Source organism: Oncorhynchus tshawytscha, linkage group LG22 (assembly GCF_018296145.1).
Source record: "Oncorhynchus tshawytscha isolate Ot180627B linkage group LG22, Otsh_v2.0, whole genome shotgun sequence".
NCBI lineage: Eukaryota > Metazoa > Chordata > Actinopteri > Salmoniformes > Salmonidae > Oncorhynchus > Oncorhynchus tshawytscha.
The window spans coordinates 16,538,678-16,827,035 of NC_056450.1; the positions used below are offsets into that span (position 1 = coordinate 16,538,678).

At 42.1% G+C, this 288,358-nt stretch overlaps 11 protein-coding genes across 26 annotated transcripts; 5 read left to right on the top strand and 6 right to left on the bottom strand.

Moving 5' to 3' along the window:
* The first annotated feature begins 229 nt into the window (after window positions 1–229).
* Window positions 230–44,602, top strand: LOC112221946 (microphthalmia-associated transcription factor). Of its 4 annotated transcripts, none has more exons than XM_024384409.1 (10): window positions 230–464; window positions 24,693–24,963; window positions 37,310–37,513; window positions 39,303–39,398; window positions 39,621–39,735; window positions 39,951–40,040; window positions 40,242–40,298; window positions 40,508–40,583; window positions 40,828–40,975; window positions 41,505–44,602. In XM_024384409.1, the coding sequence occupies exons 1-10, from the start codon at window positions 358–360 to the stop codon at window positions 41,883–41,885; spliced, it is 1,545 nt and encodes a 514-aa protein (XP_024240177.1). In that variant the 5' UTR covers window positions 230–357; the 3' UTR covers window positions 41,886–44,602. The 4 variants fall into 4 exon arrangements, with proteins under 4 accessions (XP_024240177.1, XP_024240178.1, XP_024240179.1 ...); XM_024384410.1 differs by having other exon boundaries at window positions 40,245–40,298; XM_024384411.1 differs by having other exon boundaries at window positions 40,248–40,298.
* Window positions 44,603–46,450: 1,848 nt separating this feature from the next.
* Window positions 46,451–56,075, bottom strand: LOC112221947 (2-epi-5-epi-valiolone synthase). 2 transcript variants are annotated; one of them, XM_024384413.2, is made up of 5 exons: window positions 55,834–56,075; window positions 48,011–48,644; window positions 47,340–47,582; window positions 46,907–47,159; window positions 46,451–46,775 (listed from the first exon to the last, which is right to left on the bottom strand). In XM_024384413.2, the coding sequence occupies exons 1-5, from the start codon at window positions 56,007–56,009 to the stop codon at window positions 46,666–46,668; spliced, it is 1,416 nt and encodes a 471-aa protein (XP_024240181.1). In that variant the 5' UTR covers window positions 56,010–56,075; the 3' UTR covers window positions 46,451–46,665. The 2 variants fall into 2 exon arrangements, with proteins under 2 accessions (XP_024240181.1, XP_024240182.1); XM_024384414.2 differs by having other exon boundaries at window positions 46,452–46,755; window positions 55,834–56,074.
* A 393-nt stretch (window positions 56,076–56,468) lies between these two features.
* mdfic2 (MyoD family inhibitor domain containing 2) lies at window positions 56,469–57,629 on the bottom strand. Its single transcript, XM_024383659.1, has 2 exons — window positions 57,416–57,629; window positions 56,469–56,728 (listed from the first exon to the last, which is right to left on the bottom strand). Exons 1-2 carry the CDS (start codon window positions 57,627–57,629, stop codon window positions 56,469–56,471), a joined length of 474 nt encoding a protein of 157 aa, XP_024239427.1.
* Window positions 57,630–61,973: 4,344 nt separating this feature from the next.
* Window positions 61,974–83,081, bottom strand: LOC112221948 (forkhead box protein P1-B). Of its 7 annotated transcripts, none has more exons than XM_042303856.1 (16): window positions 82,931–83,081; window positions 68,075–68,235; window positions 66,223–66,348; window positions 65,913–66,002; window positions 65,291–65,414; window positions 64,975–65,110; window positions 64,778–64,885; window positions 64,441–64,528; window positions 64,270–64,353; window positions 63,900–64,104; window positions 63,679–63,755; window positions 63,434–63,535; window positions 62,944–63,071; window positions 62,681–62,738; window positions 62,416–62,585; window positions 61,974–62,304 (listed from the first exon to the last, which is right to left on the bottom strand). In XM_042303856.1, the coding sequence occupies exons 2-16, from the start codon at window positions 68,219–68,221 to the stop codon at window positions 62,142–62,144; spliced, it is 1,806 nt and encodes a 601-aa protein (XP_042159790.1). In that variant the 5' UTR covers window positions 68,222–68,235; window positions 82,931–83,081; the 3' UTR covers window positions 61,974–62,141. The 7 variants fall into 7 exon arrangements, with proteins under 7 accessions (XP_042159790.1, XP_024240186.1, XP_024240183.1 ...); XM_024384418.2 differs by having other exon boundaries at window positions 62,416–62,495; window positions 64,975–65,116; XM_024384415.2 differs by having other exon boundaries at window positions 62,416–62,498; window positions 64,975–65,116.
* Window positions 83,082–83,173: 92 nt separating this feature from the next.
* LOC112221951 (eukaryotic translation initiation factor 4E type 3) lies at window positions 83,174–94,678 on the bottom strand. Of its 2 annotated transcripts, XM_024384423.1 has the most exons (9): window positions 94,429–94,678; window positions 94,177–94,286; window positions 93,929–94,095; window positions 87,001–87,073; window positions 86,752–86,846; window positions 86,575–86,635; window positions 86,398–86,464; window positions 84,720–84,875; window positions 83,174–84,546 (listed from the first exon to the last, which is right to left on the bottom strand). In XM_024384423.1, the coding sequence occupies exons 3-9, from the start codon at window positions 94,090–94,092 to the stop codon at window positions 84,500–84,502; spliced, it is 663 nt and encodes a 220-aa protein (XP_024240191.1). In that variant the 5' UTR covers window positions 94,093–94,095; window positions 94,177–94,286; window positions 94,429–94,678; the 3' UTR covers window positions 83,174–84,499. The 2 variants fall into 2 exon arrangements, with proteins under 2 accessions (XP_024240191.1, XP_024240190.1); XM_024384422.1 differs by having other exon boundaries at window positions 93,929–94,299.
* Window positions 94,679–94,768: 90 nt separating this feature from the next.
* LOC112221950 (serine/threonine-protein phosphatase 4 regulatory subunit 2-A) lies at window positions 94,769–104,384 on the top strand. Its single transcript, XM_024384421.2, has 9 exons — window positions 94,769–94,950; window positions 95,512–95,593; window positions 97,765–97,935; window positions 98,071–98,164; window positions 99,935–99,972; window positions 100,119–100,196; window positions 101,863–102,000; window positions 102,102–102,364; window positions 102,686–104,384. Exons 1-9 carry the CDS (start codon window positions 94,917–94,919, stop codon window positions 103,027–103,029), a joined length of 1,242 nt encoding a protein of 413 aa, XP_024240189.1. The 5' UTR covers window positions 94,769–94,916; the 3' UTR covers window positions 103,030–104,384.
* Window positions 104,385–112,228: 7,844 nt separating this feature from the next.
* guca1b (guanylate cyclase activator 1B) lies at window positions 112,229–114,402 on the top strand. The gene is made up of 4 exons (XM_024383584.2): window positions 112,229–112,795; window positions 112,961–113,110; window positions 113,232–113,346; window positions 113,652–114,402. Exons 1-4 carry the CDS (start codon window positions 112,592–112,594, stop codon window positions 113,801–113,803), a joined length of 621 nt encoding a protein of 206 aa, XP_024239352.1. The 5' UTR covers window positions 112,229–112,591; the 3' UTR covers window positions 113,804–114,402.
* A 1,078-nt stretch (window positions 114,403–115,480) lies between these two features.
* oard1 (O-acyl-ADP-ribose deacylase 1) lies at window positions 115,481–117,875 on the top strand. Its single transcript, XM_024383585.2, has 6 exons — window positions 115,481–115,627; window positions 115,791–115,853; window positions 116,463–116,628; window positions 116,797–116,855; window positions 116,943–117,055; window positions 117,171–117,875. Exons 2-6 carry the CDS (start codon window positions 115,806–115,808, stop codon window positions 117,304–117,306), a joined length of 522 nt encoding a protein of 173 aa, XP_024239353.1. The 5' UTR covers window positions 115,481–115,627; window positions 115,791–115,805; the 3' UTR covers window positions 117,307–117,875.
* Window positions 117,876–119,240: 1,365 nt separating this feature from the next.
* LOC112221952 (synaptotagmin-2) lies at window positions 119,241–190,167 on the top strand. 3 transcript variants are annotated; one of them, XM_024384425.2, is made up of 9 exons: window positions 119,241–119,511; window positions 173,706–173,922; window positions 174,326–174,486; window positions 178,256–178,393; window positions 179,039–179,206; window positions 181,388–181,555; window positions 181,773–181,890; window positions 182,536–182,669; window positions 183,492–190,167. In XM_024384425.2, the coding sequence occupies exons 2-9, from the start codon at window positions 173,733–173,735 to the stop codon at window positions 183,705–183,707; spliced, it is 1,293 nt and encodes a 430-aa protein (XP_024240193.1). In that variant the 5' UTR covers window positions 119,241–119,511; window positions 173,706–173,732; the 3' UTR covers window positions 183,708–190,167. The 3 variants fall into 3 exon arrangements, with proteins under 3 accessions (XP_024240193.1, XP_024240192.1, XP_024240194.1); XM_024384424.2 differs by lacking the exon at window positions 119,241–119,511 and adding an exon at window positions 162,863–163,050; XM_024384426.2 differs by lacking the exon at window positions 119,241–119,511 and adding an exon at window positions 162,863–163,050 and having other exon boundaries at window positions 178,262–178,393.
* A 143-nt stretch (window positions 190,168–190,310) lies between these two features.
* Window positions 190,311–223,516, bottom strand: LOC112221953 (protein phosphatase 1 regulatory subunit 12B). 3 transcript variants are annotated; one of them, XM_042303859.1, is made up of 9 exons: window positions 223,259–223,516; window positions 222,935–223,073; window positions 222,475–222,599; window positions 203,217–203,233; window positions 201,319–201,448; window positions 200,815–200,919; window positions 200,485–200,535; window positions 194,944–194,994; window positions 190,311–191,453 (listed from the first exon to the last, which is right to left on the bottom strand). In XM_042303859.1, the coding sequence occupies exons 1-9, from the start codon at window positions 223,499–223,501 to the stop codon at window positions 191,367–191,369; spliced, it is 948 nt and encodes a 315-aa protein (XP_042159793.1). In that variant the 5' UTR covers window positions 223,502–223,516; the 3' UTR covers window positions 190,311–191,366. The 3 variants fall into 3 exon arrangements, with proteins under 3 accessions (XP_042159793.1, XP_042159795.1, XP_042159794.1); XM_042303861.1 differs by lacking the exons at window positions 222,475–222,599; window positions 222,935–223,073; window positions 223,259–223,516 and adding an exon at window positions 213,682–214,345; XM_042303860.1 differs by lacking the exons at window positions 190,311–191,453; window positions 222,475–222,599; window positions 222,935–223,073; window positions 223,259–223,516 and adding exons at window positions 192,716–192,940; window positions 213,682–214,350.
* Window positions 223,517–232,852: 9,336 nt separating this feature from the next.
* Window positions 232,853–239,041, bottom strand: LOC112221954 (retinitis pigmentosa 1-like 1 protein). Its single transcript, XM_024384428.2, has 5 exons — window positions 238,347–239,041; window positions 235,490–235,977; window positions 235,159–235,300; window positions 234,065–234,608; window positions 232,853–233,676 (listed from the first exon to the last, which is right to left on the bottom strand). Exons 1-5 carry the CDS (start codon window positions 238,623–238,625, stop codon window positions 233,672–233,674), a joined length of 1,458 nt encoding a protein of 485 aa, XP_024240196.2. The 5' UTR covers window positions 238,626–239,041; the 3' UTR covers window positions 232,853–233,671.
* Window positions 239,042–288,358: the final 49,317 nt, after the last annotated feature.

Below are 288,358 nucleotides of genomic sequence, written 5' to 3' on the forward strand. Positions count from 1 at the left end.
CATACAGAATGCCCCGGGATTTGACCTATTCAGCAGAATTGAGGGTAAAATGTGGTAAAAGCCCATCAGATGTTGGACCAATGAAAAAGCTGCTGACATTGACAGATCATAACACAAACTTGCGGGCTACGGTATCATGGTGCTTGTAGTTCTCTATCCCATACACTCCTATTTCTACGGCCCCTATTCCCTACTCTACAGAACTACATGTTTTTTTTGCGCTGTTTGCTCGCTGGCTCTTGGAGCAAGACGGGTTTGCGATTTCAGTGGCTTGTACTGCGAGTGTTTTAGAGAGGTGGCCATACCATCGTTCGTTTCTTTATAATTTGTTATTGTCAAGAGTTGACAGTGGCAAGTATGCAAGCAGAATCCGGAATAGTTCCTGACTTCGAGGTTGGAGAAGAGTTTCAAGAGGAACCAAAAACGTATTACGAATTGAAGAGTCAGCCCTTGAAAAAAAACAGGTCAGTGCTTTGGCTGTGTGCACAGTTATTTCCTCCGGTAAAGAGGAATTTGTTTTCCCAGCGTTGTTTTCAAAAGTTTTAAATAGTCAATAATTGAAATTATGTTTTGGGGGTTGTTATAATAATTACGTTATTTCCAATTGACGCGCTTTCAAGGATGGCATCCTATATGCAGTCGGTCCTATCCTGTTGAGTACATTCTAGGAGGGATTTGTTTGCCTCCCATTCCGTATGGCTCTTTTATTGCACAGTTAGTTATGCAACACTTGGGTGTTGTCTTGTCAACATGCAACTTCAAATATTAGCCTGTGAAGAATAGCCTCCTATACAGTTTGTTCATGGATTTTGAACAGTCTGACTAGGGTTTAGACTATGATGTCTTCTTCATACTAGTGTTGAGCTTGGTGATACCACTTCCATCGTTATTTACAACATAAATATTAGGCTACTATATGTATAGTCTAAATGCATTTTCTTTTGGAAGAAATATATTTAATGCATTGTAAATGTAGTTACAATGTCAAGGTAGAATGGCATCTTAAATGGTGTTGTACAGTATTTCACACATGTTAAAATATGTGTCACATTTCACTGGTGCATCACTCATCAGTTTGTACATCAGCTGTAGGCCTATTAGGAGAGAATTATGAACATGATAAATATCAATAGAGACCTAGTAAGAAAACTTCTTATAGATTCTAAAAGATCCTAAAATATTGTAGCCATGTTACTTCCCAATAAAGCTTATGTAACCACATAAGGGAAAATGGATAGATACTTTCCTAAGCAGTTGACAAATAACTTATTAGAGCGCTATTTGTATCCATATTGTGTCCTCTGTCCCCAGCGCCGAACAAAGAACAGGGAGCTGAGTCAGGTCTGTTCTCTGGACATGACCTTATACCCCTCTGCTGCCTGGGGTCCAGGCCTCAGCTGAATTGTTGTCACTTTGGTTATGTCTCTCTTTGTAAGATCAGACGGAACAAATAACTGGAACTTTTCTATTCTCAAGACTTCTACATTTAACGTAAGTCTTTATACCGTAATCTTGCCTTCTGTGTAATGGCATAGTGTATGGGAATGTCTTACATTCAGCAGTGGTCTAAAACGCCTGTCAATACATGCCTATTGCCAGGAAGTTGTTTAAAGCAATATTGTCTCTTTGCGTCTGGTAATTCTATATCATTTCCTTATGGTCCTAAGTGGTGGAGACATGTGACCTTTCTGCTAAACAGAGGTTCCCCAGATAGAAGGGTGGTGTATGTCTGAAACACTGTCTGAACATGACAGTGCTCTTCTGTGTCTAGAGTTCTTATAGCATTCTTGTGGTGGACCCAATCTATTTTTTGCATTCTGGATCTTGGCATTTTGTCAGCAATTTGTTGGATATTTTTCCAGTTTCATTGTTGTGGAGTTTTTTCTTTTTCCAAAACTTCTGTGGAGAAAGAGAGAGACTAACCTAATTCATAATTTTAAACTTGTTTCTTCATTAGTAAATTTCATTACATTGTTATAAGCTGAATGGTATTTTTGTGCCCTCATTGCAGCAGTTGCATTCTTAGTATAACTAAACAGGTCTAGCTTTGAGTTGTGATTTAATGTCAGTTTTTGTGACTTTTGTGTGTCTCCAAAATGACCTGACATGCATGAATTAATTTCATTTTCTTCTTTTCCTGTGAGAATGCCCTACTAAAAGCAGTGCATGGCTTTGCAACAATGACAGAAAGCCAAACATTGTGTATAGAAATGTTGACCATGCTTATCCTCACATACACTTGTGGTTATGACACTCACAGCCCACTGTGGTTCATTTGTTTGACTGATGCGGTACACCCTAACAACTACAGTAAAGCAAGGACAAAGCTTAGGCATAGATTTACCGGCATGATAGGCCTAAAGTTCAGTGTTTCTAAATTTGAAATCATACGGTGATAACATTATGAATTATCTTGCTTTTATTGACATTTAGTTTGTTTTCTTGCTGTCTCAGAAAGCTTTTGGCACAAGCAGCCGAACGAACCCCTGCAGACTCAAAGCCAGACTGTGTGTGCTTGATATAGACTTGAGACAGACTGTGAAACTTGTCTTCTATGCAGTGTAAATTAGCGATGTAAATTTAGCAATGTATATGACACCTTCAATGCAAAGCGGGCCTGGTGTTGTTTGTTGCTGAGATATTTAGCAGGGCAACCCATGGAGCCAGCTGCACATGTTAGAGATTATAGTTAGACTGTCATTATTCTGCAAATTTCTTGAAAGGATTTGTTCATGTCTCAGTTTTCATTTGCAGCATAGCTTCTGCTAGGCCCAAAGTCAGGACTACACCATTTGTTGGGCCCCAGCACTAAATAATGAAATGGACATATGAAAATAAAATTGAGATACATTTTGGAGAGATATTTCATGTCATGACATTATGAATGGAATAGTATGTAACGTCACTGGTGTCCAATCGTCACCTACTGTACATGTCGCACTGTCTTTCATCCGTCGCAGATGTGGAGAAGAGGTGAGGTGTCAATGCAGCATTAAACCTCTGCCAAAGCATCTGTCAAAGTCACATTGTCAATGTTTTTCCATTCTGGATCTTCCCGTTTGTGTGATATGATGACTACAGTAATTGAGCGGTTAAGGATGCACCATTCATGCACTCAAACACTACCTACATGACTATATGACGCTTTCAAGGAGCAGAGATGTCCCTAAGAGTTGTCCTCCAATGGTCATGCACTCCATGCACTCCCAAACTCAAAGGCTCCCTCCAAGCCTCATTACATAAACGGAAAATGCATATAGTGTACAAGTTCCCTAAGGGCATCAAATGGCAAAAGCAGAGAAATGTACAGAAAGTACATACTGTATTCCATTATGATGTATGTTTTTTCATGAGCATCCAGTATCCATTGCTGGTTTCAATGTGGCCTCTATAAGAAGGGGATTGTGGCTCAGAGTCTCAGGAAGCTTTCTGTTCTGCGGAGTCCGAACCAGAGATGCCAGATGCTCACATAAACTACATACTGCATTGCATTGCTTTTAGGTTCTATGTTTTTACATGAGCATCGGCATCCAGTGCGGGCGTCAATGCAGCCTCTGAAACATGGTGATTAAGGGACAGTCAAGGTCTCAGGGAGCGCTCTGTTCTGTTCCATATCGTGCCAAAGAGGGCAGGCTAGGACCAGGGTGTTCCTCTCCTGATCCAGGATGGGGATCCGATTGCGTCTGAGTGACAGACCGGTGCTGGAGTGGAGTGAGATACTACCCAACCCAATGGTTATGTAATCACTCTGACTGCATCCTTACTCCCACTTTGGCTCTAAACAAATTCACTGGAAAACGACCATGTTCATTTAATTTCTCTATCATTCCAGTTGAATCTGACAGTCAGAATAAACAGATGTAAGACTGACAAATAATTTTCTTTATCAGTCTGACTCCTCTTCCAGGACACAGGGATAAACCCATGCCCTTCTGTATCCTTTCATGACAATAGATAATCAAAGGAGTAAAACCACAATGTTCCAGTCTGCATCATCTATATTTGTGACCATCAGGCTCAGGCGGATGTGGTCCGTTATTTTTCCTCAAGAGTGGGGGGGGGATAAGGATGGAGTCATATTTTCAGGCAGCTGTCTGTGTACAGGAACTGCGAGTCATTTTTCACCATTCACCCATTTCCAAATGAAGACATACTGTACAGTATGGTAGCTAACATATTTTAGAATAGAGAACACTTTGATGCTGTCAGGATCATTTGAAGAGTGTCTGTAAATAAGGCGTGACTTATCGCACATTATAAACTGAGTGGTTTGAGCCCTGAATTCTGATTGGCTGAAAGCCATGGTATATCAGATCGTATACCACGGCTATGACAACAAATGTAGTTTTACTGCTCTAATTACATTGGTAACCAGTTTATAATAGTAATAAGGCACCTTGGGGGTGTGTGGTATATGGCCAATATACCACGGCTATATTGGCCAGGCACTCCGTGTTGTGTCGCACAAAAGAACAGCACTTAGCTGTGGCATATTGGCCATATACCACATCTCCCCGGGCCTTATTGCTTATTTATAGCCACCCACCATTCTGTACACAGCAGCAGTAACATTAAAGTAATACAATGATCATCTGAATGTAGTTGTTGTTTTCTGTTGTCCTTGAGAGTGCCGTCCTAGTCATAGCACCCAGAGAGGGGAAGGCGAGCAGGACTAGAGTAGGGTAGTAGGCCATACTACTGTAAACAAGTGACAAGACTCATGAAAGGCATGAAACCTAATTACAGACATAGGACCCGGCAAGTTCAAATGATCCCAACCTGCCCTTCCTGTCCCATAACTACGACAACAAAGAACCCCATTATCAGTAGTAATATTTGTCAACTCGCTGTTTTGTTTTCCTGACAATTTGTACATCAACTTTATTTATCTGTAACTGTAGTACTCTTTTGACTTGTCTTACTTAACCAAAGCACTGTATACAAGTGCATAGACTTCCCTTTGCTGTGAGTGTTCTTCTCAGTTATGTCAAGGTCAGTTTTATCAGTTTTGAATATGTCCTTACTGTAGTCAGTGTTTTTGTGTACAGTACCCTTTAGCCAGTCTGTACATTGGAACTGCAGACCTTGTCATTTATAATGTCAGAAATTTGTATAGTAGTGGTATGGATTCCACAAACAGAGAAATATGTACTGGCTAGAGGCAGCAGGCGGCAGTATTTGGTATTTTATTAGGATCCCTCATTAGCTGTTTCGAAAGCAGCAGCTACTCTTCCTGGGTTCCACACAAAACATGAAGCATTACATAATACAGAACATTAAAAGACTAGAACAGCTCAAGGACAGAACTACATCAGTGTTCTGAACAGTGGGCAGGTTTGGGGAGTAATTGATTACACAACTGTTTACAAAAAAACTGTAATCTGTTACCAGCTTAAAAAATACTTTGACACCTTTTGTTTTCTCAAATACACTCAAATCAAAATTGAAAAAAGGCGCAAATGTACATTTTGTTTCCGTCTGACCACAAGTCCGAGACCATTATGATGACTCACCAAATGCGTTTTATGGGTTGCGGTAAAAGAGCAGGAATATGTTTTTGTAAACTGCAGTCAAAGCTACGGTATGTCTTCCAATGGTGCGACTGCTGTCGGCGTCAAAGATTATACAACCAACCTAAATAAAGGCTTAGAGGTAAGGACGACAGCTGTGGTGTAGCCTACTAGTGATACTGATATAATTTAGGTCCATTATTGATATCTGCATAGCAATTATGTGAATCACGCTGCTGCTCTCTCAATTATTCAGTCCTTACGGATTGTGATTGTTTGTGGATGGCTGCTCACCAATGTATAGGTGTATTTTAACCGAATAATGGTTGAATTGAGGAAGTGTAGGCTAAGCTGCCTGTCAATCATTGTTTTTGCAACCTGTGCACAGCCAGAGAAAAATGTGGTCCTGCAACAGCTGCATAGTGTGGATCACAGCCTAGATAATACAAGTTTGAGGGAGCACCTTCCTCGTAAACTCTTCCATGGTAATGTACTTCACATACATGTATAAAATAAAATAAAACAGAAATATCACATTTACATAAGTATTCAGACCCTTTACTCAGTACTTTGTTGAAGCACCTTTGGCAGCGATCCATGATGCTGCCACCACCGTGCTTCACCGTAGGGATGGTGCCGGGTTTTCTCCAGACATGGCTCTTGGCATTCAGGCCAAAGAGTTCAATCTTGGTTTCATCAGCAGAGAATCTTGTTAATCATGGTCTGAGAGTCTTTTGGTGCCTTTTGGCAAACTCAAAGCGGGCTGTCATGTGACTTTTACTGAGGAGCAGCTTCCGTCTGGCCACTTTACCATAAAGGCCTGATTGGTGAAATGCTGCAGAACCTTCTGGAAGGTTCTCCCGTCTCCACAGTGGAATTCTCAAGCTCTGTTAGAGTGATCATTGGGTTCTTGGTGTCACGAACCGGCTCAAAGCCCGTAACAAAAGGGAGACAACGTGGAGATAAGGAGTAACAAAATATATATTTATTAAATAAGTAACTAAGTATAATATACAATGGTGTGTGTAATCAGTAATCAGTAGTGTAAGTGAGTGTTTTGTATGAATGTGATAATGCAGGGTGTTGAAAGATGCTAAAGCAAACAACCAAAAAACCACCAAGAAACACAACAAAATCTATAAAGGTGTCTGCATGGAGAGAGTCTCTTCCAGGAATGGGGAAGAGGTCTATTTATCCTGGGAGACACCGGGCCCAGGTGTTTCCCATGTAGCTGACGACCCTCCCAACTCCGCCCACCAGCATCCTAATAAGGAAACAACAAAGAGAGAATACGGCAGACAGAGTGGGAGGGTCGTCACATTCCCCCCCCATAAAACTGGGGACCAACAAGGACCCCGGAACAAAATACCAGCCTCCAAGTTCCAAATTGACACAGCTTCTGCGCCACAAATTGAGGAGGGTTTACGTGATAACACTTATAATTTGCCCTAGCCAACCTCCTCCCCAGACCTCAGCAACCTTCGCACAGGAAGCAACATTTAAGAGGATAGAAGAAAACAAGACCAGGAGGGAGCAGACAGGACAGAGAGAACATGACAATACGAAACAATGGTCAGTCACGTAAACATTTAGGAACAGGGCGCACAAGAGAGCGCATCAGCAATCACGTTTTCAGTCCCCCGGATGTGCCGCACATCGAGATGGAATGATTGTAAAAATAAACAATCGCATTATCCTCTGGTTTGGACACATCATGGACCTCAAAAAAGTGAGGGGGTTATGGTCGGTGTAGACCACAATAGGTACTACCCCCGACCCGACATACACTTCGAAGTGTTGTAGCGCCCAAATGAGTGCTAGCGCTTCCTTTTCAATAACCGAGTAGTTCAACTGATAATGGTTAAACGTTTTGAAAAAGAAACTAACAGGCCTCTCAATCCCAGACACATCTGCTTGCAGCAAAACTGCACCTGCCCCCACATGACTAGCATCCACCTGCAAGGTAAATGACAAATCCACGCGAGGAGCAGCCAGCACCGGAGTTGAGGTAAGCAACCTCTTTGCATCTTCAAAAGCGTGTTGACAACGAGTAGACCAAACATAAACAGCCTTAGCTTTCAGCATATCTGTGAAGGGAACGACCACAGTAGAGAAGTTATTACAAAAACTACGGTAATAACCAATCATGCCCAAGAAACGCATCAGCTCCTTTTTAGTAGTTGGTGGTGGAAAAGCGTCAATAGCCACCACTTTAGCCCGAACAGGACGCACTTCACCCTGCCCAACCACTTTTCCAAGGTATGTAACGGTCGCCTGAGCAAACTCACATTTAGCCAGATTGATTGTGAGGCGACCCGCAGCCAGACGTTCGAACAAGGCTTGAATACGGGACAGATGTTCTTCCCAAGTATCTGCATATATCACTACATCGTCCAAATAAACAGCGCACCCGGTCAGACTGGCGACAACCCTGTTCATAAGTCGCTGAAAAGTGGCAGGTGCATTACGCAGACCGAAACTCATAACTGAATACGAGTACAGACCAAAGGGTGTAATAAAGGCAGAGATTTCACGTGCCCTACTCGTCAGTGGCACCTGCCAATAGCCTTTTAAAAGGTCAAATTTGCTCACAAACTTAGCTGCACCGACTTGATCAACACAGTCCAACACAATGTCAATATCATGTTCTATTAAGTTTGTACATGTAGGTGTATCAGAAAACAAACCTGGAAATCTCTGAATCAGACCAACCATCCAGCAACGTCGCTGTGAGAAGTTTCCAACACCAACTCACGAAGCTTAACTGGTACAACAACCTGACTAATTGCCTCCCCCAGAAAACTACTGTCATGAGACACCCACTTTCTCATCAGGACATCCTCTTGGAGAAAATAGCCATGGGCGACATCTCCCAACTGTTCTACAGGCACAATTTGATCATGCAACTCTTCCAACGTGGGGTCATCCCGTTGCGCATTGATTAGATCTGAGCGAGTTACAGGTAACGGGATAACAGGGAAAACAGTGACATACTTTGTATTATTATCATTAGTCAGCGCAGTGACCAGTTCGCCACGGCTCATAGAACGTGTCACTGCACACGCAGAGAACACCTCTGGGAAACTCTGTACACTCATCAGGAATCCCAACAAATGACGGCTTAGTGGAAACCACTAGAGATGGAAACACGACAGGCCATACACGCTCACCAGCCAAGTTATTCCCAAGGATAACGCCGATACCCTCAATAGGCAACGAAGGACGCACCCCCACAACAACTTCACCCTTCACCAGCCCACAATCCAACATCAGTTTATGCAATGGAACTGACAGAGTGTTCAAACCTATTCCCCTAATTAGAACACTATTCCCCGAATCAGTCTCAGCAGAAAAGGGTAAGAGACTCCAACACAAATGATTCAGAGGCACCAGTGTCTCTCAGGATCTTCACTGGCACTAGGTCTTTACTTCCTAACATAGACACAAAACCTTCCGTAATGAAAGGTAAATAGTCTGGATCAATATGGACTTTCGCATTCTCCTGGGCCTGAGGAAATGAGTCATGAGTGAACTGATGTGGAACAGGTGCAGCTAACGCGGTAGGCTTAGATTTAGCGTAAGCACCCTTTGACCTGAGAAGTGTACATTAGTTTTTCCAATGACCTGAACCTTGACAGTAGTGACACTCCTGCCCAAAGTCAGCTTTACCATGGGAGTCAGGCTCAACCCTAGTTGAATAGAACTCTGCCCGTGAACCAAAGTATCTCGGTGAGCGAAGCCCAAATCTATCCAAACGCCCCCACTCTTTCCGAATACGGGGCTCTGCAAAGACACTTTTGTGAGTCAACACATACTCGTCCGCCAAAACCGCAGCTTCAACGACATTCTTTACTTTCTGTTCATTAATATACGTGGCAATACGATCAGGAATTATGTCCTTAAATTGCTCTAACATAATCAGATTACACAGCCCTTGGAAAGTCACAATTGCAGAGGCGGGAAACACCAGCAATTAAACTGTAAAGATAATTGTCGCGCAAACTCAACATGAGTCTGCTTATCATCCCTTTTTAAAGTTCTAAATCGTTGGCGGTAAGCCTCAGGGACCAGTTCATAAATCTGTAACACAACGGTTTTAACTTTATCATAATTGGCACTGTCGTGTACACTAAGAGCTGAATTTGCTTCCTGCGCTTTACCAGTCAGCACACACTGCAACATTAAAGTGGGGTCAGAATCAGGCCAACTCCTAGCGTCAGCAACCCGCTCAAACCACGAAAAGAATGTCTCTGGGTCCCTTTCATTAAACTGAGGCAATAACCGTAAGTTCCCAACAATATCAAATGTCTCTGGGGCACGACCAAAAGCAGAACTACCCCTAGGTAAATCTGGGTCACCTTCCCAAAACAAACTCTCCCCTGAGATCTTTCCTTCCCTAACCAACTCTATACGTTCTTGTTGCAACTTGATTTTAGCACGCTCCATATCTCGTTTAAATGCCAATTCCTTTTCATACTTTACACGATCATGCTGCCGATCATGCTCTCTCTTCTCACGATCATGTTGCCGATCATGCTCCAGCTGTAACAGAAGCAGTTCTTTCTGCTGTTCAAAAAGAAGGCTACTAGGACTAACCGATGGAATGGCCATTGTAACGTTATGGGGAGACGACAAATCCTCAGCAGAGGCTGGCCCAGTGGTAACTTCAAGAATACCACTCTCCATCAGATTGGCCTTCAATATCAACCTAATAGAATTCTTTAGATGTTTATCACTAATCTCAACCTTGTAGTGTTCAGCGACCTTCAACAGCTGTTCTTTAGTACCCAAATCTAACAATTCCTCCGATGGAAAGCGAATGAACTCATCTACATAAGACGCCATAATCACACACAAAAAAATCTCGCTCTTCCCCTCTGCTGAGCACACCAGACCACAACCCGAGAATTGACAATCACCCTGAGCACCACAGAAGAGAGATGAGATACGGAGCTTCCCCAAAACCTACAATAACTCAACCCTAGTCTTCGTGCAGATTTGTGGTGGGAATTTACGCACTGTAGCCCGCTGGCAAGGAAAAACTCCCCAGCATGCTGGCAAATTCCACCAAGCCACGGATGTGCCCCCGAGACAACTGGTCAGTCCACAGACACCACACAAAAATAACAAACATTAACCATGCCCAACATATTCCAAAAAATATCAAACTCTATCAAAACTCAAACAAAATATGCAAACCAAGCACGTACCTCCACGGTCTCCCAAACCAATAGTTCAAAGATCCCGGATGAGCCCCCACTTGTCACGAACCGGCTCAAAGCCCGTAACAAAAGGGAGACAACGTGGAGATAAGGAGTAACAAAATATATATTTATTAAATAAGTAACTAAGTATAATATACAATGGTGTGTAATCAGTAATCAGTAGTGTAAGTGAGTGTTTTGCATGAATGTGATAATGCAGGGTGTTGAAAGATGCTAAAGCAAACAACCAAAAAACCACCAAGAAACACAACAAAATCTATAAAGGTGTCTGCATGGAGAGAGTCTCTTCCAGGAATGGGGAAGAGGTCTATTTATCCTGGGAGACACCGGGCCCAGGTGTTTCCCATGTAGCTGACGACCCTCCCAACTCCGCCCACCAGCATCCTAATAAGGAAACAACAAAGAGAGAATACGGCAGACAGAGTGGGAGGGTCTTCACATTGGTCACCTCCCTGACCAAGGCCCTTCTCCCCCGATTGCTCAGTTTGGCCGGGCGGGAAGCTCTAGGAAGTTTCTTGGTGGTTCCAAACTTCTTCCACTTAAGAAAGATGGAGGCCACTGTGTTCTTGGGGACTTTCAATGCTGCAGACATTTTTCGGTACCCTTCCCCAGATCTGTGCCTCAACACAATCCTGTCTCAGAGCTCTACGGACAATTCCTTCAACCTCATGGCTTTGTTTTTGCTCTGACATGCACTGTCAACTGTGGGACCTTATATTGGCAATTTCGAGTCTCATAGCAAAGGGTCTGAATACTTATGTAAATAAGGTATTTCTGTTTTTTATTTTGTATACATTTGCAAAAACTGTTTTCGCTTTGTCATTATGGGGTATTGGGTGTAGATTGCTGAGGATTTTCTATTTATTTAATCCATTTTAGAATAAGACTGTAATGTAACAAGTCTTGACAAGGGTTCTGAATACTTTCCGAAGGCACTCTACAGTCAAAAACAAGTTTAATTTAAGAAGACCTACTTAATTGTAATTTGTTCTGATTTATAAAATAAAAAATAAATAAATAAAAAGTCCTAATGCTTAATGGACACAAACTTGCACACTTTAGACTTCAACAGCTGCAAATGATTGAGATATAAAAGTGTCACCCATAGAGATCCTATTCAATTAATTAAGTATTTTAACTGCCAATTCTATGGTGTCACTAACAGGCAAATAGCACTTTTCGGCAGGTAGTGCTCAAAGCGATGCCATTCCATGAGACCAGATTTTTTTGAAACCATGTTTTGAAGCAATGAGCTCAGCCAGTCCTCCATGACAAAAACATAAACAACAGAGTAGGCCTGAGCCATGTATTCAGAAATATAAATACACTACCGTTCAAAAGTTTGGGGTCACTTAGAAATGTCCTTGTTTTTTAAATAAAAGCAAACTTTTCTCTCCATTAAAATAACATGAAATTGATCAGAAGTACATTGTCGACATTGTTAATGTTGTTAATGACTATTGTAGCTGGAAATGGCAGATTGTTTATGGAATATCTACATCGATTTACAGAGGCCCATTATCAGCAACCATCACTCCTGTGTTTCAATTGCACGTTGTGTTAGCTAATCCAAGTTTATAATTTTAAAATGCTAACTGATCATTAGAAAACCCTTTTGCAATTATGTTAGCACAGCTGAAAACTTTTGTTCTGATTAAAGAAGCAATTCAACTGACCTTCTTTAGACTAGTTGAGTATCTGGACCATCAGTATTTGTGGGTTCGATTACAGGCTCAAAATGTCCAAAAACTCGTCAGTATATTCTTGTTCTGAGAAATTAAGGCTATTCCATGCAAGAAATGCCAAGAAACTGAAGATCTGGTACAACACTGTGTACTACTCCCTTCACAGAACAGTGCAAACTGGCTCTAACCAGAATAGAAAGAGGAGTGGGAGGCCCCGGTGCACAACTGAGCAAGAGGACAAGTACATTAGAGTGTCTAGTTTGAGAAACAGACACCTTACAAGTCCTCAACTGGCAGCTTCATTAAATAGCACCTGCAAAACACCAGTCTCAACGTCAACATTGAAGAGATGACTATTTTGCCCATCTGAATCTTTTCTTTTTATTGGCCAGTCTGAGGTATGGCTTTTTCTTTGCAACTCTGCCTAGAAGGCCAGCATCCTGGATTCGCCTCTTCACTGTTGACGTTGAGACTGGTGTTTTGGGGGGTACTATTTGATGAATCTGCCAGTTGAGGACTTGTGAGGTGTCTGTTCAGGGTCCTGTTGGTTCAGGGTCCTGTTGGTTAGACTTGGTGCACTGGTACCGCTTGCCGTGCGGTAGCAGAGAGAACAGTCTATGGCTTGGGTGGCTGGAGTCTGAGTCTTTTGTCTTCCTCTGACACTGCCTGATATATTCCATTTATGGCCTGCGACGTAAACTCTATCATTGATTTATCTTGCAGTAGATGTCATTCAATTGGTAATATTCATTTTTGTCTTCTTCTAATGCATCTTAAGGGGAAACAAATCTAAACGTAACTGAAAGTCATCACATTACTGAGTTTGGGTAATCCAAAAGTGATGTTACTGATTACAGTTTTCGACAGGTAATTGTAACAGATTACATTTAGAAGGTAACCTACCCATCCCTGGCAGTGGGGGTTGGGTAGGTGGAGGTTCTGAGCAGAACCGTGTGCAGTAGTGCAGCCAAGCAGGTCATTAGTGCTGCTCTACCTTCACCACCATGATTCCATGACTCACCATGACTTACACATAGACACACGTTAACACTTCACAAATACTGCTGCTACTCTATTTATTATATATCCTGATTACCTAGTCACTTTTACCCCTACACTAACCACTGGTGAGTAGCTGCACCTCCATGCTGTTATGTGCATTTGTGTGTGTGTGTGTGTGTGTGTGTGTGTGTGTGTGTGTTAGGAAGAGTGAGAAGGTATATGCGTGTACAGGGTGAAGTGTGCATTTGCACTATAAATATAACATGTCTATGGATATTTAATAGTACTCTCTTTAGGCAGTTACAATAACTTTATATGATTGGTTGTTTGTTGCTCTGGGTGTTCTTTGGATGGATTTGATTTTGGACAGATAGGTTGGAAGCTTTTGCATTGGAATTCAAGGAATGTATGTGCAATTTAGAAAAAAGTAGCACTGCACCAAATACCCTATTTTCAGACTCCTAATTATCCTTACACCTCTGAAGACTCTAGCCACTTCCGTACCAGACGGAAGAACTTGGTGTTTTATCTCTGCCGACAGTTGGAGAAGGGGAACCATGGGGTGCTAACGACACTCAGTGGAGACTAGAGATCCTGACTGCCAAACACCCAGTAAAAAGTCCTGAAAAAACAAACAGAAGAATTGCACGCTCTTAACAGCGCAATACACATTGATGAAAAACAAAACAACGTGAAGACTTTAATCAAAATAAATAAGTCATAAAGGGTAGTAAAAATAAGAGGGTAAAATGTTCTTTGAGTTTGTGTCTGTACTTAACAGTGGGTGGGTGAATACAATATAATAATAATTGTATTTGACACATGCTTCGTAAACAACAGGTGTAGACTAGCAGTGAAATGCTTTCTTACAGGTCCTTTTCCAACAATGCAGAGTTAAAGAAATTGTGACACAAGGAGTAAATACACAGTGAACAACAATAATATGTAAAAATAACATGCCTATAGACAGGGAGTGCCAATAGCGGGTCAATGTGCAGGTGTATGAGGTAATTGAGGTAGCTATGCACATATACACTCCATGGCCAAAGGTATGTGGACACCTGCTAGTTGAACACCCCATTTCCAAAATCATAGGCATTAATATGGAGTTGGTCCCCCCATTTGCTGCCATAACAGCCACCACTCTTCTGGGAAGGATTTCCACTAGATGTTGGAACATTGCTGCAGGGACTTGCTTCCATTCAGCCACGAGAGCATTAGTGAGGTCAGGCACTGATGTTGGGTGATTAGGCTTGACTCGCAGTCGGCGTTACAATTCATCCCAAAGATGTTCAATGGGGTTGAGGTCAGGGCTCTGTGCAGACTAGTCAAGTTCTTCCACACTGATCTCAACAAATAATTTCTGTATGGACCTCGCTCTGTGCACGGGCAATTGTTATGCTGAAACAGGAAAGGGCCTTCCCCAAAATGTGACCACAACGTTGCAAGCATAAAATTGTTTAGAATGTCATTGTATGCTGTAGCGTTAAGATTTCCCTTCACTGGAACTAAGGGGCCTAGCCCGAACAATGAAAAACAGCCCCAGACCATTATTCCTCCTCCACAAAATGTTTCAGTTGGCACTCTGCGTTTGGGCAGGTAGCGTTGTCCTGGAATCCACCAAACCCAGATTCGTCCGTCGGACTGCCAGATGGTGAAGCGTGATTCATCACTCCAGAGAACACCTTTATAGGGCTCCAGAGTCCAATGGTGGCGAGCTTTACACCCCTCCAGCCGATGCTAGGCATTGCACATGGTGATCTTAGGCTTGTGTGCGGCTGCTCGGCTGTAGAAACCCATTTCATGAAGCTCCCGACAAACAGTTCTTGTGCTGACGTTGCTTCCAGAGGCAGTTTGGAAACCGGTAGTGAGAGTTGCAACCGAGGACATTTTTTTACGTGCTTCAGCACTCGGCGGTTCCGTTCTGTGAACTTCGGTGGCCTACCACTTTGCCGCTGAGCCGTTGTTTCTCCTAGACGTTTCCACTCCACAAGAACAGCACTTACAGTTGACCGGGGTGGCTCTAGCAGGGCAACAATTTGGCTAACTGGCCTGTTGGAAAGGTGGCATTCTATGATAGTGCCACGTTGAAAGTCACTGAGCTCTTCAATAAGGCCATTCTACTGCCAATGTTTGTCTATGGAGGTTGCATGGCTGTGTGCTTGATTTTATACACCTGTCAGCAACCGGTGTGGCTGAAATAGACGAAATCCACTAATTTGAAGGTCTGTCCACATACTTTTGGCCATGTAGTGTAGGGTTAAGGTAACTAGGCAACAAGATAGATAATAGACAGCAGCAGCAGTGTATATGGTGAGTGAAAGCGTGTGTGAGTGGCTTCAGTATGCATGTGTGTTGTTGGTGTTGGTGTGCGAGTGTGCATAGAGTCAGTGCAAGAGAGTTAGTGCAAAAAAGGGTCAATTCAGGTAGTCTGGGTAGCCATTTGATAAGCTATTTAGCAGTCTTGTTCAGTAATCTTATGGCTGTTCCGGATCCTGTTGGTTCTAGACTTGGTGCACTGGTACTGCTGGTCGTGCGGTAGCAGACAGAACAGTCTATGACTTGGGTGGCTGGAGTCTGACAACTTTTTGGGCCTTCCTCTGACACTGTCTGATATAGTCCTGGATGGCAGAGAGCTCGGCCCCAGTGATGTACTGTGTGCCTTACCAAAAGGTGATGCAGCCAGTCAAGATGCTCTCAATTGTGCCGCTGTAGGCCTGCATCCCACTGCTGGCTTGCCTCTAAAGCTAAGCAGTGTTGGTCCTGATCTGTCCCTGGATGGGAGACTAGATGCTGCTGAAAGTGGTGTTGGAGGGCCAGTAGGAGGCACTCTTTCCTCTGGTCTAAAAAAAAGATTCCAATGTGCCAGGGCAGTGATTGGGGACATTGCCCTGTGTATGGTGCTGTCTTTCAGATGGGACGTTAAACAGGTGTCCTGACACTCTATGGTCACTAAAGATCACAGGTCACTTATCATTAGAGTAGGGGTGTTAACCCTGGTGGCCTGGCTAAATTCCCAATCTGGCCCTCATACTATCATGGCCACCTAATCATCTTCAGCTTCCAATTGGCTCATTCATCCCCCCTCCTCACTCCTGTAATTATTTCCCAGGTTGTTGCTGTAAATGGGAATGTTTTCTCAGTCAACTTATCTGGTAAAATACATTTTAAAAGACATTTGAAGATCTGAGGGCCCATGCCAAATCTTTTCAGCCTCCTGAGGTAGAAGAGGTGTTGTCGTGCCCTCTTCACAACTGTGTGGGTGTGTGTGGACCATGTTAATTCCTTAGTGATTTCGACACAAGGAACTTTGCAGGTGATTGTCTGTGGTCTATTGCACATTCAGTTGTTCTGGACAGTTGTTCTCCCCATATGCACGCTGGCATGACCTTCCAGAGCCGACTAATCAAGACTAGTCAAGCTCTGTTTTAATTCTGACTTCTCAGTGCTGAGCTTCTACTTCTTATCATTTAAAGATATTCTGACTTAAAGTACATGTACACACTCAGAAACAGGCCATTTTACACAGTGTATGCTACTGTTGCCAGAATGCACTAAATGTTTTGGTGTATTGTCCTTTGTTTGGAACTCATGTGTTATTATACTGATATGCAAATACAACGTTTGAACGATATTCATTCAGCCACGATTGAAGGACAATTAGAAGTTGACTAGAGAAATACTTTTGTATATGAAAACCAAACGTGTTTTGGCTAATAGCATTGTTTATTATGTTTGCAGACAGAATAGAAAGCACATCGATATGCTAACGTTTTGTTTATTGTGTCTTTATTATCACTCTTGGTTTTTTAACAGGTGTTAGTATTGTTATAGAGCTGTTATTGTGCCATTGTCCATTAAGGTGTGCGAGAGGGGGCTGCAACCTCCTCTCCTAGCCATTGAACCACCTCTAGTCCAGGAGCTCGCTCTCTCTCTCTCTCTCTCTCTCTCTCTGTCTCTCTCTCAAAAACCTCTCAGCCAGGGGGTGTGGCTATGCAAGACTGTGCAGCCATTGTGTTTCCTGATACACATGCACAGAGAGGAGGTGTGTGCACACAATAGTGGAAAGTTAAACCAGACAACGGGTCTTTTTATGGGTTTCAGTATTCTGCTTAGAAACAACTGGGCAAAAAGCCATCTGGCAGTCGGTTAATGTGTTAGTGGGGGCAGACCCTACACACACAGTGGTCACTGGTTGTAATCTTGAGCCTGCCTCAATACAACTATGTAAGATGGTAAGATTCCTGGTTATAAAACGTTTTTGGGATGCAGTGCAAGAGTTGAGAATCAAGTTTTACTGATCTTTGTGTCTTAATGCTTGTTAGGGGATTTCCAACATTCACTTGATAAAGGGGCATAGCAGCGCCACAGATCACTATCATTTAGAGATCCCAAAATATAATGTGCGGATGAAAAGCATCCACCACTGGAAACATTTGGGTCTTGTTTAAGTCAGTCATGAGGTCTCCCGGTCACAGTTTTTCAAGGAGATGATTCGCTTGCCCCAGACATGCCATAATCAGTTTGTAAAAATGGGGAACAGACACAGACTGTATTTCCTCCATGTCAGAGACCTCAGATGTAGATACTGTATTAACCTCTCTCAGTGTAGTTACAGTGTAGAAAATGGGGAACAGACACAGACTGTTTTTTCTCCATGTCCGAGACCTCAGATGTAGATACTGCATTAACCTCTCTCAGTGTAGTTACAGTGTAGAAAATGGCTTTTTGTAGCAGGCTTCTTCAGGTCTATTAACCTTTTTGGGCCTAACATTATTGCATTCTTTGGTGTGTGTGATCCAATTCAAACTTCAAATAAAATGTGTATTTGTAATACACTTCAGTTGTAAGAAAATTGGTCAGATATAAAAACACCTATGAATGTATCTTTCAGTTTACGAGGGGTTGACATGTTAGCTTATACAAAGTAAAGACGAATGGTGGTATGTCTAGAGCGCAGTGCGGAGGGATGGCTTTGACCAAGGCTGCGTTTGACTGGACTGGCTAATTAGTCCGATTACTGCACAGCTGGATTGGCAAGACTTTTTGCTGAGGTTTTCATCAAAAGGATCACTCACTATGGGAAGGCTCCATCCCGGCAGCTTCTGCTCCAGCACACCCTCTCTATTTTGGGCCTGCAGCAGGATTCTGTCTGGAGAACAGCAAGTGTCTAAATTTGAAAACACATTGAGAACTGAAACTGTGTGTGGAGAAAAGTTCCCCTTTCTGTGATAGTCATTGTTTTAATCCAAGTATAGGATTTTGGCTACATTTAGGCACTATTCAGACTAGGATTTAGGCTTTAGCCTACACATACAGTATGTGCCATTTGTTATGCTCCAGGGACATATGTGTCACAGTCACTTGTTTAGTGGGGAGGGAGGGTGGCTGTGAATGAAGGAGGGCTATGATCAGTGATGTAGAAGGGTGAGATAATCAGTTAACACATTGACAAGAAGAGGAAGAAAAGACACCTGCAGCTCAGCAGATGTTCCATCCATTATCACTACCTTGCTCCTCGGCCTTACAACACAACACAGAATACACTACTAGTCCATATCTGTTTATGACATGAGATGCCTTCTACTGTCTGTGTGTGTGTGTTTGTGTGTTTGTGTGTGTGTGTGTGTGTGTGTGTGTGTGTGTGTGTGTGTGTGTGTGTGTGTGTGATAGAGAGTTAACATGGTGTCCTTTCAGCCTGTGAGATGGTGAGATGCTAACCTGCTTAGGGATCTAGCTGTCTGCGTGACATGTGATACGGTAGGCCTAGGATGAGCACGATCCATTGAAAGGAAGTCAAATCTCATAATTGGTTAGCATGCACGTCGTTGGATACTAATACATAGGAGGGAGAGAGATGAGACCAGCAGCACATGCCAGAGAAAAGAATGAAGTCCATGTGAAGAGGGTATCGGTGCAGTTCAGTTGAGAGAGAGCGAATGAGAGAGAGCGAATGAGAGAGAGAGAACGAGAGAGAAGGGAAAGAGAAAGAGAGAGAGTTGGAGAAAGTGAAAAAAGCAGCACTGGCCAAGTGTTTGAAGTGTATATCTGTAGGCCAAACATCTGAAGAGGACAAGATTGCAAACATGGCACTGTATTGCCTGCTTGAACTTAACAACAGATGTTAGGTCTCTCTAGGGCTAGGCACTGTAGGTAGAAGTGCAATATGTGCCATGTAAGAAAGCAAACGTTTAAGTTCCTTGCTCAGAACATGAGAACAAATGAAAGCTGGTGGTTCCTTTTAACATGAGTCTTCAATATTCCCAGGTAAGAAGTTTTAGGTTGTAGTTATTATAGCAATTATAGGACTATTTCTCTCTATACCATTTGTATTTCATTAACCTTTGACTATTGGCTGTTGTTATAGGCACTTTAGTATTGCCAGTGTAACAGTATACCTTCCATCCCTCTCCTCGCTCCCACCTGTGCTCGAAGCAGCGTTACCCATGCAGAGCAAGGGGAACAACCACTCCAAGTCTCAGAGCGAGTGACGTTTGAAACACTATTAGCGCGCACCCCGCTAACTAGCTAGCCATTTCACATCTGTTACACCAGCCTAATCTCGGGAGTTGATAGGCTTGAAGTGCTGCTGGCAAACGCACGAAAGTGCAGTTTGAATGAATGCTTACGAGCTTGCTGGTGCCTACCATCGCTCAGTCAGACTGCTCTATCAAATCATTGACTTAGTTATAACATGATAACACACAGAAATACGAGCCTTAGGTCATTGATATGGTCAAATCCGGAAACTATCATCTCCAAAACAGGACGTTTATTCTTTCAGTGAAATACGGAACCGTTCCGTATTTTATCTAATGGGTGGCATCCATACGTCTAAATATTGCTGTTACATTGCACAACCTTCAATGTTATGTCATAATTACGTAAAATCCTGGCAAATTAGGCGGCCCAAACTGTTGCATATACACTGACTCTGCGTGCAATGAACGCAAGAGAAGTGACACAATTTCACCTGGTTAATATTGCCTGCTAACCTGGATTTATTTTAGCTAAATATGCAAGTTTAAAAATATACACTTCTGTGTATTGATTTTTAAAAAGGCATTGATGTTTATGGTTAGGTACTAAAGGTCGACCGATTATGATTTTTCAACGCCGAAACCGATTTATTGGAGGACCAAAAAAAGCCTGTACCGATTAATCGGCCGATTTTTAGATATGTATATATACTGTATATACACACATTTTTGTAATAATGACAATTGCAACAATACTGAATGAACACTTTTATTTCTACTTAATATAATACATATGGGCTTTTGAATGGGTGTTCTTAAGGTGATTCCACAGGTTGGTGGTATTTTTTGATTTAGCCGTTGCTGACCCCATGCTTACATCTTTATCACAAATAAGACACCTTGCTTTCCCTGGTGCCAAGTCCATGTAATAGTCCCACACTGGTGCTCTGCTTTTCTCTGCCAACTGTAAAACACACACACAGCTCTGAAGTGACAATGATACTGGAGAGTCTGCTTAGGGGTTTAAGTTACCTGTGACGAATGTTGAAAACAAAAACTGTAATTTCTATATGCAGGAAATCCTATTTTAATAATGGACATGGTAAGAATTGACTACCAAAGTGCGAGTCATAATTCCCATGACACCTTCTAGCAAAATCTGAAAAGCGGTTCCTTCATTCATTTATTCCATAAGATATTTTTAGATTCACTTAAAATAAGGTCTGTGTTTCGTGTAGGCTTACACCACCTTGCCAATTTTATAACTGTGTAGATATCCATAGGACAAGGTAACTCTGATCAATATTGGCTAAATATAAGCGAAGATCTTTTTTTTTTGTACAGTGGATTTCTGAAAATATTTTGACAAACGTTACCTTATCCTAGTGAGATTTACACGGGTATCAAAACGCCGAGTCGGTTTAAGCCTGCACGAAACACAGACCTTATTTGAAGCAGATCAAGACATTCTCTATGGAAGACATGAACGGTAAAATAACGAAGGAACCCCTTTCAAGTTCATCCCCAAGTTATTACAGGAATTATAACGCGTCGACTATTTCTCTCTAAACCATATACTTTTGACTATTACGAGCCTGCTGCTGCCTACCACCCCTCAGTCAGACTGCTCTATCAAAAATCAAATCATAGACTTAACTATAATAAACACAATGAAATACGAGCCTTAGGTCAAATCCGGAAACTATCACCTCGAAGACAAAACGTTTATTCCGTTCCGTATTTTATCTAACGGGTGGCATCCATGAGTCTAAATATTGCTGTTACATTGCACAACCTTCAATGTTATGTCATAATTACGTAAAATTCTGGCAAATTAGTTCGCAAAGAGCCAGGCAGCCCAAACTGTTGCATATACTCTGACTCTGTGTGCAATGAATGCAAGAGAAATGACACAATTTCACCTGGTTAATATTGCCTGCTAACCTGGATTTCTTTAAGCTAAATATGCAAGTTTAAAAATATATACTCGTGTATTGATTTTAAGAAAGGCATTGATGTTTATGGTTAAGTACACATTGGTGCAACGACAGTCGTTGATTGATTGTTTTTTATAAGATAAGTTTAATACTAGCTAGAAACTTACCGTGGCTTACTGCATTCGTGTAACAGGCGGGCTCCTCGTAAGGCAGGTGGTTAGAGCGTTGGACTAGTTAACCGTAAGGTTGCAAGATTGAATCCCTGAGCTGACAAGGTAAAAATCTGTCTTTCTGCCCCTGAACAAGGCAGTTAACCCACCGTTCCTAGGCCGTCATTGAAAATAAGAATGCGTTCTTAACTGACTTGCCTAGAGAAATAAAGATTAAATAAAGGTGTAAAAAAGAGTATGGTCAAACCTGGTCAAGAACTACAGGAAATGTATGATCTCTGTAATTGCAAACAAAGGTTTCTGTACCAAATATTAAGTTCTGCTTTTCTGATGTATCAAATACTTATTTGATGCAATTATTACTTAAAAATCATACAATGTGATTTTCTGGAGTTTTGTTTTAGATTCCGTCTCTCACAGTTGAAGTGTACCTATGATAAAAAAAATTGCAGACCTCTACATGCTTATTAAGTAGGGAAACCTACAAAATCGGCAGTGTATCAAATACTTGTTCTCCCCACTGTATATGTTTTAAATTGGCCAAATCGGTGTCCAAAAATACTGATTTCCGATTGTTATGAAAACTAGAAATCGGCCCTAATTAATTAATCGGTCGACCTCTAGTAACAAGCACATATCACTGATCGCAAATCTTTCGCCCTCTTCCTCTTTCACCTCCCCTATTCCCTCCGTTCTCACCCCCACTCCTCCGCTTCTCCGCTACTTCCCTCATTGCAGAATACCCATCCACGCTCCCCGTTTAGTGTGTAATTACTTTGAAGGTGACGGAAGCCCATACATTCTCCCCACATAACGGCATCGAGGCAATTTAGCTCCTAATTTATGGGCGAGGGGTTCAAAGTTTGAATAATATTTGTCTAATATCATGGCAGGCCCTGTCTGCGCTGCTGTGATAAATGGAGGCAGGATCAAGCCATTGTGATTCTGAGCATGGCGAGATATTGGCATCAAACAACTAAATACCCCCACAACACGGTCCCTTATAGGGCTGGCCCCCACAACACGGTCCCTTATAGGGCTGGCCCCCACAACACAGTCCCTTATAGGGCTGGCCCCCACAACACAGTCCCTTATAGGGCTGGCCCCCACAACATGGTCCCTTTAAACAGCTTGGACAATTCCAGAAAATTATGTCATGGCTTTAGAAGCTTCTGATAGGCTAATTGACATAATTTGAGTCAATTGGAGGTGTACCTGTGGATGTATTTCAAGGCCTACCTTCAAACTCAGTGCCTCTTTGCTTGACATCATGGGAAAATCAAAAGAAATCAGCCAAGACCTCAGAAAGACCTGGTTCATCCTTGGGAGCAATTTACAAAGGCCTGAAGGTACCATGTTCATATGTACAAACAATAGTACGCAAGTATAAACACCATGGGACCAAGCAGCCATCATACCGCTCAGGAAGGAGACGCGTTCTGTCTCCTAGAGATGAACGTACTTTGGTGTGAAAAGTGCAAATTAATCCCAGAACAACAGCAAAGGACCTTGTGAAGATGCTGGAGGAAACAGGTACAAAAGTATCTATATCCACAGTAAAACGAGTCCTATATATACATAACCTGAAAAGCCGTTCAGCAAGGAAGAAGCCACTCTCCAAAACCGCCATAAAATAGCCAGACTACAGTTTGCAACTGCACATGGACAAAAATTTTACTTTTTGGAGAAATGTCCTCTGGTCTGATGAAACAAAAATAGAACTGTTTGGCCATAATGACCATCGTTATGTTTGGAGGAAAAAGGGGGTGGCTAGCAAGCCGAAGAACACCATCCCAACGGTGAAGCACGGGTGTGGCAGCATCATGTTGTGGGGGTGCTTTGCTGCAGGAGGGACTGGTGCACTTCACAAAATAGATGACATCATGAGGCAGGAAAATTACATGGATATATTGAAGCAACATCTCAAGACATCGGTCAGGAAGTTAAAGCTTGGTCGCAAATGACCCCAAGCGTACTTCCAAAGTTGTGGCAATTGTCTTAAGGACAACAAAGTCAAGGTATTGGAGTGTCCATCACAAAGCCCTGACCTCAATCCAACAGAACATTTGTGGGCAGAACTGAAAAAGTGTGTGCGAGCAAGGAGGCCGACAAACCTGACTCAGTTACACCAGCTCTGACAGGAGGAATGGGCCAAAATTCACCCAACTTATTGTGGAAAGCTTCCCAAAACATTTGACCCAAGTTAAACCATTTTTAAAGGCAATGCTACCAAATACTAATTGAGGGTATGTAAATGTCTGACCCACTGGGAATGTGATGAAAGAAATAAAATCTGAAATAAATCCTTCTCTCTACTATTTCTCTGACATTCCACTTTCTTAAAGTAAAGTAGTGATTCTAAGTGACCTAAGACAGATAATCAGATAATTTTTACTTGGATTATATGTGCAGGAGGGAGGGTGTGCAGTATTCTGCTGCAGAAAGGACTCTAGCTTGCAGACCAGCAGTTCCGTGTAACATCTAGAACACATTTAGAAGACATTTGTATCTTTTCTCACTGTGATGTGGCTTCTTCCTGATCCCAGTACTGTAGATCATAATGGTTCAATGCCCCTCTCTTTTCTCTGACCTTTCTTCCACTCCTTACCCCTCATTGTCTTATCCCCCTCCTCACCCTCTTCTTTCCTGATGCCCTGCCTGGCGTCTGTCTCGCCGTCCTGCAGTAATCCTTCAGACCAGCCATGCTCATCTTCCAAGCCCCCATTGGGCTCCTCGACCACAACATCACGGATCCTGCTGCGGCAGCAGTTGATGCGAGAGCAGCTCCAGGAGCAGGAGCGGCGGGAGCAGCAGAGACGCCAGGCCTCCTCCACCTCACAGTACCCCAAGATCACCGCCGCCCACAATCGCACGCACGGCCAGACACCGGCCATCAATGTCAGCGCTCCTCCCAGCCTGCCCCCCGCATCCCAGCTGCCCATGGAGGTGCTGAAGGTAAGCAATTAGTATCATCCTCACACCTAATGACACAGATGACACACCCACTTCCTGACTGGCTTCTCTGTGATCTGACAACCGTGACAACAATGCCACTCCTCACTCTGACTTCCAGAGCTCTCACTGTCGCCTATAGATGCAGGCATACATCATCAGATGTTTTGTTTGTCGAAGCTACTGTGGGTTTGATGACTCTATATTGGCAACTTGATCATAAGTCTTCTGGACAGTCGATCAAACATGGTTTACTATGATAGGGTGTAAAAACGTGGGGATGAGTGAAGTGAGTTAAAACGCACATGGGGATTATCTTTCCTGAAAGAATTCCTCTGTAATGCATGCTGTGCTTCCAGCCATTTGGACATAGCCATCTTTAATCCTATTTGCTGAGCTAAATTCACATATTTTCATAGCTTTGATTCATTGTTAGTCTGCTCTTGGGGACTCGAGACTGTTGTACATTTCCTGAACTAATGGAGACAGTGTGATAACTACCACAACGCACTACTATACAATACTTAATGAGAGTACACCCAGCAAAATAAAGATAATTTGGTAAGTGTTTTAGATTGCATTACATTTATTTGTCTTTCTTTAGAAATAGTATTACTAATATCAAAACGTGCATATTCTAAAAAATAAATGAAAACCGTTCCAGATGTAAATGGAAAGTGTTCTAAATTGAAGAACTATCTGAAACTTCATATCTCAAGCAGTTTGCATGACTGGATAGATATTTCTCTGTTGTCTTTTCCTTCAAATATGACCATTTTCCTGTTGTTTCCAACATTGTCACTACAATCGTTATCACTGTACAATAGATACCATATTCATTTCTGAAGTGAAATTGATTTGAGAATAAGAATCATAAAGGATAAAGATATGAACACAATGATACAGTACATTATAGCGTGAACTACCTGACATGCTTTTCTAAAGGCCATACTGCCACCCATTAACAAAACAGTGAGGGAATTCTTTTACAATTGTTTTACCAAAGTGTTCACACTTTTCTGAGGCAGAACCTCATTCTAAGGAGATCAGGCGAGACTGATTCACGGTGACTGATTTGGCTCTGGATTATCTGCGAACGCTCTGAACATGAAGATTTACTGGAAGCGTTGTAATAATTTAGCAGTAGAAAAAGCCCTAGTCCACGTTGTACTGGAATCCGTGTGATTGTTGTGATTGAAGGTTACGCATGTAGGATTTTGCCATCTGGGAAGTCAACGGTTTCTGTTTGTGAAAGTTAGTTGTATCTGTGCAAGTGTTTCATATCACTGTAAAATTTGATTATGTCAATAACACTTGTTTTGATTGCGACAGCTGTTTGTGGATATCTGTCAGATTATATAGATTATTCATAGAGAATTGATTCTTTGAAAGAAAAATGTGTTACCTTCCTAATGTGTCAAAGCCTTAATCCCATTATGTAAAATAACATTTAATACAGTTTAAAGTGGTGGATTAGTTCAAATAGTAGAAAGAGCAGTGGGTATAGAAGTAGTGCCCCCCCTCTTGTCCTCATACTGAACGTGTGACATGGGTCCACACTTGCAAGATAATACAACCATTGAAGGCATTGCCCTCCACATACAACATAAACATTGCTTAGCCTATACTCTGTATAATATTTAGCTCTTTGAGAGGTTTAGGATGTCCCCCATTAAAGTTTTTGACATGACAAGCTGGAAGATGATTCTGTGATTCTGGGGTCTGAGTTTACTTCATTGACTGAAATTCCACAAAATTAAGGCCTGTTCCTGCCTAGCACTGTGCACTGCAGAGCAAGGTTAACCTGCTTGCATGTCTGTGACTAGATTAGCACAGTCTACACAAAGCTACACAAAATTAGCTTAGGGGTACCAGGTGGAGCAGCTGGACCTTAAAAGGGAAAGCATTAACCTCAGATAGGTTTGTCTAAAGACTGATTTGGGCCCTTAATTAACCAAGTGACCCCTGACCTTTGAAGGAATAAGTACGGGATCAGTTTGGGGATCAGGACAAAGGCAAGCACAGTCTTACCAAACACCCCAATACTAATTCAGCTAAGAATGCTCATAATTAGCCCCACTGCTTTCATTCCATGGCATATTTAAGGTGAAAAAAACACTAGCTTTGAAATTTATGTAGGATCATTTCCTGAAAGGGTTCAACATGATTTGCAGATTTATTGAAAATGAATTAGCATATTAAGAGAGAACAAAGTATTGTGCATAGTGTTCATCTCTGAAAATGACAGGATGTGTTCTTTTAGATCAAAGTTATGTATTTAATGAAGCATTATGTATTTATCCATGGATGTCACATACTGTAATTCTCGTATTTACTAGTTTACAGCCGGTCACTTTGGTCCATTTTAAAGCAACAGTTAATTCATCCAATGCAATATTATTAAACCTTTTGAGACAAATGTATAATAGATATAATTTTAAAAAGGAAATGTTGTTATGAATTATAAAGCTCAGGAAATTATTTAATTTAGGTTTGCTCTCATTGATAAGATTTTCATAAGGTCACCTTCTCTATCTCTTACAACAAGGACTTGCACAGACCATCAGCTTCATAGGGAACCATTGTGTGTTGTACACTATTGGATGAGGAAAGACACATTCATTGTTTTTCCTTGAACAAATACACACTCGAGGTTAGTGGTTCCCAACCAGGGGTACTATGACTGCTGGGGGTACCAGGCCTTTCCACAGTGGGTACGTGAGAAGACTCATGAGACCATAGGCCTACTGGTAAAATGCACATGAAGGGGCACTTCTGGAGTATTGCGGGCAGAGCAGAATTCAGTTGGTGGCAGTGGCGTGTATTCTTGGATGCCAAGGGAAGCCAGGCTTCCTCCCAAAATTGACCAATAAAAATAATTTCTCTTTCATCTCTGTGTTTCAGAATTTTCCTTCAATTCGCAAGAGGCTGAATGTACTGTATCTCACAGGAGAAAGCATCCGAGTGAGCGAAACAGCGCCCCGCTGTCTCTCTACGTGTAGGCCATCTATCTGATGTCTGGTCCAAACGAGTATGACATTGTTGCCGCCCCTAGCATTGAAGGGAAGCCATTGAGCATTTGGCCTCCCTTGATAAAAATGTAAAACATTTGTCAATCAGCTAAACTGAGCGAGCTCAACTGTGAATGGTCCTGGCACACCCAAAAAAATCACTCCTATCAAATCCCATTGAGTGCATACGTCATTGACAGAAAAACTTGAATTGTTGCATCTCGTTGTGTTGTTGTCCTCCGGTGGCTATGTAGCTAAACTGTCCCTTTCCTAAATTAGCTATGGATGGAGATAGGGATTTGGACTTGTGGTTTTATTTAATTTTCCATACTGGAAAATCAATGATTATAATGGCGATTCTGATCCAACCATTAATTCATACATTCTAGTGCCCCTGGCCAGAAAGGATGGAAGTTCAATATATAGCTAGATATAGAAGGCTAATGTTAACTAGTTAACATTGCCCATAAATGGAAGTTAGGCTAGTGAGCAAGCATTTTAGCCAGGTAGCCTAGGACAGCAAAATGTAAAAGTGTGTACTGTATGACAGAGTGATAGATGTTTTGTTAACATGGAAGAGAGGAGGATGGTGTTGGCGTTTCTCTACAAGTAGGGTGAATCAACATGTTTTTCTACTTGCATGAAAGCACACACGCGCACAGAAATGAGAACCATGGACAGCCACATCATATTTAGCTTACGTTGATTGGACTAAATCGTTTTTAGTATCTTTAAGTTGTCACTTTATTACACTAAGCTTAGGGGATTTGATAATGTTGAAGTATACATGGTGCTGGAATAGTGGAGACAGCTCCTGTTTTCTTTGCGACTTGCGGTAACTCTGTGGTTCTAAATCAATAGTTGTTTAGTGGTCCAAAAATGTCGGAAACATGAACTTTCTTGACCATGCTATCTGGCATGTAACTGTCTGTTACTGTACATGCAATATGCTTTGTGGACTTCACTGGACAGCGGTTGCTTGCCCGGTTTTGTGATGAAACAGGTGTGGTTGAATTTATTCTGCCCCTGTGTCTTCTTATTGTCTCGGTTTGGACAAACCTACTCATTCCAGGGTTTAGAACTTTTTTGGTTACTACATGATTCCATATGAGTTATTTCATCATTTTGATGTCTTCACTATTATTCTACAATGTAGAAAATAGTCAAATAAAGAAAAATATATATATTTTTTAAATGGGGGAGGCTTCTCCCCAATTTCGTGGCATCCAATTGTTAGTAGTTACTATCTTGTCTCATCGCTACAACTCCCGTACGGGCTCGGGAGAGACGAAGGTCAAAAGCCATGCTTCCTCCGAAACACAACCCAACCAAGCCGCACTGCTTCTTAACACAGTGCGCATCCAATCCGGAAGCCAGCCGCACCAATGTGTCGGAGGAAACACTGTGCACCTGGCGCCCTGGTTAGCGTGCACTGTGTCCGGCCTGCCACAGGGGTCGCTAGTGCGCGATGAGACAAGGATATCCCTACCGGCCAAACCCTCCCTAACCCGGACGACGCTAGGCCAATTGTGCGTCGCCCCATGGACCTCCCGGTCGCTGCCGACTGTGACAGAGCCTGGGCTCGAACCCAGAGTCTCTGGTGGCACAGCTAGCACTGCAAAGCAGTGCCTTAGACCACTGCACCACCCGGGAGGCAGCCCCAGTGATTTTTAATCACGCACCGCTCCTGGTTGGTGGTACAGTAACCGAAAAAGGTTGGGAACCACTGCTCTAGGTGATGGTTTTATGGTTTCATATAGAGTTACAACTGCATGCATGGATAATGCTGTGTCACTGTACTCATCCGTAGGAAAGAAAGCATCCTGGACCAGAATTGTTTTAGTACGATGTCTGTTTTTAAAAACTAACATTGGCTAAAAGGGTGTTTGTTTCAATATTTTATTTAACAGTATGCTTTAGCTAGCTTTTCTTTGGACCCGTCAGTTTGTCTATGGCTAAAGCTACAAAGTTAACACGACTCTTTGGTCATGAACAAACATTAAGACCTCATCATAGCTCTCTAAAGGCCCCCCAAGTGATGCATGCTCCTCATCACACAAATAGTTGTACAAAGTGACCTTTTTTATTGACTTTTACTGGGGAGGAGCTGCTTGTGGCCTGAGGACTGTATTGATGGCTGCAGCACATGGGCTGCAGAACAGAGCCATGTCTTGTTTTGGTGGATAGATTATTTCATGTGTCTTTTATTCTATTAATGTCCTGTTAATCAAGTTTGATCTAAGACAAAGTTAGTAGTGTTTATTTCGTGGAAGTTATATTATATGACATCAAATAAGAACCGTAAGGCGAAGACCACAAAGTGTGATTTCAAGTTCAGTTACCGGAGGCTTAATGTTCAATCTGTATCAAGAGTGAAATCCATTTTTATCACGCCTGCATTCTGCCATTCCGGCCAATACGAATACATGTTTTAGGTAATGTAGAAATAGTGCAGATTTTTGTTACCTGCTTCTTGGTTTACTATTTTTGGGATATCCAGTGTTATAATCTACATTATTATTTCAATGCCAATCAATTTGTATGTATGTATGTACAGTGGGGCAAAAAAGTATTTAGTCAGCCACCAATTGTGCAAGTTCTCCCACTTAAAAAGATGAGAGAGGCCTGTAATTTTCATCATAGGTACACTTCAACTATGACAGACAAAATTAGAAAAAAAATCCAGAAAATCACATTGTAGGATTTTTTATGAATTTATTTGCAAAATATGGTGGAAAATAAGTATTTGGTCACCTACAAACAAGCAAGATTTCTGGCTCTCACAGACATGTAAGTTCTTCTTTAAGAGGCTCCTCTGTCCTCCACTCGTTACCTGTATTAATGGCACCTATTTGAACTTGTTATCAGACAAGACACCTGTCCACAACCTCAAACAGTCAGGGACTGGGACTCAAATCTTGCAGTGCCAGACGTGTCCCCCTGCTTAAGCCAGTACATGTCCAGGCCCATCTGAAGTTTTCTAGAGAGCATTTGGATGATCCAGAAGAAGATTGGGAGAATGTCATATGGTCAGATGAAACCAAAATATAACTTTTTGGTAAAAACTCAACTCGTCATGTTTGGAGGACAAAGAATGCTGAGTTGCATCCAAAGAACACCATACCCACTGTGAAGCATGGGGGTGGAAACATCATGCTTTGGGGCTGTTTTTCTGGGGACCAGGACGACTGATCCGTGTAAAGGAAAGAATGAATGGGGCCATGTATCGTGAGATTTTGAGTGAAAACCTCCTTCCATCAGCAAGGGCATTGAAGATGAAACGTAGCTGGGTCTTTCAGCATGACAATGATCCCAAACACACCACCCGGGCAACGAAGGAGTGGCTTCGTAAGAAGCATTTCAAGGTCCTGGAGTGGCCTAGCCAGTCTCCAGATCTCAACCCCATAGAAAATCTTTGGAGGGAGTTGAAAGTCTGTGTTGCCCAGCAACAGCCCCAAAACATCACTGCTCTAGAGGAGATCTGCATGGAGGAATGGGCCAAAATACCAGCAATAGTGTGTGAAAACCTTGTGAAGACTTACAGAAAACGTTTGACCTCTGTCATTGCCAACAAAGGGTATATAACAAAGTATTGAGATAAACTTTTGTTATTGACCAAATACTTATTTTCCACCATAATCTGCAAATAAATTCATTAAAAATCCTACAATGTGATTTTCTGGATTTTTTTTCTTCTCATTTTGTCTGTCATAGTTGAAGTGTACCTATGATGAAAATTGCAGGCCTCTCTCATCTTTTTAAGTGGGAGAACTTGCACAATTGGTGGCTGACTAAATACTTTTTTGCCCCTGTGTGTGTGTGTGTGTGTGTGTGTGTGTGTGTGTGTGTGTGTAAGACAATTATTTATATTCATTGCTGGCCTTGTTCCATTGTCTCAATTGCACCCTGGTAAATAGATGTTGCTATATCAACTCAATGCAATTCATCATGACAAAAGCGGTATTTACACCCCCTCCCCTCCACTGTGGAGATATTCAACATTAGCAGAAGGAATTTGACCAGGTCAAGAAAATACTGAGGGAGATTGGCTTGGAGTATGAATTGGTATTCCCTGGTGGGAACAGATGTAGGACTGCAGTGGGAACGATGTCAGAAAGATTGCCGTATTATGAAGGAACTCTGAAATGTAGAAAATGTATTGTATTCATAGTGTAACTTCATGTCAGATTTGCAATAACATTTGCCTGGTCACTCACTACCTTGTAGAATGATATTACCATGAGATGTAGTAAGTACCAGCATGTAGTAGTCATACTAGTACAGTAATAGGAGTGTTGAACCGCATGTGATGGAAGTAAAGAGACTCTAAATGACCTTGTTATCAGATTGTTCAGCATTTTGTTATGATCCAAGATGATGTGTGAGTGGCACTTTCAAAGAGAATCTCAATGCTAGTGAACTGCACAAATTCATTAAAACATTAAAACACACAAGTGCACAAACACATATACATACACACTTGGCAAGTAGCCTAGCGGTTTGAACGTTGGCCCAATAACTGAACAGTTGCTAGTTCGAATCTCCGACAAGGTGAACAATTGGTCGATGTGCCCTTGAGCAAGGCACTTTACCATATTTGTTCCAGGATCGCCGTTGATATTGTCAGACACTGGCCGTGACCCCAGTCTCCGAGGGTGTCTCAGGGAAAGTTGGGATATGCCAAAAACACATTTCCAATTCACATGTGTATAATACACACTTGTACATACAGTACCAGTCAAATGTTTGGACACGCCTACGGATTCAAGGGTTTTCTTTATTTTTACTATTTTCTACATTGTAGAATAATAGTGAAGTCATCAAAACTATGATATAACACATATGGAATCATGTAGTAACCAAAAAAGTGTTAAACAAATCACCAGTCACATTCTGTTAAAGGTCCCCAAAGCACACACATCCCTGGGTCACTCCTCTTTTCAGTTCGCTGCAGCTAGCGACTGGAACGAGCTGCAACAGACACTCAAACTGAACAGTTTTATCTTAAAGACTCAATCATGGACACTCTTACTGACAGTTGTGGCTGCTTTGTATGGTGTATTGTTGTCTCTACCTTCTTGACCTTTGTGTGGTTGACTTTGCTCAATAATATTTGTACCATGTTTTTGTGCTGCTACCATGTTGTAACGGCTGTCGTAGGTGGAAGAAGGAGAGGACCAAGGTGCAGCGTGGTATGTGTCCATATTTATTTAATGACCACAGAAATAACAAAAATAACAAGGAGAACGACCGAAACAGTTCTGGCTGGTGCAGACACACAACAGAAAACAACTACCCACAAATCATAGTAGGAACACAGGCTACCTAAGTATGGTTCTCAATCAGAGACAACGATTGACAGCTGCCTCTGATTGGGAACCATAACAGGCCAAAAGCAGAAATACAAAACATAGAACAAAAACATAGAATGCCCACCCCAACTCACGCCCTTACCAAACTAAAACAGAGACATAAAAAAGGAACTAAGGTCAGGACGTGACACGTTGTGTTGCTACCATGCTGTGTTGTCATGTTTTGCTGTTATGTTGTTGTATTAGGTCTGTCTTTATGTTGTGTTGTGTCTCTCTTGTTGTGATATGTGTTTTGTCCTGTATTTATATTGTATTTATTTTTATATTTCTTTAATCCCAGGCCCCCATCCCTGCAGGAGGCCTTTTGGTAGGCCGTCATTTTAAATAAGAATTTGTTCTTAACAGACTTGCCTACGGTAGTTAAATAAAGGTTAAATAAAAACAATTTCAAAAGTTGCTGGATATTGGTGGGAACTGGAACATGCTGTCGTTCACGTTGATCCAGAGCATCCCAAACAGCCTCAACCGGTGACGTCTGTTGAATATGCAGGCCAAGGAAGAACTGGGACATTTTCAGCTTCTAGGAATTGTGTACAGATCCTTGCGACATGGGGCAGAGCATTATCAAATCAAATCAAATCAAATCAAATTTTATTTGTCACATACACATGGTTAGCAGATGTTAATGCGAGTGTAGCGAAATGCTTGTGCTTCTAGTTCCGACAATGCAGTAATAACCAACAAGTAATCTAACTAACAATTCCAAAACTACTGTCTTATACACAGTGTAAGGGGATAAAGAATATGTACATAAGGATATATGAATGAGTGATGGTACAGAGCAGCATAGGCAAGATACAGTAGATGGTATCGAGTACAGTATATACATATGAGATGAGTATGTAAACAAAGTGGCATAGTTAAAGTGGCTAGTGATACATGTATTACATAGGATGCAGTCGATGATATAGAGTACAGTATATACGTATGCATATGAGATGAATAATGTAGGGTAAGTAACATTATATAAGGTAGCATTGTTTAAAGTGGCTAGTGATATATTTACATCATTTCCCATCAATTCCCATTATTAAAGTGGCTGGAGTAGAGTCAGTGTCAGTGTGTTTGCAGCAGCCACTCAATGTTAGTGGTGGCTGTTTAACAGTCTGATGGCCTTGAGATAGAAGCTGTTTTTCAGTCTCTCGGTCCCAGCTTTGATGCACCTGTACTGACCTCACCTTCTAGATGATAGCGGGGTGAACAGGCAGTGGCTCGGGTGGTTGATGTCCTTGATGATCTTTATGGCCTTCCTGTAACATCGGGTGGTGTAGGTGTCCTGGAGGGCAGGTAGTTTGCCCCCGGTGATGCGTTGTGTAGACCTCACTACCCTCTGGAGAGCCTTACGGTTGTGGGCGGAGCAGTTGCCGTACCAGGCGGTGATACAGCCCGCCAGGATGCTCTCGATTGTGCATCTGTAGAAGTTTGTGAGTGCTTTTGGTGACAAGCCGAATTTCTTCAGCCTCCTGAGGTTGAAGAGGCGCTGCTGCGCCTTCTTCACGATGCTGTCTGTGTGAGTGGACCAATTCAGTTTGTCTGTGATGTGTATGCCGAGGAACTTAAAACTTGCTACCCTCTCCACTACTGTTCCATCGATGTGGATCGGGGGGTGTTCCCTCTGCTGTTTCCTGAAGTCCACAATCATCTCCTTAGTTTTGTTGACGTTGAGTGTGAGGTTATTTTCCTGACACCACACTCCGAGGGCCTTCACCTCCTCCCTGTAGGCCGTCTCGTCGTTGTTGGTAATCAAGCCTACCACTGTTGTGTCGTCCTGCAAACTTGATGATTGAGTTGGAGGCGTGCGTGGCCACGCAGTCGTGGGTGAACAGGGAGTACAGGAGAGGGCTCAGAACGCACCCTTGTGGGGCCCCAGTGTTGAGGATCAGCGGGGTGGAGATGTTGTTGCCTACCCTCACCACCTGGGGGCGGCCCGTCAGGAAGTCCAGTACCCAGTTGCACAGGGCGAGGTCGAGACCCAGGGTCTCGAGCTTGATGACGAGCTTGGAGGGTACTATGGTGTTGAAACATTAGGTGATGGCGGTGGATGAATGACGTGACAATGGGCCTCTAGTCTCTGATTCTCTGTGCATTAAAATTTCCATGATAAAAAGCTGTTGTGTTCGTTGTCGGTAGCTTATGCCTGCCCATACCATAACCCCACCGCCACCATGGGGCACTCTGTTCACAACGTTGAAATCCGCAAACCACTCGCCCACACGACACCATACATGCTGTCTGCCTTCTGTGCGGTACAGTTGAAACCAGAATTCATCCATGAAGAGCACACTTCTCCAGTGTGCCAGTAGCCATTGAAGGTGAGCATTTGCCCACTGAAGTCGGTTACAACGCTGACCTGTAGTCAGGTCAAGACCCTGGTGAGGACGGCAAGCACACAGATGAGCTTCCCTGAGACAGTTTCTGACAATTTGTGCAAAAATTCTTCAGTTGTACAAACCCACAGTTTCATCAGCTGTCCAGATGGCTGGTCTCAGACGATCCCGCAGGTGACGATCCCTTGAATGTATTGAGTGAACTTTCGAATGATATCCTTTGGTAGCAACTTGATGTTAGAGAGATTGTTACAGATTGCTGTAGGCTCATGTTAAGAAACTGTGACATCTTATCATGTTAGTACAGTTAGTAGAACGTCAAGCTCCTGTGCGTAACGGATGAATGAAGTAGACCTTCCTTTTAGCTTTATTTTCATACAAATATTTGTATTTTATTCTGTTTTAATTAATTTTGACAAAAAATGAATATACTATGTAGCCTGTAGTTTCCCTGAAACATTTTAGCTCAGTGAACGATTATTTGACCATCCAAAGAGATGACAGAAGAACCGACCAGTAGCCATGCATGGTGTTTAAAAAAGAGATGAGTTATCTGGCCCAGGGCAAGTGTCAGTAGACAGGGTGGCCTGGCTGTAGAAAGATCCTCTTTGTAACACTCCCATTCTGACGTCAAACAAGCAACATAAAGGCATGCATTAATAATTTACATAAAACAACACAAACTTAAAAAGGTTCATTGTATCTTACTCAGATGTGTTAACATGTGTAGCTAATGACTTTTTACTCCACCTTTTTATAAGCTGAGCTGAACGTGTTCCTCCCCACACTATCAGTATCGAAGGTGGAGCATCACAGGCACAGTCTCTGGTCCTGCTGCATAGTCAAAGGGAATATAAATATAGAGGTTTTAAGCATCTAATTTGGAGTTGGAATATCAATTGTGCAATATGTTGGAGATGCTTGAATACCATAATTATCAGGTAGGTGCAATAATATCCTTATTGTAATCTGTCTTTTGGGACAGGTTGTATTATAAGCACTTGAGAAGTCCCTTCTGTCCATTTGTGTGGCTTTTAAGTTCTAGGGTTTAAAAGGAAAGAGTAGTGTGAAATGTTATTCATGTATTTATAACAAGGGATCTTTTACTAAGCAATAGAGAGGATGCAATGACGCAGATCCAAATTGTACAGCAAAAATATGAATAAAAGTACAAATCTGATCACTATATTGTTGATCAATAAAGGGATCTTCATAGAGATACTTTACAACATTTCAACCCATAGTTGACTTCCCCTGGTCAAGTCAACTACAGTATCACTAGTTGAGCTGACATGTTATTTTCATATTTTATTCAGTAACCCAGGTCCACTGCCTTTGTCAAAGGAGAAGATACTGTCACTCGACTCCTTTCATTTGAACTAATTGCTCTGCTTCTTTATTCTTTTACTATTTCTTTATGATCGTTATTATCTCTGTATGGGAAATGTGTTCAAGACGGTTTATTATTAATCAGTGAGATGTAATGCTTGAAGGCTCCTTTATTGACTACACGGCACAACTGAAACATAACCCACGATCATCAACCCACTATCATTAACCCATCGTATCAGAGTTTAAGGATTCTGACTCTCGCACTTACATCTCTCCCTCTCCTCTCTTCACTCTCTCCCTCTTCCAGGTGCAAACTCACCTGGAGAACCCCACCAAGTACCACATTCAGCAGGCCCAGCAGCAGCAGGTGAAGCGCTACCTGGGCAAGATTGGCTCCCTGCCCTGCCCTAACCAGCCCGCTGACCACGGGGGCATGCCTCCGGGGCAGGGCAACAGTGCCCCCAACAGCCCCATGGCCTTACTCACCCTCAACATCAACTGCGAGAAAGAGGTAAAGCTTCTTTCTCTCACAGACCTGGCTGCAACATGGCCATAGAAACCAAGCTACAATGCAGTGTGTGTAAATTCTGTGAGCTTTTCACTCCATGATCTCTGCCAATTTTCCATGAATTCTGCTTCATAGCAATGTGTATTCAACTAATGAATGGTTGTAACACCATGAATATTCATTAAGAAGTAAATGTGATTGTCTGTTGAGTAGCCCTTTACCTATATATATTTGGACACTGATAAGCACCTCAATTGGAATGCTGTGGCTGTATTCTATAAATGACCTCAGAGCTCAGGCTCTGCGCTTCACAGCTCTGTATGGGTTTTGACTGACAGCCGTTCTGAACTTGAGCACAGCACATGACAAGAAGTTGACCCCATCCCTCCCGCTAATTTAAAATGATTTTGTTGTCTGAGTGAGGGAAATGCTGTAAATTACGAGGACTGCATATTATGAAAGATGAGACGGAGGAGTGTCAAAGTTTATGATCACCACGGTTTTTATTTAATTGTAAGGAGTTACTATCTTGTCTCATCGCTACAACTCCCGTACAGGCTCGGGAGAGACGAAGGTTGAAAGCCATGCATTCAACCCGGAAGCCAGTTGCACCAATGTGTCGGAGGAAACACCATGCACCTGGCGACCTGGTTAGCGCGCACTGCGCCCGGCCCGCCACAGGAGTCACTGGTGCACGATGAGACAGGGATATCCCTACCGACCAAGCCCTCACTAACCCGGATGACGCTAGGCCAATTGTGCATCGCCCCACGGACCTCCCGGCTGCGACAGAGCCTGGGCTTGAACCCAGAGTCTCTGGTGGCACAGCTAGCGCTGCGATGCAGTGACCACTGTGCCACCCAGGAGGCCTCATGATCACTATGTTTGATGTACAATTACAAGATGACATGGCATGAACAGAATTGTGAAAAATATTTGCCGTGGACCACTCATCTGAATGCACTCATGACTCCATTCTATTCACACCAAAATTACCATCTGCATCTCTTAATTGTCTTGTTAAAGCCTAACACTGTAAGATCGTATTTCATAATTTAGCTAGTCATGTTGACAATAGAATACGTTTTTAAATTATGCCCACCTGACCCAGATTGCGATTTATAATGGACCGTTTTTGGATCGCGTAAACAACAACAGTAATTGTGTAAAAGTGGGAATGCAGGGCTGTGTTCCAACAAAACAAGTACAAGTGTGCTCACTCTAGTTCCTCAACGGCACAGCTAGGAGAGCTCTAAAAAGCACCTTATAGTTGAAGACTCTTCTTTGAGTCATTGAAATGCATTGAAATTACTTTGAAACAGTGCACACTTTGGAGAGGTGTTTGGCCACTTGGAAACACCAGTTAGACCTCTCACTCAAATCCTTGTATTTTTTTTGTCTTATGTTGCACCTACCCGAAATTGTCCAAGAATATTCATAAAATGTTACTGATGTCATCTAGAGAATTTTCAGATTTTGTATTCAACAAATGCGGCGAAAAGTAAAGTAAATGTAAAATGCACATTAAACCAACAGTGTAATGTTTTGGATTCAGTCTTGTGGTGAACTGTTGTGTCCACACCTTTAGTTTCCTATAACCTCCAAACTGTACCCTTTTAATTGCTATCATGTTTATGCATATGCTTTCCATATTTCTTATGTAAGAAACATTTCAATTTAGCCCTCTCCATACAGGCCAATTCCTACAAGTGTAAGGTGTTAACCGCTAATTAAATGACTGTCTCTGTTAGAAAATGTTTAATCTTGAATTTAACGTCGTTTTTTATTCTAGATGGATGATGTCATTGATGACATAATTAGTCTGGAATCTAGTTATAACGATGATATCCTTGGATTAATGGACCCGCAGCTTCAGATGGCCAATACGGTATGATTGTCTTCATTTACTGTCTGCGTACCTGCTCATAGAAAACCCAGATAGCCTTTTCACAGTAGATGGGTCCACAAAGACAGCAGTGTTTGCTTACAGATCATGGTGTAAAAACGTTTTTTTTTTTAAGGGTTACCTACTCATGTTTAAGCACCACCTGTGCCTGGTTTATTTGACATGCTAATGTTAATCATTTCTATGGTTATCTTGTCTAATCAGATCACTGTCAACACTAACCTCTTGGATCTGTATGGTAACCAGGGCATGCCCCCTCCAGGACTGGCCATCAACTCCTGCCCCGCCATCTTGCCCAACATCAAAAGGGAATACTCAGGTGAGCAAAACCCCATGGCATGAAAAACATCCAGATTCATACATGATGTTACAAATGATTCTACAGGCCCGTTGTGATTGAGAAATATGCTAAAAGGGTCAGAAACTTTTCTGTGCATGTGCTTTGCATTACTATTGTTTTTGATTATTGTAAACTTGGGTATTTTGTCATTCAAAACAAGGAGAAATGCATTGAACATTTTATGTGCCAAATAGTTTCCCAATCTCCGGCCGTTATGCACATGGACAAGTCAGAATCATTTGGCAAGTTTGACAACTATCAGAGGCCTGAAGGGTATCCTGTAGGTACGTCTGCGTATTCATATTTACCGTAGCTAACTCATTTGAGTTAGGTTACACTGGTGCACTTTGCTAAGCCTGTAGTGTGCTCAGCACAGTTTAATTTATTTTCTTCCTGACTAACTAAAATATTTCTGGCATAACTGTTTTGTTGTGTGTCAACATCAAGGTTTTGATGAATCATTAACGCTAACTGCTCTGTTTCAGAAGCAGAGGTCAGGGCAATGGCAAAGGAAAGACAGAAGAAGGATAACCATAATTTGAGTGAGTTTTGTTGAACTATAATTCTCAGCTATCTAGTAATATGACTTGCCTCGTTAAATAATGTTTTTTTTAATGTTTAAATGTAGTGTGGGTTATTTAGATATAATCTGTAATATCACATTTAATGCCATGACATTAGCTGCTCATTATAAAATGTGTCATGATTCATTGTTTCTAATTTGTTATCTTCTTGCCCCTATTTCCTGTAGTTGAGAGAAGACGGAGGTTTAACATCAATGACCGGATCAAAGAACTGGGAACCATGATTCCAAAATCAAGTGATCCGTAAGTTGCCTAAATGTTGACGTCGATTTGAAGTCTTTCTATCAGATATATATCATGGCTCAGACAGTTCATTGACCCTAGTCTAGACCGGATGATAATCATAGATCAGTGCCTCAGTCTATTCCCAGTACATCCATACCCTTGAGAATTGTGTGAGTGAGAACGTTGTCAGTTGACTCCAGAATGCTACCAGTTCAAGCTGATAGAATCTTGCTGGCCTGCCACGCCCCTCTCTGGTCCTCAGGGATATGCGTTGGAACAAAGGCACCATTCTCAAGGCGTCGGTGGATTACATCAGGAAGCTACAGCGGGAGCAACAGGGGGCCAAAGAGCTGGAGAACAGGCAGAAGAAGCTGGAGCACATCAATAGACACCTGATGATGCGGATACAGGTACAGCACTGTAGGCCATGGCGCACTGGGAGAGATGGAAAACTACTAGCTATGCCTTCAAAAGGTCACATATTGTATTAGCCAATCAAAGCAGGATAGCAAGATTTGTGACCTGTTGCCACAAGAAAAGGTCAACCAGTGAAGAACAATCACCATTGTAAATACAACCCATATTTATGCTTATTTATTTTCCCTATTGTACTTTAACCATTTGCACATCGTTTCAACACTGTATATATACATAATATGACATCTGTAATGTCTTTATTCTTTTGGAACTTCTGTATGTTAAATGTTTACTGTTCATTTTTATTGTTTATTTCACTTTTGTATATCATCTACTTCACTTGCTTTGGCAATGTTAACATATGTGTCCCATGCCAATAAAGCCCCTTGAATTGCATTGAATCGAGATGGGCTCTTCTATCCTCTGGATGGTTTTAGTTATGCAGCTGACAGACAGACCATGTTGAAAACACTCTCGCTTTCCTTTTGTTTCTATCTTTCTTTCTTTCTTGATGGGGTTCAGGAGTTGGAGATGCAGGCTCGTGCCCATGGTCTGACCACAGACTCGTCTGCCCTCTGCTCAGCGGAGCTCTCAGCCCGGGGCATCAAACAGGAGCCAGCCCTGGGAGATTTCCACCAGGATCTGTACCCTGTCGACCCCCAGCACCAACACCACCCAGCCTGCACTCCAGACCAGGTTCAGTCCACCACCTTGGAGCTCAATGATGAAGCCTGTCCCTACACCGAGGGCCACGGGGGAATCTCAGGCGAGCTCCGGATGGACGACACCTTGTCCCCGGTGGGAGGGGGAGACCCCCTGCTCTCCTCTGTCTCGCCCGGAGCCTCTAAGGACAGCAGCTGCTCAGGCAGCATAAGCATGGAAGAGAACGACCATGGCTGTTAGCACTCACTGCTGCCCACCCACCTGCATCTTTATCTCCATCCCTCCACCCTGTCCTACTTCAGCCAGCTGCTGGTTGGTTTGTTTGTTGGTTGATGGTTTTCAGGTGTTGACACATATATTTAATTTTTCAGCCCAATATTTTGTTTAGTTTATTTTATGGTATCATTGGGTTCTGAAAGCGTTCAAACTGAATTTAGTTCAGCTTCTCTTATGTATTGATTTTAAATACATTTGTTATAGTTTATTTTAATCGATCATGGTCTGATTTTTATATTACTTTGATGACAATGAGTCAGGGAGCAATATCTGACACGTACCTGTGTATAGTTATCATGGTACTGTATATGACAGGCTTATAAGCAGTTATAAAACCCTGATTGATGAGCTTATTGCTTTTAAATCTTAAACAATGTAATTCCCTCGGAATGAAAGCTAAAAATTGCGGTTAAATATATTTTTGGTGTGATACACACTACTTGCTTTTTAGCAAGTCTGTTCAGAGCAATTTGACAGAAGTGATAATACATTATTTTAATTACTTTTGTGCTTTACCGTCATCTTAGTTTGAACTTGAATGTGACAATGCCTTAGTCAGAGGATTTGTAAACATTTCACATATAGTACAGAATGTGGTCAGTCTACCAATGTTGTCAGAAATGCAAAAGTGATTTCAATACGAGCAGATTTTGCTTTATGAAGATATTTCTGATAATATGATGGAAATGCAAGAAATACTCACTAAGGGCTGGATTCAATACGTATCGTGGACGTATCAGGGATGTTAAAATGTAAAGGTAATTTCCAATTGAGCAGACATATGCAGCGTTTAACATGAATATAAGTCTCTGCGAACGCGGGAACATTGCTTTTAAATTTCAATCAAGCTATAACACGGATTTTCCGCTAAATGGATTGACTTGCTATAACAATCAAGCAGTAACACCACAGACCTTCCGCGATACGGATTGAATTGAGCCCTAAGAAGTGTATCTCCTAGGAAGAAAAATACATTTTGTTTTTAAATGGTCCATTTCCTAAATCATTTTTGTTTTGTTGTACCCTTGTTAGGATTTGCCTGTCCAATATCCATTTTGAGATATTCCAGATCTTTTTTAAGTTATGTGAATGTTTATATTGCCAAGGAATATAAGGACACTGTTGTGGGATAAAAAAAAAATGTATTACACACTCAAAACACTGGAATGACATCCATAAATTGAAAAATGGTTTGGTTGGTAACCATTTTTTTTTTTTTTAAATATGTACTAACAATATTATATTTAGGGTTTTTAAATGCATACAATTTATTGTATGATTGATTGTAGTTATAACTATAAACTGTACTGTTAATGTATATTTCTACTATTTAACAACATAGCAAAATACTGAAATATGCCTTTGATAATAACTATCTACTGTACATTACACCTCTGTATTGAGAGCATGGTTACAGTGCACCCTCAAGTCTGTGGAACTATGCAATGATCACAGTTGTAGCTCAGTATTGTGCCTGTTTTGCCCAGAAGACATTAGACACATTAGGCTGGTCATCTATTATGTTGTAATGATTAATAAGAAGTGGCCAGCAGAATGATTTACATTGAAGTGAAGTGCCTTACAGTTGTTTTTTAAATTTTCCACAGACCTATGAGGACTACTATACACTGGGATGTTGTTGTTGTTTCTGGTGTTTGGTGCTTCATGTATGAAGTGTTGAACTGCAAGGTCCCTAAGGGAAGCAGTAGGAAAGGGCATTTTGTCAGACAGTAGAAGACCATGTTATGGGCCCCCCGTGACCACATGGCCTCTAACACTGGACTGTAAGAATGTCTCTCCAGACCATCTGTTTTGTTTGGGATGTATTTGATGCTAGATTTATTTATATATTTTTTTATGTCAGAATTCCACTCAGAGGGCAATAATCAAAATGTAGTTTTACTGAATTATCAGCTTCTTTTTTACGACCTATAATTTTTCTGAATGTAATGTACCTCAGTGTTGACTGCCAAAATGTGTTTCCAAATTCAAAGTCTAAAATATGTAAAGAAAGAAATAACATTTGTTTTTTGACAGCTTAGCTGATGTAGCTTTATGTATGGATGTTTCTTCCTTATTTATAGAACGATAACTTAAGAAGAATGGCAATCAGGCAGAAGGTTAAGCTAAGCACAAAGTAGCCCATGCACTTAAAGGGGCATTCTCTGCAGTAACAATCCACTGCAGAATGGCCCTCATGGTCAAACTGACCCCCTCATGGTCTGTCTGCTGATATCTAGACACAGGCCTGTCATTCACTCACTGCCCTTTGACTGAACCCAGGTCAGCATGTCACTGAATGCATAGAACTACCATGTCCGATAAAAGCAATGGTGACAGTTGATTTGAAGCTTATTATTTGTAAATACACATTTTCATTTTGATCGGGCCCACTACCATGGCAGTTTGGGTATGCCACTAACATTTCAAAGAGCCAAGTTTGTTCACACATTGAGCAAACTGTCAGCTCTACTCATTCTATTTATATAGTTCAGATCGACGCCTCTGCTGGGATTGCCACTGTAATCTGATGACGGCTCTGTTGCCAGGAGAGATGGAGGTAGTGATGGTCATAAACTGGTTAGGGATGGATCAGTGATGTCACGATCAAGCTCATTCATTGGAACCTAGTGTGAAAACTAGTGACAAATATGAAAGTCAATAAAATATTGTTAAAGGTCTTTCTATGTTTTCTTTCCATTTAAGTATTTCCCTAATTGTCTCTAAACACGAATGATGGGGAAATTACACTGTATACAATGAGGTTAATGAGAATACAGTATATAATGTTCAAAGACACACCAATATAATTAATATATACAGTGCTTTCAGAAAATATTCACACCCCTTGACTTTTTCCACATTTTATTGTGTTACAAAGTGGGATTAAAATTGACTGAATTGTAATTTTTGGTCAACGATATACACAAAATACTCTAATGTCAAAGTGGATGTTTTTTTTTACATTTGTAAAAAACATTCATGGGAATAAAACACTAATATACACTGAGTGTAAAAAACATTATGGACACCTTCCTAATATTGCGTTGCACCCCCTTTTGCCTTCAGAACAGCCTCAATTTGTTGGGAAATTGACTCTATAAGGTGTCAAAAGTGCTCCACAGGGATGCTGGCCCATGTTGACGTCAATGCTTCCCACAGTTGTGTCAAGTTGGTTGGATGTCCTTTGGGTGGTGGACCATTATGGATACACACAGGAAACTGTTGAGCATGAAAAACCCAGCAGCGTTGCAGTTCTTTACACACTTATACCGGTGCACCAAACCCCGTTCAAAGGGACTTAAATCTTTTGTCTTGCCCATTCACTCTCTGAATGGCACACATATACAATCCATGTCTCAATTGTCTCAAGGCTTAAAAATCCTTCTTTAAGTCTTTAAGAGCTTTCCACACATGGATTGTGCAACATTTGGCCATTATTCTTTAAAAAAATATTCAAACTCTATCAAATTGGTCGTTGATCATTGCTAGACAACCATTTTCAGGGCTTGCCATAGATTTTCAAGAATATTTAAGTCAAAACTGTAACTCGGCCACTCAGGAACATTCACTGTCTTCTTGGTAAGCATCTCCACTGTAGATGTGGCTTTGTGTTTTAGGTTGTTGTCCTGCTGAAAGGTGAATTTATCTCCCAGTGTCTTGTAGAAAGCAGACTGAACCAGGTTTTCCTCTAGGAATTTGCCTGTGCTTAGCACCACTGCATTTATTTTTTATCCTGAAAAGCAGGCGGCTTAACGATTACAAGCATACCCATAACATGATGCAGCAACCACTATACTTGAAAATATGGAAAGTAGTACTCAGTAATGTGTTTTGCCTCAAACATAACACTTTGTATTCAGGACATGTTTTGGAATATTTTTTATTCTGTACAGGCCTTTATTTCACTCTGTCAATTAGGTTAGTATTGTGGAGTAAGTACAATGTTGTTGATCCATCCTCCGTTTTCTCCTCTCACAGCCATTAAACTCTGTAACTGTTAATGTCACCATTGGCCTTATGGTGGAATCCCTGAGCAGTTTCCTTCCTCTCCGGCAACTGAGTTATGAAGGACGCCTGTATCTTTGTAGTGACTGGGTGTATTGCTACACAGACCAAAGTGCAATTAATAACTTCACCATGCTCAAGAGGATATTCAGTATCTGCTTTTTTACCAATAGGTGCCCTTCTTTGTGAAGCATTGGAAAACCTCCCTGGTCTTTGTGGTTGAATCTGTGTTTGAAATTCGCTTTTCGACTGAAGGACCTTTAGATAATTGTATCTGTGTGGTACAGAGATGAGATAGTCATTCAAAAATCATGTTAAACACTTATTGCACACAGTGAGTCCATGGAACTTATGTGACCTGTTACGCACATTTTTCCTCCTGAACTGATTTAGGCCATAACAAAAAGGTTGAAAGCTTAGTGACTCAAGATATTTCAGATTTTCATTTTTTATTCATTTGTAAACATTTCGAAAAACATAATTCCATTTTGACATTATGGAGTATTGTGTAGGCCAATTACCAAAGAAATCTCAATTGAATCTATTTTAAATTCGGCCAGTAACACAACAAAATTAGGAACAAGTCAACGAATGTGAACACTTTCTGAAGGCACTTTATATTATTCATATTTAGACTTCAAGTAAATGTGTGTTGACTGAAACATATTGAATATGAAACACACTCTTTCATCTTCACCAGCTCGTCATGGCGTCAGTGTATTCAGTGTGGATATTGTTATCTCCAGATGTCAAGAAGAACCAAGTTCATCACACCAGATCTTGAAAGCCTGGCACAGGATTTCATCACTGATTTCATGGAAGATTTCTGTAGAGATGAGACAGAATCTACAGTATAGTTAATGAACTTGCTTGTTTAGGTTATTACAAAACACATACTGTATGGAATATCTAGGAATGTTTTGAGACTGACATAAAAAGGCAGCCTGATGGTATTCCTAAAGGAAAGATGTCCAGACCTGCACATCCCAGTCCTGTGGGAAGAGGCATCCTCAGGGACCCTGCAGAGTGCTTCAGTCGTTCGCTCAGAGACTTCTGCACCAGGGCCAGAGTGCAGTCCTGGTGCCACACAGGCAGCTCCAAACCCACCATGCAGTGGCTGATCCGGGCCTTCTCCTCTCCTGTCAGGAGCCCTTTCTGGTGGGCCACGTACACCATGAAGGACATGTCAATGTTCACCGCCTCCCCGTGGAGCAGCGCAGGCAGCACTTTCTGCAAAGGAGCATAAAAAGGTTCATTCCAAAGTTAAAATTATACTGTATGCAAATTTGTCGAATTATCTTCACTTGTCAAATATATATCTGATCATTCACACCTTCCCTGATATCTTTCTCCCCATCCATACACCTTTTTTATCGTTCACTAGAATCAACTCAGTGATCAAATCTTTACCATTTCTAGCTCAGGGCTGACTAGATGGCCAAAGTCCACCAGTCTGTCCAGGTCATCCTCCCACAGATTGGGAGCCAACTCCTCTAGCATGGTTTCTATGGCAATCCGCGTGGAGGAAGAGGCAGCATCTTCCAGGTCACAGCAGCCACTGATCTTGTCATGGGATTGGAAACTTGAGTCCAATAGGTACTTGCCTTTAGTCTCCAGGAGCTCAAACAGGCCCCTGTGTTTCATCAGAGCCATCTAGAACACAACAAATGATGGCTGATTGATTAGCTCCATACAGAGTTTGGAAGTAAGCCACTATCAATGGGGTGATTTAGGCTTGTAAAAAGTGTTTAACTTTCTTCCTTCATATGTGTTAATTAGTAATAGTGATTAGTATAGTGTATTAGACATGTAATAGACAGCAAAAAAATACAACCACACCTTGCTGTTAAGACAGCAAACAAATACAACCACACCTTGCTGTTAAGACGGCAAACAAACACAACCACACCTTGCTCTTAAGGGATGTTTGTCCAAAAGAACTGTTGTCTAGATATGCCTCAAATGCACAGCAACAGTCTCAGTCCTTTTAGAAAGATGACATGCTCAGTTTGTCATGGGTTAGGGTGCTTTCAGGTATTCAACCCACATGCATACTGTACCCATGCTGCAATGATGAGTACCTTTAACATTTCTGCCATTCCATTAGAAACCTGCCTGCGAGGAACAGTTCGGATGAAGGTCCGGTCTAAAAATGTTGCGACCGGAGGTATGTAACTCCCCAGCTTGTTCTTACCATTGGCAAAGTTGACTCCAGTTTTGGCCCCCACACTGGCATCAATGTAGGAAAGCAGGGTGGTCGGGACACGGATATAGGGGGTTCGCCTCCGGTAGAGAGAAGCAGCTAGGCCCACCACATCCAGACACACCCCGCCTCCAATAGCAATGATGGGCTCAGAGCGCCTGTCTATGCCAAACTTGTGGACCTCCTCCAGAATCCTGGTCACAAGCTCCATGGACTTGTTCTCCTCTGTAGTGGGCAGTGGGAGGATCCTATAAAGAACATTTCTGGCCTCAAAATACCTGGTGACCTGGGAGCCATAGAGCTGATTGACTGTCTCATCAATGATAATGAAGCGTTTGATGGGCTTGGTGTTGCTTCTGAAGGCCTTGAGCTCATCCTGGTCCTCTATATGACCACATAGCAGTGTGTCATTCCCAACATCCAGCAGGTTGTGGCATTGGATCACTCTGTAGGTGAACACAATAGGGCTGACCACTGTCCAGGAGAGGCCATGTTCTGAGGTGCTCTGGAAACTGCATGAGGAGCCAGCAGAAATGGTAAGTGATCACAACAACTGTCATAGTGGCAGGTTTGAATGGCTTGACTATAAATACTGTACATACTAACCCTGCTTTGATGTTGAGTCCCTGTATACAAACGTCCCCCACCAGGGAGGCCTAGGAGCTATGGGCACACTATCTTAGTTAACAACCAACTGGTACACTCCCTAGCACTAAATGTATTGTTGAACTGACAGATTGTTCTAAGAACTTTTTCATGTTTGGAAATGACATGTTCATTCAATAGAAGGGAACAGTAAAATTGGGCAGTAAAATTACACCGAATTATGCTAATCTGTATGCAGGGGTTGTTTGAGAAAAAAGTGATTTACAGCCCTAACAATCCATTATTTCGCCATATCAAGCTCTGGAAACACTTCATTGATGCTGTATTCCTTCTATTCCAGGGCACAGCAGAGGAACTCCATCAATTCCATTCCATCAATACAAGCAGTGAACATCTGCAATTCACCTTCACTTTTGATGTGAATTAAACACATTTTCGTGACATTTTGATAAAGAGGGAGTGTGGTGGCTTTAGCACAGACCTATACAGAAAGCCAACGGACAGGAATTCACTGTTACGCGGAGATTGCTTGCACCCTACACCCCTGATAAAGAGCCTCCTTATCAGCTAATACAGTCACATACGCAGGATCTGTAGTACACAGAGTGACTGACAAACAATCCGCTTGTCTGGATGAGCGTTTCAGACAACGGATTTACCCAGAGGAATCGCTGCATGATGCAAGGGACATTTACAAAATTACCACATTTTTCACAAAGGAAAGTGGGTGTAGTCCGTGAGTGGTGGAAATGAACCTGTTAGCTTAGTCAGTGAAATAGGCTACTTTTGCTCCTCTAACATTAGTTACTTAATTAATATCTTCACAGAAAATTGTTTACATTTCGCTCCTCTTTTAGCCAACATTTAATCAATGCAGGCAAACTTTTAGCAAGCTATTTATACTAAATCAGTTGTCCCTGCCCCTGCCTGGAGCCAGGCCCAACAGATGCAGCTTCAGAGACCTTACACCAGAAACCTTACACCTGAGTTTCATAATGAAGTAAGACACCTGAACACTGTATATGCTGCCACTTTCCCCCCTAACTTGTCCCCTCTTGGTCTCCTGAATGCAATTTGTAAGATGCAGCTGCAAAGCGTTTTTGGAGAAGTGTGCATTGCTTTACGTAGATTTTGCACACTGCCTGTCTGTGATCTCGCTGGTGGCGAGAGAGCTTTCAGTAAGCTAAAACTGATTCAAAAAAACTATTTGATGTCCACTATGTCCCAGGACAAGCTTTGCAGTCTTGCCATACTGTCCATTGAAAGTCAGTTAGCTAGAAAGCTGGACTTTAAAGACTTGATCAGTGACTTTGCTGGTAAGAAGGCTCTTGGTGAGTAAGGCTGAGCAAGGGCCAGAGATAACTGTTAAATGGCATGGCTATGGATATTGGATCACTACAAACGATTCCCACAGGCTGAGAACAAGACTGAGAACAGACTGAGAACAAGATATATCTCAAAGTAATGGCTGGATTGCCATAAACTTTGTTGTGCACAATCAAGACCCCAAGTGGAAGAAACCTATTGATTTGGTGACCCCTTGACCTTTCCTCTAGCGCCACCATCAGGCCTTTTCATTTTCATTTTGTTTTCCATTTTCCACTTTAACAGCTGATTATTTTCTATTTGGTATGTATACTTAGTTAAAAAATCTGCTGCGGATTTTATTATTTTGTTTGTTATATCATTCTATAGATGATAATGTTAATTTATTTTAATTGAGAGGTTCATGTATATTCAAGTTATATTTATTTTAAGTTATTCATTAATGTTAAGAGAATTTTCCATTCAAGATTTTTACCATTTAAATTACATCTAGACTGTAAAAGATGGCCTTTAGCACATTTCTTATAGAGGGTATCAGTCTTGCATCAAATACGGAATTCCACTGTATGCAGAATGTTGCATGCACGTCTGCACAGTGTTATATATTCACAGCTCACTGTCAGTAAATATCGGACGTTAAATATTGGACTACAAGAGAGTTGCAAGCCTGCAAAGGTGGAGTTATTTAAAGCTTTGAATGGGTCGATTGGGTTCTGTTGGTGGGTGGTCACAGCAATTGCGCAGGGTTGATGTGGTGGTGAGGAGTCTTTTCTTGTGGCCCAAAATCCCTGGCGGCGCCCCTGCCCCTGACAAACGACTTCAATGCCTTCTTCAATACTGCCCACTTCGCAAACAGTTCGACCACATCATTAAAAAACACTGGCACATCTTGATCACTGATCCACAACTGGAAAATACTTTTAAAGAACCCTCACGGGTAGGTCTTCAGACGCGCCCCAAACATCAGCCAACTGGTGGTGAGGTCTGATCTTCCACCGGTGCCACGTAGCACCTTCCGAGACAATGTGTTAGACAGTAATTACATATGTGGTAGATGTAGGCCTACCCAGTGTAACTTTACGAACAAATGCACCACGTTCAATCATCCTGTCACGGGCAAGGGCATTAAGATTAAGGGCATCATTACGTCTTCCACAAAATATGTGGTATACCTGATCAAGTGTATTGGTGGTCTGTGCTATGTAGGAAAAATGAAACGAGCTGTCTAAACAAGGAAAGCAGAACACGTGAGTAATATCAGGACTTTTGACCAGAGAAACCCTGCGGCTGCACATTTCATGGAGGCTCGTCACATCATCAGCTCTCTGAGATACATTGGAATCAATCATGTTAAGACTCAAAGGATGGGGGGAGATACCGATAATCTATTACTGAGAAGAGAACTGCATTTGATTCACAGTTTGACCGCCATGTCTCCTAAAGGTCTGAACCAAAACACCGTTCTAAAATGCAAGCGGTTTCATTGACAGAAATGGAAATATTAGTAAGAAAGAGCGGGGATTTAAAGATACAACAATTATCATGGGTTACTAATATAATTAGGATAATGCCTTTGGCTGCTAGACAATGAAAGAAAGTTTAAATAAAACCAATAGAACAGGAGAATGCATATGAGGAAGTCTATAAAATAATTGCCTCCACGTTTCTATGGTTGGATTTTAGCTATAGGCTACTTTGAAGCAAGGTAAGCTTGCCTCATATTATGAATTCAAACGTCCAGGTTTCAAACAATTAAGTAACAGGACACATAGTGATGCTAATGACAGGCCTAATCGTCTCAAATCAAATCACATTTTATTTGTCACATACTCATAGTTAGCAGATGTTAATGCGAGTGTAGCGAAATGCTTGTGCTTCTAGTTCCGACAATGCAGTAATATCCAACAAGTAATCTAACTTAACAATTTCACAACAATTACCTTATACACAAACAAGTGTAAAGTCTTCCGGTAGATGGAAAGTCTTTCCTGAAACCTCAATTAAATGTTAACTAGCTACAAAGTAGCCTATGCCTACCTATCAGAATGATATCATGATGATTATTTCCATCAATCCAGTGGCCATTTCTTTTGAAAACTCCATCTCATGTGCTACAGAAACACTGATAATCAAACAATGGTACTAGGTGCCTGAATGAAATGTCTTAGATTTTCCCCAGACCTCAAAAGTGGTATCCTGATGTGGTTTAAGCATTCTTATGGACTTAGAACATACAATGTTGTTGTTTTTCTGAAAATAACAAAAACCTGGAGAAATAGGGGAAAATACGAAACCTGTGAATTTCTGACTCTGTTTATGTTTCAATAGTACTGTAGTAGACCTACTATTAGCCTACTACACAGCACAGCTTGGATTGCCCTGAATGAAAGATCAATATGGGATTTATCATTTTAAATAATTCTGACCCTTACAAAAAAAGATTGCAGTCAAAGTGCAGGATTACTGCAGTACACTGTAGTATAACTGTAGTTGGATTGCAGTATATCTGCAGTATGCTGCAAATACTGCATCCAAAATAACAGTGTTTTTTACTGCAGTAATTTTGCAGTATAGCTGCAGTTATACAGCAATAATTCTGCAATTACTGTGTCCAAAATACCCCAGTCGACTGCAGTTACTGCACTTTTACTGCATTTTTACTGCAGTTACTGCACTTTTACTGCAGTTACTGCACTTTTACTGCAGTTTCAAAACTGCAATCTTTTTTGTATGTCACTGTTTCTCATAGAATTTTTCAGGTAGGGAGCCTTTCCTTCGTGGGTGGGCCGTTCGGAAACATTTTGGCAAAATTAGAGTATTCCCATTTCTCCAGGCACCTCTAAAACACTGGATTTGTCCTGCCATCCAGGCCTCCACTTGGTCATTTTGTACATATGTATATATTATATTTTCTGTAACTACTACAGTATATGTACCCATCTCATTGATGTCAAATTATTAGAGGTACATGCAGCTTACCGATCACTGTACCTGTACACAGCTCATCTGTAAATAGCACACCCAACTATCTCATCCCCATATTGTTTGTTTTTTTCGCTCTTTTGCACCCTAATATCTCTACTTGCACATCATCATCTGCACATCCATCACTCCAGTGTTAATGCTAAATTGTAATTATTTCACCACTATGGCCTATTTATTGCCTTTACCTCCCTAACCTTATTATTTTTGCACACACTGTACATAGATTTTTCTATTGTGTTATTGACTGTCCGTTTGTTTATCTCATGTGTAACTCGAGAGTTCTCGGCTATACTTTTCGTGGCTGTTTATTTACCACCACAAACAGATGCTGGCACTAAGACCGCACTCAGTCAGCTGTATAAGGAAATAAGCAAACAGGAAACCACTCACCCAGAGGCAGCGCTCCTTGTGACTGGAGACTTTAATGCAGGGAAAATTAAATCAGTTAAACATCAACATGTTAAATGTGCAACCAGAGGGAAAAAAATCTAGATCACCTGTACTCCACACACAGAGACGCGTACAAAGCTCTCCCTCGCCCTCCATTTGGTAAATCCGACCACAACTCTATCCTCCTGATTCCTGATTACAAGCTAAAATTAAAGCAGGAAGCACCAGTGACTCGGTCTATAAAAAAGTGGTCAGATGAAGCAGATGCTAAACTACAGGACTGTTTTGCTATCACAGACTGGAACATGTTCCGGGATTCTTCCGATGACATTGAGGAATACACCACATCAGTCACTGGCTTTATCAATAAGTGCATTGAGGACGTCGTCCCCACAGTGACTGTACGTACATACACCAACCAGAAGCCATGGATTACAGGCAACATTCACACTGAGCTAAAGGTGCCACTTTCAAGGTGCGGGACTCTATAACCTTACAAGAAAGGTTACAAGAAATCTTGCTATGCCCTGCGACGAACCATGAAACAGGCAAAGCGTCAATACAGGGCTAAGATTGAATCATACTACACCGGCTCCGATGCTCGTCGGATGTGGCAGGGCTTGCAAACTATTACATGCTACAAAGGGAAGCACAGCCGCGAGCTGCCCAGTGACACGAGCCTACCAGACGAGCTAAATCACTTCTATGCTCGCTTCGAGACAAGCAACACTGAGGCATGCATGAGAGCATCGGCTGTTCCGGACGACTGTGTGATCGCACTCTCCGTAGACGACGTGAGTAAGACCTTTAAACAGGTCAACATACACAAGGCTGCGGGGCCAGACGGATTACCAGGATGTGTGCTCCGGGCATGTGCTGACCAACTGGCAGGTGTCTTCACTGACATTTTCAACCTGTCCCTGATTGAGTCTGTAATACCAACATGTTTCAAGCAGACCACCATAGTCCGTGTGTCCAAAAATACAAAGGCAACCTGCCTAAATGACTACAGACCCGTAGCACTCACGTCCGTAGCCATGAAGTGCTTTGAAAGGCTGGTAATGACTCACATCAACACCATTATCCCAGAAACCCTAGACCCACTCCAATTTGCACACCGCCCAAACAGAACCACAGATGATGCAATATCCATTGCACTCCACACTGCCCTTTCCCACCTGGACAAAAGGAACACCTATGTGAGAATGCTATTCATTGACTACAGCTCAGCGTTCAACACCATAGTACCCTCAAAGCTCATCATGTAAAAACGTTTGAGATGGAAATGGACAAACTAAAGGGTGTGCATTATAGAAGGGTTGTCAGTGGACATTCTGAACATTGTTTGGAGTCAGTAGGTCATATGACCAAGGAGCTATTGAAATTAGAAGGTTTGTCGTGTGAGATGAAAATGGACAAGCTAAAGAGCGTACAATGTGTAGACCCAATGAGTGGACATTCTGAAGTCAGTAGGTCACATGACCAAGGAGCTATTGAAATTCAAATGTAAAACAAGTTTGTACTTTGTTTATGCTCCCTAACTAATTCAACTAGGAATACAAAATGCTGCTCACATTTCCACGTTTATTAGCTTTTCAAAGCGAATTAATGTCCAAATCGTGAAAATAAGACGTGCAATGTTGTGCGCAATTTTTCCAACGTCATGACAGATATTTGGAGTCTGTGGCTCAAGTGGTTTGAAAGCTATTGAGGTTTGAAAGCGTGAATATCCGTTGAAATCAACCTGAAACTGTCTTTACCTTGGTCGAAGATTGTTGTTAGTAAAGTAGTGAATTGGGGGCATAAACAGTGTGCGAGCCTTCCTTATCCCAGCACCTAAGTTAAGGATGTGCGTATGGCCAAAAACTTTTCTATAAATACGCACTTAACATCTAAAGTCTTTAATGCACACAATATTATAACACTTACACTGTCAACAAGAACATAGACTCACGGTAGGTTAGTTAGGATGCAAAATAAAGGTGTATGTACAGACAAAATTACAAACTGTTAAACAGCTTTTTTACTGGTGGTCTATTAGTCTACTGTACACCGACGAAATGTCAGCTGTGCCCAAAATAGAAAGATATCCCATGTCTTCCAGTCAACCGAGTCATTTATGAAAAGGACCTCTGACTCACATTGAGGCAACAAATATAAAAAATCTTGTGAGATTTAAAAAAATTCCCTCTTCTAAAACAACATATATTGTTTAAATCAACATGAATCAAAAGTATTAACTCATTTGATTCCTAAGATTTGGAACCAGAAGTATACTCCCTTTTTCTTTGCCCTGCCATTCAGCAAGATGATCTGTCATGCTTATGAGATGTGTTATATCTTTCCACAAAAAAATATACAAAATGTAAATGCAAAGTAGAACATACTACTCACATTTTAGCAGCTGATAACCGTCCCTCCTTCTGAGTCTGTCCGCCAGTCTGTCTGTTCCATGCCCCGTTCACTTGCAGCAGGCTGTACTCTGTTTGTTGGCTCGTGTCACTATCAGAGTTTTCATGTGATTGCATGACCTGAGTATTTACTGAGTGGGATACAGTTGGTTCTGTCATTTTGGAAGGATATGCAGTGCGTCCCAATTCTCTACCTTTCTCCTGTAGTGTGCACTCGGTCACTCCTCCCCTTGTAACTAGGGGGGTGGGAATGAAACCAAATATAGACATCAATATTGTTGGCTGTTCATCAATCATGAAGAAGCAGGTGTTTTTAGGCACAATCTGTTTATTTCTGTTCATGGTTACAGAACTGAAGCGTTTGCGGAATGGAGCATTTTGGTGGTTAATATTTAATGGGGCTCAATAGGGGGATCATTATTAAGCACTCTATACCTCAGTTAACACTCTCTTTAGCCACAGTGTCCATCTTTGTAAACATATTCATGTTCCCTCTGAAACTAAGAAATGGGACATCTCTAGTTATTGATATTTTGATAGAACAAACATTGACAAGGTGCATGTTTAGTCCTTTTAGGCCTTCATATCAAAAGGAGTAATTTGATTGAGGGGATCTTTTCATCGGTAGCAGACTTCAGAGATCTCCATGGCGAGTTCCAGTAACTCGGCTCCCTCTTGACAGGAGTTGCAGCAGCTGCAGTCCAGTTCTACACTGCAGTTGCACCAGCCACTGGCCCGCTCCTGCTCCCTGGACGCGTTGAGGTATTTGAACGAGGGGAAACAGCGGCTTACAGCTCTCTCACATGTGTCTGGCACCATGACTACGATGTCATAGAACCGGCAGTAGAGGCAGGCCAGCAGAATGGCAGCACAATCATCTGGGGACAGGGAGGGAAATATTAAATCAGTGAAATAGTTGCTACCACACGGCAGGTGGTACCGGATCGTTAAGTCTAGGTCCAAAAGGCTCCTTGGCAGCTTCTACCCCCAAGCCATGAGACTGCTGAACAATTAATCAAATGGCCACCCGGACTATTTACATTGACCCCCCCAATTTGTTTTTACACTGCATCTACTCGCTGTTTGTTACCTATGCAGTCACTTTACCCCTACCTACTTTACTGTGACTAACCTGTACTCCTGCACATTGACTCGTTACCGGTACCCCCTGTATATAGCCTCGTTATTGTTATTTTATTGTGTTCATTTTTATTTTTGACTTTAGTTTATCTAGTAAACATTTTCTAAATACTTTTTCTTGAACTGCATTGTGGGTTAAGTGCTTGTATGTAAGCATTTCACAGTAAGGTCCTGTTGTATTCGGCGCATGTGACAAATACAATTTGATTTGATGTTACATCACACTAGAGGAAGGCTGCAGATGTAAGTACTAGTAGAGCCCAAATGTTTGTATGACTATACAGATGATACTGCATTATCAACAACAGTTGTTATATTTCTGGCTTTTCAACTTGTCAGGCTTGAAATCGTTACGATAATGGAATTACACTCTAGACAAAATTCACCATTGAAGCTTAATTTTCAGAAAGGAGGAGCAACAATACCCCCGGTGTCAGGCTGATGGGATTCGAAGGAGGAGAAGTGATCGCTACTGTTGTTGATGTGCTTGTTGGAACACAGTGAGAAACTGGATCCGCCCCACTCCCGGCCTCCCATGGGATCCTGAGAGCTGAGGTCAGTATCTACCTTGTCTGGGTCGTGCTCAGAGATGGTGCTCAGCCTCCGCACTCCACTCACCACAATCTTGTTGCTGCTCATCACCCCAGAATTTGTGGGCCGAGACACGTCTCCTTTAAATACAGTATAGTACATTAAGTCATCTTCATGATTCCCTACAAATATAGCTCCAAAAACCTTAGGCCACTCTGAAATTAGGGGACTCAACCAGGTGAGTAAACATGTTAAGTGAATGTATTCGGCTACTGTAGGCCAGTATTGTAGATATGGATATGTAGCTGTAACACCCCGGCATGTGTGCTCATCAGTAGAGATACTTGGTAACATTATCAAAACATTTCTGTTTGTTAATTATTCAACATGCCTCTGAGAGGCGAGACTCACCAAGCAGGGCGTGTATACAGGCTGAAAGTCCCAGTTTAATGAGGGGGAAACTATTGATTTTTTAGCTTTTATTGGGATCCACTTTCCTCCCATGAACATGACCATAAGGAAATGTACAGATAGACCTTTAAATAAGCAGTCAATGTAGAATGGGACTGCGTTTTCTTAGCTTTAGCACTCTTGCAATTGGGATATACACTGAGTGTGCAAAACATTAGGAACACCTTCCTAATATTGAGTTGCACCCCCTTTTGTCCTCAGAACAGCCTCAATTCGTTGGGGCCATGGACTCTACAAGGTGTCGAAAGCGTTCCACAGGGATGCTGGCCCATGTTGACCCCAATGCTTCCCACAGTTGTATCAAGTTGGCTGGATGTCCTTTGGGTGGTCGACCATTCAGTCTTTCAGATGGGACCGTCTTTCGGATGGGACGGTAAACGGGAGTCCTAACTCTCTGTGGTCACTACAGATCCCATGGCACTTATCGTAAGAGTAGGGGTGTTAACCCCGGTGTCCTGGCTAAATTCTCAATTTGGCCCTCATACCATCATGGCTACCTAATAATCTGCAGTTTACAATTGGTTCATTCATCCCCCTCCTCTTCCCTGTAATTATTCCCCGTCGTTGGTGTAAATGAGAATGTGTTCTCAGTCAACTTACCTGGTAAAATAAGGGTTAGATTTTTTTTTAATAAAAAATATAAAAACACAGGAAACTGTTGAGCGTGAAAAACCCAGCAGCATTACAGTTCTTGACACACTCAAACCGGTGCACCTGGCACCTACTAACATACCCCGTTCAAAGGCATTTAAATATTTTTTCTTGCCCATTCACTCTCTAAATGGCACACATACACAATTCATGTCTCAATTGTCTCAAGGTTTAAAAATCCTTCTTTACCGTCTCCTCCCCTTCATCTACACTGACTGAAGTGGATTAAATAGGGATTATAGCTTTTTACCTGGATTCACCTGGTCAATCTATGTCATGTAAAGAGCAGGTGTTCCTAATGTTTTATACACTCAGTGTATTCACTCGATGATACCTGGACACTACCATTACCCAGCAAATACAAAGATGACCCTCACCAGACAAATAGATCTTTAAAACCTCTGCTCTTTTTCTATACACAAGCTCTCACAAATAGGTTAGTCAGCCCGTAAACAAACACAACTGTTGAAACGACTTACCCTCCAGAAAAGGACTCTGGTCCCTCCCCGCCTTGACATGATCTGGTTCATTGTTAGAGGTCCTTGGTTGTGTGGTCATCTGAAGAGTTGAATAAAATTACCACATGCCAATGCAACCTAATAATATAAATGATACACCTAAATAATATTTGCTAATCATATTCCATGTATGCATAATAGTGGTAAGATAATACTTATTCAATATGATCAACTTTACCTGAAACAAACTTCTGGAAGGCCGACAAAAAAATGTATTTCCTTTTGTTCACAAATAGAAAGAACCATCCAATACTTGTAAAGCCTCTGGACCCTCCTGTGTGGATGAGGCGCAGCTTGCATTTCAGTGCTCTGTAAACTTGCAGGACAAGACACACCCCATATTGATCCGGGCCATAGCCAATCAGGCAGCGCAAAAACGTTTGACAGGATGATCTTTGGTCAAGTATAATCATATTTTATCACTCCAACGACCCCAGTCTAGTGAGCCAGATAGCCTACATAGATGCCATTATAGGATACCAATCTCTGTGCAGTGTTTACACATACAGGCTGGTTGATGATATGGTCTGAACTGAATGAGGCGAGTACATTCAGTTATTCAATTATAAAAAAATATTCCAGATATATAGCAAAGGGCATGTGTATATAGATTTTGTGTAGGCCTGTCTCACACTTGAATCTTCTCTTTGTGCCAGACCGAGTTCAAACACCCTTCAGATTAATTTCTCTGGTTGCATCTGTATTTTTACTTCTCTAGGGTTATTATTGCTTGGATAACCTTATTACTATTATGTATTGATTTATCTTTATGCAGTGCAGACTTTACAGAACGCTGAAAGAATTATCACTGAATTACAATAATTCACAATGATAAGGTTTGTTTGTGTCAATTAATCCAGTAAGCGATGGGTTTCCAACTGGCAAATTCATTCATTTATACAGTAGACGCTTCTCCTGACAAACAGAGTTGGCTTCTTCTTCACATTGCCTGTCATCCATTAGATATACACATATTGACCACTGAAGTATGGCCATTACCACACTGTTAAAACCAACTCAGGTCATAACTCAAACCTGCACATAAACACAATGATGAATACTACAAATTGTATATTCACCACACACACTTTAGATACAGCATTTATTACAGACAGCTTTTAGTGCACAAATCTGGCAATGTACAATACAATGGTAAATAAGACCAAAAAGCAATGTTTGGGCCAGTGGGAAAAAAATGAGATTAGGAGGCTACACAAATAATTATATCCCAACAGAGGTTATACATACACTACCGTTCAAAAGTTTGGGGCCACTTAGAAATGTCCTGTTTTTTTAAAGAAAAAGCAAATTTTTTGTCCATTACAATAACATCAAATTGATCATAAATACAGTGTAGACATTGTCAATGTTGTAAATGACTATTATAGCTGGAAATGGCTGATTTGTAATGGAATATCTACAGAGGCCCATTATCAGCAACCATCACTCCTGTGTTCCAATGGCACATTGTGTTAACTAATTCAAGTGCATCATTTATCAAGAGGACATGTACATTAGAGTGTCTAGTTTGAGAAACAGACACCTCACAAGTCCTCAACTGGCAGCTTCATTAAATGGTACCCGAATAACACCAGTCTCAATGTCAACAGTGAAGAGGCGACTCTGGGATGCTTTCCTTTTTATTGACCAATCTGAGGTATGGCTTTTTCTTTGCAACTCTGCCGAGAAGGCTAACATCCCGGTGTCGCCTCTTCACTGTTGACATTGAGACTGGTGTTATTCAGGTACCATTTAATGAAGCTGCCAGTTGAGGACTTGTGAGGTGTCTGTTTCTCAAACTAGACACTCTAATGTACTTGTCCTCTTGCTCAGTTGTGCACTGGGGCATCCCACTCCTCTTTCTATTCTGGTTAGGGACAGTTTGTGCTGTTCTGTGAAGGTAGTAGTACACAGCGTTGTACAAGATCTTTAGTTTCTTGGCAATTTTTCGCATGGAATAGCCTTCATATCTCAGAACAAGAATAGACTGATGAGTGTCAGAAGAAAGTTTTGTTTCTTGCCATTTTGGGCCTGTAATAGAACACACAAATGCTGATGCTCCAGATACTCAACTAGTCTAAAGAAGGCCAGTTGTATTGCTTCTTTACCAGAACAACAGTTTTCAGCTGTGCTAACATAATTGTAAAAAGGGTTTTCTAATGATCAATTAGCCTTTTAAAATGATAAACTTGGATTAGCTAATACAACTTGCCATTGGAACACAGGAGTGATGGTTTCTGATAGTGGGCCTCTGTACGCCTATGTAGATTTTCCATAAAGAATCTGCTGTTTCCAGCCACAATAGTCATTTACAACATTAACAAGGTCTACACTGTATTTCTGATCAATTTGATGTTATTTCAAATGGACAAAAAAAAAAGTGATTTTCCTTCAAAAAAAAGGACATTTCTAAGTGACCCCAAACTTTTGAACAGTGGTGTAAATCATATTTTTGGCAGTGTAAAAGTAACCAATTATCAATGATGTCATGTCACAAACGGAACACAGGATTACTATCTGCAGGTTGTCTGGTACTCACATAGGTAAAAAATAAACACGTTTGTGGGAGAAAACAAACATTCATCTTCATGAAGTACTGTCCATAAATATTGCCAATGCTCTGGTTATTAAATATACACTTTCATGAAAGAGTGAAATAAAAGACATTGAAGAAAGAACATAACTCTGCATCACTGAACCAGCTCCCCATAGGGCTTCATCATTGGTTGTACTGCCTCACAATAAGCCAATACGAATACATTATTTGAGGACAAGCGGTGTTACAATAATAGGTTCTGTTGTCTTCAGTGTGAGCTTGGGTGGATAATACCCAGTACAAATGATGCCAGTACAACAGAGCATAAAACATCCTCAATAGTCACTTGATATGAAATAGTTCTACCAAGTCATTTGGTATATTTCATAGTTTTCCAATGTGGGAGTGCAGTGGAGATTGACGGTTTGGAATGCATTCTCTCTTTCATTGCGAAGGCACATGAGCCAGCTGCAGGTTGGGTCTTTCTGGGCTACCGCCATCTTCGTCTTGGTCCACATCTGAGCTGTGCTCATCAGAGCTCTCAGTCTCAGAACAGTCATGGGGCACATTCTCATATGCCTCCTCGTCCATTAGCTCTTCTTTTACGCTGAGAAGAAAATTCATGATGAGGAAAAAAATATACTTATGGTGACTTCTGAAACTGAGAACCGTTTCTCCTTTACCAGATCTAGTTTTTAAATGGTGATGAAACACTCACAGGGGGTGCATAGGGTACTGCTCTTCACTGCTGTCACTGTAGGATCCATTCCCATACCAGAGAGTTGCATTCATCTCTTCCTGCTGGAACATATAGGGCAGAGAGCTCAGAGAGGGAGCGCCTATGAAAGCTGGGTTGAATGGAGGTATACTACTATCTAGCCATTCAGCCTGAAAAGATACACGCCATAGGTTTATAGCATAATGACACAAATAAAGGTTTAGCACTCAATTAAAGCAATCTGAAGAGTATTGCGTGTACTTACCTTAGGAGTAAGGGAAGCTGAGCTGTGACCATGGCCAGTGTTCTCTCTTCTGAAAGATCTGCAGTTACACATAAACACACTTTATTTAATTGAACAAAAACACTGACTGGGAAATAGAGGAAAAACAATATCCTCACAGGACATTGTTATATTAATTACATGGTTTCTACAAGTATAACACCAACAGAAATGCGGGTTTAACATGTTAAGAAACAGAGACATACAGGGAGCTATACTGAAGAGACCGAGCATGTTAAATGTACCCTTCACCAGCAGGCTTCTGGGGCCTTCTCCTCTGGAACTCCATCTCATCAACTGTCCACACAGCTCCTTTTACGTTCTCCACTCGCACAAAACACTTGTGGAGGCTGAGGTTGTGTCTCACTGCATTCTGCAGAGTCACGAAGAAGAACATACAGTATTAACACCACACACAGCTTCAAGGTAAGGACAAGAACATTCTTCCATAAGAGTTGTTCTAATACCATTAAACATTTCTAAAGACTCATGAATATGGCATACAGTGGAGGGTGCTGAGGGGAGGACAGCTCATAATAATGGCTGTCATGGAGTCAATGGAGTGGTATCAACCACATCTTTGATGCGTTTGATACCATTTCATTGACCCCATTCCAGCCATTCTTATGAGTCATCCTCCCTTCAGCAGCCTCAACTGATGGCATAGCAACTAAACATAGCACAAGGATATTCTTATACATGTAAATAACCCCATAAATTGGCATAGCCAAATACCTTCCATGTTGCTGCATTGCGTCTGAAATATGCAAACGTTTGTGTGAACCAATTGTAGATTTCATTTAGTGTCAGCTGCTTATAGGGTGATTCAAATATTGCCTAAATTATGCAAACACAAAGAAATACAATTAGCAAATGATAATCATCACTACATACGGTATTTGAGGAACAAAACATCTGGTATAGCTAACATTTAGTCAAGAGGGTAAACCAGGGTGAAATAAAATACATGTATTCCTTACCTGTCTTATTAGGGCTGCATATGTAAATGGTGGTCTAACTTCCGTACTGATGTAGAACTCTTTATTCTGAACAATATCTGTTAAAAGGAATTAGAAACGTATTTGAATAAAATCAATGCTTAAAGCCAAACATATAGATAAACCATTAAAGGCATAACAGTAGTTCAAAGAATATGTAGCCCACCACCCTCATTAGATTCAGCATCCCACTGCTAACTCACCTTGATTCATGTTCTTGCTGTACTTGTCTGAGTACCGTCTCCTCCCAGGGCTCACAGTGAGCAGGGTGTTGGGAGTGATGATAGAGGAGGTCGGGGGAGGTGTCAGGGGTGTGGAAGGAGCAGTGGCACTTTGAGACAAGCTCATGGGAGGAAGCACCTTGGGAAATGTCACCTGGGAGAAGGCAACGTTGGGCATAAGATCCACCTGAAAAATCAAAAGCAATGATTAATTTAAACTCAGTACAGAGAACACAGCTGTAGGGAATGCAAAATTGAAAGTGATTATTCTACCATTGTGGCTAATACTTGTCTGACTGTTGGTAACCTGATTTGAATTAAATATATGGCCACTAATACTCCACAGACTTACTGTTGGTGTTGCTGGTTTTGACATTTGCTCAGAGGATTTGAGGTGAGACATCATGGCTTGCAGACGCTCTCTGTCTTTTTTCAACTGCATTGGGAAGATATAAAAAAAGATGTAATGTAAAGTCGATCCTGTACAATGAATGGGCTTTATTTAAGCAAACGTCAACTGTACCTGCAGTTCTAGCTGCTGAACAACCTGCATCTGCACTCGACACTGTGCTGTACTCTTGTCATCCAGTGTATGTTCACCGTTCAGATGTCTGGGAGAAAAACACATTCCCATGACAAGTCAAGATAACATTCAGAACGGGAAAGGGGGATACCTAGTCAGTTGTAAAGCTGAATACATTCAATTGAAATGTGTCTTCCACATTTATCCCAACCCCTTTGAATCAGAGAGGTGCGGAGAGCTGCCTTCATCAAAACCACTACAACGCAGTGTTGTTATTACATTAGGAGACTGACTTTAAATTTGTCTCTCTGACAAAATTAATAGAGGAGAAACTCACTCGAGAAAAGCCTGAAAGTCTCCAAAGACTGCCTCACATCCAGACCATTTGCACATGCCGTGTCCATAGAGAGGGTGAGTGTTTTGTGAGTGATCATCCACAGGACCACTGCAGAGAGACACATCTTCAATGTTACCCTTCAGGAAGAGGTTGGTCAGATGATAATGAATAAACACTGTTCTAGAATGGCTAATCACCTGTCTTTCTTCTTTAGGGGCTGTGATTTATGATTCCCATTAGTGGTGGACTGCTGGCTGTGGAGCAGGTTCTTCTGAAAAGTGGCTGGATACTCACCACCAGAGGGCAGGCTTGTACTATACTCACACCCTTTCACTAAACCTCAGAAATACACAAGTACATATCATATTAATTCATTCAGCTGAATAAATTAAATATCTTAGCCCAACAACAACAACAACAACAAGTATAGCAGCAAGCAGCCATGGTGGAAGAGAACAACAACAAAAAGCTAAGAATAGATTAAAGGGTGGGGGCTTGGTGGTAGACACTTACCCTGAGCTGTAGAGGGGCTCATGGAGGGCAGGACAGACAGGAGACCCTGTCTCTGGAGGCTGAGGAGGTGCTGCTGTTGGACTTGCAAGAACTGCTGCTGGATGACCATGTGCTGGGCTGTTAGCTGATGTGATGAGGGGGGGGTCGATACAGTTACATATCGAGATAATTTGACGATACGTTGTATCGTTGACAATATCGCAATATTATTTTGCGCTAGTTGGCTGTACCTGCATCAAAACTACAGTATTTTCCCCATCTTTTTAAATTGGGAGCCAATTTGTTTTCAGCCCTTTTATTTACATGACTGATCAACACTCGTTCTCATGTCTCTCTCTTCCCCTTCTGCAGCACAAATATGGTGAGCAATATGCTTGGACCATGGAATGGTCATTTAATCACAGTATTAAATCGCAAATCACAGTATTGAATCGCAATACATATCGTATCGGCACCCAAGTATCGTGATAATATCGTATCATGAGGTCCCTGGCAATTCCCAGTCCCAAAGAATATACTATAATAATGATAATAATAATACATGGATTTGATATAGTGCCTTGGAACATTTGGTTGAAGGCAAAATGCAGACATTTGACAAAAAATATGTAGGCCGGCCTACCTCTTGCTCTGACTTCTCAGCATGCTTCTGCTGTAGGAGCTGGGCGTTGAACTGGTCCTGCTGTTTCTGGCAGAGGTCCTGTATGTGTTGCTGTAGATGAAATGTCGAGTTAATGGAAGGTCATGAGGAAATACAGCTCTCACTTTCAAGCCATCAGTATCTTACGAGGATCCTCATGGGAAAAAAATAAATAGGAGACAATACAGAGAAACAAAACTAAAAAGTGCTGCTGATAATATTACAATTAAAGAATGACACACTAAAGCATCTAAATGCAGATTGAGACAGTGTGGTAGAATGATGTGATTACCTGGTGTAACATGAGTGCTTTCTGCTGCTGGAGCAGGGCCTGGATCTGCTGTGGGTTGAGGACCTGCTGCAGTGTCTGCTGAAGAGTCTCCACCGGAGGTGTCATCATAGACACCGAGACTGGAACCTGCCAACAACACAAGTTGAGCACAGATTAGACCTAGTCTAGCCTGAAAATAACAGACAAATAATGCCAACAACACCATTAAAAAGTGTTTTTGGAAGACCGAAAAAAATATAGAAACAGCCTCCACTAGGCATCCAGCAATTACCTCTCCGCCTTACACTCACAGCTCTGGGGATGTTTACAGTAAACATAAACAGAATAATTAAAGCTGAATCGATATATAAATAATGAATACAAAGCCAGGGATGCAGGGCAAGTTTTGCAAAAACAGAACTCTGCATTGCATTTTAATTTAGGTCTGAACCACAAACAAACAGTTCCCACTAAGACTGGCTCTGTTTTGGATCCAGTAAACAAACTGCTGGAGGATGTCACAGAGGCTCTAGGCTAACAATAACAGTGGATGGATTGCAGTGGAGAACGCCCTTTCCCACACTGACTAAACGTGCACTGGCACAGGTGCTCAGTGTTCACTAAGGTCCTTATAGACCTATACTATATATGAGACCTATGGCTTTACATAACTTAAAGCAGAAGGTAAAATAATTGCATCAGCTGGACTTGAACTTAAACATCTGCATTACAGAAAAAAACCTTAAGGGAGCCAGATAGTCGCTGTATATATGGCATGGAAATGGGCCATCTTCTTTTGTGTGCACACCATCAACAAAACAAAAGCCTGCGCCTAACCTAATCCTTGTTTCCATGACGGCAGGGCAGACAAGTCCAAACATCTTTTGTTATTGTCGATGACAAACATCTTTTGTTATTGTTATTGTCGAGGACAGAAACCCACATACTCATGAAGGACAGTATAAACACTGGGCTAGTCTTCATATTGAGGTCTGCGTTCTAAGACTACTGTTGCCAAACACAAGATACATGCCTTTCTGAAACCCTGAAAATATGATCATACAACAGACCCTTATACTTAATCTTTCTCTGAGCTGAGATGTAACAAACCGTAAGTAACCAAAGGCAACAGCCAACACACCCAAACCCCAACCTACAATGCACAAATGGAATATAAACTACAACACCAGAGTAGGGAAATGCTTGAAAGAGGCAATAAAGAGCCAAGGAAATGTTTATATGATTTAAGCAAATAACCTCGGATTACATGGCACAATTACATTATAAATATGTTAGGTCACTGAGTAGTAACACATGCACAATCATTCTGACTAACACAGTCACAATTACTAGCTAGGTCATTAGTTAGCAACATATATAAGTGATGAACAGTGTTGCATTTTAACATTTAATATAGCCATTTCCAACAAGCAAATTCAACCAATGTACATACCAGTAAACAAAGAAACAAGTATTATCTTTCTAAATGTAGAAATAGGCTAGTTGCTGAAATGACAATCAAGCAGACAAACCTGATCAAGTCCATTTACAGTGGTTGTCTTTGGCAGTCAGAGAGACGCAGGATGGAAAGAGACCGAGAGAAGCAAGCCGTGCACAACGTTAGGCTGTCTGGCAATCTGACAGAGTGCTTGTGTGCATAAACAAAACTAGCCAATAACAAAGATCCTTCCTCCTTCACCAATCACAAAGTGCCTCTGCAGTCTATCTGCACTGCCGTTGGCTCAGAGCTCAGTTTAGCTAGCTTACCCACCGTACAAACAAAGAAATATGCTAAATGTGCTAATTTGAGAACACACATCCTTTAGTCTGGAAAGTAAGCATGTGCCACACGTTATAAAATAAGTTTGGTAACCTGGTTTTGCTGCTGGCTGTCAGCCCCGGAACCCTCTGGAGTTGGAGTCTGAGTGCTCAGCCAATCGTCCCTTTCAGCACTGTCCCCATTCTCTGTCTGATTGGCTGGACTGGTGCAGGTTGTCTGCTCTGACCCAGACTCATGCATCTGGACTCACTGACCTGAGAAAAGAACAAGAACACCAGAGCTCTAAAATCAGAAGCTGGATATAGGATGAAAAATGGGCTACTTCATGTAAATTCACAATGTCTCTCCACAACACTGATTTTATGCTACATTTATTTTGAACATTTCCATATGCACTTGGTACAATTTATTACTGATCTTATCCAAGAAACATTCACTAAGGTTGCAGATGAGCAGAGAGAGACAAGGTTACAAGACAACAGTTTCCCTCTTGCCAAGAAAACCATCTACCCTACCAGAAGGAGTAGGAGATATTTGTTAAGTAGCTGATTGCTACCATGGCTACGGTAAATAAAGGGGCCATGGGTTGGTGTTTATGAGCAAACACGTTGTCCTTCTGGAGCAATTTAACATTAACCAGGAGGTGTGATAAACAGATCTGGCAGGTAGCACAATACTGCATTAAAGGGAGGGCCATGTGTATACAGCTGGGGGAGTGTTCGATACAAAAGCAACACAGCAAACATAAACACCAACAGACAATCTGAAGACAAACAAGCTCTTTGAACTGGGAAGAAAGATTCAAATGTCCACAACTGCTAAAAACTGAGATACATTTGCTGAATATATTTAGGCTCGTCTACATACACTACTACATGACCAAAGTATGTGGACGATTTCTGTTTGGCCCCCGCTTTGTGCATGGAGGCATTGTCATGCTTAAACAGGAAAGGGACTTCTCCAAACTGTTACCGCAAAGTTGGAAGCACGGAATGGTCTATAATTTCATTGTATGCTGTAGCATTATGATATCCTTTCACTGGAACTAAGGGGCCTAACCCGAGCTATGAAAAACAGCCTCAGACCATTATTCCTCCTCCACCAAACTTTACAGTTGGCACTATGCATTGGGGCAGGTAGCGTTCTCCTGGCATCCACCAAACCCGGACTCATCTGTCGGACTGCCCGATGGTGAAGTGCGATTTATCACTTCAGGGAATGCGTTTCCGCTGCTCCAGAGTCCAATGGTGGCGAGCTTTACACCACTCCAGGCGACGCTTGGCATTGCGCATGGTGATCTTAGGTTTGTGTGCAGCTGCTCAGCCATGGAAACCCATTTCATGAAGCTTCCAACAAACAGTTATTGTGCTGACGTGGCTTGACGTGATTATTTTTACACGCTATGCGCTTCAGCACTTGGAGGTTCCGTTCTGTGAGCTTGTATAGCCTACCACTAGTTGGTTGAGCCGTTGTTGCTCTTAGAGGTGTCCACTTCACAACAACAGGACTTACAGTTGACCGGGGTGGCTCTAGGGCAGAAATTGGACAAACTGACTTGTTGGATAGGTGGCATCCTATGACGGTGCCACATTGAAAGTCACTGAGCTCCTCATAAGGCCATTCCACTGCCAATGTTTGTCTATGGGGATTGCATGGCTGTGTGCTCGGTTTTATACACCCGTCAGCAATGGTTGTGACTGAAATAGCCGATTCCACTCATTTGAATAGGTGTCCACATACTTTTGTATATATAGTGTACTTCTGAATAAAACTGAAACATAGGCTACCCAACTGTAAGATGCATTATAAACTGGGTGGTTCCAGCCTTGAATGCTGATTGGCTGACAGCCGTGGTCTCAGACCATATACCCAAGTCTAAGAGCTGTGTCCATCGTGCATAAGAACAGCCCTTAGCCGTGGTATATTGGCCATATATACCACCCCTCCTGCCTTGATGCTTAATTATACCATGGCATTGTTTAATACTCCATTGCACGGTAGAATTCAAATGACTACAGTTCATTTTTAACGTTTTATTTGAGCTCCTATTGAAAGCAAAAGTCGAACTGAAAACAGTATTGGTATCGTTGAATTAGATGTTCATAATAGCAAGCTATGATTTATAGTTTGGTTAGCTAAACTAGCAAATCTGTTTGGCTACCACAGAAACGACTGTAGCTATCTAGTAAACTTGCTAGCTACTTCAGTGGATGTTGAACACATTTCTACTGGCAAATGTGTTCAATTATAGCCGTGGTATAAAATGGATAATCAACTGGGCTCTATGCGTTCTCTGAAAAATAATGCAACTCCGTGAAAGGTCAGACCCACTCCGCCAGCGCGTCGTACATGGATTGGAACACACCTATGTCATTCATTGTTTTCCATAGAACGGATAGCCCCTCATTGACTATCCCCACGTCTTGGATTGTGTATTAATTCGGACTTCTGTACCTATTCGTCTTTTCATTCCACAGCAAGGCTGATTTCTGATTATTTTAGGCAACGCCAGCCATGGGTGTATTTGCGCACAAGTGTTTCATCCTGTTGTGCCCGTCAGCATACCCGATCTGTCGGATCCAGTAAGTTACTGCTAGCACAGCAGACAGCAACACAAACTAGATTTTTTAGGGTAGACGTGAATCCTCTGAATACCTACTTCAACTTTCAGTACAGACAACATACGCCTAGACACACCAATGAAACAATGCATTTCAACCCTGATTCCTAGATGCAGCCTACCATAGTTCTATAATACAGATTAATGAGAGAAAAAGAACACTAGCTATAGAAATGTCAAATTATAACAATCACAAACGAGAATGGGTTCTAGCCAAAATATCCAAATAACTAACCTGCACGTCTTTACAATACACTATCCTTACCTTGGCAGAAAAGGCACAGCGCTGTAGGTGTTCGGCTGAGTTCAATGAGTTCAAGGCAGTAGCGAAAAATGTGTGTGTGTGTGTGTAGCCTATGTGCACTGTGCACACATGAACAGGTGCTGTGTTTTAACATGCCTGTTTGCATAAACACAAACACTCGGCAAATAGAACAGGGGCAAACCATATACACAAGGAATATCTGCATTCTGTTCATTTTATTGAATGCACATTGCACTGTCCAGCTCTTGCAATGTTCAGCTCTTTTTTTACTTTTTGGGGATCAACATTTTCCCTCTGGATTTCCTTTGGAAGTTTTTAACACTGTTTTAATGACAACTATCATTCAGAATTACAAACAAAAGGCGTTGTGTGACTGCACCAAGGCATTGGCCATTGTTCCCAAACTGGCGGCACGCGGGTGGTTTTATTTTGCAATAAAACATTTATATAACATTTTTTTTGTGTGGAATTTTCATTGTTGGACATAAAATACTGCAAAAACACCAGGAAATCAGCTCCAAGTGATATTCATTTAACAAATCCGTTCAAGTATTCCCACGTTCCCAAGTATTCCCAAGACACGTGGTCGAATACAAATGTAAGCAAGCTTTGAAATGGTTTTACTCAAACATATCTTGCGGTCAATTTTCAGTCTAGAAGTTATTTTGAATTATGTTTCTGGTTGATGATCCCTGCATTAGGCGATCTTTACAAAGTGAAATCTATTCACCATTCACTTGCATGCTAAGTTTACCACTCTGGGGAACAATTACGGGACAATGCAAATAGAAACAAGCTAATGTGAAATTCAACAGATGGTATTCAGTTAACATTTGCATAGCTGGCCCACAGTAAGTTTTGATTAATTGCCATTTTCATAAACCATGCAGGTGGATGATGCTAGACTATATCATCTTTGTTTCCGTGAAAGAGACAAGGATAGTGATTCTCTACCAGGATCCCTTAAAAAATGATTGACACAAAGCCAACACACTCCATCTAAACTCTATTATAGATTCGCTTGAGCAGCAGTGTAAGATTAAGCATAGGTTATGTCAGCCAGGTTGACTGGTCCCTAAATTATCATAATATGCTGTAGGCCTACATCATCTATCCTAAATAAATACATTTCCACCCTTACGGAAACCATGCAACAAACACAAACCCAAAACATCCTGGGGTGAGTTTCAGCACATTACATACACTGCTCAAAAAAATAAAGGGAACACTAAAATAACACATCCTAGATCTGAATGAATGAAATATTCTTATTAAATACTTCTTCTTTACATAGTTGAATGTGCTGACAACAAAATCACACAAATTATCAATGGAAATCAAATTTATCAACCCATGGAGGTCTGGATTTGGAGTCACACTCAAAATTAAAGTGGAAAACCACACTACAGGCTGATCCAACTTTGATGTAATGTCCTTAAAACAAGTCAAAATGAGGCTCAGTAGTGTGTGTGGCCTCCACGTGCCTGTATGACCTCCCTACAACGCCTGGGCATGCTCCTGATGAGGTGGCGGATGGTCTCCTGAGGGATCTCCTCCCAGACCTGGACTAAAGCATCCGCCAACTCCTGGACAGTCTGTGGTGCAACGTGGCGTTGGTGGATGGAATGAGACATGATGTCCCAGATGTGCTCAATTGGATTCAGGTCTGGGGAACGGGCGGGCCAGTCCATAGCATCAATGCCTTCCTCTTGCAGGAACTGCTGACACACTCCAGCCATATGAGGTCTAGCATTGTCTTGCATTAGGAGGAACCCAGGGCCAACCGCACCAGCATATGGTCTCACAAGGGGTCTGAGGATCTCATCTCGGTACCTAATGGCAGTCAGGCTACCTCTGGCGAGCACATGGAGGGCTGCGCGGCCCCCCAAAGAAATGCCACCCCACACCATGACTGACCCACCGCCAAACCGGTTATGCTGGAGGATGTTGCAGGCAGCAGAACGTTCTCCACGGCGTCTCCAGACTGTCATGTCTGTCACATGTGCTCAGTGTAAACCTGCTTTCATCTGTGAAGAGTGGCGAACTTGCCAATCTTGGTGTTCTCTGGCAAATGCCAAACGTCCTGCACGGTGTTGGGCTGTAAGCACAACCACCACCTGTGGACGTCGGGCCCTCATACCACCCTCATGGAGTCTGTTTCTGACCGTTTGAGCAGACACATGCACATTTGTGGCCTGCTGGAGGTCATTTTGCAGGGCTCTGGCAGTGCTCTCCTGCTCCTCCTTGCACAAAGGCGGAGGTAGTGGTCCTGCTGCTGGGTTGTTGCCCTCCTACGGCCTCCTCCACATCTCCTGATGTACTGGCCTGTCTCCTGGTAGCGCCTCCATGCTCTGGACACTACGCTGACAGACACAGCAAACCTTCTTGCCACGGCTCGCATTGATGTGCCATCCTGGATGAGCTGCACTACCTGAGCCACTTGTGTGGGTTGTAGACTCTGTCTCATGCTACCACTAGATTGAAAGCACCACCAGCATTCAAAAGTGACCAAAACATCAGTCAGGAAGCATAGGAACTGAGAAGTGGTCTGTGGTCGCCACCTGCAGAACCACTCCTTTATTGGGGGTGTCTTGCTAATTGCCTATAATTTCCACCTATTGTCTATTCCATTTGCACAACAGCATGTGAAATGTATTGCCAATCAGTGTTGCTTCCTAAGTGGACAGTTTGATTTCACAGAAGTGTGATTGACTTGGAGTTACATTGTGTTGTTTAAGTGTTCCCTTTATTTTTTTGAGCAGTGTATAATGTTAAAGGGATAGTTCACCCAAATCACATAATGGTTCCCTTACCCTGTGAGCAGTCTATAGAGAAGGTATGACAGCATTTATTTAGCCAAGATAGTCCACTCAGTAACAATTGCCACTATTTTCCAGGGAGTCCTGGGTTCCATAGAATCAATAAAAACATATACAGCATACCCATTGGCATACATATAAAATCCCAGCATACATCATATGCAGCAGCATACAAAACCTCACTTGAATTACAGCTATATGTACTGCTCTTTTGAAGGAGGACATGGAAGCTAGCTGTCATGTGAATAAGTCCAGCTTGTTCCTGAGCAATGGGCCAAAGACCTGCAGACTGCCTTGAAAGGCCATGTTTTAAATTGATGGTTGTGCCAGTAGTTGCAGGTCCCATTGGGCATATGCTTTGACTGCTGCTCCAGAGGATGGGTGGAGACTCCCACCTGAATAGGTCTGATGTGTATTCAGGCAGTTTGTACAGTCGCCTTGAAAACTGTCACTAGGGTATTGTAACGGATTCTGACCGCCAGTGGTTCGATTCCAGCGTTTTGCAGAAGAAACTCAGTCTTTATGTGTCCCCTCTGTTAGGTCATGTTGATGATACGCTGTAGCTGGTTAAGACATGTCTTATTGCCCTGATGTAAGGTGGGAAGACATACTGTGGCACATTAGTCCAGGTGAGTTGTTATCATGGTGTGGTAAAATGTCAGGATGATGTCCTTGGAGACGAAGTCCCTTGCCCGCTTTAGAGCGCCAAGCCCAGGCGGTAGTTTCCTTGTGACTAGGATGACATTGTTCAGTCCAGTGTAGCTGTGGACCCAATTTCAACCCCAGGTACTTTATAGTGTTTACTTGTTCATAAATGTTTTGTCCATCTGTTATTGTGACACACAGGCAAAAGTATCTCAACTTTTGTGGGTTGCCAAACTGCATTGCCTTGATCTTCTGAGGGTGTAGGTAGAGCTTGTTGTAAGCGAACCAAGCTGCTGCCCTCTTGATGTCATTTGACACTGACTCCTCACACTCCCTGGTGGTATTAGCTGAGTAATACACGACTGTGTCATCTGCATATACACACTACTGGTCAAAAGTCTTAGAACACCTACTCTTTCAAGGGGTTTTCTTTATTTGTACTATTTTCTACATTGTATAATAATAGTGAAGACATCAAACCTATGAAATAACACATATGGAATCATGTAGTAACCAAAAAAGTTTTAAACAAATCAAAATATATTTCATATTTGAGATTCTTCATATAGCCACCCTTTGCCTTGAAGGCAGCTTTGCACACTCTTGGCATTCTCTCAACCAGCTTAATGAGGAATTATTTTCCAACCGTCTTGGAGGAGTTCCCACATGTGCTGAGCACTTGTTGGCTGCTTTTCCTTCACTCTGCCGTCCGACTTATCCCAAAACATCTCAATTTGGTTGAGGTCGGGTGATTGTGGAGGCCAGGTCATCTGATGCAGCACTCCATCACTCTCCGTCTTGGTAAATAGCCCTTACACAGCCTGGAGGTGTGTTGTGTCATTGTCCTATTGAAAAACAAATTGTAGTTCCACTATGCCAAAACCAGATGGGATGGCGTATTGCTGCAGAATGCTGTGGTAGCCATGCTGGTTAAGTGTGCCTTGAATTCTAAATAAATCACAGACAGTGTCACCAGAAAAGTACCTCCACACCATAACACCTCCTCCATGCTTTAAGGTGGGAAATAGACATGCTGAGATCATCCATTCACCCACATCGAGTCTCACAATGACACTGCAGTTGGAATCAAGTCCACTGGTCTAATGTCCATTGCTCATGTTTCTTGGCCCAAGCAAGTCTCTTCTTATTATTCGTGTCCTTTAGTAGTGGTTTCTTTGCAGCAATTCAACCATGAAGGCCTGATTCACACAGTCTCCGCTGAATAGTTGATGTTGAGATTAGAGGTTGACCGATTAATCTGAATGGCCGATAAATTAGGGCAAATTTCAAGTTTTCATAACAATCGGTATATTTGGGTGCTGATTTTTTTTATACCTTTATTTAACTAGGCAAGTCAGTTAAGAACACATTCTTATTTTCAATGACGGCCTAGGAACGGTGGGTTAACTGCCTTGTTCAGGGGCAGAACAACGGATTTTCACCTTGTCAGCTCGGGGGATCCACTCTTGCAACCTTACAGTTAACTAGTCCAACGCAATAACGACCTGCCTCTCTCTCGTTGCACTCCACAAGGAGACTGCCTGTTACGCGAATGAAGTAAGCCAAGGTAAGTTGCTAGCTAGCATTAAACTTATCTTATAAAAAACAATAAATCATAATCACTAGTTAACTACACATGGTTGATGATATTACTAGATATAATCTAGCGTGTCCTGCGTTGCATATAATCTGACTGAGCATACAAGCATACAAGTATCTAAGTATCTGACTGAGCGGTGGTAGGCAGAAGCAGGCGCGTAAACATTCATTCAAACAGCACTTTTGTGTGTTTTGCCAGCAGCTCTTCGTTGTGTGTCAAGCATTGCGCTGTTTATGACTTCAAACTCCCGAGATGAGGCTGGTGTAACCAAAGTGAAATGGCTAGCTAGTTAGCGCACACTAATAGCGTTTCAAACGTCACCCGCTCTGAGCCTTCTAGTAGTTGTTCCCCTTGCTCTGAATGGGTAACGCTGCTTCGATGGTGGCTGTTGTCGCTGTGTTGCTGGTTCGAGCCCAGGGAGGAGCGATGAGAGGGACAGAAGCTATATTGTTACACTGGCAATACTAAAGTGCCTATAAGAACATCCAATAGTCAAAGGTTAATGAAATACAAATGGTATAGAGGGAAATAGTCCTATAATTCCTGTAACTACAACCTAAAACTTCTTACCTGGAAATATTGAAGACCCATGTTAAAAGGAACCACCAGCTTTCATATGTTCTCATGTTCTGAACAAGGAACTGAAACATTAGCTTTCTTACATAGCACATATTGCACTTTTACTTTCTTCTCAAACACTTTGTTTTTGCATTATATAAACCAAATTGAACATGTTTCATTATTTACTTGAGGCTAAATTGATTTTATTGATGTATTATATTAAGTTAAAATAAGTGTTCATTCAGTATTGTTGTAATTGTCATTATTACAAATAAATAAATAAAAATTGTCCGATTAATCAGTACCGGCTTTTTTGGTCCTCCAATAATTGGTATCGGCGTTGGAAAATCATAATCGGTCAACCTCTAGTTGAGATGTGTCTGTTACTTGAACTCTGTGAAGCATTTCTGTGGGCTGCAATTTCTGAGGCTGGTAACTCTAATGAACTTATCCTCTGCAGCAGAGGTCACTCTGGGTCTTCCTTTTCTGTGGCGGTCCTCATGAGAGCCATTTTCATCATAGCACTTGATGGTTTTTGCGACGGCACTTGAAGAAACTTTCAAAGTCCTTGAAATGTTCTCTATTGACTGACCTTCATGTCTTAAAGTAATGATGGACTGTCATTTCTTTTTGCTTATTTGAGCTGTTCTTGCCATAATATGGACTTGGTCTTTTACCAAATAGGGCTAACTTCTGTATACCCCCCTACCTTGTCACAACACAACTGATTGGCTCAAACACATTAAGAAGGAAAGAAATTCCACATATTTACTTTTAACAAGGCACACCTGTTAATTGAAATGCATTCCAGGTGACTACCTCATGAAGCTGGTTGAGAGAATTCCAAGAATGTGCAAAGCTGTCATCAAGGCAAATGGTGTCTCTTTGAAGAAGCTGAAATATAAAATCTATTTTGATTTGTTTAACAATTTTTTGGTTACTACATGATTCCAAATGTGTTATTTCATAGTTTTGATGTCTTCTCTATAATTCTACAATGTAAAAAGAAAAGAAAAACCGTTGAATGAGTAGGTGTTCTAAAACTTTTGACCAGCAGTGTATATGTATACACCATTTCTCCAGCACTGATCGAAGGTTATTTATGTAAATACAGAACAGCAGGGTCCAAGCACACTCCTTTGTGGTACTCCATTCACCACAGGTACCTGGCCTGACTGCATGTTTTGCAGTTTAGTGTACTGAGTCCGCCCCTATAAGTATGATGTGAACCACTTGATTGCAATGCTGTCAAAGCCTAGTTTCTCAAGCTTCCTCAGGAGTGTGTGGTGGTGAACAGCGTCAAAAGCTTTCTCCAGATCCAAGAAGAGTGCTGCTGTGACCTCCTGGCTGTTACACGCAGACTATGTCCTCTACAACCCTTTGCACTGCTGTAGATGTGCTGTGTAACTTCCTAAAAACCGCTTTGATAGCTGTAAATAGGCTGTTGAGTGAGAAATAGTTAGCAACCTGGGTGTGAACCAGCCTTTCCCTGGTACCTGGAAACAGTGCCAGGGAAACTAAACCAAAGCATGGCTTGCTGTCATACCTTGTCCATAGACTGCTTACAGGGTAAGAAAACCTGTGTATAATTTGGCTGAACTATTCCTTTCATGTTTTTCTGAGTGTACACCTGCCAGATATACACCTGCCCTACTGGAAACTCTGTGCAGAAGTTAGCAATGAACTCAAGGTGTGGCATATAAAGCAATGGGCATAGTATGTGTGGGAGCCACATCATTCCAATGCACGGGGCCACATATCCATGAATCAGATTGCCGAACAGAACAGGGACAGTCCATTGGTCTAAAGAAGCTGCATACATATTCTTAGTGTTGTTGAAGTGGACCCTTCCACAGCGAAAGAACAATAAATACATCGTATTTGTTTTTTGCTTTGTTAGTTAGATAGCTATCTACAACAACATACGGACCATCATGATTTACCTTGCTAACTAGCTATTAAAGTTATGCAACTCCAAATAGCAAATTAATTGAATCGAACATTAGCAGGGCCTATTTTGACTGGAATTAGTCTTAGAAATCCATTTGGCCTAAATGGCACAAAAAACCATATCCCTTCTCATATTACCACTACAATTTGTTATTGTTATTAAACTGAAGAAAAAAATAACTTTTGTAGAAAGTAAACATACGCACCTCGATGGTGTCAACTGCGCTTATGTCTACATTATGAGGAAGTAGGAAACAAATTGCAGCCAAGGACTATTTTTGACCTAGCGATCGATGACAATGAGATACACTGCCCAGCCTTACATTATTAGAAAGAAGAGATTATCCTGATTAGAATGGTGTCCTACTTGAAGGAAACAAAATATACAGATTGAGAGATATTTGGCGAAATAGACATACATACCCGTATTTCCCCAAAACAATGGCAGTCAAAGTTCTAAGAACAGTCTTTTATTTAACCAGTTTACCATTTATCTACTACCATTTGCCATTTTGTGTTCGTAATCTAGCGGTTAAGAGCGTTGGGCAGTAACCAAAAAGTGGCTAGTTCGAATCCCCAAACGGACTAGGTGAAAAATCTGTCGATGTACTGTTGAGCAAGGCTTTTAACCTTAGTCACTCTGCATCTGCTACATGAATAAAATGTTAACTACGCCTCTATGCGAAAGCGTGGCAATAATTGATTAACTTTTCATTATTCACAGATCTACTCCTCTGATGACATGGCAGGAAGGTTGGCAGACAGACTCCTGATGGCAGGCAGCACACTCACAAAAACAAACTGCTCAGCAAAGCAAAGGCTCTTGAGAGCTTCCAGATTTAAACTCATAAACTGCGTTTATTTTCAGCAAACTTAACATGTGTAAATATTTGTATGAATGTAACAAGATTCAACAACTGAGACATAAACTGAACAACTTCCCTGAACAACAGATCCAGACATGCTCAATGGGATTGAGATCCGGGCTCTTCGCTGGCCATGGCAGAACACTGACATTCCTGTCTTGCAAGAAATTACACACAGAACGAGCAGTATGGCTGGTGGCATTGTCATGCTGGAGGGTCATGTCAGGATGAGCCTGCAGGAAGGGTACCACATGAGGGAGGAGGATGTCTTCCCTGTAACGCACAGCTTTGAGATTGCCTGCAATGACAACAAGCTCAGTCCGATGATGCTGTGACACACCGCTCCAGACCATGACGGACCCTCCACCTCCAAATCGATCCCGCTTCAGGGTATAGGCCTTGGTGTAATGCTCATTCATTTGACGATAAACGCGAATCTGACCATCACCCCTGGTGAGACAAAACCGCGACTCGTCAGTGAAGAGCACTTTTGCCAGTCCTGTCTGGTCCAGCAATGGTGGGTTTGTGCCCATAGGCGACGTTGTTGCCGGTTATGTCTGGTGAGGACCTGCCTTACAACAGGCCTAAAAGCCCTCAGTCCAGCCTCTCTCAGCCTATTGCAGACAGTCTGAGCACTGATGGAGGGATTGTGCGTTCCTGGAGTAACTCGGGCAGTTGTTGTTGCCATCCTGTACCTGTCCCGCAGGTGTGATGTTCGGATGTACCGATCCTGTGCATGTGTTGTTACACGTGGTCTGCCACTGTGAGGACGATCAGTTGTTCGTCCTGCCTCCCTGTTGTGCGGTCTTAGGCGTCTCACAGTACGGACATTGCAATTTATTGCCCTGGCCACATCTGCAGTCCTCATGCCTCCTTGCAGCATGCTTAAGGCACATTTACGCAGATGAGCAGAGACCCTGGGCATCTTTCTTTTGGTGTTTTTCAGAGTCAGTAGAAAGGCCTCTTTAGTGTCCTAAGTTTTCATAACTGTGACCTTAATTGCCTACCGTCTGTAAGCTGTTAGTGTCTTAACGACCATTCCACAGGTGTATATTCATTAATTGTTTATGGTTCATAGAACAAGCATGGGAAACCGTGTTTAAACTCTTTACAATGAAGAGCTGTGAAGTTATTTGGATTTTTACTAATTATCTTTGAAAGACAGGGTCCTGAAAACAGGACGTTTCTTTTTCTGCTGAGTTTATCATTTTAAAAAAGCTACTTTTTAGTGTCTGTGTTTATATGTTAAGAGGGTGTTACTTTCGCAGATAATGTCATCCATCCGTCCCTTTCCACACTACTAACTCAAGAGGAAGGGCTGATAAGGCATTTACAGATTACTGTGAAGCAATATAATGATGATTCATGTTTATTATTACGTGTTTTTATGCTCATGTTTTGAAAGTATACTTCATTACTGTAACAATTATCAATAAGCCTGAACGTTAATTCAGTTGCCTCTGGTCGAAAAAAACGTAATTTACTAGTACATCTCCTTAAAGCAACACAGGCCTAATACAAGATAAATAGCTACCTGTAAAGTAATGAGTGACCATTTTAGAAAATCATGGGACATATAGTCTTTGGTTGCATGCTATTTTATGTCAATCATATTGCTGCTATTGTAACAGTATAACTATAGACCGTCCCCTCGCCCATACCCGGGCGCGAACCAGGGACCCTCTCATACATCAACAACAGTCTCCCACAAAGCATCGTTACCCACCGCTCCACAAAAGCCGAGGCCCCTGCAGGACAAGGGGAACTACTACTTCAAGGTCTCAGAGCACATGACGTCATCGATTGAAACGCTATTTAGCGCGTACCACCGCTAACTAAGCTAGCCGTTTCACATCCGTTACACTCACCCCCCTTTTGACCTCCTCCTTTTTCCGCAGTAACCAGTGATCCGGGTCAACAGCATCAATGTAACAGTATAACTTTAGACCGTCCCCTCGCCCATACCCGGGCGCGAACCAAGGACCCTCTGCACACATCAACAACAGTCACCCTCGAAGCATCGTTACCAATCGCTCCACACTAGTTCAAGGTCTCAGAGCAAGTGACGTCACCGATTGAAACGCTATTTAGCGCGTACCACCGCTAACTAAACTAGCCGTTTCACATCCGTTACACTATAGCCTATAATTGAAGCTTTATGGTCTTTATGCAGTCATCTCTAAATATTTTGCAATTAAAATGTATTAATTCACATAAAGTACATTGGTGAAGCAGATGAGAAATACAGTGTATTTGTCTTATTAATTCCTAAAATCAGTCTCAAACCTGCCCCACCTATCCCAGCCAATTGCTGGACTTTCACATTTAGGTTACTAGGTCACATCCAGTTCAAACCACATTCGAAAAATAAAAGGTGGCTTGTTTATCAAGTGTTCTGCCTTGCAATAATAAATATCTGAATAAATAACAATCAAAATTATATTTAGTACTATAATGGTATTTACTAACATAATATAATTACAAAAATAGTTTAAGTGTTCTAGGCTACCCTACCCAAGAACTAGGGTAAAAGCTAAAATAAGTAGGGCTAAAATAGGTTATACCTAGGGTTAAGGCTAAAATAGGTTAAACATAGGGCTAAAATAGGTTATACCTAGGGTTTTTAAGGCAAAAAAACAGTATTGTTTGTAGCTCTCTTGCGCCTCCCTGTGGCCTTCTATGTGTACTACATAACTCCTTCGTGACACTTGATAGGCTCAATCTGAGGTAGCAACTGCATCAGATCTATAAATCAATGAGCTATACCTATCCATTTAGTTTGCAACTCCATGAACCTGCGCAGCATTCGATGCCTATTAACAAACAGATTTCGACGCATATCAAATTACCCAGCAGCCATTTAGAAACAACAAATCGTTTAAAAAAAAGTTATTTCTTAATTAAAAAATGTATTCTGGCTGTTTAAATCAGCTACATCTTGAAAAGGACGCCAGTGACATGCGTTTTGTTTAGGTTTACACCTTTTTCTGAAAGTAATTATGGTTAACCATGACCAGAAAATGTTTAACGGCTCTGCGCCAGCCATCGTTTAGCACTGTAGGTCACAACAAAGTGTGCCGAGGCGAACATTGAGTTTGCTCACTAAGTAACCGTAACCTTGTTTAACAATAGAGAAGCAGGCCTTGTGACGTAGAAGAATGGGCTGGGAATAGCACGTTTGGAAGACGAGTTGGTGCCACCGTGCTCAATAGAACTAAAATAAGGCCTGTTTTTTCGCGATTACTTCAAAACTACGGCAAGCAGTTGGGACATGTGGTAATTTAAGAAACTGGGCTTCACGGCGGATGCAATGAAGTCGTTTTTAAAAAGCGTTAAAAATGTAATGTGTCTAGCCTATTATCGAACAACATTAGAATTAGTCAGCTACTCAAGAGTACTGCACTTGAGAAATAGTGGTTTGTTAGCTGTTAAAATAAACCCCATCGTTGTTATTTAGCTAGACAGTCATTTGCCAACTAGTTACAGGAGGTATCTAAACAACAATGGGGTTGTTGTTGTTTACCGCTAATGTTTGCTAGCTAGGCTAACGAGATAAACAAATGTAATTAGCTATCCAAAAGCAAATTAATGTAATTAGGGTAGCAAGCATACATTTAACTTACCAGGGCATCAATTTGTAGCATGTGCTACTATTTGGCACGACTCGTTGAACAAGATAAGAAGCGATTGACTGAGTCCCTCAGCCACAAGCTAACGTTTACCCAACTCGGATCAACAGTTCCAGCAGGAGTGGACACTGTCACTAGACAGCGCAGTTGGGCGTTTGTTCATGACGAGACCATGATGACATCACAGTCCCCTGATTAAAAAACAAACAAAACAAAAACAGCACAAGAGACCATAAATACATGTTTTGCATTTTTATTTTTTCATATATCAAAATCAGCAAAAATATTTATTTTACATTTTGACTGGTTCAATATGTTGAAAATAAACAACATTCAAGAACGAAACCCTAGGGGAACACAAGGCACCATTCCAAAGACTCAGTTGAGATTTCATCTTACTAAAACAAATACTTTCACTAAAAACAGCAACAATACCCAGCTATACAGTCTAAGATTATTAGTTTCTCTCTAGGAGACTAATCAATCTTGGTGTTTGAACATGGATGACCTGAGTCACAGGGAAGGACATTGATCAACTACAGAGATGGCATCTGATAACAATTACAAGGTTACAAAACATAAATGCTTGGCAGGGAATATGCACTCTCACACCACTGAGGGTTAAGAAAGGTTTTTGGTAAAGAGAAGTACTCATTCAACTTAAAGCACGGTTCATACAGCATACATTTTTATTTATTTTAATAAGGGTTTCTTTTAAAGTTTGTAGGACTTTAATGAGAATAATATTCATGATATAAATGTAATATTTCTTGATCAAATCCCTTTCGTGGAGCTCATAATAAACATGTGCACGCACAACTTAGAAATTAGCCTCAGTGAACTGAAGAAACAGTGATAGAGATCCTGTTAATGACAGTAAAAATGAAAAAGGCTTGTGCATTTCGGAAAAAACAATATTGAGTGTATTTGTCCATGATCCACCGCTATTCCAAAAACACTCTGGGTAAACTACTGCATATATTTTTTTTCTAGTAACATTTTCTGATTTTGTTTTTGTACAAAAGTAGGTGTCACTTTACAAATCCAACAACAAGTAACAGTTAACAGCTTTCTTTCCCCTAACCCCAAAAAACAACAAAAACTACCAAACAAAAAAACATTGAGAATGTGCAACATTTTTGCATAAAACCATATGAATATTACTGTCTTGAGGAAAATACTCTTCATTCATTCTAGAATAAGGTTACAATGTAAATCCCTTACATACTGAAAATATATTGTGAGATCTGGAACCCGTGATAACAAATAAAAGGCTCTGGTAAAATTGCACTGTTGAGATCAAATCTGGTAAAAACAAATATGTATACATGATCAACTATTGTCCTCTTCAGTTTTAGCTAAATATCTTTGTATAAAAAACAAACACTAAAGTACATGTCTATCAGTCATCCTAAAATGAAGCCCCAGCTATTATATTTTCTGTCTGCCCAAACTGAAGTAATTGTATAACACATTTACAAAAGACAGTAGAGCTCAGATTAGGGGACAATTCAGTCCATTTCGAAGACCAAAAACAACAAAGTGTAAAATGTGCAAAGCGTGCTAATGTCTTGGGCGACCTCCTTCGAAGGCATGATGCTCCTCATGTGCTAAAATAGAAATAAACACATTCATCTCATGAGTTATCAATAGGCTCACTCAGACACATGACAACAGTATGTGAAGAGTAAAGTTGTTTTTGATGGGAGTGAATTAGCATGTACTCTAGTCTACTTGTTTTTATCATGACATGTGAATGTCATACAAGGTAGAAAGTACTCACGCTTATAAAATACTGCCTTAAAAGTTATCTGTGGAAGAAGTTCATAGATCCGTCCTAGGACGTTTGCTTCATTAGCAAACGAGGCAATTCCATTCCAGATTTGGACAACATCTTCTCTGTCTCGTATGCTGACACTAACACCAACCACCTCATCCTCTGAAACACAACCAGAGAATAAAATATTTCAGATAAATACATCAATACCCTTCAATTTTGAGGTACAACTTTACAAGGGACAGAACATTGTATGTTTTTCTTCATGACAGGATGTTCATGGCATTTCAGACTTCTTCTGTATGGTTGACTCAAATCAAATTGTATTTGTCACATGTAGACTAACAGTGAAATGCCTACTTACAGGTCCTTTTCCAATAATGCAGAGTTAAAGATACCAATTTGGGGGGGAAATAGAGACAAGGAATATATACACAGTGAATAACGAATAACGACTAAAATAACATGGCTATATACAGGGAGTACCAGTACCAAGTCGATGTGCAGGGGTACGAGGTAATTGAGGTAGCTATGTACATAAAGGTAGGGGTAAAGTGACTAGGCAACAGGATAGATAAGACAGTAGCAGCAGCGTATGTGCTGAGTGTAAAAGCGTGTGTGTGAGTGTGTATGACGTCAGTGTGCGCGTGTTATGTGTGTATGGCACAGGAGGTTGGTGGCACCTTAATTGGGGAGGACGGGCTCATGGTAATGGCCAGAGCGGAATTAGTGAAATGGAATCAAATGCATCAGCCACATGGTTTCCATGTGTTTAATGCCATTCCAATCGATCCATTCCAGACATTATTATGAGCCGTCCTCCCCTCAGCAGCCTCCACTGGTGTGTGGGTGTATGTAGTGTGTGTTGGGGTGTCAGTGTAAGTATGTGTGAACGTGTGGGTAGAGTCCAGTGTGTGTGCACGGAGTCAGTGCAAGAGAGTTGGTGCAAAGAAGGGGGAATGAAAATAGTCTGGGTAGCCATTTGGTTAGCTGTGGTTTAGCAGTCTTATGGCTTGGGGGTAGAAGCTGTTCAGGGTCCTGTTGGTTCCAGACTTGGTGCACTGGTACCACTTGTCATGCGGTAGCAGAGAGCAGTCTATGGCTTAGATGGCATGGCCAGGACCTCTCTACCGCCTGGGGTACAGAGGTCCTATGTGGCAGAAACAAACAAAAAATTGCCTGCAGACGGCTATATCGGTCCGCTAAAACAGGACTAGTAAAGGACCAGTGCACTACTTTTGTGAAGAAAAAAAATCATTTTATTTTTTATTTTCCAGGGGGTGCTGCAGCACCCCTATGTCCTGAGGGGGTTAGAGGCGCTGTCGTATCCTCTTCATAGCTGTGTGGACCATGTTACTTCCTTAGTGATGTGGACACAGAGAAATTTTAAGCTCTCGACCTGCTCCACTACAGCTCTATTGATGTGGATGGGGGCGTACTCGCTTCTCTGTTTCCTGTAGTCCACGATCAGCTCCTTTGTCTTGCTGACGTTGAGAGAGAAGTTGTTGTCCTGGCACCACACTGATAGGTCTCGGACCTCCTCCCTATAGGCTGCCTCATCGTCGTTGGTGATCACTGACTAATTCTTCAATGCTGTACAAGCTGACAAAAGACCATGTAGACCAAAACCCACAGTTGGAGTCTGAAAGACACTGCACACGATTCACTCTCTCTTTACACTTACCTGAAGCACAGTAATCAGTGAATTGCTCCCCAATAGTGGCTAACAGTAACTCCTTCCATACAGCAGGCTGGGGAAATGAAGACACATTGAGTATGTTACCAGTACACACATTTACTCAACAAACATAAATATGGTATGAATGATTAAAACATAACATATGACCTTTATTGTACTTACAGTGCTTTCTTTGGGTACTTTCATTTTCCAAACTCCCCCTTTTGCATTACTCTCTTCTTCCCTGGATGAAATGGAAAATGCATAGCAAGACAGAGACTAAATGAAAGGTAATACCATTTACATATATAATTACGCATAGACCTATGTGTTTGTATTAATTTGATTATTTAGTCTTACCAGAGTGGTCTTCTCTCTCCTCTCATTAAGTGATAGCTACATCTCAGTGGTAAACTGGAAACTCCAGGTATATTGTTGTACACACTCCAAAAGCTCTATGAAAAAAATGAGGAAAAAATGATATCTTTACCATGATATTAAAATCCTAGTGTTGCCTTTATTACGCCATTATTATTGAGAAACGTGCATTTATCATAATTTATTATGTGGCAATTATCTTAAACCTATCAACTAACACAGAGAGCTTACCTGAACTGTTTGCACAGTGTAGATTTTTTTCAGACCTGATTCACATTCTGCTGCGGTTGTTCCTGGTAAAGATCTGGAGGAAAGATCCAAACAAAACATCAATATCGAATTTAATCTATATAGAACTCTGCATCTGGCATGATCTAGCAGTCCTAAAATAACCTGTTTGTTTTTGTATCTATAGCAAGCCTTGGTACAGCAGTTCCCCCACTCTGTGAACAGGCTTTACTAGAGATCTCAGTGAGCAGAGGTTGTGCTCAAAGCAGCCAGGTCAGAGAAGATCTGGTGTCAACCCCCTTTCCACAGGACTCTAGCCCAGCAGTAAACAAGACTGACTGACCCCTTTAAAGTTGACTGCCTTCTCTCTTGGCCAGAGACGTACACTACATGACCAAAAGTATGTGGTCACCTGCTAATCAAACATCTCATTCCAAAATTCACGGGCATTAATATGGAGTTTGTCCCCCCTTTGATGCCTCAACAGCCTCCACTCTTCTGGGAAGGCTTTCCTTCACCACCAGATGTTGGAACATTGCTGCGGGGACTTGCATCCATTGTCATGCTGAAACAGGAAAGGGCTTTACCTAAACTGTTGCCACAAAGTTTGAAGCACAAAATCGTATAGAATGTCATTGTATGCTGCAGTGTTAAGATTTCCCTTCACTGGAACTATGGGGCCTATCCCGAACCACGAACAGCCCCAGACCATTATTCCTCCTCCACCAAAATGTACAGTTGGCACTATGCATTCGAGCAGGTAGCGTTCTCTTGGCATCCGCCAAACCCCGATTCTTCCATCAAACTGCCAAATGGTGAAGTGTTTTCCACTGAAATGGAAACCCATTTCATGAAGCTACCGATGAACAGTTCTTGTACTGACGTTGCTTCCAGGGGCAGTTTGGAACTCGGTAGTAAGTGTTGGACAGGAGCACTCGACGCTCACAATCAATCAAATGTATTTATAAAGCCCCTTTTACATCAGCAGATGTCACAAAGTGCTGTACAGAAACCCAGCCTAAAACCCCAAACAGCAAGCAATGCAGATGTAGGAGCATGGTGGCTGGAAAAAACTCAAAAGGCAGGAACCTAGGAAGAAACCTAGAGAGGAACCAGGTTCTGAGGGGTGGTCAGTCCTCTTCTGGATGTGCCGGGTGGAGATTATAACAGTACAGTGGCAAGAAAAAGTATGTGAACCCTTTAGAATTACCTGGATTTCTGCATAAATTGGTGATCAAATTTGATCTGATCTTCATCTAAGTCACAACAATAGACAAACATAGTGTGCTTAAACTAACAACACACAAATGATTGTATTTTTCTTGTCTTTATTGAATACATAATTTAAACATTCACAGTGTAGGTTAGAAAAAGTGTGAACCCCTAGGCTAATAACTTCTCCAAAAGCTAATTGGAGTCAGGAGTCAGCTAACCTGGAGTCCAATCAATGAGATGAGATTGGAGACGTTGGTTAGAGCTGTCTTGCGCTATGAAAAACACTCACAAACATTTAGTTTAAGAAGAATCATAGAGAGTCAGCTAAAGACTTACAGAAATCTCTGGAACATGCTAACATCTCTGTTGACGAGTCTATGATATGCAAAACACTAAACAGAATGGTGTTCATGTGAGGACACCACGGAAGAAGCCATTGCTGTCCAAAAAAACATTGCTGCACATCTGAAGTTTGCAAAAGTGCACCTGGATGCTCCACAGCGCTACTGGCAAAATATTCTGTGGACAGACGAAACTACAGTTGAGTTGTTTGGAAGGAACACAGGAACACTATGTGTGGAGAAGAAAAAGGCACAGCACACCAACATCAAAACTTCATCCCAACTGTAAAGTATGATGGACGGAGCATCATGGTTTGGGCTGCTTTGCTGCCTCAGGGCCTGGACAGCTTGCTATCATTGACGGAAAAATGAATTCCCAAGTTTATCAATACATTTTGCAGGAGAATGTTAGGCTACGTATGTGTCCGCCAATTGAAGCTCAACAGAAGTTGGGGTGATGCAACAGGACAACAACCCAAAACACAGAAGTAAATCAACAACAGAATGGCTTCAACAGAAGAAAATACACCTTCTGGAGTGGCCCAGTCAGAGTCCTGACCTCAACCCGATTGAGATGTGTAGCATGACCTCAAGAGAGAGGTTCACACCAGACATCAATAATATTGCTGAACTCAAACATTTTTGTAAAGAGGAATGGTCCATAATTCCTCCTGACCCTTCAGGTCTGATCCGCAACTGCAGAAAACGTTTGGTTGCGGTTATTGCTGCCGAAGGAGGGTCAACCAGTTATTAAATCCAAGGGTTCGCATACTTTTCCCACCCTGCACTGTGAATGTTTACACGGTGTGTTCAATAAAGACATGAAAACGTATAATTGTTTGTGGGTTATTAGTTTAAGCAAACTGTGTTTGTCTATTCTATTGTTGTTCCCTCAATGATTTATGCAGAAATCCAGGTGTTTCCAAAGTGTTCACATACTTTTCTTGCCACTGTACATGGTCAAGATGTTCAAACGTTCATAGATGACCAGCAGGGTCAAATAATAATAATCACAGTGGTTGTAAAGGGTGCAACAGGTCAGCACCTCAGGAGTAAATGTCAGTAAATGTTAGTTTGAGATAACAGGTGCGGTAGAGAGAGAGAGTAGAAAATAGTAGGTCTGGGACAAGGTAGCACGTCTGGTGAAGAGGTAAGGGTTCCATAGCCACTGGCAGAACAGTTGAAACTGGAGCAGCAGCATGACCAGGTGGACTGGGGACAGCAAGGAGTCATCAGGCCAGGTAGTCCTGAGGCATGGTCCTAGGGCTCAGGTCCTCCGGAAGGGGAGTGGGAGGGAGCATAGTTAAAATTCACACAGGACACCGGATAAGACAGGAGAATTATACCAGATATAACAAACTGACCTTAGACCCCTGACACAAACTATTGCAGCATAGATACTGGAGGCTGAGCCAGGAGGGGTCAGGAGGCACTGTGGCCTCGTTCGACAATACCCCTGGACAGGGCCAATCTGGCAGGATATAACCCCACCCACTTTGCCAAAGCACAGCCCCCACACCACTAAAGGGATATCCGCAGACCACCAACCTACTACACTGAGGCAAGTCTGAGTATAGCCCACAAAATTCTCCACCACCGCAAGAACCCGAGGTGGTGCTAACCCAGACAGTGAATTTCAACGTTGCTTGTGTGACCTGTGAGCTTGTGTGGCCTACCACTTTGCAGCTGAGCCGTTGCTGCTCCTAGATGTTTCCACTTCACAATAACAGAACTTACAGTTGACCATGGCAGCTCTAGCAGGGCAGAAATTTGACAAACTGACTTGTTGGAAAGGTGGCATCATCCTATGACGGTGCCACGTTGAAAGTCACTGAGCTCTTCAGTTAGGCCATTCTACTTCCAATGTTTGTCTATGGAGATTGCATGCTAGCGTGCTTGAATTTATACACCTGTCAGCAACGGGTGTGGCTGAAATAGCCAAATCTACTCATTTGAAGGGGTGTCCACATACTATGCTGTAAAAACATATTTGCCCCCTTTCTAATAATCTCTACTTTTGCATATTTTTTATACTGAATGTTATCAGATCTTCAACCAAAACCTAACATTAGATAAAGGGAACCTGAGTGAACAAATGACACAACAATTACTTACTTATTTCATAAACAAAGTTATGTAACACCCAATGCCAATGTAATTACCCCCTTACATTCAATAACTGGTTTTGCCACCTTTAGCTACAATGACTCCTACCAAAAGCTTCCTGTAGTTGTTAATCAGTCTCTCACATCGCTGTGGAGGAAGTTTGGTCCACTCTTCCATGCAGAACTGCTTTAACTCAGCAACATTTGTGGGTTTTCATGCATGAACTACTCGTTTCAAGTCCTGCCACATCATCTCAATTAGGATTAGGTCTGGACTTTTACTAGGCCATTCTAAAAATGTGTTGCTTTCTAGCCACTTTCATGTGGACTTGATTGTGTGTTTTGGATCATTGACCCAGTTGCGTTTCAGCTTCAGCTCACAGACGGATGGCCTGACATTCTCCTGTAGAAACCTTTGATACAGAGCAGAATTCATGGTTCCGTCTAAGGCAAGTCAACCAGGTTCTGAGTTACAAAGCATCCCCAAACCATCACACTACCATCAACATGCTTGGCCGTTGGTATGAGTTTCTTACTGTGGAATGCAGAGTTTGTTTTTTGGTTTTCACCAGACATAGTATTGGTAAACACAGGTTCCCTTTATCTAGAATCAGGATTTGGTTGAAGATCTGATAACTTTCAGTATGAAAAATATGAAAAAAATAGAGAAAATCAGAAAAGGGGCAAATACTTTTTCACAGCACAGTAACCAGTCAAAAGTTTGGACACACATACTCATTCCAGGGTTTTTCTTTATTTTGTACTATTGTCTACATTGTAGAATAATAGTTAAGACATCAAAACTTTGAAATAACACATATGGAATCATTTAGTAACCAAAAAAAGTGTTAAATAAACCAAAATATATTTTAGATTCTTCAAAGTAGCCACCCTTTGCTGTGAGGACAGCTTTGCACACTCTTGGCATTCTCTCGACCAGCTTCACGAGGTAGTCACCTGGAATGCATTTCAATTACCGGTGTGCCTTTTTAAAAGTGTATTTCCTTCTTAATACATTTGAGCCAATCGGTTGTGTTGTGACAAGGTAGGGGTGGTATACAGACGATAGCACTATTTGGAAAAAGACCAAGTCCATATTATGGCAAGAACAGCTCAAATAAGCTAAGATAAATGACAGTCCATCATTACTTTAAGACAGGGGTGGGCAACTCCAGTCCTCAAGGGCCTGATTGGTTTCACACTTTTTCTCCATCCATAGCAAACGCAGCTGGTTAATCAAACTGTATTCTAAACTGAAGATCATGATTAGGTGATTATTGGAGTCATGTGTGTTAGCTGGAGCAAAACTGTGACACCAATCAGGCCCACGAGGACTGGAATTAGCCACCGCTGCTTTAAGACATGAAGGTCAGTCAATCACTTCAAAAGTTTCTTCAAGTGCAGTCACAAAAAACATCAAGCGCTATGAAACTGGATCTCATGAGGACCGACACAGGAAAGGAAGACCCAGAGTTACCTCTGCTGCAGAGGAAAAGTTCATTAGATTTACCAGCCTCAGAAATTGCAGCCCAAATAAATACGTCACAGAGTTCAAGTAACAGACACATCTCAACATCAACTGTTTAGAGGAGACTGCGTGAATCAGGCCTTCATGGTCGAATTACTGCAAAGAAACCACTACTTAGGAACACCAATAATAAGAAGAAACTTGCTTGGGGAAAGAAACACAAGCAATGGATATTAGACCGGTGAAAATCTGTAATTTGGTCTGAGGAGCCCAAATTTGAGATTTTGGTTCCAACTGCTGTGTCTTTGTGAGATGCAGAGTAGGTGAACGGATGAGCTCCCCATGTGTGGTTCCCACCGTGAAGCATGGAGGAGGAGGTGTGATTATGCTTTGCTGGTGACACTGTCTGTGATTCATTTAGAATTCAAGGCACACTTAACCAGCATGGCTACCACAGCATTCTGCAGTGATATCTCATCTGGTTTGCCCTTAGTGGGACTATCATTTGTTTTTCAACAGGACAACGATCCAAAACACCTCTAGGCTGTGTAAAGGCTATTTGACCAAGAAGGAGAGTGATGGAGTGCTGCATCAGATGACCTGGCCTCCACAATTGCCCGACCTCAAACCAATTGAGATGGTTTGGGATGTGTTGGACCGCAGAGTGAAGGAAAATCAGCCAACAAGTGCTCAGCATACATGGGAACTACTTCAAGACTGTTGGAATAGCATTCTAGGTGAAGATGGTGGAGAGAATGACAAGTGTGTGCAAAGCTGTCAAGGAAAAGGGTGGCTACTTTGAAGAATCTCATTTGTTTCAAACTTTTTTTGGTTACTACATGATTCCATATGTGTTATTTCATAGGTTTGATGTCTTCACTATTATTCTACAATGTAGAAAATAGTACAAATATAGAAAAACCCTTGAATGAGTAGGTGTGTCCAAACTTTTGACTGGTACTGTATAGTGTACATTGATATACATAATTTCAATAAGAACACAATGAAAAGAAAGATCTGTATCGGCAAAACCATCGCCACATCCATCAGTTTTTTATTAAACTGTATTTTTTTTTTTTTTAAATACAAATTAAAGCTAGGTCTAAATGAAAACCAAGACAGAGAAAAGGTATCCACATTACAGAGTCAATGGATGGTGGAAGCCTAAACAAAAACAGACTAGCCTATGATTTAACTTTGAGTCTTGAGATTGAAAATAAATACTTTCACCCCTAGGCCTATATTCAGGAAACTTTTTGTTGTTGTTGAACAAATCAGTGTTGAGGGCCTCAGGCTTTCCCCAACCCAAGGTCTTAACACCGGTTACATAGCAGAGGTAAACAAACTTTGCCCCATATACAAGTACTCACAGTGTTGATAAAAATAGACAACGTCCAGTTCCAGCAGGTCACGTGTACACTTCCCATAATAGAATAATATTAGCTAAATGTCGGTGAAGCAGTGAGCAGAAGTTTTACAATGAATAAAATTGCTGATAGCCTGCCTAAGACTGAGATTTTGAGAACATTTTCTAACCAATGGTACATTGCATGGCACCATATCACGCGAGGAATAAGAAACAGTGATTGCGAAAACACAGGTTATAGTGTAATAATAATATACGTTACTATTGGGGCGTTACACCCATGCACTGTCTGCAACTTGAAAGACTCCTTTGTTTTGGCAAGGCTTCCTAGCTAGCTATTCCAAATGCAGTTGAATTCATACAAACTCATCCCATGAAAACAAATCATAGAATGAATCACCACCAAGTCCATGAAATGATAAAATGGTGAGCTTACCTATCAAGCCAAAAAGTCCACGGAGAATGTAATGGGAGGGTGCCGTTTCCATCGTTGTTCGTGATGTTCTCCAATTCTCTTTCGTCAATATGGATGTTACGTTCAGCGGAGTTTTGACTTACTGTGTTGTTCAGCTGCTGGGTTGGGACAGCAGGAACGGCCATTTCCTGGGTTGTAAAAATAATCGATTTGATTGTTTTTAAAATATCTCGTTTCACCTTTTGATTAAATAGGTGTAAAGTGCCTACTTTGCTGACTCATTCGTAGCTTCACCGGTCTGGCGCCACAACATCAGTAAAACGACGACGTCTAGCTGTAGGCCAAACGTTCTTGTCATAAACGGCAGGCAAAATCCACACTAGGAAACAGGACTGCCTTAAATTAGTATTACATGTACCTCAAATTTCCCCTAAAACATGCAAAGACCCCTTAACTGAAATAAAGGGCCTCTTAAGTATCCCTTAATTTTTAAATGCAAAAGGGGACCCAATTATACATACCTTAATTTCAATTGTTGGTCAGTACCCTTTATTTTTCAATTTCAGTGCTTATGAAGGATATCAATAAACGTATCCTTAATAATACCTTACTACGGAATGTTTGATTAGCTCCCTTGTTTTTTGGGTTTAAGGATAGGTCAAGGGACATACGGAGCATGCCCTTCATTATTCATTGCTTTATATTGTTTTTGTTGATCCTTACGTGTTCAGATTAGGTGCCGCGCGCGTAGAGTGGATATTTTTTTCTACAGTCTTCCACCCGTACTGTAGATGGCGGCATGCACCTTAACGATTGTTTGCGGACCGCCGAAGAAGAAGAAGCCCCCCCCCACCACCACCCCGGACATGTGCACTTGAGTGGTTAGCTAGCAAGTGTGTTACCTGGATGTGTTGTTGCTAGCGGTATTTTTTTTATTTCCCCTCTTCTTCTGTTTCCTGTCGCTGTTGTAAGGGATATCAGTTGCCATAGGCTAGTTTACGTTACAACCATGGAAATTGACACACTTTTGGAGGCTTTCACGAGTAAGTCAACTTACTTTAGCTGTTTTTCAGGATCTGTAACGTTATTTACTGTAGCCGCATATATTCTAGTTAGCTTGCTATCTCGTTGGATGGATGGAAAACTTGGCTAGTTGTAACTAGCAGTCCAAATTGTTAGCTGACTAACTTAGCTCGCTAGGCCTATTTTATTTTGAGAGCGTAACTACATGTATAATTCAATATTGATGTGTGTGTTGACTTGAAGCTATTTCACCCACTTAGTTACATTTTGTTCCTAGTCTAGTTAACGTTAGCAGGTAGCTTATGTTGACCACAGTTTGCTACCTAGCGTTGTGTTCTAGTTTAGTTAACTCGTTTATTTGCTACCAGCGTTAACTACTGTAGTTAGTTAGTTAGCGTTACTTAGTTGCAGCCATGGTGATTATATGAAATTAGTAGCTATCCTAATTATATGGTTGCAGCTTGCTAGCTATTTAAAGCCTGTGGTTGCCGTGCAGCTAATTCTTCCCGACGGTGTGCCCTGGACTACAACGCTGTACATACTTTAATAAGTGTTTTCTATTTTCTTATTTCTACGTTCAGACTTTGAGAAGAAAGGGAAGAAAGATACCTGTCCTGCCCTGGATCAACTTTTGTCTCATGTCGCCAAAACGGGAGAAACGATGTGAGTGTCTGAGAAATAAGCCTCAAGTGCCAGTCGATTTTCTATTGAATGGACAATGTGTCAATTCAGTATAGAAATGCACAGGCTGGTAAATTACAACTCATGGATAGTATTATTGCTGACATGAATTTCTGGATATGCTACCATGTTGGAGGAGACTGAAGTTAACCCAATATTGGACTAAATTAGCCTTATGCTATTCCTTAGTCCAAGGACCTTACACGTTCTGTTTAAAGGGCGAATTGGCTCTCGAAACCAAAACAGCCAAATACGCCATCAAAAAGTGAATAGATTCTCAATTGCGGTACGGTTCTAGAAATATAAATGCCTCTACTTTCATTTCACATCAAAATATATTCATAAATGTGAAATGCAGACATACTGTACACTGTTTTAACACAGTTGCAGTCAACACTATTTTTAAGTGACAACACGTTTGTGGCATCTGTCTTCCATTCATACACAGGTGTTCAGAGACTCAGATGGCTAATTAGCACAGAGACTCAGATGGCTAATTAGCACAGATCTTCTGTCTGTTTTCCGTAAACAAGCGATGTAATGTGGAAATATGGCCGTGTGGCAACCCTAACCCTATAAAGGTGTGCAGTAATTTTAACATTTTTTAAAAATACAATTCTCGCTAATATGAAAGATTTGTTCCTTATGTTTCCAAAACCATACCGCAAGCGATACATGTTAACATTTTAGAGCAAACGTCTGGGTTCTTAAAAGGTCCCCTTGGAAGAAGATACCTTCATCAATAGGCGCTAAAGGTACTTGGCGTCTATGAATGGGCTAGACAACCAGAGAGGTATCCCACGAAGCAAGCTAGATCTACTCTGGGTTTTCTAAAGCTTCAGTTAGCTTCACCTTCCAGCCAGGTTTCAAGTTTTATTAGTCGTATGTATGGGATATGCATGGTATGCATCGCCCAACGAAATGTTTACTTGCAGGTTCTTGCAAGTAAATAAAAAAAACAAAGTAAATGGCAGTAGGATCTAAAAAAATTGTTTTGCCTAAGTATAATACAGGAATGCACAATTTGATGCAATATTTACATGTGTATTGGGGATGTATAAATTGAGCAGTATAGTAAGTCTGGTAGCAGCAGTTGTGATGTGCACAGAATCAGAGCAGGTGGTCAGTTCAAGTGTTCAGCACTCTGATAGCTTGTAGATACCAACAGGCTCAGAGACAGTATCAGAGCATGAGGTCTGATGGAAACGGTCTGCCTGACAGTTAAGGAGAGAACAGCTTGTGGGTGGGGGGGTCCTTGATGATGCTGCGTGTCTTCGTCAGGCACCATTTCGAGTGATGTCCTGGATGGATGGCAGCACGGTCCCGGTGATATACTGGAGGGCGTTGCGGTTGTGTACAGAGCAATTCCCTTACCAGGCTGTGATGCAACCGGGCTTCATGCAGAATTTCTTCAGCCGTCTTAGGAAGTAGATACTGTAGCACCCACTTGACAAGAGTAGTAGTGGTGCTGGTCTATGACAAGTCCTCGGCTTCATCCATACTATGACGGTGGATATTGCTTGTCCGCCTGCTGCTAACTCTAGCAGTCTTGTAACTGCGCGTGTATGTCGTACATGGCTAGTCGAACACCAAACTCTTAATTTAGACAATGATGAAACCTCAATCCATGGGCGAGTCAGGTCCTACATTTTCATGTGCGCCGAAATGAAAATGAACTACCGTAGGTTATCTTGCAAATTCAGCAGGCTGTGGTGTGAAATAGGCTTTTAGAAATGCCATCTTTATTTTATGACTCATAGTTAATGCTGTCTTTGGTGTTACATTGCGTGAAGTTTAAAATGCATTCTGTCATTACTGTGATATATATATATATTTATATACAAACATTTTATTAAATATTTAGTTAAATCAGTCTTCCTCAAATTAATGGGATGGTATCTGTTTTCATTGGTCCTCAACTCACAGCTCAGTCATTTCATTCAGAGTAAGTGGAATTAGCCTACCCCAGAGAAGGATTCGTTGTGCCATTTGAATGTGCCTGGCTAAAAGGTGAGCCACTTTCATATGACCGGTTAACCCGAGTTGAACTCTGTTGACCAAAGTTACCTCGCTAACTCCTCAAACCTGCTTTGTAGGAAACCCCTCCTGTGTCGGACCAAGAGAGGATAACTTTTTGGTCTCTCCTCTTCTAGGATTTCATGGTCGCAGTTCAAAAGTTATTTCCTGTTTAAACTTGAGAAAGTAATGGATGACTTCAGAACCTTGTCGCCAGACCAGCGAGATCCATCCAATCCTAATGTGGAGTACATTCCTTTTGAGGAGATGAAGGAAAGGATTCTCAAAATTGTAGATGGGTACAACGGGTGAGTGTCCTCCACTGTCCAGTGCTGAAACATTTAATAAAAGTCTCCCTTTAATGCCTGTTTTACCAGTATGCCTTTGTGTAGCCTTGTGTACAGCCTCGTGAGGAAAGTATACCTTTTCACTATCTTTTCCAGTATTCCGTTCACCATCCAGCGTCTGTGTGAGTTACTTACTGACCCTAAGAGGAACTACACTGGAACAGACAAGTTCCTCAGGGGAGTGGAGAAGGTAAATATTATCACTGTTTCTGAGATTGTTTATCAAAATGGGAGTTTCTATTTGACAAATTCAGGTACATCCTTCCCAGTTTTCGTTCAGTTTGCTTCTGTTTTAATAAACTTTTTGCAATTGAATCGGCGCAATAAATACGCCCCCTGGGTACTTACCCTATTAAGGATACCTACAGTACCAGTCAAAAGTTTGGACACACCTATTCATTCAAAAGTTTCTTTATTTTAACTATTTTCTACATTGTAGAATAATCGTGAAGACATCAAAACTATGAAATAACACATGTAATCATGTAGTAACCAAAAAAGTGTTAAAAAATATTTTAGATTCTTCAAAGTAGCCACCCTTTGCCTTGACAGCTTTGCACACTCTTGGCATTCTCTCAACCAGCTTCTTTTATGAATGCTTTTCCAACAGTCTTGGATTTCCCACATATGCTGAGCACTTTGCTGCTTTTCCTTTGCTCTGCGGTCCAACTCATGCAAACCATCTCAATTGGGTTGAAGTTGGGTGATTGTGGAGGTCAGGTCATCTGATGCAACCCTCCATCACTCTCCTTCTTGGTCAAATAGCCCTTACACAGCCTGGAGATGTGTTGGATCGTTGTCCTGTTCAAAAACAAATTATAGTCTCAGTAAGAGCAAACCAGATGGGATGGCTTATCACTGCAGAATGCTGTGGTAGCCATGCTGTTTAAGTGTGCCTTGAATTCTAAATAAATCAGTGTCACCAGCAAAGCACCATGCCACCTCCATGCTTCACAGTGGGAACCACACATGCAGAGATCATCCGTTCACCTATTCTGCGTCTCACAAAGACACGGAGGCTGGAAACAAAAATCTCACATTTGGACGCATCAGACCAAAGGACATATTTCGACCAGTCTAATGTCCATTGCTCATTTTAGTAGTGGTTTCTTTGCAGTAATTTCACCAATAAGGCCTGATTCACGCAGTCTCCTCTGAACAGTTGATGTTGATGTCTCTCTTACTTGAACTCTGAAGCATTTATCTGGGCTGCAATTTCTGAGGCTGGTAACTCTAATGAACTTATCCTCTGCAGAAGAGGTACCTCTGGGTCTTCCTTTCCTGTGGTGGTCCTCATGAGAGCCAGTTTCATCATAGCACTTGGTGGTTTTTGCGACTGCAAAGTTCTTGTAATTTTCCATATGGACTAACCTTCATGTCTTAATGTAATGGACTGTCGTTTTCTCTTTGCTTATTTGAGCTGTTCTTGCCATAAAATGGACTTAGCCCTATTTGATAAAATACCATTTTTGTATACCACCCCTACCTTGTCACAACACAACTGATTGGCTCAAAAGCATTAAGAAGGAAAGAAATTCCATACATTTCCTTTTAAGAAGGCACACCTGTTAATTGAAATGCATTTCTGGTGACTACCTCATGAAGCTGGTTGAGAATGCCAAGAGTGTGCAAAGGGTGGCTACTTTGAAGAATCTCAAATATAAAACATATTTTGATTTGTTGAACAATTTTTTTGTTGTTGTTGGAGTTACTACATGATTCCGTATGTGTTCGTAGTTTTGATGTCTTCACTATTATTCTATAAAAATAAAGAAAAACCCTTGAATGAGTAGGCCTGTCAACTTTTGACTGGTATTGTATGTCACAGATACATGTCCTTGTGTTTAATTTGAATGAATAATGCATTCTCGCATGGCTTATTTTTAACAAGTTTATAATTGCTTGTGTTTGTATACAATATACATGATTGGAGTTTGATGGTATTGTTTATATTTTGCAGAATGTGATGGTGGTCAGCTGTGTATATCCTACCTCAGAGTAAGTATTATATCATGTTTCTCAACCTACCACTTTTTATAGCAAAACATACTTTAAAGTTTGTCAACTTCAAAGCTGTCTATCAAATCATTTTGGGTAGGGTAACAGTGATCTGGATTTGCTGACTCACTCTGCCTCTTTCAAAGGAAAAATGGGGCAACCAGTGTAAACAAAATGAATGGAGTGATGTTCCCTGGCAATAATACCTCTATTTATTCAGAAAGGTGAGCGCTACCTACTTGTCAATGGTTGATGTTCAGTTATGCAATTTATCTACATTTATAACATAAAATGGGTGGGGAACCCCAATAAAACCCAGCAGTCTTTCGTTCTAAGCATCCCTGAACATAAGGGGAGAAGTTTTAGTAATTTACTCATACCAAATATTCTGGGTGGCAGTGTAGTTAAATCTCCTTGTTATTACACTGAACAAAAATATAAACGGAACGTGCATCGATTTGACAAATATTTGATTGAAATGCATTCATTAGACCTTAATCTATGGACTTCATATGACTGGGAATACAGATATGCATCTGTTCGTCACAGATACCTTAAAAAAAAAGGTAGAGGCGTTGATCAGAAAACCAGTCAGTATCTGGTGTGATCACCATTTGCCTCATGCAGCGCGACACATCTCCTTCGCATAGAGTTGATCAGGCTGTTCATTGTGGCCTGTGGAATGTTGTCTTTCTCCTCTTCAGTAGCTGTGCGAAGTTGCTGGATATTGGCGGGAACTGGAACACGCTGTCGATCCAGAGCATCCCAAACATGCTCAATGGGTGACATGTCTGGTGAGTATGCAGGCCATGGAAGAACTGGGACATTTTCAGCTTCCAGGAATTGTGTACAAATCCTAGTGACATGGGGCTGTGCGTTATCATGCTGAAACATGAGGTGATCGCGGCAGTGGGCCTCAGGATCTCTTCACGGTATCTCAATGTATTCAAATTGCCATCGGTAAAATGCAATTGTGTTCATTGTCTGTAGCTTATGCCTGCCCATACCATAACCCCACCACCACGGGGCACTCTGTTCACAAAGTTAACATCAGCAAACCGCTCGCCCACACAACGCCATCTGCCCGGTACAGTTGAAACCGGGATTCATCCGTGAAGAGCACACTTCTCCAGCCTGCCATTGGCCATCGAAGGTGAGCATTTTTCCACTGAAGTCGGTTACGACACTGAACTGCAGTCAGGCATCAGACCCTGGTGAGGATGACAAGCACGCAGATGAGCTTCCCTGACTCTGTTCCTGACAGTTTATGCAGAAATTCTTGGGTTGTCCAAACCCACAGTTTCAACAGCTGTCTGGGTGGCTGGTCTCACACGATCCTGCAGGTTAAGAAGCTTGATGTGGAGGTCCTGGGCTGGTGTTGTTACACGTGGTCTGCCTCCAAATTCTCTAAAATGACATTGGAAGCAGCTTATGGTAGACAAATGAACATTCAATTCTCTGGCAACAGCTCTGGCGGACATTCATACAGTCAGCATGCCAATTGCACTCTACCTCAACTTGAAACATCTGTGGCATTGTGTTGCACATTTGGCCTTTTATTGTCCCCAGCACAAGGTGCACCTGTGTAATTATCATGCTGTTTAATCAGCTTAATATGCCACACCTGTCAAGTGGATGGATTATCTTGGCAAAGGAGAAATGCTCACTAACAGGGATGTAAACACATTTGTGCACAACACTTTTCAGAAAAGCTTTCTGTGCGTATGGAAAATTACTGGCTACTTTTTTATTTCAGCACATAGGACCAACACTTTACATGTTACGTTTATATTTTTGTTCAGTATAATTTGATTCAATTGCAACAATATGATTGAATGAAAGCGTATTGGATTTTGCATATAGAGATGATTTCTTCTCTCCTTATGGTAGGAATATAAATGGACCAGGCACCCCAAGGCCACTGAACAGACAAAAGCTATTGCTATCCACCTCTCTGGCTACAAACGGTCTCCCTGACAGCACAGACGATAAGGAGCCACTCACAGAACAAGAGGAGCATGTTGTCAGGTAACTAGCGTTGTGTGAAGCCAGGTGACTGTCAGCCAAAATATAACGCTATAAATGTTAAGACTTAGCAACTAGTTCTGATGTTTTGACACTTTCTTTAGTGATTCCTCTGTATCGGAAAGTAATACCACAAAAAGCAGTCTGATAAAGACCAAGCATCCAGAAGAGGATGCGACGGAGGCAGAGAACCATGAAGTGAAAAGGCTGAAGTTTGACAAAGACATGGATGAAGATGAGGAGGTAGACACGGAGATGTCCTGTCCTGAACCTGCCCAAAGCTCATCAGACAAGCCAGAATCGTCAGCAGACATTGTTGAGGAAGAAAAAGACAAGTCTGCTGATATGCTCACCACAAACGATCATGGTACCTTTTTTTTAACAATGGGGCATTTTCAAACAACACTATATCGCTGTATTAACACAGGCAGCCCAATTCTGATCTTCTTTCCACTAATTAGTATATTGACCAATCACATATTTTCACATCAGATATTTTTCAGCGCTGGTCTGATTTGGTCAAAAGACAAGTTTAGTGGGGAAAAAATATCAGAATTGGGCTGCCAGTCTAAACACAGCCTAAGCTTGTGAAAGGGAAAATTTGACATTGGTCCAAGAATAACATTGTTAAACTGGATGAATTGATTTATGGAAGGATGTAATGGCGTTCTTGCCTTCTGTCCCCCAGAGCCTTCTAGCACTCAGACAGAAGAGCCCTTTGAGGAAGAGACAGCGGAGACATCAGAGAGAGAGGCTGAGTCTGGCCCTACCAACAGTCTAAAAAGTGACAGCACCATGGACCAGTCAGAGGGGCAGCTTGCTCAGTCAGGGAAGGATCTACGTTTAGAGGAACAGGGGGAAGGGGATTGCAGTGAGTCAGTCAGTAGCAGCAATGGGGAGGGAGCACCCAGTGAAGAGCCTGTCCCATCTTCCTCTCCCAGAAGTAAAGTTGAGTCGTCGGCAGAAGGCGCTGATGCAGAAAACAGTTTAGAAAGCCCAGAGACCGCAGATGAGCCCATGGAACAGGACTAACCTGAGGGCCACCCAACATTATTTTACACTGTATGATACTGTAACACACCCAGAAGATCTCTGTACCAATGTGGACCTGTAGTCTCCCAGAACAGGGGGGCTTTTTGTGAGGCCTCGGGTCTCCTCACGCCTTATGACCCACCCACCTCCTGACGGCCAGTCTGATTTTAAAAACGTAATTTAAGTTCCCCTCCAGCTAGGTTTTTTTTCAAGCCTGTGGCATTCATTTACACATGAAATGCCTTTATCACTGTTATTTTAATATGATCTGCTATTTTAGACGCCAATTCCAAAGCTGCTTGGTTAACATTGTGATGTAGAAGGATCTGTCATTATTCAGTGTTTGTGATCTTCAACTGTGGTGAATGTTTCATGTTTGCCGGCCCAGTTAGGTTCCCTGGATCTGTGGGATGCCTTGGATTTTCCCTGGGTAAAGTGACCGCTTACAGCTATGTTTTGTTTTTAGTGTGGTAGTTTTTTTGCACTTTGAAATGTAAAGTATAGAAAACTGGCCATGACATCTGTAGCATAAAACCACTGGGAGCCCTGCTAGTTTGCTAGTCTTGCAAAGTAAGCATACAGAAACCATGGATAGAGATGAACAATAGAGATATAGCTGTGAACCAAATGCTTTAAACTGTCCAGTGAAATTTTCACTTTGAAAAGCTAATCTGTTAACTTGTCCTGTTCTTGTATTTGTGGCAAAAGCAGAAATGAAGAGAAACACTTCAAAATCTCAACCTCAAACAGACTGTTACAAAAATGCTTGCCATTTCCGTTTTGGCTGAGATGGAATTTTTCTGTCAGATTTAAAGTGAAGGTCCAGAACTTTTGTATCATTTGTTTTGAAAGTAGTGCTCATGAGCCAAACTTGATCCCTGCTTTTTGTGTACTCTCTCATCCATTTCGTATGATATGCTACATCCTGCTTTTAATTTTTGTATTCGTATGAAATGTTACTAATCCAAATCGTACAATATGTTACTCATTTGTTGTGCTTAAGATTCTGGACTACATCTTTAATCAAAAGATGTGGAAACTTTTAATTGAATGGCATCTTTCTTAAGCTTCAGACATCCATATCAACTAAATTCAACTTTAAATCTCAGCACAAAATGATTGCTACTGCTGTCACGTGGAATAACAAGAAGCTTGTTTTGATTTGATTTGGAGCGTTTACTGGCTGCCATATCTTGTTTCTGCAACTGTCCTTTTTATATATTAGGATTTTAACATTTCTGTAAAGAAGATTTTGTAGATTGTAATACATGTTCACTGCCTTTGTGAAAGTCTTTGTAGATTGGTCTTTCAACACCGTATTCATATGAAGCAATAAATGCTAACATTAAGTGTGAGGTATGCTTAATTTGTATCAAGGAAGTTATACCTTTTGCCAACTATGAATACATATTTTGAATACATCACATCCTTATTTGTACATTTTCAGAGAAATCATTTAATCTTATGACGGTATCTCCAAATGGCCTTGACACTCATGCATAGTAGGCTAATGACACTTATCCCTGTCCCTATGAAACAGTCAGCACATTACATGAGCCAAGAAGAGCTCGGCTGGGGTAGGTGTTCTGTCAACACATTGTTCTATTATAGGAAACAAGGACAGTCAGTCCTACAGGGGGTTTTCTACCTCACCTTCCTACATCTATAATTTTGATAGTTTCTTATAATCCCAGTACTCATCTTTACAAAGATGTAACAAAGGGTATTTGGAAACAGTCAACTGGTGAAATATGTTAGGCCTAGTACTGGGCCATGGAATGCGATGTACTTGAGCTAATTTTGGCTCGAGCAGAGCTGATGTGTACACAGGTTATCAAGGAAGGTCCTATAAATAGCATCACCTAATTAGAGGGATTACCAAATGCCTGCCCTCTATGACTAATCGGATTTGCAAACAAAAAGGAGGATCGCATGTAGGGGACATTGTAACTAACCTTTAGGTAGACCTAGGGCTCGTTTGAGTGGTAAAGCTGAAACAACCGACTAGAAAAAAGTGAGTGAAGTCAGAGGAGGTGCATATGTGACAGCCGAAAGTCTGGCACTGTGGTTTTATAAAAGCAAGGCTCAGATCAACACGGCAGTGTTGTCATTGTTTATAAAAGTTTCTTTGTCGAAATAAACATGCCTCCAACCTCACACACAAACTGAAATTAAATGAGAACAATCAATTAGTGAGAGCGTCTCAAACGTCACATTCATTTGTCCACTCTAGCCTATACATGAATGGAAGCAAAGTTGGTTGCTGTTTGAGTCACTTTGTTGGTCACATTCATGTAGGACGGAACTAACAAAGATTCAATAACAACCCAAATGAAACAGGTGCTGTTCTAGTAAGCCGTTTTGAAAGACACTCATGGTGTTGTCCACTGAAAGTTGACTAGCAACAACTGGGCCCTAAAAGACACCCACTAAATTTGCCCAAGAGGCAAACAAAATAAATCGCACATCAAACTTTGACAGGAAGCAAACCAAAAAGTGAGGCAAAATAAAAAACTGATAGGAACCAATAAAGGATAGTTAAAAATAAAAAAAAGGGAGCGCCAACTAGAGCACTGGGCCAGCCACATCTCCAGCACAGGTGAAACACCTAACTAACGAGATGACACAGTGTTGCCAACTCCTCAGTAAGGAAAGTAGCTATTGGCTGTCCTAAAAGTCACTAGAAGTTGCTAAATGACATCATCGCCTAATTTGCATAATTTGACATGTGCATGTAATTGTGATGGACGCTGTAGGAGAGAGGAATACCGTCGTGGGAGAGACAAAAAAAGAGTAAAAAACACCCTAAATATGTTTAGAACTACAAATGAACTTTCTCCTGTCGATTCTTGTTTTTTTTTAATGTCACAATTCCAACCCTCCTCCTTTATCCGGGCTTGGGACCGGCAAAAGTGCCCCAAAAGAGACACTGGCGGAGTTACTTCGTTTAAAATTATTATTATTATAAGTCTTCTTAATTTGGTTTGGTTTTGAACCTTATGGTCCACTTAGGAGTATTACAACAAGTCACAGTAAAACATGAACATTTTTAACCATAACATTTTTACATATACAAATCTACATTAACAACTAAATGGACCAAAAAAAGACAATAGAAAAAACTGTCAATGGCAATGTGAGATAATTATGGTAACTAGTCTGGCCCTAATTCAAGTTAATAGATTTTTTTCCCAGATCCCACTCCACACACACACAGGCTGTGCTGGCTCACAGAAAGAGTGGGTCATCGTCATTTTGGTCAAGGTTCTTTATGGCAGGTTCAGCGACTGAGGCAGCTGACTTAAATGAGTAAGCAGCTGATGTACCAAAAAGCTGCAAAACATTATCAGGCAGCTGGTGCTCATAGAAAGCCTCACCAGACAGCTTCAGTCCATATCGAATGTACAGGATGGAGTTAAGGGTCTGCAAGGACATCCGATTTCTAAGTTAGCTTTTTACCACACTCATCTGGCTGAATAATCTCTCGACTTCAGCATTGGAGTGTGGCAAGGACAACACAGACACAGCAGCCATGGCAAGTTCTTGAAACGGGTTGATATCAGCTGCATCCCTGAACTTCCAAATCTCACTCCAGAAGCCCAGTGTGTTTTTTGTCTCATTCCATTTACTAAGATGGATGGCACGCCATTGCTGGACAATCTTGTCTATCTCTGCAGGGGAGTAGCCAAGGAGCTTGGCTATTTTTTCTATTTCTCCAGGGTACTTATTGTGCTTTAGAGTTTCCTTCACATTGAAAACTGACATGTGGGGCCTCCCGGGTGGCACAGTGGTTAAGAGCGCTGTACTACCAGAGACTCTGGGTTCGCGCCCAGGCTCTGTCGCAGCCGGCCGCGACCGAGAGGTCCGTGGGGCGACACACAATTGGCCTAGTGTCGTCCGGGTTAGAGAGGGTTCGGCCGGTAGGGATATCCTTGTCTCATCGCGCATCAGCGACTCGTGTGGCGGGCCGGGCGCAGTGCGCGCTAACCAAGGTTGCCAGGTGCACAGTGTTTCCTCTGACACATTGGTGCGGCTGGCTTCCGGGTTGGATGCGCGCTGTGTTAAGAAGCAGTGCGGCTTGGTTGGGTTGTGTATCGGAGGACGCATGACTTTCAACCTTCGTCTCCTGAGCCCGTACGGGAATTGTAGCGATGAGACAAGATAGTACTACTAAACAATTGGATACCACGAAATTGGGGAGAAAAAGGGGTAAAATAAAAAATAAATACATAAAAATAAAAAAATAAAACTAACATGTACTGCAATGCTTCGATGTTGTCCGGCAGTCTCACCCTCAACTCATTAGTGAGGGAGATGGTGAAGGCTACACACCGCTTTCGGACATTATTTTCATCCTCAGGTCAGGTTGGGACTGATGCATCCATCTATTGGCCCTTTGAGTACATCAACATTTGCCAGTGGATTCAGCACCCTGCTGCTCACAGACTTGATCAGGCTAACCAAGCTGTCAAGTAGCTTAAGAGGATCTACTTGCTCTCCCTCAAAAGCCTTGATGGCCCACTCTACCTCACCCAGCACTACTGTACCTCACCCAGCACTACTGTACCTCACCCAGCACTACTGCACCTCACCCAGCACTACTGTACCTCACCCAGCACTCACTACTGTACCTCACCCAGCACTCACTACTGTACCTCACCCAGCACTACTGTACCTCACCCAGCACTACTGTACCTCACCCAACACTCACCCAGCACTACTGTACCTCACCCAGCACTACTGTACCTCACCCAGCACTACTGTACCTCACCCAGCACTACTGTACCTCACCCAGCACTACTGTACCTCACCCAGCACTGACTTCAAAAAGGTCATATACAATATGTTTTGAGGCTCACTGTACATGGAGTATAAAACCTCAGCCATGTAGCAGTGTTCACTGGACTTGGTGACTGAGAAATGCAGCCTAAGCTCCTCCCATTGGTCCAAAATGCATGAAACTGCGTTTTCAATGAGGAGCCAACATGTGGCACACACCTTGGTTATCTGTAAAGGTTTCTCCCCACAGTTGATGGTCTCATATGGCCTTGTAGGCCTCCCTGCGCTTTGGAGACACTGAAAACCAGTTATAAGTCTCTCGTACCAAGTACTCCTCACTACGGGGGATGGTGTCATTGGAAGCATGACTTACAGCATGTGCAGAGTGGCACACAGCGAATAAGAACCAGATATTTGAGGCCATACTCCTCCTCCAGCACTTTATGGAACCCATTGTTAATCCCCGTCATAACAGAGGCATTGTCAGGAGTTTCTCTTTTTTAATACAACACTTCTCAAGGAAAGCCACAACAGCACGGGCTATAGATTTGGCATCTCCTCCCTCCAACTCAACAAGCCCCAGAAATGTTGATACAATTGTCTGCCTGGTGTCACTAAAGTACCTTATCACAACCCCCAGGTACTTAGAAACACATCTGTGGACTCATCGAGGAGGAGGCTGAAACCCTGGTCACCCGCATCTGTGAACTCATCGAGGAGGAGGCTGAAACCTTGGTCACCCGCATCTGTGGACTCATCGAGGAGGAGGCTGAAACCTTGGTCACCCACATCTGTGACCAACTTTTCAGAAAGTATGGTGCTAGAACACCATTAATCATTTCTGTGCATTTTGAAGTGGGTAGCAGCAGTGGAGTGAGAAAGCAGCTCAACATGCTTCTCCAATGTGATCACATGGCAGCTTGTTTTGGGTGGAACTGTTATAAGGCTTTGCCTTTTGAGTATGTTTTTGAGTTGTGTTTTTGAGTTGAGTTGTGTTTTTTTACATCACTAAGTTTGGCGGAGAAATCAGCCTTACAATACAGGCAGTATGCCCATGTATCATCAATAATGGCTTCAACCAGCCTTTGAGTTCAGGGTTTGATTCCCACTCCTTTCTGTAATTTTCAGTGTACAGTTTAGACTGAGACATGATGAGCTAGCTAGCTAGATGTTTAGCTTATGTCACAGAGAGGCACACACACAGTGGACAATGTGAGTAGGTGACTGAGGCTGTGTGAGTCAAATTAAGTGATTTATTTTTGTGCAGTGATTTATTTTAGACAAAGAACATTTTACATTTACATCCGGCGGCGGCTTCCCGCATGCGTGATTAATTTGCAGTCTGGTCGCAGAAGGGTGAACATCTCCTGCTCTGACTGCAGCTGGGAGGGACTGCTGCGCGAGGATTGGGCCGCCTGTGAGCGCTTTGGGACAGGGTGCGGCCCACCGCAGCACCCGCTGCTCGTTGAGAATTGAACGTCAGAGTCTCCAAAAGTCTCCAATAACACCAGAAAAAGTTGCTAGATTTTTTGAAAATGTGTCACTAGAGGGGTCTGAATACTCACTAAATATAGCGACAAAGTCACTAATTTGGCAACACTCATACAGTCGACATTGATACATTTTTGTCCCCTTAATGTGCTCTAGCACTACACAGCTGATTCAAATAACCAACTCATAAAGTTTTTATTATTTTAGTCAGCTGTGTAGTCAGGGTTGGAGAGTAACGGATTACACAAAAACGTTAACTGTAATACGTTACAAGGAAAAACATTGTAATCAGATTACAGATACTTTTGCAAAACTACATGATTACTTCGAGGATTACTTTTAAATTCAGAAAGGAGGATTGCACATTTTGTTTTGGGACACTTCTCTGTTTTCTAAATTCATTCAAATAAGCATTTACAAAAAGGCGCAAATTTTAATTTGTTCGAACTGAGAGAGTCTGACCAGAAGTCAGAGACCACTATGATGACACACCAAATGGGTTTGATGGATCGCGAGAAAAAAAGCAGGAATAGGCTTTTGTAGGCTAACCGTCCAAGCTATGTCTTTCAATGGTATGGCTGCTGTCGGCATCCCAAAATTATCCAATTTGAATAAACACTTGGAGGTAAGGGTGACTGCAGTGGTGGAGTCTACGGCGATACAGATATTACTTATTGTTATCTACATAGCACATTGATGTGATTCACACTGCTGCTCTCTCATTTAACTATTTACGCCTTACGGATTGTGGTTGTTGTAGGTGGCTGTTCACAAATCTGTGTATTTGAATCCAATAATGTTTGAATTAAACTAGTTTGAGCTGCCTATTAATCATTGTTTTTTAAACCAGTCGACAGCCAAGTGAACAATGTGCTCTTGTAACAGCTGCACAGTGCGGATCCCAGCCTATGGAATAAAAGAGGGGCTTTTATTGCTCAATTTAATTCATGCTAATACATTTTTTGAATCCATAGGCTTAATGGACACACGTTCAAAGTCGCACACTTTTGATAGACTTAAATGGGCAATCTGTAGTTGCTACATCCATTTTTGGATATATACTGTATATCCATTGATTATTGAAGAATATAATTTATAAATGCCTCATGAGCTTAGTTCAACTGTCACACTCCATAAGAACCCAAAATATAAGATGGTTTTCCTCCAATGTTTGTAAACATTGTAAATGTATAGCCTCATAACATGGTTAAAACAATAATTTTGATATCATGGATGACCAGCCTTTCCATCCATAGCTCTGTCTATTAATCTGAGAGTGGTTAAATTTCTCCAGGCTCATCCCTCAGGCAGGGCAACCGTTTTACTATTGTTTCATCTGTGGATTTGCCCTTTAAACAGCTGCACATTATCAAAGTGTCACCAACAAAAAGTTGAACAATCAGCCTATAGCAAATGCAGCATGTGGCATTCATTTTTCACATGTAAATAGGACTTTTCAGTAGTGCTCAAAGCATGTCATTCCATGAGCGGAGCGTTTATTTTTCAACTCTAATCAATGAGCCCAATCAGTCCTCCATGACAACAAAATCATAAACAACAGTGTAGGGCTGGCTAATAGGTCCTTTTGGGGTTATGGGCAGGTAAAACAATTTTGCTGGTCTATACTTCCATATTTCCTAGTCCTATTCTTGAAGATCAAGGGGTATAACATGACTGGAATTCTGATAGACTTTGTTTTATAATGTAACGATATAATTTAATTGTATTATTATATGTCGTAGAAAGCGATGGGTTAGAAGAAGCCTACATAACCAACCCATAAAGTAAAATTTAACATCCATATATAGCCAGCTATGTAAACTTTAACATTGATTTATCCTGCAATAGATCTGGTTCAATTGGTAACATACATGCTTGTCTTCTTTTAATGCTTCGTAAGGGGAAAGTAAATCAAAGTAACTGCATGTTATCAGATTGCGTTACTGAGTTTGGTTTATCCAAAAGTTATGTTACGGATTACAAATTTGGACAGGTAACTGTAACATATTACATTTAGAAAGTAACCTACCCAACTCTGTGTGTAGTGCTAGGGCAAAAAAAAACTAAACGTGCATTCAGGGGGGGGCCCCAGGACCGACTTTGGGAAACCTTGACAAAAGTGATCTGCTTAATGATGCTCATGGACTTCATATTTCACCAGGGAATTTACTGGGTCTTGCCTGTATATAACTCAATGTACAGGTAACTGCCAAAACAAAGAAACACTTGAGTAAATTATAGATACAAAGTATAATGAAATCAGGTGCTTCCACACATGTGGTTCCTGAGTTAATTAAGTAATTAACGTCTCATCATGCTTAGGGGCATGTGTAAAATTTCCCAGTTGTCCATTATTTTGGCTACCCTGGCTAGAATAGGGAAGGGAAAGAGGATATGTAATCAGTTGCACAACTGAATGCATTCAACTGAAATGTGTCTTCTGCATTTAACCCAACCCCTCTGAATCAGAGGTGACATTATGGGCCAGTTTCCTGGACCCAGATTTAACCTTGCCATGGAGGGAGAAAAATCTCAATTGATAGTTTCCATTGAAAGTGCCTTTTAGTCCAGGACTAAACTTAATCTGGGTCTGGGAAACTGGTCCTTTTCCTTTTCTTTAGGTTGATCAATTTCCTCATGTCACACTGTTACTCTGATGTCAAGTCAACGGCTCTTCCTTTTAGGTTAATAGTAGTCTACATTACCAGTTCAGTTAGCAGTTTGAAACATCTTTATTCCTATTATTTTGTTCAGCACCTGTCTGTTGCAGTAGTTCTAGCTGCTCACTTGCCTTGGACTGGCAGGATTTCCCATACTGACCCTTGAGCAATATTTAGGAGATGGACAAAGGCAAATCTTCTCATGATCTCACTATGAACTAATTGATCCAGACAGTGGGTATGTATTCCTTATCCCTTGTGTCATGTGATCCACAACAGTCCTTGCCCAGTCTCTACCCTCAGTGCAGCATTGGCAGACCAGGGGTAATACTAACTCACTGTTTCTGTTGCACTATTTTTGTTTATGTATGGAAACAGAGCATTTTTCTTTAGTAATAGTACAGACACAGTGGATGGATTCAAACGGTGCAGTTGTGATGGTAATGGAGACATAGTTGGAAGAATTTTTGTTGTTGTTGTTGTGGAGCGTCCAAAGAGTAGAGCTACACCACTGACTGACAGACAACTTTAAATCATGAGGGACAACCTCTTCAACTAAGGAGTCCAATATAAAATGAGACGACACCTTCAACTAAAGAGGCTCTTCAAAGTATTTGACTACTATTTCCGTGATGGGTCAGCGACTGAGTGAGGAGAGTGACTCAGACCAGGAAATTGATGTTGCAGAGCTGCAGGAGTGGTATAAGAAGTTTGTGGTGGAGTGCCCAAGTGGAACACTCTATATGCACGAGTTCAAGAGCTTCTTCGGTGTTACTAATAACAAGGAGGCAGCAGATTATATTGAGAATATGTTCCGCGCCTTCGACAAGAACGGAGTGAGTAGCATACAGATTACAGTAATCTGATGGGGGGCCTTTGAGGGCCACAGTGTCCACATGTTGTCTTTCAAGTGATAACTGTTGAACACCTTTTCTCTTCATTTCAGTATTTATTGATGAGTATCATTTCAATCTGTTATGATTTTGTCCCCCTCTTTGCAGGACAACACAATTGATTTTCTAGAGTATGTTGCAGCCCTTAACCTGGTCTTGAGGGGCAAGTTGGAACATAAACTGAAGTGGACTTTTAAAATGTACGACAAAGATGGAAGTGGCTGCATTGACAAGACTGAGCTGCTAGAGATTGTAGAGGTAACAACCAACATTTTCCAGTCGTTGAAAGATTAGTGTATGATTAAATAAAATAGAGTATTTCTATAGACATGTACAGTATACATATGGGATATAATTCCAAAATGTTATCTTCTCTCAGTCCATCTACCGACTAAAGAAAGCCTGTCATGGAGAACTGGATTCAGAGTGTAACCTCTTGACCCCAGATCAAGTGGTTGACAGAATATTCGAACTGGTGGATGAAAACGGAGATGGTGAGGATGTTTTCTTTACCCCCTTACTGTTCTCTGAGTTTGATCTGTGCTTTTAATAATTTAATGATTTAGCAGGTTCTCACTGTGATTTCCATACCGTTATGACTGTGTGTAACACACACAGACATATACAGTATATGCCATTTAGCAGGCTCTTCTATCCAAAGCGACTTAGTCATTAATGGGTGTAACACATTCCAGAGTATTTAGAAAATTGGACCATGGGTGAGTAATGTTTTTCCTTCGGTGTGTGTGTTTTGGTTTCACTAGTTAATGGGTAATGCTAACTATCTCTCCTCCGTCAGGGGAGCTGTCTCTGGATGAGTTCATTGACGGGGCCAGGAGAGACAAGTGGGTGATGAAGATGCTGCAAATGGACGTCAACCCTGGGGACTGGATCAATGAACGGCGACGTAAGAGCTCTGGAGTGAGCTCTGAAGCTGGACCTCTGCAATAAGTTTCTGGACTACTTTCAATCAAAAGTTGAATCCATCTACCAGCAGCTTCAGCTGTCCTGTGCCGGCAGACACTACCACCATGCCCACGTAGACTGTGGACTCTTGTCCAGAGGAGGAAATCACTGCTCTAATAACTCTCCTTCTCTCCCCATAAATAGCAAACACACCATTCTCTTTTTAAATCCCCAATGTGTACATATCAATGTGTTTCTGTTTGCCCTGATGGTTGTGTGTGTTCCACTACTCATGATTGCATTTTGTACGTGCAGGCTACAGTGAAAGGGACCAGTTTTCTCCATCTCATTATGATTGAAAGACATCATGCAGAGGCAGATCGTAGAGTTTATTTTGCAATTATGTTTTGCTGGTAAACAAAAAAGCATCCATCCGATTTGGGGGCTTATACTTGATGAGGTTTTAATAGAGCTGACAATATAGTACACCGGTAGCAGTCTTATTACATTTCTGGCACCATTTTTGCATTTTTAGAACTTTAGGGCACCACCTCTCTTTTTGTGTGTGTTGAACTTGAAATCCATATTCATTGAACAGTAAATGTGTATGAAGTTGCATAATAAACACCTAGCTCAATATTGAACTAAAAGAAGTGTAACGTTACTCCTTAGTCCAAGGACCTTCCATGTTCTGTTTAAAGGGTGAATTGGCTATGGAAGCCAAAACAGCCAAATGCACCATCTAAAAGTGAATCGATTCTCAATTGCCGTACAGTTCTAGAAACCCTCTACTTTCATATCACATTAAAATAATTAAACAAATGCAAAATACACATGCACTTACTGTAAACTGTTTTAACAGTTACAGCCAACAATATTTCAGTGACAACACGTTTGTGGGCTCCCCACATAGGTGTTCGGAGATGCAGACAGCTAATTGGCACAGGTAGTCCACACTGTCTTCTATCGGTTTTCCATAAACAAGCACTGTAACATGGAAATATGGCTGTATGGGAACCGTAACCTTATAATTAAAGGTGTGTATCAATTTAACTTTTAAATGATTATTTCTCGCTAATATGAAAGATATGGTCCTTATGCTTCCAAAACCATACCACAAGTGATGCGTGTTAATGTTCAGACCGAGTGTTGCGGCTATACTGAAGACGCCTTCATCCAAAGACTTATGTGTAGGCCTAATGTAATGTAACGGAGTGATGATCAAGGGCTAATTATAAACTGGGTGAATCGAGCTTTGAATGCTGATTGGCTGACAGCTGTGGTATATCATACCATAAACCATTGTTATGACAAAACATTTATTTTTTACTTCTCTACTTACATTAGTAACCATTTTATAATAGCAATAAGGTAACCTTCGGGGGTTTGCAGTGTTTGGCAAATATACCACAGCTAAGGGCTGTATCCAGGCACTCTGCATTGCGCATAAGAACAGCCCTTAGCCATGGTATATTGGCCATATACCACAATCCTCGGCATTACTGATTAAATAAACACCCATGTTGACCTATTGTATGGTATGTAAGCCTATTATATAGCCCTGGCCCCTGACTGAATGCACTATTCATTTAATGGCTCTTTCAAAAAATAAGAATTTGTTCTTAACTGACTTGCCTAGTTAAAATTAAAATAAATATTGATAGTGGAGGTACTGGAGCACGAGCATAATGGACCTCTAGCTCCTCCTACCTTTGATATGAAATGATTGGATTGGTTTAAGCAGTTTCGCCTTGGATATACTGGGACGAATTCCCATCTGTGACACAAAGAGAAAGTCGATTGCTAGCTGATAATGTCCACATCTTGGTTAAATTGAAAGAGAAACTGAACGACTTTGACGCTAGCTCAGTAAGTTGCTAAATTAAGAAAAATTACATCAAAGCTAGCCTTATGCAATAGTCAGCCAAATGTGCTTGTTGTAGTGTAGGCTAATACTGCAGGTTCAAATAATCAAATGTACTTTAATTTAAACAACAATTGCCTATCCCTCCCTCTACCTGGTTGATTACAGTTTACCTGTCGTATAATGTCAACTGTATCTGAAGAGCCAGTGAGCTCTATTGACAAATATAAGGTAAGTGGCCATCATAAAAACACCTAAATTAGCCAGAATAGATTTCGAGCCTACGCTTTCTTACAGCGGCACTGGGTCTGACCGGATTCTTGTTTAGATTGAAACCACAGAGCCAGCGCGAGAAATGGCTCGGAAAATGTACCTCAATCCAGGAATGAGAAATGCATTGTACTCTGAATTGGCCTATTATCCCAACTGTTACACCAAGAAGATTGAACGTCTTCTAGTGTTTTAGAAGTCGTTCAATCTTATTTGTATAGCAGTTGGGACAATTCGGAATACAACACATTTGTCTCCCCTGGAGTGAGGTATGTTTTCCTATCGTGCTGGCTCCGCGTTGTCGTCTAAACAGGAATCCTGTCAGTGCAGCTGTAAGCAAGCATATGGTCGGAATCTAGTTAGAAATCACAATTTTTAGCTGGTAGGTAATGCCGCCATATTGAATGGCATTTAAACAATGCCCATATTATTGTGTTACAGTCCTACTTAGCAAGCTAACTTACTTACCTGGCGCAAATGTAAAGGACCGAGGTTAGAAAACTCTTTGGTATAGCTATCTATATACTTGATGTCTGGTCCTGTGGTGTAATGCTACCCTCTCTTGGCCAGAATGCAGAAGGCGGCTGGAGGCTGCGTCATGTGAAGGGGGACCTGTTCTCCTGTCGTGAAGATGAGGTCCTGGCCCATTGTATCAGCGAGGACTGTCGCATGGGGGCTGGCATCGCTGTCAAATTCAAGAAACAATTTAGTGGAGTAGATGAGCTGAAGAAACAGAGTGAGTCCTGTGTATTCATGTTTGTTATTATGCACTCTGCATGCTATGGAAGTCTTTTGTGATGTGCCATTTTCACTTCAAAGTTCGCACTACAGATAGAAGGCATAGTATATATCATAAGCCAATGTCATTGATCAAGATCACTGTCTACTGTTTTTTTTTCTTCAGAGAAGGTGCCAGGGCAATGTGCTGTACTGAAAAGAAACAAGCGTTTTGTGTACTACCTGGTAAGATGCTTAGTGCTATATACCAACCAACTGAAACATATAAAGCCTTTTTATTTTGTGATCTTTTGTGGTGTGTCTCTCTTACAGATTACAAAAGAAAAATACAGCCACAAACCTACCTATGACAACCTACGGCAGAGCCTTGAGGACATGAAGTCTCATTGCTTACAAAATGGAGTAACTGGAATATCAATGCCTCGGTTTGTATAAATACATTCTACACAAAAAAATCACCATTATGTTGACATTTAATTAATTAGCATATTGTTGGTATGCTGACTCAACTTCCATTTTTCCTATCCTTCTATTCTACAGCATCGGCTGTGGCCTTGATCGACTGAGTTGGGATAAAGTGGAGGAGATGCTTAAGCAGGTATTCCAGCCCACAGATATAAGTATCACTGTGTATACTCTCCCTGTAAAACCCACAGGGAAACCAAGTTTCCATTGATGTTTTCTGTAAACCAAAGTAAATCATGTTTCAGGGACATTTGTTATGGTTATATTCTCTATCACCTTTTGTCATAGGCTCTAAGCCTGTGTTTTTCAACTCTTATGACAATGGGTTTTGTGTGAAATAAAACTCGGACCATATTGTGTTGATTGACACAGCGTGTATTTTTAATTGCCAAGTTTACTCAGCATACGGCTATGCACCTGTGCAAAGTTTGCTGAAATGTTTACTTTCAAAAGTTAATAAATGAAATCACAAAATGTAGCACTTTACTTTAAGAATCATATCCTTTAACGCCTAATCTTTATTTTACCCCTGTGTGTGATGGTTCTCTGAAATTACAAGTGCATATTTTCATGTTAATTATCATCCTTTAGTAGAGCTATTCTCCACCAGATGGGGGCACCAATTATAGTTTTCTCCACATGGCTTCTGTGGTGTGATCTATACAGATTTGTCATATGCTGTAAATACCCTGTAATGTACAAGTACCTTACATGAGCATGACTTATGAAAACTAGATTGTTATTTTGCAGTAATAAAATCAAATGTGTTGCATACTTTTAGCTGAACCTGTGGTTCTTTATCATTTGTATATATGTTTAGATTGACTGTCCAGTGTAAATGGTGTTACGTCATCTATCGATCACGTTCACCTTATGACTAAATGTATCAATATCACCCGTCATACCATACAGGAGGACAGATGATCTGAACAAATACATTTAGTCATTCCTAATACCCATCTCTTCATCTACTGACTAGGGCTGTGCATCAGGCTTTGCTCATGAGTCACAAGCTTGAAGCTGCGGACTCTGAACGCTACCTTTTAATGTGATTCTAATGCTATGACCATCACAAAAGACATAGCGGGTTGCAGCTGCGGCAGATATGGCCACGGTATTGTATGATGTAATGTTGATCTTGAGTGTACCGTACTGTAAAAGCAGCTGAAAGACTATGCCGGTGCCAGATGTAAGGGAGGGTGGGGGAAGGGTATAGGGAATCTGACACCACAAAGTCAAACCCACAGAACCATTTTATGTTTAAGCCCTCCAGTGCATCAAGCCCTCCTCTACAACATGAAACTTGAGTTGAATGCACACACAACTAGCCATCCTTTCGCTGGATTGCCTGTAGTTACATTACTTGAAAGGAATAGCATATTTTGCCATTTACAATGACTATAAACCAAAATATGTTTATGATAACGCGAGCGTACAATAGTTAGCTAGACCGTGTACAGTCTGACAGGTCTTCTAGTGAAAAGACAGAGCAGTAGTCTGCTGCCTGGCTTTGCCCCCACCTACTCCCCATGCCTTCTGGGGCACCTTCAATAATTCATGAGGGAAATGCATTTGTCACTGGGTACACTGCGGCTACCTTGATTCCTCTATTCCTGGCTGGATGTCTTTCGGGCATCACTGCATTTGACCCCCTCCTCCTCCCATCCCCCTAACACAGCGATTAGACTGTACTCTGCATCGAGCCCTGGGAAGTCTCCCTTTTATCTGGCCTGAACATCACTGTACTGCATAGGTCCATCACACACTGCAGAAATGCAGTGGTCGTCTTTGCTTGTGTCTCAAAAATCCTAACCATGGAAATACACTGAATCCTAGCTCGGCTTGCCTGTGTTTGTCCTATAGCAGCTCACTGATTTGCTACTGTCCTTAGTTCTCCCTCCTAACACTCACTCTGTTTCTCTCATGTCCATCTTCCCTTCCCTTCTTTTTTACGCTCTGTGTATGAATCTGTAGAGCTCGGCACTCTTGTCCACTTTAGAGAAAAGAAGAGCTTGGGGGAGGGGTCCTGATGCACCGTGAAACTGCCCCCTCCCAATTAAAGCACATCGCTTATGTTATTGAAGAGCAGCTCAGCCAATGAGGTGGCGATACAGGCTGATACAGCATTAAAAAAAAACAGCAGAACGAGTGAAGAAAAAACTGCTGTGTGTGTGTGTAGTTTTTATCCCTCCCCGGAGCTGATTTATATTAATTTACTGTAGTAATCCATTAGGGTGTGTGTGGATGTGAGGCAAGAGTCCACAGTGTTCTAGAACTATGCACTAGTCCATTATTCTAACACTGGAAATAAGAGAAAGTAATTCTTGAAGGAATATTCATTCTCTTTTTTTCTATCTCAGTGCCCTGAAGCTGCTAGAGACATTTGCCCTGAGGAGGAAGAGACCCAGCACACAAGGTAAACTGCTTTTCACATCTGCTGGTGGGATGCTTTTGAAGTTCTTTTTTTTCCTGATATAATTATAATGCCATATTGGAGCTAATTAATTGATCATTCATTTAGAGATTTTTTTATTTTTAAATGTTTACATAATTGAGACTTGACAGGGAAGGAGAGAGAAGGCTTGAGCGGGACTCTGATGCTCCAAGCCAAGTTACTCTCTGTGCACACGGTTGTCAAGTGCAGCAGTATCCCATTTCAGTCCATAGATAGTGGAGCTTCCCCAGACCCCAGCATCTTGCTGACATGGGGCAGGGGGACTTAACATAACCATGCAGTTTTGTGAATTCAGAGCAAACTTGAAGTTTCTTGGGACGAGGCATTAAAAAAAAGTTTTTAAAAAAAACATTTTTGAAGTTTGACGTTGATGGTTCAAATGAGAGGTCAGGTGGACAGGTGCATCATTTCACGGTGAAACAAATGTACTGCATAATGATAATCCCAAAAGGTGACGATGTGCGCACTCCTATGTGTGGACTCTCATTTTGTGTGCAGCTGTATGTGAATAAGGATATAATGGAATATGATGCATGCATTTAGGTTGCTTAGATAACACGTGCATTAGGAATGGTGTGTAGAGATTGATCTGTCTTAATTCGAAATGGTGTGTAGAGAACTTGATCGTTCACTAGGGCTCAGTCTGTGCCTGCTGCCCCAGTGAACTATCTCACAGAGAGGGTATGCAGGGCTGGAGGAATCTCCTTCCATGGAAAGAGGAGAGTTTTTCTCTCACCCCTCAGTGGTCACACAGTAGGACCCGCAGAGGAAAGTGAAGGCTAAGGGCATTTTAAAGATTTTATGAAGGGCTACTGGACAGATAACGCAATCTAACAGACAGATGGGGTATTTTCAATATACAAATATATTTTCTTGCGACTTATTTGAGGTGTATTTACACTTTTGTATTTTGCTCATCGTGATGTCATTTGATGTGATTATGACCTTGACATTTTTCTGTTTGACTAATCTACAGCGGCCAGCAGTAGGAGCTGTTTCTTTCATCTGTAGCCTATCTAAAAGATTTGCGACGTGAATAAGATAGTACTGTAAAATGAGTGAAGATGATCTTTTAATGATTTTCTGTTTATTTTTAGGGGAAGTTCTGCTCTCCACAGTTGTAGGCTATTTACTCAGTCTGGAAACCAGGTTCAGTATTCGTTTGGGAGAGTAGTGTGAAGAATCTGTGTTTGTAAAGGATTTACAGACCATGTCCTCTTTCTGTCATTGAAAAGGATACTCCCTCTCAGTAGGCAGGACAGGAGGAAAGCTAGGGAGGGTTGGGGACCCATCCTTTCCTGACCAGAGCTGCTGACCCTTAGATCCTTGCTCTGTCGTAGTCTGACCCAATCTCCCAGAGACACGATAGCAGCTTTGTGAGCATATCCACTATACCGTGGCAGTTGTGGACCAGAAAGGGAGAAGCACACTTTATTATTCATCAGTCTCTCTGCCTTTTGTGAGCATGGTAGCTCTTTCTCTGAGAGACTGCAAAGCTATTTTAGTGTGTCCCATCCTCAATATTTCAAACCAACGTTTTGTTTTACACCACACCACACACACTGTAGCACTGCCATCTAGTACCATAGTGATAGACGATGAGTAGTACTTCCCCAATTATGTGAGCGACTTCAGCAACTATCACATCCGTTCCTGTGCTTGCAAGTGGCCACAATGAATCACACATTAAAACACAGCCAGAACAATCATATTCAAATGGAAACCATGCTGATTCTGGAGTAGGCCTACCACTGCGTAGCCTAGACTCAGTGAGTTTAACATACATTTTTCAAAAATGACCAAACTATTCATAATAGGCTTAGATTTTGCATTCTGGAAAATTAGTAATTTATGAACTAATGTATATTTTTCAGATGAGGTAAATGATTATGCCAACACCACTTTAATGACCATTGACATCCATGGAATTATGGAAGACTGTTCCTCTTCACATTATCCTGGGGATGAGGTTGAGAGACTCCCAGCAGGGTAGAGACATCACGCCGAGGAAGACACTGAGATAGCACTGCTGAGAAAACCCAGCTGCTAATAGCAACGCTGCAGTGACACCCCTCACTGTGTCCAAGTATTAGCTGCTGTCCTCTATAAGACTGAAATTGTGAGAAGTTGAGAACCACTGAAGTCTGAAGGAGCCCATAGCATAGCGGGATTTGAAACAGTGGATATCTCGCTGTTGGCTAAAATCATTTGAGTATTGTAATCAGGATAGAACAGCTAGTGGAAGGACTGGAATCAGTGTGGTCTTCAGTCAGAGGACGAATAACAGCAGCTGAAGGATGGAACCTGACTGTTGAATGAAATAGTATGGCACTTTACTATCCAATCACTCCTATGAAAGAGACAGATCATGAATAAGGTCATGAAATATCAGACATGTCCTGTGATATACAATGCATTCGGAAAGTATTCAGACCCCTTGACTTTTTCCACATTTTGCTACGTTTACAGCCCTTTTCTGAAATTGATGGGGAAAAAAACAATTTCATCCATCTTCACAGAATACCCCATAATGACAAAGCAAAAACAGATTTTTAGAAATTTTTGCACATCTATGAAAAAATTAAAACCGAAATATCACATTTACATAAGTATTCAGACCCTTTACTCATTACTTTGTTGAAGCACCTTTTGGCAGTGATTACAGCCTTGAGTCTTCTTAGGTATGACGCTACAAGCTTGGCACACCTGTATTTGGGGAGTTACTCCCATTCTTCTTTGCAGATCCTCTCAAGCTCTGTCAGGTTGGATGGAGAATGGTACCTGCACAGCTTTTTTCAGGTCTCTCTAGAGATGTTAGTTCGGGTTCAAGTCCGTGCTCTGGCTGGGTCACTCAAGGACATTCAGAGACTTATCCCGAAGCCACCCCTGCATTGTCTTCCCCAGAGCTGTGCCTCGACACAATCCTGTCTCGGAGCTCTACGGACAATTCTTTTGACCTCATGGCTTAGTTTTTGCTCTGACATGCACTGTCAACTGTGGGACCTTATATAGACATATCATGTCCAATCAATTGAATTTACCATAGATGGACTCCAATCACGTCGTAGAAACATCTCAAAGATGATCAATGGAAACAGGATGCACCTAAGCTGAATTTCGAGTCTCATTGCAAAGGGTCTGAATACTAATGTAATATTGTGTTTCTGTTTTTTATTTTTAATGCATTTACAAAAATGTCTAAAGCTGTTTTCGCTTCTGTCATAGTATTGTGTGCTGATTGATGACATACATTTTTTTCGAATCCATTTTAGAATAAGGCTATAACGTAACAAAATGCGGAAAAAGGGAAGGGGTCTGAATACTTTCCGAATGCACTGTAACAAAAGAGATTTGAATGTTTTTGTTACCATCAGGTCATTGAAGGGAATGAGAAATAAGTCTCATTTAAAACATTTGAATTCCATTGTTTTGAATTGAGACATTGTGTTCATTCTTTTAGAAGCTTTGGACTTTTGGGTTAATAGATCATTAGGTTCACCTCTGCAGGTATACAATCCATTGTACCCATTGAGTGAATAGCACCTCAGGAAGAGGCAGATCAGCAGAAGTGTCAGGAGTCTTGTCATTGCTCATCCTCTCGGTGTGACACCCCCTGTCCCAGATTATGTGACACGTGATGTTTAGTGCGCCCCTGTTACTGATGGCGAAGGCGATATAGCGGAGCCAACACTGCTGTCACCCTGACACCACAGTTAGCATAGTGCTTAGCTCCGCATGTCAGCCAATTCTGCACTGTGAGCATTCCACCAAACCAAACTACATTACATTAAAACAACTACAGAGACGAAATGAATGGACTGAAATGGAGCCAGAGCTTTATAATGAGAAAATATAAGGCTTTGAATGGATAAAATGATATGCAGAAGAGCACAATGAATATTCACAGAAGTTATCCAGCCCTTATGTATTGCTACCACTGAGAAAGAATACAGGAGACAGTAGAGGAAAATAGAGGACATATCAAATGATTAAGGTGAACATTCTCTCCTTGATGAAGTGTCACCCTGAAAAATACAGTTGCGTGCGGGAGGAGAGGAGAGAACAGTATAGTTGTGCATTGCTAGCAACCAAGACCAGGGCACCTCATCACACACCCCGGGGAAATGTGTGCTCAAAGTGAGCATGAGAATAGAGGATAGAAAGTGAGTGATGGAGGAAAGACAGAAATAGAGGGGATTATTAGGATGAAAAGAAAAAAGATGGGAGAGGAAGGGGACGTGAAAGGAAAGTGAAAAGAGATGGAGAATAAGGGAGACAGATGATGAGAGGAAAGAGCGGAGCGGAAGTATATGAGGGAGAGAGAGAGCGAGTGGGTGTGCGGTACAAAGCTTGGAGCACTGCAGCACATTGCAGTGCCCAGCCCCCGCTGTGTTCTTGCCATCCGGTTCCATGCACTGAAAAGACCCCTGCAGCAGAGTGACATAGAGGGCTGCCTGCCTGCTGACGAACAGCACAGCAACCAAAAAAGCAGGAACACAATTGTTCTTTCCACTTGACCTGATATGTCTTTCTGTTATGCTGATTCTGGGGTACTTGAAGTGTGCTATAGAATGTTCAGAGCAAAGAGTTGAATGGACAATACAGGGCAATTCATCTCATGTTAAGGCTTTCCTGGATTATATAAACCTAGAAATACTGCACATTCAGTTCTGCCCAATTTGACCTGGTAGTCATGGGATTGTAATTTATTTCACTGTACAAGCATACTGTAACCATATCAGACCATGCCAAATGTGGCCAATAACCCCAGTACTGCTGTATGGTACATAATCTTTCTCCCACCTCTATGTTTCTCCCATTAGGAGCATTTGCACACATCACATGCTTTTGTTCCTGGGTAGGCTAGCCTAATGCCCTGGCAAATAAAGCCAGCTCCCTTATGGGACATGTTGAAATGACAACAATGGAAAGGCAAACACATGACCAGAAATCATTTGTGTTTGTCTCATAGCAGTCTGATGCGTTGTTGATGTGCTTTGTTCACTTGGCTTTTTAGTTCTGTTTACACCGAGCCCAGTGGTCAACTTTCCATTCTAGACACTAATGCATTTTGAATCAAACAGGTTAAGCCTAACTATGGGATGCCTTGTCCAGAAAACTACTAGACACACGGTTGAGATACAGGACAGTGCTAATCTAGGAAATTGAAGATCCAAGTTATTTCTGCTTCCTCAAACAGTTATGTTTCCATTCCACTGTCTGCCTTTGGGGCAGTGGCTGAGGCATGAGAGGCTTATCTGCTGTATTTGATCTTCGTTACTATCATGTTGATCTAATGCTGAAGTAGCTGACTGACTGTGTATTTGGTGTTGTTTAGATTTATTAGTTCCCCTGAGGGGTTTGATGTTCAATCAGTGTTCCTCTATTTGAAGCGGGCTTGAGTCCGCTATGCCCAGCTGGGTGAGTGTTTGGACTCTGAAGTTTGTTTCCCCACAGCACACCATGCTAAACTTCTCATTTCAGCCCATTGTTTACCTGTTACCTCAGATTCACATTGAGTGTACAAATCATTAGGAACACCTTCCTAATATTGAGTTGCAACCCCTTTTGGCCTCAGAACAGACTCAATTCGTCATGGCATGGACACTGCAAGGTGTCAAAAGTGTTCCACAGGGATACTGGCCCATGTTGGCTCCAATGCTTCCCACAGTTGTGTCAAGTTGGCTGGTGTCCTTTGGGTGGTGGACCATACTTGATACACACAGGAAACTGTTGAGCATGAAAATCCAGCTGTGTTGCAGTTCTTGACACACTCAAACCGGTGCGCCTGGCACCTGCTACCATACCCCGTTCAAAGGGACTTAAATCTTTTGTCTTGCCCGTTCACCGTCTGAATGGCACACATACACAATCCACGTCTCAAGTCTTAAAAATCCTTCTTTAACCTGTCTTCTCCCCTTCATCTACACTGTTTGAAGTGTATTTAACAAGTAACATCAATAAGGGATCATAGCTTTCACCTGGATTCACCTGGTCAGTCTATGTCATGGAAAGAGCAGGTGTTCCTAATATTTTGTACACTCAGTGTTCATTGCAAAGAGCAAACAAGCAGGGCTGAACACATCCTAGGTTGGACATTTGTTTCTGGAAAAGTCTACCCTGTGCTGGAAATGAATGATTTAACTTGGTGATGTAGTGTAGTTTGTATAACACTTGTTTCATCCCCTGTATTTCAAAGGCCTTTCTTTTAATAGAGTGGACTCTTCCCAGTCAGTCCACAAATACATTGGACAGCAAAGAATTAGAATAGAGGGTTCTCTTGGTCCAATTATGTTTGGGCTAACCATGTGTGTGATTGCTGCTTTTCTAATCTTTGTGTGTTTAGAGCAGGGATGCACAAATTTGATGGGGGTGGCTCTGAACTCATCATGGGGGGGGGCGCAGTGGCTCGCGGGTCTGCGTACCCACATCCATACATATAGTCAGAGCCCTTTTGGGGCCCTAACCAACATTTTGAAAATGTTTAGACGTTGTCAATTGATCCGCCATCCGACAAAAGGGCTGCATGCCGCTAGTCGCCAATCCATGGTTTTTAGAGCATCCGCTACAATAAATTAACATGTCTATGACAACACATAACATTAATATGATAAATGCCATGATGCCAGTATCAGAAATGTTCTTATAGCCTGACAAATGAGTGATCGAGATAGCATGAGTCTTACATGGCATGTCTTGCTACCCGCACAATGGCGCTTAGAGCAAGCACTGTGATGTGTGTGTTGTGTGCCATCAGTGAGTGTGTGTTGGCATTCTTGCACCGACGAATGTCCCAGCCTTGGTCACGACGCAAGGAAAAATTCAAGAAAGAAAAAAGAGAGATAGCGAGATAGAGACAGAGGCAAACGGAGAGAATGAGAGTGTGTGTGATAAAGCAAGAGAGTGACAGAGTGTGAGATAGAAAGGGAGAGACGAGAGGATGTAGTATAATGTAGTTGCGGTGTGTAGGGGAGAGTGGGGGTGAGCCAGCAAGCTGCAGCCGGGACTCAGAGTGCTGCATTGAGCTGCATAATTAATCCAGAGGGGGAGGAGAAAAGGGAGGAGCAAAAGACAGACCTCCGGTGTGAAGAATATAATGAGCGGTAGAGACAGTAATGCTGCTGGAACGGAGCCAGCCTATTCTTGTGTGAAATCTCTGTTCAGAAGGCATCCTGAGCTCTGGACATATTTTCATGCAAAAGCAAATAGGGCACAGGACCCAATGTGTTTCTATTTCTATCAGACAGTCAGTCAGAGAGACGCAAAACTGCTTGGAGTAGGGAGCAGGGAGCAGGGCCAGGGAGTGAAGGTAAGAGGGGATGCATATTCAGAGGAAGCACCCTCAGCTGTTTGGTCCAGCTCTGCTCTGCTCTGTTATTCTCTGTGTTCCTGTCCCATCTGTTCTCTTGGCCCCTATTATCCAATCACCTTCCACTATACTGCGTGCCAGAACACACTACTTTTCTTTGCATGGCCCTCTTTCTCTGACTCAGTCTGTTCATAATCAGCCAATTTGCTGTAAAATGCTTTCTTATTATTTGACCCGTCTGGTGATAACATACAGATCCAACGGGGGCATGATACTATGGGTGTTTCACTGATGTGTTGGGACCTTCGTCGAGGCTAATCCTCCCCTTTTAAAATGTTGTTCTTGAGATGGTGACAGGGACCTTGAGTGTTATGTAAGTATACGCGAGACCCTTTTTATGAAGCCTCCTTCCCTTCCTCTCTCTGTGAGGAGTGTGCAATAAAAGCTTCCAAAGCCTCCTCTCCTCGGTTTTATTTATAACCACTGTTTCCCTGCAGAGGAGACTTTCTGCCAGATCAGTCATGCATTCCACACTGCAGTTTCACACAAGCAATGTGAGCGGTGCGTGTATATATTTGTGTGGGTGCGTTTGTGTGTGAGAGTAATAGTGTGCGTGCCTGTGGGAGGGCATGTGTGTCTGTGCGTGTGTGTGGCAGGTCTTGGCCAAGAAGATGGTGGTGTGTTTTTGGAGTTTACAGTAGGTCACTATCCCTGTCAGAGCTGGCTCCCCACTGTGACTCTGCTGTCACTGGTGATTGTATAATCTGGCCCATTTCTTCACCCGTGTCATACCACCTGGGAGCACCTCTGTCACCTCACCTACCCATCACTGTGGTTCCCCCCATCTCATCCATTCTAATGCACTGTAACTTGCTAAATCCTCAGTGAGTCTTCACTGCTCTGAGATACTGCATGTGGCTGCGCAGGTGTAGTGTCTCTATAAAACTATAGTTTAATACACTCTGAAATCCAATTTATGTATTTGTTGAATGTTTCCTGTGATTTTGTTGCTCCTTAAAAAAACACAATCAAAGAGCCCTTTCATGTCTGTCCAGTTTTCTAATCACAGGTAACATTGTGATAGAAATTGCTAAGTAAGAACTGTCATAGTTTCCTTTAAGATCTGGCTGCCAACGTCTGTTTGTAGGTTGAGGTAAAAAAAATAATGGGAGCTGAGGAAGAACACAAAGGCATTTGAAATGCACCCCGTGTCGGCCCTGAATCTCCCAAAGCACAGCTGGGGAGCTTGTAATGTTTGCAATCTCATTCCCGTCTCCTGAGAGCCACCAGATCAGACTTAAATTACAAAACAAATTACCCTGTATACCCACTGCAGCAGTGCAAAGCTGATATCAAGCACAGAGGTGTGGTCCCTCCAGAAAGGTAAGTGTTTATCTCAAATCCATGCTCATGACTTTCCTTTCCATACCTAATTACCAAAATCCTCTCTCCTGCACCTTATGGGTGATTTGTAGGCTGCTACAGTATGGGAGCTTTAAGGCATCCGCATGCTTCTCATCCGAAACAGTTCCGATCAGTTTGTGCATATATTATGACGTTTTGGTCTTCCGAAAGGCTATTCGTGTACGCACATTTTTTGCTCGAGACATGCCGAAGTCTACACCCCTTCATTGGTCAACAGTATTGATTCTTCAATTAAGTGTTTGTTGTCATTCAAAGATAGACAACTAATTTTCATGCACATTTTTTCACTTGGGAAATACCACACCAAACATCTTAGTTAATATCAAATTGTGCGACTAAGATCTCCTCGGCAAAAACTTCAAAATGAATGACAGATTTCTTGAGTAAACTTAGATTAATTCGGACTATTTTGAGGGAGTGTATGCTGGCTACAGCGTCTCAAGATGGAGAAACAGTACTATTGCTGCATTTTCTCGTCTTTCAAGTGAATGTCTTTTAAGGGACTATGCGAGCACACTAGGCCCCCAGCCGAACCAAAGCACGCGGAAGGCTTTAGGGTGATGGGATCATAAAGTTGTCATGCTTCTGGTTTCCCATTCATGTTCTGCATGGATGTTTCTTCAAAAGGGCATTTGGCATACATTCTGATTTTAAGCTCTCTCCATATACACGCTCCAAGCAAGTGTTACACCATTAAACATAAACAATGTTTATTTACATCTTCTGTCCACCAAAATCAAAAAAACGAAGAGACATATTCTGGCTCAGTTTTAATTCCACTCCCAGGGGCCTTTCTTTACAGTGCAAAAACAGAGTTGCCATCTCCCAGCAGTACTGGGAAAACTGACCATCTGACATTAAGAATGCGGGAGTGATGTTTTTGCCAGTTCAGAGAAGCTACTAGACCTAACTAATTCAATATCTTCTCAGAAATATTGTTACTACACTGTATTGACCAAATTATGTTATCACCTCACATTAAAAACCATCCCCTTTATATTATATATTTCTATTTAGCTAGCTCTAGTACTGTGGTTTACCTATTTGATTGGCCAAACAGATGCTAAAGAAACACAGATTCCAGTGCTGGGAGAAAGTTTGCCAGAGAGAGTGGAATTGGTCCTTTAATGGCTCTGAGTGGTTGCTCAACGACAAGGTTGTTTCAATTCATTGAGTTTTGGAGGCCAGTGAGCAGAGGAAGGACACGGCATACAGAGCAGATCCTGTAGGCGCCATCAGTGCTGCTTCCTGCCTGTCACATTCCCCTTGGTTTTAGAACTCATAGAGAGAGAGACACATAATAATAACAGGATAGAAAACTCAATCAGAACACAAGAATAATTTATATTTTTGTTGTGCATACAGAAAGAATGGAAATGGCTTTTAAGGGAATGGCTTTTCTTGTATTGTGGCATATTCATTTTCAAGAATTGTATGATATTTTTCTGAGGTAAAACAACCAACACATTTTCCATTGACGTCACCAAACAAACATTTCCATTTAATAACATTAATTTGTGTTTGAACAGATTTGATGAGTATGAACCTGGATGGACATAGTTAATTAGAGGATACTACTGATTCTGTAATGTGTACGAGCTGCCTTATATACAGTGCCTTCAGAAAGTATTCACATCCCTTGAATTTTTCCAAATGTTGTTGTGTTACAGCCTGAATTTAAAACGGATCAAATTGATGTTGTGTTACTGGCCAGCACACAATACCCCACAAGAAATGTATAAAAAAATGAAAAGCTTAAATATCTTATGTCAAGATGTCACTCGTAGCACGCGCTCCAGCAGGTATATCTCACTGGTCACCCCCAAAGCCAATTCCTCCTTTGGTCGTCTTTCCTTCCAGTTCTCTGCTGCCCATGACTGGAACGAATTGCAACAATCTCTGAAGCTGGAGACTCACATCTCCCTCACTAGCTTTAAGCACCAGCTGTCAGAGCAGCTTACAGATCACTGCACCTGTACATAGCCCATCTATCTACCTACCTCATCCCCATACTGGTATTTATTTATTTTGCTCCTTTGCACCCCAGTATCTCTACCTGCACATTCATCTTCTGCCGATCTACAATTCCAGTGTTTAATTGCTATATTTTAATTACTTCACCACCATGGCCTATTTATTTCCTTAATTTACCTCATTTTCACTCAGTGTATATAGACTTTTTGTTTTCTTTTGTTCTACTGTATTATTGACTGTATGTTTTGTTTATTCCATGTGTAACTCTGTGTTGTTCTATGTGTCGAATTGCTACACTTTATCTTGGCCAGGTCGCAGTTGCAAATGAGAACTTGTTCTCAACTAGCCTACCTGGTTAAATAAAGGTGAAATAAAAAATATATATAAAAAAATAAATAAGGATTCAACCCCTTTGTTATGGCAAGCCTTAATAAGTTAATGTGTAAAGATATGCTTAACATTAGTTGCATGGACTCACTCTGTGTGCAGATCTTTGTCCTGAATACAAAGTGTTATGTTTGGGGCAAATCCAATACAACACATTACTGAGTACCACTCTCCATATTTGCAAGCATGGTGGTGGCTGCATCAAATCAAATGTTATTGGTCACTAACACCTATTTAGCAGATGTTATTGGTCACTAACACATATTTAGCAGATGTTATTGGTCACTAACACATATTTAGCAGATGTTATTGCGGGTGTAGCGAAATGCTTGTGTTCCTAGCTCCAACTGCAGTAATATCTAACAATTCACAACAATACACACAAATCTAAAAGTCAAATAATAGAATTAAGAAATATAAATATTAGGACAAGCAATGTCGAAGTGGCATTGACTAAAATACAGTAAAATAGAATACAGTATATACATATGACATGAGTAAAGCATCATGTTATGGGTATGCTTATAATCGTTAAAGACTGGGGAGTTTTTCAGAACAAGGCAAAATCCTAGAGGGAAACCTGGTTCATTCTGCTTTCCACCAAAACACTGGGAGATTAATTCACCTTTAAGCAAGAAAATAACTTAAAACACAACCCCAAATCTACACTGGAGTTGCTTACCAAGAGTACCGTGAATGTTTGAGAGTGGCCGAGTTAAAGTTTTGACTTAAATCTGCTTTGAAAATCTATGGAACTTGAAGAATTTAGAAAATAATAATGGGCACATACAGTACAATCCAGATGTGGAAAGCTCTTAAACCGTGTTCATATTGGCAGTTTGAAGTGACTCAAATCCTATTTCTTTGCATATCTGTTATTTTTCCCGCAGTCTGAACAGCCAAAAATCACATGGAATCGGATATTTCAAGCCACCTTACCCTAAGGATTTTGAACATTCAAAGCAACTGAAAAACATCCCTGGCAGGCATTGTTGTCACCGTAGCTTGCTACACAACTTCTGAGTGATATGAAGCAGCATCATCACCAAAAAAAACTTAGGAACAAAGTTTTGCCCACGCTGCAGGCTGCTATATCGGTCCGCTAATACAGACTATTAAAGACCCAATGCAATACTTTAGTGTGAAAAAAATATATAATCCAGGGTTTTTCTTTAATTTGACTATTTTCTACATTGTAGAATAATAGTGAAGACATCAAAACTATGAAATAACACATATGGATCATGTAGTAACCAAACAAAAGTGTTAGACAAATCAAAATATATTTTATATTTGAGATTCCTCAAAGTACCCTTTACCTTGATGGCAGCTTTTTTGAAAAACCCTGGAATGAGTAGGTCAACTTTTGACTGGTACTGTATATATTTGTATTCTGTTTTTTTCAGGGGGTGCTGCAGCACCCTCAGCACCCCTACCTCCCGCAGCTGTGGAGGGGTGAGAGAAACAAATAAGAATACTGTGACACAACAAAATGTGCAATAAGTCCAGGGGTATGAATTCTTTCTGAAGGTCACATTCAATCTTGATGTAGAGTTCCCCATTAAAAGTGTTTGAGTGGCAGGTCACGTAAGATTGTTTAGATTAGAAGAGAGAGGTGTTGTGTGACCTTCTCCTCTCTGGCCATTGTGCAGATGCCACCCCTAAAGAAATACGACTATTGAATGAGATACGGGGGTGAAGTTCATTTATACTCCTAGGACAACTTGAATTGTGTGTCCCACCATATTGTTAAGAAGGCAGGCCTATTACTCTGCAAGCAAGGCAATCAATTGGGTGATTCTGTCATATTGTGGGACTCTCAAGTCCCAAATGGAATAAATCAGTTTTTGTTCAGTTAGCTAACCTTGGACTGCTCAATGAAAGTACAGTATAAAAGAGAATATAATAGAATATAGTTATTTATGACATGGTTTTGTGACATGGTTTTTGTGTGTCCTGCTCCATGGGCTTTTCAATTAAATTCCAAGGAGCTTGCAGAGGCGTTTAGATTTCTCCAGTCCTGACAACAAATTGGTCAGGCTCTAAGGCTCCCAGCCCATCTCTTCCAATACATCAAATCCTATCATATTTAACATACAATATTGGCTTAAATTAATCACACTCTCCTCATTCTCATAATCTTTAAACAAATTTGTGAAGAGCTTTCTGAACACATAAACCAGTTGTAAGTTTGTGCTGACCAATTGTCCTTCTTATGGTCACTGTAATCATAGTTGTCAATGCCTGGTACATATATTGAATACGATGATGGACAATGCTTTGGTATAATTGACTTTACTTTGTGTCAAGTTGTTTATTGAGCCCGAGTGTTGTGTTTACTGCAGCATGTCTCTGAGTCCTTCGCAGTTTAGAGTAGTTGTGTAGTGTAATTTCTGACTTCTGCTCAGAATGTAAAAATAGATGTGTTAAATAGAGTGAGGGAACAAAAGAGGAGACCGCTCTGTCGTGTTGTACTATCCAATTTGTACCAAGCACCATTGTAAGACCTGCAGCGATTCATACAAGGTGTTAAACAATCTCTGACCGTGTTCCATCGCCTTGTTCTTATCATGAACAAACACATTCACTCATAGCCGCGGGAAGTAGGGGTGCTGAGGGTGCTGTGGCACCACATGTCGACAGTACCCCCACCCCAAAACATCTTCCCACGGACATGCATTCACCTGCCCACTGAGGAGAAAATAGAGCACATTGCATCACAGGCTTAAGTTATTATATCATTGATAGCTAGCTCTCAAAGCAACCATATCCCATTGCCAACAAAAGTATATTAGATTTATACTGAAAATGTGGTCTGAGTACAATTATCCATTTACACTACTAAAAAGCATAACACACCATGTAGACTCAAGAACCACAGTCTGTTGATCCACCTGTACATTGTCCAAACGATGTTGCTGCATGAGAATGAGGGAAGAGAGGAAGGCCTATAGTGTCAAAAGGTGGATCGCTCAAAGAAAAGTTGAAGAGCTTGGCCCGACAATCTTTGCCACTGTTCTTGAAGTTCCCGAACAGCAACCCTGACTGACTGTCATAAACGGTCCATCAACAGGCTGCAAGGCTGTCATTTGCTGAGGAAAAGGGTATTAGTGGCTCCTTGCTCCATTCTTACATATCCCTAACAAGGTCTTTCAAGTCAGGTTTGATCATTCCTTCTCATCCATCTGGTTTGTGACGGAAACCCTTATAGACATGATGGTGGACAGTTAAGAGAGCAAGGTAAATTATTCATTTGGGCTGTCTCACTCCTTTACGAAATGATGACAATTCAAGCTGTGGGCTGGTTTGTACTCCATATCCGTATGATATTGCTGTGCATGACACTGTGTTGTAGACTGTGTGTGTGATAGAACTGATGTAACTGCTGGGGTAGGAAGGCACCCTTGTGATTCTTACGAGGCTGAATTGCTTTTAAGGTAGCGGGCAACAACTCTTTTCCTCCCACGTAATTGATGTCCCGCTTTCTTCACATCACACTTTTTCTTGCTCTGTTGATTTGTCATCTGCTTAGATCGCCGAGCAGTGAGCGTTACATTGCTTTATATGGTTCTATAAAGCAGGAATAGCCAGTGAGATGAATATTCTGCACCAAGGCAACAACAGGGTGTCAAATTGTGGAGAGAGTCCTGAATTGACATGGTTAACATTAAGAACAACCCATTGGTGTGTATCATATTAATATTCCTGTTATAACGAGAAAGAGCTAGGACTCATTTGATTGGTCTCTACTTTGATTGCATTTCCCTATGAAATCGTATAGCCATGAATAGTTCAATTCCTCTCTGCCACTTTCTGCCATTTAAAAATGCAGCGCTGCTTTAATTTCTTATCAAGGCGGCTGGAAATAGTATGACACAAAGCAAGCAGGAGGACAGAGGACAGGAGATAGAGACTCATTTGATTAGGCAATGAAGCCTCTCTCACCTCCCCATTGGCCTTTTGGAAAAGCTGGTTGTTTCTATCCCACAGTGTTCAGTCTAGTTAACTCAGATTTATACAGTGGCTGTTTGGTGCTTCAAGCCCAGAATCCACCTTTTCATTACTGGCCAGCTGCCACTAATCCACTGGGGTCTGAGACAATATTTTAGTGATTTAGCTGTATGCATGTGTTTGTTATTGCCTGTGTATCTGTTTCTGTGTGTGTGTGTGTGTGTGTGTGTGTGTGTGTGTGTGTGTGTGTGTGTGTGTGTGTGTGTGTGTGTGTGTGTGATGCCAATTTTTTTCTTCTGCCATGCTTAAAACAAGCATCCATTCGGCGGCACATACACCTACATTAATATTTTGTACACATTTCACTGTATGCAATATGCATTTCTGTTCTAGATATTGACTTTCAGTTTCACCTCATGGATGTCAGTCCCTGAAGAATAGGACAGTAAAGCTGCATAGCAGCACAATTGCACAGGGCCGACAGAATGTATTCACACCCCTTCACATTTTGATGTTACGGCCTGAATTTATAATGGCTTCAATTGAGATGAATTCTTCCCTGACCTACACATAATATCCCATTATGTCAAAGTGAATTATGTTTTTAGACATTTTTACAAATTCATAGAAAATGAAAAGCTGATGGATCAACAACATTGTAATTACTCCACAATACTAACCTAAATGACAGAGTGAAAAGAAGGCAGCCTGTACCAAGTAAAAATGTTCAAAAAATGCATCCTGTTTGCAACAAGGCACAAAAGTAGTAATGGCAAAAATAATTTGGCAAAGCAATTCACTTTTTGTCCTGAATACAAAATGTTATGTTTGGGGCAAATCCAATACAACGCATTACTGAGTACCACTCTCCATACTTTCAAGCTGCATGTCTCAGTCATGTTATGGGCAGGGGCACAACCTTTGTTTTAGAAGTAGGGGGGTCAGTCGGATATCCAGTCGGATAAACACTCCAAACAGCCTACCCGACCGCTCGGAGGCGTCCGCATGGTCCTAAAGCACACCGGAGCATTGTTTTGTATCACATTCCAATAATAAAACGGGGAAGAAAAGAAAGCTATTTCAGAATGTGGGGGGGGCATGTGAAAGTTGCAGTTGTGCTTGTAATCTTTAAGGACTGGGGAGATAAAAAGGAAAAAAAAGTTGCTAAGCACATGCAAAATCCTAGAGGAAAAAATGGTTCAGTCTGCTTTCCACCAGACACTGGGAGATAAATTCACCTTTCAGCGGGACAATAAGCTAATGCACAAGGCCAAATATACACTGTAGTGGCCGAGTTACACTTTTGACTCAAATCTGCTTGAAAATGTATGGCGAGACCTGAAAATGGTTGTCAACCAATTTGACAGAGCTTCAAGAATTGCAAATATGAGTCTAACATGTATTGACTCAGGGTGTTGAATATTTATCTAAACAAGATATATTGGGTGTTTTATTTTTTCATTAATACTTTACAAATGTTAGAGTTTTTCTTCTACTTTGACACTACAGAGTATTTTGTGTAGATCTTCAACAACAACAAAAAGACAATTAAATCCACTAAATGTGGAAAAAAATCAAGGGGTGTGAATACTTTCTGAAGTCATTGTATGTCCAGGGGAATTGACATTTTCTCCTTATCTATTCTGTGTGCTGCTGCCCTAGTATTACTGTAGGTCTACATGTATTCTAATGCTGCAGTAGAAAGGTCATGAAATGCCATCAACAGAGTGTTGTATACCAATGATCAGTTAGATCAGTTGTTAGATCAGTCATTCTCCTGCCCAAGTGAATGACAATAGACAGCATTGAGTATGACAGTCTCAATTGCACATCATCAACAACATATTGAAAGCTGTCCCTGACTGTGTTCTTTTGACATATTTGGCATTTCAGGACATATTAATGCTCACTAACTGAGCCTTCTTCAAGCCCTACCAGTTAACAATGGTTAAAGTTGATGCCTACTAAGCCTGTGAACATTAACTTCATTCACAAGGCAGAGGTCAATTGATATTTTGAGTGATGAATTCTGAGTATGTTCTTCTTAATGTTTGAAATAACTATTGAATCCAGCCAACCTTCCAGTGGCAACTCATTAATAAAATTGGTTGTGCTTTGAAAACAGTAAATTCATCATAGTTATCAATAATTTAAAACCCTCGAGGGCACATAGTTTCAGTCAGTATTCAGTCGGAGTCTGAGCAGTCGCTCTTATCTAAATACATTAGAATGATTTCAACTCGTGGGAATTAGGTAATTGCAGACCTTTGACTAAGGATGTTTTAACCAAAGCAAAGGGCTGAAACCCCCATCCTTCTATGCGTGAACATTCAGTTCTACTTAGGATCTCACCAAATCATCTTGATTTTAACCTGGGTAGACAGGGGTGGTCGGCAATCTGTTGCTTTCTTTTTCTTCTTTTTTTACCCTTTGCAGACAATGAAGTATGACCTGATATTATTCTTACATTTTTTCATAAATAACATCCTGAACTTAATCCTGTGTTTGTCTGCCCTTAGGCAGAGCTTAACAGGATCCCAGCATTACGGGCCTTGAGGTAAACTAATATTTAAGTCTTAACGCAGGACATTTTGTTCCTTCTGTCACTAAAATGGAGGCTGGAAGCTAAGCTCTGGATAAGAACTCAGTAACCCTACAGGAAAGATACAGGATTTGTGGACCAGGGAAACTCACCTTTGCCTGTTTATTAAGCCTGAATATGTTATGAGTTTTGGGGCAGGTGGGTCTTGAATAACTGCCAAGATGAATGTTTCCTCTGGGTGGCTCGTTCACCATATTTCTACATGAGTTGAAATTAGATTTTTTTTTACAAACCTCATATACTGTACACCAATAAAGTATGTACCACACTGCTCGGGAACACTACCCAGTGCCTTGAAGTCTCAGGAGGGCAATGTCACGGCATGATGCTAAATAACCTTGTCTGTGATCTTAAGATTTGTGATAGCTCCCTATACTAATACATAGGCGTTTAGCTCAGTGGGCTAGTGGCCCTTAGGTGTGCAAACACCCAGAATTGGTCACCCATGCCCATATGGATACACATTCACACCTCCAACCAACAGGTCTGAATGAACTGAATGGCACATTACTCATTTTGACTTCCTGTCAGGATAGACCCTTGCTTTTCCGACACAAGTAGTTTTTGAGGTACAGTGCTCCTCTGCTTTCTGATTCACAATGGGTATAAACAGTGTATCTGTGATCAATGTTTCTTCAGTGCTGCTGTGCCCACAGCGACCGTTAGCTTTGACAGGTAGCAGATGGTATGCTGTACACAGATTTACCACAGCATAGCCTTGGGTGCTGTATTTTTGCAAGCATCTCACAATAGGTTTTCCTCCTGAATAATTAATAACATACTGCCAGTTGTATTTTCTGTGTGGGCTTGGCCTGCTCGTCAAAGCAGAGGAGAGTTTTTTTTGCACATATTCTGAGATGTTTCCAGACCCCCCCCCCATCCTTATGATTTGATCATTGTGGTTCATGGTTAGCTCTGTTAACGTGTTGACATGGTGTTTTTGACAGTAAAAGGGAGCTGAGAAACATAGGATGAATGGTGCACTCCTCTCTCCTGAGATGCATGTATGTTGATTGAGTCAACGCTCTATCCTTTACATTAATCTTCCCATAATGGCTGTAGTGGATCGAGTGTTCATGCTACACAATCTACTATAATTTACAACCATCCTGTAGAATACTTTCAACATCACTAACAGAATAGCATATGCACTGGAAAAAGTCTCGAAACCTGCAAACGTATAGATTCTTCTCCCCACCAAAAGAGTCCCTCCTCAACATAACCTCTTGTTGAAGTAATGTCCATACATCATGATTCATGATAACAGGACAGAACATCTGTATCGTTCTGAGAAGATATGTAGGTTAGTATTTCATAATTTACTGTCTCTCATCATGGGCGGCAGGTAGCCTAGCGGTTAGAGTGTTGGGCCATTAACCAAAAGGTTGCTAGTTTGAATCCCCAAGCCAACAAAGTGACACATCTTTTGATGTACCCTTCAGCAAGGCACTTAAACCCTAATTGTTCCAGGTTCGCCGTTGATATTGTCTGACCCTGACCGTGACCCCAGTCTTTGATGGTGTCTCAGGAAGAGTTGGGATATGCAAAAAAACACATTTCCAATTCACACATGCGTATTAATACACACCTGTACATATAATAGGACTAATTATTACCAAATTATTAAGTAATACAGAGAGTTTTTTAAATGTTGTAATTACATGATGGAAACTGCCCAATAACAACAAAATGTGTCACACAGAAGGCAACCATTTTGGACAATGAGAGAGGAGAAGGACGTGATCTATCCATCTAGGTGTTAACCATTTTGGACAATGAGAGAGGAGAAGGACTTGATCTATCCATCTAGGTGTTAACCATTTTGGACAATGAGAGAGGAGAAGGACTTGATCTATCCATCTAGGAGTTAACCATTTTGGACAATAAGAGAGGACAAGGACTTGATCTATCCATCTAGGAGTTAACCATTTTGGACAATAAGAGAGTACAAGGACTTGATCTATCCATCTAGGAATTAACCATTTTCAAGGGTGTTTCTGAAAGGGTCATCCAATCTGTGTACCGTAAAGTTAACAGCAGTTCGCTGCTGGAAACTGATAACTCCGCAATTACCACAAGGCTCCTAACTGGGCATCGATTGGTCTTGTTTTCTCCCCCCCTGCCCTCAGCTCATCGATTGTTGATGCAGCACCAAGATTACAAGACTGGGTGAGGCCCAGCGGTAATACCCCTATGTCTGGCTGCAGGAACATATTTGACCTGTGTGTGTACTGTGTGTGTTTGTGTGTGTGTGTGAGAGAGAGAGAGAGAGAGAGAAAAAAAGAAAAGGAAGAATGCCTGAAGTGTACCTACCAGTGTGTGACAGAAATGACTGCAAATGTATAGCTGTTTTCAAGTAGAATAAAATAGACTTCTCATTTCTACAGTAACCAGCTGTGCCATATGAAGTGTTGTCAATTACGATTACATTTTCAGTTATGTGTTTGAGTAATTGAACCGAGACAATACACACACCTTATTCTCCTCCAACCATCACCAAGGGAGTTTTGTCACATAACCTATTATTGAACCTAGACAGTGTGGAGCCTGGTGTCTGACGAGATCTCAGAGGGGTATTCATCCATGCCAGACCACTGAGTTCTACGAGCTCTACTGAGGTAATGGTACAATGTGGAACTTATGACCAGCCCCTGATCACCAGCCACTGCTACTATATAGGTGTCATAAATATACTATGTTATGTCCTTTATGGAAGCATTCAGTTGATCTCAATGTCATTGATAATGTTTAAACTGTTCATGGACATTGCAATACAGTGAAAATAAAAATAACCAGATGCTGATGCCGTTTTGATTCTAATCACTCCTAAGATTCTGATTTAAAATGACAATCAGGAAGCAATTTTATAATGGCAGGAAAGGCCCTTGAAAGATAACAATGACAGTTGTAATGTTAATTATAAGTGAGTGTGTTAAAGTACTTGTCCTTGCCTTTCCTCTAGTCTTCCCTGTGCTGGTATGCTTGGAAGGTCAGTGCTTAATTTGGTTTGTAATGAGATTAATTGAAAATGACTCCCTTCTACTTTACAATTGATCTCACAGTTAATTATCACTATGCTCTCAGGTCAAAGCATTCACATCACAGAAGGAGACACTGAGCCCTAGAAGACACCATCGAAAACACTTATAAGTCCTGCAAATGGTAACAGCTACTTGGAACAAGTACCTTGAAAAAAACAATACCTTCTCTATGTACGGGCACTTCAGGATAAGTGCTTATTGTAATCTCTCAAGTGCTTAGAAAAGTCATTTGTCCAAGAGTCAGAAGTTTTTCTAACGCTAGAAGGAGTCAAACGTTTTTAGTACTTTGTGCCCACATCAGGTGTCAGCATAATAGGCTCCAAATGAGACGCCATTACTGTGGGCTGATATAAACACAAGTGACCTTGGGAGAACCCTGCTGAGTCACTGGCTGCAGTCCTCCAAGCTGCATATTCATTGGTTGTGTCTGAATACCAAAACTAGCTTATGTACTTAAACATTTAGCAGGTACTGTCTAGTAAAAAGTATGCAGTATGCCACAGCCGCAACGCAGTAGTGGCTCCTGATTGGCTGATTAGGTGGGGCTCAGCTGAGTGCTGATGGATTTTTCCAAATTCAACAGATATGCATCCATTAACCAGCCTGATAATAGCTCATTTTCAATTTGATTAATTTCTCTAAACTCTGAATAGAATATGAACGGGGTATACAGTGCATTAGTAAAGTATTCATACCCCTTCCCTTTGTCCACATTTTGGTACATTACAGCCTTATTCTAAAATGGATGAAATAAAAGGTTTTTCCTCATCAATCTACACACAATAGCCCATAATGACAAAGTGAAAACAGGTTTTTAGAAATGTTTGCAATTTAAAAAAAAAAACTGAAATACCTTATTTACATTCTGTAAGAATTCAGACCCTTTGCTATGAGACTCGAAATTGAGCTCAGGTGCATCCTGTTTCCATTGATCATCCTTAAGATGTTTCTACAACTTGGAGTCCACCTGGGATAAATTCAATTGATTGAACATGATTTGAAAAGACCTGTCTATATAAGGTCCCACAGTTGACCGTGCATGTCTGCGCAAAAACCAAGCCATGAGGTTGAAGGAATTACCTGTAGAGCCCCCATTCTGTCTCGGTACAGATCTGGGGAAGGGTACCCAAACATTTCTGCAGCATTGAAGGTCTTCCCCAAGAACACAGTGTCCTCCATCATTCAGTTTGGAACCACCAAGACTCTTCTTAGAGCTGGCTGCCCAGCCAAACTGAGCAATCAGAGTGAAGGACCTTGGTCAAGGAGGTGACCAAGATCCCGATGGCCACTCTGACAGAACTCCAGAGTTCCTCTATGGAGATGGAAGAACCTTCCAGAAGGATAACCATTTGCAAAAAAAATATACAAACCTGTTTTCGATTTGGCATTATGGGGTATTGTGTGTAGATTGATGAGTAAAACATTTTATTTAATCCATTTTAGAATAAGGCTGTAACCTAACAAAATGTGAAAATTGTATTTTTTCTTGCCGAATGCGCTGTATAAAAATGTAATCAAATTGCTTAGTACACACACCGAAACTTTTCAAATGTTCAAATCAAAAGACTTGCACAGAAAAACGTGGAGTCGGGTGCATCGCAAATTCAGAACCGCTGGGCAGCAACATAGCTTAGTAAACTATAGCACTGATCACTGGGAACGAGATCAGAATGAGTGCTAAGGCTTGATCCAAAATGTAATAATTGATTAGGTAGCCTAGCCTACAAAAATAAAACAGACCGTTCAAATCAAAAGGCCTGATTAACATGACATCAATAACGCAGCCACATCGCGAGTCCCTAGTAACAACACATTCATAAATCAAAAGATGGTTTAGTATTTAGTTTAAAAGCTCTGATGATGACCAAAAAAACACTTTTCAGTGAGAAAACAAAAATCCACAAAAAAATACTTATGTTTTCAAAGATATAGCCTACGATGCCATACTCGTGATCATTTTAAGGAGAACTGAAACTACTTCGCCTACATTTGAACACCACCGCAGAAGTTCCGGGCATCTTCCCAATGAAGTAGTCTTGATTTGTTTTTGGCTATTTGAAAAGAACTAGGGCTACCACTCCCAGCCCACCTCTTCCACTGCATTGTGATGAAGAGCCAAAATGTGTATACATCCTGGCATTTAAACCATACTCGATTATTTAAATGTTGCATACTATTAAACATATTTTCGTGTACTGAGAATGTGTCATACGTGATTGCGTTGTTTCCCGCTATTCGTTGATTTCGGTAGCGCACCCACATATCTTGTAATTGATCAGCTGTTGTCAAAGCCGAAGTGAGTATGATATTCGGGGATTAAAAGTATACTAGATTTTCGAAATGTCGCATACTCAAATGGCCTACTATTTAGGACGCAAGTATGGGTATTCAGACATAACCACTGTCTCAACCCTTACTTTGCTATTCAAGGAGATGCGTCAGGCAAGATTCTAAGTAAATTGCCTGGTTTGTTTTGTCTGAGGACTGTAGTCCGTTTTACATGCCAGTCCTGTCTTAATTGCAAAATCATTATGTCACCCTCCCCCTTTAGGTTGCGTGACTAGACGGTTTTCTGAGGTCGATCTGGTTTTCAAAGGGAAGCAGAGTTTTATTTTTGACCGCTGGCGCCGGTTTCCTAGATTTGGTTCACAGAGAGTGTGAATGTGAATGATACCCGTGAGCGGACACAGACAGCTTGTCTATCTCATGACCTACACTAACTCACTGACCACTCAATAACAGGGTCAGGCAGAAACTGAACCCCCTAGTGTCCAGAGTGGTAATGCCAGGATACAGACCAGCAGGCTCTTGAAGGTGGGTTTCATTCCACATCATGCTCTGGATATAGAAGGACTTGGTACTTGTACTGGGGTTTATATTGCTGGCAGTAGTATAGCTGTTCATAGAGTACAAAATGACTCAAACTTACTTGACAGTTCTGGAACTTTTTAAGTCCCCTTGTCAGTTGCTTTTGGTGCTTTTAGGTTGCCTCTATGACTTCATAGCATTTGAGTCTGGAGGGCTTCAGTCCCTCTTGTTATAGACATACTGTAGCTTAAAAAGAAAGCAGATCGATCTATTAATCATCATGAAGAACAAGACATTCTCTATATTTGCGTGATTTTTTTCATCATCATCATCATCATTTGTTTTTATATTGACTACAGATTTGGAGTGTTCTGGTACATTAGTTGGCAGCCACCACAGAGGGGAGTAATTAATCTTAAACAGTGTGCTCATTTATCCCAGTCTGCAGCTGACTGTTTGTTTCTCTGGCACTGGGTGATGGATGGCCTTATTTCTGTACATAAGCACAGCCTTCCTTGTCTCCCACTGAAGAAGCCAGGTAGCTAGACTAGAGGGAGGCCTGCAGGCTGCCACCGCTGCCCTCCATCCACCAAAGATTTATGGCCTGCTGCTTGGTGAAAAATTGCATTTTGTTCAAAGAAGTGAAATGTGATAATCGGTTTTATACAAGTGTTGAACTTGAACAAAAAGTTATGTATAAATAAAACAAAACAAAGGGGTTTCAGATGATGCAGGCATCGTATGTTTTAGGGTTTGAAGTAGAAGCCATTTTAAATCACTGAACCTCTGTTTTAGAGTACACGGTCCTTGATTCCCTGTCATGGCGCTGTCTCTGCGTTCTTACTGATAAACTGGGAGGGTTGACAGTTTAGAAGGACAGGAGAGAATAAACTGAGCTCGAGGTCAAGAGATTCTCCTAGTTTCTGATGATTCATCACACACAGAGATGAGCACTGTGTGTGAGAAAAAGAGAATAGTTTATTAATTGCTCTTTATAAAACACATTAAATATCCAATCTTTAATCATTACACTTCATGAATATTTTCACATGCATCGTTAACTTCGTAATAGGCTAGCTCTGAATCATTTCACAGTTGAAATAAACTCAGTTGAGGAGTTTGTAAGCCCATGATAGGAGTCAAGCTATACGGTCAGTATGCTCACTGAATTGGGCTGCAGCAAGCAGTCAGTGTATCTGATTTGATTGACTGTGTGGTATTCCCCCTCCTCGCTGTACTGTTCTGTACTGCCTATATCAGCAGTGTAAAGATTGGAGCCAGAGTGTCATTATGTAGGGTTGTTTCTGCTGACGGTGAAAGACACCCACTGTCAGCAATCTGTCATGTATTGTAGCCTAGCCTACACAACAACCATCATCCCCTCACCGCCCTCCCACTCTGGGTAACTCTATGGATCAACACAGCAGCTCGCAGAAACCTCTGTCTAGTACAGCAAGTGTCCATTTAAATCCTGATTAGATAAGAGGGAAAATACACTATATATACAAAAGTATGTGGACACCCTTCAAATTAGTGGATTTGGCTATTTCAGTCATGCCTGTTGCTGACAGGTGTATAACATCGAGCACACAGCCATGTAATCTCCATAGACAAACATTGTCAGTAGAATGGCCTTAATGAAGAGCTCAGTGACTTTCAACGTGACCCCATCATAGGATGCCAGCTTTCCAACAAGTCAGTTCATCAAATTTTTGCCCTGCTAGAGCTGCCCCAGTCAACTGTAAGTGCTGTTATTGTGAAGTGGAAACGTCTAGGAGCAACAACGGCTCAGCCACATAGTGGTAGGCCACACAAGCTCACAGAATGGGACCGACCAAGTGCTGAAGCGTGTAATGTGTAAAAATCGTCAGTCCTCGGTTGCAACACTCACTACCTAGTTCCAAACACTCAAGAGTGATGAATCACGCTTCATCATCTGGCAGTCCGACAGATGACTGTGGGTTTGGCGGATGCCAGGAGAACGCTACCTGCCCCAAAGCATAGTGCCAACTGTAAAGTTTGCGGGAGGAGGAATGATGTGTGGCTGTTTATCATGGTTTGGCTAGGCCCCTTAGTTCCAGTGAAGGGAAGTCTTAATGCTACATTATACAAAGACATTCTTGATGATTCTGTGCTTCTAACTTTGTGGCAACAGTTTGGCGAAGTCCCTTTCCTGTTTCAGCATGACAATGCCCCTGTGCACATGCACAAAGCGAGGTCTATACAGAAATGTTTTGTCAAGATTGGTGTGGAAGAACTTGACAGGACTGCACAGAGCCCTGGTCTCAACCCCATTGAACACCTTTGGGATGAATTGTAACGTTGACTGCAAGCCAGGCCTAATCCCCCAACACCGGTGCCCGATCTTACTAATGCTCTTGTGACTAAATGGAAGCAAGTCCCCGCAGCAATGTTCCAACATCTAGTGGAAAGCCTTCCCGAAAAGTGGAATCTGTTGTAGCAGCAAAGGGAGGACCAACTCCGTATTAATGCCAATGATTTTGGAATGAGATGTTCGATGGGCAATTTGTTCATGTAGTGAATGTACGCCTAGGTGCGGATTTGCAAAGGTCATTTTGAATATTAGGATAAACCAATGAAAAAACTCTGGTGGAACAAATACACAGGATGTACTGTTGACTACTGCAGTCACAAAATTATGAAAATGCACTGTTGGAGTTGATTGACAAGTATACATAATCCTTTATATCCTATTTTTATTCAGACCACATATTTTTCTACTCTACCACACTTTATTTATACTGTACCATGATGCCAACTGGGAAGACTGATATGGAATAATGTAAAAGGAGAGAAAGCTTAACCAGCCACACACAGTCAACATCATTTTTTATTTATCCCTCTCTCGTCCCTCCTTATTTGCTCTCTCAACCCCTTCTTTCTTTGTTTACAACTCTTTTGTCAGCTGTTATCTAAGCGGCTGACTCTCTCCTCGCAGCACTGAAAGCTTCAATTCCCTGGCCTATCTGCTGTCTTACTAATCATTTTCCTGGAGAAGACTGCTCTATAAAATGGGCCTGCATCTGCACGTTGGGGTGTCATGCTGCGGTCTTCTACAGGATTTAAACCTGGGAAAACACTTAACCTCTGTGAATGAACCTAGCCTGGCCTAAATGGCTTTTATTTTATATGCAGGGGGGACCCTAAGATAGTATTGAATAATTATCTGAAGCATTCAAATTATAGGAATTGCCTGTGTGCAAAACTGAAGCACAGTGCTGAGTCTGTGCAAGGCTTCCAGTTCTACACTCAGTGGTCAGTTTATTAGTTTAGTACACCACCCTGTTCACATGAATGGATTGCTCCTACAGACAGTGAGTCACATGGCCGTTGGCTTGCTGTATAAAGCAGGCAGACAGGCATCGAGGCACCCAGTTACTGTTTGATTGAATGTTAGAATATGCAATGCGAGTGACCTAAGCAACTTTGAGCATGGTATGATTGTCGGTGCCAGGCGAGATGGATCTAGTATCTCAGAAACAACCTCCCTCCTGGGCTTTTCAGACATTACCGTTTCTAGGGTTTACCGAGAACGGTGCGACAAACAAAAAGCATCCAGTCAGCAGCAGTTCTGTGGGCAAAAACAGCTAGTTGATGAGAGAGGTCGATGGAGAATGGCAAGAATCGTGCAAGCTAACAGGCGGGCCACAAACAGACAAATAATGATGCAGTACAACAGTGGTGTGCAGTACGGCAACTCGGACCACACAACTCGTCGATCCTTGTCATGGATGGGCTATTGCAGTAGACGACCACACTGGGTTCCACTCCTATCAGCTAAAAACAAGAAGAAGTGGCTCTACTGGGCACGCGATCACCATCACTGAACAATTGAGGAGTGGAAAAACATTGCCTGGTCCGACGAATCCCAGTACCTGTTGTGTCATGCTGCTGGCAGAGTCACGATTTGATGTAAGCAGTATGAGTCCATGGACCCGTCCTGCCTGGTGTCAACGTTACAGGCTGGTAGAGGTGGTGTACTGGTGTGGGGAATGTTTTCCTGGTACACGTTAGGTCCCTTGATACCAATTGAGCAACAAACGTTTCCGGCACCTTGTAGAATCCATTTCCCGGAGAATTCAGGCTGGTCTGGAGGCAAAGGGGATTCCGACCCAGTACTAGATGGGAGTACCTAATAAACTAGCTACTGAGTGTATATGTGTAGGCATGTTACTGAAATGTGTTCACGTCTCCATGTTAAACCCCTGCATTGCAGCAGGCAGCCACAGCCCTTTCTTCGACTACAACCATCCACATCACAATAGAGGGATTACATTTGGGCCAGATCTCTCCAGTGTACAACGCTCCACTACACACAAACTCTCTCTCACATATACACACATGCACACACAGACATCTCCCCATGTTCCAAGCTCCAGAGAGCTTGGGGGCAGCTGAGAGCCTTAAAAATCTCTTCGAAGCCACCACTGCCCCATGTGAATTCACCCTCCTGGTTTGTGTGGAAACAGTGTAGTTGTGGAGAGTCACGTGTCTGTGAGGGGGAGAGAGAGGGTTAGTTAGGAGGAACATGGGGGATGCTGAGGGGCTCAGCGATGCAAGGGGCTGTCTCTGCTGCTGCACAATAATCTTGTTAAAGAATAGAAAGGCTCTGTATACTTTGATGGTGAGTGACATTTTTAGCTGTTTTGCTTGTATGTTCCCCCTCTCTGACACAGTGTTCAGTCAGGGAGAAACGGAAAAATGATATGATGTAGTATTGGAGTGATAAGTGATTACACAGTAGGCTGCTGATTCAGAACACAGATGTGGTGATGTTATGTATGACTTATTACAGCTCCATGTAATAATCACAGTGCAGCCGTCACCGTTGCCACACAGCAAATAAATTAGAATGGAAGTCTATTCCCCTTGCCTCGACTAACCTTTAAGTAAAAGGAAACGGCAATCGTGTTCGCCGATGGAATTCTATATGGTGAGATATGATTCATACAGTTCCCTGGCATAACTGGATTAGTATTGAACATAACTCCGTTTTGACATTAAGACAACTATGTTGGCCAACTCTAAAGATCAAAGAGAAGTATTACTCCTATTTTGACAGTTCATCAAAAGTAAATCCTTCTTCATTTCTGGCTCGGGCCCTGGGAGTCCACCTCTAAATGGTGGTTAAACCCTCCGGAGGCATCCAGCAACCAAAGCAAAGTGAAATTGTCCCGTTTACCAATAGCCAATTAAAGACAATCTCAGGCTCAGGCCCATCGTTGCTTGTTTTTCTCTGGTTTACTGTCTTCCCCAGAGGCTACAAATAGGAGGGACCGATCCAATTATCCTCAGTGGGAAAGAATGAGAAAGCAATCCCCTTTGAAGTGATTGTCTCACAGATCTGCCACATTAGGATTGATTTTGCCAAGATCTGTTGTGGACCAACAACTACCGTAATGTCATCAAGGTGATAGTAGCTGCAAGCAGTCGTGGTAACATTGGCCAATATTGTAATGTTTTTATGAGAGAGAGAGAGACAGAGAGAGAGAGAGAGAGAGAGAGAGAGAGAGAGAGAGAGAGAGAGAGAGAGAGAGAGAGAGAGAGAGAGAGAGAGAGAGAGAGAGAGAGAGAGAGAGAGAGAGAGAGAGAGAGAGAGAGAGAGAGAGAGAGAGAGAGAGAGAGAGAGAGAGAGAGAGAGAGAGAGAGAGAGAGAGAGAGAGAGAGAGAGAGAGAGAGAGAGAGAGAGAGAGAGAGAGAGAGAGAGAGAAAAAAATACATCAGCTCCACACATCTTCTCTCGATACTTTGCTCTGCTGCAGCCCATCCTTTCTGTGAAATAATGATTGTTGCCTTTTAGCTAGAGGTCTGAGTATGGTCTGGCCTGAGCAGTGAGCTAATGGTAGGAAATGTTCTTCACCTCTCTGTCACTCAGCACCTGCAGCTAGCCATAAACACCTCAGAGCTCAGACAGTTTCACAGGCAGCTGCGGCACCACCATGGGCCTGGTGTAGAAGGAGGACTGTGTGGCTCAGTCATAACTCACTGTACTGGAACCTGGAGTCCTGAGCAGTCGTCTACGACCCATAAACTCTCTCTGTCAGCAGCAGCACACTGCAGACTGGGGCTAGTTGCTTCACTCATAGATTTGTGACATCATATTCTGAAAGGTTTTTGTATGTGACTTACTGACTTTCTTGTTCTTGATACTTGATACTCTCGCTGCAGTGACAGTGTCCATGTATGCGGGTGACTCAACACTATACACATCAGCTACCACAGCGACTGAAATGACTGCAACACTCAACAAAGAGCTGCAGTTAGTTTCAGAGTGGGTGGCAAGGAATAAGTTAGCCCTAAATAATTCTAAAACTAAAAGCATTGTATTTGGAACAAACACTCACTAAACCTCAACTAATAAATAATGTGTTGAGATGACTAAATTGCTTGGAGTAACCCTAGATTGTAAACTGTCATGGTCAAAACATATTGATGCAGTAGTAGCTAAGATGGGGAGATAATAAAGCGATGCTCTGCCTTCTTAACAACACTATCAACAAGGCAGGTCCTACAGGCCCTAGTTTCTACCTTAACAACACTATCAACAAGGCAGGTCCTACAGGCCCTAGTTTCTACCTTAACAACACTATCAACAAGGCAGGTCCTACAGGCCCTAGTTTCTACCTTAACAACACTATCAACAAGGCAGGTCCTACAGGCCCTAGTTTCTACCTTAACAACACTATCAACAAGGCAGGTCCTACAGGCCCTAGATTTGTCGCACCTTCACTACTGTTCAGTCGTGTGGTCGGGTGCCACAAAAAAGGCCTTAGGAAATTGCAATTGGCTCAGAACAGGGCAGCACGGCTGGCCTTTGGATGTACACAGAGAGCTAATATTAATAATATGAATGTCAATCTCTCCTGGCTGAAAGTGGAGGAGAGATTGACTTCATCACTACTGTTATTTATGAAAGGTATTGACATGATGAATACACCGAGATGCCTGTCTAAACTACTGGCACACAGCTCGGACACCCATGCATACCCCACAAGACATGCCACAAGAAGTCTCTTCACAGTTCCCAAGCCCAGAGCACACTATGGGAGGCACACAGTACTACATAGAGCCATGACTACATGGAACTCTATTCCACATCAAGTAACTGACGCAAGCAGTAAAATTTGATTTAAAAAACAGAAAAAAAAACACCTTATGGAGCAGCGGGGACTGTGAAGCAACACAAATATGGACACACACACACACAACACACAACACACAATAAAATATGCACTATACATACATATGGATTTAGTACTGTAGGTATGTGTTGGTGGTGGAGTAGGGGCCTGAGGGCACACAGTGTGTTGTGAAATCTGTGAATGTATTGTAATGTTTTTAATATTGTATAAACTCCCCTAATTTTGCTGGAGCCCAGGAAGAGTAGCTGCTGCTTTGGCATCAGCTAATGGGGATCCATAATAACTACACATACAGGAAGAGAGACAATGGAGTGATGACTAAGCAAATATTTAACATAATTATTTTCTCAAGATTGCACAGAATTAGACTGAATAAGGTGTCCCTTTGGATGGCTTTATGATGCACCTAGGGCAATTAAATCCTACGAATCATGAAATGAATTGTTAAGCGAAAGAGTGGAGGAAAATAGACCTTGAATGAAAGACTCTCCAAGGTCTTTCAAATGCTGATGTGGCTGATTGACTATTCATTCAGACAGATCTTCTGATGGATCTTCTGATGGCTGAAAATGTACACAAAGGGCCAATGTTATGCCACACATATCCTGTGTACAATAGATGTATCTTTCACTGCATCCTGACGGATTTGACATGATTCTGACACTTTTCCCTTTTCAATGTATGGAACCCACTTACATTAATAACAAAGTGGGTCAGCTTGTGCTTCTTAGGAACTAATCAATCATTCCAAGTGTTCCTGGAATCTTGCATCGACAGTTCCCACAAGTCATAAGAAATATGTGTCTGTGTGAATAGCTCTGGGTTTTTGGGTTTATAATTAAACCCAGGCCCAGAGAACATGCCCATTCAGGTTTACACTCAATGCCAAATATCTGTCCCCTTCTGGCTCTGGAAGGGTTGTAGGAGAACCCATTATTAAATGTCAGAGCTCTGTCCAAAAACCTGAGAGCTGGAGAGGCTTTGTTGGGAATCTCCCCCACTTGCCTGTTGTCTCAACTAGATTAGTGGATTCATGGAACAATCACTTACTGTAGCTCCAGAAACCACACAGAGACGTTGAGCATACGTTCAGTACATGCAGTTGAAATAATGTGTGTGCATATGAGTGTGACTGTGCATGCTTGCTTCCGTACATACTTGCTTCAGTGCATTTATTAGTGCGAGTACGTCATCAGCCCACTAAAATATTTATGCACGACTAATGTAGTTAATTATACAGTGGACAGAAAAGTGTCTCTCACCAAGTTGGGATCGTGAAGGGCATAGTAACATGAATAACATTTGAGTGTTTCTTATTAGAAAATGGGTGTTTATTGTTAGAAAAGTCCAGGTAGACCCTCTCTGTTTCAGTCAGCTTTCTTCTGTGTGGTGCCTAATGAAAATGACCCTGTGCCCTCCATTTGGTGTGTAGGCTTCTGTTCTGGGCCAGGCTGGGTTGTATTGGGCTGTTGTTGCTGAGTCTGTGGCAAAGGATCTGTGGGGGTGTGGAGGTGGGAGGAATAGCCATAACAGGGCTATCTTGGTCCTAACCTGCCAATCACAAACCAGGAAATAATTCTGCATTACATTAATTCAATAAATGCAGAGCTGTAATAAGAGGAAGGAGAAGCTTCCAGCAACAGCAAGCACTCATTATTCTGCCTCTTTGTACCAGAGTGGCCTCCAAGCATACATCAGCATGCCCTGTGTGGGACTGAGACAACTGTCATAACCTCTTACCGAGCATACAAGTTGATTTAGGTTGCTTAACAGTTCAGAGGGTATGCAGTCCAAATATGGGGAAGCAATATGTGAAATACACATATTTTTAGGTAACCCTTTGCACTCAGTTGCTACTGTGAGTTGCTACTCAGTTGCACAGTTGCTACTGTGTAGTTATACTGCCATTACTAAAGTAACACCATTTTATTAATTGCTATGGTAATTGCTTTGTGATAAACAGTTGGGCAGTTTTGGGGGAATCTCCATCATATTGTGACAGTAGAATGTGGTGAGGGGGATTGTAATCATCTGATTCAGATATGGACCATACTGAGCAGATAGACACACTGAATGTCCTGCCACTTAGCCTGTCACACACCCAGATACTTCAGAGTGTTTCATATTTTACCCAGTACCAGAATGGAGCTGTCCAGGGCTGAAACAGACATTTGATGCTTCAATGAGATTTCACTCTGATTGTTAGTCCATCCATACTTTAATACAGGGGTAGGCAACTAGATTCAGCCACGGGACGATTTTTGTTGGAGCAGATGGTTGGGGGGTGGGGGGGGATTTGTATTGGAATTTGTAAATATTTTCATATTTTGATTACATTGAGACATGATCACATATATTATTTTATTTTGTTTGTGGGAATACTTGGGAACAGATTTCCAAAATTAAACAACATTTTTGCTGGATTTCTGGTGATTTTACTATCAATTATTATAATTTTGTCTACTAAAAACTTTGAGGGCCCCAAAAAAATACTTGCAGTCAGGTTTTGGTCCGCCAGACGCTTGTTGTTGACCTCTGCTATAATTTAACTGTGTCATTATTTTCATGTTTCATTTCTAGATCTGCTTGAATAAGACAACACTCTCATTGTGATCGTGTGGCTACCTATCAAGATTTGGCTGTGAGTATCTGGCTAAGAGGGCAGAATATTGGCATAAAAAGTGTATTTGCAAAGCTGTAAATCTTTAATAAGGGCATATCTGGTGGACTGAACTCACCAGAAGGGTTTCTTAGTGGGAGAGAGACGAGAGAGTAAAAGAGAGGGGGGATATAGAAGGAGCAAGAGACAGAAACTATTTATTGAGTGCAGTCCTTCCTCAAGATGTAGCCGTCACTTCTATCGCTGTAATTGGTCCTGGCCTCTTTAACCAGAGACAGTTCACTGCACAAACATCGTTACATGCTGCCTTCCCCTCTACTCAAACCTCCCTCAGAAAGATCATCATCTCTGTTAATTTCAGGAAGCCTCCACTAGTCTCTAGTCTTCAGTCTCTGCTGTAGGCTACACTGTGGGCATTGACCAGTCTTTGACTGGCCACAGTGTGCCAACTGCCAATGTCACCTGACATAGCATTCTGATCAAGTCGGGGCAAACCACTGAACTGACTGAACCAGTCGATGTAATTGATTAATGAATGACTTATCTTTACTAGAGAATGACTGATCAATTGGTCTTGACATAGAGTATTAATCAGTTAAACAGTTTCCTACACTGTGTCAATGCAAATGATGATGTTCCCCTTTAGGAGCAACCATATACATTGCATTCGGAAAGTATTCAGACCACTTGACTTTTTCCACATTTGTTACGTTACAGTCTTACTCTAAAATCAATCTACATACAATACCCCATAATGACAAAGCAAAAACAGGTTTTTAGAAAAAAAAATTGAAATACAAAAATGAAATGTTATTTTTTAAATGATTTTTTATTAGGATCCCCATTAGCTAACGTCATAACGCTAGCTAATCTTCCTGGGGTCCAACACCAATTAACCAGACATTACAAACAACCACAATCAAGACATCACAAACGTTCAACAAATAGAACATCACAAACGTTCAACAAATAGACAATACAGATAATTATAATACCTGACAGGAAACACATTTAACATTCAGTTGATGCTTTCCATTTGCTGTCCAGTCATATGGTCTATCACATTAGATGCTCTTTTATTTTTTTTATTGAAGGTGGATTTACATTTTACCTGAAAAATATGGATTGGTAAAAAGTTCCATTCAGCTATAGGTCTATATAAGACTGTAGATTTAAGGCGATTTGTCCTTGGCTTGAGTTGTTTTAGCTGCCCTGAATTTGCCTGTCTGGTTTGGTGGGTATGCGTGTTGCTAGTATGTACTAATTGGACTGAAAAATAGTGTTTAAAAAAATATATATATAACATTCCTAAAGAAAATCAGAAGACTAGATAGTAATTTGTTTTTAACGTGAAGCAATGAAAGATTCCGATGCATTTTAATAATATTCATTCGGTTAAAGCAATGAAGTGATATTCTGGCAGCCCTGTTTTGAGCCATTTGGAGCTTTTTCATATCTTTCTTTGCTGCAGATGACCATATAACCAGAGGGTACTCTAACAGTGGGTTACATACTCTGAACAGCAAGAAAATTCCCTTACCCATCTTAACAACAGTATTATCTATGACAACCAGTAGTTGTTTTTTTTCACTTGCTCTACATGTATTCTATTCCTCGACAAATTAAATTGGGGGTCATCAGCAGGCATATATCTTGAACCAAATACAATACATTTACTTTTAGAAATGTTCATCACCAATTCATCACCAATTTCATATCAACCCACCCATTCTTAGTTCACTGCTCAGTACATCTGTTAGCTCAGATTCTGATGCTGCACTATACATTGTTGAGTCATCAGCATACATGACCACTATTGCTTTGTTCATTACTGAAGGTAAATTATTAGTAAAGATAGAGTAGAGCAGTGGGCCTAGGAGGCTTCCTTGAGGACCACCACAATGTATATCTTTACTATTTGAAAAGCTACCATTAAAGAACACTTTTTGCCTTCTCCTGGATAGATAGCTTTCCATCCAGGATAGAGCTGCATCCTTAAAACCATAACATAGGCAGCAAGCTTATAGGATGACTATTATGACCAGTGAATGCAGATTTTGTTATCCTTTTTGTATCCAGATTTTTTATCCTTAGGTAGTGGAATAACCTTTGACTCTTTCCAGATTTCTGGGCACACCCCATACATCAAGCACTTATTAAAAATATGAGCGATTGGTGTAGATACAGTATTTGGTTAGCTGTAACTCTAAGCAATTTGGCATCTAGATTATCTGTTCCAGGCGACTTGTTATCCGAAAGAGACAACAGCATTCTTGCTACGTCTTCCCTTTCTACTTGATGAAATTTGAACCTGTCACGGTCGTCGTTGGAAATATATGGGACCAACGTGCAGCTTGATCTGGGTTCCACATCCTTATTTGTGAAACGTACAAAAACAATAAACAGCAAACGAAACGTGCAGCAAATGCAGTGCTCACAGGCAACTACACAGAAACAAGATCCCACAAAACACAGTGGAAAAATGGCTGCCTAAATATGATCCCCAATCAGAGGCAACGATAAACAGCTGCCTCTGATTGGGAACCATACCAGGCCAACATAGAAATAAATGCATTAGATCACCCACCCTAGTCACACCCCGACCTAACCAAAATAGAGAATAAAAAGGCACTCTATGCTCAGGGCGTGACAGAACCTGCATTGCCTCTCCTTCATGATACAATATTTTATAAGGGTATATGACATGGAGCCATCAGTTCAAATCATAGCATTCCTCAACTTGTCCACTTTGCCTGTAAAATATTAATTAAAGTAGTTTGCGATGTCATGTGGTTTTGTAATTAATATACCCTCTGATTCAACAAAAGAGGCAGACATGTTTGAATTCCTACCCATAATAGTGTTCAACGTTCTCCATAGCTTTTTCCCATTACCCTTTACTTCATCAATGTTGTGCTGATAGAATCCCTTCTCTTTCCTTTGTTTAGCTTGGTCACAAGATTTCTTAATTTACAATAGCTTTGCTTATCAAACAAAGTACCCGATTTATCTGCTACTTTTTTGGCATCATAATGTTGAATCATTCAATTTCTCAGTTCATCATCAGTCCATGGGGCACCATTTGACCTCACAGTGCATTTTGTTAAAGGGGCGTGCTTATCAGCTATACTCATAAATAATTTCATAAACAAACTTAGTGACATTTCAGGATCATCCTTACTACACACTTCTAACTGTTGCGCATTCTTAATCTCATCCACAAATGAGTCCTGATTGAACTCTCTGTAGGACCTGCGGTAGATTATTTTAGGGCCAGCCTTTGGTATTTTAGTTTTCCTAGTGAGTGCAACCAAGTTATGATCACTGTAACCTAGTGCCACTGATACAGCTTTAGAACAATGTTCAGCCATGTTATTGAAAATGTGATCGATACAAGTTGATGATGTAATACCAGACCTATTAGTGAACGTTCTGGTTGGTAATGTCATAACTTGGGTTAGCTTACATACATTGGCAACAGAAATAACTTTTTGTCTTTGGACAGTTTATTTTAAAAAAATCAATATTCATATCTCCCCAAAAATATATTTCCCTATTTTCATTCAACATTTCACAAATTACATCAAGATATTTCACATCAGCACTAGGTGGCCTATAGCAGCAACCAACTAGTATAGGTTTCACATGTGGTAAATTGTACCTGTACCCATAGTATTCAGACCCTTTACTCAGTACTTTGTTGCAGCACCTTTGGCAGTGAAGTCTTCTTGGGTGTGACGTTACAAGCTTGGCACACCTGTATTTGGGAAGTTTCTCCCATTCTTCTCTGCAGATCCTCTCAAGCTCTGTCAGGTTGGTCTCCCCAGAGATGTTCGATTTGGGTTCAAGTCCGGGCTCTGGCTGGGCCACTCAAGGACATACAGAGACTTGTCCTTAAGCCACTCCTGCGTTGTCTTGGCTGTGTGCTGGGGTCGTTGTCCTGTTTGAAGGTGAACCTTCGCCTCGGTCTGAGGTCCAACAAAATTTTAAAAGTTTTGTCTGAATAGGGATCTGAATACTTTCCGAATGCACTGTCTTTCCCCTGTGATATGTGTTGGGAAGGCTATTCTGAAAATATAGTTAACTACGCTACCAATTACTTCACACTGTAAGAAGTTAATCTACACTTAAGCTACCCTTAAGAAAAATATAGTTTATTAACTAAAGTTACTTTGAAAATGTAGTTCACTACATCCAAACTACTTTGTGAAAGATTATCATATCTAAATCTGATATGAGGAAGGGGTGCATGGAGGGGGTGTTGTGGGATTATTTAAGATACTCTTTGAAGAGGAAGTGTTTCAGATGTTTTCAGAAGAAGGAGGGCCAAGAGACCAGAGGTGGCAGAACGGAGTACTCGGTTGGGGTGTAGGGTTTGAGCAGAGCCTGAACGTAGGGAGGGGCAGTTCTTCTTGCTGCTCGTTAGGCAAGTACCATGGCCTTGTAGTGGATGCGAACTTCGACTGGACGCCAGTGGAGGGTGTGGAGGAGCGGGGAGACATGGGAGAACTTGGGAAGGTTGAACACCAGGCAGGCTGCAGCGTTCTGGATAAATCGCAGGGGTGTGATGACACAAGCGAGAATCCCAGGCAACAGTGAGTTGCGGTAGTCCAGACGGGAGATGACAAGTGCCTGCATTAGGACCTGCACCGCTTCCTTTGTGAGTTAGGGTAGTACTCTACAGATGTTGCAGAGCATGAACCTGCAGGAGCGAGTCACTGCTTTGATGTTTGCAGAGAACGACAAGGTGTTGTCCAGGGTCACGGCAAGGTTCTTTGCAATCTGGGAGAGGGACACTGTGGTAGGCACAATATAATTCACATCAGTTCCTATCTCACGGGCATAGCAGTAATGTTATTATGTCACTTCAACAGAGCAGGTTTTTATATGGTAGTGGCTAAAGTTACCTCATCATAGTAGGTATTTATAGTATATATTATTTTATCTCGTTAGCATAGCAGGTATTTATATAGGAGTGTTCATGTTACCCCAGAAACATAGCAGGTATTTATATAGGAGTGTTCATGTTACCCCAGATGCACAGAGTATCTTGAGGGGTACTTACTTGTAATTAATGTTTACTTATATAGTACATTACCCATCCTGACAACCTGCCCCTCATTTAATGGCTTCCCGATGTTCCATCCAAGTGGGAGGATAAACTGACTAGTACACCACAGAGTACATGATATATCTGCATTAATGTAATTAGACTCCAGAGACCTTTATTGCAGAGTTGTGTCACGTGGTTTGTGCACGTGCACGTTACACCTCTGTAATTACATACTGCAATTACTACCAGTTGCATGTAGTTATTACAGGTTAACTATGAATTATTGCAATTATTACAATACTTGTTATAATTATATATGTAATTAGACTGTAATAAGGACCCCTTAAAAGGAAGTGTTACCAAAACCCTGTATGTGCATTGAATATGTATTAGGTAATGTATCATATCTGTAATGTTATTGATTTTCTATTGCTATGGCTCGAGCCAGGCATGTGCCATCACCAATCAATCAGATCGTGTTCTCTCTCGGTCTCGGTCTCTGTCTCTCTCCACTGCACAAGGATTCTGTCCATTCAGCACCCCACAATGTGAATTAGCACTAGTATGCACAGGAATAATGTAACAGTGGCATTTTGGAAATAACAGTGCTTTATGTCATTTAAAAATCTCAGTCGGGCTTTAAACTTACTCTTGAAAGTTGTAATAGTAGAATGCACAAGGTGCAATTTTGAAATTAGGTAGTGCATCATCAGCTCCTTTTGTCATGTTAGTCATTTACATACCTTAGAGAGTTCCCCAATTCCTCCCGGGGGCTCCCGAGTGGCGCATTGGTCTAAGGCACTGCATCTCAGTGTAAGAAGTGTCATTACAGTCCCTGGTTCGAATCCATCCTGAATCGCATCCCGCCGTGATTGGGAATCCCATAGGGCAGCTCACAATTGGCCCAGCGTCGTCCGGGTTTGACTGGTGTTGGCCATCATTGTAAATAAGAAATTGTTCTTAACTGACTTGCCTAGTTAAATAAAGGTTAAATAAAACATGTAAATTCCAGATGGTAGGCCCCAAATGAAAATGTTTCTGAACCCCTGCTCTAGGTGAAAGTGTTACCTTCCCTCTCATCATGCCAGATTCAAAGTAGGCCAACCACAGCTGAAAGGCAACTTGTTTTGTTTGGAAGATGGGTATACAGCAGAGAGAGAGAGAATTACCTAAAAAAAGAGAGAAAGGGTAATGTGATAATATATAATTCAAAAATCATGTTAAACACTATTTTTGCACACTGTCATGACTTGCCCTGTTGGTTGAGGAATATAGATGACAAATTTTCCTTCCCCCCCCTCTCTCAATTTTATGACCAGTCATAAATATAGTCCAAGCGGTTGGAGTGGTCTGTGGGCACTTAAAGAACAATTATGTCAGATCAGTTTTGTTTTGGGATCCCATGAAGGACAGTATAATAACATAACTGTACCTCTGAATGTGTATATTTCCCAGTGATGAGATTCACATCCAAATGTTGGGGAACTGATAGGATTAAATATGAAACTATTTGTGAGAAGATGTAATGTGATTTTAGCCTTCTAAATGAGAGAATTGTTTTTCATATGAAGTCTTAACCAAGTCAGTGGCCACACCCATGTGAGCACAGGCATTATGTCGGCGTCTCAGACTGCATAAAATCCACTTCTGACAAAATGTACATTAGACCAAGCAGGGGAACGGTGTTGAACCGGACGTCACGAATGGTTAGACTCCACCAGACAAGCTTTGTGCAGCGCCAGCTATACACGTTGAAATGGTGAAGGAAAATACAAGACTACACATTCACAGTCTACAGCTTTATATGTAAAATAGTCTAGGAAACTCGACCGAAGACAAGAGAAGAACAATTTCCTCTCACCACTATAGATACCTCTAAAGTATATATTCTAATGAAATGAGCCCGAGAACCACCAGGTGGTACTTTGAAAAGATCCATTCGAAAGAACATTTCCCTTTCCAACGACCATTGGTACGTCTGGATGATCTGTTCAAACAGACACAACCAGAGACTTTCTGTCAAATTCATCCCCTGACGGACCACCGATTTCAACAGAGAGACAACAAAGGCATTACAATCGTAAATATATACATTGCAATTATTTTCGAATGAGCGGCCGTTCATGTGCAAAGTATTAGCATTTCCATGAGCATAGTTATCAGCTGTGTGTATGTTAGTGAAGGCCTTTGTCTTTTCACCTGCTCTTTCTTACATGCCCCTCCCTTTTCATTTTGTGTAACAAGCCATCATATCGGTTTAGTCCACTAGGGACTTTTCATTGCAGTATATAGTAATCAATGAGTAACCTATTCTGTTTGTGTTTATGTAATTCTGTGTGATTATTTAGTTAGTTAGTAAATAAATAATTAAGCCAATTTGAATATCACTGATTCATCATTGATGCTAGGGTTCGTGCAAATATCCAAGGATTTTGCAATGTTCAGAATGAGACTGATAGACGGTAAAAAACAGTTAATTAATGACTGATTGATGACTGAAATGTAAGAGATATTTATATCTTTAGGAGTTAATTCGGAAAACTCTAACTCGTTAAATAAACTTTTTGCGTGGTGCCCCAGGTTTGCTGATGAGTTAATTGTTACATGAGTAATTTAATCATCATATAATTAAACATAGTTAATCGATTTGATAAAACAATCGTCATCACATTAATGATAGCCAAAGATACGACAACACAGTGAGTCCATGCAACTTATTATGTGACTTGTTAAGCTAGATGTGTACTATTTAGGATTGCCATAACAAAGGGGTTGAATACTTATTGACTCAAGACATTTCAGCTTTTCACTTGTAATTAATTTTATAAAAATGTCTAAAAACATCATTCCACTTTGACATTATGGGGCCAGTGACACAAAATCTGAATTTGATCCATTTTATATTCAGGATGTAACACAACAAAATGTGGAAAAAGTCGTGGGCTGTGAATACTTTCTGAAGGCACTGTATATGTTTAAGATTAAATACTGCGGTTTTATTGCAATTTGATGTTCCAAACATATTGCTCAATATATGTCTGTTGCAAAGAGATGAGAGAGCATGAAAATGTTTGTTTTGATCAGTCATATTGGATCACTCTTTAAAAGTAAGATGGAGAACAAGCGTTTTGGGGCACGTACAGCTGACTAGCGCCAGCAAAAAATACATGGATTTAAAGTATTGCGATATGTAACTGTAAAAAATGTTTTCCCTCCCATCACTAGTATTTTCTAATCTGTTCCATTTCAGTCATTCCAGTACATCAGGAGCACATGTGCACATAATTTGAAACATCTAGGTGCACGCAAAGAAATGTAGGAGCAAAATTAAAAATATTTGAGAAATTAAAGCTAGAATTTGTACATTTTTCTAGGTGTACTGGTGCTCCTAAATATAAATTCCAGATTGCACAACAAAATATTTAGGCGCATATGTGAGTAAAATGGTCACAGTGTAGAGCCCTGTACATGGCAAATCACTGTGACAGACTCAGTGAATTGACTCATAATTATTGGATCATTTCCAAGCCCGGCCTAGTAACCATCTATTAAGCATGGAATTGAAATGACTATTGTCAGGTCTTGCAGGAGCAGAGAACAAATTACACTTGCTCTTGTTTCTCCAGGCCTGAGTTGTGAAATTGAGAAAGGCCATCCCTCTCTGTTTCGTTCCCACTGATTGAGGCCTTATTGATTTCATTTTGGAGTGCTCATCGGTGGCCACTTAGGAGGCAGCTTCCCTTATGGGAAGATGATAATTTTCCGTGACACACTATAAAAAGCCCAGAGGGCTCTGAAATGTCTGGCTCAGCAAAGGTCCTACCGTACAGAGGCGCCATCATATACTATTTTAAAAAATGCTGCAAAAGAGGACAAATACATGGACTGTGCCAGTACTAAGACAACCCAAATGAAGGTCTGAAACAGTAAGATAAGGAAAGAAATCCATGATAAAGCTAGAGTGTGTTTGTCACAGCAGTTTGGAAAAGGTGTGGCAAGGAAAGGTTCAGTCAGCAAGACCCACTGCTGATTCACAGCTTCTGTCAAACTCTTTATAGCTACTTGTGAGATGCCAGCTGGATTTGAGCCCTTAAAGAAAATATGAACTACAGTTAAGTTAACATTGTTCCATGCATCCATGACAGTAACATTTCTGCTGCAAAGACTTTAGTGAGTGAGTGAGTGTGTGTGCGCGTGTGTGCGTGTGTGTGCGTGTGTGTGCGTGTGACAGTGGACCAACATTAGTCATGTACTGTTGCTGTAGCGTAAACATGCCATACTCCCAGCTTCAAAGAGCCTAGTGAGCATCTGAAAGAGAATCTCTCAGCAGTCACTCATTCAGTGTCAAACTGCCTCTTCTGGCTGCAGTGTGTGTGCCACAGAAAGCTTTCTCTATTCTTCCTCTGTTCTCTCACTCTACCTTACATCCATTTTTACAGACTCTTACTCTCCCCATTGGCTCTTTTTTTACCCCCATCCTGTTCTCATGTTGTCTTTTTCCTCCTTTTCCTTTCCTGACAGCTAAACTCTGTATCGTTCCCCGAGCTGCTAGACTCTGTAGAATTCCCAGAGGTCTTGGGTGGGGTTTGTTTCAAATGCCGCTAGGTTCTTGATGTGGATTTGACAGTATTGCATATTGATTCTCTCGGGTTGCCCTTCAGTGTTGGAGCAGGGCGGCAGAGAGGAGTGCTGCATACAGCACAGGGTGAGCAGCATCTCAAATCAGGAGGCTGAGTGAGTGAGAGAGAGAGAGAGAGAGAGAGAGCGCTGGAGTGGAGGGAGGGGGTGGAAGATGCGTGGGAGAGGAGAGAGGGAAAAGGAGGGGGGATTCACTCAGTGGGGGAAGCAAAAATCGGCACAGAGAGGAGGGAGAGAGGAGGGAGAAGAGAGAGAGATGAGGGAGAGGAGGAGGGGATTGAGAGAAGGAAGGGTGGGGGTTGTGAGAGAGAGAGAATGTGTGTGTGTGTGTACGTTCATGTGTGTGTGTGTACAGGAGAGTGAGTACTGCTGCAGGAGGAACAGTGAGAGGAAGACTGCAGTTTCTTGGGCTGATGGGCGAGCGATCGAGGGACGTTATTAAGGCACTGTTACATTAACCCTTAAGTGCCTCTCTGGTGAATGGGTTGGCCCATCCATTGTGGATAATAGGATCAAGGAGATTGCTCTGGTAAGGTGTATTCTAACCTTTCTTCCCTGCCTGGCTCTAATTCTTTATGGGGGAATATTGAAGACTATGCAATGGAAAGGAGTGATATTTGTGAAGTGAAACTAAATGCCGCTGTCCGGTGCTGAAACTGTACTGTAGGCAAACTCAGTTGGTGCTGGAGGTTGCAATGTGACTCGATGGATCTGATCTCTGCTTGCATTACACAGTTGGAGAATATTGGTGAAGGGATGTGTATTCTTTGCTTTGCATGTTCTTTTCTAGTGCATACTGTATACGCCTTTATGACAAGCTCGATCTTACATCTTGTGACATTTGTAGATTCTAAAAGATGGTGAAATTATGTAATTTACAAACCTCTTAGCTCCTTGTTTTATCTCAGTTTGTACTGTGACCAATTGCAGGTCTGGCTTGGGATATTTTATATATATTTATATATATTTTTAAATATGTTATATTTTGCTTTAGGGACTTTGAATGAACACTATGGTTGTGAATATACAGTAAGTCACTCTCATTGGCCATGGCTCATTTAGCCTGGGTGGTTCTGTGTGTAGTGTAGTGGAGTAGCTACCTATTTTCCTGGAACATTTCCAGGAGGCAGCCCTGCTGACAGCTGCTTTGTTTATCCCACCAGCGTCTATTAACACTTCACCCTGTCCTGCACTGTCAGGAACCAGAACGTGGTGCAGCTACAAACACACGGCACCCCGCCTAACAAACACCAGTCTATTGCACTGTCTGTACCTGTTCTATGCTAGGACAGGAGCCTAGGGTGTACCATGCACTCAAATAGACTCTGTGTGTAGGCTAAGACAGGACAGAGAAGGAGCAGATAAGACAGAGGCTGACAGATATGCTGAGCAGTATGGAGAGAGGAGACCGAAGAGGGGCCATGGGGGTTTTATGAAGTGCTGTAGGATGCTTCTTTTTTTTTACTATGTGTAATGTGGGATGTGTAGCCAGCGTAGGCCGGCAGGCAGAGCTGTGAGGGGACAGTTCCAAGGACAAAGCCCTGGCTATCTGGGGCTGGTCACTTCACACCTCGACAGTGCTGCTGACTCGCATTGTTTGGCTCGGCTCTGCAGCAGCCTGCCCATACATAGTCAGGACAGTAAACTGATGGAGTTCTGCATCAGAACGAAGGATATGGATTATTTCATACAGCTTTTCATATGAAAATATCACAAAGTGCCTTTGAATCAGGATACATGTATTTGTTGGTAGTTTTATATGTTATTGAGATGAGAGCCACAAATGTTCATTGTTGTTACATGGTCATTTGAATCAAGCGTGTAAGTATTTCCGCCATTCCATCGGAAGTGGAAGTGAAGCGTCTTACGTACTGTAGATTACAGTCTCTGCCCTCCACCAGGCTCTGTGTCCTGAGGTGACTTCCTGAAATGCAAACCAACCAACCACATTGATCCTGTCCCTGGAGACAGAGTCTCAGTCTCTGCTGTTGTACCACTCACACTCAGCTAATCAATTTCAGGGGTCGGAGTGGTCACATGACTATCACAGTATGACACCACAATGCAAAGGGTGCCTAAGAATAATTGAAAATTACTAACTACACAATGATTTATCTAGTGTGTTTTTACGTTCAACTTGTACTTGCAGTACATCTCATATGAAAACAAAAAGGCACCCTCATGGCCTGAAATCCATCATTGACTGAAATCCATAGCACCGGTAAAACAACACCATTCGCTTTTTGATTGCGGCAAAGAATTGCTTTAAAATGACCTAGATTGTGGACTGTTGGAAGATAACGTTCTTCAGCCTCCAACACGTTTATATCTCAGCCTGACGAATCCCTTGGTGGCTTTTCAAGTCCACCAGCTTTTGGTTTTTGTCAGCCTCCACCATGAATTGACAGCTGGTGTCCCACTAAAATAAACTTAGAATAGAGCCTCATTTGAACTACTCTGTGTGTCCTGTCCTCTTTTCCCACAGTGTACATACAGTGTCCACCGGAGTGTCCATTTTGCTCTCATCTCAAGAGCTCCTGCAGCTGTTTTGTAAAGAAACAGCCCAGTACTGCAAGTGACAGCTTTCAGATACTTGTCGCTTCCCTAATCATTTCCTGGGTGGAATCGATCATGCTTTTTGTATTCATTCGTGAGTGATTGCCTATTTTGTATGTGGGTTAATGTGTGTAATTCTTGAGTTGTAATGCATACTTCCTCATTCTTCATGATTCCTGTGCTTTACCCAGCACAGTCTTAAAGGCAAATGTAGAGTCGGTTCATTAGGTATGGACTTGTTTTGTTATGAGAAACGAGGGATAATACTATTTCTCCCTTCACCACGGCTCTAATATACGAACGACTAGCAACAGCAAGCAGATCATGGGAACTAAAATCTTTGAACTTTATATATTTTAGTTGATACGAGCCTAAAGGATGTTTTTCAAAGGCTGAACCCAGAGCATACATTTTTTATTTGTTCTCTACTAACAATCTCTCAAGGTCCAAATTCTGTTTGCAGATTGCAGAGCTACCAGCTATCAGAGGTCAAATGAATGCATATGATTAGTATTTGTGACTCTTTCATCTGATACGTCAACCCAACAATAACAACATTTGTGAATGCTCAGCTGTCCACCTTTTCATGCCAGCCAGGTGAAGGTGAGAGAGTGATAGAGGCGGTCTGGCCTCGTGATGTTGTGCTGCCTGCCAGGCAGATGGGTCAGAGAGAGGCAGAGTGGACGGTCCAGGCCCTGTCATCAATCCCAACCTTCTGCCAACCGCCATGCTGCTGACAAGGCATTTTCAACACTCTTTAATCTGCAGAGGTGAAAGATAAGCAGCAGGCCGCTTTTAGATCTGCAGATAGCTTTGGGTTGTTGTTGTCCGGAAGTTACTTGGGCTAGATAATAAGTCGTATATTTACAGAGTAGAAGGGGACTGAATCTCTCTGCCAATGACAACGAGGGTTAGAGATTTCCAATTATTCTCTTGATTAATAATGTGTTATCATTATGTTTGGACAACATGGTTATTATTCCAGGTCTCTCAAACATGGTCTCATCCAATTTCCTTTATAAAACGTGACTCGGAATGTCATCCAGTAACTGACACAGAAACCTTGGGTTATCGTTGCAGGAGCATCCATTGTGTTTGCCCTCCATTTTGAAACAAGAGGCTGTTGGGATCCCAATAGATGTCGTCCTATCTGCATTGCTGCAGAAGCCCGGCTCTTTCTCTGTTTTCACTACAGCTTCACATGCAGATTGGCTCACTATCTCTGTGGCAGTATGATTAATCGGCCTATCTGGGGACAGGCTGGGGAATGGGGTTGGGGGAGGGGAAGAGGAAGACATGGGACTGTAAATGATCCCAGCCCAGGCCTCATACGGCATTCAAACAGCAACCCTGACCCTGAGTATTCTGAACGACCCCTCAGATAATAGCTGAGTCACAATCAGCTGCAGGTAGGAGTTAGCTACCATTGTTTTATCCACGCCAGACAGTTTGTAAATCCTTCCTTTGGGACTGTCAGGACACAATGTTAAATGTTAGAGAAAGCTTTTCTTTGGTTCAGTTCAAACAGATCATCCACAAGGCTTTTCTTTTACTTGGAAGTGGTTTTGTGACAATTGAAGTTGAAGTAACACGAGGGAATGAAATTATACAAGCTATCGACCGTGAAAAGACTTGGATTGCACTGTATTGCAGGTGGATTGAACTTTAGTCGGACTGCCAGGTGTCCACAATACATTTCACAGCTGGGCTTTGTGTTCATGCGTGCGTGTTTGTTTGTGTGTGTGTGTGTGTGTGTGACTCCATGTCCCTGTAAATGTCCTCTCCTAAGGGACTGCTCAAGCAGAGCTGATGACAAAGTAGTGGTGATCAATGGCTGTATGAATGTGCAAATGTCACCCTCCCTGGTTATATGGCATTAAGCTGGAGAGATTACTGTCTGTACAGGAATGGGAGAATTGGGGATGGGGAAGAATGTTCTTACCTACTGTAGGCATTGGTGTGGAAACCTGATAAGCTGAACCCTTTCCAGACCTGGTGCATTACTGAATGTCTTCTTGCTATCAAATATTTGTCTAATGCCCAGAGATTAGATTCCTCATTTTTATATCTTTCAGAGTAAAGATCACAACCCAATGGCATGCTGTATTTCTGATCCTAAACTAATGTACTCTGATGTGGTCTTTGAGACGGGTTAACACTAGTAGACAAGCATGCCTTTGGGTTTGATGAGACAGGGCTAGGGCTGCAATGAGTCAGCTGGATACTGCCGCTCAATGCCTATTCATTTAATTGCAAGCTTTAATTAAAATAAATTACAGTTCCCTAATTGCAGACTAATACACTACTAGACTATTGGGGGCATTCAGTGTGGCACAAGCCCAGAAGGCTCCAGGTCAGAGTCAAACTGCAGGACACTACATTGTCTTTAGCCCTTTGAATGTGGGCACTCCATTTTATAAGATCTGACCATAGTCTCTTGACATTTTGTAAGATTTGACCACAGTCTCTTGACATTTTGTAAGATTTGACCATAGTCTCTTGACATTTTGTAAGATTTGACCATAGTCTCTTGACATTCTCTGAAAGCACCCCGAAGCAGTGCATACATGCTTTGCGACTAGTTCCAAACGTATCTGACTCTGTCCTCGTTATAGACTGAGCTAAGAGCTCCATAAACCTGCTGTGAGAATGACTGTTGTTTGCTACATAATGGTTGTTGGCTGTGTTAGTAGAAAAGCTTCTGTCTAAAGTACACAGCTTTATTTAGATCACATTCCCCTAACATTTTGATTATTGGAGACAGAGAAATTGCTGCTGCAGATAATGTGCAGGAGGTTGCAGCAAAAAATACTGTCAAAGAAAATGGGGCAAACGCTCCAAACATTGAGCTAGCTATGTGAGAGGATTGCCTGTGTCTCTCTCTGACAGATAACACTTCAAATACCACCTTTAGTCATCATCCACCAAATACAGTGGACATTAATTAAACATAGTGATTTGTGACATATTCAGCAGCCAGCTGTCTTTGAAAGAAACCCAGATAAGTACCAAAGTGTTTTCCACTGTCTCTTGTACTTATTATACTGTTATATTCAGTCCGAAAATATCCGTAATGACTGCACTCATGAGACATTTGTGGCAATCTCAACAACCAAATATTTGAAATAACTTAGTTTCAGAGCCAGTCAGTCAGTCCAGATCAGCCTCTTCATCTCTTTCTCCATCAGATGATACATAAGCAGAGGCAGCAGCCATTCTAGTAGTTTCACAGTAATCCTATTAAAACTTGTGCTCAAACTAGGCCATTAAGGCTCTGGGAGCCCCCGGTCCATTTCAGCAGGGGTAAATTGCTTTGCCAAGGGAAGTAAAGAGTTTAGGAAACAAATCTGCACATAATATCTAATTGAAATGGCACCAGAAGCCTTTTCCGCTCAACTTCTCTCAGAGTCAGTTAAGATGCGTGGAAACTCAAGTTGACCTATTGGCTAGCATTCTAATGCAAAAAAAGAAAATCACGAAACGAATCACCTGAGGTAGGCCTATAAGCCTAGTAAGTATAAGAGTTGTTCTATAGGAGGAGGGGCTTAATATGTTTAGAGTGAAGGCTTGGGTACTCAGTCGGATAAAGAAAAACCACAATAGGCTATATCCAAAAAAGGTGTTCTGTTCAACCTTACATCTGTCTGTCTGTCTGTCTGTCTGGCTGGCTGGCTGGCTGGCTGGCTGGCTGCTAATTTAAGTTATGTCCCTCTGTTCTTATAGGACTGGGATGATCAGCTCAAATAGACTCAGGGGAGGGCATCGTCAGGACTCCAGGAGTGAATCAACGTGACTACAGACAATATTTATTCTATTTCCATTAGCGTAACCAAGACGCTGATGTTCGTTTATGATGTCGCCGTGTCATGTCTTGGAGCAATTATTTTTTTTATTCATTTCTTTGTCAACTTATTGCAATTAATTTGTGCCAAGAGTTGCTCTGTGCAATTTGGATGGATATAATTGCTCTGTGTTAAAATGGAAAGGACAAATATGTACACCTCTCTAGAAAATACACAAATCTAAGGCCTATAAAGGACTATCTGAGTAAAAAGGCTGTCTTGACTGTCTTCACTGCTCAGTACAATTTCCATGTAGCAGTAAGATGTCATTCAAATGAATGTATAGAATGCAGGCTGGATCATCTGCAGGTCATACGCACCACCCATACAGTCCCAGATGACAGGCAGAGGCCTGCTGTGCTGCGGGGGCTAATACTTCCCATTGGGGTCATACATTAGATCACCCTGTATCTCACAGAGCCCCCGTCAATGCTGTCAAACCTACCCTAACAGCCAACCATCACAACGGCTGACCTTAGCTGAGCTAACAGTCCTTGTGAATATAACAGCCTTTTCACAATGCCCACCGTCCAATACTTAATTTACCGCCCGGCTGCTCCCAGCATCCCAGCAAAATTGCCCCCCGTCCACAGCCCACATGCTCGTATGACCAGTTTTCCCTTTACATGAAGTGACCATTTTGAGCTGAATATACAGAGGAATATCAGCCAGCTTTGCCATGGTTTAGAATGATGTATTTTCCTTCCAAGTAGAGTAAAGGGGAGTGTAATCAAAATGTTAACTCACTTCCGGACACAGGCAGGGCACTAGCAAACAGCTGTGCAGGAGTGGGATGGAGTGGGATGGAGGCGAGGTTGTCAGGGACCAGGGGAAAACAGAGGACTTGTCCATCCGTCTGGCTGTACGAGTGTGTTAATTAATCATAGTCAGGGAACTTGTTGTTGTGTAATGTAGCAGCTGCACTACTACTGCTCAGTGCTTAGTGCTCTCTGTCCTCAGATTATTTTCTGCCAGGACTGACCGGCGTGCTAATCAGCCCTCTGAGAAACAGAGACGCTCTGATGCATATAGATGGAGCTACTAGCAACCCAGGCAGGAAACTCCCTTCAGCATGGATGATGTTGTCACACTGCCAGTGCATGTTAATCACATCCACTTCCTCCTACACCTCATCAGCATACTGTACATGTATGTTTTTAAGTGTATGTCTTAAGTATGTCACATCATCCACAGACGGCAAAGTAGGATATCTGTAGCTATATGATACACTATGTTTTGGTTTGTTCTATGCCCTTTCTTGACTGTGGTAGGATAATTAGCTAAGCGCCTTGCCCATGGGTACCTTTGAAGGGATCAGTTTGGATTTCTTTGCCATTGACCTGTCTGGCCCATAATTACATTTCACTTTTGTTTAAGCTGGGTAATATGTTAGCTAAGAGAACACCAGAACACACAAGGGAAACACAATGTGGTGTGTTTGCATGCGTGTATGTGTGCGTGTGTGAGAGAAAGATAGATTGATAGATAGATATAGAGAGAACTTTCCATACTGAGGTGTGACTAGAATGTGCTTTATTCATTACTCAAGGGCTTAAAACCCCAAAAGAAAAATGACCAATAAATACTAAAACAAAGTAGTACAGCAATTAGATTGTAATTACTGTAATGCCTTCTCTCTACCATAGCAAGATACACCCCCATTACTAATGTACATGGTAATGACAATTGAACAGAGTGCCTCTTTATTGAAGTTTTCTGCCTAAGCTAGCTTTGCCATCATTCGTCAGTGAAACAGAGTAAATATTGAACTGAGGATTATACAACGCTCCAACATTGAGTCTACCCAAACATTGTTGATTTGAAAAAGCCACGTTCCTCTCTGCTTACCGACAGTAATTCCCCTAGCATCCACATCTCAGCTGGTACTTCGCAAAAATACTGCAAACCACAAATGAGCTGTATAATTTCCTACCTTTTGTGGTGTGATTATTTGAAGTCAACAACGGTTTCTGAGAGCTGCTCTTTATTCCAGTCTGTTTATACGCAGATGAAGAATACAGGCTAAGAGCCCTTGATTGGCATCCAATTCTGAGGCAGTGTGCTTAGTGATGAGGGCCAGATCACACCAGGAGCCATGTTGCTCAGGGATGTGGAGGACAGCCATTTTGTTTGAAGTTATGAGGAGAAGTAGAGGAGTCACTAACTAACCGTGAGAAACACACTGAGAGATGGAGCTCTACAGATAAAGCTATTTCTTGTCACAGATCTGTAGCTAGTTGTTTAGTTAGTACATTTTTTCATTGAAAGCAGTGGAAGTAAGTATTTGCCAATGTTTTGTTCGTCTGATATGCTGCCTCTAAGGACACGTCTAGATGGATTAAATGTTCCTTTAGAATTGTGACGGCAAGGTTTGGAAAAGCTCTGTCCAGACCAGTTGTATAGTCAAACAAAATGATTCATGGGAGACAACATTTCATGTAGTATTTAGACAGCATATTCATGATAAGATATTGACCAGACTATTGTACACATATAGTTAGGGCATTAAGGCAGAAGAAAGACGTTCTTTATTGATATGTTTGTTTGGCTGTTTATTTGGCTTGTGTTGTAAAGGAGGTATTTCTCATTGAATTTAAAGCCTCCTTCAAAGGGAAAACACCATCTATAATGAATTCACCAGCAGTAAGTGGTAAGAGCTGATCATAAAGCAGGGATAATGACTGCCATGAAGCATTGGACTAACCCTGGTCCTCTGAGCCCTCCCGCGGCTTGCCACCTTTCGACAGGAGAAGACATAAAACGCTTCACCGCACCATCTCTCCCAATGTTAATTCAGTTCTGCATAGCCTAGTCTGCCCTGAGGGTCAAACAGAAGGATAAATCTACCTGCCTTAGAGCCTGGCTGGCTGGTGATTATCACTGGGTTGTTGCTCACACAACCCAAACACCCAACACTAAGTCTTCACAGCCAAGAGTTGGACTATGATGACTGTTGTTGGCTATGTGTGACACATACCTCATGTTTAACAAATGTCTGCCCCCTGATACAGCCCATCAAACTTTTGGCATGTTTTGTAATGGACATGCCCCACAGCCAATCAGACGCAGCGTGCTATTTGTAAGAATTTGATTGGGTGGGTTTGCCTTACACAGGTGGAGGATCCACACTGTGATTCCCCCAGTGGCTGGATGTCAGCAATTACTATCAATTCTGGGCAGAGCAAGTACAGACAGGTCGCCTCCCCTAACACCCCTGGCTTACAGGCTGGCTGAACATTCAAAGTCTTTGATGTTATTTCACATTTACATTTTAGCCATTTATAGCAGACGCTCTTATCCAGAGCGACTTGCAGTTATTAATCTTAAGATAGCTAGGTGAGAATCACATATCACAGTCGTAGTAAGTACATTCAAGACTGAAATGTATAATCCTGTGTTGCTCAGTTGGTAGAGCATGGCGCTTGCTATGCCCGGGGTTGTGGGTTAGATTCCTATGGGGGACCTTTATGGAAAGTGTGAAAATGTATGCACTCAGAGTAAATTGCTCTGGAGTGTCTGCTAAATGACTAAAATGTCTTATTTACGGTACTCTGTGACCTATCTACTGTATTTCAGCAAAATAGAATGTGTTTAAATGGAAGAGCAATGAAATCCAGACCAGTTTCTGCCTCAAGAGTCTTGAGACAGAGCATTTAGGATGCGCAAGATGGTGGAGAAAGAGGAGAAACTATTAGGCGAGATGTCAGGGAAAACACTGTTTACATGGGGTGTGACACAGACAGCATGATGGTACACTATAGCTCCTGTCTGTAGACTGAAAATCTTCCCCAGAGAGAAAATCTGAATGTAATGTGGTCTTCCCCACAATGCAAGTTATTTCTCCAAGCATTCTTTAAAAAAAAAAACACTGTAGTGTTTGAATAGAATCCTAACTGACTATTACTGTAATTGCATGGGTGAATTTCCCTCCTCACTAACATTTTCTTTTAAAATGAAATGTTGCGGAAATGTGTTTTTAATACAACTACGGCTTATGATTCACTTCAAAAATGATTTGTTATCCTCTCATGGTCTTCTTTCGCTTAGCCAATTTAGTAGTTGCAGTCTTTCCACAAGCCATTTGTCTTCTGCAACATCAACTTGCATAACGTCGCAAACATACGTTATTCTACTGTCATACCACATTCCTACCACATTCCTAACTAGTTCTAGTCCCTCTGAATAATATACAGATGATCCTTTCTGTTGTCAACTTCATTCAAGTGTTCACCTGCAGCGATTGAGACAGACAGTATCTTCATCAGTGGAGCGGAGGATTGGCGCTTGAGAAATTAGAAATCCTTTTTGTTTGCCAATATCGCCATTGCTTTAATGGAATCAGATAGAGAAGTCTCCTTTCATTAGGTTTGTCATCCTTCACAGCCCCTCTCTGAATCTGATTACAGCTCAATCACTCATCACTTGACACAATTCTGCTCACACTCCGCTGCTGTTTGTCGCAGTTTGACTCCTAGCCCCGATAACAGCTTTGTGACTAAATAACTGTTTTGACCACGCACAGAGCCAGCATCAGAGAATCAAAGCTGTCTTTTGCTGGCTCTGGCACTTAACTTCACACTATTCACACTACTACACTGATTTGGCTCAGGCATTCGTGATGCAAAATGCAAAGACAGATACAATGTGCTGCTAAAAGGAGCCGGTGTAGTATTACAAATGATGCACCTGAATAGCAACAGCCTTGCTCCAAGATTGTCCAGAATGTTAAGGACCTGTGTGTGGCTTTTATGACTCGGTGTTAACAGCCCTCTTTCTCTATTCATAGGGACTGTGTTTGGTCTAGCTGTCTAGGATGAAGTGGAACCTGTTCAAGAAAAAGCCTGAAGCCATGGTCGGACCTGAGCCCACCGGGGCTGCTGTCTTAACTGTGGCCCCTGGCCCCGTGGCCTCCACCGCAGCTGACAACTCCACAGAGGCTGTCAAGAACGGCGACTTCGACGACATCAAGAATAAGTTCCTCAATGAGATCGACAAGATCCCATGTGAGTGCCTGTCTGGTGAGAGGCTGGGCTGGACGTTGCACAGCAACTAACACTCAGACCTGTCCAGATGAGATTTCATGACTTTTATTGATAATACTCTAAAAACAATGGCTTTGGAATTAGATCTGTTCTTCCCCTGAAGCCATTGACGTGCCCATTATGCCATTATTCAGTATCGATCGAGTGTTGTTCCTAATGGCATTCTCTAAAAATCGAATTTGCACCAAATGTAATTGTTAACTAAGCAAGGGCCTCTATACTATGACTTTGGCCTCTCATATCAATCAGCAGGGAGAAATCATTGGTTGGTCAAATGTCAAACTGTTCTCTTTTTTTGTTATGTGTTTGTGTGTGTCTGTGTTTGTTGTGTTTGTGTGTGTGTGCGTTTGGGTGTGTATATCAGTGCCGTCATGGGCCATCATCGCCATCGCTGTGGTAGCTGCTACCCTGATTCTCACCTGCTGCTTCTGCATCGTTAAGAAGTGCTGTTGCAAGAAGAAGAAGAACAAGAAGGGCAAGAAAGGGAAGGGGGAAATGGGAATGAAGAACATGAAAGAAGGAGAGGTATGTTCAAACCTGGGGGGTGGGGGGTGTTGTCATGAAGGAGGACCCTGCATTTCACACAAACTAACTTTGGCCTACATTGCCTTAAAGCTATAATGACAAGAAAGCTGCAAAGCTTTAAAGATTGTGGATGCTTAACCTGAGGAATATGTACCAAATAATGCATCCCCAAAAAAGGATTTTTTGGATAATGGATCATTCCGACTTGGAAATAATACATGTATAGTTATAAAGCATAAGAAATAAGATGTCAACAAACACTCAACAAAAAGTTGCTCTTTCAGTAGAATATTTGTCAATAGCAGCATAGAGGAACTATTGTCCCCTAGTTAATAACCACATCACTTAGTGGATGGCATGGTGAAAATTGAGCCATGTCTAGACATTTACAATTTATAGCAATTTAAATATTTTGTAGATAATTTAACCCATCATTGAACTGTCAACATCTCGAGAAAACATTCGCCCTTCCTTCTTCATTTCTTGTTGTTAAATATTGTGTATTTGTCAGAAATGTTTAGTCCTGCTTTCTCTTGTGCATTGGGACCTGGATAAAAATGACACAGCTGAGCACTTTTGCATGGGGGAATTATACTATTGTGGATGGAATATAAAGCGTACCAATTACATGTAGCACAAACTGCCACGGCAAAATTATAATTCTAAATAGTCCATAGTGGTAATGTGGGGCTAAATGTCTAGTGTGCCATAGATCATTTTATGAAGTACATTTAGAGTCAATTTAACATTCAACAACAACAACAGAAATATCCAAGCACTGATGGAATTCATTAAAACACAGTGCCCCTTTAGAGCTTGGAGGGGAGTATGATTATGTTAATGTCTACAGTTACTGTCTCAGGTGGGTTCTAGGACTGTGTCATTTTCCCTTGGCCCTATAGTGTAGTTGTTGACTCTGCCTCTGCTCTAATTTCCCTCTCTGGTGTCTGCTGTGAGTTCAATATCTTCCTTTCTCTCTGCTCTCCTCTTCCTCCTTCCTGCTTTGTGTCTTATGTGTGCTCCGTGTATCTTGACTGTGGTGGACTTCTCTGCCTACGGTAGGTCTGACGGCACGTGGCGCCCCTCTCTGGCCACTCTGTGTAAGCGCAGACCAGAGCAGGGGGAAAGGTGGTGGTGGGCTGGGCTTGTGGAAGGGGATTGGCAATGATGACAGTGGGTGCTATGGCTTTCTAAGTCTTGCAAGCTTACTGTAGGTGCTGTGGGTGCTTGAGGGTCTAGCTATGGGAGCGATTAAGCTGCTTCGTAAGTCCACTGATTTGATATGTTGCCACACCGACTGCCATGATGATGTCTTGAGTATCCATGGAGAGGTTGCAATTTGGGTAAAATATATATTTTTTAAACGATATGACCTCTGAAGTGGAAATGTTTGAGATGGTTTTGAAATGAACGTGAAACTCATCCTATGGTTGATGAATGATGACGAGTGCACTGAGGCAACCCAGTAGAGATCACTAACATGCATGTGCAAAGGGTGAGGTTGGCTATTTGTCAAATTATGGGTGAAACTTTACCTCATTGAGATCATTAAACATGTTTGCACAATCGTGTTATCTAATCAAGCACATTATTGTGCATAGTAATCATCACAGAAGTATTTTACAGTAACTATAATACACGTCTTTTACAGTAACGATAATACAAGTATTTTACAGTAACTATAATACAAGTCTTTTCCATGCTCTGCTTTGAGTGTGAAATTCATATGTCATTTCTACAACCTAAATTCAGCTGTGCAAATATGCTCAGAGATCAAGGTGAGATAAAGTGGTTTGTATCTCTTGACAAAGACCAACTCAAGCCCTTTCAGAAGGTACCATTGAATGGCCACAACTTGACTTGAGAGTAATTATCCTGGATGACCCATGATGCTGCTGACCCATTAGGTTTTAGTCAACGTGTCCCTTCCTCCCTGGAGCAGTGGTGTTAGTGGGAAAGAATGGTGGGCCAGAAAGTTTGACCACTGGTTAAAACGTGAGCCGCATTTGACTTCTCGTTAGACAGCATGATTCAAATGTACAACCCAGAGGTAAGTACAGTACACCAATTGACCGCATAGATTTGGATTTCATAACTCCACGAATGAGCTCACGAACCAAAAGTCATCATAGTTATGACAATGGGGGCATACTTTCGGACATACCGTTCGGTATCCTTAAATCCCACTGCATGTATGGTATGATTTAGACTGGAACTCTCCAAAATAGCATGACTTCCCATGGCTGTGCAATTTTCACGTACACAGTTTTTCAGGATTGCGAGGCATGCAATCTTGACTACCAAGATTATTAGTGTTGTTGATACAATCCTTACATGTACATCAGAAGACTGTAAGAGACTGGGAAGAACTGAGTCATTTCATCTACATTTTGCTCTCTATACGGACTACTGTATTCTCCTGCATTGTGTGGCCTGGCATGCTCGAATGCAAAGCATTTACCACAACAAATTTACAGAATGCCACTATAAAGAGATGGAGTGTGTGTGTATGTGTGCATGCGTGTGTTTGAAGAGGGAGTGTATGTGGGCTTGTGTGCTTACGTATGCTTGTTGTTGGTTAAAAGTATGCTCAGTTAATGTGAGGTATATACAGTATGTAAGGCTGTGTATGCAAGGGTGAATACAGTGTCTGTGTGAATGTGTTAGTAATTGGGTGGGTGTTTGTGTCTGTGAATGTGTGTTGTGTGTGGATGGCTGTCTGTGTTTTAGAATACAACGTAGAATGAGCTGCAGACTGCCCCGGTTCCTCTTCCAGGGTAAGCTCTGCGGTGAATAGCATGGCCCTACTAATTTACATATTGAGTAGTTTATGTGTCATGCACAATATTTAAAAATGAATATTCAAAAAGGTATGCAAAAAAATCCCTTAAATGGGTCAGTAATTCTACCATTAAAAAAAAAATGTTTTTCACCTTTATTTAACCAGGTAGGCTAGTTGAGAACAAGTTCCCATTTACCATAGTGTCATGGTTAGCTATTTTGTTAATTGTATGATCATATGAACTGACAATGGGATTTGTAAATGTTACCAATAACTATAGATACTGTACAATACATCTGTAACAAGCATTGTGTATTAGCAGAAGTTATTAGCTCATATCTGCTGTAGACAAGTGTTGCTTTTTCAGTAATTACGATGATCATGTCAGTGGAGGTGTAATCACTGCAGGACATGTTGTGGTATATTTGACTCTTATCACTCTATTATCACTCTGAGTGTTGCAATGGGATAGATTCTCAACGTTTCAGAAGCATGAGTAGTTACAGAGATCACAATCTCAGATCTGATCCAATCTATAGTACATGTCTGCCTCAAGGATGCTTTTGTAAGATCTATAGGGTGCACAGCATTTGTCCTGCCTGGGGCTACCCCTGTTGCAAACTCTGACTACATATTGACTGTTTTACTTCACATTTTCTTATTTTTTTAAACATTCAGTATATCCCTCTATTTCTCTCTTCTGTCAATGACTATACAGTAAATAATGAACGATGAATATAGAGTGCAAAAGCAAATGGTGTCACCCAAGGAATAGTGAAATCAAGTCATGTTGCAACTAAGGTCATGTATGAAAAGATGTGCACACTGCACTGGTAACATCTGGGTAAACAAGCGGGGGGGAAGTGGCAGGTAGATGGCTGCTGTGACTAACCAGACTGCTGAAGAAGAACCTATAGGTGCTCTTTACTCTCTCTGTTCAAATGTCTGACGCCCCCTCTGCCCCCTCCGGCCCCCTTGTCATTCTAGAAACAGGACGATGATGATTATGATGAAGATGACGCTGAGACTGGTATGACTGGAGATGAGAAAGAGGAAGAGGTGAAGGAGAAAGAAAAGCTCGGGAAGCTTCAGTACTCCATAGATTATGACTTCCAGGACAACAAGGTGGGTGTTTTGACTTGAACAGGTGGCTTTCTTATGACCCATTAGCTTAAATAGACTATTTTACTGTGTTGGGAAAAAGTCCAAAAATAAGCTTCAGTGCACAAATGGCCTAAGCCTTTAGTCCAAGTTAGTTTTCAAAGCAATTGATTTATGCCATTTTGTGAGTGTTTTTTAGCCTCCAAATAAATGCAGCTTTGAATGAATATGTCTTGGTTGGGCAAAAGCCAAGGACAGCAGTAAATGTGACATTTCTGACACTAAAGGATTGATTCAACCCATCATTCTACAGTTATCCTTTCAGGATAAAATCAGCCAAACTTTTACCAAGACTCCATTCCTTGTTTGTGTTATATAAGCAACGTATGAATGGATTTCCTTGACCTGTTACGCAGCGTTTGCTCCGTCCTCTTAATCTTCTGTGGAGAATCTTCTTTGTTCACTGAGACCTTGAGGACCTCACAACAGACTAAAGCATCGTAAGGTGTTATACAAGCATAAAGCAAAGGCTTTCTTTCATCTGTTCAAATAAATATCTGTTCCAAGAACAGAAGGTCGTCTCCGGGACTGTGAGCTGACACTTTCTGGGTACATAGTGCATTGAGGCAGATTGATTGACCCCTTTGACCCCTGACCCCTAACCCCCAGCTCACAGTGGGCCTCCTCCAAGCAGCTGATCTCCTCTCCATGGACAGCGGTGGCACCTCTGACCCCTATGTCAAGGTCTACGTCCTCCCAGACAAGAAGAAGCATTTTACCACCAAAGTGCACAAGAAGACACTGAATCCTACCTTCAATGAGACCTTCATCTTCAAGGTAGGCTACTGTACTTGGATCTCTCTCTCTTTCCTATACCGTATATCAGAATTATAAAGATAAATCTAATAGTCCTAAACTATGGTGGATGACCAGACCATAACTCCTGCCAGACAGCCAGTTTCCCAAAGCCTGATGCATCAGCTATGCTTTCTCTCTCATTCGATTCATCTGCTGGACTGATGTTTCAGATAACACCTCATAATTATGTCAGCAGCATACCACCCTGCATACCACTGCTGGCTTGCTTTGAAGCTAAGCAGGGTTGGTCCTGGTCAGTTCCTGGATGGGAGACCAGATGCTGCTGGATGTGGTGTTGGAGGGCCAGTAGGAGGCACTCTTTCCTCTGGTCTAAAAAAATATCTCAATACCCCAGGGCAGTGATTGGGGACACTGCCCTGTGTAGGGTGCCGTCTTTCAGATGGGACATTAAACGGGTGTCCTGACTCTCTGAGGTCATTAAAGATCCCATGGCACTTATTGTAAGAGTAGGGGTGTTAACCCCGGTGTCCTGGCTAAATTCCCAATCTGGCCCTGAAACCATCACGGTCACCTAATAATCCCCAGTTTACAATTGGTTTATTCATCCCCCTCCTCTCCCCTGTAACTATTCCCCAGGTCGTTGCTGTAAATGAGAACGTGTTCTCAGTCAACTTACCTGGTAAAATAACGGATAAATAAAATAATGGAGATTCCCCAATCCACTGCAGACTCCCTGCATCTGATACCAGCTAGCCTCCACAAGAGTCAGTGCCTTGCATGTGTAGCTGCTCAGATGCTTTTACACACATGTAGTCCTCCTTTAAAACAATCTCTATTTTTCCCTCGTGTTTGTTTAATTAAATGAGGGTAGAAATATATCCTTATTGTATAAAACTATCATAAAAATTCCATATATCTGGTAATATCTGAAGTTCAAAGACATTATTAGATGATTTATGAACCATGACTTACAAGCTATTCTTCAGATATTGTGTAACCACTGTCTAATGTGTACGGTATATATATGACTCTAATTTCAGCAACCAGGAATAGCCTCAAGCGTCCCAATGTTAGAATCTAATTAAAGCTACAGTCTGTTCCCAGGTGCTTTCATTAAATGTTAGTGGGTGTGTGTGTGTGTGTGCGCATCTGTGTGCATATGATGGAGATCAGATGTATAGACTATTCATTAAACTCAATTCTGGCTAGAGAATGTGACTGGAAGAGCTTGGCCAGTGATAAAGCAGAACTTTTGAAGCCTATGAGCTGAGCTGATCTGAGCAGGGGATAGGATGGGATTTAGCTGAGCTGATCTAAGCAGGGGATAGGATGGGATTGAGCTGAGCTGATCTGAGCAGGGGATAGGATGGGATTGAGCTGAGCGGATCTGAGCAGGGGATAGGATGGGATTGAGCTGAGCTGATCTAAGCAGGGGATAGGATGGGATTGAGCTGAGCAGGGGATAGGATGGGATTGAGCTGAGCTGCATCTGAGCTGATCAGGGGATAGGATGGGATTGAGCTGAGCTGATCTGATCTGAGCAGGGGATAGGATGGGATTGAGCTGAGCTGATCTGAGCAGGGGATAGGATGGGATTGAGCTGAGCTGATCTGAGCAGGGGATAGGATGGGATTGAGCTGAGCTGATCTGAGCAGGGGATAGGATGGGATTGAGCTGAGCTGATCTGAGCAGGGGATAGGATGGGATTGCAATCCAGTTAAAGGAGAACGCCACCTCCCTTCCTCCCGTTTGACTGCTCACAGGCTGTACTGTTTGGTTCTGCTGAGTGAGCAGCACACAATTCAGGCTGGCTCTGGCCCTCTGTTCTTCTTATCCCACTAATCATTCCCATTCGCCCATCACTTCTCTGGGGGCAGAGAGAGCATCAGCTCTCATTGCAGGGAAATACAGCCCAGACCCATTATAGAGATGACCAAAGAGGTCCAAGATACTCTGCCCTCATTTATGCACTTCCATATTGTGACATTCTTTGGATGCTAGATTAAGCTATTTGTGCATGTCTGGCTCTCATCATTCAAGGTCAAAGTATGTAGAACAGGTTCAAAAAAAAATCTAAAATGGCATTGGCAAACCTGTTCTCAAAGACTCGTTAACACTCTCCTCAGCTAAGCAAAGGTGTTCTTGCTTCAGAGGGTAACATTTATAAAAGATGGTGCTAGTAATGTTGATGTTTTTCAGATTCCATTCCAAGAGATGGGTGGCAAGACTTTGGTCATGCAGGTCTTTGACTTTGACCGCTTCTCTAAGCACGACGTCATCGGAGAGGTGAAACTACCCTTGCACAAACTGGACCTGGCCCAGCCACTGGAGGAGTGGAGGGACCTGGACAGTGCAGAGAAAGAAGAGGTAAATGTACTATCTCCCCACTTTCACTCAGTCCTTTGAAATATCATGTTCTGAATATCAGTTCAGAGCGATTTTTATCCTCATGGTGTGAATGGTTCCCTTATATAGGTGTTTCTTATGGGTAAGGACATGCATACAATGAACATTGAGGATGAATGTTATTACATTGAATACGTTGTGTTCTCCTCTTCGCCCTCTTCTCCCATCCCACACGCAGCAAGAGAAGCTGGGAGATATCTGCATCTCTCTGCGCTACGTGCCCACTGCCGGGAAACTCACCATCTGCATCCTGGAGGCCAAGAACCTCAAGAAGATGGACGTGGGAGGACTGTCAGGTGAAATATGGAAAGATAATCACTGTGAATAAAACACTGGAAACAGATGCACTGTGGAGTAAAAGCTGTCCCTACCTCCCATATCCTGTTTCCATGTGTTCCCCTTGGTCAAGGACAAGGACATTGTGCTGTAAGCACCAGTATTCTACCCATTCACACAGTACGAAACCCAAATCTGTATTCCCATTAGAGAGCTAATATAAAAGAATACAGCTATTTTCAGTGTTTCTTTGTGCATTATAATGTGGTAGAGGCTAAATACCAGTCAAACCTTGCTGCTGTAGACTACATTGCAAGCAGCCAATCTCCGGGGCGATTCAGTCTGTGCTCACGTGCTGACTCTGCAGTACCTACCACTCTCCTTTCAGTAGCTCCACTCCCTTCAGCTAAACTGCACTGCAACCATCTGCTGGCGGTTTACTGCATTGCAGCCACTGCTGGGTTCCTTTGTGTTGTTACTAGAGCCCTGATGGTAGTGAAGTATTGTGTTTTAAAGATCAAACTCTGCTGAAACTGTGATAAATGGGCAGGAAGCTAAATCTAGTAAACTACAAAAGAGCCATGTTTGTTAATTATCCCAGTAGTGAGTCTGTGATCAGGCTTGTTTTAATACCTGGCTGTCTGTATTGCTCGCTCTGTGTGCAGATCCCTATGTGAAGATCAACTTGATGCAGAACGGCAAGCGTCTGAAGAAGAAGAAGACCACGGTGAAGAAGAACACTCTGAATCCATATTACAACGAGTCCTTCAGCTTTGAGATCCCTATTGAGCAGATGCAGGTAGAGTGTACAGCTGGGAACAAAGCACGCACAGACAGACAGACAGACAGACAGACAGACAGACAGACAGACAGACAGACAGACAGACAGACAGACAGACAGACAGACAGACAGACAGACAGACAGACAGACAGACAGACAGACAGACAGTCAGTCAGTCAGTCAGTCAGTCAGTCAGTCAGTCAGTCAGTCAGTCAGTTAGTTAGTTAGTTAGTTAGTTAGTTTATGGAGACTTCCTCTTAATTACACAGAATGGTCAATGGCAAATACATCTCAACTGATCCCTCTGAACCCTTCAAATGTGCCTGCGGGGAAAGGCACTTAGCTAATTATCCTACCACAGTCAAGTAAGGGCATAGAACAAACCAAAATATACTATATCACAAAGCTGTGGATGATGTGACATACTTAAGACATACACTTAAAAACATACATGTACAGTATGCTGATGAGGTGTAGGTAGAAGTGGGTGTGATTAACATGCACTGGCAGTGTGACAACATCATCCATGCTTAAGGGAGTTTCCTGCCTGGGCTGCTAGTAGCTCCATCTATATGCATCAGAGCGTCTCTGTTTCTCAGAGGGCTGATTAGCACCCCGTGCTAAAACCAGAATTAAATCACACCCCCTTGTGTATTATTGCTTTAATACCTGTGGAATTGGATGATACACCCTAAATGACAGTAATGTGTACAGCTGGGTGGGAACAAAGTGCCCAAAGGCATACAGTACATGCACCATGGAATTAGATGATGCAATTGTATTCTGTAAGATCATTATAAATGCCAATAATGTAACACCTTTCTTTTTCTCATTCCCTAGAAAATCCAAGCTGTGGTCACAGTGCTGGATTATGACAAGATTGGTAAAAACGACGCCATCGGAAAGATCTGGGTGGGCAGCAAGGCGACGGGCACCCAGCTGAAGCACTGGTCCGACATGCTGGCCAACCCTCGCCGCCCCATCGCTCAGTGGCATCCACTGCAGCCCGAGGAGGAGATTGATGCTTCGCTGGCAGCCCTGAACGCCAAGAAGTAAACCTCCTCTACCCCAAACACCCATACCCAAACCTACCTATCCACCTCACCCCTGGTCATACACATCTCCCAATACTACATTCCAAACCAACACACCAACCGATTCTTCACCCTTCACCGCAAAATATACATAAATATACATAAATATACATATCCTAATTGACGTGATGAAAACATTATAGAGTAGAAAAGCGTTTTATTCCCCCTCAGCTGTGCCATTCCACAAGGAGATGTTACAAGACAGATTACTCATTTGATTGCATTGGAAACATACATTTGTATTGGGGTTGCAGTTAGTAACATGTTATCATGAAGATAGAAGCCTGGCGTGTGAAAAACAGGAGTCCGATGTGATGAAGGATGAGGAAAGTACAACCATGTATTCACTCTTTCTGTACCTTTTCAACCCCCTCCCCTTAGAGAAAACGTTTGCTTCAATACTGCTTAATACTTCAAAATGCTTTATACTGCCATGTAATAGAGGAAAAACACAAGCAGGTTCATTCCTTGGGTGTATTGTTGCACCATGCTCCACACCTGCCAGTTACTTACTGACTAGATTACATTAGTTTGAACTACATTCCTAGAGCTGGGTAAAGAGTAGGGATAGCCAATATCCAGATACCCCACACTGTTAACACACTGCCTTTTTGATCATTAGCTCATCTGCTCACCCATATTCTCAGGTACACTGAGAGAAAACTGAAACGTCATGCCTTTCTTTCTAAACGGGTTGTCATTCAAAATGCTCCGCAACATGATTTGAAAACCTCTGTCTGGTGCTGGATTGGTTTCTTGTTCAATGATCTGAGACTAGTCTAAGTATATCACTGAAATTAACCAGGGGATAGTCTCTCTAGAGTGTCTCTCGATAACACAGTTTGTGGCTGTCAATCAACAGAGTTGAGATGTGAAACGTGTTTAGGATAAAGGGACTATGAGCCACTGTAAGGGTCTAGCTTGGGCTATGCTGGGAAAACATGCGAGAGAGAGAGAGAATATCTATGTGGAAACTCAAAGGACTGAATGGGACCCTGGTTGACACAATGTTGTTTGTCAGGTGTCTATTCTACTGCCTGCAATCTACCACCTTCTCCTCCAATGCCTCTAGTATATATAATCTATCTCCCTGTTCAGTGCTACTGCCATTAGTCATGGATTCACAACAAGGATTTCACTTCTTCAAAGGAATCCCTGTATCCGTCTTACAGTCATAAAGGAGACAAGCCTTCTAAGAAATGAAATAAGCAATTCTCAACTACCAGGGACGCCTTCCAATTAGCTGTGTTGTTTTTTTACTCACCCTCTTATTTTCAACTTCAAACACTTTTATTCCTCAAGCACTTTAAATCCAAATGTTCTGTTCTGCTTATCCTACTCTCCAAAAACCAGAGCTTTAACAATTTATTTTATGATGAATAATTCCTGGTAAAAAAAAAAAAAAAAAAAAAACAAGAGCAAGAGAGGGAATTTGAGTGAATCATTGTTTTTGTTTGTTTGGTTTGATCATTTGTAACCTTGCCTGTCTTGTGACTATACTTTGATTGTTCTGAGAACATTTTCTCTTAAGTTTGATTGAAAGGATAAGGTCTGGAAGGGGGTACTGTTGTGTGTATGTTATACACAGATGGCCAAACTGCTGAGTCCAATTGCACTATACTGGATATCACTCTGTTATGTGGTTATAGACGTTGTTCTTTGATCTATGTTGTTTTTGTGACGAGATGTTGTGAGTTTGAGTTGGTTGTGGAGTGTACAGCCACACAAGTCAGGTCTCATATTAGAAAGTCTGCTGATTGGGAAAGAGACACGTTTTAGTCAAATGCTGCTCCTCGGATCCTTCACTTGAATGAGTGATTTTTACACTTTGACCTTTCTCTTGGGATACATTTGATTATAAAAGTAGTCATATGACTGAATGAAATGTACAATTTGCTTACCCTCTTAAACATGTAAAAGTCCAAGCAAAATATAATTAGATAAGAGCCCCCCTGGTCATTTGATGGAACATGAACTGTTCCTGTGCACCATCTTGTTCAAAAAAACTAAATGGTACGAAAAACGACTCGATTGTGTTAAAGAACAAGCAAAGCAATTTAATGTTTTAACAGTTTGATAACTTTTATACTGGAAGATTTTTGGGAATTACAGTAGTGATTGTTGGTTAATTTATTACTTTTCTCTATTGGACAACCATTTCTTCATTTATATGTCCAGTAGGGGTCAGATTAGTTATGTTTTACATTTAGTTTCTTCTCTATGTTCAAAAAGCAACACTAAAGAAAAGACAACATGCAAGCTATCAAACAACCGATCGGTGTGTAGTTTCCTATATACATAGTTCATGCATGTTTCTACAAAATACTGTACATAAGAGCATGTTTTAGAGATAAAGCAATTATATCTTGTGTACGTACGTATGTGGGTGTCATTTGTCATTTTACTACTGTAACAATGGAGGAAAACGATGCACAGTATATTTTCGAAATGAATCAAATGTGTATTATTTTCCATGAATGGGTTATTGGAGAGAATGTCATAATATATTAGAAATACGATCCTGTCCACGCCTGAACTTTTGAGCAAGTGCGTTGTGAAGTACTGTGTGTGAGTTCATGTAGGATGAAAACGTAGCTGCATGCTTGCTATCTAACTCCTTGTGCTATTTCATTTGGACTAATCATCATTTATTTCATATGTATTTATTCATACAATGTTTTATTTTGTGATTATTTAAGTTTATTGTTGTTTTCTTTACAAATATCAAACATTTAGGGGTCTCACAGTTCAAGAAATACATATATCCCGAAGTGGAACTCTCCAATGATCAGTGCCAATGCTGAAATGAGACAGAACTGAATCCACACATCTCCACACTGTGGACAAAAAGCCCCCTATTGTACATTTGTTGGTTTTGTTTCACTTTGCGTTGGTTTAACGACCTGATACCCTTTTACAATTCTGGATATTTGACAGCGTTTATTAAAGGAATATGTGTATGTGTATACAGATAGTTGAATTAGATCAAAACTAAAGCCATAAGACTCAAGCACCTAGCTCTTTAGAGCTCTGCTGAGTAACTAGAGTTAGAGAAGTGTTTTTGATGACACATCTATATATTCCTAGTTCAGTGTTTCTCTTCTACATTACCTTCAGAACTCTGTACTCATCTAGACTCCAGAAGGCAAAATACTGAGCAGTTGTGAGTTTAGTAGAGTGGATGTGATTTTGTTTTCTACTATGAAGTTGTTGAAGTTGTCTTTATTTTCTAAATGTAGTAGCAGATTTTTTTTCCTGTGATGTCATTTGTATATGCCTTGTTTTGATAGTAGGAATCATGGGTCATGGTCTTCTTATGTCAAAAGATGCTATCGGAAATATTCAAAAGGTGGCATGCAGAACATTTACATGATCCAACTGTGTGTCAGGCTGGTCTGTCGGTGATCCTTGGGCTGAGTGCAATTCATTTAGGACCCTGACTGCGGTCTATGGACCCCTCTATAGGAACTATGCTGTCACGGAACAGCAGAGTTTTCATCTCCAGTGGCTTTACAGACATGACTTCTACATATGATATATCGTGATCAACGATATGCCAAACAATCTATATCTAACTTGTAACAATGCCAAGCCTCAGCATAATTGTTTTGATCAACATCTGGTGCGTTCATGGTAAACGGTAAAGTTAAGATAAATAATCTACAGCATAATCTTAGCCACGTTGATGGAAACTAGCTGTGTCAACTCGACATTTCGTTTAATGGCAACACTATTTAAATAATAACAGTGTTGTCTGGTGTCCCATTCAACATGTTTGCAACAATGTAATAGCAGGATCATTGATGTTGCTTCTTCACTCAATGTTACAATCAAACCTGTTGGACTGTGACCGAACCGAGGCACATTAATCCAGTTGAAGATTTCAGTGTCTTTCTAAAATACTGCCAGTATATCCATCTATATTTACAATTCTATGAAAATCCTCATCAGTAATCTGTTTGAATCTATTTCAGAGCCAAAATAATTCCACTGATGCGGATGCAGATTAGACGATAAGATAACTTTCATTAAAGGTTAATATACAGCACATTTGTGTCAAAAAGATTGTTTCAATGCGTTTTACACTGCCACGGTCATTGCAATCAAGACCACCAGCTGGACAGTTAGCTCTATGGAGGAAAGAGACTGAGAACTGTGTGTTTGTCTGTATTTATGTATGTGTGTTATAGCAGAGGTTCTCAAACTTTTTGGGGCCGGTGACCCTTTTTGTGATAGCAAATTCATCAGGGACCCCCTCATAACTTGAGTGAGATAAAAAAAAAATATATATATATATAGCATACAGGGAGTTTTACTATGACTTCGGAAGTGCATGGCCAGACTAAGGAACATTTTAAAGGCCCACCTCTTGGCATCTGAGAAAATGTTGCAGTTTTCAAGCTAATATCCTGCAATTCTACACAATTTTGCAATGATGCAGAGAGAAAATGTTTCAGTTTTAAAGTTGGAAGTGTTTTGTTTTTTTGCCCTAACACCACACAGATGATTCACATGATTAAAGAGTGATGATTATTTGAATCAGCTGTGGAGTACTATGGCAAAAACCAAAAGGTGCACCCCTTGGTGTCCTGAGGACTGAGTTTGGGAAACCCTACCTAAATTTCAGCAATAACAATAAACTCTGTTTTGGTAAAAAGCTGAGTGATGGGCCTGGAGAAATGTAACAACTCTTAAATGCATAGACAGAGCTATGGATACAAGGACTGACCATCCACACAATCAAAATGATAGTTTTAACAATATGTTGAGGCTATGCAGTGTTTGTTTACGTTTACGTCGTTTACAAACATTGGAGTAAAACAAGCTTATATTTTGGGTTCTGATAGGGTACGGTATGACAGTTGAACTAAGCTCATGAGGCATTTATAAGTTGTATTATGGTATTCCATGGCAAAAATGGATGTAGCAACTAAGGATTCTCGCTTTAAATTACAAAGCATTTACGTGTGGGGGAGGTACAATAATTATTAAGAAGAAAAATGGATAATTGGTGGAGCACTGTGGATACCATTATCCCTGTGAGCCTCCCAGGCCCATGTTGCCCAGGGTTAAGAACATAGATTCTAGATGAATTATATGACATTGTATTACACCCTCTAAACTTATTCCACAGATTCATTGAACCTGAAATATGATTTGAGATATGACCATGGACCCCACTTTGAGAACCCCTGTGTCATAGGAACAAAAAGCATAGGGCCTTTATAAAGTGAGCTGTTGCAGTGCAAAAACACTTACTATACCTAAACATATATATCAGCATGCCCAGAATACATAAACCATGCCTAATTGTACATTTGTGGTGATGAAAATAATTAACAAACATGTTTTTATTTACAATGGTTAATAGAGTTTAAAATGATTGCTATTATAGGATTACAGATTTTCTGATAGCCTAAATTGATAATAAATTGATAAATTGATATACTGTATCTACCTTATGCACAACTGCTTCAGAAACTAACTGTAGGCTATATCTCAGCAGGGGAGAAACAACGGATTGAGAGCATGATGATTCACACACTACATACCACAGTTCTTTTGTACTACTGGCTGCTTTGTTTCTATTAAATGACTTAAGTACATTATAAAAAAGGGGTCAATGGGACTTAAAGAGAAACTCTCCAAACTAGAGTCCATCATATTCTCCAACTTCCATGTCCGCGATGTGTTAGGGGGTGTCATTGGGCATAGGTCACTCACCACCTAACGATGTGTTCTCCTGTCTCTGTTTGCGTAGCTCGCTTTGTACTGTAATAATCACTAGGTTAGTGTTGTGTTTCTTTGTGTTATATTAAGAATGCGAAACTGCAGTAGGGCCAATTGAAGAGACAATTATTGAACTTTTCCACCATGAAGTCACTGTTTTGTCTTACCATTAATGTGCTGTTGTTGTGGAACTGGGCTCGCGGAGGTCTTTGGATCCAGAATTATAATGACAGATTTTCAGAGGAACGTCGTCCTTCACGTTTACAACATGGATATATATACAGTACTGCCAAAATGCGCAGAATAGTACCAACTCCTTGAACTTTTCCTTCACTCCTCATTCTCCATACTAGGATTGTATTCCAAAAGACTGTTTTCCTTTGTTCTCTCTTCATCCTCTTTTTAAGCCTCAGAGGACCATGAGATTGTGCGTCCTCAGGCTGTGTTTCTCTGTGTCTTAGTGTTGTGGTGCGTGTGTTCATGTCAGTACTTGTGCCTACTGTGGATCGCATGCTTTAGCCCTTGACTGGACACAAAACGTTGCTCAAATACAAACTCCCTACAGCCCGTCAGCGGATGAGCATCGAGGATCCTTGTAAAGTTATCGAGGGAACCAAATAACTCAATACAGATCTATCATAAGTGTTACCAGCTCTGTATGAAACAAATAGGAAATAAAGGCCTTTTAATTAGCTTGGATTCATGTGTTGTCTGTGCATCATGACTTGACTTTGTTCTTTACAAGGGGATCTCAACTTCAGCATCAGAGGGCTGGATTATGAGCCACCCATTAATTTCGCAAGATATCTGGAATGTAATGGCACATTGGTAGTGAGAACTCAGATGATTTATTATTTAACCATCTATAGTTTATTAAGCAAGTGATCAAACCACAGCTGTGTGTACAAGTAGAATGTCAGTATTTCGGTCTCGTATAACATACACATACATGGTAAAGTTATTTCAACATAAAATACTGTCTTTAAATATACGTACAGTTCATTAGACTGATAGCTGTATTGGTCTTTAAGGAAAGGCACATAAAGAAGGCCCTTGTATGTTGTTCCCTGTGCATTACAAATCATGTACATGTTTCACTTGAAATAAAAAGAGGCTGTCCATCTTCCAACATAAGTTACTATGTGGGCTCCAACGGTACGGTTTAATAGGACACATTAATACTATATCGGTACAAATATAGTTGAGTATAGGTTCAAAGATTCTAAACCAAAAAAGGCATAAATAACTAATTAAATTATCTAACAAATGTGACAAGTATGACATCTCAGAGACTATAGTAGACCACACTGATGAGCAGCTCAGAGAAAAGTGTCTGTGACAGAAATTGAACTACAAACCATAAAGATTGATCATAAACAAGTCACAACATCTCACATCAGAAGCATTCATGGCAATGTGTAATGTTATCACTGCAATGAAAGATTATTGAAAGTAATTCCTATGAGTGCTTTTTCAGTAGTTTGAGAAAAATAAAGTTGTTTTTTCAGTGCACAATGAAGCACAAAATAAATACAGTATGTTTGTGATGTACAGGTAAAATATGTGGATGTGATATTGTTTAGATTGCTGGTCTGGAGCTTCGCAGTTTACTGTACCCCAGACCAACATTCTCTTTGTGCGGACGCTGTGTGCTCTTCACACCTTTGATCTACTGGTATGAAGTGGGCCGAAGAGCATAGAGGTCAAGGGTCAAGGCAGGGGTCATCCGGATTTGGAAGGTTCCTCACCATGCCTCTGAGAACAGCTGGCAGGTAGGTGTCACTAAGCACCATGGTTCAGTGTCAGGGTGGGAGGGTACCGAATGCTAATGATATTGACACGTTGCAAGCATCAGGGACGTGTCTGACTTTTTACAGGGGGCACCACCCTTTTACTTGGACAACTTGCTGATGACACGAATCAGAGCCCCGTTCTCGTCCTTCAGTCTTTGGTTGTCTGATTTGAGCTCTGTCAAGACCTACAGGAACAGAGAGAGCAGCATTAGATTGTCATGGTAGCTTGTTCTCTGTAGGGAACAGTAGTGACGCATACTGTAGACAGAAATATGTGGAAGGGACACGGCCTTGTCTATGTTCCTTCTGCTGAGGGACATTGACAGACATGATATAAACATTGTTTATCATTTTCAGGCGAATTAGGAATGATATTCAATATTTAAATCACCAAGAACTCATTGCTAAATGATTGAACTCTACAGTCACGACATGCAAAGGGTGGACAAAAGACTAGCTTTCAGCAATGAGAGCATGCTGATACAGTATGATAGGGACATTATTTGGGTGTATGGTTCTATTTGCAAACTGCGAACCGAAAGGGAGAGAGATGCAAGGCGATCAACTTCCTCAATCTAGGTCATCTCCCACAGCATGAGTAATGATTAAAAATAGCCACAATCTTTGTCAAAATCTCCCCCATCCCCCACAGACAGTGCAGTGAACAATAACATTTTGTGCTTGCATGAAAAAGCCAACACAGACGATGATGCACTCATCTCTTCACCCCTGTCTAGTCCAGTTACCACAATCAAATAACAACATATTGTTATGTATTATATTTGACGATGCATACTGCCAATGCCCCTGGAGAACAAGGACTGTTTGTCCTGTTCTGTCTCCGTCAAAGCTGTATGTAGTACACACACACACACACACACACACACACACACGACACACACACTAATGTGCACATGTTTTTTGGGCCAGTGGAAAAGGGTTTAGTGAGTTAATGGATGCCAATGAGATTACACATTCCATTGCCACATGATTAAGACAAAATGTACTAGTTGAAAATGTCAAATTCCCTGTCAGCCACTACATTGGACACTGTAGCAAGAGGCAAACAATGAAATGTTAATCCCTACACAAGGTCCCATTGGTGACTTCGGCACTCGGCCATGCAGCAGTCTCTCAAGCACCGTCCAGACTGTTTCTGGGTTCGTTCAAGCTGTTGATTAAGTGACTCACTTGACTATACTGTAATAATAACCACTGGTGAAACGTCAGGCTACTGTCCTGGTCTCTACACAGCCTAGTAATTCGCCTATGCAGCTATGTAGCTCAAAATAGATTTAAAGGCAGCGGTCACAAGATTATTTAGGGAGAGGGGTTTTAGAGTCAGCAAGAAGTATGCCACATGAGTGAGAGAGGCCAAAGGTGGAGGAGTGAGAGGTGGGCGGAACCTGCCTGAGAAGAGTACAGCAGCACAGCAGCAGAGAGGGGAGGAGGTGCAGCAGGAGGAGAACCAGGAGGAGGAAGGCAGAGGAGGATGTGTGGCTGAGGAAGAGGGGGGGTAGAGAGGTGGAGGCTTGGGGGACAGGGGGGGTTAGAGGTCCTCAGTCTCAGGCAGGGAGGCCATCTGGGAAAGGTGGGCGAGGACACGCAGCATGGCCCTGTTCTCAGCCAAGAGACGCTCATTGCCGCTCCGCAGTGCCAGAACAGGGAGGGCCTATACACACAGGAAGACGGAGAGACAGAAAGACAGAGCAGGGGGGCAGGCCAGTGCATGGGAGGAGACCGAGATATAAACACACACAATCACGCACAGAGGCAGACGTACACACTGAGGAGCTCCTCAACAACATCCACACAAATAAATACTGTAAAAGGAAACAAGAAAAATCTATGCAAAAGAAAAGCTAAGCACAGCAAGGAGCTATCCTTAATTCTGCTCTCCACAAACCTGGGCAGTTTTAAAAAGGCAGTGGCTGGGGAGATGCTGTATGGATTACATAGCTTGTCAGTCATGCTGGGGTGAGAAGTGGGCAGGGGACTTTCAATATAACATTACATTTCAGCATAAGTAAGAGAGCCCAATAAGTTATAGGAAAATGGAAATGATTAATTTCCCTGGGTTCCCTGGCAAGACTGAGGTAAACATCAGGTCTGGGGATTGACGCCGTTCCTAAGGGAAACCACAGGCACGCAAGGAGGCAGCACACACAGAGACAGAGGAAAGTCGAGCCCCATGTGGCTCAGAGAGTGGCCTCAGAGGCTTCCCCTCAGCAACCAAGAGAGGAGAAGAAAGTCAGGTAGAACAGGAAGAAGTTAAGATTAGCCTGAAGGGAAGGGAAAAGCTGGGGGAAAAGGAAGAGAGAATCCCAGTGAGGTGAAGAAGGCTAGAGAGAAAGAGAGAAGACTAGGGAGAAAGAGATGGAGGAGATCCAGCTGCTAACCCCCCAGGGCACTTTGGAGGAAACCATTTGAAGTCTGCCTTTACTCGGACTGAAAAATTCATGGATATGTAAGACTGTTCCTCTGTGCTGTCTCGGTAAGCCTTTCACAACACACTGTTCTGAAGGACCACCATTGAAAAGTTTATCTTGGAGTGGAGAGAGAGAGTAGAGAGGAGAGAGCCAGAGGGGTGAGATTGAGAGAGAATGCATAGTTATCCATCATGATGTTTTAACGCTCTTGATCTCTTTGATATCTACCAGAGCTGACTTCACTAAGCCCTGTAGATAAATTCCCAAATGTTGCCAGAGCTGAAGTTTCAGAGGCTGACAGGAATAATCCTAGCCCTTTATTCAAAAGAAGAAAACCAAAGATCAGTGAGCCATAGGGAGTAACCAGAATTTCCACACATTGGACAGACACTGTGGCACAGGGAAAAGTATAGAAACACACCAGAATATGTGAATAGGGGAAAAGCATGTCAGTATAATGTTGCATGTGCATATCTCTATCCCAGTGAGCAAAACTGGTTGCAATGACATCCAAGCAACCTGGTTTCTTGTTGTAATGACATTACAGCCAGCCTGCTGGGATATGACTTTACATACGTATCTGGTGTATGTACTCTAACGTGTGCAATGTGTATGTTTGTGTGCACAGACATGTGTTCATGCCCAGGTCTCTAAAGAGGTGAGGTGACAGGCAGGTGTCAATCACTTCTCGGTGGCGACCAGACCACTCACCGTCCCGTCCCCCCTCCCTGGCCCTGAGCCAGCCTGCCTCATGCTTGGGGCTCAGGGCTGGTACCCACAGCGGAAATTTCTCACTGGGGCAGCTTCCTGCTGAGGCAACATGGGGTCACAACATGGGGTCAAACATTCTGTTCCCGTCTTCCGTCTCACATCTCTGTGTCACATGCTGAGTAGTCATCATAACCTTTGGATATTGCTAGAAGTGGTTCCAACTTACATTAGGTTCACGTCTACTCAGTCCTGAATGATATCCTGCTGCTGTTTTGCTCTCCCCCTTGCTCTTTGAAATGCTAAATATGTGTAGCCTATAACAGACAGCAGGCTGTGCTGCTGGGTGTGTGACTGTAGCAGCGTGGAGTTTCTCACTCCCTTTCCTGAGCCCTGACCTTGGCAGGGGATACTCAGAATGATGCTGGATAATGAGCCTGAAATTTGGCCTACTCCCTCAACCTCACCTGTTTTCCTATAATTACCAAGCAGAGCCTTGTACTGACCTCCGCCCTTCCTGTTACAGTGAAGGCCTTACCTTGAGTTCCTCCTCCATGTCTGTTACCCTCTTCTCCAGAGCCTGTTTTTCCTGAGAAGGGTAAATGTAAGAACAGGTCGTTCGGGTCAGAATCAAAATGGATGTTAAGATTTCTACTTTTAAGTTGAGTTATTTTTCAATTCTCACACATGATAATGAGCCCATAGTGGAATGAACATACAGAAACCAACACACAGTAATATGACATGGAAGAGATCAGAAGAAAAGAGATAAGGGCACAAGGTGAGACCCAAATGCAGACACTGGAGGCAGATGGTGGAGCTCCGATATTTATTACACCAAAAGAGGTAGGCAAAAGACAGGTCGGGGACAGGCGACAGTTCATAAACCAGGTCAGAGTCCAAACAGTACCAGGGGATAGGCAGGCTCGAGGTCAGGACAGGCAGGGGTTCAGTGAACAGGTTCGAGTCCAAACAGTACCAGGGGACAGGCAGGCTCGAGGTCAGAACAGGCAGATTCGGCACCAGGACAGGCAAGGGTCAAAACCAGGAGGGCTAGGAAAAAACAGAGACTGGGAAAAATAGGAGCTAGGAGAAAAGCTTGTTGACTTGGCAAAACAAGACGACCTGACACAGAGAGACAGGAAACGCAGGGATAAATACACCAGGGACTAATGGGGAAAACAGGAGACACCTGGAGGTGAGTGGAGACAATCACCAAGACAGGTGAAACAGATCAGGGCATGACAATACCCCCCCCCCCTCTAGGGACGCCACCTGGTGTCCTACCTGGGCGCATACCTGGCTGACCGGGATTTCGGCGGTGAAAGTCGGCAATGAGGGCCAGGTCCAGGATGACTCTAGCGGGAACCCAGCACCTCTCCTCTGGGTCATAACCCTCCCAGTCAACCAGGTACTGTAAACCCCTGCCCAGGGGCGAACACCAAGGAGACGTTTAACCGTGTATGCTATGCCTGGAGACCGAAGATAAAGGGCTGTGAGGCACGTGCTTAATCCTAAACACATGGAAAGTTGGGTGAATACGGAGGGTACGCGGTAAAACAAGATGGACAGCAGGGGAACTAAGGACCCTAGAGATGGGAAAAGGACCCCATGAAATGGGGCAGGTCCCGAGTGGAAAGCCATACCCTCTGCGGTAGTGGGGAGCTGGAGGCTGGTGGTGGTCCGCTTATCGACGATACCTGGAGTGGGTCTTGAAAAGTGCCGCCCAAGCTCTTCTCCAGGTACATCGACAGCAGTGGACAAACATCTGGTCTGAGGGTACGTTAACCTCCTGCTCTTGTTCTGGTAAGATTGAAGGTTGATAGCACTCAAAAGGGGAGAGTCCCGTGGCTGAATAGGGAAGGGTGTTCTGGGCATACTCCACCCAGACCAGTTGTTGGCTTCAGGTAGTGGGGTTGGTTGAGACCAGGCATCTTAGGGTGGTTTCTAGGTCCTGGTTAGCTCGCTACGACTAGCCATTGGATTGGGGATGGAATCTGGAGGACAGGCTGGCCGAGGACCCAATAAGGGTGCAGTACGCCTTCCAGAACTGAGACAAGAACTAAGGACTCCGGTTGGAGACCATGTCCACCGGAAGTCCATGGATCCAGAAGACGTGCTGCACCATAAGCTGTGCCGTCTCCTTGGCAGAGGATAGTTTGGGGAGAGGGATGGAATGGGCAGCCTTGGAGAAGCCTTGGAGTCCAATACCGTCAGAATGACAGTGTTACCATCAGATGGAGGGAGCCCAGTGACAAAGTCCAGAGAGATATAGGACCAGGGACAATGAGGGACAGGTAGTGGCTGAAGGAGGCCAGAAGGAGCTTGCCGTGGAGTCTTGTTCTGAGCACACTGTGCACGTGGCGACGAAGGCAGAGATGTCAGGAACCATTGTGGGCCACCAGAAATATTGTCGAACAAATGCTAGGGTACAACGGGAACCTGGATGACAGGTCAGCCTGGAGGAATGAGCCCATTCCATGACCATATTGAGTTAGGGACAAACAACCGGTTAGCCGGGCCCCATTTAGGTCCAGGCTGGAAGGTTTCAATACCCCAATCCACTGAAGCCGCAAGGCATGAGGTAGGGAGAATGGTTTCGGAGACCGGGGGTGTGGCAGAGGAACTGTACAGGCGGGAGAGAGTGTCAGGCTTCACATTTTTGGAACCTGGGCGGTAGGAAATGGTGAAGTTGAATCTGGTGCACAATAAAGCCCACCAGGCCTGCCTGGAGTTAAGGCGCTTGGCTGTACGGAGATATTCCAAATTTTTATGGTCGGTCCAAACCAAAAATGGCTGTTCTGCTCCTTACAGCAAGTGTCTCCACTCTTCCAGTGCCATCTTGACGACTAGGTCGTAGTTCCTCTCTGCAGAATTGAGACAATGGGACAGGAAGGCATAGGGATGGAGCTTCTGGTCCTGGGCAGATTGCTGGTGCAGGATAGCCCCCACTCCAATATCAGAAGCATCAACCTCTACCACAAATTGACGGGATAGATCCGGATGGACGAGGATGGGTGCTGTGGTGAACCGATGCCTCAGGTCCACAAGGTCTCTGTCAACCGCTGGAGACCATGTGAACGGTACTTTGGGAGAGGTAAGTGCAGAGAGGGGTTCTGCCAGGGTGCTGTAGCCCCGAATGAAATGGCTGTAGCGAACCCCAGGAAACATAACTGCACCCTGGACGTAGGTTGAGGCCACTCTACCACTGCTTCACTTTTTCAGGATCCATTTGGACATTTCCATCAGTGATGGCATATCCCAGAAAGGAGATTGTAGAGCGGTGGAACTCACACTTCTCGGCTTTCACCAACAATTGGTTCTCCAGGAGGCGCTGAAGGACTTGTCGGACATGAAGAACGTGTTCTTGGGCAGACCGGGAAAAAAACAGGATGTCGTCAAGGTAGATGAACACGAAATGGTTTATCATGTCCCGGAGCACATCGTTTACCAGAGCTTGGAAGACAGCGGGGACATTGATGAGTCCAAACGACATGACCTGGTACTCATAATGTCCACTGGCTGTGTTAAATGCTGTCTTCCACTCATCTCCTTCGAGTATCCAAACCAGGTGGTAGGCATTCCGAAGGTCCAGTTTGGAAAAAAGGTTGGTCACCTGGAGAGGTTCAAAGGCCGAGGAGAGGAGTGGTAGGGGGGTAACAATTCTTGATCGTTATATAATTCAGACCCCAGTAGTTAATGCATGGACGCAGGTTCTTGTCCTTCTCCACAAAGACAAACACCGCGCCGGCAGGAGATGCAGACAGACGGATGCCTCCAGTACCTAGAGAATCCTTAATGTACTCTTCCATGGGCTTGGTCTCCGGGCCAGATAGAGAATATAGACGACCACGAGGTGGTGTGGTGCCTGGGAGGAGATCAATGGCACAATCATAGGATGGTATGGGGGAAGAGAAGTAGCCCATGCCTTACTGAAGACCTCCAGGAGGTCATGGTACTCAGTGGGGATGGCAGAGACATCCGTGGATTTGCTTACGTCCTGAGGGAGACGTCTCAAGGACGGCTGTGCCGCTTTTAGGCAATGAGAATGACAAAACGGGCTCCAACCCAGGATGGAGCTTGTGGTCCAGTCAATAACAAGACTGTGTTTCTGGAACCAAGAAAATCCCAAAACCACAGGAAGAGAGGAAAAAAAGATGATGAGGAACTGAATGGTCTCACTTTGGTTTCCTGATACCCGTATATGAACGGGCACAGTGCTACGGGTGACTCTTCCAATAGAGCGGCCGTCCAGTGCCCTTGCATCCATGGGGACAGAGAGAAGTTGAGTGGGAATACTTAATTCAGAAACCATGGTAGCATCCATAAAACTTTCATCAGCCCCAGAGTCAATGAGCACCCGGAGAGACAGACTGGTTTCCCCACAGCAGAATCACAAAAAAAGGTGGACTGGTGATGGAAGTTAGGGGACTCCCAGTCTGGCTCACCAGAGTACTTGTACCCACTAAAAAGGGTTTCTTAGCTGGGCAAGTGGCTATATAATGTCCCACCCCTCCACTGTACAGACAACAGTTAGAATGCAAACGTTCCCCAACCGATAACCTAGCTCTTCCCAGTTGCATGGGCTCAGGAGAATCAAACTCACCTGTTGCCGATGATTCTCTGGGAACTTCGGGTGTTTTCAGCTCTTCTCAGAAATACCAACTTCGGGGATTTCCAGATTCCGGAGGGGTACCAGCATCATCAGACGAATGAGTGTTCTCGAGACCCGACCTCCTCTCACACCGGCGTTCTCGTAGGCGCCCATCAATCCTGATTGCCAGGGCGATGAGGAAATTGAGGTCCCGTGGTATTTCCCAAGCTGCGAGCTTGTCCTTTATCCCCTCCGACAGTCCGTGGAGGAAGGTGTCAAACAGAGTCTCTGGATTCCAGGAACTCTCGGCGGCCAATGTGCAAAAATCTACTGCGTAGTCTGCCACACTACAGGAGTTCTGATGAACCTGTAGTAGTTTGAGCCGCCTCTCTAGGGCACGGGAGAATCGAAAACCTTCCTCACTTCTGCCATGAATTCCTCCAAACTATGGCACACAGCGGATTGCTGCTCCTACACAGCCGTTGCCCAGGAGAGCGCCCTTCCGGACATTAGGGCGATAAACTACACTATCTTTGACCAGTCCGATGAGAACGAAGAGGGCTGGAGTTCGAAAATGAGGGAGCACTGGGAAAGGAACGTCCGGCAGGTACCAGGACCGCCTGCATAACGCTCCGGAGGAGCCGGGGTAGGTTGAACAAATCCACTAGTAGTAGAACGTTTACTGGGTGGTTGGGAGGTCTCAGAGGTGGCGGGCTGCCTAGGAGCTAACTCACTGATTTGCTCCATAATAGCCTTTGAACTCTTGGTTGTGGCGTTCCGTCGGGGAACGAAGCCCTTCTAAAAGGTCCAGCGGTAGCTCCTCATGCCTCTCAATGGTGGCGCCCTGCAGGGAGACAGCGTGACGGAAATGGTCCAAGTCTGCTGGGTCTGTCATGGCCAGTTTGTACTATAAGGGCACAAAGTGAGACCCAAATGCAGACACAGGAGGCAGATGGTGGAGCTCCTATATTTATTACACCAAAAGGGGTAGGAAAAAGACAGGTCGGGAACAGGAGAGAGTTCCTAAACCAGGTCAGAGGCCAAACAGTACCAGGGGATAGGCAGGCTTGAGGTCAGGACAGGCAGAGTGGTCAGGCAGGCGGATTCAGACTCAGGACAGGCAAGGGTCAAAACCAGGAGGGCTAGGAAAAAACAGAGACTGGGAAAAATAGGAGCTAGGAGAAACGTTGGTTGACTTGGCAAAACAAGACGAACTGGCACAGAGAGACAGGAAACACAGGGATAAATACACCAGGGACTAATGGGGGAAACAGGGGACACCTGGAGGTGGGTGGAGACAATCACTAAGACAGGTGAGACAGATCAGGGCGTGACAGAGAGTGAAAGAGAGTGAAAGAAAATGTTGACGTCAAGCTGTCAGGATTGAAGGAGAATTGGAGTGGTGAAATCAAGTAGATGAGGCAGATGGCTTCGTGAAAAATAAGAAAAAGTAGCCCTCAAGATTTTAGAATAAGTGATAAATACCCTTTTTTCTGATTCAAGTACAGTGGATCTTTCAGATATTCTGTCCTGTTTCTGTAAGACAGAGTGGCACTGTTATCACAAAGTGAAAAAAATAATGCAGTGGGTTGATTTAAAATGGGATAAAACTGAATGTTATATACAGTATGTTTGACAACTTTGTGGGGGGTACACGGGTTCATTCTCTAATCATCTTGCGGTTGCTTTGAACAATGTATCGCTAAAATGCAATATGCATGTTGTTGAGACATGTGAACTAGACTGAGCTTAATTAAGATAGTCTACACATGGCTATACAGGACAGTGTCAGTGTTGTGTGCAGTATTACTGTACCTGGTTGACTTTGTCCAGCTGGGAGCGGATCTTGGTCAGCTCGTGTTTGCTGTCATCCAGCCGGGACTTGAGCTTGTCATTCTCTGCCAAGGCGTCTTCATACATCTGAAAGAGGACAAACCAAAGGGTTAATGCTTATGCCACTTGGAGATACCTTATCATATGTAAACATTTGTCCTATGATAGTCCAGCTCTGCACCAGGTGAATCAAAACTGTCATCAAGGAAAAAGGTGGATATCTTGAAGAATCTCAAATATAAAATATATTTTGATTTGTTTTAAACTTTTTTTTTGGTTACTACATGATTCTACATGTGTTAGTTCATAGTTTTGATGTCTACAATGTAGAAAAATAGTAAACAATTTAGAAAAACCCTTGAATGAGTAGGTGTCTCCAAACTTTTGACTGGTACTGTATGTTTTTTTGTTTGTTTACCAGTTAGTCTAAGATAAAAAAATATTTAAAAAAATCGGCTTCCCGTCTGGGTCCGACAGTACGCCTACCTTCTTGTAGTCCCTGGGGCTGGTGTCATCCTCCTGCTTGTTCAATGCTGCCAGTCTGGTCTCCCTCCGTGTGTAGGAGCTGGTTCTGCCCAGGGGTTCAGCCTTGCTGTCCCCACCACCAGAGTCCAACCTGGGAGGAAGACGGAAGCACACCTCCTTGAGTGGGTGGTTTACCACATCCAGCAACACAGCTGACATTGCAACAGTGTTGAAACACTGACATACATTGTTGTTGAAACATTGACATAGATATATATATTTGGAGTGCTGTATGTACAGTACCAGTCAAAAGTCTGGACACAGCTACTCATTCAAAAGGTTTTTCTTTATTTTTACTGTTTTCTACATTGTAGAATAATAAGGAAGACATCAAAACTATGGAATCATGTAGAAACCAAAAAAGTGTTAAATAAATCAAAATATATTTGAGATTTGAGATTCTTCAAAGTAACCAACCTTTGCCTTGATGACAGCTTTGCACACTATTGGCATTCTCTCAACCAGCTTCATGAGGTAGTCACATGGAATGTATTTAAATTAACAGGTGTGCCTTGTTAAAATATAATTTGTGTATTTTTTTTCTTTCTTAATGCATTTGAGCCAATCAGTTGTGTTGTGACAAGGTAGGGTTGGTATACAGAAGACAGCACTCTTTGGTAAAAGACCAAGTCCATATTATGGCAGGAACAGCACAAATAAGCAAACAGTCCATCACTACTTTAAGATATGAAGGTCAGTCAATACAGAACATTTCAAGAACTTTAAAATATTTCTTAAAGTGCAGTCAAAAAAAAAAACAAGCGCTATGATGAAACTGGCTCTCATGAGGACCGCCACAAGAAATAAAGACCCAGAGTTACCTCTGCTGCAGAGGACAAGTACATTAGAGTTACCAGTCTCAGAAATTGCAGCCCAAATAAATGCTTCACAGAGTTGAAGTAACAGACACATCACAACATCAACAGTTCAGAGGAGACTGCATGAATCGGGCCTTCATGGTCGAATTGCTGCAAAGAAACCACTACTAAAGGACACCAATAATACGAAGAGACTTACTTGGGCCAAGAAACAGGAGCAATGTACATTAGACCTTTGCAGATCTGTCCTTCGGTCTGATGAGTCCAAATTTGAGATTTTTGGTTCAAAACCCTGTGTCTTTGTGAGATGCAGAGAAGGTGAATGGATGATCTCTGCATGTGTGGTTCCCACCGTGTAGCATAGAGGAGGTGGTGTGATGATGCTTTGCTGGTGACATTGTTACTGATTTATTTAGAATTCAAGGCATACTTAACCAGCATGGCTAACACAGCATTCTGCAGCAATACGCCATCCCATCTGATTTGCGCTTAGTAGGACTATCATTTGTTTTTGAACAGGGCAATGACCCAACACACCTCCAGGCTGTGTAAGGGCTATTTGACCAAGAAGGAGAATGATGGAGTGCTGCATCAGATGACCTGGCCTCCACAATCACCCAACCCAATTGAGATGGTTTGGGATGAGTTGGACCACATAGTGAAGATTAAGCAGCCAACAAGTGCTCAGCATATGTGGGAACTCCTGAAAAGCATTCCAGGTGAAGCTGTTTGAGAGGATGCCAAGAGTGTGCAAAGCTGTCATCAAGGCAAAGGGTGGCTACTTTGAAGAATCTAAAATCTAAAATATATTTTGATTTGATTAACACTTTTTTGGTTACTACATGATTCCATATGTGTTATTTCATAGTTTTGATGTCTTCACTATTATTCAACAATGTAGAAAATAGTAAAAATAAGGAAAAACCCTTGAAGGAGTAGATATGTCCAAACTTTTGACTGGTTCTGTATATCTCATGAGCTAAAAAACAAAAATAGCAAGAAGAAGAACGCAAGAGAAGGAATATCTAAATCTGTACTTACCTTGATGCCCTGTCATGCTGAAAATGAACAGAGAAAAGTGAAGTCAGAAACGTAATCACAAACAGCTTTTACTGTATGAAATCAATCTGAGACATTTCCATTGTATGAAGTATCAACCAGAGACTAAAATATTTTCCATTAGGACACCATGCAAAGAAAAAGAGAACCTTTGTAACATCCAAGCCACATTGTGTTCAGATGCCTTGTGTCCCAAAGGACAGGGATTGCATAGGCCTACACAAGTGATCTGCTTGTGATATATCATTCACGGGACCCTGCATGCTCTTCTCTCCTTCTCTGGCACATCCTTCTCTAGTAAGCCCTGTTAATCTTTAAGTGAGTGTTTGCCATCATGTCTCTAAAGGTCCCAGTTAACTGGGTGACAGACTCAAAGTGATGACCTCAGGGTATCCGACATATCATAATGCCTGTGTCTCAAATAGCACCCTATTCCCTATTTAGTGCACTGCTTTTAACCAGAGCCCTATGGGATGTAGGGAATAGGATACCATTTGGGACACATTCTGGCTTGGCGTGATCTGGTCCTGACTATATGACTGCATGGCTGCCCAGGCCTGACCGGAGGTGTTTACTGCCTTTCAGTTGGGTAAATTGTGTACGGATATTAGCCATTTACTTGAATAAAGTGTAAAGTCTAGAATATGTCCGGTCCAACATGTTTCTCTTCAGGTTCCATCTGTGCTCTCTGTTCTTAGTGAGGAAGGCATCAAATATGATTGTCTGCACTCAGTAATGACTAGGCCTATCAACACTATGTTCAAATTAAATCAAATCACGTACACAGTTAGTAGGTGTTATTGCAGATGCAGTGAAATGCTTGTGTTCCTAGTTCAAATGTCAAACAAGCACCGAATACATTTTTTTTTATATATACAGTTGAAGTCGGAAGTTTACATACAATTATGTTGGAATCATTAAAACTCGTTTCTCAACCACTCCACAAATGTATTGTTAACCAACTATAGTTTTGGCAAGTCGGTTAGGACATCTACTTTGTGCATGACACAAGTCATTTTCCCAACAATTGTTTACAGACAGATTATTTCACTTATAATTCACTGTATCACAATTCCAGTGGGTCAGAAATTTACATACACTAAGTTGACTGTGCCTTTAAACAGCTAGTAAAATTCCAGAAAATTATATCATGGCTTAAGAAGCTTCTGATAGGCTAATTGACATCATTTGAGTCAATTGGAGGTGTACCTGTGGATGTATTTCAAGGCCTACCTTCAAACTCAGTGCCTCTTTGCTTGACATCATGGGAAAATAAAATGAAATCAGCGAAGACCTCAGAAAAAAATTGTAGACCTCCACAAGTCTGGATCATCCTTGGGAGCAATTTCCGAACGCCTGAAGGTACCACGTTCATCTGTACAAACAATAGTACGCAAGTATAAACACCATGGGACCATGCAGCCGTCAAACCGCTCAGGAAGGAGATGCGTTCTGTCTCCTAGAGATGAACGTACTTTGGTGTGAAAAGTGCAAATCAATCCCAGAACATCAGCAAAGGACCTTGTGAAGATGCTGGATGAAACAGGTACAAGATAATCTATATTCACAGTAAAACAAGTCCTATATCGACAACCTGAATGTCTGCCCACCAAGGAAGAAGTCACTGCTCCAAAACCGCCATAAAAAAAGCCAGACTACGGTTTGCAACTGCACATGGGGACAAAGATTGTACTTTTTGGAGATATGTCCTCTGGTCTGATGAAACAAAAATAGAACTGTTTGGCCATAATAACCATCTTTATGTTTGGAGGAAAAAGAGGGAGGCTTGCAAGCCGAAGAATACCATCTCAACCGTAAAGCACGGGGGTGGCAGCATCATGTTGTAGGGGTGCTTTGCTGCAGGAGGGACTGGTGCACTTCACAAAATAGATGGCAGCATGGGGAAGGAAAATTATGTGGATATATTGAAGCAACATCTCAAGACATCGGTCAGGAAGTAAAAGCTTGGTCGCAAATGGGTCTTCCAAATGGACAATGACCCCAAGCATACTTCCAAAGTTGTGACAAAATGGCTTATCGACAACAAAGTCAAGGTATTGGAGTGGCCATCACAAAGCCCTGACCTCAATCCTATAGAAAATGTGTGAGCATAACTGAAAAAGCGTGTGCGAGCAAGGAGGCCTACAAACCTGACTCAGTTACACCAGCTCTGTCAGGAGGAATGGGCCAAAATTCACCCAACTTATTGTGGGAAGCTTGTGGAAGGCTACCCGAAACGTTTGACTCAAGTTAAAAAATGTAAAGGCAATGCTACCAAATACTAATTGAGTCTATGTAAACATCTGACCCACTGGGAATGTGATGATAGAAATCAAATTTGAAATAAATCATTCTCTCTACTATAATCCTGACATTTCACGTTCTTAAAATAAAGTGGTGATCCTAACTGACCTAAGACAGGGGATTTTTACTAGGATTAAATGTCAGGAATTGTGAAAAACTGAATTTAAATGTATTTGGCTAAGGTGTATGTAAACTTCTGACTTCAACTGTATGTAAATAGTATGTCAAAATGTTTAAAGTGACCAGTGTTCATGACTATGTACATAGGGCAGCAGTCCTTAAGGTGCAGGGTAGAGTACCTGATTTTAGCCGGCTAGTGACAGTGACTAAGGGGCAGGAGTAGGGTAGGGTGCTGGACTGAGAGTCAGTAGACATGACCCATGGTTGCTGATCCTTGATGAGTGCACATTATGACATGACACTACAGAGAACATTTTGAAATTGTGAAAAAGAGAGAGCGATAAAAAGAACGAGGGATTAAAAGAGGGAGAAACAGGACAGAGTGTGATATCCTTGTGATGTCTGGACAGATCTCATGTTCTCTTGCATTCTTTGAGATTTGGAGCTGTTCTCCTGCCTGGGAAAGAGAGCCCTTTAAACACTTACAAAGAGATCAGCTTATTCCCTGGATCTATACTTTGTGGAACCACTCTGGATGACACTCTGGTCTGTCAGTGTTGGGGAAGCTACTCTGAAAATATAGTTTACCAAGCTACCAATTCCTTCACACTGGAAGAAGTTGAGCTATAAAGCTACAGAGAAATATAGTTTAGAAAGCTAAAGCTACATTGAAAAAGTAGTTGATTACATCAAAACTAACTGGTGAAAATGTATCATATCTAAATCTGAAACGTTGTTTTATAAGTGCATTGCAGTTCACCATTCAAATACTGCAGATTCCTTTTGTATGGATAGCTGCATGTGATAATGCACTGTTGTTTAGTTTATCAGGATCCCCATTAGCTATTGCACATGTACCAGATATTCTTCCTGGGGTCCACAGAAAAACAAAATACATTACAGAGTGCAGAACAGTTATAGACAAGAACAAAATAAACATTACATACTAAATTAAATAAGAGTTATGTATTGTCGAGACAACAAAAATACTATTAACACAATATTCATTTATACATATTAATATAATTTTACACAGTACAGTTAATGAGATCTCTAAGTTATACAATATGTTTTTTTTAAAGCTACAGTTTGCTGTGAGTCTATGCAGGACAAACCCAAGAGCAGAAGCAGACCTAAGTGCCTGGTCTTTATTTGGAGGCTCATACACTGTAACATCCACATGGAGGGGAGGTCAATTCAAGGCGCATCATGCAAGAGAGTCCTCTCCTCTGTGAATGTTTATACTGCACTGCCAAAGCTGCCTGGCCTTATGTGGTCATGTCTTCGACTCCATCCAGCCTCATCTCCATCCAGGGACAGAGGGATCCCAGTGACATCTGATGAAGAAGGGCCAAGGATGAGAGGGCCAGGATGACTGCTCTGATGAACTGTACAGGATAAAACACTAACACTGGGTGATCTCATGTCTTTGCCAATCTATCTACAGTTTCACAGACAGGCAGCTCACTTGAGTCTCACTTGAGGCTACAATTAGTATCCAAACAGACATACTTTCTCACATTTGATGTACTTTGATGTACTTAAGAGTGCTAATTTGTACTGAACTAATAGTAAAGGAATTTGGGCTTTGGCCAACAAGTCTCCATAAATATTCTTACACTGAATAATGGCACTAGTCATTTCCAGGTACCTCCTGGAGCTGGCTTGGAGATAGCAGGGGTACCCAAACCAGTACCACAGTTTGGGAACCACTAATCTAGGTCATGCAGAAACATCCATTGTGACATTTCTAAATCTCCTTCTATTTTAGCTCCAATAGCCTTAGAGTGAGCGGGCCAGAGGCTCGGGGATCAGACATGTGGGAGCTATTTCACAGATTAATGAATTACAGAGATGAATTTCCCCATTGTTTTTTTCCCAGAGCTAATCAAAAATTCTTGCCAAGTTAATTTATTTCTAATTCTTTTACAATGTGTATGCATCCTGAAACATTGTAAATGAACATAGTCAAACAGTGATGTGGGCTTTGATCTCACCTAAAAACATCTGGGTTCCTCAGCATTGGGCCAAAATGCTGCAAGACTTTGTAGTGGGGCTGAGCGGCTATGGAGATGGGCAGTAGGAGTGCCTCAGGATGCAGTTTAGGGATGCAACATACACTGTGTTCCGAGTTATCTAGCAGAACCTTATAGAATAACAAAGAGATATATAATGGGACCCTGATGGCACTGCGCCTGGTCATGGCACTGCGCACAGTCCTCGCTCTCTATTTATAGAAAAAGCATCAGAATCGGCATGGGACTGGGAATGGATAAGCCATGTAAGGCCTAACAGATGCCTGGGGAGTCAACAGGTTAGAAATTACAACACAACCTTAGATTGATGAACTGCACTGTGCGTTCAAACACACAACCAATGGGTTTACAACTCGTCACGACCAACCAGCACACAGAGGGTCTGCTGCTGTACAGTACACATGCTGGGGGTTGACTGAGCTGCTGTGGAGGGTCTCTCCTTTAGTACTCTCCCTACAGTCCCTTCAGAACGTATTCACATGCCTGGACTTTTTCCACATTTTGTATTGTTACAAAGTGGGATTTAATAAACACTGATATATATATATATATATATATATATATATATATATATATATATTTTTTTTTTTCAATACAAAACGTACACATACAAACGACAGCATACAAACACACACAAACATCAATGACATCACTCTACCCAGACCCACCTACTCACACCCCCATCTCCAGCGCCCGCATCACTCTCTGCCACATGGCCTCAAACTGCACCATTTTGTTTCTCTCACTGCACCCTCATATGCCATGTCTTTTAATATGCAGACTGATTAAAAGTAAATGTACGTTGTAATTCTTCTCACAGACAACTTTCTAACTCTGCCCATTGCTTTTGGACTTTAAAGCATTCGCCGAAGGCATAGATTATTGAGTCATTGTTAGTTTTACACTTAAGACATGACTGTGCTGTACAATTTGTGAATGTTGTCCCTTGTATAATACATTCTAGATATTAGTTTATACTGGAATAATCATACATTTTAGTAAACTGTAATTTCATTAAGTTAAGTTCTTAATTCCAATATCATTTCATTTTAAATCTTGGTTCCCATAGTTCATATTTTTTCCTTAGAGATTGTCTGTTGGATAGGCTCTCTGCAAGGTTTTGTATATCTTACCTATCTTATGAACATCCTTTTCTGACTCAAATAGGATTCCCTCAAGATTGCTCAGATGTCCAAAAGATTTCAAATCAAAATTTTGTGATATGAAACTTTGAAGTTGCATGTATATAAAAAATATCTACATTGGTCAGTCCAAAATAGCTTTTTAATTCTGTAATGGAAATAATTGTATGTCCTATTACCCTCATAATATATGGTTTCTATGCCTTTAGTCTTCCATGCATGCTTAACATTTATTTGATTGTAATTTTTTGTCAACGATCTAAACAAAATACTAATGTCAAAGTGGATGAACATTTTAAGATTTTATTTTTAATTAATGGAAAATAAAACACTAATAACACTAAACACTAAAACGCTAACACTAAAACACGGATTATATAAGTATTCAATACATGTTAGAATCGCTTTTGACAGCAATTGCGGCTCTGAGTCTTTCTGGTTAAGGCTCTAAGAGCCTTGGACACCTGAATTGTACAATATTTGCCCATTATTCTTAAAAAATGTCTTCAAGCTCTGTCAAATTGGTTGTTAGACAGACATTTTCAAGTCTTGCCATATATTTTCAAGATGATTTAAGTGAAAGCTGTAACAATGCCACTCAAGAACATTCAATGTTGTCTTGGTAAGCTACTCCAGCGTATATTTGACCTTGTGTTTTAGGTAATTGTCCAGCTGAAAAGTGAATTTGTCTTCCAGTGTCTGTTGGAAAGCAGAGTGAACCAAGTTTTCCTCTAGGATTTTGCCTGTGCTTAGCTCTACTGTAGTCCTTGCCGATGTTCAAGCATACCCATAACATGATGCAGCTACCACCATGCTTGAAAATATGAAGAGTTGTACTCAGTGATGTGTTGGTTTTGCCCCAAACATAAGGCTTTGTACTTCTACCATGCGTCTACATCTGCATTGCTTGCTGTTTGGGGTTTTAGGCTGGGTTTCTGAATAGCATTTTGTGACATCAGCTGATGTTAAAAGGGCTTTATAAATACATTTGATTGATTGAAATGTGATTGTATTCAGGACATAAAGTTAATTACTTTGCCACATTGTTTGCAGTAATTTAGAGCCTTATTGCAAAAAGGATGCATGTTTTGAATATTTAATTTTGTATTTTTCTCTGTCATTTATGTTAGTATTGTGAAGTGATTACAATGTTGCTGATCCATCCTCAGTTATCTCCTATCACTGCCATTAAACTCCGCAACTGTTTTAAAGTCACCATTGGCCTCATGGTGAAATCCCTGAGCGGTTTCCTTCCTCTCCAGCAACTGAGTTAGGAAGGGTGTCTGTATATTTGTAGTGACTGGGTTTTTGATAGACCATTCAAAGTGTAATTAATAACTGCACCATGTTCAAATGGATATTCAATGTGATTTATAATTAGCTCCCGCCCTGTCCCAGCCCTGATGCAAAGCCTATCAGAGCGAGGCTGTGCTTAATGTTATTTCTCTGCAAAGTGTTTCATTTCTTGAAAGACCGCCTTAATGGTCAGCCCCCTCCTCTCTCTTCTTCTCACCTCTTATCCCCGAGGCTGGCTGCCTGGACTCTTGCCCGTTCACCCGCCTGGAAAATATGAGTGAGTTCCACCCTACCGGAATGACCATAGGCTACTGTACTATACACATAACCATAAAAGCCTATGCTGCTTTTCTAGCTATTCACTGCAGATCTCGCATGTTTCTGGCCATAATTTAGGAAATTACTGATAAGAGTAAACAACTAAAGTACCTCCCCATTTTGGCTTATTATTCTCACTTGGAAGACTTTTCCTCATCTAAGTACTGAGAGGCGTCAGGACTTCTGGCCAAATTTCCGCTCTTGTCCAAAGTTTGACATTAAGCATTTCCTCTGAGGAGGCAGACGTGTTTGCTTGTTTACAGTCAAGGCCTGTAGCTTAATGTCTGCTGCTTTGCTGCACACAACAAAACATCTCCCTTGGCAGAGAGAAATGCACCATGTTTTCACCATAAACAATGAGGAGAGTTCTAAACATATCACACCATGCCACTTCCAGTCACCTTTTTACGTGCACTTTTGTCTCCCAGGAAAATATTGCAAATATGTCTTCATTCTGTGCTGACATCATGGAAACTTCATGCCTGAGCTCCAGAGCTTTGGAATTCTCCTGACAGTATTGGGAGACCGTGACACTGTCAGTACTGAGGTAGTGGAGGGCCATGGTACTCTACTGTCAGTACTGTGGTAGTGGAGGGCCATGATACTCTACTGTCAGTACTGTGGTAGTGGAGGCCCATGATACTATCCTGTCAGTACTGTGGTAGTGGAGGGCCATGATACTATCCTGTCAGTACTGTGGTAGTGGAGGGCCATGGTACTCTACAGTCAGTACTGTGGTAGTGGAGGATAATGGTACTCTACTGTCAGTACTGGAGGGCCATGATACAATACTGTCAGTACTGGAGGGCCATGATACTATCTTGGTACTGTGGAGGGCCATGATACTATCCTGTCAGTACTGTGGTAGTGGAGGGCCATGATACTATCCTGTCAGTACTGTGGTAGTGGAAGGCCATGATACTATCCTGTCAGTACTGTGGTAGTGGAGGGCCATGATTTTTTAATTTTTAATTTATTTTACCTTTATTTTACTAGGCAAGTCAGTTAAGAACAAATTCTTATTTTCAGTACTGTTAACTGCCTGTTCAGGGGCAGAACGACAGATTTGTACCTTGTCAGCTCGGGGATTTGAACTTGCAACCTTCTGGTTACTAGTCCAACGCTCTTACCACTAGGCTACCCTGATACTATCCTGTCAGTACTGTGGTAGTGGAGGGCCATGGACTATACTGTCAGTACTGTGGTAGTGGAGGATAATGATACTATACTGTCAGTACTGTGGTAGTGGAGGGCCATGATACTATCCTGTCAGTACTGTGGTAGTGGAGGGCCATGATTTTTTCAGTACTGTGGTAGTTTACTATTTCAGTACTTTAGTGGAGGGCCATGACACTATTTTACTGTGGTAGTGGAGGGCCATGATACTATACTGTCAGTACTGTGGTAGTGGAGGGCCATGAACAAATCAGTACTGTGGTAGTGGAGGGCCATTACTATCCTGTCAGTACTGTGGTAGTGGAGGGCCATGACACTATACTGTCAGTACTGTGGTAGTGGAGGGCCATGATACTATCCTGTCAGTACTGTGGTAGTGGAGGGCCATGACACTATACTGTCAGTACTGTGGTAGTGGATGGCCATGATACTATACTGTCAGTACTGTGGTAGTGGATGGCCATGACACTATACTGTCAGTACTGTGGTAGTGGAGGGCCATGGTACTATACTGTCAGTACTGTGGTAGTGGAGGGCCATGGACTATCCTGTCAGTACTGTGGTAGTGGAGGGCCAATGATACTATCCTGTCAGTACTGTGGTAGTGGAGGGCCATGATACTATCCTGTCAGTACTGTGGTAGTGGAGGGCCCACTATACTGTCAGTACTGTGGTAGTGGAGGGCTATGATACTATACTGTCAGTACTGTGGTAGTGGAGGGCCATGATACTATACTGTCAGTACTGTGGTAGTGGAGGGCCATGACACTATACTGTCAGTACTGTGGTAGTGGAGGGCCATGATACTATCCTGTCAGTACTGTGGTAGTGGAGGGCCATGACACTATACTGTCAGTACTGTGGTAGTGGAGGGCCATGATACTATACTGTCAGTACTGTGGTAGTGGAGGGCCATGACACTATACTGTCAGTACTGTGGTAGTGGAGGGCCATGATACTATACTGTCAGTACTGTGGTAGTGGAGGGCCATGACACTATACTGTCAGTACTGTGGTAGTGGAGGGCCATGATACTATCCTGTCAGTACTGTGGTAGTGGAGGGCCATGACACTATACTGTCAGTACTGTGGTAGTGGAGGGCCATGATACTATCCTGTCAGTACTGTGGTAGTGGAGGGCCATGGTACTATACTGTCAGTACTGTGGTAGTGGAGGGCCATGATACTATCCTGTCAGTACTGTGGTAGTGGAGGGCCATGACACTATACTGTCAGTACTGTGGTAGTGGAGGGCCATGATAGTTACTTCCATCTGAAAACCGACTTTTATGCTTGACATCTTTTCTTCTTGTGCTTTTTATTATTTAAATGAGCATATTCCGCTGTGGCTCTGTGCTACCAAGGCAGAGGCAATACCAAGAGATAATCAGGTAATAAATAACACATCAATAAACGTCAATCATATCAGTTAATTTGACACTGTGAAAAACAACAGGAAATCACAAATGGAATGTTTCAATACCTAAATATTTTCCAGACTATGCTGCCAGGTACCCCATGCTTCTGGAGCAGATTCTCCCCAGTCCCACCTCTCTCTTTCAAGGGTTGTGCAACAGTCAGGTGGTTGGCACAGTGACATGTCTGGTCATGTGCTAAGGAGCCTCCAGAGCACAGAACTAAATACATCTAATCTACAGAGAAGCCTTTTCTCTCTCTATGAGCAGCAGATCAAATGAGTCTGGATGATATATCAGATACTAATAACCACGTAATGTCAGGTGTTTTTTTTAGGCTTAACGTAGAGTGATATTGGATCAGCACACTAGAGGTGACAATTACAGTAAGAGCTGGGAGTAAACCGGCCACAACATAATCATCATTTAAGAGCCTTTGATAGCCAAGGCGCCCGCCCGCACGCACGCACGCACACACACACGCGATTAGGGACTATCAGTGATATTTAAATAGAATTCGTAGGAATTCAAACTAGAAGAGAACACTCGTTTCTACAGTTCAAATAAGATTCAAGCGGAAACAGTGGCTACAGAAACTACTCTGAGGATCCGACAAGAGAGGTAACAGTTGGTGTCTTACTCTGAAGTTCTTGGCCGTGGGAGAGGGTGAGGAGGGTGGTGATTCTGACAGAGACTTCCTAGTCCTGGACAGCTCCTTGGTGCGTGGGTACATAGATGACATCTCCACACTCTACCCAGAACACAGACGCAGGTCCAGTCAAGCCTCGACAGTACCGTCCACAGACAGAGGCTTCCAATCCAGAACAGAGGAACAGATCCACAGACTGTGGCTGCTGCTGCGCTTAGCCTCACCGGGATCCTGAGCAACAGGTGTATGCGTGTATGAGGAGTCCCGATCCACAGTCCAGAGGGCTAGAGAGTGAGAGCGCTGCTAACTCTGGAATTATTTCTGCTGATATGAACTCGCCCTCTTTTCCTCCCCAAAGTGTGGACAGCAAAACAATCATTAGACAAGAATGAAAACAACCAAAATAAAGTTCTCCTCTTAACTCGTACAACTCCTACAAACACACGCACCCCTGTTTTACTCAAGAGGTAGACGAATCAACTTAGTTGAGGATTGTTAGACCACAGCGTCAGCACTCAGAGACCCTGTTGTACATCAAAGTCCTCGCACCCAAAGACAAACCCAACCACAGTGAACAGTTTGTTCCAGATGATCTCGCTTCCCATGTTTCTCTAAATATTCACTCTCTCCATCTCCCTCCCTCTCCCTCTCCCATCTCTCCAGTCCCAACTGACTCCCTCACCCTTCACTCACTCCCCTCTCTCCCTGCTCACTCCAGCTCTGGCAGTACTCTCTGGCAGGCTGCCAGAGGCTCTGTTGTGTACAGGCTCTGGGCTAAAGCTGTCCATTGATGTGGATGAGGATAAGGAAAGGGGGGAGTAGACAGACAGAAGTAGGGGGGAGTCGAGATCAACAGTGACCGGTCAAGTAACCCTGTCCTCCCATGACGCTTCAGGGAGAAGTGATGTTAGTACGAGTGTTGACATTTGGATGTACGGCCACTGCGTCCGAGCCCTCTCTGTTTTTCACAATCGGTTTCATGGTACTTGCCATGCTGCTGTAACAACCATGACAGTGAGCTGAGCTCATGGGCTAATTTTACACTTGATTTCTTCCTGGGTCGTCGGTTACCACACACAGAGGCAACAATGACTCAATCTGTGGCAACTGCGTGGGGTTCTAGAAGACAGAAATATTAACAAGTCGCTGCAGGATTTCTCTATCTTACACAACCCCCCAAACCCCTGTTCCCCCATCCCCCAATCCTTCCTCTCAGTCTGCACACACAGGCCATAGTCTCACTGTTACTTTCCTTTTATAGAGTTTTGCAGCGATGTGGCTGTTCCTGAACTCTTTTATCTTCCTCATTCATCTACTGAAAAAGACAGACAGACAAAGCCAGAGAGAGAGAGAGAGAGAGAGAGAGAGAGAGAGAGAGAGAATGAGAGAGAATGAATTCTGGCCTGGCGGTCTAGTTTTGAGCCCTGGCCTGGTGCCCCCTTCCCAACATCTGAGTCATACTGAGGACTGAGGTCCGTCTCTTTGCACAGGGCAAATACAGCCATTCAACTGTAGCAAGGCAACGAGACAAAATCAGAGAAAGTAAATCTGCTAACTGAGATCGGAGCACATTTTCAAAGTTGGATCTTTTTCTTTTTAAAGTCTGAACTTTGACGAATGTCTAATGCACATTGGTTTTGCCCATTAGACCTGTGTGATTTAAAACCTTAGTGTGATTTAAAACCTGGAGTTTTTGACTTGTGCCATGTCATCTCAATGATACATTATCTGTGCTTTATGGCCCATAGATAAGAACCATAGAAGTTTCACATATATCAAATATGAAAATCCAATCTGTCCGTATGAATTGTTCCAGTTCATATTCTACCCAGCCTGCCTCAATGGCCATCTGTGTGCTGGAGAGTCTGTTTGTATCCCAAATGGAAGCCTATTCCCTACAACATGCACTACTTTTGGCCAGAGCACTATGGGCCTTGGTCATAAATAATGCACTATATAGGCAATAGGGTGCTGGACAGTCTGCATTTCTACACAGGAAGTCCAATAGCTTCTCTGTGGCAGTGAACTGCACTGGTTCTGGCTGTGGAGATAGGCCTGCTGAGACCTATATAAAGAGTTGATTTCAGCTGGAGTTCCCCACACTGGATCTGGGGCTTAGGTTGAGTAGACTGACTCTTTCCTTCATGACTTTCCATATGGAACATTCTCATACATCACTTCGCTATGGTCTCCTCCTCTCCTTTCCTCTCTCCCCCTCCGACTCAGAATAACTCTGGTCCTTAAACACTTACTTTGAAGTAATCAGGTTAATGTCATCATATGTTACTCTGGCAGATGTACAATAAATACTAAATAAATACTAAATACTTTTCAAAGAGTGGCTGCTTGACTAGTTTAAAGGGAAAATTCACAATTTTCCAACTTCATATTCATCATTTCCAGCACCACCCCAACATCAACATATGTGAAAGTGGCGCTTTTCTATGTTTTGTAGTAAAAAAGATAGAAGATCAGTGTTTCCAATGACATCATCAGTATGCATCATGTGATTTTAAACAGTTATGAGTGGGCATTGCCTACTAATTGGTTGATGATGTCATTGGAAACACTTATCCTCCTCTATATTTTTCCCTGCAAAACATAGAAATGCGCTATTTTCAAATATGTTGATGTTGGGTGTGTTGCTGGAGATGATGAATGTGAAGTAGATTTTTTTTTTTAAATATCCCTTTAAGTGTTACTGGCAGAGACAGATCCCTGGTGTGGGGTCATTCTACAAGTCTAAGAGAGGCCAAAACCCAAACAGTCACGGGGTGACAGACACACACATAATAACACATACAGATACATTCAGACAGTCACACTCTCTCTCCATCTGTTTTCTTGCCTTCGCTGGTCTGTCAAGATCTTTAGCATCTTTACGGGGGGATGAGCTGTACCTTGGCCTAAGTCACAGCTTAGAGATGATGAGTTCTGAGAACCTCAGAGTTTTACAGATACTCTGGAGTTCTAATACTACTCTCAACCCTCCTAAGCCAACCTGCTCTCTGCAACAACAGACCTGCTGAATCTCTGTAGCACACACAGCTAAGCTCCTTGCCGTGATGGGCTATACAGAACGAGCTCTCCTTACACTGAGAGTAGGCCTATCAAACACTCCTGTGTTTATCTCTGAATAATGGAATAATACATCATAATAAAGTTGGGAAATGAGGAAAGTAGAGGGAACAGGAAGCTCTCTGATCACATAATCTCAACGTCAGGAGCTGAAGAAAGTAGAACTTATGCCTAGGAGCAAAGTCTTTCTCTCTGGGTTCTCTCTCTCTTTCTCTCTCTTTCTCTCGTTCCCTCCACGTTAATTATCCCATTTCAGAGTAGTGAAAGACTGGAGAGGACTCCAGCTGAGATCTACTGCACCTGTCTCTGGCCTGGGTTCTGCTAAGATCATTATAGACACAGAGGCAAGCAGAGTTCATTGTCGGTAATGTGGCCTGTGGTCACCTTTCCGTCCTTTCCAGATAAAACCTTGCTGTCTGGTTAGAGGGGCGATTATCACAGTCAGATTTAGGCCTGGGTTTAAAAGCTGAGGAACGCTCATGTTACGGACTGTCCATGTCTGGGATTCCACCATGGGACAGCCGGACTGCAATAGAGACAATCTCAAAAAGCAATCACTACCCCTCTCACACTACAGTACACCATCCCCAAGTTAATCTACATTCTTCTCTGGGACTCCCCTCCACTGCACCGCCATCCCCCAAATTGCCTCAGCCCACTCCCTCTCTCTCTTTTCCCCCTGTTAGTATCTATTTCTGGGAATCTCCATTTCACTGTAGGGGAGAGTGGGGTAAGTTGAGAAATGGTTTACATTCAGCATTACTCCATCAAGGGAAATATAGTATCATTTCTAACAAAGATATTTACATATATTTCAGGATGTTGTGTATCCCTGGAAATAATCCGAATTCATGTATACGTTCCAGTTTTTAAAACATACCGTAGCTTGTCCAAAAAAGTGGTCTCTTGGCACAGATGAGCCTCAGGACAGGGGAAGTTAAGCCACCTACAGATTTCTGTAATGAATTCAACATTACCACTACCTTTTTAAAACCATGCCTATCTTCATTTCCCAAACCCAATTCAACATTACCACTACCTTTTTAAAACCATGCCTATCTTCATTTCCCAAACCCAATTCAACATTACCACTACCTTTTTAAAACCATGCCTATCTTCATTTCCCAAACCCAATTCAACATTACCACTACCTTTTTAAAACCATGCCTGTCTTCATTTCCCAAACCCAATTCAACATTACCACTACCTTTTTAAAACCATGCCTATCTTCATTTCCCAAACCCAATTCAACATTACCACTACCTTTTTAAAACCATGCCTATCTTCATTTCCCAAACCCAATTCAACATTACCACTACCTTTTTAAAACCATGCCTATCTTCATTTCCCAAACCCAATTCAACATTACCACTACCTTTTTAAAACCATGCCTATCTTCATTTCCCAAACCCAATTCAACATTACCACTACCTTTTTAAAACCATGCCTATCTTCATTTCCCAAACCCAATTCAACATTACCACTACCTTTTTAAAACCATGCCTATCTTCATTTCCCAAACCCAATTCAACATTACCACTACCTTTTTAAAACCATGCCTATCTTCATTTCCCAAACCCAATTCAACATTACCACTACCTTTTTAAAACCATGCCTATCTTCATTTCCCAAACCCAATTCAACACAAAGCAAAAGTTTTTTTGCCTTTCAATAAGTACTTATTTTACCACACCTAACAAACACAGTGTACTTTTTGAACACTTTTAACATAGGCCAGGTTGTTACCTCACATCCCAGCCATAATGCCTTGCATTACGCCTGGGACGAAAACACAGCACTTTTACGCTAGGTTTAGGACCCCATATTGAAGCTTCTAGAGACCCCAACTGATTTATTGAACAATCTTTAAAGTATCTGCTTTGTTTAGATGCAAGCATCATGAAACCTCTAACACAGGGATAGGCAACTTCAATGTAGGTGGGGGCCACCAAAAATCTGAACTCATCATGAGTGGCTTGCGTGTCTGCGTACCCACATCCATACCCACATAAGCCTTTTATGTGGCCCCAAGTGAGATTTTCTTGCGAGCAAAACATTTTAGTGTGCCCCCCTCTTGACAGCAGAGAGAACATTTTTACATTTTAGAGTTAATTTCCTGTAATTCTATACATTTTGCCATTGGGTGAGTGAAGATTTTGCCATTTTATAACTAATTTCATGCAATTCTACACATTTTGCCATTTGTGCAGATGTCTAACCTACAGGTAGAAGGAAAACACCCGAGAAAGACAGAGAGAGAGAGAGAGAGAGAGAGAGAGAGAACAGTATAATTCTGGCTGCAGAATTCAAGGCTAAGACGCAGGAGAGAAGCTCCCCGTTTTGCTCAATATGGTATGGAATGTCAAGATACCTGGAGCATGTGATGTGGTTGAAGAAGTAAAGGGAAGGAGAGGGTTGCAGTTGTAAATGAGAACTTGTTCTCAACTGACCTACCTGGTTAAATAAAGGTGAAATAAAATAAAAATGGGGTGTGTGGGTGCTGCTCCCTGCCCTGGACTCTCTCCCAGTGTGACACAACAGCTCTATCACAAACGTTCAAACTACACTAACATTGCAGTACAGCTCCTCTGGCAATACACAACACTTTCACGGCCTGTGTATGCGACACTACTGATCAGATGTTAATCAATACTCTGTATCAAAAAAAAGCAAGCACATGTAAACACACATGCACACACATACAGTATTCAGACCCTTTACTCAGTACTTTGTTGAAGCACCTTTGGCAGCGATTACAACCTAGAGTCTTCTTGGGTATGATGCTACAAGCTTGGCACACCTGTATTTGGGAAGTTTCTCCCATTCTTCTCTGCAGATCCTCTCATGCTCTGTCAGGTTGGATGGGGAGCGTCATTGCACAGCTATTTTCAGGTCTCTCCAGAGATGTTCGATCAGGTTTATATCCGGGCTCTGGATGGGCCAATGAAGGACATTCAGAGACTTGTCCCGAAGCCACTCCTGCGTTGTCTTGGCTGTGTGCTTAGGGTCGTTGTCCTGTTGGAAGGTGAACCTTCACTCCAGTCTGAGGTCCTGAGAGCCCTGGAGCAGGTTTTCATCAAGGATCTCTCTGTACTTTTCTTTTCATCTTTGCTTCAATCCTGACTAGTCTCCCAGTCCCACAACCCCACAGCATGTTGCCACCACCATACTTCACTGTAGGGATGGTGCCAGGTTTCCTCCAGACATGATGCTTGGCATTCAGGCCAAATAATCTTGGTTTCATCCGACCAGAGAATCTTGAAGAGAAGTGAGCTGTCATGTGCCTTTTACTGAGGAATGGCTTCCGTCTGGCCACTCTACCATAAAGGCCTGATTGGTGGAGTGCAGCAGAGATGTTTGTCCTTCTGGAAGGTTCTCCCATCTCCACAGAGGAACTCTTGAGCTCTGTCAGAGTGACCATTGGGTTCTTGGTCACCTCACTGACCAAAGCCCTTCTCCCCTGATTGCTCAGTTTGGCCGGGCAGCCAGCTCTAGGAAGAGTCTTGGTGGTTCTAAACTTCTTCCATTTAAGAATGATGGAGGCCACTGTGTTCTTGGGGATCTTCAATGCAGCAGAAATGTTTTGGTACCCTTCCCCAGATCTGTGCCTTGACATAATCTTGTCTCGGACATTTCCTTCGATCTCATGACTTGATTTTTGCTCTGACATGCACTGTCAACTGTGGGACCTTATATAGACAGGTGTGTGCCTTTCCAAATCATGTCCAATAAATTGAATTTACCACAGTTGGACTCCAATCAAGTTGTAGAAACATCTCAAGGATGATTAGTGTAAACAGGATGCACCTGAGCTCAATTTCGAGTCTTATAGCAAAGGGTCTGAACACTTATGTAAACAAGCGGTTTTAGATTTTGTATACATTTGCAAACATTTCTAAAAACCTGTTTTCGCTTTGTCATTATGGGCTATTGTGTGTAGATTGCTGAGGCTGTAATGTAACATTTGGAAAAAGTCACGGGGTCTGAATACTTTCCAAAGGCACTGTACACGTATCAGTACTTGCAATAGAATATAATACACTATGTTGGCACCCATTCAAATGAGTGGATTTGGCTATTTCAGCCACACCCGTTACTGACAGGTGTATAAAATCAGGCACACAGCCATGCAATCTTCATAGACAAACTTTTGCAGTTTAATGGCCCGTACTGTGGAGCTCAGTGACTTTCAACGTGGCACCGTCATAGGATGCCAACCTTTCCATCAAGTCTGTTCATCAAATTTCTGCCCTACTAGAGCTTCTCCGATCAACTGTAAGGGCTGTTATTGTTAATTGGAAACGTCTGGGAGCAAAAACAGCTCAGCCGAAAAGGTGGTAGGCCAGACAAGCTCACAGAACGGGACCGCCGAAGGGCATAAAAATCGTTTGTCCTCGGTTGCAACACTCACTACCGAGTTCCAAACTGCCTCTGGAAGCAACATCAGCACAAGAACTGCTCGTCGGGAGCTTCATGAAATGGGTTTCCATTGCCAAGCAACCGCACACAAGCCTAAGACCGCCATGGGCAATGCCAAGTGTCGTCTTGAATGGTGTAAAGCTTGCTGCCATTGGACTGGAGCAGTGGAAATGCGTTATCTGGAGTGATGAATCACGCTTCATCATCTGGCAGTCCGACGAAAAAACCTGGGTTTGGTGGATGCCAGGAGAACGAAACCTGCCCGAATGCATACCACCAACTGTAAAGTTTGACGGAAGAAGAATAATGGTTTGGGACTATTTTTCTTGGTTGGTCCTAGGCCTCTTAGTTCCAGTGAAGGGAAGTCTTAACACTACAGTATACAATGACATTCTAGATGATTCTGTGCTTCTAACTTTGTGGCAATAGTTTGGGGAAGGCCCTTTCCTGTTTCATCATGACAATGCCCCCGTGCACAAAGCGAGGTCCATACAGAAATGGCTTCTCAAGATTGATGTGGAAGAACTTGACTGGACAGGGCCCTGACCTCAACCCCATCGAAGGCCTTTGGGATGAATTGGGACGCCGACTGCGAGCCATGCCTAATCGCCCAACATCAGTGCCCAACCTCACTAATGCTCTTGTGGATGAATGGAAGCAAGTCCCCGCAGCAATGTTCCAACATCAAGTAGAAAGCCTTCCTAGAAGAGTGGAGGCCGTTCTAGCAGCAAAAGGGGGATCAACTCCCTTTTAATGCCCATGATTTTGTAATGAGATGTTTGACAAACAGGTGTCCACATACTTTTGGTCCTGTGTGGCTCAGTTGGCAGAGCATGGCACTTGCAATGCCATGGTTGTGGGTTCGATTCCCACAGGGGACCAGTACGAACCAATATGAAAATTTCAACGTGGCATTCAACGTCACTACTTTAATTCGCTCTGAAATGAGAGAGTCTGCTAAATGACTAGAATGAATGAATGAATGTCAATGTAGTGTATTTCAAGAGTCATAGAAATCTCTTGCTATTACTCTGACAATATAGTCAGTGAAGTGTGTAATATAATACAACTCCCCATTGCAAATGCAACTAATGTTGCTCAACAAATGGCCCATCATCTGGGAGGAGAATGGCAGTGTACTGAAATAATACGTTCTTTTGTCACCACCTAGTGGCTGAAAATGTCACAGATGGAGTTTATATTTTTTTTTGTTCAATTCTGAAAAATGTAAAAATCTATGAGATCATAGCTTTAACGTTGGTAGTGAATTTGATCAAACCCACATACCTTAAAAGTCTGGTAGGTTTCATCTGCCTCTTGGTCACAGAAGCAAAGATGTTTCTCTCTTGTGGCGAGGCCACGTTTGGAGGGATCCTCAACGGGGTTCTGGTTTTCATCTTTCCATTCAACTTCTACAGTATTCACATGATAAGAGACAATCACTAAACAGTTACTGCGCCTAACCATGCCAAGTTATTTATCCTATAGAGTTCTTACAGTAAAAAATAACAATAAAACAAATTAAAACCGATGGACTGACTGAGGCAGTCTTACATAATCATAGGACGAAGGGTGTCAGGTATAACAATTTATTCCTATGGTACATACTGTACATCACATGACAAGGATATATCGATACAGTAACATTTCTGTAGCAAAGCAACTTCCTTAAAACGTGCTTGAGTAAAATACAAACATCTGGATTCAGTCGTTTCTGTGTGACTGTGTACAATGTGTGGTTGCTGACCTTTGGAGAATGTGCGGTTGGCCAGGCTGGAGGAGAAAGGCCGGGTATAGAGCCCACTGGCAGAGGGAGATATGAGCCCTGGTCCTGCAGTGGAATACTCTGCCTCCATTGTCTCCAGCCTTGATCTATGATTTCCAAGCTTAAAATGGTAAAAACAGTGCTTCAATATTTGGCTCATCTGAACCTTAAACGACACAGCTACTATAGTACAAGATGACCTCTCACAAAATGCCATTCATAAATTATCTATAAACAATAACCAATGACAATAGTAAGATCCTGAGGTGAAAGGTCAATGCTAAATGACTCAAGTTTTATCCCCACCTCGTCTAGCTCCCTGCTCCATGTAGGACTGTGATCCTCTGTCTCTACATACTGGGCCAGGCTGGACCTGGCCTCTCCTCTGTCCTCCATAGACCCTCTCCCCGGCAGACAGGACCTCTCAGCCAGTCTGCTACATCCATCCTCTGTCTGTCTGTCTCTGTCCAGAGGAGACAGACTGTAGGTCCTCTGAGCCTCCTTCAGTTCAGACAGGGTCACACCCTGACGAAGATGCAGACAGTACATCCTAAGATCAACAAGATACGATAGATCAGTGGTTCCCAAACTTTTTATGGTCCCGTACACCTTCAAGCATTCAACCTCCAGCTGCGTACCTCCTCTAGCACCATGGTCAGCGCACTATCAAATGTTGTTTTTTGCCATCATTGTAAGCCTGCCACACACACAATATACAATACATTTATTAAACATAAGAATGAGTGTGAGTTTTGTCACAACCCGGCTCGTGGGAAGTGACAAAGAGCTCTTATAGCACCAGGGCACAAATAATAATATCATAATAATCAATCATTTTGCTCTTTATTTAGCCATCTTACATATAAAACCTTATTTGTTCATCAAAAATTGTGACTAACTCATCACAGGTTAATGAGAAGGGTGTGCTTGAAAGGATGCACATAACTCTGCAATGTTGGGTTGTATTGGAGAATGCCTCAGTCTTAAATAATTTTCCACACACAGTCTGTGCCTGTATTTAGTTTTCATGGTAGCGAGGGCTGAGAATCCACTCTCACATAGGTGTGTGGTGGCAAAGGGCATCAGTGTCTTAATAGCGAGATATGACAAGGCAGGATACTGAGCACAGCCCTATCCAGAAATCTGCCAGTGGCTTCTGATTAATTCAAATTTTCACAGATCCGCTGATCTGTTGCAATTTCGATGAGGCTCTCTTGTTCAGATATCGGTAAGTGGACTGGAGGCAGGGCATGAAAGGGATAACACATCCAGTTGTTTGAGTTTAGGGAAAGTACATGTGTAATTGCGCAACCAGCTCACTCAGGTGCTTCGATATATCACATTTGACATTGTCCGTAAGCTTGAGTGAATTTGCACGCAAAAAAATCATACAATGATGGAAAGACCCATGTGTTGTCCTTGTTAATGCAGACATAAAAGAGTTATAACTTCTTAATCATAGCCTCAATTTTGTCCCTCACATTGAATATAGTTGCGGAGAGTCCCTGTAATCCCAGATAGGGCAGTCGTGTGAGAAACTCGTCATCATGCAAGTGGTCAGACAAGTGAAAATGATGGTCAATTCAAAAAAATGTGTCAAAACTTTACCCCTTGATAACCAGCGCACTTCTGTATGTTGTAAAAGCGTTACATGGTCGCTGCCCATATCAATGCATAATGCAGAAAATGTTCAGGGGCCCATTTTCACTGTCGTGTCCAAAACATCTTTCAAGCTGTCAGGCATTCCCTTGGCAGCAAGAGCCTCTCGGTGGATGCTGCAGTGTACCCAAGTGGCATCGGGAGCAACTTCTTGCACGCATGTTACCACTCCACTATGTCTCCCTGCGATGGCTTTTGCCCCATCAGTACAGACACCAAAGTCCAATTGATGTCACAAAGCTGTCCAGCACTTTACAAACATCCTCTCATGTTGTCCTGGTTTCCAGTGGTTTGCTGAAGAGGATCTCTTCCTTAATTGACCCCCTATAAACATAACAGACATATAACAGGAGCTGTGCCAAGCCCGCCACATCTGTTGACTCATCCATCTGTAACACATAATTCACTGGCTTATATGCGAAGCAGTAATTGTTTCAAAACATCTCCTGCCATGTCACTGATGCGTTGTGAAACAGTGTTGTTTTATGAAGACATTGTCTGTATAGTTTTTTGATCTTTTCCCCCAGCATTGCCCCAGCCATATCTGCGGCAGCTGGAAGAATTAAGTCCTCCACAAGAGTATGGGGCTTGCCTGTCCTAGCTCACTATATGGTATCTGTTGCTTTTATACATGTCTTACTACTCGAAAGTCATCTTTATTCACGCTCAAAAAACTCTTGTGGCTAATTTTTCAAATGGTCATGTTTCATTTCTAAAGGTCTGCGAAAGAGTGAAGGTTTCCTGCGAGAGAGTAACGGTTAATGTGATTGGATGTTAATTATTTGACTAGGCTACCTGTATTTCACATTGTTGTTCTTTTGCTGAACACCAGATGGTTTAATTTGATTTTTTGGCAGTGAAACGAGGCTACTCAGCTGAGAAACAAACCTCACTCAAATTTTTACACATGGAATAAACAAACATACAGTCAGTAATAAAATAGAAAAAGTATATATACAGTGTGTGCAAATGAGGTAGGATAAGGGAGGTAAGGCAATACATAGGCCATAGTAGTGAAATAATTACAACATAGCAATTAAACACAGGAGTGATAGATGTGCAGAAGATGAGTGTGCAAGTGGAGATACTGGGGTGCAAAGGAGCAAATATATATATATATAATAACAGTGTGGGGATGAGGTAGTTGGATGGGCTATTTACAGATGGGCTATGTACAGGTGCAGTGATCTGTGAGCTGCTCTGACAGCTGGTGCTTAAAGTTAGTGAGGGAGATATGAGTCTCCAGCTTCAGTGATTTTTGCAGTTCGTTCCGGTCATTGGCAGCAGAGAACTGGAAGGAAAGGTGGCCAAAGGAGGAATTGGCTTTGGGGGTGACCAGTGAAATATACCTGCTGAAGCGCGTGCTACAGGTGGGTGCTGCTATAGTGACCAGTGAGTGGAGATAAGGCGGGGCTTTACCTAGCAAAGACTTAGATAGATGACCTTAGGCCAGTGGGTTTGGCGATGGATATGAAGTGAGGGCCAGCCAAAGAGAGCATACAGGTCGCAGTGGTGGGTAGTATATGGGGCTTTGGTGACAAAACGGATGGCACTGTTATAGACTACATCCAATTTGCTGAGTAGAGTGTTGGAAGCTATTTTGTAAATGACATCGCCGAAGTCAAGGATATGTTTGGCAGCATGAGTGAAGGATGCTTTGTTGCGAAATAGGGAGTCGATTCTTGATTTAATTGTGGATTGGAGATGCTTAATGTGAGTCTGGAAGGATAGTTTACAGTCTAACCAGACACCTAGGTATTTGTCCACATATTCTAAGTCAGAACCGTCCAGGGTAGTGATGCTGGATGGGCGGGCAGGTGTGAGCAGCAGCAATCGGTTGAAGAGCATGCATTTAGTTTTACTTGCATTTAAGAGCAGTTGGAGTCTGCGGAAGGAGGGTTGTATGGCATTGAAGCTTGTCTGGAGGTTAGTTAACACAGTGTCCAAAGAAGGGCCAGAAGTATACAGAATGGTGTCGTCTGCGTAGAAGTGGATCAGAGAATCACCAGCAGCAAGAGCGGCATCATTGATGTATACAGAGGAGAGAGTCGGCCTGAGGATTGAACTTTGTGGCACCCCCATAGAGACTGCCAGAAGTCTGGACAAAATGTATAGCCCTGTTGAAAATATAAATATACTGTTTGAAAATGTGAAGAAAAAATATTTGTTTATTTGATGTACCCCCAACGGAATTTTGAGGACCCCAGTTTGGAAATACCTGCTATGGATAAATAGCACAATAAAACCACATGAATAGTAAAGCATATCTTGGGGTTGGGTACCCTGACACAGATGAAGCCTTGTCTTGTATTCCTAATGGAGAATTTCCATTGACCATGCATTTTCACTCCAGGACTAGACTTAATCTGTGTCTGGGAAATTGGCCCTTGGGTTGTACCTGTGTGGATCTGCGGGTCTGCCTGGCCTGGCGAGACCTGGCCTTCCTCTGAGACTCTGCCTCCTCATCTCTCACCGGGGTTAGATATGACCTGCAGGGTTGGAAACAGGACAGCTGCACTTTTGAGGACATAGCTGTCATGCCCTATAAATAGTTTCAATGAACTCTGGACACACTGTCACGCAGTACACTAGCACAGCCCGAGGTAACAACGTATCAGGGTGAGTTGACATTAGGCTCAAATGATCATCACAACCTTTAAGAAGAAATAAGAGGGTAGCAGTGCAATCAAACACATCCATAATCTTCATGGGAAGTGATCACTCTGAAAGGTACTACCAAAACAGATATTCAGAGCAGGTTACATGTAATTGCGTCCTCATTATGTTGAAGTGGCTCTTCATTCCAACAACTTAAACAACTTAGTTATTCATATCATGATATACTTAATGAAAGACCACAGACCGCAAATCACAAAAGAACAATGGACTACACAAAGTACACAATAAGTTCACAATAATAACCAAAGGACTGAATCAGCTCCTCAATGCTTGGCGCTATAATCAATAGTACAATTCTCTTAGGACTGTGTGGTATTCCTTTCATGATTATGTTTCATGTCCCAGTAGTCAATCAATGAACCCTGAGTGACAGCCACGTAAGCAGGCATTGGGCTCCAAAGACAGAGAGAGGAAAAGTCGAGTAAGCAGCATTCAGGGTAATGGCTAATGTTGTTCCCACTAGTACCGGCTGCAGGCTGCTCTCCCTCCCTCCCTTTTACTGTACTGAGTATTGCTTGATCAGCCTCTGCTCTGCCAGGGAGGCACCCTCCACACCCTCCATCCTGAGAGAAAGCCTAAGTAGGCTGTCTGTCAGGACCTCAGTCTACTGCATTATTTAACACTGATTAAAGGGCTGTGGATGGTTACATTACCAGCAGCTGGGATTCTGTAGCAACATTACAGTCATATTTCTACACAGTAGCAGATTCACAATCACAAAAAAGACTTTAGGCAAAGTGATATAAGAGATAACATACTTTTGCATACGTTTCAAAAACACTTGATTTAAGCATGTCAAATTTGAGACCAAATATTTATATAGGATGCATTTGGGTTTGGGGTTGTAATTTAAACATGCTGGTGGGAGGTATTTTAGTTCCAATGCACCAGCATCTACTATTCCATTTATAAGGACCGTATTATTGAACCTGACCAACAAAATGTAATGACCCTAAATGGGGTAGGTGAAGAAACATTTATTTCCTTCCATTGAGTGTACTAAATATGTACAGCACTTTAGCTATACACTCTCACAACCTGGGTTGTGCGCTAACACACACAACCCAGGGGTACCAACTTCCCACACAGTACAATACACATTCCAGGGAAGGGAATACCGTCCAATACCAAACACCAGTGAGGGGGCCACACCACCATCTCGGATCAAAGTAAAAGAAGTAGCTAGCTTTTTCATTCTGCATGTAAAAACACAGGGAAGTCATGCAGATAAGGGGATAGGATAAGGGTCGGGGTGAGTTCCATACCTGGGCAGACAGGCTTGCATGGTCTCAGAGACTGAGGCCGGTGGAGAGAGACTGCAGTGGGAGAGGCCGGATAGGATCCTGGGAGAAGGAGGAGTGATAACAGGGAGGGGGAGAGAAGGAAAAGGAGAGAGAGAGACTGTTTCCTCTCCATCAGCTAGGCAAGGCGAGGCACAGCGCAGTCAATACACAGACTCATACAGTAGGCGGGCCGCGAGGCAATCTGAGCCAATTGTGTCTCCAAGAGCCTGATGCAAGAGCTGCAGTTTACACACTACACAAGCGTGCAAGGGGATTGGCCTGAGCAAGCTGCTGCAACGATTCGCTAAACTTGATCACATTACGAGGGTGCAAGATGATTTGTAGATCAATGATTCAGTGCAGATACACAAAATGGTTGTAGTCTTCACAAATTAGAAATAATTGTATAACGATACTAATCCATTGTGTATTGTTACAAAGCAATGTCATGTTTGTGTTGTATTTTAGTTTGTTTTACATTGCATCTAATATTGATTCTATTTTGTCTTATGAATTGTACACTGAGTATACAAAACATTAGGAACACCTGCTCTTTCCATGATAGACTGAGCAGGTGAAAGATATGATCCCTTATTGATATCACTTGTTAAATCCACTTCAATCAGTGTAGATGACAGGTTAAAGACAGTTTTTTAAGCTTTGAGACAATTAACACATGGATTGTGTATGTGTGCCATTCAGAGGGTGAATGGGCAAGACAAAAGATTTAAGTGCCTTTGAACGGGGTATGGTAGTAGGTGCAAGGCGCACCGGATTGAATGTGTCATTGAATGTGTCATGAACGCTGCTGGGTTTTTCACACTCAACAGCTTCCGGTGTGCATCAAGAATGGTCCACCATCCAAAGGACATCCCCAGCCAACTTGATTTCACAATTGTTCCGTGTCAAGCATTCAGTGTATTTACAGGGCTCCCCAACATGGTGGTTCAGTAAAATACATCCCTTTACCATGGAATGAACAAAAATATAAATGCAACAATGCCACAAATGTTGAGGGAGCATGCCTGGCATGCTGACTGCAGTCCCATTTCACAGGCACTAATTGAGATTGGCTTTCACAACCACAGTTTGGTGCTTCTTCACCTGCAGGATTGTAACAGACTTCAGTTGCCAGAAAAAGCTCACCAGGGTTTGATGACCAGTGGCACACTGTGGCACACTGTAGAAGTGTGCATTTCACAGATTAATCCAAGTTTCAAATGTACCGGGCAGATGGCAGACAACGTACAGTCGAAGTCTGAAGTTTACATACACTTACGAGTCATTAAAACTCATTTTTCAACCACTCCACAAATTTCTTGTTAATAACAAACTATAGTTTTGGCAAGTCGGTTAGGACATCTACTTTGTGCATGACACAAGTCCTTTTTCCAACAATTGTTTACAGACAGATTATTTCACTTATAATTCACTGTATCACAATTCCAGTGGGTCAGAAGTTTACATACACTAAGTTGCTTGTGCTTTTAAACAGCTTGGAACATTCCAGAAAATGTCATGGCTTAAGAAGCTTCTGATAGGCTAATTGACACTATTTGAGTCAATTGGAGGTGTACCTGTGGATGTATTTCAAGGCTTCCCTTCAAACTCAGTGCCTCTGCTTGACATCATGGGAAAATCAAAAGAAATCAGCCAACACCCCAGAAAAAAATTGTAGACCTCCACAAGTCTGGTTCATTCTTGGGAGCAATTTCCAAACACTTGAAGGTACCACGTTCATCTGTACAAACAATAGTACGCAAGTATAAACACCATGGGACCACGCAGCCGTCATCCAGCTCAGGAAGGAGACGCGTTCTGTCTCCTAGAGATGAACGTACTTTGGTGCGAAAAAGTGCAAATCAATCTCAGAACAGCAGCAAAGGACCTTGTGAAGATGGAAGAAAGAGGTACAAAAGTATCTATATCCACAGTAAAACGAGTCCTATATTGACATAACCTGAAAGGCTGCTCAGCAAGGAAGAAGCTACTGCTCCAAAACCACCACAAAAAAGCCAGACTACGGTTTGCAACTGCACATGGGGACAAAGATCGTACTTTTTGGAAAAATGTCCTCTGGTCTGATGAAACAAAAATAGAACTGTTTGACCATAATGACCATCGTTATGTTTGGAGGAAAAAAGGGGAGGCTTGCAAGCTGAAGAACACCATTCCAACCGTGAAGCACAGGGGTGGCAGCATTGTGTTGTGGTGGTGCTTTGCTGCAGGAGGGACTGGTGCACTTCACAAAATAGATGGCATCATGAGGCAGGAAAATTATATGGATATATTGAAGCACCATCTCAAGACATCAGTCAGGAAGTCAAAGCTTGGTTGCAAATGGGTCTTGCAAATGGACAATGACCCCAAGCATACTTCCAAAGTTGTGGCAAAATGGCTTAAGGACAACAAAGTCAAGATATTGGAGTGGCCATCACAAAGACCTGACCTTGATCCTATAGAACATTTGTAGGCAGAACTGAAAAAGCGTGTGCAAGCATGGAGGCCTACAAACTTGACTCAGTTACACCAGCTCTGTCAGGAGGAATGCGTCATAATTCACCAAACTTATTGTGGGAAGCTTGTGGCAGAGTACCAGAAACATTTGACCCAATTTGAAAAATGTAAAGGCAATGCTACCAAATACTAATTGAGTGTATGTACACTTCTGACTCACTGGGAATGCGATGAAAGAAATAAAAGCTGAAATAAATCATACTCTACTATTATTCTGACATTTCACATTCTTAAAATAAAGTGGTGATCCTAACTGACCTAAGACAGGGACTTTTTACTAGGATTAAATGTCATGAATTGTGCAAAGCTGAATGTATTCGGCTAAGGTGTATGTAAACTTCTGACTTCAACTTTATATGGCGTTGTCTGGGCAAGCGGTTTTCTGATGTCAATGTTGTGAACAGAGTGCCCCATGGTGGCGGTGGGGGTTCTGACATGGGCAGGCAAAAGCTACAGATAACGAACACAATTGCATTTTATCGATGGCAATGTGAATGCACAGAGATACCGTGATGAGATCCTGACGTCCATTGTCGTGCCATTCATCCATCGCCATCAGCTCATGTTTCAGCATGATAACGCATTGCCCAAGGATCTGTACACAATTCCTGGAAGCTGAAAATGTCCCATGTTCTTCCATGGCCTGCATACTCACCAGACATGTCACCAAATGAACATGTTTGGGATGCTCTGGATCAACCTGTGCAACAGTGCGTTCAAGCTCCCGCCAATATCCAGGAACTTCACACAGCCATCAAATAGGAGTGCAACAACATTCTACAGGCCACAATCAGCCTGTTCAACTCTAGGCGAAGGTGATGTGTCGCGCTGCATGAAGCAGATGGTGATCACACCAGATACTGACTGGTTTTCTGATCCACACTCCTATTCTTTTTTTTAAAGGTAGTTGTGACCAACAGATGCATATCTGCATTCCCAGTCATGTGAAATCCATAGATCAGGGCCTAATTCATTAATTTAAATTGACTGATTTCCTTATAGGAATTGTAACTCACTAAAATCTTAGGAATTGTTGCATTTATATTTTTGTTCAGTGTACATCATAAATTGTTGGGTGTGAACAAGTTTGGCAATATTTCTGATCAATTGAATGATTTTCAGGTATGCAGTAGTATTTCAACTCAGCTTAACAGGTATAATAGTAAACCATAGTGGCAGTACCAAACCAGAGTTCAAGTCATTATTCTTAACCAGAGGAAAGATTCTACACAAAAATGCACAAAGGCGTGTGCTACCCCCCACACACACACACACACACACACACACACACACACACACACACACACACACACACACACACACACACACACACACACACACACACACACACACACGTCTTCGTGCTTTTCAGCATTTCATCATGAGTCATTCCTCACATGGCATGCACGGACATGTGGAATAAAATGATTATAGACACTCACCCTTCCACAATATATCTATGCTGCAGTTTAGCACGAAGTGGGACTACTTCACAGCAGTACATCATTAGAAAATGTAAAAATGGCAACACATTAGTTTGACCTTGGTGAAGGTGAGTCAGAAGCAGTACAGGGCAAAGTGTGTCACTGTGACCACATTTTTTACTCCCTGTAGGGACACAAAGACACCATATTAATCCATGAACAGAAATGAAGGCATTTTCTGTAGCTGTAAAATGACGACGCCTTTGTGTTCACTTCAGTTCATATGAGCTACTATTCAATCAATAGTAGAAAAAAATAAATGAGGAGACTGAACTTGATGTAAAAAAAAAATCCAGAGGATAGCCCAGGGTTTATTTTATAAAAGATACATCACAGAGATCAGAGATGAACGGTACGTTGTGAGAGAAGCACCCAATGCCTGGGCAGTAACAGCGCACTTTGTGTACAGACAAACAGTTTAAAGAAAAAAGTCAATAAAAACAACTAGACTAACAATCTTCAGTAAAACTGTACATAAATGTTAGTATTTCACAGATATGGCCCTTGCTACCCCCATGCTATTCCTTTAGTAGGCTGTTATTTGTTTACACAGGAATTAGGACTCTTGTTCTGTATATCTTATTCTAATTAAAATCCCAACAAGACATTTCAGACAATGACAAAAAAGAAAGCCAATTTCATATCAACAAAGATGGGCATATTTTATGGCTTTGTTTGATCGTGTGAGTGAATTTGTGTTTTCCTATTGGCTGTTTAGTTAGTCCTCCTTGTCACTTTGTTTCAACTGAGCTTGCAGAAAAAGTGACATTTTGGTGTACGTAAAATAATCTATAGAAAGAGCTGTGTTAAAATAGATTAAGGCTTTGAGGTTGGTATTGGCAGGTGAGTCCTGAATATTATTAACCATCGCCTGACCAGTTAGCCCTCTCATACACACGTTCATTGATGTAACAATACTGATTCTAGAGAATTGTGTGAATCCTATTGACCTGATTTTTCCCCTTGGTGAGAAAAAGTTCATGTTTATTGCACCTCAACATCGGCAATGCCTTCCCATTTGTCATGATGCAGACTGAACGTGTCCATTATCCTCTCGGAGTTTGGTGGCTGTAGAAGACTTTCCTTGCTGTTTACATTCACCCTGTAACATATAATACCATTCGTTATCAGAGAGATCAATGGTAATGTTTTTTCACTAAAGGCCCTGGAGCTGACCAAGCAAATCAGAAAAACAACCTTTCATACACTATTGCCCACAATAACCTTTAGTGAGGAACACTGCTCAACCAATGAGAGACGATATTGGCGTCGGTAACACATTAAGTTGCTCTTATATCTGTGTAATTACACTGTAATTAGACTAGTAACATTGCATTAACACATTAATGTTCCTCACTTGAAACAATTTCAGGCCAAAAGAGGTAACAGAGTAATTGTAAAATCTTTGAAATAAAGATGGATACACTCCTTACATAAAATCGGGCTGACGAAGAAATTTGAGTTTGAAATGCATTTTAAGACAGACTTACATTCCTCCTCAGGAGAGGCCTCATCTTCTTCTGTTTTTTCGTCTTCTTCCTCCCCTTGCTCCTCTGCTTCAGAATCCTCCTGGTCTACATTCTCTTCTTCCAACCACTCTTCCGGTCCTGCCTCTGTCAAGTCCTCCTGCTCCTCGACCATCTCCTCCTCTGCAGGAGCAGTCTGTTCCTCTGTGAGAGCAGAGTCCTCCTGTTCAGCAGGCTCCCCATCCAAGTGAGCTGCCTCCTTCTCCACCACCTCCTCCTCAGCAGCCTGCTCCTCTTCCACCTCCTTAGCAGCAGTATCAGCAGCCTCTTCTACCTCCTCAGCAGCAGCCAGAGCAGTCTCCTCCGCCACCTCCTCCTCCTCTTCCACCTCCTCAGCAGCAGCCAGAGCAGTCTCCTCCGCCACCTCCTCCTCCTCTTCCACCTCCTCAGCAGCAGCCAGAGCAGTCTCCTCCGCCACCTCCTCCTCTTCCACCTCCTCAGCAGCAGCCAGAGCAGTCTCCTCCGCCACCTCCTCTGAGGGCTCATCTGTTTGAAACCCTCCTTCCAGCTGGAACAGACAGAATTATAGTGAGTTAGTACTTAGGGGAACTATAGGGCCTATGGTGACTTTGTAATCACATTGGTGTAATGCATTTGGCCTACATTGCAGTATATGAATGGGAATACAACATTTACCCCAAACTCAGAGAATCCACAGCAGGCAATTAGCCCCTACATACTAATGGTTTAGTAGCAATCTCATAAAAGTTCCCCATGGACACATGCTGGGTAAAAATAGTTACGAGAATGTATATGCTCCTCTGTACAAAATAGTGCAACATTTTTTGCCGTTATGAACACCAATGTTGAGATGAGAAAATATATATATATTTTTTAAAGTAATAACCTGTGACCGGTCCTGATGTACCTGTACATCCGACTATTCATTAAAAGAAGAAAATACTATTAGTAAGTCTCAGTAAGTACTATTAGTTAGTAAATTAGTAAGTACTATTAGAAAAATGTAAAACAAACTATTTTGGCTATATTTGAGGGTGACCCAGTCCACTACCAATCTGATATTCTAAACCCTGTGTGAGACTTCCTGTAGGCGTTACCTGGGCGACCTGTTTCTGCACATCCTCCAGCTGAGCGAGGAGCTCAGAGTGCAGACTGTGGGCTGCTGAGTTCTGCTCCTGCAGACTCTGTTCTACCGTAACCAGCTGGGCCCTCTGAGACTGCCCCATCTCCATCAGCTCCCTGAAACACAGGTATGCACACACAGTGAGACGCACCAACCAATACAGAAATATAAACCAATATACTTAAAGTTGCAGAAAGTTCCCCCAAAGAACCCAGGTATCCTCCTGCTTCTGGGATAATTCTTTAAAAAAAAAGTGAACTTTGGGAAGGTTTCAGGAATTGACCAACCCCAAATACACTACATACTTGACACTTGCGATCTCCACTGTACTGGCCTCAAGTTGAGCCTGGTTGGCAGCCAGCTGTTCCTTAAGCCCTAGGAGCTCTGATGTCTGGCCCTCCAATGTGGCACTCAGTGTGCCCACCAGCCCTTCCCTCTCCTCCAGCTTGGACTCAGCCTCCGCCAGGCTCCCTGTCAGGCCCTCGACGCTCTGGGCCATCTCCGTGCTCACCCTTGCCAGGCCCTCCACCTGCAGCCGGACAGCTTCAAACTCTTCGCTCTTCCCCTTCAGCATTGCCTGCAGCTGGGTCAGCTGATCCGCGGACACTGTGGCCTGCTGCATCTCTGCCAGCCGGGCCTTCATCTCTGTGTGTAGGGAGAGGACCTGGGTGGGCAGGTCTGAGGTCTTCAGTTGTTCAGCTATGGCCAGGGCCATGCCTACCTGCTTCTGGGCCAGTTCGTATGACTCTTCCAGGGTGTTGAGGCGATGCTCAAAGCCGTCGGTACTGAGCAGCTGCAAGGAAATAAAACTAGATTTAGATCTAAATAACATCTTGAAAGCACCTGCCCAGACACTGGTCTCCAAACAAAGGGCAGCTTATTTCTTGAGGACTTGAGGACAACAAAGTCAAGGTATTTGAGTGGCCTTCACAAAGCCCTGACCTCAATCTTCTAGAAAATTTGTGGACAGAACTGAAAAAGCGCATGTGAACAACGAGGCCTACAAACCTGACTCAGTTACACCAGCTCTGTCAGGAGGAATGGGCCAAAATTCACCAAACTTATTGTGGGAAGCTTGTGGAAGGCTACCCGAAACATTTGACCCAAGTTAAACAATTTAAAGACCAAGCTACCAAATACTAATTGACTGTATGTAAACTTCTGACCCACTGGGAATGTGATGAAAGAAATAAAAAGCTGAAATAAAAATCATTCTCTCTACTATTATTCTGACATTTCACATTCTTAAAATAAAGTGGTGATCCTAACTGACCTAGAACAGGGAGTTTTTACTTGGATTAAATGTTAGGAATTGTGCAAAACTGAGTTTAAATGCATTTGGCTAAGGTGTATGTAAACTTCCGCCTTCAACTGTATACATGCATGTATATATATTAGTACCAGTCAAAAGTTGACACCTACTCATTGCAGGGTTTTTCTTCATTTTTACTATTTTCTACATTGTAGAAATATAGTGAAGCCATCAAAACGATGAAATAACACATATGGAATCATGTAATTACCAAAAACGTGTGTTAAAAAAATCTAAATATATTTCATATTTGAGATTCTTCAAAGTAGCCACACTTTGCCTTGATGACAGCTGTATTGCTTGTTGGCAAACTCCAAGCGGGCTGTCATGTGCCTTTTACTGAGGAATGGCTTCCGTCTGGCCACTCTACCATAAAGGCCTGATTGGTGGAGAGCTGCAGAGATGTTTGTCCTTCTGGAAGGTTCACCCATCTGCACAGAGGAACTCCAGAGCTCTGTCAGAGTGACCATTGGGTTCTTGGTCACATCCCTGACCAAATACCTTCTCCCCAATTTCTCAGTTTGGCCATGCAGCCAGCTATAAGAAGAGCCTCGGTGGTTCCAAACTTCTACCAAACTTCTTCCAGAATGATGGAGGCCACCATGTTCTTAGGGACCTTCAATGCTACAGAAATGTTTTGGTACCCTTCCCCAGGTCTGTGCCTCAACTCAATCCTGTATCGGAGCTCTACGGACAATTCCTTCGACCACATGGCTTAGTTTTTGCTCTGACATGCACTGTCAACTGACGGAACTTATATAGACAGATGTGTGACTTTCCAAATCATGTCCAATAAATTGAATTTACCACAGGTGGACTCCAATCAAGTGGTAGAAACATTTCAAGGATGATCAATGGAAACAGGATGCATCTGAGCTCAGTTTTGAGTCTCATAGCAAAGGGTCTGAATACTTATGTAAATAAGGTATTTCTGTTTAAAACTATATTTACACATTTGAAAAAAATCTGTTTTTGCTTTGTCATTATGGGGTAGTGAGTAGATTGTGGAAAAAAGTCAAGGGGTCAGAATACTTCCTGAATGCACTGTACGTACGATTAAAGACCAGCTGGGGAAGCTGGCAAACTAGGAGAACTTTTTACTGGGACTCACAACTATGGTCAATATAGAGCGTTGTAGCAGGCTATTTATATTCCCATGTAGACAACTGGATTTTTTAAAAAGCAACTGCACAGTGCACACTGAAATCAGCACCATGACTGTGTCAAGAGCATGGTTACAAGCAGGGTCAATTGCTGTAAAAATGAATTGGAAGTGGAATATTTGTCAAGTGTGTTAATTTCAAAATGTTTGTGAATCTAATTTTAATATGCCTATATTGTAAGGACATTCAGTGGCAGACCCTAACAAACTATTAGGAGTTCATGTTCCCAAATTGTAGGTCATATGCCATTACAAACACCAACAGCTGCGTGACGCCCACCTTGACGGGGGTTAGAAACAGAATAAATTCGACTCACATCAGTTCAATGTCTATGCAGTATGACATTTGATACGACTTCACAACTATCATACATTTCTAGGGAAGGCCTATAAATACCGCCTGCTAGAGTTTTCCATTTAATTAAAATGTGAATCTCACATTTGGGGGCCTTAGAGCTCTGTCTATCCATAGGAAAATAGTAAATATATATGTCACAGAATAAATAAATGTGCAGAATAAATGAGGAAGGTCAGAACAGTATTTCAATGGGTCAATACAGGATTTGACCACAAATTACTTTGTACAAAATGTTCCTTTGGTATTTTTGTTGACGCATGGAAACAGCCTTTGACGTGCCTATTACGTTTGCCCATGTTGTTATTACGCATGGTTAACTAGGCTAATTACCTTTTCATTTGTCTGTATAATTTCGCCCTGGAAGGACTGAAGCTTCAACATCTTCATCTGCATGCCCATGAGGTTGTCTGCTAAGTAGGTTATACTTTGGTGTTGCTGAAAACAGAACCATGCAGCCGTTGCACCTCCGACCACAATCAGAACGAATAAAATGAACAAAAGCGTATACTGGTTTCCACCTCGCGCCTCCGGTTCCGAAGATTCATGATTAATATTGTTAAAGTCTTCGTGATTGTGTTTGTTCTTTTTCCCTCGGTGCTTTGCTGTCATTTTAACACAGTAGCGTAGTAGTTAATATAAAGGCCAGAGATGGTGTAAGACCGGTTTTCGAAAGATGTTTGCTCGGGTGCTGCGGTGACTTTTCCAGAAGCGTCGGTCTTTTATTCCTTAATTGATATTACACAATGCAATTTGGTCCTCATTCAAAACCGCTCAACAAAGTAGCGAAAAAAGCAAGTTCTCGGTGAAGTGGTGGCTGCAGATGAGAAAAGATAGAGGCGTGTATGTGGTACCCATAGACTTAGATAGACATCGCATTATTATATCTGTCCAACTATGGCGTCTGTGAGTGCAAAGGTAGCGCAATTGAGTCCATCTCCATTGTAAAGTAATACATTTTCTTCCACTACATATTTGAGTTGGCAAATAAATTCAAAGGGTGCACACTGCCGCCTAGAGAGTGTGTTGTTTGAACAGGTATAAAGCCAAGGTTGGTGATCTACTGCCACCTGCAGTTATGGAATGTTTCCTCACAATTATAATAGATTGGCTGATCCCTCCTGGTGACCTCGGTGGAATTATGTGAACCTTCCTTAAAACTATAGGAGGTCCCACCCAGTTGACTGCTTCAAAATTGTGAATGTCCTCAATGGCGCTACGCCATACTAAAATTAACTTCTGGCACTAGAGTCCTCCTACCAATCTCTATGATGGTACCCGCTCCAGGAAGAGAAGCATGAGTGAGTGGGCGTTCCCTGTACCATGTGTGCAGCTCTAATGCCTCGTTCACGTTGTCGGAAACTCAGGACAGCCGAGTTAAAATGAATGTAAATTATTTATAAAAATAACAATAATTTGGGGGGTTATATTATTTGTTCGGTTACACACAAGTGTGTCATGGCAATGTATTTCTTGCATATCCCAACTCCCCCTGAGACACCTGCAGGGTATACGCAGGTATGTGCCATATACCCACTTACTTTTCAGTGGGCTTTGGGTATACTCACTTCATAATACCCACCATGCGCCGGGCCGGTGCCAGAACGAATCAGTTGAATGGGCATTTGATAGGGGGTGGTATATGGCCAATATACCACGGCTAAGGACTGTTCTTACGCACAACGCAACGTAGAGTGCCAGGAAACAGCCCTTAGCCGTGGTATGTTGGCCATATAACACAAACCCCCAAGGTGCCTTATTGCTCTTATAAACTTGTTACCAACTTAATTAGAGCAGTACAAATAAATGTTTTTTTTATACACACGGGTGTCAGCCAATCAGCATTCAGGGCTCGAACCACCCAGTTAATAATAAAGACGACAGGCAGCTCGTGAGTTTCACATTTGGGGAAGCTTACAATTATCCTACCATCTGTGCGCCAGTTTTTATTATTTTTATACGTGCATTTTCGTGGAACAGTTTCATTTCAATAACCGTTTTTGTTTCTCAAAATTGTCACGTGGTTAATCATAAACATCTTAATTCAAATGATAAGAGCACCATATGGACACTTTGATACATTGGCGGGTAAATACATTAGCGCATGGAACTCAGATATAGCCTAGCCCCTAGGTAGGCGATAGACCAATGCCGCAGTAGGCCTATAACTTCCAATGTCAACTAAGTGAACATATAGGCTAAAGCATACAAATAAAAACAGTAGAAAATATCCTGATTAATGCGATTGAAAGAAAACGAATTTCTCTCTACTCCGCCTGTCTCCCTCCCTTTTTATCTGTCTTGACTTGAGCTATTGCTAGTGAAGTGCAACATTGTTTCAACTCAGCAGGTTGGCTTGCTCAGGCACGCGTGCTCCATCAACGTTACCAGAACAGAAAAACAACACACATGGTCAATGCTCATATGAAGCATTCCAAACAAAAAAGACTGACAAAAATGGACTAAACTCCTATATCATGATTATGATTATCGTGTTTCTCACAAGTGTAGCAGGTTGTGAACTCTAAACGTTTCCACTCCAAGAGTGAGAAGGGTAAATTAATGTACATGCATTAACATAAATTAATGTAACCAAATTATGGGGATTAACGGTACATTTACTATGCCTACTGGTTATAATGGGGAATTGATACATATAAAGAATCAAAGAGCAAACAATTTACACAATGAAACAATGAACAGAGCACATTCTGGAGAGCTGAGTGCAGGCATTCTGTAGAGAGGCGCATATCTTCGCCACACACCCCATCCCTTCTTCTTGTGTCAACATTTTAAATGAAACTAAATACATTTTTCACACATTTTAGATGCTTTTCACTGACATCCGCAACTTAATATTCAGCTCGATGTATTGCCTCGCGCGCAGCCCCAATAGTTGTCTTCCCAAACAGACGTAATCCTATGTCGTTGTGATTTGAAACAATCCACGTCAAAACCCTTTAAATAAAATCACTCAAAATACTTTACCAGAGAGTTTGGATCGTTAGCTTATTTTAGAGAGGGGTAATTATATAATTTGGCAAAACATCAATTTACTTAAAGGGAAGCCACTATCCGAACAGTGCACTGTGCATCCGCCAACTTTCCTTTCGATTTCGCAAGTGGCTGAAACCATAATGAGGTGCTCATTGTCGCTGCCCTGACAATGGGAGTCGTTGTCCCAAAGGCGTAAATGCAGGCAACAAGCGTAGGTCTGACTATTATGTCCATAGAAACGCATTGGGCTTATTCAGGACATATTTTGTCGAGAGTGAGCTCACCTCTTCCTCTCTGCTGAAACAGCGCTCCTCTGTCTAAAATGTGTAGCCCATGTATCTGATGCGGTCTGGACAGAATGCCGTATTGCCATGCCACATTCCTCCACACACATGGTTTACACATACGGAGACAGAGGGCCACTGTTTCGCTCACTCTGATGCTTTATCTGAGATCGATACATCTGTCGACGCACATCTCGGTAAAATACATTATCTTTCAATATTTGATTTGGTCGGGCAAGGAGGTATGGTAGGGTGGGTCAGGCCCCCTATGGCCTGACAATGTGTATCAAAGCACTGTAGTTATAAACTGTATCAATTCATAAGGCTGATGGAACAGATCACAATGTTTGTTAATATGTTGATAAACTTGTATTTCCTCACATTTTCAGCGTTGCAATATGCACATGGAGGTAGGCCTACACGTGAATGTTCCAAAATGCAATTAGCAGGAAAACACTGTTCTAAAATGCTCATGTGAGGTTTCTTGGATGGAGATTAAATATCATTTAGAAAGAGGGGAGATCTAAAGATGCAATAACTATAATGAGTTGCTAATATGACTAGGATAATGCCTTTAGCTGCTAGACAATGAAATAAAATTGAAAGAAAACCAAAAGGTAAGACATGCCTCATAATAAGTAAAACGTCCAGGTTTCAAACAATGAAGGAACAGGGAAAATATAGATATGCTAATGATAGGCCTAACTGTATTGGAACAGTAGATGGAAAGGTTTTCCCAACTGGTAGATGGAAAGGTTTCCTAACTAGCTGCAAAGTAGCCTATGCCTACTTGGCAGAATGATATCCTGATTATTTGCATCAATCCAGTGGCCATTTGTTTTGCAAATGCCATCTCATGTGTTACAGAAACACCACTAACTAAACAGTGCACCTAGAGCGTAGGGTAACTAAAAAAAAATCTAAATTTCTTCCATTTTTCTCAGACCTCAAAAGTGGTCTCCTGATGTGGTTTAAGCATTGTTGTGGACTTAGAACATCCAATTGTGTGTGTTTTTTTCTATAAAAGTGTGACATTGAGAGTGAAAAATCAGAAACCTGTGAATTTCTGACTCATTTATCTGTTTCAATAGGAGGCCTACTATTAGCCTACTTGCACAGTACAGCTTGGGTTGACCTGACTGTGAAAGATCATTATGGGATTCAAAGTGTATGTCACTGTTTCTCATAGAATTTTTCACACAGGGCGCCTTTCCTATGCCGGGTGGGCCATTTGGGATATTTTGGGCAAAATTAGAGTGTACTCACTTCTCCAGGAACAATTAAGGTTAAGTGCCTTGCTCGAGGGCACAGCGACAGATGTTTGACCTTGTCGGCTCCAGTATTCAAACCAGCGACCTTTCGGTTTCTGGCCCAATGCTTTAACCTTGAGACTACCTGCAGCCCCCTTAATTATGGAGAGCTTCCTATTGGTTGATTCTGGTAACCCTGAAGTGAGAAACCTGGGATCCGACTCTTCCGCCTAGGTTAGCAAGTCAGAAATGTCAGAGTTTCCGTCATGACTTGAACGTGACATTACCTAATAGAAAGCCCATACGTACCCCATTAAATGTATATACTTTTCTATGTATGCCTCAGGCACCGCCAAGCCAAATAGATTCTATGTACCCAGCAAGCACATAACATTCTGAGAACCGTATGTTTCTTAGAGCGTGGTTGTCTTATGGTTATATTGCATAAAACCTTCCCACAACTTTCTGGGAATGGTGCAGGACAGTTGCTTTGGAACATTCTCAGCACATTTAAGGAACTTAACATTTTGTTGTAATTTTCTTGGTATTTCATTACTTTAACAGAACATTTACTAAAAGTTCAAACATAGTTGCATTTAATAAAAATGTTGGTAATGTTGTAGGAGCATTCTCCAACTGGTTTGACATTGGGAATGTTCTCAAATAGTTCAGAGAATGTTAAGAAACAGCAGTGAATTTCAATACTTCAGCATAACGTTTGGCTGCAGTTTTACAGGCTTCTAACCAACTGTACTATTTTTGTTTGTTTTTTGGCATTGTTTATAACTAATGTTGCACATAATGTCACTGAAACCATCTCTTATGCCCGAAAAGAGCTTCTGGACATCAGAACAGGGATTACTCACCTCGAACTGAGGTACATTTTTCCTTTAATGAATCCGATGCGATGGATATACTGCTTTGTCGAGACAAGGCTCAAATCCCTGTCATCCATGTGAAGAAAAGATGGAGAAAATGGGGGAGGGCGGGGTGCCTTGTAAGAATTATCCGACGAGTAGGTAAACCACCACTACCCTCCATATTATTGGCCAACGTAGCCTCCCGAGTGGTCTAAGGCACTGCAGTGCAGTTGCTAGCTGTGCCACTAGAGATCCTGGTTCAAGTCCAGGCTCTGTTGCAGCCAGCTGTGACCGGGAGACCCATGGGGCAGTGCACAATTGGCCCAGTGTTGTCTGGTTAGGGGAGGGTTTGGCCGGCAGGGATGTCCTTGTCCCATCACGCTCTAGTGACTCCTGTGGTGGGCTGAGCACATGCATGCTGACACAGTCACCAATGTTTCCTTTGACACATTGGTGTGGCTGGCTTCCAGGTTAAGCAGGCATTGTGTCAAGAAGCAGTGCAGCTTGGTTGCGTTGTGTCTCTCAACCTTCACCTCTCCCGAGTCTGTACGGGAGTTGCATCGATGAGAGAAGACTACCTACCACTTGGGGGAGAAAAAGGGGTAAAAGTAAAAGAAATGTATAATTGGCCTATGTGCAATAATTTGAATACAAACTGGATGATCTACGGGACTGTAAAATCTTTGTTTTACCGAGACGTGGCTAAACGACAAGGTGACTGGCTTCTCCCTGGATCAGCAGGACAGAGCAGCTATGTCTGGTAATACAAGAGGGTGTGTCTATTTTTCAATAACTGCTGGTGCGCGATGTCTAATATTATTAAGTCTTGAGGTATTGCTCGCCTGAGGTAGAATACCTCATGATAAGCTGTAGACCACACTATCTACCAAGAGAGTTCTCCATATTATTCGTAACCGTCTATTTACCACCACAGACCGATGCTGGCACTAAGACAGCAACTCAACGAGCTGTGTAAGGCCGTAAGCAAACAAGAAAGTGCTCCTCCATAAGCAGCGCTCCTAGTGGTCGGGGACTTTAATGCAGGCAAGAGCTGCTGCTTTCAAGGAGCAGGACACTAATCCTGGTTTATAAGAAATCCTGTTATGCCCTCAGACGAACAATCAAACAGGCAAAGCGTCAATATAGGACTAAGATTGAATCCTATTACACCAGCTCGGACGCTCGTTGGATGAGGCAAGGCTTGTTAACTATTATGGACTACAAAGGGAAATCCAGCTGCAAGCTGCCCAGTGACGCAAGCCTACTAGACGAGCTAAATGCCTTAAGCTCACGTCGAGGCAAGCAACACTGAAGCATGCATGAGAGCACCAGCTGTTCTGGATGACTGTGATCACGTTCTCCATGGCCGATGTGAGCAAGACCTTTAAACAGGTCAACATTCACAAAGCCCCAGGGCCAGATGGATTACCAGGATGTGTACTCAAAGCATGCACAGACCAACTGGAAAGTGTCTTCACTAACATTTTCAACCTCTCCCTGACCAAGTGTGTAATACCTACAGTTGTAGTCGGAAGTTTACATACACCTTAGCCAAATACATTTAAACTCAGTTTTGCACAATTCCTGACATTTCATCCAAGTAAAAATTCCCTGTCTTAGGTCAGTTAGGATCACCATTTTATTTTAAGAACGTGAAATGTCAGAATTATCGTAGAGAGAATGATTTATTTCAGCTTTTATTTCTTTCATCACATACACTCAATTAGTATATGGCAGCATTGCCTTTAAATTGTTTAACTTGGGCAAATGTTTTGGCTAGCCTTTCACAAGCTTCCCACAATAAGTTGGGTGAATTTTGGCCCATTCCTCCTGACAGAGCTGGTGTAACTGAGTCAGGTTTGCTGGCCTCCTTGCTAGCATGCACTTTTTGAGTTCTGCCCACACATTTTCTATAGGATTGAGGTCAGGGCTTTGTGATGGCCACTCCAATACCTTGACTTTGTTGTCCTTAAGCCATTTTGCCACAACTTTGGAAGTATGCTTGGGGTCATTGTCCATTTGCAAGACCCATTTGCAACCAAGCTTTAACTTCCTGACTGATGTCTTGAGATGTTGCTTCAATATATCCACATAATTGTCCTTCCTAATGATGCCATCTATTTTGTGAAGTACACCAGTACCTCCTGCAGCAAAGCACCCCCACAACATGCCTGCAGCAAAGCATCCCCACAACATGATGCTGCCATCCCCGTACTTCACAGTTGGGATGGTGTACGTCAGCTTGCAAGCACCCCCCTTTTTCTTCCCGATGGGCCGCCCCCAGGTGATATGGGTAGGTAACAACACATCTGCCACGCTGATTCTCACACTGGGTCCCCTCAGGGGTGTGTGCTTAGTTCCCTCCTTAGTCCCGTCCTGTGTGGTCAAGCATGACTCCAATATCCTCATTACGTTTGCTGACAACACAACAGTGGTAGGCCTGATCACCGACCACGTGAAACAGCCTATAGGGAGGAGGTCAGAGTCCTGGCAGTGTGGTGTCAGGAAAACAACCTCTCCCTCAATGTGTGCAAGACAAAGAAGTGGATCATGGACTATTGGAAAAGGAGGCCCAAACAGGCCCCCGTTAACATCAACGGGGCAGAAGTGGAGCGGGTCGAGAGTTTCAAGTTCCTTGGTTTCCACATCACCAACAAACTATCATGGTCCAAACACACCAAGACAGTTGTGAAGAGGGCACGACAATACCGTTTCCCCCTCAGGACACAGAAAATATTTGGTTTGGGTCCCCATATCCTCAAAAGGTTCTACAGCTGCACAATCAAGTGTATGGTATGGAAATTTCCCAGGGTAATGTGTACGTCCCAGTATGTCACTGGGGCCAAGTTTCCTGACATCCAGGACCTATATACCAGGCATTGTCAGAGGAATGCCCCAAAAAATGGTCGAAGACACCAGTCACCCAGGTCATAGACTGTTCTCTCTGCTACCACGTGGCAAGCAGTACCAGAGCACCAATTCTAGGACCAAAAGGCTCCTTAACAGCTTCTACCTGTGATGTGGTGAGGTTGGATCCAGGCACAGAGAAGAGACCAGAAGAGGAATCAGTGGATAAGGATAAACATAATACTTTACTGAGAAACAAAGGATCATAGTAACACTGGGAAAACAACAAACACTAAGTCTCGAAAACTCACTCAGGAGACAACTGCACAAGGCAAACAATTCAAGCTTCTGCAAAGGAAACCAGAAAACACACCTCTTTTAGCAGGGAAATCAAAATGAGTAATATTACACAGCTGAGTATCATTAATGTCTCTTGGATGGTCTCTGCAGCCCTCTGGTGACAGGTGGAACCATGACACTACCCCCAAGCCATAAGAGTGCTGAACAATTAATCAAATGGCCACTTGGATTATTTACATTTACACGCCCCCCCTGTTTTTACACTGATAGTACTTGATGTGTATTACCTATGCATAGTCACTTTACAAATTACCTTGACTAACCTGTACCACTGCACAATGACTCAGTACCGGTACTTCCTGTATATAGCCTCGTTATTGTTGTGTAATTTTCTTGTGTTACTATTTGATTTGATTTGATTTTTTTTACTTTAGTTTATTTCGTTAATATTTTCTTAACTCCATTTCTTGAACTGCATTGTTGGTTTTGGGCTTGTAAGTAAGCATTCCATGGTAAGGTCTATACATGTTGTATTCAGCTCAAATAAAATTGGAATCGATTTGATCATGGTTTTATTTAAATCATGTTCTCAAATTATTCGAAGAATGTTAAGAAAACTTTGTTTTTCTGTGAGAATTTCAGTACTTCAGCATAATGTTTCCTACAGGTTTCATCATGGTTCTATTTCAATTCATGTTTTCAAATTGTTCAGAGTACGTTAAGAAAACCTTCCATAAAAACCACAAGAAAACTTTTGTAACATTTAGAGAACGTTTTAAGTAACATGTATACAGGGCAGCAGCCTCTAACGTGCTAATATTTCAGTCTCTCGGTCTCAGCTTTGATACACCTGTACTGACCTCGCCTTCTGGATGATAGTGGGGTGAACAGGCAGTGACTCGGGTGGTTGTTGTCCTTGATGAACTTTTTGGCCTTTCTGTGAAATCGGGTGCTGTAGGGGTCGTAGATCGCACCCAGTGATGCGTTGTGCAGACTGCACCACCCTCTGGAGAGCTCTGCATTTGTGGGCGGTGCAGTTGCCATACCAGGCGGTAATAAAAGTTTGTGAGGGTTTTAGGTGCCAAGCCAAATTTCTTCAGCCTCCTGAGGTTGAAGAGGCGCTGTTGCGCCTTCTTCACCACACTGTCTGTGTGGGTGGACCATTTCATTTTGTAAGTGATATGTACGTCGAGGAACTAGCAGTGTTATTAAAATCACAACCACAACTTCCAAGGAACCAAATAGCCAGATGTGTAGTGACTGTGTAGGCCAATTATTAGTAAGTATGTAGCCTAAAATATGAAGGGGCTCTATAAACACTTTCACAACAACTGTGGACAGCATAGCTCAGTTATTGTCTATAGTCATATTTAGTATTTCATGGGACCTACAGTTGTCACACCCTGATCTGTTTCACCTGTCTTTGTGCTTGTCTCCACCTCCCTCCAGGTGTAGCCCATCTTCCCCATTATCCCCTGTGTATTTATATCTGTGTTCTCTGTTTGTCTGTTGCCAGTTTGTTTTGTTCATGAAACCTACCAGCGTTTGTTCCCCTGCTCCTGTCTGTCTCCCAGGTTGGGTCAATGCCATCTCGATTTATGTCCTTTTAGGTTGTGGAGTATCCACATCAAACACAATTATCAAAAACGATAACTCTTGGATTTGTACTTACTATCCCCAACAACCGCAGTGCATGTCTTACAAGCAGTACAGCCATGCATTTTTGGAAATAACTTATAACTTACCATATAACTTACCATATAACAAACTTTACATTTTCCACATTGATACATAATAATGCCTCTACATGCTGAAGCACTGTAAAAACACAATGTTTCTCATTCTGTGAGCGAGAGAGAGAAACAATATAACTCTATTTCATGCAACATTCAATGACATTACATTCAATTATATTCCGACTCACACCAAGGTACTACATACATTTGGCAGAGTAGGTCAGTTGAGTTCTCATCTCTGACTGAGTTTGGTGGAGCACTCGGCCCTCCCCTGGGCACTTTCTATTTGGATGGTGTACTCGCCCGAGTCTTTGGGGGTCCCGCAGACTATCAGCAAGGAGCAGACACCACAGATGGTGATTAAGTATTTGGTGTTTGGCTGATGTTGTTGCGGTACCAGGTGACACGAGGCTTGGGATTTCCCTTTATGGCACATATAGCATTCGTAACCTTTGGGAGCTGTGTGCTGTCTCAGTGGCAGAAGGAACGATTGAGCAGTCCGCAAATAACAGGTCTTGTAGGCTGGCATGTTCACCATAAATGTTCCTAGAGAAGAGGCAGGGCAGAGAGGTCAAACGCTCATCTCACATGTCATGTAATGCATACGTTAAAATGGCAGCATTTTATAAAGGGTTAATAGATTGTTTGTAATAAATAGATACATAAATACATATATAAATACATATAATAATAAATAAATATAATAATAATAAACAGGTATAACACATTAGTACTTAATGTTGAGCTTAATGACTTAGCTGTTATTGATTATACTGTAATTATTGCCAGTCTATCCATATGAGCTGATTATATGACTTGGCAATTGATCTCTTTACTTGCCTAGTAATAGTGTTCTTCCTCTTACTTCCCCAGGTGGACGACTCAGATGGGGCAGACATGCCCGTGTCCTTCTTAGCGTAGACATGAGAGTCAGTAGGATGTAACTAACACTTTGGGAGGAAATTCTCTCATTATGTGAGAATTGTTGAATCAATCATGGCCGATGTTCATTGTGACTGCTGATATTTAAAATACTTTATTTGTGAGTGCTGACACTTGCCATTTTTTTCATCTTGTGCAAGTTCCAATTAGCCTCGCAAGCCACCTGATCTCGCAAGCTTACATTTAGCAAACCATTAACGTAGGAGATCAGGTATCTTGTGAGGCTAAGTTCCAATCCCTTCTCAGTCTGAAATAGACTGGGAGAGCTTCATTGTATGTTACTGTACCTGTAACCCTAACCTCCACGCTGAAGGTTTCCTGGTCCACTAGGTTTTTGACCCCTATGGTGTAGATCCCTGAATCAGAGCACTCAGATGAAGTGATCAGTAGCGGAGATGACGATTCAGAGTTGGAGATACTGACCCGCTTCAGCACAGGAACATCATCCTTCAGCCAAGTGACTTCTGGCCATGGGGAGGCCTGTTAATAACAAGATGATTGGAACATTATCTGGATTGAAAACACCAAGCATAAGCCAATTCCAGGAATCTACCGGAAAGACCTAATGCAATCTGGGGAAACATTGTTTAGAGAAATATGAGTTACCAGTTTGACCTCTTACCCTCTTACCTCAAAGTTTAAGAGGATCCTGACAGAATTTCCTGCTCTCACCACCATTAAACTTTTCATCTTATTATTGGTGAATAATGTGTCATGGAAATTCTTACACAGGGACACTCAAAGTCAATCTTAAATGAATAATTCTTTATTACCAGCGCGCTGGAGAGGTTCCAACCAATGTCAATCAGGAGCTCCACCTCGGGCAGTCCAATTAATACTCTTATATAGGCCTCCCGGGTGGCGCAGTGGTTAAGGGCGCTGTACTGCAGCGCCAGCTGTGCCACCAGAGACTCTAGGTTAGCGCCCAGGCTCTGTCGTAACCGGCCACGACCGGGAGGTCCGTGGGGCGACACACAATTGGCCTAGCGTCGTCCGGGTTAGGGAGGGTTTGGCCGGTAGGGAAATCCTTGTCTCATCTTGCACCAGTGACTCCTGTGGCGGGCCGGGCGCAGTGCGCGCTAACCAAGGTTGTCAGGTGCATGGTGTTTCCTCCGACACATTGGTGCAGCTGGCTTCCGGGTTGGATGGCGTTGTGTTAAGAAGCAGTGCGGCTTGGTTGGGTTGTGTATCGGAGGACGCATGACTTTCAACCTTCGTCTCTCCCGAGCCCGTACGGGAGTTGTAGCGATGAGACAAGATAGTAGCTACTAACAATTTGATACCACGAAATTGGTGAGAAAAAGGGGTAAAAATTTAAATACAAAAAAAATACACTTATATACAGACAAGTTATATTTGCATGATTTAGCTTATTCATCATTCATAAAAAATGTATCATTAACATTTGCTTCCTTCATGTGACAGACCAATACCTCACGAGGCTTCTTCTCTCTAAGCTGAGGCCTTGAAACTGAGATATCCTTTTCTCAAAACAAGGTTCTGGGCGTACTGCAGATACTGATAGTGAAGATTTGTTAAATCAGTCACTTGCATGAACAGATAAATTGGTTATTAGAAAAGCACCTGAATAGAACACAGAAATTGGTAAATAGAAAAGCACAAACAAACATTTTGTGATAATAATCATTACATTTTAATGTAAGCAATTAGATTTTAGCTTCTATATCAAGATACATCATTATAATACATCATAATAAAGGTTTTACTTATATTAATGGGAGTGAATTTATAAAAAGAAATACACGTTAAATAACACAAACTAAGAAAACTAAGAAGGAAAAAAAACACGTGCTGCTGCCTATTTGGGAACTTGGGCTCCCCAACTTCCAAACAGGGATTCCAACCAAGTTGCAGGCACATGCTCTGGTTGTGGGGAATTATTCTTAGCAACAGTGGCAATGTATTCGGAAAAAGATCAGTCATATTATAAGAATGATCTGGGACAAAAGTACAGCATTCATCACCAATTACTGCACAAGTGCCCCCTTGACCTGCCAAAAGATAGAATTGGCTCTGTTTTGCAGAGACAATTCACACAATTAGTTTAGCATTGCCAATTTTCTCTACGTCTCTAGAGATCTCCCGAATTTGGTCTAGGCAATATGCATATTGACTTTCACAGGGAAGAGAGAGAACACATGTGGAGAGAAAATAATGGATGAGAGGGAGGGAAGTGAAGAGAAAGAGGTTAAAATAATGAGGATGAAATGATAGGAGGAATAGTCAAATGGTGAGTCAAGGGTATTGCCATAATGACTCAAATGTATTTGTCTGGTTACACTCAAATGAATCAGGGCCACCTTTTAGACATTATGAACCCTGAGGTTTACAGTGTTCATGTTGGTTTTCACACGGTCCATGAGCTATATGACCAGAAACAGTACACACAGAAAACATTTAGAACATACTGAATGGTCCCAAGTCTCAAACCTTGGCCTGTTCCTCCTCTTGCTCCTTTTTCTTCTCACTGAGTTTCTTCAGCATTTACACGGAAGTCTATGACATCAAACTCAGCGTAGCTGCATTCATAGTCCTTCCAGTCTGCACTCACTTCTAGTTCTTAGGAAACTTTGCAGTATTTTTTTTTATTTTTTATGTATTATTTCTTACATTGTTAGCCCAGAAAATGTTATTTGTTATTACATACAGCCGGGAAGAACTATTGGATATCAGAGCGACGGTAACTCACCAGCACTACCAGCATTATGACCAGGAATGCAACTTTTCTGAAGCGGATCCTTTGTTCGCACCTCCCAAGGCAATTGAACAGATTCTAGAAGCCCCAAACCCTAAACAATGCCGGCGAAGGAGAGGTACTCGGAGCACACCACCCACCGCTTCCAAGTATATTACTCGCTAATGTTCAGTTCCTGGATAATAAAGTTGACGAGCTCAAGGGCAAGGGTTTCTTTCCAGAGAGACATCAGGGATCGTAACATACTCTGTTTAATGGAAACATGGCTACTGTTGGAGTCGGTCCAGGCATCTGGATTCTCAGTTCATTGTGCTGACAGGAATAAACATCTCTCCGGGAAGAAGGGCGAGGGTGTATGTTTTATGATTAATGACTCATGGTGTAATTATGATAACATATAGGAACTGAAGTATTTTTGTTCACCTGACCTAGAATACCTGACAATCAAATGCTGACCGTATTATCTCCCAAGATAATTATCTTCTGTTATAGTTACGGCCTTGTATATCCCCCCCTCAATACCACGACAGCCCTCAAGGAACTTCACTGGACTTTATGCAAACTGGAAACCATTGTCATGACTTTCCTGGGAGGGCCAAAATATAAGGTTATGGTGGATCAGCTCTACAGATATCTCTCCCTCCCACAGAGGGAAGAGAGATGATTGTGGGGGATAAATGACACCTAGTTTGGTTGTCTGGAATGTCTTTTTGCCTTAGGGAAAGTCTACTGTCCAAAACTACAATGTCAAATAAATGGACTCTTGGACAATATATTTCATCATCCGAATGGGTGGGAATAATGATGGATGGAATATGAAAATGAATGTCTATTTTATGATGCTATTAAGAGTTAAATTGAGATGTTATAATGAAAACATTGTAACTTGAAGAGTTTTCATAATGTGTATATGTTTACATACTTCACGTTGTGTACACAATATCCAGATTAAAGAGAATGTTTTTGTGATGTTAATACTGTGATTTTAGTTGTCTAAACGAGATCATACTAAATTCTAATACCTTGCCTCATAACTAGCTACGCCCCAGGGAACCCCGAGAGTGTGTCATAAAGACTGAAATGCCCTTTTTTACTCGAGGGTAAGAAGCATGCAAATTAAGAATGAACATACCAGACTATGATGACCAGTGCTGCAGACTCCAAATGCAACGAGGTTGAAGAAGACAAAGAAAACCTCTTAAAAAGGATCAGACCCTTTTTTTCAAATCTAACTGCCTGTAGCTCAGGACCTGAAGCAAGGATATACATATTCTTGATACCATTTGGAAGGAAACACTGAAGTGTGTGGAAATGTGAAACTAATGTAGAAGAATATAACACATTAGATCTGGCAAAAGATAATACAAAGAAAAAAACCTGTTCTTTATATTTTCTTTGTACCATCATCTTTGAAATGCAAGAGAAAGGCCATAATGTATTATTCCAACCCAGCTGACAGTTTGATTTTGCCTCTAGATGGTAGCAGTGTATGGGAAAAGTTTTAGACTGATCCAATGAACCATTGCATTTCGGTTCAAAATGTTGTATCAAGGCTGCCCAAATGTGCCTAATTTGTTTATTAATAACTTTTCATGTTCAAAACTGTGCACTCTCCTCAGACAATAGCATGGTATTCTTTCACTGTAATAGCTACTGTAAATTGGACAGTGCAGTTAGATTAACACCAATTTAAGCTTTTTGCCAGTATCAGAAATGTCTATGTCCTGGGAAATGTTCTTGTTACTTACAACCTGATGCTAATCACATTAGCCTACATTAGCTCAACTATCCCGTGGACGAGACACCGATCCCGAAGAGGTGCCACATAAAGACAGCAACCTTCCCACTAGCCACTAGAAAAGGAGTGGGCTGGACATGCTGAGAGATGAGTTCGGATTGGTCTGCCATATAGAAGGCTTTTGTCTATTTGAGCTGGTCAGTCTGTGTTGGTAATCATGTCGAACGTGGCTTTTTTGTTTATGTAGCTGCATTTGTGTTGCTCTCCACTTTCTGGAGGGATCGAGTTTTGAAATCAGTGGAATTAGAGTATGATAACTAAAGAGATGGGAAAACACCTGTTTCCAGATTATGTCTTCAAACTAAGGGCATTTCTGGCATGGCATCATGCATGATGATGCATGATCATGCATGATGATGCATGATCATGCATGATGATGTACATGGGTAAGATAGTCTAGTTAGCTACATTTTCAGATATTACACGTTTCTAATTTTGACAGAAAGTGGTTTCATTTCAAGCTAAAGTATACTGTTAGCTAGCGTTAGCTGGCTGGCTCGTTAGCTAATGTGACATGATGTGTGTGATCGTACATGTTGTTTACCTAGCTAGGTTAATTGTTTACCTAGGTACATTAGCTAGTTACATGTCCCATTGAATATGGCCGGTGTCAGTAAATGTCAGCAAAAAGGCATAATGAAATTGTTGCAAACAGAGCTGGTTAGGCTGTTTTCATGTTATCCAGAGATAAACAAATCATCGGCCAGAGTGTTGTGTGCCCACTGAATGCAAGGAGATGGGTGGTGCTAAAGCTTAAGAGGGTGTAAACGATGCTGAATGTGTGTAGACAAAGAACAGCTCTTTCACCGAAACACTTAAATGCCATTTTCTCAAAAGTGAGTCTAGAAAGTTTATCAACTTTCAAAGCAGAATTACATTCCCATTGTTCCTCAAATGCAGTGTATGATAAACCACTTTGTAGCCCTGAGTCTCTACTTTTATCCAATATAAAAAACAAAAATTCAAATTGACCAAATCCAGGTGGTGAGTCATATTATCATACAGTATGTGCTAATATGCATCTACTGATAAAATACATTTGGATAAAAACATATTTGTTACGTTCAAACTGCTTTCCCGTGAAGTCGTGACTTGCATCATACGCCTAGTTTCCTGAATCGGGTCACATATGCTAGAATATGCTAAAATTACTTTGTTTCTTGGGTGGGACATCTGTTTTGGGGAAATGCTGGGTTATCGCATAGCCTCTCGCAAATGTTCCTTTCTTAGGATACCTAGAGGGAAAGTCATTACTATCCATTGGGTGATTGGTTGAGGCTTCTTGGGTGCATGAAGTCACTCTTATGAACCCTTATGCCACGTTGACGTCATGTCGGAAACTCGGAACGTCCGAGTTAAAATTAACATAGGTTATTTGCTTAGAGCTTCCTATTGGTTGATTCTGATGCTTTCCAAGTCGGAAACCTGGGTATCATCTTTCTACAATGTGTAATCAAGTTTGAAATTTCAGAGTTTCCGACATGATGTGAACGCGGCATTATCAAAGCACAAAACATGGCTGACAGTTTTCTTGCCTTGGATTTGAAACCAGAAGTAACCACCAAATTCAATGACAGTTAACTTTAAAATATATATATATATAATCTAACATTCCCGTGCTCCAATAACATTGATGCTGAATAGGGCTTGCTAGCTAGCTACAGTGTTTGAGTCACCTCAGCAGTTTTCTTGTAAAACAGCTCAGCTAGCTAGCAAAATGCTCATTTGCGATGCTAGCTAGCTAACATATTAGCTAGACTGTGTCTAGACTTGGGAGCTCATGCGGGCTTCAAGAAACAGAGGATTAGATGATTTCATCATGGACAAAAACAACTGGCTACTAGAACTGATCCGATGGACATGGGGTAATGAAATTTGGTATGTAAGCCTTATGTATATGTCCTTAGAAGCTTTGTCAATATAAAGTAACTGCAGCCTTAGATGGTTGCATCAGACCAGTTGGTAGCACTATAGATGTCATTGGTACCAGTGGCACCATAGTATACTAGAGCAATAACTAAGTAGACTTTGTCTCATGCAAATGAATGTTAGATTTTAATTATGCAGACAAACAATATGACATATCCTGATTAGTATAGCTGTATAATCACATATATTTTCCCTATTATGTGGTCTGAATGTAGTGAAAATTGGATATTTTATTCTGTAAATTTAGAAAGCGGAAGGCTTGCCGCTTGCATATCAGCAATTTACAGCTGTGAGATTGGAGTATTTTGGAATGCTAATGTTGAGTGTACCAACTGAGGGTAAAATCAACAAGGTAATTTTTTCATTGATTGCACATAAAGGAAGAAAGCTCCTACATGATAGTGCTTGATTTGTTATCCGACTGATCTTGTGTCCTTTCTGTCATCCTGTGAACCCCATTCATTGCTGCTCACAGCTATAAAGATGGCTTTTTATAAATAATATAATATAATAATATAATGTTTCGATGTTACATTTAACTGCTGACAATACTGTTATCTTGGCAATTTCTTTCTAGTTGATGTCAGAGGTCAGCATGTTGGAGAATTCGGAGCTCAGGGATGATAAATGAGTTTCCCACTAGTAATTACGAGTTTGAGTGGCGTTCAAGCGGGTGTTTCCTAGTCGTATGTGGTTAATACCACCTTCCCACTTGGTTATGAAGGCAGAATTAAGCCAGGCCTCAATAATGCCAGATAATTGCCATGTAGCAACACGTCCTCTGTTTGGCTACAACAGAAATGACAGAGTTTGCATTTGTTGTCCCCCAAAATGAATTTCGAGAGGGACGATGGATATATCTTCATCCATTCATCAGTTAATCACTCAATATCTTAGGCACCACTGGCCCAATTTTGACGAAACATGCGTCTTGCCTTAAAGGTCAAGCATTTCTAAAATTACACTGATTGTCCCAAGGGGGGTGCTATAGTAATCAATTGAAATTCTGAACATTAAACAAGCGTATCTCCAGTCCTGTTTGAGCTACAGTCATAGCTCAAACGCAACATTATTTCAGCCCATAAGCAACACGTTTCCCATAAGGACCTATGAGCTACATATAATTGATTTTCTGCAAATTATACTTTTTGTTCCTCATTAAACTTTGAACAAGCATATCCCCTGCCCCATTTGAGCTCCAGTCATGTAATTGTGTACATATATGCATCTCCTCATCAGAAACAAGTTTCCCATAAGGACCTTGATTTAGCCAATTTCACATTACCCAACACAAAGGATGGACGAACACAAGGACGAATGCAGTTCTGGTTGACATCCCTTCCTGAGCACAAAAAAGAAAACATTTCAACTCTTAAATGATGAGGAATCAAAGGTAAGTTCTAACCATTAATTATCATAGAAATCGCGGAGGCCCAATCAAAAGCACCTGTTAGAGACAGACAGGTAGAATGGCGAATGAGTTGAGCACCTCACCTCCTTATTTTTTAAATTTCACCTTTATTTAACCATGTAGGCTAGTTGACAACAAGTTCTCATTTGCAACTGCGACCTGGCCAAGATAAAGCGAAGCAGTTTGACACATACAACAACACTGTCACACTGTTCGTAATAATGACGGTCAGACCAAGGCGCAGCGTACGTAGAGTTCCACATAATTTTAATGAATAAAGTGAAACTTAAGCAAATACAAAACAAATAAAGAATAAACTAACCTTGACGACAATGCAGTGCTAACAGGCAACTAAACATAAACAATATCCCATAACCCACAGGTGGAAAAAATGCTACTTAAGTATGATCCCCAATTAGAGACAACGATAACCAGCTGCCTCTAATTGGGAATCATACAAATCACCAACATAGAAAATCAAACCTAGAACCCCAAATAGAAAATATAAATTAGAACAACCCTCCAGTCACACCCTGACCTACTCTACCATAGAAAATTCAGGCTTTCTATGGTCAGGACGTGACAAACACAGAGTTAGACATGGAATAAACAAACATATAATCAATAATACAGAAGAAAAATCTATATACAGCATGTGCAAAGGATAAGAGAGGTAAGGCAATAAATAGGCCATGGTGGCGAAGTAATTACAATATAGCAATTAAACACTGGAATGGTAGAATGTGCATAAGATGAATGTGCAAGTAGAGATACTGGGGTGCAAAGGAGCAAGATAAATAAATAAATACAGTATGGGGATGAGGTAGATTGGATGGGCTATTTACAGACGAGCTATGTACAGGTGCAGTGATCTGTGAGCTGTTCTGACAGCTGGTGCTTAAAGCTAGTGAGGGAGGTAAGAGTCTCCTTTTTTATTGATTTTTGCAGTTCGTTCCAGTCATTGGCAGCAGAGAACTGGAAATAGAGGCGGCCGAAGGAAGAATTGGCTTTGGGGGTGACCAGTGAGATATACGTGCTGGAGCCCGTGCTACGGGTGGGTGCTGCTATGGTGACCAGTGAGCTGAGATAAGGCGGGGCTTTACCTAGCAGAGACTTATAGATGACCTGGAGCCAGTGGGTTTGGCGACGAGTATGAAGCGAGGGCCGGCCAACGAGAGCGTACAGGTCGCAGTGGTGGGTAGTACAGTATATGGGGCTTTGGTGACAAAACGGATGACACTGGTAGACTGCATCCACATGGTTGAGAAGAGTGTTGGAGGCTATTTTGTAAATGACATCGCCAAAGTCGAGGATTGGAAGGATGTTCAGTTTTACGAGGGTATGTTTGGCAGCATGCGTGAAGGATGCTTTGTTGCGAAATAGGAAGCCGATTCTAGATTTGATTTTGGATTGGAGATGTTTAATGTGAGTCTGGAAGGAGAGTTTACAGTCTAACCAGACACTTAGGTATTTGTAGTTGTCCACATATTCTAAGTCACAACCGTCCAGAGTAGTGATGCTGGACGGGTGGGCAGGTGCGGGCAGCAATCGGTTGAAGAGCATGCATTTAGTTTTACTTGCATTTAAGAGCAGTTGGAGGCCACGGAAGGAGAGTTGTATGGCATTGAAGCTCATCTGGAGGTTAGTTAACACAGTGTCCAAAGAATGGCCAGAGGTATACAGAATGGTGTCGTCTGCATAGAGGTGGATCAAAGAATCACCAGCAGCAAGAGCAACATCATTGATGTACACAGAGAAGAGTGTCGGCCCAAGAATTGAACCCTGTGGCACACCCATAGAGACTGCCAGAGGTCCGGACAACAGGCCCTCCGATTTGACATACTGAACTCTATCAGAGAAGTAGTTGGTGAACCAGGTGAGGGAATTATTTGAGAAACCAAGGCTGTTGAGTCTGCCAATAAGAATGCTGTGATTGATAGAGTCGAAAGCCTTAGCCAGGTCGATGAATACGGCTGCACAATAATGTCAATTATCGATGGCGGTTATGATATTGTTTAGGACCCTGAGCGTGGCTGAGGTGCACCCATGACCAGCTCTGAAACCAGATTGCATAGCGGAGAAGGTACGGTGGGATTCAAAATGGTCGGTAATCTGTTTGTTAACTTGGCTTTCGAAGACCTTAGAAAGGCATGGTAGAATATTTTTAGGTCTGAAGCAGATTGGGTCTAGAGTGTCTCCCCCCTTGAAGAGGGGGATGACCGCGGCAGCTTTCCAATCTATGTGAATCTCAGACGATAAGAAAGAGAGGTTAAACAGGCTAGTAATAGGGGTTGCAACAATTTCGGCAGAACATTTTAGAAGAAGAGGGTCCAGATTGTGTAGCCCGGCTGATTTGTAGGGGTCCAGATTTTGCAGCTCTTTTGGAACATCAGCTATCTGGATTTGGGTGAAGGAGAAGTGGGGGAGGTTTGGGCAAGTTGCTGTGGGGAGCGCAGGGCTGTTGACCGGGGTAGGGGTAGCCAGGTGGAAAGCATGGCCAGCCGTTGAAAAATTCTTATTGAAATTCTCAATTATAGTGGATTTATCGGTGGTAACAATGATTCCTAGCCTCAGTGCAGTGGGCCGCTGGGAGGAGGCGCTCTTATTCTCCATGGACTTTACAGTGTCCCAGAACATTTTGGAATTTGTGCTACAGGATGCAAATTTCTGCTTGAGAAAGCTAGCCTTTGCTTTCCTAACTTCCTGTGTATATTTGTCCCTAACTTTCCTGAAAAGTTGCATATCACGGGGCTGTTCGATGCTAATGCAGAACGCCACAGGATTTTTTTGTGCTGGTCAAGGGCAGTCAGGTCTGGAGAGAACCAAGGGCTATATCTGTTCCTGGTTCTACATTTTTTGAAAGGGGCATGCTTATTTAAGATGGTGAGGAAAGCACTTTTAAAGAATAGCCAGGCATCCTCTACTGACGGGATGAGGTCAATATCTTTCAAGGATACCCAGGACAGGTCGCTTAGAAAGGCCTGCTTGCAGAAGTGTTTTAGGGAGCGTCTGACAGTGATGAGGGGTGGTCGTTTGACCGCAGACCCATTACAGTTGCAGGCAATGAGGCAGTGACCGCTGAGATCTTGATTGAAAACAGCAGAGGTGTATTTGGAGGGCAAGTTGGTTAGGATGATATCTATGAGGATGCCCGTGTTTACGGATTTGGGGTTGTACCTGGTGGGTTCATTGATCATTTGTGTGAGATTGAGGGCATCAAGCTTAGATTGTAGGATGGCTGGGGTGTTAAGCATGTCACAGTTTAGGTCACCTAGCAGGACGAGCTCTGGAGATAGATGGGGGAAATCAATTCACATATGGTGTCCCGGGCACAGCTGGGGGCAGACGGTGGTCTATAGCAAGCGGCAACAGTGAGAGACTTGTTTCTGGAAAGATGGATTTTTAAAAGTAGAAGTTCGAATTGTTTGGGTACAGACCTAGATAGTAAGCCTGCAGAGTTCTGTCTATCTCTGCAGTAGATTGCAACACAGCCCCCTTTGGCAGTTCTATCTTGTCGGAAAATGTTATAGTTAGGGATGGAAAAGTCCGAGTTTTTGGTGGACTTCCTAAGCCAGGATTCAGACACGGCTAGGACATCCGGGTTGGCAGAGTGTGCTAAAACAGTGAATAAAACAAACTTAGGGAGGAGGCTTCTAATGTTAACTAACATGCATGAAACCAAGGCTTTACGGTTACAGAAGTCAACAAATGAGAGCACCTGGGGAGTAGAAGTGGAGCTAGGCACTGCAGGGCCTGGATTAACCTCTACATCACCAGAGGAACAGAGGAGGAGGAGGATGAAGGTACGACTAAAGGCTAACAGGACTGGTCGTTTAGTGCGTTCAGAGCAGAGAGTAAAAGGAGCAGGTTTCTGGGCGTGAGAGAATAGATTCAAGGCATAATATACAGACGTAGGATGTGAGTACATTGGAGGTAAACCTAGGCATTGAGTATTGATGAAAGAGATATTGTCTCTAGAGACGTTTAAACCAGGTGATATCACAGCATATGTGGGAGGTGGAACTAAATGGTAGGTTAAGGCATATTGAGCAGGGCTAGAGGCTCTACAGTGAAATAAGACAATAATCACTAACCAGGACAGTAATGGACAAGGCATATTGATATTAGGGAAAGGCATACGTAGCCGGGTCATCAATAGGGGTCTAGTGAGTGGTTGGGCTGGCTGGAGACACAGCGATTCAGACAGCTAGCAGGCCCGGGCTAGCAATCTAACAGACCAGGTCTAGCAAGCTAGCAGATGGGCCTTAGAGGGACATCTCGACGGAGGAAAGTCTGTTTTGTTCTCCGCGTGCAGTGACGTTGATAGACCAGTCATGATGGATTAGTAGGGTTCCGAGTAGCAGAGGGGTCCAAGCCCAATTGGCAAAATAGGTATGATGTCCCAAGAAATTGGCCGATGGATCTATACAGCTAACAGTCCAATATACTCTAGACAGCTAGCGGACCGCGGATAGCGGGCATTCAGGAGTGGTCACGATGTAGTGGCCAGTTGAGTATCCCCTCGAGCAGATTACGTTGTAGTCCAGTCGTGAAGGATCGGCGGGGTTATGGATATGGAAAGAATATGGAGGTCCGGTGTGCTCTGGTTTGAGTCACGTTGTACAAACTGGCGAGAGCTTTCCAAGCTAAAGGTTAGCTGATGACTGCTAGCAGTGGTTAGCTGATTACTAGCTAGTGAGCTGGCTAGCTTCTGTTGGGGGATTTCGGATTCGAGGTGAATAATACTTTAGAAAAAAACAGATCCGCACCACATTGGGTGAGGCGGCTTGCAGGAGAGTGTTTTGAAGTTGAGTTTTAGAAAAAATATAAAAAGATATAAACACAGGACACGACGAGGACAAAAGACGTCTGACTGCTACGCCATCTTGGAAGGAGTCACTCTCCCACCCTCTCTCATCTGGTCATTCTCGCTTCTCTTCCTCACGAATAGCATTACTTCCTAGCTCTCTTCAGCATGACTGACCTGGCCATGCACAAAATGGAGGAATCCGGGTTTGGCAACCCTCCCATGGTGGAGCCGTCACTGGCTAACCACTTAAACACCTCGTGCCGTGTTACTATCAACACCGGCACCTCACTCCCTAGAAAGAGGGAGCTCTTTATTGCCTCTATTTTCAGAAGATGTACAAAGCCTTAGCCAATTCAGTCAGAGCTCTCAATGTGACCTCTTTATTGTTGGCTTATCAGGTTGAGCTACTGGAGGAGGTGGGGAAGCAACTGAATTTCGGCCACCCTAGATCCAGATGCTTGGGAGGAGATTTGTGTGGTTACAGATCTAAATCTCTGCCTCCCGTAGTGCCATTCAAGGCTGTGGTCGTACCATGAGCCTAGCAGTGATGGGAGAAAGGGCACTTTGGCTGAGTTTATCCAGCTTAAAATACAAAGAAAAGGTGGACCTCATGGAAGCCCCAGTGACACCCAAGGAGTTGTTGGGGCCCTCTGTCTCACCATGTGACAGAAGTGTGACATGCACAAGAAAGAAGGTGAAGCCTTCAACTTCTGCTTGCCCCTCAGACCAGAGCACCGTGGCAGCCCGTTGATTCCTGCATCTCACCCCAGCCTCACAGCTGGGAGGGGGCAACATGCTGGCCTTGGGGGACTGAGGTCCCTCGCGACGGAGCAGTTTGACAAGACTCAGGCTAGATCGCTGAACCAGGCCAAACCTGTAAGTAATCAGTCCTACAGTAGGCTACAGCAGGGTTCCGCCCTTATAACCCTCCTGGGGGAGGTAAGCTAAGGAGGATAGAGCGCAAAGCCTACGCCTCCCTACCCACTCTCCTCGGGTTTAACTCTTGCCACTCCTTCCCCTCTCCTCGTTTCGCAGCAGTGGGAAGGCAAGGCTGCATTAGGACAAAACCCCTATTCTCTGTGCAGCAGCTCTCTTAGTGACCATGCTCACATGAGAAAATAGAGGAGACGCACATTTTGTTCCACCCGAGTGCCTCCCTCCCTCAGGCTCTCCCCCCAGTGTTTTAGCCAGGGGCAGAAGTCTGCATGTCAGCCCTCATTCCGGTCTCAAGACACACTGTGGCCCTTTTCCCCTTGCCTATGGCCCTTTTCCCCTTGCCTATGGCCCTTTTCCCCTTGCCTATGGCCCTTTTCCCCTTGCCTATGGCCCTTTTTTTGGCTCTAACTTTTATTGCACGAGCAGGGCTGGGTTTTTTCATCAATAACTAGGGTACTGGCAGAGTTAGTTTATCACTAAATTGATCACTAACATTTTGAAGCTGAGACATTTGTGCATGCTCTGCTGAGTAGTAGTCTGACTAAGATCATACCTTGGTGTCAAAAGTGCTTCAACATAGTCAAATATAAGGCAGGCAGTGGTGTAAAGTACAGTACTTAATAAAAAAATACTTTAAAGTACTTAATTCGTTTTTAGGGTATTTGTACTTTACATTTTGACAACTTTTATTTTACTACATTCTTAAAGAAATGAATGTACTTTTTTACTATATTTTCCCTGACACACAAAAGTACTCATTATATTTTGAATGCTTAGCAGGACAGAAAAATGGTCCAATTCACACACTTATCAGACAGCAAGGCAGGGCTCTCCATATGTGATGCATCAAAACAAGTATTTGAAAGAGAACTTGAGGTTACTTTCGTGAGATGTATGACCGCATTTCCCTGCCTGCAAGAGCGTGAGGAAGAGAAGCATGCTTGAGAATGACCAGAGGGCGGGAGAGTGGCTTCTTATAAGGAGGTGAGAGGTGTACCTCATTGGTCCTTCAGAGAGTATTGTTGATCCTGGCCAATCACTATATTTGATACACTCATAATATCAGAGAATCGGAGTATACGATTATGTAATGATCAACGTTACCGGATGACATCATAAGCAAACACATACGCTGAGTGTACGAAACATTAAGAACACCTGCTCTTCACATGACACAGACTGACCAGGTGAATCCAGGTGAAAGCTATGATCCCTTATTGATGTCACTTGTTAAATCCACTTCAATCCGTGTAAATAAAGGGGAGGAGACAGGTTAAAGGAGGATTTCTAAGCCTTGAGACAATTGATATATGGATTGTGTATGTGTGCCATTCACAGTGTGAATAGGCAATACAAGAGATATAAGATTTGTACAACTCGATGTTAAGAAGGTGTTCTTAATGTTTAGTACACTCAGTTTAAACAAAATTATTAATGTGCTTTTCACAATCAATGGTTTCGGACTGATAACTCCATGACTCCAAATACTCCTCCTTTGTTGTTGTTGTAGGTTTCTTACGCTTATGCTGTGTTCATAACCAAGTGGGAAGGTGGTAATTACCAGTTGGATGCGTTCATGTCCTTTGAACTTGTTGAGCAACGCTGTTTGGCTAATGGCCATAGAGCTGCATCAACTGAAAGTACATATGTCATGCTTGTAAACAAATGATGTTCAAAAACCATAGTTTTTAATAAAAAATGTTTGACTTACATTTAACTGCCGACAATGCTGTTATCGAGGTCATTTCCTTAGTAGGTCACATCAGAGGTCAGCATGTGTGAGAAGTCGGAGCTCAGGGATGATAGATGGGTTTCCCACTAGTACGAGTTGGAGGGTGGATTTTTCAAGTGGATTTTTCCAAGTCGTATGTGGTAAATACCACCTTTCCATTTGGTTATAAAATCAGCATTGTCATGGATAGATGAATGAAAAGACCTACCTACGTTTTCCAGCTGCTCCAAGGCCTTCTTCTTGAATCCAACTAATGAGAGATGTTAAGGATTAGCACCAAAATACAAAGACACAAAGACACAACTCTTCATGCAAAATTATATGAAGTGTAAGAAAATAAATAATACCAGGCAGGCATTCTCACACTCTATAACATTCAATGCCGCAGTGCAAATAGCCTTGCCATATTTATTTGTAGAATAGCCTTTGTAAGTGTCTACCTCCTCTCCAGACACTCTGGGAATCTGGTGAAATAAATCAACTATATAAGGACAACTGACTGGATTCATGGGTTATACGCATGCTATTGCACAAGGTTAGATTCACCTCTAAAGTGTATTCACCAGTAGCTTCTTCATATTTGTTTTTCTGTGTTGAAATTTCTCTGTGTCTGACATATCCCCCTTGGCTCTTCCCCACGTCACTACCAGTTTGGGATCCCCACACACATGGGCTTTGAAAATGGCTAATTTACCTGTAGGATGTGCAAAAACATGGGTTCATGATAAAATACCTCAATCCCAATGTGATTTACCCTCGAAAAGCTATTGCACATAGACCAATACTGAGAGGGCACAGGTCTGATACAGATCTCCTAAAACATCCAAGGGGCTCACCCTCTTGAATGGTTAGAGTGATGGGAAGTCTGGGGTGCTCTCGCCCCCTGGTAAATCCTCTTTTTTATTTATTGAACTAGGCAAGTCAGTGAAGAACAAATTCTTTTTTTACAATGACGGCTTAACCCAGATGACGCTGGGCCATATGTGCACTGCCGTATAGGAATCCCAATCACGGCCAGTGGTGATACAGCCTGGAATTGAACCAGGGTCTATAGTGACACCTCTAGCACCGAGATGCTGTGCCTTAGACCGCTTGGCCACTCAGGAGCCCCTCTATAAACTGCGTGATCATGACCCCCTCTATAAACTGCGTGATCATGACCCCAGGAACCTTGGACCTCTTGATGCCAGCAGGAGAAAAGATGAGACGCAAAAAGAAAAGAAGTCAGATAAAGCCCCAACAAATGTGATACATAAACATAGATCCAGCCAATGTATCAATATACACTGAGTGCACAAAACATTAGGAACACCTACTCATTCCATTACCAGGTGAGTCCATGTGAAAGCTTTGATCCCTTGAGAAATCCACTTCAATCCGTGTAGATGCATCATTCACCCAAGTTTCGTCAAAATCGGGCCAGTGATGTGTCAGCTATCGCATGAAATTAAAGTACGAACAGATGGAGGGAGATCCACAGTCCCTCCCCAATTTCATTGTGGGGGAAATGTATTAAATAATGGTATATTTATTCAGTTACAAGTCATTAGTAGAGGCATCCTGTTATCTTAGCAAGCAATAGACCCAGGTCTAGGCTACAGAAGCTAGTTACAAATGCTTTTAGCAGAAACCCTTATCCAGAGAAACTTATAGTAGTGAGCTTGTATTTTTTCCTGCTTTTTCATACTTGTCCCCCATGGGAATCAAACACACAACCCTGGCTTGGCAAGCACAATTCTCTACCAATTGAGCCACACGGGACCACATACTATGCACCTGCTGCATATCTGTCCCTGAAATGAAGCGGTTCTGTATTTTGTAAGACAAATATATTCCTACCAGCAGATGTCAGTCATGGCATGCTTTCCCCCAAGTGATGTACTGGAAATGGTTTCAAAGTCTTTACTGTGCACATCACAGGACAATAATAATCCAAAGTGCACTGTGAAGCCTGTAACACATTTTTTTTATTATTCTTGTCCTTGAATCTGAATAGCATTTTACATTATCACACAGGAGAATGGCCTGTAGTTTTAGGAAGTGTTGTGTCTTGATAAGAGCGATTGTGTATATATATATTTTTGAAATGCAATCCAGAAGAATGTGAAGTATGCATGAACATTCTTCTGGAATGCATTTTTTCATATATATATATATATATACACACACACACACACACACACACACACACACACACACACACACACACACACACACACACACCACACGAGATACAATATCGCTGTTTTTTTTTCATCCAAAATAGCTTGAACATTTTGATTGTTTGTGTTTTTCATATTCAGATCTGCCTTAAAGGCAGCATGACCTAAACTGATTTGATTGGTGGTCCAGAATATTTCTAACCTCAGGACACACAATCAAAATGTACCTCATTTTACCTCCTTTACCTTGTGTGGAATTTGAAAAACAATATACTGGTGAGTGAAAAAGCAAAACTTGTGTTTGATCACTGTCCTACCTTAAAAAAAATAAAAAATAAAAAATCTACTTCATGTTCAGCCTATGAAGGGCCTGGGCATGCAAAGACAAAGTGATGACATGGAAGCAGATGGGACAAGAGACGTTCCTCCTGGTAAGTACTTGGGGAAAGGGAGAGGAGAAGCACCTTTCTGGCAAAGACATGGCTGAGACCTAGTACTTGGTACAGAGACATTAGGACACATAAAGACAGGATAGAGTCCAACATGGAGACATACAATAATATGGTAACATCTGACTTAAAGTCGCAAATTCTGAATATACAGAGACGTAAAGTATTATAAACCTTATAAAACACCATAAAGGATAATAACAGTTTGTTTAAACCTTATAAAACACCATAAAGGATAATAACAGTTTGTTTAAAGTGTGAACAACTCAATAGATGGGGTGAAAGACAAATACAGGTACAAAGGCATTTATTCACATTGAGAATGTTTTGTACATTGTTAAAGACATACCCTTTATGGACTAACATAATGAAGAGGACCAAGTTAGGAGAGAAATACAAGTTTATACATTTCTTGCAGATGTGGTTCAATCTCAGACAATTTATTGTTGTGGAGATGTTCTTTCTCTTCTGTGTGACATGGTACTAGACCCTAGAGCTGTCCATTTAGTCGTCCTCCCCATCCTCAGGGCGATTCCAATGTTCTTGTGTTGATGGTCACCTCTGATTGGCTATATTTCAGAGAGCTGCCATTGTGTATAAAAGACACAGCTCTCCTCTTGAGACTCCGGCTCATCTGCATAGTTCAATATTCAATGAGACTGAACATTCATCCGAATGTTCATTGTTTTAGGCCTTGCCGTAATCTCTTCTGAAACGTCTGATCACTTGAAACAAGATGTTCTTGTTTTGATGACAAAAACGTGTTGTAGTCGATTCAATGTGTTTTGGTTTGTCTTGGGGTTGTTCATCTCATAATAGACTGATCAGGCACCTTGGTACATCCATAGAGCCTGAGGATCACAAGTTGGCAGGAGCTCTGATATTGCCATTCTGTGGTCCTCAGTAGTAACTTCTTACTCATTACCGCAAAGCAAAAATATTTGTGTAATCAGTTCCTTTAATGTAATTTCATTTGATACTACTAGTCTATCACACAAGGGCCCACTAGCCACACTGCATTAAGAAATAACCAAAGTACAATTTTTTCTTACATTGGGTTCTTATCTACACAAGGACAGCCTTTTCGCAATATGAAAAAAGTAAAACATATTTTCCTGTGTACGATGGGGAAATAATTGGCATGATTAAAGCATTTTTTGTAACCCAGCTATTAGCAAATATTGTTTTACTTGGCCAGTATACTTAGCAATGTTCAAAGCAGGCTTTCTGGCAATGTACAGTATGCTGCCAATATACTGTAGGCTCCTGCAATACCACAGTGAACCACAAGGGCTTCCCATCTTCATTCTCTCTGGCAATCATTGGGGGCCTTGTGAAGATAAAGCTTGATGTTTGATGTCTTCTGTGTTAGGGAGAATCTCAATTGCATACACTTTGCGTCTTCTCTCCCTGCCCCATCAAAACCTATTGGAGGAGAAGGTCAGAGGGGTGGGACCTCTAGCTTTCTCATCCAACAGTTTGAGAAAATGACAAGGAGAGAGGACACAAGGAGAGAGGACGCAAGGAGTATGCAATTGAGATGTTCTCACAGTCTGTTCTGTGCCTGAATTAAGAAGGACAGAAAGGAATACACATGTATACAGTACCTCCTTGGCCAGTGATCATCTGGTCTGTGACCTAGGAATTCTTCAACATCTTGGCAGACGTGTGTGATCCAAAAGCTCAGTCAGTCAGGGGGATCTCTGCAAGTGAAAAGATCATGTAAACATCAGTTGATTGATTAGTTAGGACTTTTGATATTTTGAATTATCATTCTGTCTTTTATTTTTATCTATTGTGAAGCTGTTTCTAAAGGTAGCCACTAAATGTGGATTGTGAAGGATGAAGGTTGTGTGAGAACGTCAGGCTCATGCCCTTCTCCTGTGTGACTAATTGTGACCACTGCTCGTAACAGTGACACATACTCAGGGTGCACAGTGTACTGTACTGTAGACTATATTTAATCTAAGAGATGAAAACGTCCTTGTTGTTTGCTGACATTTCATAATTTATGGGATGCATATGATTGTGTATGATTGCTGTGTTTCTCATGGTCTGGTAAAGAAACAGCATTACAGTGCATTGCCTTTCATATTTACTTTGGTGGTGTGCTCATTTACGAACCGTCAGAAAACAATTTAATTACATGGGATTCAAAAGATTGCACTTCACTTAACAGCCAAGACTAACCTTGTGCATGTGATAGTTTTATTAGGTATGTGCCCTATGACCATGCTGTCACCGACATTGTGCAAATGAAATGGAGGGGTTATACTTGAATAGGTAAGCAGATAGAAATAACAAGGTCAGCAAACACATATCTACACATATCTACTTGTTTAAGGCATATCTAGATGGCTTTAAATCCCCATGAATTAAATTCACTTAGGTTGTATTTACACAGGCAGCTCAATTCTCATCTTTTGTCCAATTATGGGCAAAATATCTGATAGGTCAAAATACCAATTATTGGCAAAATATCAGAATTAGACTGCCTGTGTAAACTGAGCCTAAGAATTGTCTCGCCAAAAAGTTGAAGACAAAGGTCATTGCATAAGGGTCTTGGCATGGGAGTGAAGAACTGTAGAAATAGCTTATTTGTTCCAAATACAATTTGAACTCTTCCAGGCTTGTTTTGAAGCATTATTCTATCTGTATGATACAAATCCATAATCAAGCCAATCCCCAAAAATGACCCTAAAATCCCATTGAACAATAGAGGGATGAATCTCATTTGCATTGTATGCTAATTCTATTATTGCATTCTAAAAAACAGGCTCTCCCACCATCTAGAACTGTCTGGTCAGATTTTTGATGAACAGATCTATCTATATATGCTATATGCTTTGGCTTTCCTAGGAACAGAAGTCCTTCTGTTCATTTCAGAAAGAAGTGCACACAACTTTTCTTTTGGTACAACCACATTATTCTACACTGGGCTCTATAAATACCTTGGTTTCACTCTGGATGAACACATGACCTTTGAAGATGGCATTAGATCACTGGCAGATTCTGCAGGTAGAGCCTTCGGGTCAGTGTTAAACAAAATAAAAATAGGTACTGTAAGGATCTTGGTTACTGTGCTTATTCTCAGTTGTATAAATCTTGTGCGTGTCCAGTGATGGACTATGGTGCTGGCGTATGGGGATCCAAAGTGCGTACTAATTGTAACAATGTTTGAAAACAGAGCAATCCGCTGCTTTCTTGGTGTTCACAAACTGACTCCAAACTTGGCCACCTGTGGAGATATGGGTTGGGAACCATGTGTGGTTGGGAAAAAGGGGACATGGTACGTATGGAACAGACTGATAAATATCAATCACAAAAAAAAAGTGTTAGACAGATCTTACTCATAATTATCAATGGGCAAGAGAATTGTTAACTTTTTTTTGTGAACCTGATTTGCAGTATATACAGCACTAGTCAAAAGTTTGGACTCACCTACTCAGTCAAGGGTTTTTCTTTCCCAAGAGTGTGCAAAGCTGTCATCAAGGCAAACGGTGGTAACTTTGAAGAATTGTATATTTTTGGTTACTACATGATTCCATGTGTGTTATTTCATAGTTTTGATGTCTTCAATATTATTCTACAATGTAGAAAAGAGTAAAAATTATGAAAAACCCTGGAATGAGTAGGTGTGCGTCACGGATCCCCCCAGTACTACTGCTCATTCTGTGTACCAGTTCTGGAGGTCTACGTCACATGCTTTCTAGGCTTCACTGAACGGGATTCATTATCATCAACCCCAGACTGTCTTGTCTGATTACACACACCTGGTTCCCATTTCCCCTGATTAGTATATTATATATGTGCCCTCTGTTCCCATGTCCGTTGGCCGTGTGAGTACCTATGCGTTGGTGCAGCTGGTATGCTGCGTGCTTTATAGAGTGTGTATTACGGGTATTGTGTTGTTCATCAAGGTTTACCTTCGCTCTTTTGTTTGGGTACAGCCCAGTGTTTTGTATACGTGTTTGTTTTGGGTGTATTAAAAACCCCTATTGTGCATTCCTGCGCCTGTCTCCAAATCCTTTACACCGGTGTAACAGTGTGTCTGAACTCTTGACTGGTACTATATGTATATAGGAAAAAAATCACCATGTGGTATTAACCAAATCAAGGACAAGTGTTTTTCTGATTCACAAGGAGAACTGGGAAGTTGTTTGGTTTAAACCTAAATTTAGAATGTACACTCAGAGATCTACATCCCTAAACCATATGTCCGCCTGAATCTAACAAATAAACCAAGTTCTGATTAGGCACAACTCAACTCCAGCACCCTTCATCTGGCTATAGAGAGGGGTAGATTTAACAGAGGAGATCCTTTGCCTACTGTATGATCTTGGGGAAATTGAAAACAATCGTCTGTATGACAGAGACTTTCTTTTTTGTAAATGTTTTGTTAATAACTAGAACACATCAGGGTTACGGGATGAACAGATGCTTGAATTCTGTTTCAGACAGGGTGTTTTTGAGATTGCTCAGTTTGTTCACAATGACTGGAGAAGGATAAATGTACTTTTTTGTGTAGTGTGGCTAGATGGTAGCTTTACTTGCCATGATTATTGTATGTGTATATTTTGTCAAATGTTATTTTGTTCTGTAGTGTCTTGTAAGCCCATGTGGGCTGGTCACCGGTAGGCGTATGACACTTCAATAAATCATATATCATTAAGACCTAGTCAACAACGCAACATTCAAACAATTAGCCGTGACCTCTTGTTTAACAGAAAGGCGATTCCACGTCAGCGGAAAATATGATTGGTATTTCAGTTTGTCCTGGCAATCCTCTGTTAAAATGATGAAAGTGGACATTTTTAAACCGAAACATGCCTCCTGTGAAAGACACTATGATCTGTGAACGGTACACGGTAGAGACAACATCTTGGTGGCATTATCCTCCTTCTAGTGTGCTCTAAATAGTGTCTTGATTCTGATTCTAATATTAGTATGTCAAAACTACCTTTTATTTTGTTCATTTTATGACATTGTTTGGAACATTTCCAGGGTGGGCTCTCTGCTAATTCTGTTACGCAGAGGGAAACGGGGGAACCCAAGAGCGGACTCAGAAGAGGAAGCAGGGATGAATTAACCAAAATGTTTATTGTAGACAGAGAAATATGGAGTGCAGAACCGGGGTAGCTCAGATGAGTTGCAGAAAAAAACAAGTATAGAGTGAGGTTGGAGTTGGCTGAGTTGGTCCTGAGGGGAATCCAAGGTAGTGGTGGTGAGTGATATCCAGAGCAAGGTGGTTGGGTGGTGAGATGTGGAACAGGAGACAGAGCGGTAATGAGCAGAGATTACGATCTGGCAGAGTGGAAGTGGCAGGAATGAGTATATGTAGAGGTCTTGATTTATGGAACGATTTGCAGCTGGTAGGGATCTGGTCTGACTCCAGCACACCTGTCTCCAACCACACAATCACAGAGGGAGAGAGAGTACAGGGGGAAAACTGCAGGTCAAGACATCGGTTGTTGTAGCATGAGCAGATGTGACAAATTCTGAAGGTATGATCAATTTTATGAGCTCCACCAACACCGTGAATGGGAAAATGGATTCAAAGGGAACTCCTGCTAGTGACTTGCTGAATGTGCAATCCTACAGGAGGGCTGTGATTGGTTCAAATCATTAAAAGTACCAGAGAGCCCACCTTGTTAATTTCAGAGTCTAGATATACTCCATAAGTTAGAGCACACTATAAGGAGTAGAATGACACCAAGATGTTGTCTGTATCATGTACTGTTCACAGATCATAGTGTCTTACAGGAGGCATCTACTGTATACAGTAGGTCTAAAAAGGTAAAAATTGCTGATGTCAACATGATACGAATGTAAAAAACATCCTTCCTGCCAATGAAGTTCCTATGTAAGAATTGCCAGAACAATCTGAGACACCAAAAATATTTTCTGCTCGGACTGCTGACGTGGAATCACCCAGAAATGCTGCTCTGATTGACTGTTCTGAGTCTGAAATATTTGAACTTCACTTACATGTGTACCTCCCAACTGATACATAGTGAGAGGCTTAGTCTAGCAATCTAAATGAAACCTGATGAAATATGGGCACAGTTCAGTATTGCAAATCAATCAGAGTGCTGAGTTTCTCACATTTCTTCACAAACTGATCCGAGAGATTAGTGTACAGCAAGGGTGGGCAATTCCAGTCCTCAAGGGTCTGATTGGTGACAGTTTTTCCCCAGGCCCAGCTAACACACCTGACTCCAATGATCACCTAATCATGATCTTCAGTTTAGAATGCAATTTGATTAATCAGCTGTTTGCTAGGGATGGAGAAAAGGTTTGACACCAATCAAGCCCTTGAGGACTGGAGTTTCCCACCTCTGGTGTACAGGATAAAAATGTTGTCCATGAAAAAAAGGGACAACACGTTCAAAAACAAGAAGTGTATACTGTTGCAGGGGTGAAACTTTGGCATTAGAAGTGGGGGGGACATAACAGCCTACCCGACCGCTCAGAAGAGTCCGCATGGTCCTAAAGCCCCCCTTTGCCTCGTTTTGTATCACATTCCAATGATAAAACTGGGGCTGGGGGGGGGGAACAAAAATGCAATTTCAGAATGTGGGGGGGACATGTCCCCCGTCCCCAGTGAAAGTTGTGCCCCTGTGTTAGCACAGGGGCGCAAATCAGACCTGCTAAACAAAATGGCAAACTCTGAAAATGTGAAATTCATACGAGCTACAGTTTCAATTAAATTGTTTATTCTACAGGGAAAGAGTCCAAAAGAGATTTGAGAGTTTATCACATCTTGGCAGTCATAGCACCATACTAAATAAACAGTGTATGACTGGAATGAATGTCAGGATGCCAAGCTTCCCTTCCTGTTATGTTGCTCTCTGTCTCATGATTGAACTGATTTTATTATGACAAACACTGACTGTGCACACATCTCATGCTATAGTTAGCTGTGACCATGCTGGTAACCTACTGGCAGACCTGGGTTCAATTACTATTTGAAAACATTTGAAATACTGTATGTACTATGTGCTTGATTGAGCTTGTCTATTGCAATGTAACCAATAGAATAGTCTAAAAAGTGCAAACACCACCCACCAGGCACTCCAGGCAGGCTAAAGCAAACACTATTTTAAAACATGTTAAGGAGTCAAATAGTGTTTGAACCCAGGCCTGCCTATTGCAATGACTTCATATTCAGTCACTATGTCTGACCTTACGGGATGGCAGGTAGCCTAACAGATAAGAACAAAAGGTTGCTGGTTCGAATCCCCCATCAGACAAGGTGGAAAAGTCTGCTGTACGGTCCTTGAGCAAGGCAGTTACCCCCAACAACAACTGCTCCCCGGGCGCCGATGACGTGGATTTCGATTAAGGCAGCCCCCCGCTCCTCTGATTCAGAGGGGTTGGGTTAAATGTAGAAGACACATTCGGTTGAACACACCACAGTGAAAGGCTGATACATTTTTTTTTTAAATAGCCTACCCAAACTTTAACCCACATCTCATTAATAACATTACATTTTAAATTACATTGTGTGCAGCAGGAAATATTGCGTTATAACAAATTGACGACAGGAATCAAGTTTTCACAGAGATACTGCGCTCGGTCCGATTGATGGGGGAAAATACAGTATGGTCTAGTGTAGAACAGTTAAACTGATAGTCACAATGGCATAATTCAAAACTACAAATAGACAAAGTTTTAATCTTAGTACATCCCTCAGGGTTTGTTAAAAAAAAAAAAAACAGTATACCTTTAAACTCTGCAGGTTCATTTCAGGTATGCCTGACATTGTGATCGGAATTATGGTCCCTGGAAATTAAATTTCAGGGTTGACCCTACTCTGTATGAACTTGCAATGGTAAGTTAAATGTAGCTTACCTTCCTGTGGCCTTTCTACAGCTCACATACTATTAGTTCCACTCAGACTGTATTTGATGGCTTGGGTATTTCCTCGCTGCCAACAATGTTTTGCTTGGTAGTAAATATTTGGGGAAATGGGTTTGATTTCTCTGCCAGCCAGCTAGTAACCAGACACAGTGACTGATGAAGAGGAGGCTCTCCCTGTATTTAGGCAGACTGTTCCTCAAAGAGGGAGGGTGGTCTGGGAATGGGGGGCTATATGCTGAAATAGGTTGTGGAGTGAGAAGGAGTCAGTGGTACCAACAGATAGAAAAACTCATCGCTGACTTCACCACATAATGACAGGTGACAGTCCAGCCATCTTTCCTGAAACGTGATTGGTGTGGTGGTCTCCATTTAAAACTGTAGCCATTAGGTTGGTATTTTAATCCTGTCATACATTGTCCATAGCAATCAGAGAGTAGATTTCTTATTCACTAGCTCCCTTAATTCTGTACAGGAAATGGGATCATTTTAAATGCAGTATAAGTACATTAAATTAACAGAATTAGTTTGCAATGCTTGTATGCCTCTATTGAAGTAGTACTACTGCTAAAAATCATTTCAAAGAAACTGTTCGTTATTTCATGAAGGTGAAAAGACAGACACCATATGCTTCCCATACGGCTGGACAAACACCATGCAGGTTTGTATTGAACTTACATGGCTGACCTGTCATAGCTCTAATGCTCATCAGCTGTGATGACTTGAGGTTAAGGAGTCTATTGTTCCTTTCACCATGCTTAACATATTATGTAACATGTGTTGCATATTAATGGTACCTTATTTTTATTGTGGCATATACTGTTCTCTTCCTGATAATGCTCCAAGACTTGTTATCGGGGAACTCTTAGGAGTCTTGTAAAAGGAAAACCCTCAATACGATGATCTCAATTTCAGCTTTCCTCTAATAAAGAAAACAGTGTACAAAACATTAGGAACACCTTCCTAATAGGGTTGTATACCCCTTTGACCTCAGAACAGCCACAGTTCATCAGAGTATGGACTCTACATGGTGTTGAATGCATTTCACAGAGATGCTGGCCCATGTTGACTCCAATGCTTCCCACAGGTGTCAAGTTGGCTGGTGGACCATTCTTGATACACACGGGAAACTGTTGAGCTTGAAAAACCCAGCAGCTTTGCAGTTGCTGACGCACTCAAACAGGTGCGCATGGCATCTACTACCATAACCTGTTCAAAGGCATTAAATATTTTGTTTTGCCCATTCACCCTCAATGGCACAGATACACAATCCATGTCTCAAATGATTCTTTAACTTGTCTCCTCCCCTGGATTTAACAAGCAACATCAATACGAGATCATAGCTTTCACCTGGTCAGTCCATGTCATGGAAAGAGCAGATGTTCCTAATGTTTTGTACACTCAGTGTACATTAACTTCTTGAAAGGATACTGACAGCATAAAGAAGTCAAGAGACTAAGCATGAAAACCGCACCCATGATGTTCGTGTCAAACAGCCTAGTCAAAACCATCTCATCTGTCTGACAGTTTATTTATTTAATTTCACCTTTATTTAACCAGGTAGGCAAGTTAAGAACAAGTTCTCATAAACAATTGCGACCTGGCCAAGATAAAGCAAAGCAGTTCGACACACAACAGAGTTACACATGGAGTGAAACAAACATAGAGTCAATAATACAGTAGAAAAATAAGTCTATATACAATGTGAGCAAATGAGGTGAGATAAGGGAGGTAAAGGCAACAAAAGAAAAAGGCCATGGTGGCAAAGTAAATACAATATAGCAAGTAAAACACTGGAATGGTAGATTTGCAGTGGAAGAATGTGCAATGTAGAGATATAAATAATGGGGTGCAAAGGAGCTAAATAAATAAATAAATACAGTAGGGGGAGAGGTAGTTTGGGCTAAATTATAGATGGGCTATGTACAGGTGCAGTAATCTGTGAGCTGCTCTGACAGCTGGTGCTTAAAATTAGTGAGGGAGATAAGTGTTTCCAGTTTCAGAGATTTTTGTAGTTCGTTCCAGTCATTGGCAGCAGAGATCTGGAAGGAGAGGCGGCCAAAGAAAGAATTGGTTTTGGGGGTGACCAGAGAGATATACCTGCTGGAGTGTGTGCTACAGGTGGGTGCTGCTATAGTGACCAGCGAGCTGAGACAAGGGGGGACTTTACCTAGCAGGGTCTTGTAGATGACCTGGAGCCAGTGGGTTTGGCGACAAGTATGAAGTGAGGGCCAGCCAACGAGAGCTTACAGGTCGCAGTGGTGGGTAGTATATCGGGCTTTGGTGACAAAACAGATTGCACTGTGATAGACTGCATCCAATTTATTGAGTAGGGTATTGGAGGCTATTTTGTAAATGACATCGCTGAAGTCGAGGATCGGTAGGATGGTCAGTTTTACAAGGGTATGTTTGGCAGCATGAGTGAAGGATGCTTTGTTGCGAAATAGGAAGCCAATTCTTGATTTAACTTTGAATTGGAGAGGTTTGATGTGAGCCTGGAAGGAGAGTTTAGTCTAACCAGACACCTAGGTATTTGTAGTTGTCCACATATTCTAAGTCAGCCATGTCTGACAGATTGTAGGAACAACTGCAAAAACATTTCCAATAGCAGAGTGTAATGCCTGTTTTTACTCTGGCCTTTCCATGTAAGTTGTGTGTTTCCGATATCTCAGATCTTAATCCCTCAGACAGAGCGACTTCTGTAATCACTGCTGCTTTGACAGTCTGGTCATGATCCAAAGGTATCACGACACAAAGGTATCATGACACAAGGCGAGACCCAGATGCAGACACAGGAGGCAGATGGTTGGAGTCTTACCCTATTGGATTAATAAATATTGTAAGGCAAGAGAATAGTCATGGACAGGCAAAAGGGTCAAAAAGGTACTGAAGGGCAGAATCAAGGTCAGGGCAGGCAGAATCAAGGTCAGGGCAGGCAGGATGATCAGGCAGGCAGAATCAAGGTCAGGGCAGGCAGAATCAAGGTCAGGGCAGGCAGAATCAAGGTCAGGGCAGGCAGAATCAAGGTCAGGGCAGGCAGAATCAAGGTCAGGGCAGGCAGGATGATCAGGCAGGCGGAAAAGTAGTCCAGAGTCAAGCAGGGGTTAAAACCGGGAAGACTATCAAAAAGAGAATAGCAAAAGGACTACGGGAAGAAGAAAAAAACACGCTGGTGACAAAGGCAGAGATGACAGGGACCATTGTGGGCCTCCAGAAACACTGTCGAAGGCAGGCTAGTGTACAACGGGTCCCTGGATGACAGGTCAGCCTGGACCCGGGACCGGACTGTGTTAGGGACACAACTTTTGGAGCCAGGAAAATCCCAAAACAACTGGAACATGGGGAGATGCAATGAGGAAGAACTATGGTCTCACAGTGGTTACCAGAACCCCTAATTGAATGGGCACAGTACTATGGGGGACTTCCTCTATAGAGTGGCATTCCAGTGCCCTAGCATCCATGGGGACAGAGAGGCTGAGAGGGAATACCAAGCTCCGAAGCAATAGTGGCATCTATAAAACTCTCATCAGCCCCAGAGTCAATGAGCACTCAGACTTAGATTGGTCTCCCCACAGCACAAGCACAAAAAAATGGTGTGTAGGTGATTGGAATTAGGGAACTGCTAGTATGATTCACCATAGTATTGGTACCCACAAGGAACAAGGGTTTCCTAATATGGCATGTAGCAATAAAATAACAGTAGTGAGGCTATATACATGGGTACCGGTACAGAGTCAATGTGCGGGGGCACAGGTTAGTTGAGATAATATGAACAAGTCAGAAGTTTACATACACCTTAGCCAAATACATTTAAACTCAGTTTCACAATTCCTGACATTTAATCCAAGTAAAAATTCCCTGTCTTAGGTCAGTTAGGATCACCACATTATTTTAAGAACGTGAAATGTCAGAATAATAGTAGAGAGAATGATTTATTTCAGGTTTTATTTCCTTCATCACATTCCCAGTGGGTCAGAAGTTTACATACAGTCAATTAGTATTTGGTAGCATTGCCTTTAAATTGTTTAACTTGGGTCAAACATTTTGGGAAGCTTCCCACAATAAGTTGGGTGAATTTTGGCCCATTCCTCCTGACAGAGCTGGTGTGACTGAGTCAGGTTAGTAGGCCTCCTTGCTCGCATACGCTTTTTCAGTTCTGCCCACACATTTTCTATGGTATTGAGGTCAGGGCTTAGTGATGGCCACTCCAATACCTTGACTTTGTTGTCGATAAGCCATTTTGTCACAACTTTGGAAGTATGCTTGGGGTCATTGTCTATTTGGAAGACCCACTTGCGACCAAGCTTTAACTTCCTGACTGAGATCTTGAGATGTTGCTTCAATATATCCACAATTTTCCTGCCTCATTATGACATCTACTTTGTGAAGTGCACCACTCCCTCCTGCAGCAAAGCACCCCCACAACAATGATGCGGTCACCCCCGTGCTTCACGGTTGGGATGGTATTCTTCTGCTTGCAAGCATCCCCCTTTTTCCTCCAAACATAAATGGCTATGGCCAAACAGTTCTATTTTTGTTTCACCAGACCAGAGGACATTTCTCTAAAAGTACAATCTTTGTGCCCATGTGCAGTTGCAAACTGTAGTCTAGCTTTTTTATGGCAGTTTTGGAGCAGTGGCTTCTTCCTTGCTGTCGATGTAGGACTAGATGTAGGATATAGATACTTTGTACCTGTTTCCTCCAGCATCTTCACAAGGTACTTTGCTGTTCTGGGATTGATTTGCACTTTTCACACTAAAGACTGTTCATCTTTAGGAGACAGAATGAGTCTCCTTCCTGAGCGGTTTGACGGTTGCATGGTCCCATGGTGTGTATACTTGTGTACTATTGTTTGTACAGATGAACATGGTACCTTCAGGCATTTGGAAATTGCTCCCAAGGATGAACCAGACTTGCGGAGGTCTACCATTTTTTTTCTGAGGTCTTGGCTGATTTCTTTTGATTTTCCCATGATATCAAGCAAAGAGGCACTGAGTTTGAAGGTAGGCCTTGAAATACATCCACAGGTACACATCCAATTGACTCAAATTATGTAAATTAGCCAAGTAGCTTCTAAAGCCATGACATAATTTTCTGGAATTTTCCAAGCTGTTTAAAGGCACAGTCAACTTAGTGTATGTAAACTTCTGACCCACTGGAATTGTGACAGTGAATTATAAGTGAAATAATCTGTTTGTAAACAATTGTTGGAAAAACGACTTGTGTCATGCACAAAACAGATGTCCTAACCAACTCGCCAAAACTATAGTTGTTAAAAATAGGTCAAAATTGAGGGCCTCCTGGGTGGCGCAGTGGTTAAGGGCGCTGTACTGCAGCGCAAGCATACTGGGTTCTCGCCCAGGCTGTTGTAACCGGGAGGTCTGTGGGGCGATGCACAATTGGCCTAGTGTCGTCCAGGTTAGGCCGGTAGGGATGTCCTTCTCATCGCACACCAGCGACTCCTGTGGCGGGCCGGGCACAGTGCGTGCTAACCAAGGTTGCCAGGTGCACGGTGTTTCCTCCGGTGGTGCGGCTGGCTTCCGGGTTGGATGCGCGCTGTGTTAAGAAGCAGTGCGGCTTGGTTGGGTTGTGTATCAGAAGACGCATGACTTTCAACCTTCGTCTCTCCCGAGCCTGTTCGGGAGTTGTAGTGATGAGACAAGATAGTAGCTACTAACAATTGGAAACCATGAAATTGGGGAGAAGGGGTAAAATTTAAATAAAAAAAAATATAGGTCAAAACTTGAGAAAAAGGAAGACGTTCTCCAGGAGACGGTGGAGGACCTGCCAGACATGGAAGATGTGGTTTTGACAAACAAATCGGTTCAACATGCCTCGGAGCACATCATTGACCGGGGCCTGGAACTCTGCGGGAGCATTGGTCAGTCCAATTCCCGTATCCAACCCGGAAGCCAGCCGCACCACCGGAGGAAACACCGTGCACCTGGCAACCTTGGTTAGATGGTAGGCATTCCGAAGATCCAACTTGGAGAAGATGGTTGCCCCCTGAAGAGGCTCGAAAGCTGAGGAGATGAGTGGTCTCCCGGTAATGTTTTTTAACTGTAATGTCATTGAGACATACAGATGCAAGGTCTTGTCCTTCTCCAGAAAGAAGAACCCTGCACCGGTGGGGGAGGAAGAGGGACGATTCCTACCCTCACCGCCTGGGGGCGGCCCGTCAGAAAGTCCAGGACCCAGTTGCACAGGGTGAGGTCGAGACCCAGGGTCTCGAGCTTAATGACGAGCTTGGAGGGTACTAATGGTGTTAATTAAATGCCGAGCTGTAATCGATGAACAGCATTCTTACAGGTATTCCTCTTGTAAAGATGGGTTAGGGCAGTGTGCAGTGTGATTGTGATTGCATCCTTTGTGGACCTATTGTGTCGGTAAGCAAATTGGAGTGGGTCTAGGGTGTCAGGTAGGGTAGAGGTGATATGATCCTTGACTAGTCTCTCCAAACACTTCATGATGACGGAAGTGAGTGCTACAGGGCGATGGTAACTGAGTCAAATGACTTTAGCTTTCTTGGGAACATGAACAATGGTGGCCCTCTTGAAGCATGTGGGAACAGCAGACTGGGATAGGGATTGATTGAATATGCCCGTAAACACACCAGCCAGCTGGTCTACGCATGCTCTGAGGACATGCATGCTCTGAGTCTAGGGATGCCGTCTGGGTTAACATGTTTAAATATTTTACTCACATTGGCCGCGGTAAAGGAGAGCCTGCAGGTTTTGGTAGTGGGCCGTGTCAGTGTAGTGGACCGTGCAGTGTAGTGGGCTGTGCAGTGTAGTGGGCTGTGCAGTGTAGTGGGCCGTGCATCGTGCACTCACCGATGCACTTGCTAATAAACTTGGTGCTAGCTCACCAAATCAGCGTATACATCAATGTTGTCTGAGGTGATCTGGAACAAATCCCAGTCCACGTGATTGAAGCATTCTTGAAGCATGGAATCCGATTTGTCAGACCAGCGTTGAACAGACCTGAGCATGGGCGTTTCCTGTTTTAGTGTCCATCTATAGGCTGGGAGCAACAAAATGGAGTCGTGGTCAGAATTTCCGAAAGGAGGACGAGGGAGGGCTTTGTATGCATCGCGGAAATTAGAGTAGAAATGATCGAGAATGCTGCCAGCCCGGGTAGCACATTCGATATGCTGATAACATTTAGGGAGCCTTGTTTTCAGATTAGCTTTGTTAAAATCCCCAGCTACAATAAATGCAGCCTCAGGATATACTGTTTTCAGTTTACATAGAACCCAATGAAGTTCTTTCAGGGCCTGCTTGGGGGGGTTATACACAGCTGTGATTATAATCAAAGAGAATTATCTTGGTAGATAATGCGGTCGGCATTTGATTGTAAGGAATTCTAGGTCAGGTGAACAAAAGGACTTGAGTTCCTGTATGTTATGATCAAAGCACGACTCGTTAATCATACACCCAGCCCTTCTTACTAGAGAGATGTTTGTTTCTGTCAGCGCGATGCGTGAAGAAACCGGGTGGCTGTACCGACTCTGACATATCGAGTGAGCCATGTTTCCATGAAACAGAGAATATTACAATCTGATGTCTCTCTGGAAGGCAACCTTTGCTCGAATTTCATCTACCTTGTTGTCAAGAGACTGGACATTGGCGAGTAGTATACTTGGGAGCGGTGAGCGATGTGCCCATCTATGGAGCCTGACCAGAAGACCGCGCCATCTGCCCCTTCTGCGGCGCCGTTGTTTTGGGTCCCCTACTGGGATCCGATCCATTGTCCTGGGTGGTGATCCAAGCAGAGAATCCGCTTTGGGAAAGTTGTATTCCAGGTCGTAATGTTGGTAAGTTGACGTTGCTCTTATATCCAATAGTTCTTCCCGGCTGTATGTAATAAGACTTAAGATTCTGAGGTAACAATGTAAGAAATAATACATTAAAATAAAAAATAAATACTGTATAGTTTCCTAAGAACGCGAAGCGAGGCGACCATCTGTCGGCGCCATCATACCAGGAGGGTGTGACACTAGGGCTGATTAAGGTTTTACTGTTACTCTACAAAGCATTAGATGGAATCGCTAACACCCATCTCTTAGGTTTGTTTGTGCCGTATTCCACATACTTTTTTTCAGTTTATACATGGCGGTACGCAAAAAAACATTTCATGACTGCCAATACTGCAATTCTAAATGGTAAATCAATGAAGTGAAAGCTACGTAGAGTCACCCTAAATTCATACTGATTCATCCTAGAAATGTCTCTACAAAATTGGAGGCTGCTATTGCTGTAAGGATGAGACAATTAATCAAAGAAAACACTGCCCTACATATTTAGACAGTGAAGAAATGTTTTCAAAATAAACTCTATACGCCTGCGTTTTGGATTTGAGATCAAATGTTTCATATGAAGTGACAGTTCAGAATGTCACCTTTAATTTCAGGGTATTTCATACTGTTTAGAAATGAAATCACGTATCTAGTTTGCCCATTTGAAGGGGTCTTTTTTTCTTAAGTAGTTGGACAAATTCACTTAGTGTATAAAAAGTGTATTATTAAACATAGTGTCTGATGGTCTGCATGGACCGCCATTGGCCTAGGCCTACATCGTGTGGGGTTTAATGAGCCAAATTAAGTATTTCCCCTGTGGAAGAACAATTATATGGGATGTACAGTACAGTTGGAAAGTATTCAGACCCCTTCACTTTTCCCACATTTTGTTATGTTACAGCATTTTTATGAACTGGATTCAATTACTTCTGTTCCTCATCAATCTACACAGAATACCCCATAATGACAAAGCAAAACAGGTTTAGAAATGTTTGCAAATTTATTAAAAATAAGAAACAGAAATACCTTCTTTACATAAGTATTCAGACTATGCTATGAGACCCGAAACTGAGCTCAGGTGCATCCTGTTTCCATGGATCATCCTTGAGCTGTTTCTACAATATGATTGGAGTCCACCTGTGGGAAATTCAATTGATTGGACATGATTTAGAAATGCACCTGTCTATATAAGGTCCCACAGTTGACTGTGCATGTCAGATCAAAAACAAAGCCATGAGGTCGAAGGAATTGTCTCGGAGCGCTACAGACAGGATTGTCTCAAGGCATACATCTGGGGAAGAGTACCAAAACATTTCTGCAGCATTGAAGGTCTGCAAGAACACAGTGGCCTCCATCATTCTTAAACAGAAGGCGTTTGGAACCAAAGAACCCGATGGTCACTCAGAGAGCTCCAGAGTTTGTCTGTGGAGATGGGAGAACCTTCCAGAAGGACAACCATTTCTGTAGCACTCCACCAATCAGGCCTTTATGGTACAGTATCCAAACGGGAGCCACTACTCAGTAAAAGGCACAACAGCCCACGTGGAGTGTGCCATAAACGCACCTGAAGGACTCAGACCATTCGAAACCATGGTCTGATGAAACCAAGATGGAACTCTTTGGCCTGAATGCCAAGCGTCACGTCTGGAGGAAACCTGGCACCATCCATAAATTACTGTGAAGCATGGTGGTTGCAGCATCATGTTGTGGGGATGTTTTTCAGAAACTCCACAAATACAAGTGTGCCTAGCGTGTAGCTTAATACCAAAGAAGAGTCGAGGCTGTTATCGCTGCCAAAGGTGCTGCAACAAAGTACTCAGGGGGAATACATGTAATCCATTTTAGAATAAGGTAACAAAATGTGGAAAAAGTGAAGGGGTCTGAATATTTTCTGAATGCACTGTATGCTACCAAATAAGGCCAAATCTACTCCCATGTGGGTAATTGATAGACAATGTTTTGACCCTCAGGTCTTCATTAGGTCTCATTCTGTACCGTAGGGGGAAACCGGGACAAAAGTAACTCTTATTACTCAGAGATCGATAGAAACGCCACATGACAAAAAGTACATGTCCTCTACCCAGGGTTTTAGAAGTGGGAAGGACATAAATCAATATTGTGCTGCACCTTTAACCAATAGCCTAACACATTAACAACTCTTACAAAGTAAAAAGACATTTGATTGTCTTTAATTAAGACATTCTATATAAAATGTCAGCCAGACTGCCCAGCCAGCCCGCATGCCCATCCCCCACCAGTCCAGTCAATAACTCAACTCTCCCCAACACAACTTCCTTCCCATGTTGTTTTTTTAATGTCTCAAGGAAATGTTTGGAAAATAAAAGTTAAACAAAACACACATTCACCGTTTTACTTGCACGGTCACCCCGTCCTGTCCCTAGGGGTTCACCCCCCTGCATCGTCCTAACACACCCCACTCAGCTTTAGGATCTTAGTGAAACATTCATTATTGGTTCAGGTGTGTTAGGCCAGAGTGTCAACCAACAGTACGGCAGACCCCAGGGCCAGGACTGAGCAGCCTAGCAGCTAGGGATTGTCTAAATAGGTATCTCCCCTGGCGTGGGCATGATTTGAATACAGACTCCTTTTGTCTTACTGTATATCATATAAAAGGCATCCATACCTTATGAAAGTTGCACAGTATACCCTTAATCTTATAATAAATCAAATCTAATGATACATAATTTTACATTTCTGCCAATTATTGTAACATTGTGGGAGGATAACCAAACGTATTATTAGATGACGGTGCACAATTGTCCCAGCGTCATCCGGGTTTGGCCGGTGTAGGCCGTCATTGTAAATAATAATTTGTTCTTAAACTGACTTGCCTAGTTAAATAGGCAATGCATTTCTTAGCCGCTATAAATGCTAGGTTAGAACGTTTTATCTGATAACAGTCTCCAGTACATTTCAAGACAAACAAAAACAGGGAGAACAGAGAATCTGTAGACATGCTGAGACAAATTAACATAACCTTTGACAGAATTCAGCCAGCCTTCACAAGACCACAACATATGCAAATATGTCCCCTTTTGTGTTTTACACCTCCATCTGAATAATTACATTTGTGTGCATAATATTCAGTTTCACTGGCATATAGTACGTTCTATGTACGGTCTTCAACTACGGTAATGTATGTCTGAGATTACATGAACATTCTAACATGTCTGTATGCATTCCTCAACATCAATCGCGTCTCCCAGGTCTTCCTCACATTTTTATTTGACGTGTTTTGTGTCGTCAGTGAAAGCCTCTATCAACCCTTGATACAGTTTGGAAATCAACTTGAGGTTTGTCAGACTGCCTTAAAATAGTTGTGATCTTTGGAGCTTCTTGCATGTCCAGTATTTGCTGCACAGAGAAGGTAAATGGTACATCATCCAGGCTGTATCACAACCGGCCGTGATTGAGAGTCCCATAGGGAGGCACACAATTGGCCCTGGGTTTGGCAGGTGTAGGCCGTCATTGTAAATAAGAATTTGTTCTTAACTGACTTGTCTAGTTAAATAAAGATTACATTTAAAATGAAAAGTGTTGTATCTGCATAAATTCACCACAGCTCCGCCACAGACTGATCTTCCCTGGCTGCCCGACTCTGATGAGACCCCTGTTCCCATCTGATCCTGCTCAGATGAGGCATGAGAAATAATTACATTGGTGTACATTTATACATCATATTATCCAAGAATAGAATCAAATGAGACAATAATGGTCAAATGACCATTATTCACAGATCTCAGACTGTAGTCTACCCATCAGCTCAAGATAGAATTTTGTATCCATTCACTGATTGTTATAATATAGTGCAAAATTCACCTGAGCTCTGTAGACTGGTTCTCAGGCTGTCTGACCCTGTAGGGACACCTGTCACCATCTTATCCAGCTATGATGAGCATAGTGTTGTGTACTGACTGTGCAGAATGACAGTGAAGCCTGTAGAACTGTTTATACTGTGTCAGTGTGAATATTAGGGAATTAGCTTGAGAAACTGACAGATCCATAACATTGTTAAACTGACTAATAAAAACTCACGTTGTGCTTAAAAAAAAAGTCATAATATCAGTCTTCAATCATTTGGTTGCTGGTTTCATTTGGGTTGTTATCGTGTGAACACTATAAATTATTAAATTGAATATGGATTGCACTTACCTGCGGTATAGTATGATTGATAAGTATGATTGATATTCTTTCTCCTTTGATGAGGTCATCACCCAGATTCAGATCTGTACAATGCAACTCTACCACATGTTTAGTGGGCTGTATCATTTTGTTCTTTCTGTACACCTTTTATTTCTTAGGTTGAAAGTAAAGGAAAGTAATATTTAAATGCGTGTGGGCATTCCTTGTCAAGTTACTACACAAGTCTATTGTGATTGGGACAAAAATAATAGCTGAAGTTTGTGAGCTAGGTAGCTAGCTAACATTAACCAACTTTAGGCCAGCTCTGCTAGCTAATGGTACATCAAATTTACTTATGTTGAAATGGGAGAAAACAAATGCTACAAAACATTTCCATACACACAACAGCTGTTAAATTCTGCTACCTGACAGAGCCAGAGGCTAGTTAGAGCTGAACTGGCTGTTGTAGCTCCTAGCTAGCTAACTAGCTGCTACTAGTTCATTCACTTCAGTAGAGAGGGGATTAAACATTAGTTAACATAACATCAGGTACACTAGTAGCTCAGCACTGGGAGTATTTATTTTTTATTTTTCTGTCAAACAGAAGTTACCTTGCCAGCTAGATCAGTCAACCAAAGAGTAAACGGTTCCTGCTTGCTTTTACAACTCAGAGAAAAAGCGCAACACAGACAGCAGCTGCTTCTGTTCATCTCTCCGGTGCTGGTCCAATACGCCAGACTTTCAGAAGCTTTGCCTTCACACAGCCTATCTGAACGCTCTGTGGTGTCTGTGCGGTTCTAAATCCAGCTGGCTGTAAATGAAAAACAGCCTACCCGTCCGCTCTGAGGCGTCCGCAGAGTCCTTAAGCACGCGTGTTGCATGACAGTGCAATAAAACTGGGGTGGACAAAAATGCAATTTCAGAATGTGGGGGGGGTCATGTCCCCCTCATCCCCAGTGAAAGTTGCACCCCTGCCTCTATCATTAGCAACTGTAATGTAATTTCTAGGGTGAATTCGTTTAAATATACCAAAAACAGAACTACCGCAACCTTACTTTTGTACCTGCCAGCGGGGCGGAAGTAAAACAAAACAGATTATTTGTCACACATTGAATACAACAGATGTAGACAATGCAACAATGCAGTTAAAAAATTGAGTTAAGAAAATATACTAAAGTAAAAACTAAAACAAAAAGTAACAAAAAAAATAACAATAACAAGACCTTAAAGAGGGGGTACCAGCACCGAGTCAATGTGCAGGGGTAAAGGCTAGTCAAGGTAATTTGTACATGTAGGTAAGGGTAAAGTGACTAACAGAGGGGGAGTGTCAATGTTAATAGTCCCGGGTGGCCATTTGATTAATTGTTCAGCAGTCTTATGACTTG

What these genes read in the sequence shown, in the direction of transcription:
- LOC112221950 (XM_024384421.2), top strand. Translation starts at nt 94,917, where the DNA reads ATGGAAATTGACACACTTTTGGAGGCTTTCACGA. An exon ending in GCCAAAACGGGAGAAACGAT is followed by an intron (nt 95,594 to 97,764) that starts GTGAGTGTCTGA and finishes CTCCTCTTCTAG; the next exon opens with GATTTCATGGTCGCAGTTCA. An exon ending in CAAGAGGAGCATGTTGTCAG is followed by an intron (nt 102,001 to 102,101) that starts GTAACTAGCGTT and finishes CACTTTCTTTAG; the next exon opens with TGATTCCTCTGTATCGGAAA.
- LOC112221954 (XM_024384428.2), bottom strand. Translation starts at nt 238,625, where the DNA reads ATGACAGCAAAGCACCGAGGGAAAAAGAACAAACACAATCACGAAGAC. An exon ending in TTATACAGACAAATGAAAAG is followed by an intron (nt 235,978 to 238,346) that starts GTAATTAGCCTA and finishes ATTTCCTTGCAG; the next exon opens with CTGCTCAGTACCGACGGCTT. An exon ending in GTGGAGATCGCAAGTGTCAA is followed by an intron (nt 235,301 to 235,489) that starts GTATGTAGTGTA and finishes CCTGTGTTTCAG; the next exon opens with GGAGCTGATGGAGATGGGGC.
- LOC112221952 (XM_024384425.2), top strand. Translation starts at nt 173,733, where the DNA reads ATGAAGTGGAACCTGTTCAAGAAAAAGCCTGAAGCCATGGTCGGACCT. An exon ending in TGAGATCGACAAGATCCCAT is followed by an intron (nt 173,923 to 174,325) that starts GTGAGTGCCTGT and finishes TGTGTATATCAG; the next exon opens with TGCCGTCATGGGCCATCATC. An exon ending in GGACGTGGGAGGACTGTCAG is followed by an intron (nt 181,891 to 182,535) that starts GTGAAATATGGA and finishes CTCTGTGTGCAG; the next exon opens with ATCCCTATGTGAAGATCAAC.
- guca1b (XM_024383584.2), top strand. Translation starts at nt 112,592, where the DNA reads ATGGGTCAGCGACTGAGTGAGGAGAGTGACTCAGACCAGGAAATTGAT. An exon ending in AGCTGCTAGAGATTGTAGAG is followed by an intron (nt 113,111 to 113,231) that starts GTAACAACCAAC and finishes ATCTTCTCTCAG; the next exon opens with TCCATCTACCGACTAAAGAA. An exon ending in GGTGGATGAAAACGGAGATG is followed by an intron (nt 113,347 to 113,651) that starts GTGAGGATGTTT and finishes CTCCTCCGTCAG; the next exon opens with GGGAGCTGTCTCTGGATGAG.
- oard1 (XM_024383585.2), top strand. Translation starts at nt 115,806, where the DNA reads ATGTCAACTGTATCTGAAGAGCCAGTGAGCTCTATTGACAAATATAAG. An exon ending in AGATGAGCTGAAGAAACAGA is followed by an intron (nt 116,629 to 116,796) that starts GTGAGTCCTGTG and finishes TTTTTTCTTCAG; the next exon opens with AGAAGGTGCCAGGGCAATGT. An exon ending in AGCGTTTTGTGTACTACCTG is followed by an intron (nt 116,856 to 116,942) that starts GTAAGATGCTTA and finishes TCTCTCTTACAG; the next exon opens with ATTACAAAAGAAAAATACAG.
- LOC112221946 (XM_024384409.1), top strand. Translation starts at nt 358, where the DNA reads ATGCAAGCAGAATCCGGAATAGTTCCTGACTTCGAGGTTGGAGAAGAG. An exon ending in AGCTTCAGATGGCCAATACG is followed by an intron (nt 39,399 to 39,620) that starts GTATGATTGTCT and finishes TTGTCTAATCAG; the next exon opens with ATCACTGTCAACACTAACCT. An exon ending in GCCTGAAGGGTATCCTGTAG is followed by an intron (nt 40,041 to 40,241) that starts GTACGTCTGCGT and finishes GCTCTGTTTCAG; the next exon opens with AAGCAGAGGTCAGGGCAATG.
- LOC112221948 (XM_042303853.1), bottom strand. Translation starts at nt 68,221, where the DNA reads ATGCATGAGTCTGGGTCAGAGCAGACAACCTGCACCAGTCCAGCCAAT. An exon ending in CTGAGAAGTCAGAGCAAGAG is followed by an intron (nt 65,415 to 65,912) that starts GTAGGCCGGCCT and finishes TCATCACATCAG; the next exon opens with CTAACAGCCCAGCACATGGT. An exon ending in GCAATGCAGCAACATGGAAG is followed by an intron (nt 63,072 to 63,433) that starts GTATTTGGCTAT and finishes GTGACTCTGCAG; the next exon opens with AATGCAGTGAGACACAACCT.
- mdfic2 (XM_024383659.1), bottom strand. Translation starts at nt 57,629, where the DNA reads ATGAGCAGCAACAAGATTGTGGTGAGTGGAGTGCGGAGGCTGAGCACC. An exon ending in CCATCAGCCTGACACCGGGG is followed by an intron (nt 56,729 to 57,415) that starts GTATTGTTGCTC and finishes CCCTGTCCCCAG; the next exon opens with ATGATTGTGCTGCCATTCTG.
- LOC112221953 (XM_042303859.1), bottom strand. Translation starts at nt 223,501, where the DNA reads ATGTACTGTCTGCATCTTCGTCAGGGTGTGACCCTGTCTGAACTGAAG. An exon ending in GGAGCAGGGAGCTAGACGAG is followed by an intron (nt 223,074 to 223,258) that starts GTGGGGATAAAA and finishes TACCATTTTAAG; the next exon opens with CTTGGAAATCATAGATCAAG. An exon ending in TACTTGAATCAGAAAAAAGG is followed by an intron (nt 194,995 to 200,484) that starts GTATTTATCACT and finishes TACCCTTCTCAG; the next exon opens with GAAAAACAGGCTCTGGAGAA.
- LOC112221947 (XM_024384413.2), bottom strand. Translation starts at nt 56,009, where the DNA reads ATGACAGAACCAACTGTATCCCACTCAGTAAATACTCAGGTCATGCAA. An exon ending in GAATGGCAGAAATGTTAAAG is followed by an intron (nt 47,583 to 48,010) that starts GTACTCATCATT and finishes GTTGTGTTCTAG; the next exon opens with ATGGCTCTGATGAAACACAG. An exon ending in CACAGGACTGGGATGTGCAG is followed by an intron (nt 46,776 to 46,906) that starts GTCTGGACATCT and finishes ACTATACTGTAG; the next exon opens with ATTCTGTCTCATCTCTACAG.
- LOC112221951 (XM_024384423.1), bottom strand. Translation starts at nt 94,092, where the DNA reads ATGGCCGTTCCTGCTGTCCCAACCCAGCAGCTGAACAACACAGTAAGT. An exon ending in AAGTACCCAAAGAAAGCACT is followed by an intron (nt 86,465 to 86,574) that starts GTAAGTACAATA and finishes TCATTTCCCCAG; the next exon opens with CCTGCTGTATGGAAGGAGTT. An exon ending in TAAGGCAGTATTTTATAAGC is followed by an intron (nt 84,547 to 84,719) that starts GTGAGTACTTTC and finishes TTTCTATTTTAG; the next exon opens with CACATGAGGAGCATCATGCC.